Source organism: Symphalangus syndactylus, chromosome 2 (genome assembly GCF_028878055.3).
Source record: "Symphalangus syndactylus isolate Jambi chromosome 2, NHGRI_mSymSyn1-v2.1_pri, whole genome shotgun sequence".
Taxonomy (NCBI): Eukaryota; Metazoa; Chordata; class Mammalia; order Primates; family Hylobatidae; genus Symphalangus; species Symphalangus syndactylus.
This window is the reverse complement of record NC_072424.2, coordinates 124,953,546-125,241,903: the sequence shown is the minus strand read 5'-3', so window position 1 is coordinate 125,241,903 and position 288,358 is coordinate 124,953,546. Positions and strand designations below refer to the sequence as shown.

General features: G+C 36.2%; 1 protein-coding gene and 1 pseudogene across 4 annotated transcripts; both read right to left on the bottom strand.

The window, feature by feature from the left end:
* Positions 1–39,208: 39,208 nt before the first annotated feature.
* Positions 39,209–51,528, bottom strand: LOC129462389 (transcriptional coactivator YAP1-like; annotated as a pseudogene).
* A 15,435-nt stretch (positions 51,529–66,963) lies between these two features.
* STXBP5 (syntaxin binding protein 5) lies at positions 66,964–257,836 on the bottom strand. Of its 4 annotated transcripts, XM_055266704.2 has the most exons (28): positions 257,233–257,725; positions 255,854–255,951; positions 223,854–223,935; positions 219,934–220,034; positions 192,892–193,026; positions 191,279–191,342; positions 186,382–186,465; positions 175,121–175,244; positions 162,549–162,627; positions 143,517–143,671; positions 142,188–142,260; positions 139,687–139,834; positions 139,378–139,445; positions 139,077–139,117; positions 137,991–138,211; positions 137,319–137,497; positions 128,677–128,802; positions 126,448–126,599; positions 119,822–119,887; positions 115,048–115,107; positions 114,902–114,949; positions 100,902–100,952; positions 97,944–98,183; positions 94,525–94,894; positions 94,063–94,228; positions 84,566–84,677; positions 75,014–75,234; positions 66,964–73,293 (listed from the first exon to the last, which is right to left on the bottom strand). In XM_055266704.2, the coding sequence occupies exons 1-28, from the start codon at positions 257,386–257,388 to the stop codon at positions 73,252–73,254; spliced, it is 3,462 nt and encodes a 1,153-aa protein (XP_055122679.1). In that variant the 5' UTR covers positions 257,389–257,725; the 3' UTR covers positions 66,964–73,251. The 4 variants fall into 4 exon arrangements, with proteins under 4 accessions (XP_055122679.1, XP_055122689.1, XP_055122698.1 ...); XM_055266714.2 differs by lacking the exon at positions 114,902–114,949 and having other exon boundaries at positions 257,233–257,630; XM_055266723.2 differs by lacking the exons at positions 114,902–114,949; positions 115,048–115,107 and having other exon boundaries at positions 257,233–257,836.
* Between the last annotated feature and the right edge of the window lie 30,522 nt (positions 257,837–288,358).

Genomic DNA, 288,358 nt, shown 5'->3' with positions numbered 1-288,358 from the left:
GAGTGCCTATGCCTCACAGAAATTTTGTTTGGTACTGTGAATAATATTAGAAAGAAATTTTCCATAATTTCTTATGTTCTCTGGGCTTTAGTTTTCTCATCTACGTATTGGATTTGAACTATAATCCCACTGAGGTCCCTCGAGTCATAATGAGTTTAATGGACTGGGAAGGTGACTGGGATGTTGGACCATCCATTAAACTCATGAAAGTACCATGAATTCCAAGCTCTGGGAGAACTCTGTGGTGGTAGCACTGTGTACGCTGGTGGCCTTGGCTTCCTAGACAGTGTTTCTCAGACTTTGACCTGAGAATCACCTTTCTTTAAAATGCAGATTTTATAGCTCCTCTCCTAGATATTTGGATTTGCCAAATCTTGAATTGAGCCCAAGAATTGCACTTTAAGCAAACACTCCAGGTAATTCTGATGCAGGTATCATCATTGAAATCGCTAAGATATCAAGGTTAACAATACCATAAATTGGTTTCATTAATGTAGGTTAATAATATAAATTGGCTACATTAATGTAGGTTAAGCTTGGCTTACACTAAGACATCAAAGTTAATAGTACTATAAACTGGCTGCATTAATGTAGATGGCTGAAGATCACTATATCACTATACTGTGTCCTTTATTTTGGAGAAAAATAATCAAAACAAACCTCTATGCAAGGAATTTTGAGTCTGTTAGATTTCTTTAGAAAAGGAGTTTTAGAGGAAGGGGTTAGACAGAAGAAAGAGCAAAGAGTTTTCTCTTTAAACAGATTTTCTGAGATTGTCTAATTTTCTATAAGTGCTTCCCAAAACTAGAAAATGTGCATTCTAGGCTGAAGCTTATTCAAATAAGTCCACTGCTCTATTTGATGAGATCCAGAGGCAACTCCCTTTTATAACTGTGAAGATGGGATGGAAAGCAGAAATAGCCATGAGGGTGCAAGAAAAAGTTATATAATTCAAAGGAAAGAAGAGACAGAAGGAATTTGGGAGAAGCTAATGGGTTGTAGTTTGAGTACAGTTCAGAGATTAGAAGATATTTCCATGTGTGAGTCAAAGTAGATCAGCTCATTCAGAATTCAGGTGTTGTAATTTATCATGAGATGAAGTGTGAGGAGTGAACGCTGATGTCTTGAGAAATGGAATGGATCCAAGTCCACTGTGTGCAAGTTCAGCTCGGACATTTCCAGACTGTGTGATCTGGGGAAAGCTGCTCAAACCGTCTGACCTTTGCTTTTTTTTCAGCCTTAAGATGGCATAATAGCAACCCATATCATGGGTTTGTTGTAAAAATTAAGTAAATTGACACATCCAAAAATCCACTGTGAAATGTAAGGTTTATTAAAATGAGGGAATCATTACTTGTATGAAATAATTTTCAATTTATCCTAGATAAAATAATTAAATTATATTTTCTTATAATGATAGCAAAAAGAGCACTGAAACTTGAAATTATAAATCCCACAAACCGATGGTGGTTTTGCTCCACCTAAATCTGAGATTTTAGGCAGCAAATAATAGAGAAGGTAAAATGAGAGCTCTCAAGAGACGGGCTTTTGTTGCTCATTGGGAAAAAGAATTGAAAGCCTTTCTTGGAAGCAATACAAAAAACAGTTTAAAAAGAAATCACACTTATTATATAACTAAGTAAGTGTCAAAAGTTTCTGAAAAGCAATCAAACAAAGCCATGCATTTCAGAGACCACTGAGCCAAAGAAGCTTGCGTATAATTGTATGAGTTTAATAGATGGGCCAACATCCCAGTCACCTTTCTCAAAAAGTCTGAATCTCAGTGCAGAGATTTCCAAGAGTTTATTCTGCAGAACAAAATTTCCATTTGACCTCAGAGTGTCTTCATTCTATGAAGCATTTTATAGCTATCATTGAATGCATTGTCTGATCAGCATTTTTGTTGCTAAGAGAAAGCCTTTTGGTCTGTGATTCATTAGAAAGTCTTGACAACTCACCATAGTGTTACCTATAAGAAGATACGAACATTTTAGCAGTACAGAACCCAATTTCAATATTGATATAAGAGGATGCAAAGCTGTTCAGACCAAGGGAAAAAGTCAGCGGAATCATGAATGGGATGTGTGGCTGTGCAGGAGGGTGTGCTTGGAGTAGGGGGTGATAACGGACAGGAATCCACAAGCTACACTGTGTCCTGGCATAATTTGTAATTAAACTCCTTTCAATCTCTAAAGCATCCACAATTGTGCAACAAATTATAGGTCACTTTAGTGATAGGCCAAATTGGAACTGTGAGTTTACTCTGCCTGATATGATCGATTCAGGTGCTGAATTTTCCTTATCCCAACTGTGGTCTTTTTACTCTCGGTCTCTGTCCCTTTAGGACCCTTTCAAGAAGATCTCTGGTTCCTGAAACATCAGCCTTCAACACTGCCCCTAAGTAAACCGATAATGGTTTAGACCTTCATAAGAACCTACAGCCAACTCTTGGTAGCATTCAGATTCCAAGCACACACCAAGAATCAGCAGGGCCAGTGTAGCAAAGACACAACAGAGTACTCGCTGCCATCCACAAGATACAGCTCCAAACCTTAATAAAGTAATCTGTTGATCTGGGTTAGGATTCTCTGCGTTTTGTTTGTTTGCTTGCTTGTGTTTAAGATTGGAGCCACCTCTCCAGCTCTGTGCAAGATTAGTGGGGTTAGAAGAATGCTAGGATCTTCCACTCCCCACTTTACCAGAGAAATCTCATTCATATTTGTTTCATCTGTGGGGCATTGTATGTAGGGTTTTATATTGGAAATAAAGTGTTTCCCTGCTTTAAAAAAGTTGCCACTGTGCAACTGAAAGTTACCTCTATTAGATAGAGTTGAGACGCTTGGTATTCTTCTGACAACTCCTACTCCCTTACTACCAACAGTGGTAGGATTGCAGCTAGACATGGAGGCAGTTCCCAAGTGAAGGCATCACGGACTAACACTGAGGTCATTTCCCTGGTAGTTCCCTGTCTGGGAGATTGTCATAACAAGGTAATTATATCACTTTTGTAGTGATGCCTTTAGGGTTCTGCTCATGTGATCAGCCCTTTCTAATAATCAAAACTCATAAAATGACTGAATGGGGAAATGGGTTTACTTGGACTTAAATATTTCTTCAAGAAATTAAATAGTAATTCTTTTGGTGATCACTGGAGGACATAAGAATTTCCAGGTGTTCATGTTTTTAATGGAACATGATTACATTTGAACTTTATATCTGAGGAGACAATTGTTTATTATGTGTTAATTCCTGTTCTAAATACTTGACATATAATAACTGATTCAGTCCTCCAACGATCTTATTAGGTAGGCAGTATTGTTAATCTTACTTTTTCCCCCCACAAATCAGAAAAGGAGCTATACAGAGTTTAAGCAGCTTGCCAGAGTTCTCATCACTAATAACGGGAAGAGTTGAGATTTAAATCCAGCCAGTGTAGCTCCAAGGGTTGAGTTCTCACCGCTGCCCTGTGCCACCCCTATGGAGAAATGATCTGGTGTGGTGCAAAGAAATCTGCCAACCCTATCGCATTTCCCTCCTTCCTCCTCCATAGCAGAGCCTCGATTTTCTTGGACTTTCACTGTATCTCATCTTAAGCCTCCTCAGAGAAGGCTCACTTTATCCTCTGGAAAGAACTTAATCTAAGAGTAATCCATTTCCCATTATAGTCAGGCATGTGCCTTACACGTTGAGATGTGATGTGATATTTGTCATGACTAGAAAAGTTTTTTTAAATTGAAACTTATAAAAAGTTGTAAAATAAAAAGAGTACTCTCGTATATTCATTACTAAAATGTGCCTGTTGTTAACATTTACCCGATTTGTTTTTGTTTTTTTTTTTTTTAACTTTTAAGTTATGGGTACATGTGCAGGTTTGTTACATAGGTAAACTTGTGTCATGGGGGTTTGTTGTACAGATTATTTCATCACCCAGGAATTCAGCCTAGAACCCATTAGTTAGTTTTCCTGATCCTCTCCCTCCTGCCACCCTCCACCCTCCAATAGGCCCCAGTGTATGTTGTTCCCTTCTATGTGTCCATGTATTCTCATCATTTAGCTCCCATTTATAAGTGAGAACATGTGGTATTTGGTCTTCTATATCTGCATTAGTTTGCTAAGGATAATGACCTCCAGCCCCATTCATGTTCCTGCAAAGGACATAATCTCATTCTTTTTTATGGCTGCATAGTATTCCAGGGTGTATATGCACCACATTTTCTTTATTCAGTCTACCACTGATGGACATTTAGTTCTTTCTCACTCTTCCACAGAGAGCCTACTGAAGCCCCTGTGTGGCGGTGAATAGATGTGAACCCTGGAAATGCTTCAGTCATCTGGCTTCTCTCTCCAGAAGGAAATCTATACCTGGAGTTGCAAAGTCAGAGAAACTATGGAGAAATAGAGCCACTAAGTTACATCCACTCTGTCGAATATCCTAATCCTAGATGTCTAATTATGTGAATCGACTAATTTCCTTCTTCATCAGGACATCAAGTCAATCCCTGGCTGTTTTATACCCTACTATATAGTGAGATATTTTCTTTCAATGATATAATTCATATTTGAACATTTTCACTGTAGCAAAAAGAATCTGTCCAGAATTGTTTTAAGAGGAAGATGATATTCATGATAAGGAGTGAATTACTGGAACAAGAAATTATAATTTGATAAATAAAAGTTTTCAACTAATAACATGTTCCATATTTATGAACATGTCGAATCATCTATTTTAAGTCATATGTTAAATGCTGATAGAGAGAAACATTTTATAGATGTAATCTATGGACCACTGAGCTCTGATAGTGATGAAAGTTAATGCAGTAAGAGGTGAAATAGTGTCCCTAAAATTTACTTGTTTCTTGATTGGTGTATTCGTTTGCAAGGCCTGCCATAACAAAGTGCCACTGAATGGGTGGCTTAAACAACAGAAATATATTGTCAGCTTAAACAACAGAAATATATTGTCTCAAGTTCTGGAGGCTAGAAGTTTGAGACCAAAGTGTCATCAGGTTTGGTTTTTCTAAGGCCTCTCTCCCTGGCTTGTAGATGGTTGTCTTCTCCTTACATGGTCTTCCCACTACACTTGCCTATGCCATAACGTCCTCTTCTTATAAGGACACCAGTCATGCTGGATTAGGACCCACTCGAGTGATCTTATTTAACTTTAATTTCCTTTTTAAGGAGCGTATCCCCAAGTACAGTCATTCCGAGATAATGGGAGTTAGGACTTCAACATACGCATTTTGGAGGAGGTAAAATTCAGGCTGCAACAATTGGCAGCAAGGAAAGTTTTAATAAATTTTTTAAAACTAAGCACACTACAATCTAAGTTAAGCATAAGCTCTGAGTGAAGTCATTTGTCAGTAATAAATAGTCTTCAGGAATCGAGGCTTTTTGACTTTTTTCTACTTTTTAAAATGTTTGCTATGGGTTGACAAATTCTATGAAATGTTTTTATTTTATTAAAACTAAGTGGCAAATAGAGATCACGCTAGGGAAAAATAAGATACCATCTTAATTAACAATATTTAGGGCATCAGCATCATTCTAATTTAAATCCACAATCCCTCCTCGCTACTAATTTAACAGTCCTGAGACCATGAGGCTGTGCCAATGCTTTCAAGCTGCTTCTGCTCCTCAGAGCCTCATCCACGGTGCACAGGATGCATCTGGGTGGCGTGCTGGGGGTGGGGGGGTCACGTGGAAGACCTGGGAACCCCCAAAGTGCAGGAGTCTCACAGCAGAAAGAAGTTGAATATGGTCAGGTTTTCGAATCTGAATGGCTTTAGAGTCAGTAGTGCTTATCCTTTTTATCATTCACCTTTGATAAATAGTTTTACGGGAGGAAACCACCCCTCATATTGTCTTATGCCCAATTTCTGCCTCCAAAGAAAGAAGAAGTAAAAACTAAAAGGCAGAAATGAAATCCAAAAGCAGACAGCCTGGTGCCACACCCTGGGCCTGGTAGTTAAAGATCGACCCCCGACCTAATCAGTTATGTTATCTATAGATTCCAGACATTGTATAGAAAAACACCATGAAAATCCCTGTCCTGTTCTGTTCCGTCCTAATTACCGGTGAATGCAGGCCCCAGTCACATACCCCCTGCTTGCTCAATCAATCACAACCCTCTCACAATCACCACCCTCTCATGTGGACCCCCTTAGAGTTGTGAGCCCTTAAAAGGGACAGGAATTGCTCACTTGGGGAGCTTGGTTGTTGGACATGTGAGTCTTGCCGAAGCTCCCGACCGAATAAAGCCCTTCCTTCTTTAACTCGGTGTCTGAGGGGTTTTGTCTGCAGCTTGTCCTGCTACAGTTTTGGAGTGCCTGACTCCATGCAAAACAAAAAATTTACTTATACATTTATAAATGGCACAGAAACAGGACATTTAAAAAACAAATGCACACAGTTAATCTGTTATTTTCTTGCTGCCCTTCTTTGTTCTGTTACGCACATTTCCTGGAGAGTCGAAGCCCCATTTTGGAGACTATTGACTTAGCTGCCTTTGTTATTGGCAAGCACCTATGGATACACACCTGGAAGAGACATATAAGTCATTTTGGGGGAAGGTGGAATGAATGTGCAGGTTTTCTCACAGCTCATCTGGCTTTCTCCAGATGCAAAGATTGCACAGGTTGATGGGACCAAATGATTTCTGGTCGCCAATGGTCTTTCCACATTTTCTTACCTTTGAACACACATCCTTAAAACAAAGTGAACTTTTTATGTGTTTAATGCTAACACTGTTAAGAGGCACCTCCTAAAACTGTGTGACTGTATTTCCTGGCGGTTGCCTCCTGCAAAACCTGCTGCACCTGCCATTTCTCTTGAGACACCACTGTGCAGCCTCCTACATAGACGGGCTTGGAAAGAGCTTTCTCCAAAGTCTGCAGGGAAGGAGGCATGATTTTTATGGTCCTTCCAACTTGGGAAAATATCCCATTAGAATCTTATGTTTGCGCAGAGGCCAAGAAAACAGACATCAACAGAGGGGTCCCTGGCTCTGCTGCTCACTCCAGGTTTACAGAACCAGGTAAATTCTCATCAGAAGCTGCATGGTGACAGACCAAGCAGATAGATAGCCTCTCCTTAATAACTTACCTTGTGTGTGTGTGTGTGTGTGTGTGTGTGTGTGTGAGTGTGTGTGTGTGTATGTGTGTTTGTTGTTGTTGTTGTTGTTTTCTTATTAGCAGAGGAAATGGCTGGCCTTCTCTTTGGCCATATGGATTTTGATAATTTGAAGACAAGTCAAAGAACTTGTACACATTCATTGCAATATGTATTTGTGTGGATAGGTACACATATATAGTTGATCCTTGAACAACATGGATTGAACTGGGCGAGTCCACTTATATGTACATTTATTTTCACCTGTGCTACTCCTGAGACAACAAGGCCAACCCCTCCCTTACTCTTCCGCCTCATGCTATTCAGTATGAAGATCATGAGGTTGAAGATCTTTATGATGATCCACTTCAAACTCAATAGTCAATATATTTTCTTTATGATTTTCTAAATAACATTTTCTTTTCTGTATCTTACTTTATTGTAAGAATACAGCATATAATACATATAACATACAAAACATGTTAATTTACTGTTTATGTTGTTGGTAAGCCTTCTAGTCAACAGTAGGCTATTAATAGTTAAGTTTTGGGGGAGACAAAAGTTACATGTGAATCTTCAGCCATGTCTGGGGTTAGCAACCCTACCCCTGCATTGTTCAAGGGCCAACTGCACATATTTGTTATACATAGGGTGTCATATATGTACAATAGGGGGTTATACATTCTCTCTGCATTTATTTGCTTTCTAGTCATTTTACTTTTTTTTTTTTTTTTTGAGATGGAGTTTCCCTCTGTTGCCCAGGCTAGAGTGCAGTGGTGCAATCTTGGCTCACTGCAACCTCCACCTCCCAGGTTCAAGCGATTCTCCTGCCTCGGCCTCCTGAGTAGCTGGGATTACAGGCATGCACCGCCACATCCGGCTAATTTTTGTATTTTTAGTAGAGACGGGGTTTCACCATGTTGGTCAGGCTGGTCTCAAACTCCTGACCTCAGGTGATCCACCCTCCTTGGCCTCTGAAAGTTCTAGGATTACAGGCATGAGCCACCATGCCTGACCTAGTCATTTTACCTCTGTGGCTTTTCTACTGTAAACTGCAGATGTTTTCTTTTGCCAAAGAGGTAAGTAGCTCATAGAGCTGTAGTTTTAGGATAATTAGTATTTCTTATGTCTCACGATGACTAACTTTTCACTATGTTGCCCTCTGGTCAGTTCAGTTTTTCTGGTGCTCCCTTCCCACTGCTGCCAGAGGTAGAGAATTAGGAGCTGGCTCCCAAGGCTGGATGCCCAGGGTGATTGGCCTTGTTGGTTACATTATCTCTTCTTTGTTGTCACCCAAAGCTACTCCAGTTGTCTGATCATTCAGACAACTGGAGATATTGTCACACCTCCACATATTAACCCTTCACTGACATTACAATATAAAGGCAATGGGTTTGGGGGTTTTTGTTCATTATGTTTTTGCTTGATTTGTTTTGTTTTTGCTTTTACAAAGAACTCATAGCTATCATATTTCCAGAACTCTTTCATGTTTGAGAAAGTCTATTGTCTTTTGGTTTAATGAAAGGTTGACTGTCTATAATAATCTTGGATCACCTTTCCTTTCTCTTAGGACTTTGAAGTTTCCACCAAATATTGCTGTGAAGTCTAAGGCCAGCCTGATATTTCACTTATGTTAGTAAATTATTTTTTCTTCCTGTATGTCTAAAGAATGTTTACTTCATCCTTGATTTTTAATAATTTAATCTGGCTATTGTTTTTCTCAAAATACAGTGTACATTGTTTTTTTCAATTTGTATATTCAGTTGTGTATGTGTGTATCTGTTTTGATTTCAGGAAAATTTCCCTGGATTACTTTTTAAAAAATCTTTTCTTTGTTCTATTTGTTTCTCAGCTTCAGATATAACTATTGTCTTTATGTTGACTCTCTAGTCCCAGAACTATCATTTTTTACTAATCACTTTCATAATTTTCCTTGACTTTGATTATAATCATGACCTGCTTTTCTCTCATGGCTTTTGTCTACACTAGGAATTCAATTTTTTGTTGTGTCTATCTGTTCTTCCCTGTTTTTAATACATTTATTATGTAAAACTGTGTTCAATGTTTCCTATGATCTATAAAGTTTTTCTTCTCAATTATATTATCATCTTATTTTTCAGCTCTAGTTTTATAAATGTTGTTTTAAGCTGTATATAAAATATTATAAACATATATAATATTTGTAGTGTTACTATCATGCTGTGTTTCCTTCTCTCCTTATTCATTTCTGTGGCATGTTTTTGTACTGCTGAAGAGGTTCTTCCTGCCCACTGCATAAAGAGCATAGTGTCAGAGGTGTCTGAACCAGAGTGCCTCCATCTTGAATGGGGGCTGGGTAAAATGAGGCTGAGACTTACTGGCTGCATTCCCAAGAGGTTAGGCATTCTAAGTCACAGGACAAGATAGGAGGTCAGCTCGAGATACAGGTCATAAAGACCTTGCTGATAAAACAGCTTGCAGTAAAGAAGCTGGCTAAAACCCACCAAAACCAAGATGGCAACGAGAGTGACCTCTGGTTGTCCTCCCTGCTACACTCCCACCAGCACCATGACAGTTTACAAATGCCATGGCAATGACAGAAAGTTACCCTATACGGTCTAAAAAGGGGAGGCATGAGTAATCCACCTTTTGTTTAACACATAATCAAGAGATAACCATAAAAATGGGCAACCAGCAGCCCTCAGCGTTGCTCTGCCTATGGAATAGGCATTCTTTATTCCTTTACTTTCTTAATAAACTTGCTTTCACTTTACTGTATTGACTCACCTCGAATTCTTTCTTGTGTGAGATCCTAGAACCCTCTATTGGGGTCTGGATCCGGACTCCTTTCCGGCTGTAGTAGAGAAAGAGTTTAATAGACATGAGGCTGGCCACACCACATGGGAGATAGGGTTCCTACTCAAATCATCTTGTTCAAAGCTCATAGGTCAGGGTTTTTTCAAAGGCAGTTTGGGGGAACGGGTGGGGGTGGCCAGGTAACAGGTGCTTGCTGCTGATTGGTTGGGGCAAAGACGAAATCATAGGGGGTTGATGCTCTCCTCATGCCAGCTGAATGGCTTCTGGGTGGAGCCACAGGAGCGGGGTTGTCTCTGCAGGTGCAGTCATTGGTTCCAGGTGGAGCCATGGGTGTCAGACATGCAGAAAACCTGGAGAGGTATCTCCAAAGTCCAATCTACAGCAGTGGTGGTATTTGCAGGAGTAACTGGGGAAGTTGCATATCTTATAACCTCTGGAATAATGTCTGCCCTTTTGCAGGACGCAGGCTCCTCTCCTCCCCTCAGGCTGATGGCCTCCTATTAGCTTTACAAAAGCGATTGAGTTTTGGGCAAGGCCTATCATTGATACGGCTCCGATGAGTGGAGAACACTAGGTTCTTCGTCTCGAGTCAAATTAGAAAAAATGACACGGACACATGTGGAGTAGTTTTAAGGAGGAGGGAGTTTAGTAAGCAGGAAGGAAGGGGGAAGAAAGAAAGAAGAACCTCCTCTGTACAGACGGAGGGGGCTCCAAAGCCGAGAGAGGGAACCATACCTGCCACGGATACCAGCCAGGTGTACACACAGAGGCTGGAGGAGGCGGTGTCTGATTTGTATAGGGCTCAGGGGATTGGTTTGACTAGGTACGTCATTCACGTAGCCCGTGAAAAAGCTGGCGTCCCACCCTAGCCTTTTAATATGCAAATGCAGGGCGCCATGATGTTCTACACACTGGGGAAATGTGGGGGCGGCCATGTGGGGCAAGGGCAAGAAGGCAGCAGTAATCGCCATGTTTGGGTGGACCCAGTTTCCAATGGCCTGCATTTGCATATCAAAGGTTGCCAGCCTGGCTCTAAGAGCCAGGGCTTTACAAGAAACGTTTCTGGAGCAGCTTTAGAAACGAAAACTTCCCAAGGACACCTTTTCCTCTCTATCTGCCTAAAATAATTTCTTAATAACTCCTACAACATTATCATTTAAACTGTACCCTAAATGTCTTCCGAAGTTAGCTTGGCCCAGTAGCCCAGGAATAATTAAGGGAAAGGCAAGATGGGGGTTGGGTTAGCTTAGGTTACTGTTCTAAGTTTCTCACTGATACAGCTTTTGCAAGGGTGGTTTCATTTGCATAGCTGCCATGCTATTTCTTGTCAGTTTGCTCCTGCTTAACCTGAGCAGCTGTATTCAGACATTTGCTTTGCTCTTGCATAATATGGGTGAATTCTCCCTGATGTCCTTCCCCACCTTTTTTTGGAAACTTCATCTCTCCCCACCCCACCTTCATACACCCTGAGCTACTTATGAAGAACTGACTTGTGTGTACTTGTTTGTGGGCTGAGGGTGCAAGAGGTGGGGGGAAAGGCTCTTTGGGGGCTGGATGTGCGTGCTCCTTATTAGATGCCTTGGGCTGTGCTGTTAGATGTCCTGGGCTACTGCCTACCCATCCAGGCAGGAGGTTTAACGGTCCCCAGTTAAGCAAGAACCTCAGGAACTGGGAAGAATGGGTAGTACTTCCTACCTTTATTGAGATTCTAGAAGTTTTTTACTGACTTTTCTCCAGTCTGCTTACTTAGCCCTTTAGATTACTTCTCTACAAATTAGGATACTGCAGGGAGTGTGTGGAGGTGGGAGAATGCTAGGGGAACAGGTAGAATTGGCAGGGTATTTTGGCAATTCTTTAAGGGTTTATAAAGGAATCTTTCCTCATTGCCACTTCAGAGTTCTAAGAATGTCCCGCTGTGCCAGGACATTTCTTTTTCTCTGCTTGTCAGACTTTGGAATTTGAAGGGTAAGTCTCTCCTTTTTTCTTATGAATGCTCTACTGATAATTGGGGGCTGGGGGCAAGATAGAGAGGAGCCCTTCTCTTTTTCACTTCTATGGGTGTTCAGGATGGGAGATGCTGTGATCTCTTTCTTCTGTCACCTTTATCTGAGATCCTGCATGGAGATTATCTTTCCACTTTAGTTATTGTGATGCCCTGGGACAATTAACACATCTGTTCTGGTAACATCCTAGGGAACCTGGGTGAAATACTCCACATCAAAGAGATTTAATATCTTTATTCCTCAGTATTCTAGAGAAGAGAATTTTATTTGTTCTAACATATCAAATCGGAAACAAAATGAAAAAAATAAAGCAATTCCTTTAGTTCTATGACTGCGTCATGTTTATTTACTTCACTAGAAATTGAGTTTTCTTATTTACTTATTTTGCCAAAGCTTGACAGCTCTTGGTCAGCCTTGCTGTTAGGCACTTTCATGTAGTGGAATCTTTCAGCTTTTGTTCAATTTTATAACTTTGAAATTTCAAGTAATTTCAAACTTATAGCAAAGATGCAAGAATAGTACATCATTTCCAATTGTTCACATTTTGCCCCACCTGCGTTCTCATTCTCTTTTTACCCTAAAAATGTCATTATGTATTTCTTAAGAACAAGGACATTCCTTTATGTGACAGTATAATTATCAAAATTACAGAATGAATATTGATGTCACCATCTAAACAAGACACTGTATTCAAATTTTGCCAATAGTCCTAATAATGCTCTTTACAGAAAAAAGAAAAGAAAGAAATTAAAATAATTTTATTTTCCTGATCCAGAATCCAAACTGAAATTATATATTACATTTAGTTGTCATGTCTCTTTTCATCTTTTATAATCAGGAACAGCTACTTATCTTTAAAAAATGTGGTTTTGTCTTTTATGACCTTGTTGTTTTTGAAAAGTAAAGACTAGTTACTTTGTAGAACGTTCCTCATTTGGGGTTTGTCTTATGTTTTCTCTTGATTTTGCATTTTTGGCAGAGATACCCCAGGAATGATGATTTGATCACTTTGCTAAGGTGGTGTCTGCCAGCCAGGTTTCCCTGCTGTTAAGTTACTATTTTCTCTTTCTAACTATTAAGTAATTTATAGAAGATGCTTTGATACTATGTAAATGTTCTCTTCCTCGTCAAACTTTAACCTACTGGTTTTAACATCCATTGATACTTCTTAACCCATCATGTTTACTATGATGGTGTCAAATAGCAAAATTCTAATTCCATCATTCCTTCCATGTTTATTAGTTGACATCTAAGAGTTTCAATAACAAAGGGCTTTCTTTCTCCCCTAGTTATATATTTATTTATATCAGTATGAACTCATGAGTTATTTTATTCAGTGGTATATTATCTGTTACTATCACTATTTTTTTGTGTATCCATGTGTCCATTTGTCCATGGTGTCATGGTGTACAGATGTGGCCTTTGATTTATCACCTGTATCTTTTTGACTGGTCACCAATCATCCTCTAAGCACACACTTACTTTTCAGTGTCACAAGATATTGCAGATTAATCGTATACTTTCCCAATCACAGCCCTGGATTCAGTCATTTTGCTGGGAAGCCTTGTCCCTTTTAGTGGAAAAGGGTATTTAAAACCGAAATGTGAGCATTAGATATGGTAATTGCTGTCAGAGTATTGCTGCTTCTAGGGCCTCTAAAAGGACAGAAATAGGAAATACATGTATGTGTTTATCATGCACACACACTATACATACATATATATAAGGTTGGTGCAAAATAATTGCTGTATTTACCACTAACAGTAATGGGAAAAACTACAATTACTTTTGCACCAACCTAATACATGTATTTCTGTTTCTATCTATCCATGTATGTATCTAGCTATCTACCTATCCATCCATTAAAAGCCATAAGTTTATTTGGATATTGACAATTCCAATCCTTCAACACAGTGTTCATTCTACTCTTCGTTCTTCCTATATTGGCAACTCCCTTCCTTTTTTCACTATTTTACTACTTAGAGTAGACTTTCTTTTTCTGGGAATGATTTCAGCACAACCCTCTCTTCACTCTTCTATCTAGTTTTTCCAGACCCTCCCTTCTCCTTTGCTTTCTGCAGGGGTTTGTGGCATGAGCTTCAGAGAAGGCACTGCTGAGAACTCAGTGCACAATTTTCTACTTGTGTGTAATTCGAAGTTTGAAGAGTTTTGTGTCTTCTAGTTATACTGAGGATTTGCTTCTTCTTTTTTGTTTGTTTATTTGTTTTGTTTTAAGGTAAGAAGCTCCAGGTCTTTGTATTGCTTCTGGAATATAGACTAAATTATGAGGTACGTTGGGTTATTAAAGGTATGGACGATAAGTCTAGAAATTGCCAGAACCAAGGCTTGAGGGTTTAATTCAGTTGTTCTACAACAAACCCCCATGAGTGTAGGAGCACATGGGCAGGCATGAATCATATGTCCAGCAGTGTGAAGGATACACCTGACACTTCACACAGGCCGAAAGTTCAGCATAGAGCCTGGATGCTCTGCACAGTCACCCACAGGGTAGACGATACCCTCAGCACCATTCTACACCACCATCGCCTGCCCAACCAGGACCTCTCCCGAGCAGAAACTCCTCCATAAAACCATCTAGTTTCTCCACTCTCTACTGACCCACTCTTCTGAGGATCCCCTCAATCATCCTTTTAAATGTTAGACACATTCTACAACCTGCTTGGGCTGTGGAGGGTTCCACCCACGTTCTTTTTGAAGATTCAGTAAGAAAAAAGTTGTCCCTGAGTAAATGTACTATTTCATTTCATTCAAATGGTGTACAGACATTATCATGACAGATCAAATCACCTGGTATCTGGTGACACCAATTACTCACACAATAGTCAGTTCAGAGCCAGCTGCCTCTGCTTACTATAGTATTTATAAAAGCACTCACCAACAGCCAGGAGGGCAAGATGAAAAGACTCTGGATGTGGTATATCCATAATTGATCAAAATAACTGCTACAGTTGTTTTCTATAGGTCTGTTAACAAGCTTATTAAGACCAGCATGATTATAACAGCCTATATGAGGTTGCTAGAAGCTGCTTATGAATATTTAAGATGTTCCCTTTTGTGTCACTTCCCTTAACATTATCCTGTCACTGTGCAGAAACCTCCCAGGAAAGGATTAGTCTGTACTGCTGGGAGAAATAGTCTAAAGCCTAACTTCAGAAACAAGTCTCAAGATTTCCCAAGGTATTCTTTAAGGATCCATTGTTATTTCAAATGGATTCAGTAACTGCACCCATTTAATTGGCACCGAAAATGAAAGTTTATTTTATATATTATTTTTCTTTGAGATGGAGTTTCATTCTTGTTGCCCAGGCTGGAGTGCAATGGCATGATCTCAGCTCACTGCCACCTCCGCCTCCTGGGTTCAAGCGATTCTTCTACCTCAGCCTCCTGAGTAGCTGGGACTATAGGCACGCACCACCATGCCGTGCTAATTTTGCATTTTTAGTGGAGCTGAGGTTTCACCATGTTGGTCAAGCTGGTCTCGAACTCCTGTCCTCAGGTGATCCACCCGCCTCAGCCTCCCAAAGCGCTAGGATTACAGGTGTGAGCCACCGCGCCTGGAGGGAAGTTTACTTTAGGGAGAAATATGAAGCAATCTTGAAGATCTAATTACACAAAGAATCTTCAGCAGTCACCTGCTCTAGCTGGTCTATGCTGGTGACAGCAGAAAGTACGTGGATTCCAGTTTTCCTCTGCTATTTATATTGGCAATGCCATGAAAAACCTTGTTCACTGCTCTGAACTTTAATTCCATCATTATAACTGATGAGGAATCCAGTTAGATAAAAACACCAGGCGTCTCCCTTTTGGGCCTGAGATACTCTGTGAGTAAATTCAGGCTGCCATAACAGAATACCATAGACTGGGTGGCTTAAACAGTACACATTTATTTCTCACAATCCTTGGAATTCCAAGGAGCCTACAAATCTGGTGTCTGGTAAGGGCTCCCTTCTTGGTTTACAAACAGCCATCATCTAGTATCCTCACATGGTGGAGAGAGGAAAAGCTCTGATCTCTTTTCTTTTTCTTATAAGGGCATTGATCCCATCATGGGGCACCCCACCCTCATGACCTCATCTAAACCTAATTCCTCCCAAGGACACCATCTTTGTCAATATCATTTTGGGGGTTAAAGTTTCAACATATGAATATTGGAGAGGGGGACACAAGCATGCAGTTCACGACAAATTCCTGGGCTCAAGGGATCATGTGAGGAATCCCCTTCAAGTGTCACCAAACTACTAAGTTAGTAAAAGCCTATAGACTTGGCCAGGTGCAGTGGCTCACGCCTGTAATCCCAGCACTTTGGGAGGCTGAGGTGGGCAGATCACCTGAGGTCAGGAGTTCGAGACTAGCCTGACCAACATGGCGAAACCCCGTCTCTACTAAAAATACAAAAATTAGCCAGGTGTGGAGGCACACACCTGTAATCCCAGCTACTCAGGAGGCTGAGACAGCAGAATTGCTTGAACCCAAGAAGTGGAGGTTGCAGTGAGCTGAGATGGCACCATTGCACTCCAGCCTGGGCAACATAGCAAGACTCTGTCTAAAGAAAAAAAAGCCTATAGACTTAAAATTATAAGTGTATTTTCGATGAATATCTAAATATTGGTCTGAATTTTGGGTGAGCATGTTTCACTGGGAGACGGTAAAGACACATCTGGGTGTTAATCAATAAAGCTTCTAAAATGCCAACCCTAGGCCTCCTTGCTGAGTGCTTTATAGTAGGAAGACAGAGGCATGACCTTCCCAGCTTTGCTTCTGTCCTGTGGCACACAGCTGAGAGCAGGTGTCCCCCACTTAGAAAAGGGAGACTTGAGAACCTCAGGGATTTGAAGGCCTTCAAGAAATGTTCTCCTGCCTTTCTTTCCACTAGCATTTGCCAAGTCCCACCTGGTAGAGGACTGCAGAGTGTGTCCTTCACCTTCAGGGCCTCCTTTTGCCCCTTGTTTGCCCTGTTTTGTTCAAGCTAAGCACATCCTTAATCAGCTAAGCACATCTGTAATCAGGCTGTGACTTGAGTGACTGACTTTGGCCATTTCTAAGTCAAGAATAATAATCTCCTACTTTCTGTGATTATTGAGAGGTTTACATTACATAATATATGAAAAATGCCATTCACGGTGCCAGGTAACTGACAGGCAGTTGCTCTTATTATTGACCTTTATAATAATAATCCTAAAATGTCAAAAACCTTGATTCATGTAAAACTAAGCTCGCTGTTTTGCAGATCCTGTTCAGCTGGAGGACTGGCACTTGCAAACTTGCCTGGCATAGTTCCTGACCTAATCCTCATGAAGAATGAAATGCAGTTAAAGGCTCACAGGGTCATACATGCTGACTTGTGCCATCTGGTATTAGACTTGCTGCGGCAGTTCCCAGCATTCGTTGTGCCTGAGTGAGTTCTGGTGACATGGAGAGCATATTTTATAAATTGAAAAAGCTCTAATATGGCCTTCTTTGGGAAACACTCCTTTAGGCTCAGATAGGCTGTCTTAGAGTAGGAAATCCACAGGTAGAAGCTAGACTCATTTGCAGTATACCCTGTGGAGTTGAGATCACCCAAATCAAATCCAGAAAAAGTCAGTTCACTCAGCCATTGAACAGATAGTTATGGACATCACAAAGAATGATCATGGAAGAGGTCCTAGATTGCATGGCTGTGCTAACATCTTCAAGGGCTGAAAACCTCAATGGAGAGACAATGACAAAAACAAAAGAGAAAAGTATTGGGTGTATAGTCTATAACGTGAGGATGAAAGTGGGGGCTTTTAAGGAAGACAGATGAAGAATAATCTGGAAACAGCAAAGAGAAACAAGAGGAACACCTCAAGGAGCAGTGGAACAAAGGTGGTAAAAGAGGAGGCCACCTCCATTTGAGAGTGTTAGCAGAAGCATGATGTCTTCAAAGGAGAGCCAGGCTCAGGTGCGATGCAAGTGAAGAGAAGCCACTGACACAGGTATGTTCTTGCTGATAATGGGCTTCTTTCATCATGAGGACAATGGTTTTCTAACTGCAAGTTGCCACATATTAGCATTTTGTGGAATCAACTTAGCACACTGTGATTAGTAGTTTTAAAAAATAAAACAGGATTACATAAACAATATGAGTGGATAGCAGAATTGAGTCCAGTTTTATGAATCTGTTGTTTCAAGCATATGTGTGCATGTGGTACGTACTTGTAGACATGTTATGAGTGATGTGTATATGGTATGTAGGATGTGTTTGGGTGTTGTCATATGTGAATGGTGTGGTTTTGGGTATGTGTGGTGTATGTATGTGTGCATAGTGTATGTGTGTATGTGTACATGATATGTTTGTATGCGCTATGGTCTGAATGTTCATGTTCTACTGAAATTCATATGTTGAAATCTTTATCCTCAAGGTAATGGTATTAGGAGGTGGAACCTTTGGGAAATAATTAGGTCATGGAGACAGAGACCTCATGAATGGCATTAGTGGCCTTATAAAAGAGGCTGGAGAGACCACTTGCCCTTCCACTATGTGAGATTAGAGTGAGAAAACGGTCATCCATGATAAAGCATCCCCCACTCACCCAGACACCAAATCTGCTGGTGTCTTAATCTTGAACTTCCCAGCCTCCATAACTGTGAGAAACAGATTTCTGTTGTTTATAAGTCATCCAGTCTATGGTATTTTGTTATAGCAACCAGAACAGACTAAGACAGTGAGAGTAACTGTGTCTATATAGGATGTCCTGGTTGTCATATGATTCATATCCTTTGTGTGGGTCACGATGTGGTTAAGGGGATGTACAGCCTCATGTGGTGATGAATGGTGACTAGTAGTAGTCTTGAGCTTCTCGTGAACTTACAAAAACAGGAATAATGGACAAAGACAAGATGAGGGCCATCGTTTTTTATCTTCAAGACAGCCTGTAGCAAGAATGAGGCAAGCCTAATCTCCAATGCTGACAGTTATACAATCAAGAGAGGTAGGGCCAGACGAGATTTTACTGGGTTTGCCAAGGCCAATGGAAAGGAAGCCAAATGATATGGTTTGGCTGTGTCCCCACCCAAATCTCATCTTGAATTGTAGTTCCCATACTCTTCATGTATCATGGGAGGGACCTGGTGGGAGGTAATTGAATCATGGGAACAGTTACCTCTATGCTGTTCTTGTGATAGTGAGTTCTCACGAGATCTATGGTTTTATAAGGGGCTTTTGCCTCCCCTTCATTCTGCACTTTCTCTCCTGCTGCTGTGTGAAGAAGAATGTGTTTGCTTCCCCTTCTGCCATGATCATAAGTTTTCTAAAGCCTCCCCAGCCTTGCATAACTGGGAGTCAATTAAACCTCTTTCCTTTATAAATTACCCAGTCTCGAGTATGTCCTTACAGTAGTGTGAGAATGGACTAATAAACCAAATATCAACATAACAAGGCTTAGGCCAGAATTTAGGACAAAAGATTGTCAGTTACAGAGTTCTTACTTCAGCAAACATTGTTTGATGTCTTGGGCCTGGCCTGCGTGAGCTCAGTGCAGTTGTATTTGGAATTTGTGGGAAGTTACTGCCAGTCCTAGAACCATCCTAACTATAGGCTTAGACTCATAGATGTCCAGGGAACTTGGCGGAGTCAGGGACCAATTGGTTTCTGGCAATTTAGGAGATTTTATTCACTCATAGTTGGAGGACCTTAAAGTCCAGAGAGAACAGTATTCAGGTCTAAGTTCCCTCCAAATCCTCTAACTCCTTTTCTCTTGATGTTAACCAGAAAGATCTAAAGGGAAAACTCCAGGGATCCATCTAGTCCTCTCCTCCAGGCTCTGGTTCTCCCACACTCCACAGGCCAGGCCACGCTTCCTTTTTTACACTGTGCCTTTAAGGATCTCATTGTCCGTATCAAAGGACTGGGCTCTATCAAGATGACAAAGAGCAGAGTAAAAAAGGTATTCTAAAGCAATTAGTTTAGAACAAACAAAGGAACAAAAAGCAAGTCATTATGCAAATATATGGCCATCCAAGGCACTTAGCCTTTAAGGAGTGTTGTCATTTCAAGAAGATTCAGGGTTTTTAGTTTTGTTTTGTTTTCCTTTTTGGTTAGTTCAAACAATTTCGTATGAAAATGTGACCTCCTTTTGATTGGTCTTATTTAACCTTTATAGCATAAGGCTTTACACCTATATATTTTGCCTAATTAAAGGTTAATTTTCTTTTCCTGGTCTAGGAAGGCCCAGCAAGCCCTCTACTAGCTCCTAGTAGCAGCCACAAGGTAGGCTGGTGCATGTCCTGTTCCCCAGGCTGCCTGGGGAGAGCGGTGAGCCACAGGGCCCTCCCGTTTATGAAACTAGCTACGTGCCTACTTATCTCACTGAGAGCAGCCCCACACCAGAAACTGTGCTATATTCAAGTAGCTAGTAAACCAACAGTCCTTTAAAAAAAGTTTTGCTAGGCCAGGCACAGTGGCTCATGCCTGTAATCCCTGCACTTTGCGAGGTTGAGGCGGGCAGATCACTTGAGGCCAGGAGTTCAAGACCAACCTGGGCAACATGGTGAAACCCCATATCTACTAAAAATACAAAAATTAGCTGGGCATGGTGGCGCATGACTCTAATACCAGCTAGTCAGGTGGCAGAGGCAGGGGAATTGCTTAAACTCGGGAGGCAGAGGCTGAAGTGAACTGAGATCACACCACTGCACTTCAGCCTGGGTGACAGAGCGAGACTTAGTCTGAAAAAAAAAAAAAGTTTTGCTAAATGCCAACCCATGCTTACATTTCAAATGTAATGAGGTGGGTTGGTCAATTCTACAAGGCAATTTTTCTGAAGATGCGTGCACCCTTTGTTGGTTCTGCTGTCTCATTGGTGAGTGATTTTGGCATTAGAATTGTGAAGAAGGGTTTACATTTAATATAGGGCTATGATTTTTAAGATTTTTAAGTAAGGAAGTCTCAATGGATAGGGTCATCTTGACTGAGAAAGATGTTAAATTTGGTTTTCCCAAAAGATGTGTCATTGGGATGTCTTGTCATGGGCTCTGCATACAAGGTGACACTACTATGTTTCTGTCAATGAAGAGTCGCCAAGTTTACAGTGTTGAAATGGTTGATGTAGGTTTGAAGATGAAAGCAGAAATGCTTTTGCTATATCTTACCATTTTTGAGACTGTAATTTGATCACAATGAGTGGTAGTATTTTTGTGAAATAATTTCATTGTGTGCTTGAGTACCTATGAGAACATGTACTGTGACATGCAGCCATCAGGATCATAGCACAAATCTATTTAGGGTCCTGTGTTCTGTTTTTGCTTTAATATAGAAGGAAAGACTCTCAGTTCATAGATGCAAAGGAAGGATATGATGACATCAACTTTCAATGTGCCCATAGCTCACAGCTTTAGGCTGCAGTTTGGAGTTGATTACTCTTCCAGAATAAATTTAAATGGCTCTTTAGTGTCTGCTGCAGGCCTGCTTTCTATTCTTTTCAGAAACATGGAGTCATTTCCAGATGTTATGTCTGAGTGGCCTGGACAAAGGGAGAGGCAGAGTCTACTCTAGCATAGTGGCTTGTTTTAGCTCAAACACAGAATTAGCCAGGCCTAGCTTCTGGTACTATTCAAATACAGATGCCTGACAGGCATGCTAAATAAGAAACCAAAAAGAATAAGAAGTACCCGGGGCTGGGCACAGTGGCTCACGCCTATAATCCCAGCACTTTGGGAGGCCAAGGTGGGCAGATCACCTGAGGTGGGGAGTTCGAGACGAGCCTGGCCAACATGGAGAAACCCCATCTCTACTAAAAATACAAAAATTAGCTGGGCATGGTGGTGGAGACCTGTAATCCCAGCTACTCGGGAAGCTGAGGCAGGAGAATCACTTGAAACCAGGAGGTGGAGGTTGCAATCTCTACTAAAAATACAAAAATTAGCTGGGTGTGGTGGTGGGTGCCTGTAATCCCAGCTACTTGGAGGCTGAGGCAGGAGAATCGCTTGAAATTGGGAGGTGGAGGTTGCAGTGAGCCAAGATTGCACGATTGCGCTCCAGCCTGGGCAACAAGAGTGAAACTCCATCTCAGAAAAAACAACAACAAAAACAACAACAACAACAACAAAAAAACGAATAGGAAGTACCCACTTTCCAGACTAAACAACTGCTCTCCTAAAAACATCCAAGCAACTTGGTAACCTCCATTCCTCTGAGAAATTGTCGGTAACTTTAAGCTATTTATTTATTTATTGAGATACAGGGTTTCACTCCTGTCACCTGGGATGGAGTACAGTGGCATGCTCTCGGCTCACTACAACCTCCATCTCCCTTACTTAAGCAATCCTCCTGCCTCAGCCTCCCAAGTAACTGGGACTACAGGTGTGCACCACCACATCCAGCTAATTTTTGTATTTTTAGCAGAATCGGGGTTTCACCATGTTGGCCAGGCTGATCTTGAACTCCTGACCTCAAGTGATCCACCCACCTTGGCCTCCCAAAGTGCTGGGATTACAGGTGTGAGCCACTGCACTCTGTCACTTTAAGCTATTTAAATCAGCTTAAGGATATTGCTTGACATGATCTCTTATTATTTTAAATCTATTTTATCCTTTTTCTCTTTCACTGTATTTGCTTTACTTTAGTTTTTCATTTTAGCATTTTATCTCATTTTTAAATCTTTTGTTTTAGTGGAAAGTTAGTATAAAGGAAACAATCTCCAAATAAAGTCCATATGTCCCTCTTCCCAGTCCTCCACAGTCCTCCACAGTTAGCTCCACCAAGACCTTCTCCCAGTCTCACAATAAATCTTCCAATTTCATCCTGAATTATTCTGTTGACCTTAAAGAATTCCCCATGGGAAAGATTCCCAGTCTCAAATACAACTCTCTGTTCCCCGGAAAACCCCAATATAGCAGCAAGCGCAGCCCCTACAACACGAAAGCTATTAGAAGTGAGTGGCTAAATGAGTCTCACAGAGGACTAGAAAGGAGGAATGTGCTTAGTATCTTTCGTATTGCTATGACAGAATACCAGAGACTGGGAACTTTATAATAGACGGAAATGCATTGGCTCACGGTTCTGGAGGCTGAGAATTCCAATATCAAGGTGGAAGCATCTGTCTCGGGCATTGCTGAATCATCACATGGTAGAGGACGTCACATTGCAGAAAGACAAAGAGAAGGGGAGACAGCATGAGCAAGAGAGGGTGAACCCAACTCCCTCAGTAAGGAACCTAATCTTGCTGTAATGACATTAGCTCATTCATAAAGGAGGAACCCTCATGACCTAAATAATTCTTAAAGCTCTCAACTCCCAACACTGTCACTATGGCAATTTCAAAATGAGTTTTGGAGGGGACAATCATTCAAACCGTAGTATGAGAATGAGCACAAGCCCATGAACAGCTTGGAGACTGTACTCTACTCAGTTGACCACAGAGCCACCATTCTTAGCAATAATGGTTTTCCTTAGATGTGTTCCTTCATGATTTTCCTTAGATGTGTTGGAACATAAAACATGTTGAAAGTCTTTGCCATGGAGGTTGGGGAGTTTTTGAGAAGATTTTAAGGAAAGGCTAGCCCAGTCAGATGTGTATAGAAGAGACCAGATTACTTTGGCTGTAGCATACAGGATGGCCTAGAAAGAAAAGTGAGAAATTAGAAGGCTGTTGTAAAGAGCCAGGTGGGGTGTCTGAAGCAAAGCAGAAGCTTTGGGAAAGGAGGTGAGGAGGCAAATGTTAGGGATATTTGGGAAGTAAACTGTAAGATAGAAATCAGGGAACCCAACACTACAATTGAGAGTCCTATGATTCTAAGAAAATGTTTTGCTCCTAAGCCAAGACATAGATTGTAGTCCCAGTCTGAACTGACTGAGTTATTAGAGGAACACAGATTTCAAAATAAACTCTTGATTTGGGAAGGGGGATTTCAAGGACTGGGCAACTTGACCCAGGAAGATTTTCCAGTTACAAATATTCTTTAGAACTCATGATTCTGTTGCATTAGAAGACATTAAAATCCTGGTGTCCTTTAAGCCACTAGCTCAAAGTATTATTTTGAAGAGGCAGAAAAAAAGAGTATACAAAAGGGCAGATGGAGGGTGGGAGTGGGCACAGCTGGAAAAACATTTTTAAAATACATCCTTTTGGGGAAGTCTATTTTCATCAGTAATTTTTATTTTTTCTGGCAGAAAGTTATCTAAGAAGTGGTGAATTTGCTGAGCAATGTCATTATAACCTGGTACGCAAAGGCACAGAGATGTCTGAGATCTTTTTCTTTTAAGAGAGTCTTCTTTTTGATGGTGTAATAAGTTTGTGAAATTGCACTGTATCCAAAACTTTTGAGGTCTTGAAATATACAACAGAAAGCTATACAATAGAAAATGCTGACTCTCTCTTCCTCATTTTATAGTTTTGTTTTAAACAAAGCATACTCATGAACTGGTTTAAGTCAAACCCTCATGTCTGGTTCCACGAGAATATGCATGAGCAGCTGACGGCCTAGATCTTGCTGTGAACTGCAAGGGCTCAAAAGTTGGCATGTCTGCGATGATTCACACATGGCCATCTTTCAGTAGTTACTGACAAATTAGGCAGGAGGACAAAAGTTTGAACTAATTTCTTTTAAAGATGGATGGTCAGTCTCCATTGCAGAAGCAGTTTTCAAGCCTGTTCTGCAATTCCAAGCTTCCTCAAACCTGGCTATGCGTGAGGACACCTACTTAAAAGTCAAATGCATCCGGTTTGGTTGGGATTCTGACATCTGCAATTTTGGGGGAAACTGCTGCTCTAATAAATGAATGTGCTAATTATTTTATCCTGCTAAGAAGATAAGCCCATGTTTAGTTTTCAGCATCTAGCGTAGATCACACATGACTTTTATCATAAATCCTACATGACTTGACAAATATGTCATGGACCAGAGAAAGAGCTTAAATAATTTCCCTGGGGTTATAAACATGGGAACATCAAAGCCACAACCAGAATTCACAGTCCCTGAATTTCTAGCCTGCGTTATGAGATCTGCTGTCATCCTTCAGCCCATCCTGATATAGTCAAGTGGAATGAGGGTAAAAGAAAAAGAAAGAGCTTCTGAGATGTTGGTATTTTTAAGTTTTCTTTGGTAAGTTTTCGGATGCAGGGTCAGAGTCCTGAGTATGATGAGAGGGATTTTTAATATGGAGTCATATTTCAGGTAACAAAATTGTGAATTAAAAATGATTGCACTGGAGGCTGAGGTGAGAGGATCACTTGAGCCCAGGAGCCAGATGTTGCCATGAGCCAAGATCATGTCACTGCACTCCAGCCTGTGTGACAGAGTGAGACTTTGTCTCAAATAATAATTGCAGAACAAATAGAGACCTAAAATCTGAAGAGACTTCAAAGCTTGATGATAGAGGAGGAAAGACAACAGAAAAGTACACAGCATAAGTCTAAGGACTGGACACAGTTACTAGCCCAGGAACAAAAGGGCAATAGTTGTATCAAGAATGATGTAAAGGAAGAGGGTTCACAAGTTATGCAAACCTAATTCAACTTAAAAGAAAAACTTACCATATTCTATCTACTGCTGATATGAATAACCCAAACACTAAACTCTTGGCTGTTGGACATACATTGACATAGCCATACACATGTATGTTGTATGTTTATATAAGCAGAAAGAATACGGATTGAACTGTGTTGGTAAGATCCATGCAAAACTAATTTTAAATATCTTCAATTATGAAACTAAATTGAAGTCAGTGGTGAGGGGCACAGGGATGACCTTCAGTTTGGGGATTTGGAGGTTTGGGTTCCTGATCAATGAAGTCTCAGTCATGGGACCTAAGAAGGGTCTGAAAGGCAGTGGAGAGCAAAACATCTGATCCAGAATGAAGGCTCTGCCTCTAGGGGCTAGCAACTGGCAAAGGGAGCCAAAGAGTTCTTTTGAGGCAATGGCCTCAAGTAGGAGAGTGGAGATTCTCCCTGGCTTGGGACAATCCCCTGCCTGCACCCTCAAGTCTCTGAGCTATAGGCTCATTCCCAGGACCCCAGAGAGGAGGAGGATGGAGCCTGGCCTGAGAGTCGAGACCAGTTTCTATAGCCTCCTTTGTGGGGCAGGTGTGGTCTGCAGGGGTTGAGGGTGGGTTGGGAGAGGAAGGGTAGAAAGAGGTTGGGCTCCAGGTGATAGAAGAGGCTCCCAAACTGATGACCAAGGAGCAAAGAAATCTGTTGGAGGTAGGATGGGGAGCCAGTGTCATAAAGGCAAAGGCATTTGAGCTGGCCTTGGAAGAGAAGGATTAGAAAAGTGTAGTGATTTTTGGGAGTGGAGGAGGGAAAGTGGTGGAAGGTGCTGGAGGGCTGGGGTGTAAGTTGGAGACAGATTATGAGATGACTGCACACCTTTTAATGTTATTCTTGGCATTGTAGGCCAAATGTAAGGAGCAAAAAGTTTACACTATAAAGAATAATCCCTAACTTCAAGGAATTTTCTTTTCTTTTGAAAGAGTCATTCTGAAGCGTTATGTGTGTTTGAGTCCCATCAAAAGCCTAAGCTGGCCAGGCACGGTGGCTCACACCTATAATCCCAGCACTTTGGGAGGCCGAGATGGGTGGATCACCTGAGGTTGGGAGTTTGAGACCAGCTTGACCAACATGAAGAATCCCCATCTCCACTAAAAATACAAAATTAGCTGGGCATGGTGGCGCACGCTTGTAGTCCCAGCTACTCGGGAGGCGGAGGCAGGAGAATTGCTTGAACCTGGGAGGCGGAAGTTGCGGTGAGCCGAGATCATGCCATTGCACTCCAGTCTAGCAGCAAGAGTTGCCTCAGTCTCGAAGGAAATAAAGGGTATTCAATTAGGAAAAGAGGAAGTCAAATTGTCCCTGTTTGCAGATGACATGATTGTATATCTAGAAAACCCCATTGTCTCAGCCCAAAATCTCCTTAAGCTGATAAGCAACTTCAGCAAAGTCTCAGGATACAAAATCAATGTACAAAAATCACAAGCATTCTTGTACACCAATAACAGGCAAACAGAGAGCCAAATCATGAGTGAACTCCCATTCACAATTGCTTCAAAGAGAATAAAATACCTAGGAATCCAACTTACAAGGGACGTGAAGGACCTCTTCAAGGAGAACTACTAACCACTGCTCAATGAAATAAAAGAGGATACAAACAAATGGAAGAACATTCCATGCTCATGGGTTGGAAGAATCAATATCGGGAAAATGGCCATACTGCCCAAGGTAATTTATAGATTCAATGCCATCCCCATCAAGCTACCAATGACTTTCTTCACAGAATTGGAAAAAACTACTTTAAAGTTCATACGGAACCAGAAAAGAGCCCGCATCGCCAAGTCAATCCTAAGCCAAAAGAACAAACCCGGAGGCATCACGCTACCTGACTTCAAACTATACTACAAGGCTACAGTAACCAAAACAGCATGGTACTGGTACCAAAACAGAGACATAGATCAATGGAACAGAACAGAGCCCTCAGAAATAATGCCACATATCTACAACTATCTGATCTTTGACAAACCTGACAAAAACAAGCAATGGGATAAGGATTCCCTATTTAATAAATGGTACTGGGAAAACTGGCTAGCCATATGTAGAAAGCTGAAACTGGATCCCTTCCTTACACCTTATACAAAAATTAATTCAAGGTGGATTAAAGACTTACATGTTAGACCTAAAACCATAAAAACCCTAGAAGAAAACCTAGGCAATACCATTCAGGACATAGGCATGGGCAAGGACTTCATGTCTAAAACACCAAAAGCAATGGCAACAAAAGCCAAAATTGACAAATGGGATCTAATTAAACTAAAGAGCTTCTGCACAGCAAAAGAAACTACCATCAGAGTGAACAGGCAACCTACAAAATGGGAGAAAATTTTCACAACCTACTTGTCTGACAAAGGGCTAATATCCAGGATCTACAATGAACTCAAACAAATTTACAAGAAAAAAACAACCCCATCAAAAAGTGGGCAAAGGACATGAACAGACACTCCTCAAAAGAAGACATTTATGCAGCCAAAAAACACATGAAAAAATGCTCATCATCACTGGCCATCAGAGAAATGCAGATCAAAACCACAATGAGATACCATCTCACACCAGTTAGAATGGTGATCATTAAAAAGTCAGGAAACAACGGGTGCTGGAGAGGATGTGGAGAAATAGGAACACTTTTACACTGTTGGTGGGACTGTAAACTAGTTCAACCATTGTGGAAGTCAGTGTGGCGATTCCTCAGGGATCTAGAACTAGAAATACCATTTGACCCAGCCATCCCATTACTGGGTATATACCCAAAGGACTATAAATCATGCTGCTATAAAGACACATGCACACGTATGTTTATTGCGGCACTATTCACAATAGCAAAGACTTGGAACCAACCCAAATGTCCAACAACGATAGACTGGATTAAGAAAATGTGGCACATATACACCATGGAATACTATGCAGCCATAAAAAATGATGAGTTCATGTCCTTTGTAGGGACATGGATGAAACTGGAAACCATCATTCTCAGTAAACTATCGCAAAGACAAAAAACCAAACACCACATGTTCTCACTCATAGGTGGGAATTGAACAATGAGAACACATGGACACAGGAAGGGGAACATCACACTCCAGGGACTGTTGTGGGGTGGAGGGAGAGGGGAGGGACAGCATTAGGAGATATACCTAATGCTAAATGACGAGTTAATGGGTGCAGCACACCAACATGGCACATGGATACATATGTAACAAACCTGCATATTGTGCACATGTACCCTAAAACTTAAAGTATATATAAAAAAAAAAAAGTTGCCTCCGTCTCAAATGAAAAAAAAAAAAAGGCCTAAGCTGCATTATTCATCCTCTGATTCAGACATGCGTAGCTGGGTTTGGAGGATTAGTGGGGTGGTCCTTTCAGGGATTCTATTAGCAAGAGGGACCAACGTGGCTTGTAAGAAAGAATGCACCCTAAGTGAAGTATCAGTCACAGCCTAAAAGTTTCAGGATTGAGGGTCAGGACACACAATATTCTGTCACATGGAGCATACCTGGGGTTCACTCCTCGCTCCCAGGGAGAGAGGCCTGGTTCAGAGTGTGGAAATTAGCCAGTGGGGACGTCGACTGAGGGCTGTCGTACCCAAGCTTCTGCAAAGTGCTGAGTCCCTAGTGCCAGCAGCAGGTGGGCCAGGCCTGGCACAGGCAGCACTGGGGACTCGGCCGTCCTGTGGTTCCTGCGGTCTTCACAATGGCTTTCTGAGCCATGTCCAGACAGCCTTCATAGCATGCTCAGAGAGACTGGGGCAGATAAATGGGAGAAGAGGAAGGAGGGGTTCCGCTGTGGCTGAGAGCACGTGTATACATGGACATACCAGGCAGCTCCTAAACAGATTTATCGGGCTTTTTAACTGCGAAGTTAGACATCCTGCAGTCACAGGAAAGAACAAAAACAGCCAGAATGCATTTTCTCGTGTTGGTGTTCACCTGGCCTGTCAGAACCTGCCAGCTTGGATGACACGGGATAAATAGAAGCCGCAGGAAGCGGAAGAGGAAGGAGGGGAAGTTCCGAAGTGGGCTGGCCTTATGGAGAAGTTGGCTTTAAGGATAAGCAGAAATTTGGATTTGAGGAAGGTACAAAGAACATATTTAAAGCAAGGAGAAGAGCTTTACCCAGTGGTTCTCAAATTGTGGTCCCTGGACTAGCAGTAGTAGGATTACATGGAAATTTATCACAGATGCAGATTATTGGACCCTATCCCAAATCTACTGAATTAGAAACTTTGAGAGGCAGGACCCAGCAGCCTGTTTTAACAGGACCTCCAGGTGATTCTGATACAGGTTAAAGATTGAGAACCACTGGCCTAACCCCTAAGGCCCTTATTCCCAATATTGACTTGCAGTCTGGCCTACTAGAATCACCTGGGAACTTCAAAAGACTGATTCCTGAACCACACCACAGAACAACTGTGGCTCTGAATGTTAGAGCTGAGCACCTTAAATATTAAAAAAAAAAAAAAAAAAAAATCCCCCAGGTCATTCTGTTATGCAACAAAGTTTGAAATAATTACCTTTCTAAGACATGGAGACCAAAATGAACTGAAAGTTTCAGCGTGATTGTAGAAGGGCTCATTTGTTAGGTTGCGGAGATAGCATAGACTCAGACTAATAGTACAGATTTAGGAGTCAGGCAGGCTTGGGCTAAATTCCCAGAATTATTCAGAGGCTAAGTGTTCTTATCTCTTAAGGGAAATAAAAATAGGCCTACCTCAGGGTATTGTTATACAGATTAATTGAGATAATGCATATAAAGCCCTTAGCACAGTACTTGGCATGCTGTAAACTGTTAATATAGTAATATTAATCTTTTGAAATGAGACTGGATATTAGGGTGGGGTTGAATTAAGGAAGAACTTGAAACCTGGGTGGAGGTTGTCTTAGGGTTCTCCATAAAAACAGAAATAATAGGAGATTATATATATATATATATATATATATATATGTGTGTGTGTGTGTATATATAATGTATTATAAGGATTGACCACAGAATTATGGAGGCTGGGAAGACCCAGGATCTGCAGTCTATAAACTGAATTCCCAGGAAAGCTAGTATTATAGTTCCAGCTTGAATACAAAGGCCTGGGAACCAGAAGAGCTGATGGGGTAAGTTCCAGTTCCAGGGCAGGAGAAGACCAATGTCTCAGCTCAAGTGACGAGGCTTGAAGCTCTCTCCTTCTCAGCCTTTTTGTTCTATTCGGGTCTTCAATTGATCAGACGAGACCCAAACTGCTTTACTCAGTCTGCCAATTCAAATATATATCTTATCCAGAAACACCTTCACAGACACACCCAGAATAATGTTTGGCCAAATATCTGGGCACCCTGTCACCCAGTGAAATTGACACACAAAACTAACCATCACAGAGGTATCTGGCCTGAGCCATTGGATGTATTTGACAGATGAGTGATATACACAAGGCTGTGTCAAGAAAGATATTGAATTAGTTACAAACAAAACAAGATGAAAAAACTCAGGAGTTAGCACAAAGGCAATAGTCTATATTCATATAAAAGCATGTTATTTATTATAAAATAAAACCTGCATTTCAGTGGGCAGAGGCAGGTGTGAATTAAAGTATTTGACAAGAGTTCCATTGGACCACAGTCCTAATAGGGGCAAAGTACAATTTGTGCATTTTGCTCTTTTGGCAGCTCCATTAGGAAGAAGCCCATCAATCAGCAACAGGAATGCGGGAAGTCAGCAGAACCGCGTCTCAGCTGAGAGATTTGAGTGCTCGGCAGTTTATAATAGACGTAAGAATCATGAAGAGGCACCGACAGACACTAAAATGCATCTAATAAAGGAAATATTTTTAAAGAAATAGATGTCATCCCTGAAGATAAATGAAGGTTGTGTACTTTCAAGGAAAGAGGATTATGGAAACATTTGTCTTCATTTGTTATCTGGACCTTGTGAAATACTTTTCATTATCATTTAGTAATCAAGAAATAGTTTTGGTGACTTTATGTGTATAAAGTACATTCAACTAGAGTAATATTTAAGTTTTCGGGCATGGTTAAAGAATTTAAGAATTCTTTTCTTCCCAAAAGGAAATACAAATATACAAATCGTAAAAATTTTCTAAACTTACAGATTTGAGAATTGAATTTTTTCTATTAGATTGGTGCAAAAGTAATCACGGTTTTTGCCATTACTTTTAATGGCACCAACCTAATATAAATATTAGAAGTAAGGTACTAGAAAAGATCATCAGAACAACCCCTTATTTTATAGCTGAAGAAATCAAGCCCACAAAAGGTGACCTGAGATGGCCACAGTCACCCAGTGAGACAGTGGCTGAGGAAACACTTTGGTCTCTGATTCTCACTCCTTTTCTCTTCCCACTATCTGCTTAATAAGACTCTTGGGGGCTGGGCATGGTGGCTCACGCCTGTAATCCCAGCACTTTGGGAGGCCAAGATGGGTGGATCACGAGGTCAGGAGTTTGAGACCAGCCTTACCAACATGGTGAAACCCCATCGCTACTAAAAATACAAAAATTAGCTGGGCGTGGTGGCACGCACCTGTAATCTCAGCTACTCAGGAGGCTGAGGCAGGAGAATCACTTGAACCTGGGAGGCAGAGGTTGCAATGAGCCGAGATCGTGCCATTGCACTCCAGCCTGGGTGACAGAGCTAGACTCCATCTCAAAAAGAAAAAAAAAAAAAAAAAAAAAGAGAGACTCTTGGAATCTAGCAAGTATTCTCAGGTGCCAGACTTACTGACTTATTAAAGATGTTTTCACCCATATTTTCACAATTTTCACATTTAGTCTTCATAATGATCCCTTCAATAGGTGTGGCTAGGATTTTCATTGTTCTTTTATGAAGGGGCCCACTGAGCTTTTCGGAGAGCAATGATTTGCCTGTGGCACACATAGCAGGAAAGCTAGACAACCAAGAATCAGCCTCAATTCTTGACTCTAGTTTTAGCGGCCTTTTAGTGACCTCCCAATGCAGGAAACAAAATATTAACTTACACCTGGGGCAAATTTACTTCCATATTAGTCTCTTCTTTATAGTAACATGGAACTATTTTTTTTTCTACAAGATCTGAATAAAGCCTTTAATTTTTGCATGATCATTAGCAGTTTTTAAAAAATGTTTGAATTGAGTAATTAGGGTGGCAAGAATGTTGACAATACATTAAGATATATAAACCATGGGGACTGCCTCATTGAATTTTGTCATTGATCACTGAGGAATTAGCAGATTTCTTCTTCCTTTATTATAGTCCTTAGATGATAATAATGGTGATTGGCAGAGACAGTTGTAATACAAATGAAAAAATCGAATGTACTTTAGCTATATGGCAAGATGTCCAAGATACCTCAATTTTTTTCTATTTTTATTTTACTTAGTTTCATAAAATCACAAAGTAATAATGCTTATCAATAGTGGGACTATATAAAAAATAATTATGCCCAATCTAGAGTGTAATCTTCCACAATCTTCTTCATGCCCATAACAATATGAGCATATGCGGGTGTTTTGTTTGTTTTTATCCAAATAGAATCATACTGTGTTCATCGCCTATAATTTGCTTTATTTTGGAGAATTTCTCGTGGACATTCATACAAGTTAATCTTAGACATATATCTCTTTTTCAGTCTAGTTTCTTATAAACACATGTATTTCACAGAAATGAAATATTATATTGTGTGTGCGTGTGTGTGTGTGTGTGTGTGCTTTTTACGTTCAGCCTTTTTTTTTTTTTCTTTTTTGTTAGTCTCCCTATGGACTTTCTCATCCTTTAAACACGAGGCTTCTCAAGCTATGTTAGTAAACTGCTGTGTCTCTTTCGGCTTTTATTTGGTGGATGTACTATGCATACAGACTGTATTACATCGAATCTGAGATGTCATTTTTTTCACATTTTAACATCTCTGAAACTGCAATTGCTTACCATCTGAGATTTAATGAAATAGGGTAGGCAGATGTATGTTGGGGGGCTTTTTCCTTCTTTCTTTGTTTTACAAAAACAAGGTTCTGTTTCCCATGCTTTTCTGCATTTTGCTTTCTCTTTTACTTTGTGGAAATCTGTCCAAGACAACTAACTTCAGTCTGTTCCTTTTTAAAAACGTGATTGTAATATATTCAATATTCCTTTAATGATGGACTACATCTCTTTCCTATATTGTGCTTTTCTCTGCGACAAAAGTGCTTCAATAAGCATCCTATGTACTGATGCTTTTATTTCTTTGAGACAGATTTCAAGGAGTAGTATTTCTACTATGAAGGAGGTTATGCTTTTAATTTTAATAGTGTTACCAGGTTACTTTACATAATGGTTGTAGCAAGTCAATCTTGTTTTGGTTATTCATTGCTACACAAAAAAACTACCCTAAAGCAGCGGCTAAAAACCACAATCAATTAAGGACTTTCCTAATGAATCTTCTTTTGGGGCAGAATTAATTGGGGGATGGTTTGTTTTGGGCCCTACATACTGTCTGGGCCCAGAGAGGGATGGCATGGATGGCTGGGAGTAAAACAGCAATGGCTGCGGGTAAAACAGCTGAGGGCTGGCCAGACAGCTCGCTCTGTCCATGTATTCTCAGGACCTCCATGTCAACTCCAAAACAGAGGCCTCTCCAATGTGGCATTCCCAGAGCTCAGGTGGAAGCAGCCAGGCTTAATGGAACCTAGCCTTGAAACCCCCATATAGTCACTTCCTCAATTTTCTGTTTGTCAAGCAAGTCACTTATGGCTGGCACAGATTTGAGGGGTGGAGAGCACATATACCCCAAATCCCACTGTCAATGAACACAAAGAGAACTTGTTTCCTGAATCTTTCCCAGCCTGGATCACTCTGTAAAACATTTTGAAAGTATTGTTCATTTGACAGGTAAAAACAGGCCACTCATTGTTACTTTTTATATTTCCATGAGTGCAGGGGAAGATGAACATCTTTCTAGGTTATTTGCCACCAGAGTCACCTTTTCTATGAAGTGCTTATTCATATTTTGCTTATTTTGAGTTGTATATCATTTTCTTGATAATTAGTAAGAGCTTCTTTTTTTTCTTTTAAAATAGATTTATTGAGATATAATTCACATATAATACCATTCAATCACTTAAACTGTACAATTCAATGGCTTTTAGTATACTTACAGAGTTATATATCTATCACCACTATCAATTTTGGAACATTTTAATTACCACCAAAATAAATCCTATTCCACTTAGCCATCATCTCCCAACTCCCATTTCTCTAGCTCTAGTCAATGACTTGGAAGGAATCATAAAAATTTCCTTTAAATTTCATATGGAACCAAAAAAAGCCCCTATAGCCGAGACAATCCTAAGCAAAAAGAACAAAGCTGGAAGCATCATGCTACCTGACTTCAAACTATACTACAAGGCTACAGTAACAAAACAGCATGGTACTGGTACAAAAACAGACATATAGACCAATGCAACAGAACAGAGGTCTCAGAAATACCACCACACATCTACAACCATTTGATCTTTGACAAACCTGACAGAAACAAGCAATGGGGAAAAGATTCCCTATTTAATAAATGGTGCTGGGAAAACCGGCTAGCCATATGCCAGACCCCTTTCTTACACCTTATACAGAAATTAACTCAGGATGGATTAAAGGCTTAAACATAAAACCTAAAACCATAAAAACCCTAGAAGAAAATCTAGTCAATATCATTCAGGACATAGGCATGGGCAAAGACTTCATGACTAAAACACCAAAAGAAGTAGCACCAAAAGCCAAAATTGACAAATGGTATATAATAAACTAAAGAGCTTCTGCACAGCAAAAGAAACTATCATAAGAGTGAACAGCAACCTACAGAATAGGAGAAAATTTTTGCAATCTATCTGTCTGACAAAGGGCTAATATCCAGAATCTACAAGGGACTTAAACAAATTTACAAGAAAAGAAACAACCCCATCAAAAAGTGGGTGAAGGATATGAACAGACACTTCTCAAAAGAAGACATTTATTTAGCCAACACACTATGAAAAAAATCTCATCATCACTGGTCATTAGAGAAATGCAAATCAAAACCACAATGAGATACCATCTCATGCCAGTTAGCATGGTGACCATTAAAAAGTCTGGAAACAACAGATGCTGGCAAGGATGTGGAGAGGTAGGAAGACTTTTGCACTGTTGGTGGGAGTGTAAATTAATTCAACGATTGTGGAAGACAGTGTGGTGATTCCTCAAGGATCCATGTCCAGAAATACTATTTGACCCAGCAATCCCATTACTGGATATATACCCAAAGGATTATAAGTCATTCTACCATAAAGACACATGCACACATATGTTTACTGTGGCACTATTTACAATAGCAATGGCTTGCAGCACTATTTCCAATAGCAAAGACTTGGAACCAATCCAAATGCCCATCAATGAAAAACTAGATAAAGAAAATGTGGCACATAAAACCATGGAATACTATGCAGCCATATAAAAGAATGAGTTCATGTCCTTTGCAGGGACATGGATGAAGCTGGAAACCATCATCCTCAGCAAACTAACACAGGAACAGAAAACCAAACACCACATGTTCTCACTCATAAGTGGGAGTTGAACAATGAGACCACATGGGCACAGGGAGGGAACATTGCACACTGAGGCCTGTCAGGGGTGAGGGGCAAGGGGAGGGAGGGCATTAGGACAAATGCCTAATGCATGTGGGGATTAGGGGCTTAAAGCCTAGAAGATGAGTTGATAGGTACAGTAAATCACCATGGCACACGTATACCTATGTAACAAACCTGCACATTCTGCACATGTATCCCAGAACTTAAAGTAAAATAAAAATAAAAATAAAATTTTCTAAGCCCATCATCTCAATGTAAAATACCTTCTTGTTCTTATTCTGTTTTTCTTTTTTAACATGCATTTCAAACATATATCAAAGTAGAAATAAAGTACAGTGGTGAGCTTATATGTACATAACACCAACAGTAGAAATTTCTTGTACATTAGAAATGTTACTTTTTTTTTTTTTTGAGATGGAGTCTCACTCTGTCACTCAGGCTGGAGTGTGGCATGATCTTGGCTCACTGCAACCTCCACCTCCCGAGTTTAAGCAATTCTCCTGCCTCAGCCTCCCAAGTAGCTGAGATTACAGGTGCCCACCACCATACCCAGCTAATTTTTTTTGTATTTTTTATAGACATGTGGTTTCACCGTGTTGGCCTGGCTGGTCTCAAACTCCTGACCTCAAGTGATCCGCCTGCTTTGGCCTCCCAAAGTGCTAGAATTACAGGCATGAACCACGCCCGGCCAGAAATGTTACTTTTAATCTTATCATACATGCTGTGAATATTTTTCCCAATACAATTTTTAAAATTTAAGTGTGTTTTATTCTGCATAATAAAATTTTCTGTGTATTAGAGATAAATATTCCTGTCTATTCTTTAGTAGCTTTAATTTGCTTTGTCGCTGAGGAGAATTGCAACTATTAAATAATTGTACATATATTTAGCATTTTCTTCTAGTATATTTATTTATGTTTGTCTGTATTACTTTTGATTTAACCCAAATCCATCTGGAAATTACACTTTTGTTTTAGTTTCTATAGCTTTTTTTAAAAACAATAGTGCTTTGAACAATATCTTTGAAGCTATTGAGAAAAAACAAAGCCAGAAAGAGTGTGGACCTAATTTGTTTATTTAACACTTATTTATTTAGCACCTATTATGTGTCTAGGACTTTTTAGTTACTGGAGACACAAAGCTAAACAAGACCAGTAAAGTCCCTGTTTCTATAGCTTACCTTCTAGCAGGAGAAAGAAAGACACACAAGTTAACGAAAGAAGCAGAAATGAACTTGGCATTTTCAAGGAAAAGAAAGATGAGCAGTGTGATTGAGGCATAGTTGGAGGAAGAGCTGGTCTTGAATTCCCTACCTCAGGTGATCCGCCCACCTCGGCCTCCCAAAGTGCTGGGATTACAGGCATGAGCCACTGTGCCTGGCCTGTCATCTAGGTTTTTTTTTTTTTTTTTTTTTTTTTTGAGACAGAGTCTTGCTCTGTCCCCCAGGCTGGAGTGCAGTGGCGCGATCTCGGCTCACTGTAAGCTCCGCCTCCCGGGTTCACGCCATTCTCCTGCCTCAGCCTCCCGAGTAGCTGGGACTACAGGTGCCCGCCAACACGCCCAGCTAATTTTTTGTATTTTTAGTAGAGACGGGGTTTCACCGTGTTAGCCAGGACGGTCTCGATCTCCTGACCTCGTGATCCGCTCGCCGCGGCCTCCCAAAGTGCTGGGATTACAGGCTTGAGCCACTGCGCCTGGCTGTCATCTAGGTTTTAAGCCCTGCATGCATTAGGTATTTCTCCTAATGCTGTCCCTCCCCTTACCCCGGCAACCCCCAACAGGCCCCGAGGTGTGATGTTCCTCTCCCTGTGTCCATGTGTTCTCATTGTTCAGCTCCCACTTATGAGTGAGAACATGTGTTGTTTAGTTTTCTGTTCCTGTGTTAGTTTGCTGAGGATGATGGTTTCCAGCTTCATCCATATGTCTGCAAATGACATGAATTTTTATGGCTGCATAGTATTCCATGGTGTATATGCGCCACATTTTCTTTATCCAGTCTATCGTTGATGAGCATTTGGGTTGGTTCCAAGTCTTTGCTATTGTAAATAGTGCTGCAATAAACATACGTGTGCATGTGTCTTTATAATAGAAAGATTCATGATCCTTTGGGTATACCCAGTAACGGCATTGCTGGGTCAAATGTTATTTCTGGTTTTAGATCCTTGAGGAATCGCCACAATGTCTTTCACAACGGTCAAACTAATTTACACTCCCACCAACAGTGTAAAGACATTCGTATTTCTCCACAGCCTCGCCAGCATCTGTTGTTTCCTGACTTTTTAATGATCGCCATTCTAACTGGCGTGAGATGGTAAAAGCTGTGATACACTTTCTAAGGACACCTGACTTTTTGGAGCTCAGTAGTGCAAGCTATGCAATCTCCCAGGGATCCTAAGTTCCTCAGCTATGACATGGAATGGTCTCTCAGGTCCTTTCCACTCCTAAGACCCTGGATTTTAAGAAATTGTTTGCTAAGGGACCACCTTTGTGCAGTTTGAAATACTGCACGGGACTACAAATAGAACTCAAACATATCATGTCTCTGGCTACTTTTGGTTAAAATTCAATTTTGTTAATATAAATAATATTTTGAAGGCAGTGTTGTGTGATGAAAAGACAACAGGAGTTTGGGAATCATATACATCTGATTATATCTAAATTCCACCCCTTACCAGCTATGCAACCCTGGGCATGTTAAACCTCTTTTCATAAACCTCAAGCCTCCGCATCCACTCAATCACTTCTCTCTTATAAAATAGTTAAGAATATTAAATGAGAACTTTGGAAAGCCCCTGGCACATAATGAAGGTGAGTTTGCTTGCCTCTTCTGTTTTGAACACGAAAGTCTAAAGATACATTTGTTAAAAACAGGATGGAAATAAAGAGCAAGTCGGACAGAAGGAATAACTAGAAAAAAAGGTGATGGGATATTCTCAAATGAGTTTGAAAGGGGTGAAGGTGGAGCCAGTGCAGCAATGAGGGCGGCTGCCAGAACAGAGGTAGGAGGATGAGTAATAGGCCCAGGGAAGCATGAAGGAAGAGGCATTGAAGAGGCAATTGTGCAGAGGAAGCTAAACATACACATATATTTCAAACCATGGCAATTCATTTGGGAAAGTGAAATTGAAGCAGCATCCATACAAAATATTAAGGCTGGAGTGACCCATGCGAGAAAGGGAGGTCTGATCAGGATACACACTTGAGTTCCAAGTCAGAGTGACCTCTGTACGTGGGGAGAATTAGGAGCAAGCTGAGAACAAAACTTCATAACAGGCCTGAAGATACAGGGCTTGGCAGTCAGTTGACTGAAAGGCAAGCGGCCTTCAGGTGGGCTCCTGTGGAGCTGCTGAAATGAATTGGATTTATGATGCTGGATAATCCTAAGTAAATATATTCATAATTGCTCTGAATATGAGGATTACAGCATGGCTTCTAGTTTGTCTTCTAAAAAATGAGAAATTATCTTGATCGTTGCTGCTGTTGCATTTTACCTATCAGAATCCCGTGATAGGCTGTCGTCATAGTTTTGGAGTTCAAAAGGGGAGTGCAAACCTTGTTGAACCTCTACTTCCATCCTACAGTCATAAAGCCTGAAGTAGAGCAGATCTAAAAAGCGCCATGGCTTACAGGGTCTGCATCCTAGAGGATGAACAGTATGTGCAATGGCAGTAGCCACCTGGAGGGAAGAGAGTGTTCCTTTAGGGAATTCCTGGTGGGATGGTGCATGCTCTAATCATGTGCTTTTAATAGAAGACCCTCTGAGAAGATAGCTGACCTACACAAACAGCCTATCACTTGCACACAGTAGAGGCAGCTAGGATCCCCACTCTCCACTCTGGGTTTCAGAGCCCAGTGAAAACATCAGAACTTTTGCACTTATGCAGTGATAGCTTCCAAATGAAGCCCAGGTCTCATGTTAAAGGGTGGCTTATGAAACCCCGGGGGAGGTAGATAACAGGAAAGAAAAACAGTAAGGTTTCAGTGAAGGAAGACAAATATGTGCTAATAGGAGAAGGTGAGAAAGGCTAATGAGATATCTAATTCAAAGAACGACCTCATCCAAGCCCTAAGATGTGTGCCTGAACCTGCACTTTAGGGCTACAAATAGAAAGGAAGGGAGCCACTGGTACCAAATATTCTGTGAGGCTTTGGGGCACAGGCAGTACTTGGCCCCCATCTCAGCATGTCGAGAAACAGAGGCAGCAAGAGAAGCAGCCGCAAACTCTGCCCAGATCCCAGGGTGGCACCAGCATCCAGGAGACCTCAGAGGTCCCTGCCTAGCTCTAGCCTTAGGAAGAGGCCTAGGGGCATATATTGGACACTTGCATTTGCCACCAAGTTGATCTAAGTTGGAAAGAAAAACATGATGAGTGCTTTAAGGAGGTTGGGACTTGTTTTTGAGTTACCACTGAGTGCTTCAAAAATTACTGGGGAGACGAAGAGTGGATTTTACAGAGGTCTCAAAGTCCCCAAATAATAATTAGAGGCAAGTTTCAGTGAACAATTTTTGTGCATTTTTAAAAATTTGCTTTTTCTGCTTTGCTTTTAAGCTATAAGTTCTTTTAAAACGCCAGTGTATGTGGCACCAATGACATCAGAATGCTTGAAATATTTTTCTACTGATCAAAATTCTTATTCAAAAGAAACTTTAATCCTCATGCAAAGTACTTGGGGCTTTGCTTGCTGCCAACGAACAGACATGTGCACACTTCTCATAGAAGAACCTCAAAAACAAAGTTCCATTTTCCTCTTTGGCCTAGACAATAGCTCTAAGCGATTTTAGAAGAGCAGGACTATTGTTTTTGTTAACCAAGATTTGTAAGGACAGTCAGAATTTCACCTCATTAAAAAAATTGTAAAAGATGAAAGATATAATTTAGTTCTTTTGGGTGGTATGAGGTGAGTGGAGAACAGTGTTAGTGGCTATGAGGGTTGAGCCTCTGGAGTCAAAAGATTTTCCTACTTAAATATTCTGAGCCTCAGTTTCCTTATCTGGGAAATGGGAATAGTAACATTACTCAGCCTTGTAAAGTTATTGTGAACAATTAAGTGAAATTGTATATTTAAAGTGCTGACATGGGGCTTGACACAAGTAAGTGGTGCGTTAAGTATTAACTGTCATGGCATAATTCCAAAGCCTTTGGAACTGTCCTTCATTAAAGCTGTGCAGAAATTGACGAACTCTTTGGCCTGTGGTGATCAAATGTATAGTCAGTTCACTCACTGCCCCTCAAGTTAGTGATTTCCATGCTAAACATGCCTACGGTTCTTAAACATAGTCTACTCCATATCCGTCCATCTTCTCTAGTTTTTGGGTTTAGTGTCAATCTTCTGTGGTCCCCTTGGAAATTGCTCTGATTGAGATAAAGGGAAATAATGTATAGGAAAGCATGGAGATCTGGTTCGGTTCTTTTGCTTCTATAAGTGGCAACAGCAGATTGCTTAAAGAAATTCCCTCTTCTTTGGTGGGGTCCTGTCCCTTCAGGGAACTGTGGGGACACCGGCTTGTTTTCTCTTACTCTCCTAACTTTGCATCTATGTTCACGAGAGGTGTTAGTCTATAGTTTTCTTTTCTTTGAATGTCATTGTCTCACTTTAGAATCAGAATAATGCTGACCATGTTAAGTACATGGCGAAGTGTTCCTTTAGATATTACCTTAATGACATCCCACAAATTTTGGTATGTTGTATTTTCATTTATGTTCAGTTAAAAATATTTGCTAATTTTCCTAGAAGTTTCCTCTTTGGATCATGGATAATTTAGAAGTGTGCTGTTTCATTTCCAAAGGTTTGGAATTTTCTGTTGTCTTGCTGATATTGGTATCTAGTCTAGTTATATTAGGATCTGAGAGCACACTCTGTGTGAGTCCAGTTCTTTTAAAGTTGTTAAGGTTCATTTTAAAGTCAAGGATGGGGTCTATCTTGGTGAATGTTCCTTGTGCTCTTGAGAAGAATGTGCATTTTGCTGTTATGGAGTGAAGTGTTCTGTAAGTGTCAATTATGTCCAGGTTTTTGATGATGGTGTTCAGTTTTTCTATATTATTGCTGATTTTTCCCGTAGTTCTATTTGTTACTGAACTAAGAGTGTCTAAATATGCAATGATAATTGTAGATTTGTCTATTGCTCCTTTAAGTTTTGTTAGTTTTTCTTTTTGTATTGTGAAGCTCTGTTGTTAGGTGTATACCCATTTGGGATTATCATGTCTTCTTGCAGCATTGAACTTTTTATGATTCTGAAATGTCTCTCTTGATCCTGTTGATTTTCTTTGCTCTGAAAGTTGTTTTGTCTGATATTAATATCTGCACTCCAGTTTTCTTCTTGTTTGTGTTCTTCTATTCATTCTATTCAATGAGTTTTCTGCTGTCGTATTTTTTATGTCCTTTTAAAATTTAAATTTTATTGTCATTAAATTGCCATTTTGTAATTCTTTATAGCATATTTTTTGTTGAGTTGTTTTTAGCTTTCTATTGATTTTAATTGTGTTCATGATTGTTTGTTGGAGTATCTCTAATAACAATAATAAATAAATAATTGCTTTCAAGTCCTTTTTTTTTTTTTTAAGAGATGGGCCTCGCTCTGTCGTCCAGGCTGTAGTACACTGGTGTAATCACAGGACACTGCAGCCTTGAACTCCTGGGCTCAAGTGATCCTCCCACCTCAGCCTCCTGAGCAGCTGGATCACAGATGTGCACCACCATGCTCAGCTAATTTTTACATTTTTTGTAGAGATAGGGTCTTGTCATGTTGCCCAGGCCTCAAACTCCTGGGCTTAAGTGATCCTCCTGCCTTGGCCTCCCAAAGTGCTGGGATTACAGGTGTAAGCTACCACATCTGGCTGCTTTCAAGCCTTTATTAGATAATTCTAAATCTTTGTTACCTTAATATTGGTATATGTTGATTTTCCTTTTGATATTTTCCCAGATCTTTAGATGTCATGTAATTTTGGTTTGTATTTTAGGCATTTTAAATATTATGAGATCTGGGAGCCTTTTAAAAACATTATGAATATGTGGATATTTTTGTTTTAGGAGGCGATTGACCAGGTCTGAGTTCAGGCTGCAAGTTCTAACCCACCTTCTATGACCTGCAATTCCAATGTCAGCTAGACTTTGAGATTATGTCCATGTATTCTGTGTGTACACCAATCATTGTTCTCTCTGGGACCCCAGGTTAACTCCACTTTTAAAGTTTTCTCTATACTGATTATGATCAGATTCATGTATGTGCAACTTAGGGGTGAGCCCAGGTGTTTATAAGCAAATTTCTCGGATTGCTTTGCTGAGCTTCTCCATGTCTGGTACTTTTTTATTTTCTAGGGCTCCTCTATTTGGTCCTACAGCCAGAAAGCTGGGGCTTTATTTAACCTACACTCTCACAAACTTTTGCAATTGCATCCACATCTGGGGTCAAGTGGTGAAAGGACAGAGACAGAGGCGAAAAATAGCCACTGGAGTTCTCTGATTGGAGGGGAAAATTTCCTCTCTTAGAGATTTGGTTCAAACCATCTTCTGTGGTGGCTTCTGCCACTGTACCCACAGGATTGCTTCGAGGCTGTGGTATAAGAGATCATATGGCAGAATAAAAGCTAATTGGTATCTGCATTCTCTGGGCATACGAGTTTCTTTTTTCTACTCTGTGTGCTAGTATTAGAGGGCCACTCCTAGATTTCTTTTTTTATCTAAGTGCCCAGTTCCAGGTTTCATGCTACATTTTTGTATTCAGATCAGGGAGAAATGGTGCCAGATTGATAGCAGCTTAAATTCTATGCTTCTTCCATGACCTGAGTGATCTTATTAACTTCTCAGAGTTCTTATATAGTTGTTCCAACTTGATAATTTCCATGCTGAACACACCTGCATTGTTGAACATTCCTTGCCTTCTGTCCAGCTCTTATATTTGCATTTAGCTGGAAAGACAAAGTGGAACAGGCATACTCCATTTTACCCAGCACCAGAGCACACAATTATCTCTTAGAGCAATTAAAAAATAAGTAAAAAAGCCAAATTTTATATTTACTCTTTTTTTTTTTTTTTTTTTTTTTTTTTTTGAGATGGAGTCTCGCTCTGATGCCTAGGCTGGAGTGCAATGGCACGATCTCAGCTCACTGCAACTTCCACCTCCTGGGTTTAAGTAATTCTCCAGCCTCAGCCTCCTGAGTAGCTGGGACTACAGGCATAAGCCACCAGACCTGGCTAATTTTTGTGTTTTTAGTAGAGATGGGGTTTCACCATGTTGGCCAGGCTGGTCTTGAACTCCTGACCTCAGGTGATCCACCCACCTTGGCCTCCCAAAGTGCTGGGATTACAGGCATGAGCCACCACGCTTTCAGTGCTCTTTAATTTTTGTGTAGGCACAAGTTTATGTCAGATAATATATTTCTCCTGCATAACTTTAACATTTCATTTAGTGCAATTCTATAGAAAATGACTTTCAGTTTTTGTTAGTCTAAAAAATTCTTTATTTTGTCTGCAGTTTTGAAATAAATTTTTATTCTTTTTCTTTGTTTTTCAGTTTGGGTAATTTCTATTTACCTATATTCAAGTTCATTGATTGTTTTCCTCAGCTGTGCTGAGTCTCCTAATGAGCCCATTGAAGGTAGTCTGTATCTGTGTTACTGTGTTTTATTTCTAGTATATATTTTTTCAGTCATATTGAGGTATAATTGACAAATAAAAATTCTATAAACTTAAGGTATACAATGTGATGTTTTGATATACATGTAGACATTGCAAAATGATTATCATAATTAAGTTAATTAACATATCCATCCTGTCACATAGTTATGAGTGGGTAGTGAGAACACTTAAGGTCTATTCTCTTAGCAGATTTCAAGTACATAATACGGTATTATTAACTATAACCATCATGCTGCATATCAGATCTCCAGAACATGTTCATTTAGTGTAACTAAAGCTTTGTACCCTTTGACCTACATCACCCCATTTTCCCCACCTCAGTTCCTGGCAATCACCCTACACTCTGCTTCTATGAGTTCAGCTTTTTAGATTCTACATAAAAGTGACATCACACAGTATTTTCATTCTGTGCCTGGCTTATTTAGTATAATGTCCTCCAGGTTCATCTATATTGTCACAAATGGTAGGATTTCCTTTTAAGGCTGAATAATATTCCATTATATGTATGTGTATATACATACACATAAATACACACCTATATATGTGGCTTATCTATGTATCTCTCTATATATGTTCCCTTTTCTTTACCCATCCATTTATTGATAGATACTTAGGTTGATACCATATCTTGGCTATTGTGAATTATGCTGCAATGAACATGGTAGTGCAGGTATCTCTCTGAGATGATGATTTCATTTTCTTTGGATGTATACCCAAAAGTGAAAGTAGAATTGCTGGACTATATGGTAGTTCTATTTTTAATTTTTTGAGGAACCTCCATACTGTTTTCTATAACAGCTATACCAATTTACACTCCCATCAACAGTTTATGAGAGTTCTCCTTTCTCTACATCTTCTCCAACACTTGTTGTCTTTGTCTTTCTAGTAATAACCAGTCTAACAGGTATGAGGTGATATTTCATTGTGATTTTCATGTTCATTTCCCTGTTGATTAGTAATGTTGAATATTTTTATATAACTTGGCTATTGGTATGTTTTCTTTTCAGAAATGTCTATTCAGGTCCTTTGCCAATTTTTACATCAAGTTTTTGTTTTTTGCTACTCAGTTGTATGTAATTTGGGGTATTAGCCACTTATACATGGTTTGCAGATATTTTCTCCTTTATGTAGATTGCCTTTCATTTCATTGATTGTTTCCTTTGCTGAAGCTTTTTCGTTTGATACAGTCTTATTTGTCTATTTTTGCTTTTGTTGCCTGTGCTTTTGGTGCCATATCCAAAAGTCATTGCCCAGACAAACGTCAAGAAGCATTTTTCATATGTTTTCTTCTGTCAGTTTTATAGTTTCAGGTTTACGTTTAAGCGTTTAACCCATTTTGTGTTTATTTTTTTATATGATGTAAGATAATGGTTTAATTTCATTATTCTGCAGGTGGATATTTAGTTTTTCCAAAACCATTTATTGAAGAGACAAATTAAAGTTGAGGAGAAATGAAGATCTCCATATTCTTGTTTTGTGGGTGTACTTAAGTGACTGAAATTCTAGGAACAGCTGCCTTTAATGACAGCAAGATGTAAGACAAGTCTTTATTAAAGAGAAAGAAATTTATAAGGTTCTCGATCATGGTCCCCCTAAATCTTCACAACTCCCCAAACCTTCCCACCCTCCCCTTAAGCTAAAGTTACTCTGCTGATATATAAGATGTAATCTTAATTTGTGGCTACTGGCAAATTATAGGCACTCCTTCCAAGAAGCTTTGATCTTCTGCACATTAAAAAAAAATCCCAACCACATGCTGTATAATTCATATACCCAATTTTGCATTCTAGATAGAATTTCATTATTACTCTAAAACTCCATCTGCACAGTGGCCACTTCCTCCCAGACTTAATTCAAGATGTAATCTTTCTGCTGTTTTCTTAATAAAAGCCTTAGAGTCAATTATTATGAGTGATCGGCCTATGAACTATTATATACAACACAGTGATTGCATTTTTTTGAGCACTGAAAGTACTTAAAATAAAACTTCTTACTTCCAACTTTTGCACTCCTCCAAAATGAAGGGCTAAAATACTTAGATTTTGTAACTGGGGGAAAAAAAATCTATCTTCCCAAGCTGAGGCTTTTCATAGCAGCTTTTGCCAGGAGAAGAGATTTTATGTCTGTTACAAACCCTTGAAAATAAGGGCTTATTCTAGAAATATTGGAAGACCGTTAAAACATAGAAGTGCTAGCCAGTGCCATTTTAATTCACAACCAACTTTTACTTCATAGCTTATATTGAAGCATTAATTCATGCTCATTTTGGTCCTCTAAAAAATATTCTTTGGGGCCGGGCATGGTGGCTCACACCTGTAATTCCAGCACTTTGGGAGGCCGAGGGGTGTGGATCACGAGGTTAAGAGATCCAGACCATCCTGGCTAACATGGTGAAGCCCCATCTCTACTAAAAATACAAAAATTAGCTGGGTTTGGTGGCATGTGCCTGTAATCCCAGCTACTCAGGAGGCTGAGACACAAGAAGCGCTTGAACCCAGGAGGCAGAGGTTGCAGTGAGCCGAGATCGCGCCACTGCACTCCAGCCTGACGACAGAGCGAGACTCTATCACAAAACAAAACAAAACAAAACAAAACAAAACAAAACAAAACAAACTCTTTGGAAACTATTATCATTCCTGTAGACACATACTCTAGTTACATAATCTCTTCCTGTAAAAATAAAAATATAATCATGATTATCTGTATTTCTTTGCTAAATTCAACTATCAATATACATTTATTAATCTGATCACTTTTCCAGGTAACTCATGACCTTATAGTATTCTATCCAGGGTCGATTTTCACCATAGAAGTAGGAGCAAGTCTTATAAGTAAGAACAATCTTGAAGGAAATATTTTAATCTAGTCTTTAATATGTTCATTACAAATGAGAACTAAAAACTAGAATTTACTTTCAAAACTAAGGCAAAGGTAAACTTCCAAAGCTAAGTGAAGGTAAACCACTATAAAGCTTATTTCTGTCATGGACATTATGAACCTACTCAGTGATTTCCAATCAAGACATAAAAATTAGTCCAAGGGACTCCAAGGGAGAAAATAAAGCCATTTCTGGTTTGCTCCTTTCCAATTCATCAGATAATACCTATCATATGCCCAGAGGTCGTGGAGCACTCCCCTAGACACTATTCATAGTAATAGCTCTTTCTAGAACACTAAACTCCTTCAAACATCTGCGGACTGCCCCAACCAGATTTAAACTACCAGTGAAATATAAACTACTCGTCATGTATTCTAAATGCATACAAAGCACTACCATTTTAAAAATTAACTGGAAAGCAGGGAAACCTAAAAAAAGATACATTCTGCTACCACACTCTCATAAATGTTATATTTGTGTGTGTGTGTGTGTGTGTGTGTATATATATATATATATATATATATATAAAAGAGAAATCATAGATAATCAAGATTTAAATAAGGTGGTAAAAACCAGGAAATGAAGATTTTACCAAAACAACTACAATAACCGTCCCAAACTACAACTATGAACAGATTCACTAATACGGTCATTTGCTTGGGTTCCGACAAAACCACATCATTAAGGACGTCAGAACTCAAAGCTTCCTGCAGACTTGGCATCATCTCCTCTCCTTCTGCATTCATTCCATCTCCTTCCGCTGTTCCAAGGCCCACATTTGTCCCAGGAATGGCTTCCAGGTAGTCTGGGAAATGGTCCTGCTGTTAAGGCAGGGTGCTTTGGTTGATAGTATCACCTGTATCCATCTCATCCACGCTGTTCAGGAAGTCATCTGCGGTGTGAGGGACACTAGCTGTCCATGCTTAGTCCACTGTCTGTACTCTCATCTCGAGAGTGATAGGTGCCACTGTTAAGGAAAGGATCTGAGCTATTGACTGTCCTTGTTCTCAATTCCTGAGACATCCCGGGAGAAGACACTGGATTTTGAGTCCCATCGTCCTGCTCCAGTGTTGGTAACTGGCTACGCAGTGCTAACTCCTGCCGAAGCAGTTCTTGCTGTTTCAGCCACAGCCTCTCCTTCATTTGCAGTTGCTGCGGTCGCATCTGTCGCTGCTGGTTGGAGTTGCTGCCACCATGACGCCTCCTTGTGGGCTCTGGGGAACCAGGGGTGGTGGCTGTTTTCACTGGAGCACTCTGATTCTCTGGTTCCTGCCAAAACGAGGGTCAAGCCTTGGGTCTAGCCAAGAGGCGGTCTTGTTCTTATGGTTTATACATTAAATTCCTCCATCCTGAGTCATGGCTTGTTCCCATCCATCAGGAAGAGGACCTGAGGCCGAGTTCATCATATTCTGCTGCACTGGTGGATTGGCTATAATGTTCATCTGAGAGAGCATGGTCTTCCTGGGGTCCTGCTGTGTTTGTTTCCTCTTTTTTTTCCTACTATTTTTGTTAGTCTACTGTTTTTTTTTAACTTTATTATTATTATACTTTAAGTTTTAGGGTACATGTGCACAATGTGCAGGTTTGTTACATATGTATACATGTGCCATGTTGGTGTGCTGCACCCATTAACTTGTCATTTAGTATTAGGTATACCTCCTAATGCTATCTCTCCCCACTCCCCCAACCCCACAACAGTCCCCAGAGTGTGATGTTCCCCTTCCTGTGTCCATGTGTTCTCATTGTTCAATTCCCACCTATGAGTGAGAACATGCGGTGTTTGGTTTTTTGTCCTTGTGATAGTTTGCTGAGAATGATGGTTTCCAGTTTCATCCATATCCCTACAAAGGACATGAACTCATCATTTTTTATGGCTGCATAGTATTCCATGGTGTATATGTGCCACATTTTCTTAATCTAGTCTATCATTGTTGGACATTTGGGTTGGTTCCAAGTCTTTGCTGTTGTGAATAGTGCTGCAATAAACATACATGTGCATGTGTCTTTATAGCAGCATGATTTATAATCCTTTGAGTATATACCCAGTAATGGGATGGCTGGGTCAAATGGTATTTCTAGTTCTAGATCCCTGAGGAATCACCACACCGACTTCCACAATGGTTGAACTAGTTTACAGTCCCACCAACAGTGTAAAAGTATTCCTATTTCTCCACATCCTCTCTAGCACCTGTTGTTTCCTGACTTTTTAATGATGGCCATTCTAACTGGTGTGAGATGGTATCTCACTGTGGTTTTGATTTGCATTTCTCTGATGGCCAGTGATGATGAGCATTTTTTCATGTGTTTTTTTAGCTGCATAAATGTCTTCATCACCAAGTCAATCCTAAGCCAAAAGAACAAAGCTGGAGGCATCATGCTACCTGACTTCAAACTATACTACAAGGCTACAGTAACCAAAACAGCATGGTACTGGTACCAAAACAGAGACATAGATCAATGGAACAGAACAGAGCCCTTGGAAATAATGCCACGTATCTACAACCATCTGATCTTTGACAAACCTGACAAAAACAAGCAATGGGGAAAGGATTCCCTATTTAATAAATGGTGCTGGGAAAACTGGCTAGCCATATGTAGAAAGCTGAAACTGGATCTCTTCCTTACACCTTATACAAAAATTAATTCAAGATGGATTAAAGACTTAACATGTTAGACCTAAAACCATAAAAACCCTCGAAGAAAACCTAGGCAATACCATTCACGATATAGGCATGGGCAAGGACTTCATGTCTAAAACACCAAAAGCAATGGCAACAAAAGCCAAAATTGACAAATGGGATCTAATTAAAGAGCTTCTGCACAGCAAAAGCAACTACCATCAGAGTGAACAGGCAACCTACAAAATGGGAGAAAATTTTTGCAACCTACTCATCTGACAAAGGGCTAATATCCAGAATCTACAATGAACTCAAACAAATTTACAAAAAAAAAAAAAACCAAACAACCCCATCAAAAAGTGGGCGAAGGATATGAACAGACACTTCTCAAAAGAAGACATTTATGCTGTGTTGTTTTCTGATCGATGTGATTTAAGAAGTATCTCTGACCAGAACATGTCTTTGCCATCTCCCAAGCTGCTGGTAGAGGTACATCATCAGGTATCTCAGAAGAAGACTGTTGAAAATGCTGAGCTGTGGGTGTAGCTGCTGGGCCAGAGACTACTCCAGTGGGGGTCAGTGTCCCAGGAGAAACAGCTTCCAACTGCAGAGAAGCTGGAGAGGAATGAGCTCGAACATGCTATGGAGTCAGGGCTCCTGCGGTGCCTGCCTCAGTACTGGCCTGTTGGGAGTGGGACTTGGGCTAGGGGTGGCTTGAAGAAGGAGTCGGGCAGCTTCCGGAGCCTCATGGGCACAGTCTGGTGCACGTTGGCCGTCTTGGGGTTCATGATGGCATTGAAGAGCGCCTCCAGGTTCATCTCCCAGTCCCCGCGGACATGCAGGATCTGATGCCCAGTGGGGGGTGCCTGTGGAGCCGCCTGGGTCGCTGTGGGTGCTGGCTGCCCTGGTCCAGACTGCGGGCCCTGCCCCTGGGGGTGCTGTGCCGGTGGCTGCCCTTGGCCCTGGGGGGCCAGTTGAGGCGGTGGCTGCTGCCCGGGATCCATAGCTTCTGCCACCCCCGACTCACACCCCCTGACCAGGCGAGCGAGGGCTCCACCCGGATGCCCAGCCAGCATCATTCACCACCACTAAGGGCCAATGCTTTCTATCAGACTGGACAACAGCATCATCAAATCTGTGTCTAATCAGACGTTTGGCATCAAAAATCGTGTTTGTGGGGTTCACTGCAACTTTATTCTTTGTGGCATCACCAATCAGTCGTTCAGTGTCTGTAAAGGCGACATAGCTTGGAGTGGTTCAGTTTCCTGATCATTGGCAATTACTCCTACTTTTCCAAGCTGGAAAACACCCACACAAAAGTAGGTGGTGCCAAGATCAATACCAGCTGCAGGTCCCTCAGACATGGTTGCTGGTGTCTAGGCCTGGCTCTGACTACGAAGAAAGACACAGAAACCCCAAGAGTTGCAGGTGAGTTCAATGAGACCCAATTTTTATTTATTTATTTATTTTTGAGACAGGGTCTCCCTCTGTTGCCTGTCACCCAGGCTGGAATGGAGTGGTGCAATCTCAGCTCACTGCAACTTCCACCTCTGGGTTCAAGCACTTCTCCTGCCTCAGTCTCCTGAGTAGCTGTGACCACAGGCACGTGACCACAGGCACGTGCCACCATGTCTGGCTAATTTTTTTGTATTTTTTAGTAGAGACACGGTTTCACCATGTTTCCCAGGCTGGTCTTGAACTCCTGGCCTCAAGTGATCTGCCCACCTCGCCCTCCCAAATTGCTGGGATTACAGGCATGAACCACCGCATCCGGCTTGTATTTATTTTTTAAATCCATTTTCCTGATCTCTGCCTTTTGAATGCAGTGTTTAGTTAATTTTTATTCACATAATTACTGATAATTAGTTGAAATTCCCTATTTGTTCATGCATACCTTCTGTTTTTTTTTCCCTAAAGCCTTTACAATATCAATAATAGTATTTTAAATTCCTTGTCTGATAGTTTTAACATGTGGATCCCATTATAATCTGGTTCTATTGATATATTTTTTGGTTGAAAAAGGGCTTTTTTTAAGCAAGCAGATTTAACAACTGTAAACATACATCCACCCAACAATGGAGCACCCACATAAATAAAGAAAATATTATTAGAGCTAAAGAGAGAGATGGACCTTAATACAATAATAGCTGGGAACTTCAACATCCCACTTTTAGCATTGGACAGATCATACAGACAGACTGTCAATAAAGAAACATCGGACTTAATCTGCACTAGAGACCAAATGGATCCAATGGATATTTACAGAACATTTCATACAATGGCTACAGAATATACATTCTTCTGAGCACATGGATCATTCTCAAGGATAGTTCATATATTAGGCCACAAAACAGGCCTCAAAACATTGAAAAAATGGAAATAATATCAGGCATCTTCTCTGACCATAAGGGAATAAAACTAGAAATTAATAACAAGAGGAATTTTGGAAACTATACAAACACATGGAAATTAAACAATATGCTCCTGAATGACTACTGAGTCAATAAAGAGATTAAGAATAAAATTGAAAAATTTCATGAAATAAATTATAATGGAAACACAACATATCAAAACCTATGGGATTCAGCAAAAGCAGTACGAAGAGGGTAGTTTATAGTTTTAAGTGCCTAAATCAAAAAAGAAGAAAAACTTCAAATAAACAACCTAATGATACATCTTAAGGAACTGGAAAAGCAAGAGCAAACAAAACCTAAAGTTAGTAGAAACAAAGAAATAATAGAGATCAGATCAGAAATGAATGAAATTGAAACAAAAAAATACAAAAGATCAACAAAACAAAGTAATTTTTTGAAAAGATAAACAAAAATGGACAAATCTTTAGCCAGACTAACAAAGAAAAAATGAGAGGAGACCTAAATAAATAAAACTAGAGATGAAGAAAAGAGACATCACAATGGATGATGCAGAAATTCAAAGGGTCATTAGAGTCTACTATGAGCAAGTGTATGATAATAAATTGGAAAATCTAGAAGGCATACATAAATTCATAGATACATACAGTCCACAAAGATTGAACCATGAAGAAATTGAAAACCTGAACATACCAATAACAAGCAACAAGATCAAAGCCATAATAAAAAGACTTCCATCAAAGAAAAGCCCTGGACCCAGTGGCTTCACTGCTGAATTTTACCAAGCATTTAAAGAAGTACTAGTACCAATCCTATTTAAGGTATTCTGAAAAATAGAGGAGGAGGCAATACTTCCAAACTCATTCTATGAGGCTAGTATTACCCTTATATCATAACCAGACAAAGCCACATCCAAAATACATAAATAAATAAACAAAACTACAGGCCAATATCTCTGGTGAATATTGATGTAAAAATTCTCAACGAAATACTAGGAAACCCAATTTAAAAATATGTTAGACAAATTATTCATCATGACAAAGTGAGATTTACCTCTGGTATGCAAGGATAGTTCAAAATATGTAAATCAATCAACATGATAAAACATATCATCATAATGAAGGATAAAAACCATATGGTCATTTTAATTGATGCTGAAAAAAATATTTGATAAAATTCAACATCCCTTCATGATTAAAAAAAACTGAAGATAGAAGGAACATAACTCAATATAATAAAAGCCGTATATGATAGGCCCACAGCTAGTATCAAACTGAATGGGTTCTGTAAGATTTGGAAAAAAACAAGGATGCCCACTCTCACCACTGTTATTCAACATAGTACTGGAAGTCCTAGCTAGGGCAATCAGACAAGTGAAAGAAATAAAAAGTATCCAAATTGGAAAGGAAGAAGTCAAATTATCCTTGGTTGCAGATGATATTATCTTATTTGGAAAAACCTAAAAACTCCACCAAAACACTATTATAATTGATAAATTCAGTAAAGTTGCAGAATATAAGATCAATGTACAAAAATTAGTAGCATTTGTACATGTGAAGAGTAGGCAATTTGAAAAAGAAATCAAGAAAGTAATCCCATTAACAATTGTAACAAATAATAGTAAATACCTAGGAATTAACCAAAGAAGTGAAAGAGCTCTACAATGTAAACTATAAAACACTCATGAAAGAAATTGATGAGGATACCAATAATGGAAAGGTATTCCATGTTCATGGATTCAAAGAATCAATATGTTAAAATGTCCGTACTACCCAAAATAATCTCTATTCAATGCAACCCCTATCAAAAAAGCTATTATATTCTTCACAGAAATAGAAAAATATAGTCCTAAAATTTATATGGAAGCACAAAAGACCCAGAATAGACAAGCTATCCTAAGCAAAAAGAACAAAACTGGAGGAATCATATTACCTGACTTCAAATTATACTACAGAGATATAGTCACCAAAATAGCAAGGTACTGGCATGAAAGCAGACACATAGAACAATGGAATAGAATAGAGAACCCAGAAACAAATGATCCATCTACACTAACCTCATTTTCAACAAAGGTGCCAGGAATATATATATATGGAAATATATATATATTTATATACATGTATATTTTTTATATATTTATATAAATATATTTTTTATATATTTATATAAATATATATTTTTTATATATTTATATATATTATATATATATATATATATATATATATATATATATGGAAAGAACAGTCCCTTCAATAAATGGTGCTGGGAAAACTGGCTATCCATATGTGGAAGAGTGAAACTAGACCCCTAATTCTTGCTGTATATAAAAATAAAAATGGATTGAAGACTTAAATATGTGTCCACATACTATGAAACTACTAAAATAAAACATCGAGGAAACTCTTTAGTTTTTGTTTTTGTTTTAGTTTTTGTGCTTTTTTTCCCACAAAAAACACAGGCAGCCAAAGCAAAAATGAACACATAGGATCTCATCAAGTTAAAAAGCTTCTGCACAGCAAAGGAAACAACAAAGTGAAGAGACAGAATGGGAGAAAATATTTACAAACCACCCATCTGACAATAACCAGAATATATAAAGAGCTCAAACAATTCCCTAGGAAAAATATCTAATAATCTGATTAAAGCATGGGCAAAATATCTGAACAGACATTTCTCAAAAGAAGACATACAAATAGCTAATAGGTATATGAAAATATGCTCAACATCACTGATAATCAGATAAATACAAATAAAAACTACAATAAGATATCATCACACCCCAGTTAAAATGGCTTTTATCCTAAAGACAGGCCATAACAAATGCTGCAAGGATATAGAGAAAAGGGAACCCTCATACCCTGTTGCTGGGAATGTAAATTATTGACGCCATTATGGAGAACAGTATGAAAGTTCCAAAAAAAAAAAAAAAAAACTAAAAATGAGCTACCATATGACCCAGCAATTCCACTGCCAGATAAATAACTAAAAGAAAGGAAATCAGTATATCAAAGAGATATTTGCTCTTCCATATTTATTGCAGTACTATTCACAATAACCAAGATTTGGGAGCAACCTAAATGTCCATCAACAGATGAATGGATAAAGTAAATGTGATACATATATACAATGGAGTGCTATTCAGCCATAAAAAAGAATGAGATCGTGTCACATGTAACAAAATGGATGGAACTGGAGAACATTACGTTAGTGAAATAAGCTGAGGACAGAAAGACAAATTTCACATGTTTTTACTAATTTATGGGGGCTACATTTTAAAACAATTGAACTCATGGAGACAGATAGTAGAATGATGCTTACCAGAGGCTGGGAAGTTGTATTAGTCCATTCTCACACTGCTACAAAGATACTACCTGAAACTGGGTAATTTATAAGCAAAAGAGGTAATATGGTTTGGCAGTGTCCCCACCCAAAATCTCATCTTAAATTGTAGTCCCCATAATCCCCATGTGTCACGGTAGAGACCAGGTGAAGGTAATTGGATCATGGGGGCAGTTTCCCCCATGCTGTTCTTATGGTAGTGAGTTATCACGAAATCTGATGGTTTCATAAGTGTTTGGTAGTTTCCTCTGCATTCATTCTCCTTCCTGCCACCTAGTGAAGAAGGTGCCTTGCTTCACCTTCACATCCTGCCACAATTTTAAGCTTCATGAGGCCTCCCCAAGCATGCAAAACTGTGGGTCAATTAAACCTCTTCCCTTTATAAATTATCCAGTCTCAGTGTGAGAACTAATATAGTAAACTGGTACCACGGTAGTGGGGCACTGTATAAGGATACCCAAAATGTGGAAGTGACTTTGGAACTGGGTAAAAGGCAGGTGTTGACACAGTATTGAGGGCTCAGAAGAAGACAGGAAGATGTGGGAGTTTGGAACTTCCTAGAGACTTGTTGAATGATTTTGACCAAAACGCTGATAGTGATATGGACAATGAAGTCCAGGCTGAGGTGATCTCAGATGGAGATGAGGAACTTCTTGGGAACTGGAGAAAAGATGATTCTTGCTGTGCTTTAGCAAAGAGATTGGTGGCATTTTGCCCTGGCGCTAGAGATCTGTGGAACTGTGAACTTGAGAGAGATGATTTAGGGTATCTGGCAGAAGAAATTTCTAAGCAGCAAAGCCTTTGAGAGGTGACCTAGGTGATATTAAAAGTGTACAGTTTTATGGATTCACATAGAGATAACTTGGAATTGGAACTTATGTATAACAGGGAAGCAGAGCATAAAAGTTTGAAAAATTTCAGCCTGATGATGTAAAAGTAAAACCCATTTTCTGAAGAGAAATTCAAGCCAGCTGCAGAAATTTGCATCAGTAATGAGGAGCCAAAATGTTAGTCACCAAGACAATGGGGAAAATGTCTCCAGGGCATGTCAGAGGTCTTCACAGCAGCCTCTTCATCACAGGCCCAGAGGCCTAGGAGGAAATAATGGTTTCCTGGGTTGAGCCCAGGGCCTTGCTGCTTTGTGCAGTCTTGGAACTTGGTGCCCTGCTCAGGCTGTTGCTTCAGTGGATGCAAGCTCCAAGCCTTGACAGCTTACATGTGGTGTTGAGCCTGCAGGTGCACAGGGTCAAGAATTGATGTTTGGGAACCTCTGCCTAGATTTCAGAGGATGTATAGAAGTGTCTGAGTATCCAGGCAAATGTCTGCTGCAGGGGCAGCAGAATGCCCCAACATAGAGTTCCCACTAGGGCACTGCCTAGTGGAGCTAGAGGGCCACCATCCTCCAGACCCCAGAATGGTAGATCAACAAACAACTTGCACTGTGCACCTGGAAAAGCTGCAGGTACTCAGTGCCAGCCTGTGAAAGAAGCTGGAAAGGAGGATGTACCCTGCAAAGCAGCAGGGCCAGAGCTGCCCAAGACCATGGGAACCCACCTCTTGCATCAGTGTGCGCTGGATGTGAGACATGGAGTCAAAGGAGATTATTTTGGAACTTTAAGATTTAATGAATGCCCTGCCTGGGTTTGGACTTGCATGGAGCCTGTGGCCCCTTTGTTTTGGCCAATTTATTTCATTTGGAATGGGAGCATTTACCCAATGCCTGTACCCCATTTTATCTTGGAAGTAACTAACTTATTTTTGATTTTAAAGACTCATAGGTGGAAGGGACTTGCCTTGTCTCAGATAAGACTTTGGACTTGGACCTTTGAGTTAATGCTGGAATGAGTTATGACTTTGAAGGACTGTTGAGAAGATATGATTGGTTTTAAAATGTCAAAAGGACATGAGATTTGGGAAGGGCCAGGGGTGGGATGAAATGGTTTGGCTCTGTGTCCCCACCCAAATCTCATCTTGACCTGTAATCCCCATGTGTTGAGGAAGAAACCTGGTACAATGTGTTGAGGGAGAGACCTGCTGGATCATGCAGCAGTTTCCTGCATGCTGTTCTCATGATAGTGAGTTCTCATGAGATCTGATGACTTGAAATTGGCACTTCCTTCTTCGCTCGCTCTCTCCTCCTGCTGCCATACAAGACATGTCTTGCTTAATCCTTTGCCTTCCATCATGATTCTAAGTTTCCTGAGGCCTCCTCTCCAGCCATGTAGAACTGTGAGTCAATTAAACCTCTTTTGTTTACAAATTACCTAGTCTCAGGTAGTGTATATATATATATATATATATTTTTTTTTTTTTGAGATGGAGTCTCACTCTGTCATCCAGGCTGGAGTGCAGTGGCAAGATATTGGCTCACCGCAACCTTCGCCTCCCGGATTCAAGCAATTCTCCTGCCTCAGCCTCCTGAGTAGCTGGGATTACAGGTGTCCACCACCATGCCTAACTAATTTTTGTATTTTTAGCAGAGACAGCATTTCACCATGTTGGCCAGGCTGGTCTCGAACTCCTGACCTCAGGTGATTCACCTGCCTCAGCCTCCCAAAGTGCTGGGATTACAGGCATGAGCCGCCATGCCCAGCCTCAGGTAGTATCTTTATAACAGTGTGAAAATGGACTGATACAGAGACTTTTAAAGGTTTTTTTAATCAAATGAGAGAATTAAAAATTTATAACTATAAGATCAATTACAGTTATTAATCTAACCATTTAATTTTATAGATAAAGAAATCAAAACACAGAGGCCAGTTTGCAGAGGTCACTTATTTGCATAGGAATTGTCTTCTATTTATAAAGCACTTTTACATATATTATTTACTTTTTTCTCTCAACAGCCCTATATGAGACATTGTGCTTCCTATTCCAAAAATGAGAAAATTAGTATTATATATCATTTGTGACTTGCCTAAAACTCTAAACTTCTAAGTCTTATGCTCTTTTCCCCTAACCCTGTTAAAACAGACCAAGTCTCTGGAGATCTGAGTTCATTCAATAACTAATGATCACCTGTGTGCCTGGCCATCTTCTGAGTTTAGGAACACAGCAGAGCACAACGTAGGCAAAACACCTGCTGTCATGGGACTTATGTTCTATTGAAACAGACAGATTAAAAAAATAACAGGGGTATAAAAAAGATAATTTTGATTATGATAAGTGTTTGAAGAAATTGAATAAGTTTCTCTAATAGAAGATGGCCTGATATGGGTGGGGGTGGGGGGTCAGGTTATTTTATAATTTAAGTTTAGACACAGAAATCAGAAAAGCCTTCTTTGAGGAGGTGATATTTAAACTGAGACCTGAAAGATGCAAAAGAGCCAGCAGCGTGGAAAGTCAGGAAAGTGTTCCTGGTGAAAGAGGACAGCAAATGCAAAATTACTGACAAGGGAATGAGGTCAGCATGGTTGAGGAGTGAGGGAATACTGGGATAAGTAGAGGCCAGGTGTGTAGAGTCTTGCAGGCCATGGGAATTTTGGATTTTACTCTAAGCAATTCTAATCTTACTGCTGCCACTACGTGCCTCTATGAACCTGGGCACATTGCTCTCTGGCTTCTTTAACATCAGTTTTTTTCTTTTTTCAAATTGGAAGCTTGGAATTCTATGCTTACATGATTGTAGAGTGATTTTGCTCCTCTTCCCTCTGTTGTAATGATACCTGACCTACATTTTAAGATTTTAGTTTAGTATCAATTATGATAATAAATAAAGGGCTCAATCTTACATGTGCAGACAAAGCATAACTTTGTTAGGAAGCTAACTAGATTTTTAGACACTGAAGATTATGAACAATTTTTCTACTTAGCCAAAGTTACCTTATATTATGAGCCCCACCCTCATCCCAACCCAACAAACATGAATAAGTTTAGTCCCTTGCAAATTTTTGTCTTGTTAAAGACAAGGTAGAGCTATTTATTATATATCTTTAACCCAGCACATAGTACCCCATTCTTATTAGTTTACTCTATTGCAGTTTCTACTTTTCTTTACATCATAGTTTCAAACCAGGATCCCAGGTCTTTCCTGGTGATACTAGTTCATGGACTAATGAGGAAAAAAAAGACAATGAGAGAAAACAAGACTAAAATGATTCTCTTTTGGATTTTACTATTGTTGTTTCTCACCTTAAAGCTGAATTTAAATATTCCTCTCTGAGAAATTAAATGATCATGAAACAGAATGAGAACCTGATAGCTTATTTCAAACCACTGGATCACTTGATTTGGCAATGCCTAAGTTCTTGCCTTTGACTCATGTTTTTGACTGTCTTCTTAACTATCTGAGGAATCTTATTTAAACAGCATATTAAATATAGATACAGAGTACAGAATATAAAGTGTTACAGATTAATAATAAACTTTCAGATACAGTTAAGCTGTCAAAACTGTCAGAACTATGAAAGCCTTCAAATAGAATATTAGTCTATTTAAAATAAAAGGCAATTTTGTATTTATGGATACGTTCCAAAAGAAACATCAGCAGCTACTGAACATTTAGGACAGAAATACGGATATATTAAATTACAAAACATCTAAAAATATATGTGCGTGTAGGTACATATGATGGTTTATGCATGTGTGTAAATATGTAAAAATATTATCAACCAATATTAATGAACACCTTCTAATTGACAGGTATTATGCCAGATACTAGAGCTACAAAGATGGACAAACAGCCTTCCTCAAAGAACTCATAATCTAGAGAGGAGATGTATGCATGAACAACAAGCTAGACCACATTGTGATAGGGACTTATCTAATAGTATGAAGAAGTGGTGTAGCAGAGAGGAGAGAGCAATTAATCCTGGGGCATGGATGGCCTTCAAGAGAAGAAAGTGATATTGCAGCTTGATCATAAAGGGTTACGGGAATTTTTCCAGGCTAAGAATGAAATGAAGGGTATTCCAGGCATGAACAAAAGCACAGAAAATTGACAGCACATATTGTTTAGGGGAAGAACAAATTGTGAGAAATTAGCTTAGAATGGGGTATGATACCCAAACAATGAAATATGGAAGGTAGAATGTTAAGGAGACATCTCACCAAATTAAAGCACTGGACTTCACTAGGGTCACTGGAGGAGCCTTTGAAAAGTTTCAATAGGAAACAGCCTAATTGGAGCTGGGATAGAACACATTGGAGAAGGAGGAGACTGAACAGGGAGACCCATCAGTAGTATCAGTAATTCAGGCTGAAGATGCAGAAACAGCAGCAGGCCCTGAGCAGCAGGGGAAAAAAGGGAAAGTTGAGAGCCACATGGGAAGTAAAAAGGACCCACTGGCTACTGATTAGATGTGAGTGTGGAGGAAGGGAGAATATATGTTTAATAAATATTTATGGTGGGATAATATTTTATGTTTTAAATGATTTATTTCCTCATCCCATATACAAAATACCTTGTTTTCCCTTGCTCAGTTAGCTAGGGCACTTCTTCCTCTTTGTCCTGAAATTAGAGCTATTGATGAAGAACCAAACAGAAAGAAAAATGTCACTGTCACTGATAAAAGTTCCAGAACAGGGTCTCGGTCACTTTTCTATTTCCAATATTTAAAATAGAGTCTGACACATCCTGGGGTCCAACAAATATTTGTTGAATAAAAAAAAAGCTGGGAATTGAATTTCAAAAGAGAGTTTTGGAGATTATGGTATAGACAATAGCTTTCAGGCAAAAAGTTTTTGAGTAAATGGCAGCCTGGTTTAAACATCAAGAGCTGCGGTTCTGGCCTAAACCAGAGGCATACAGATAATTGTATCATGCCTCACAGGCTGGGGTCGAGTGTGGACAGGGTTCTGAGCCGGACCCCCAGGGGTTAGCTCTAAGGAGGGGAGAGGAACGATGGAACTCTCGGAAGAATTTGAGGATAAGCGGGAGGACTGAGGCTCCACTTCCCCTTGGAATACAGAGGCGGTCCCCACATGAGAGTAGATACCTGGATGGCATGGTTCAGCTGAGGACTGGAGAGAGCTCCCCCAATGTCTAGTGACCCAGAGGGACACAGAAGAGCATCTTACCTGAGATGCAAGCGAAAGCTTAGATCATTCTTAATACATATCTGGGAGCCAGAGTCTAAGGGGAGAGAGGGATGGAACATTTGACATTTGAAAGTCTTCAGGGAGTACTGGGCAATTAAAAATTCAAAAGGAAAAGGGCTATGAGAAGTGTTTTGGGGGCTTTCAGTTGGGTTCCTTTTAGAATCTTTTGAGAGAGCCAATAAAGAATGGAATTCCTTTATAAGTACTTTTCATCTTTTGTATTCTGCTCCCTGAAACAACAGGACCTAACAATAGGACCTACAAACAGTCCTGACCTAAGATGGAACCATGTGACTCCTAGGTTCAGTAGCATAGCATTCAAAAGACCTGTGCCTAGGGAAGCATTTGAGAGGAATTTTTAGTTCTTTCCTCCTCTTCATGATGGTTACTCTTGGAATGCATGTGATTACAAGTAGACAGAGGGAGGGAGTCTTATTTTCTAGTACTCCTAATAACAGTAAACATTCATTGAGTGCTTACTACCAGATCACCATTCCTAGATAGCAATCTTCATAGTTTAAAATCTTTAAAAAATCAGGATATGTCTTTTAAACACAAATTACCAGTGTTTTTGTTTGTTAGTAGTACCCATAATGGCACAAATTACTCTCAGTGGCATCTTAGTTTAATGCGATGCCGTATGCATCAGATACTATCCTGAGCATTTGACATGTACTATATTAACTTCATAATCATTACCATTTTGCAGATAGGAAGCTGAGGCATGGAGAAGTTTCATAGCCTACTCAAGGCCATGCATATCATGGAGTAGGCAGTTAAGGTCTTGTCAGAGCCCATGCTCAAGTTCCTATACTCTGCTGTCTCAGGCTGGAGAGCCCAGGGTGCCCTCACAGGGAGGCCGCTCTGCTGAGTTATGTGACTCACATTCTTACATGGAGTCCGTCAAACAATCTCAAAGTTGGCACTGTTTCTATTATTTAATATTTGAGGGAAATTTTTTTTTTTTTTTTTTAAAAAGCTTAAGTAACTTAAAGTCATACTATTGGTAAGCAGCATTGGCCTGACTCCAAAGTCTCTTTTTTACCTGCTTAATTAAAAGTCTTTGAGAGGCAATCTGCTCTATAAAAGAACAGAAAGATAACATTCTAAATTAAGATAATTTTTATATTTAGAGATATTTTATAAAGAATCTGTGAAAAATATGTTAACTATGCTATGACTAAACCTCCAAAAGTATTTACTGTCTATACCAGATAGGAAAAAATATGCATTTATGAATTTAAATACTGACATGGTTAGGCTTTGTGTCCCCACCCAAATCTCATCTTGAATTGTAATCCTCCTAATCCTCATAGTCCCCAGGTGCCAAGGGAGAGATCAGGTGGAGGTAATTGAATCATGCGGACAGTTTCCCCCATGCTTTTCTCATGATAGTGAGTTGTCACAAGATCTGATGGTTTTATAAAGGGCTCTTCCCCCACATTTCACTCTGCATTTCTCCTTCCTACCACCTTGTGAAGAAAGTGCCTTGCTTCCTCTTCACTTTCCACCATGATTATAAGTTTCCTGAGGCTTCCTTAGCCATGCTGAACTTGAGTCAATTAAACTTGTTTCCTTTCTAAATTACCCAGTCTCTGGTAGTTCTTAATAGTATGACAACAGACAAATATAAATATCTTTGTTTTAAAAAACAAATTTCCAGGTACTGGGATTTAGTTACCGTTCTGTTTTGAAAGGTAACCAGAGTAATTTCAGTAAGATCTTGTATCCTGATGATAGTTGGCAACAAACGCATCCTGAGTTGGCTCCCTGGAGTAAACACACAACAAAGAAAAAATTCAGTTGAAACCAAAGATGCCTATGAAATTCAAAGACATTTTGATCTTCATTATTTTATTAAAGATAATGTATCAATTTTTATCCTGACTATAGCAGTAATAATACTGATTTGCTGATCCTAAGACTTGCTATTTGTTCTTCCTTATTCAAATATATCTGATTCACAGAGCTTCTAAAGGACTAAGATTTTTAAGATCATAAATCTTTGTGTATGCTAATTCTGTTTTTCTAATAATTTTCAGACGTTATTACATTCCCTACAGTGGCTGAGGTAGGGAAGGCTAATATTTAGATCACGGTTTTATAAATAACAAAACTCAGGCAAATAGAGGTTAACTTGGAAAAGGTCATTGGTGTTGCTGGTAAACCTAGGGACAGAATTCTGGTCTTCATACTCAGACAGATGTGCTTGGCATTTGAAATGAGCTCCATATAAATGCCCACTTTTAATGCACTTAAATACTAGGCAAATGGACTTGTTTAATAATTAACCAATAATCACAGATTGAGTTTTGGTTATCAGAAAAAGTGAAAGTTTTCAATACTAATGTTATGTAACAGATGTTTATAATCTGTAAGAATCTATATAATCTTCATGGAATGAATTCATTGCTCTATTTGTCAAGATGAGTTTTTGTTAGGAGAAGCATACCATGTATTGATTAGTGTGTTTTAGGCACAAATTTATAAAGATAAGTCTTGGCTCTCTAATTCACTCTAGTTCAAAAACAGCTTAAATAAGAAAGTGAATATAAATTTGTAAGAGGAATTAATGCAAACTGCTCTAAAATTCCAAACTAGCATTTAAGTAGTCTATACTTCCATACTTTCATGTATATATTATGGCATAACATTTATAAACATATTCGTGACAGTCCCACTGCATGGGAACAAATTTGAAAAAGGATGGGTCCTATTGCAGGTCCTACTCTCTGGCCCAAGAGTTCAAACGTCAGAGGGTGTGAGGGGCAAAATGAGGCTACAACGGGAGTGAGGTTAGGAGGGGATACCCCCTTGGGAATGTTTTAGAAATATGTGGGACTTGTCTTTGTTCTTCTTGTGTGTAACCTCAGCATTTGCATATTGAAATACGTTTTTAAAAATTATAAAATTGCTTTCATTTTATATCTCTGGCGCATTAGTTCAGACACTGTTGATTTTTAAAAATTGAATGTATAGGCAAGCATATTATCTATAATTTCATTACCAGATAGTAACGGAGACATCTAAACCATATGTGATACATAGAGACACTGCTTCTAGGGCATTGCTCTACATCAGGGTTCTCAGGAAGTGTGGTTTGCAGACTGGCACCTTCGGCATCAGCTGGGAACTTGTTAAGATACCAATTCTCGGGTCCCACTGCAGGCTTACTGAATCAGAAACTCTGGGGGTGTGATCCAGTAATGTTTTCACAAAAGTTGTGTATCCAGGAGATTCTGATGTTCAAGTTGGAGAACCACTGCTTAGACTAATGGTATCTGCAGTCACATTGTTATTAAAGGAACATGGAGGTTTTCACTTTCTGAAATGTGTGGTCTTCTAACTTTTGTACTCATGCAATGCTGTAATTTCTCGGCATCTTTGATCTTGAAAGCTAAAACACCTGGCTGGGTGTGGTGGCCCATGCCTGTGATTCCAGCCCTCTGGGAAGTCAAGGGAGGAGGATCGCTTGAGCCCAGGGGTTCAAGACCAGACTGGACAACATAGTGAGACCCTGTCATTACAAAAAAATTAAGATAAAAAACTTAACTGGACATGGTGAGGCACACTTGTAGTCCAAACTACTTGGCAGGTTGAGGCAGGAGGATTGCTTGAACCCAGGAGTTTAAGGCGGCAGTGAGCCATGATTGTGCCACTGCACTCCTGCCTGTGTGAGAGTCAGACCGTGTCTCAAAAAATAAAAAAAACAAGCTGGATAAACACCCTAGTGAAGCAGCAGTGTGTTCTATCCCAACATACTCCTCCAGTGCTCTTGGGAGTTACAATTCTCAGCCTCAGCACAGTATTTCTTCCATGTACTAACGTGTTTTGCTTTATCTGCTGGTATTTTGAGTGTCTGGAGGTAACAAAGAGTAGGGATGGCGTTATTGTATTTATAAACATTATTTACAAATCTACTCAGTATTTAGGAGGGGCCCTGGGAAACACAGGGATTGCACTGCTAAATGGGTAAAGAAAAGTAGTTAGCTAAAATAAAACATACTAAAAAGAGAATTGGGGTGAGAGGCATGGGGGGCAGGAACAGAATTGAAATGGAAGCAGGAGAGAGAAGTGGAAAGAAAGGTTCAGAGTCAAACTCAGCCAGGGAGAGATGAACAAAGAGGTCTCTTGTTTGGTGGGACACACACACACACACACACCACACACTCTCAATAACTTTAAATGAAGTCCTCAGACTTCCTTCCTTTGCTACTAACAGAATATTCTATTTTGTTGGAACCGTGTTAAATATGTATCTTACTTTTATGCTGTTTTTGAAAACAGTTATTAAAAAAAAGCTATGGGGTTTTGTTTTTTAAAACAGTATAAAATCATATAAAATGACTAAAACTGTTAGAATATTTCCATAAATTTAAAGTTAACAGAATATACATTGATATTAAAAAGACAAATTGAATTTGCAAAAAATAAAATGACAGGTAAGTATTTCTTTAAAAGATGTTTTAGTCTAAAAAAAGCATTTTGAAAGCTTTCCTTAAGGTACCTAGGACAAAACACTTCTGTACAAAAACTGAAAAAAGCATAAAAACGGGGCAAACATACAATTTTTAAACTAATGGAAGAAAATCAGAATCTTCCTGTAAACTCCTACGAAGGGTTACAATGACAACATAAATTTTTATTTAAAGCAGTGGATAGCACTGTACCATTTACACAGGACATACCCAATATAATGTTCTTTAAAAAGGCATGACCGGAGACATGAAGACAATCTTCAGTTTTTAAAATTTTATCATTTATGCCTCTATTTCCTAGAAAAACACTGAAAAATTTTTTGATAATAAACCAGATCACTCTACCAAATGATTTACATAACTTTATAATAACTTAGGAACATATTATTTGTTCCATATCTAAGAATGTTTAGTAACTTTCTGGATAAAAAAGTATCATGAAAATTATCCTGTGGAAAGTCTATTTTTTTTCCCATGTAAAATTGTACTGCAAGCACTTCTTGCTAAAGGCTCACACAGTGAGACGAGACTGCCACCATGTGGGATAAGCATGCATCGCAATAAAAAATGTATATATTTCAAAATCAAATAATCCTTCAATGTAATAAGAGAACTACCACATCTTTTATTCTAAAACACAACAGAAACAGCGGTAAGTACTGTTTGGTCTTCTTTACATTTTTCAAGATTCATTAATGTGATACTCATTTTTGGTACAAGTAGTTGGACACTGACACTCTGTGGAAACTATCCATATCCTTGCTACTCAAAGTATGTTCCAAGATCAGCAGCATCTATATTAGCTTGAAGCTTGTTAGAGATGCAAAATCAGGCCACACCTCAAATGCACTGAATCCGAATCTGTATTTTAATATGATCCCCAGGTGATTCGTGTACACACTAAAGGGCAAGAAGCATGCACTTGGATTTCATTCCTATTCCTTAACTCTCACCCTGTCTCCTTTACTCTCAATCCACCCAACACAAGGGTAGGTGTTTTTCACCAAAAACTCCAGATAGTCAAGAAAAATATAGTTGGTGTTACCTGAGTTATATGATTAGCTTCACTTTCAGCAAATGTGGGAATCTATTTTTTATCAAATATTTTCTTAGGTTATTAATAGATTAATTCCATAATTCAGAAAAAAATTAGAACAAATTTTCCAGGAAAAAGGGCTTGTTTAGTTTCAGGAGAGATTAGAGTATTTTATTTTGCCCAATCAGAGCCCTTCAGCATAAAGAGACATTCATATACATATATATGAACATTTTCCAGAAACATTAATTTATAATACATTTTTTAAAATACCAGCTTAACGGTATTTATTTACAAAAATATTTCATTACCTAATCTTAAATTTTGCTGTGATGACAGTTTGTAAAGTACAGGAATGCAAAATAACTACAAAGTTTAACACGTTTTTAGTGTTTGCAATAGTGCTTTTCTTTTTAGATGAAACAATACACAGATTTTTTTTAAACCGTATTTCAAAATGCATATTCCAGCAATTACCTTTGAGATAGTTACTGGGACTGAGCAAGATTAAATAAAAAGTGCAGCAACTGAAAAACACCTGCAAGTTACAGTTTAAGGTATACACAAGCTAGAGCTCTATACCAAGCATGCTTGCCTCTGAAGTGGACAATGTTAGAAAAACTTAATCTTGCTCTTTTTCATATTGTCTTTTGGTAATGCATTTACAATGAACCAATAGTATAACTAGAAAGCAAAAGTGTTTTTCTGGTTCTAACTATCATGTGGAATAGAGGTCACACCTAAAGTATCACAGTACTATTTATTTACAAAAAAAAAAGTTAAAAAAATTAAAACAAGATTTACCCTCTTTGCATTGCTTTCCATTGCTATGTTGATTCTATTTTCAACTCCTTACACTGTCTTCAGTTGAAGCAGTTTAGACAACAAATAGCAAAAGTAAATAAACAAAAACAAACAAAAACAACTACCAAATAAATAGGATTCCATTGCCATTAACCTATATCCATTTGAAATGCCTGAGTCAAACAACCTACAATAAATACTGGTTTATTTACATGTCATACACTATAAAATTTTAAACGAGCCTCATTGTAAAATACTGGCAAAACTGACATTCATGATTTTTCCGATGTAAAGAATAAAATAAAAAGACCACTTACATGTAGCCCTGGATTACTGTACTGAATTTGTAAATGAATTGTGCCTATATTGTTAAAATTAATTTGACTGTATTAATAACTGAAGAAAGCAATGTTATAACCCTGGTAATTGGGAAGTTATTAAAATCATTTAATTCATCTGAGAAAGGTAAGCCAGTTTTCCCTTTTTTTCTTTTTTTGGTTGTTTTTGGTTGCAACAACTGTTTTCTGTCTACAGAACCTTTTTTAAAACTTCGGAGGCAGTAGTAAAACCATTAATATTCACAGGAAAAATAATTCCCATAGCACTTTACAAGAAATTGATCAGAGTGATGAAAAGTGCAATTAACAAAAGCTGTAAACAGTATCTTCACATTCATTTTCAAATGAAAAGAAAAATCTGTGGGCATAAATTTCAATCCAAGAGAACAAATACCCTAAAAGGGAAAAGAAAAAAAAAAGGACATTTAAGATATAGGAGTGCTTTTTTTTCCCCCAAAGTAAATACAGATTAAAAAGTCTAAGAATGCTGATCAAGTATCAAACTGATAAGGAACAAATTCTATAAACTACAAAATAAAAACCTTCATTGACAAAAATACATAAACTCTGTTTTCATTTTTGGAAATTTATTTTTAAAAAAGGTAGAAGAAAATACCTGGAAAACTATTTTAAATATATATATATATATATATCTATCTATATTTTAAAACAATAGTTAAGGTAGGCATCCAACAGCAAGCTGAAGCTATTGAGAAAGATCTTGCAATTATTGTTGTGGGCACTTTCCCCCAAAATAAAATTAATATTTGAAAATGCTCAATAGAGGGTTTTTTAAAGCATAGAAATGGTATCTTTCCTGTTCATGTGTGAAGATTTTTAAATGATGTATTATTTTTTAAAATTAATTGTATCTCGATATGAGATACCAGTATTTCTTATTATAAGCGTAAAACATAACTTTTTGTATGGATAATATACATACTTTTTAAGTACTTTGACTTAAACTTAACAAGTTCACCATTTTTAAAATTAAAGTACATTTATAAAAATTCCATTTTAAAATTAAAAGTATATTTTCTAGCAGTATGTATAAATATAACATGTTACTGTATGATCTTAAAACAAATCTGAAAGTGTTGCAATAATTTAAGACCAAGAACACTGAAACATACAGCAGATTATTTTACTATTTTTTAAATCTATATAAAACCCTATTAAAGGTTTTAAAACTGATCAGTTTATTTAAGGTACAGCTAGCAGCATATTCATGATTTTGGTATGTTTTATACACATGTATCACTTGGTTTAAACTGAGCAATGTGGATTAAATGATAATAAAAAGTTTTCATTACCTAAAAAAGTGCAGAAAAAATTCAAGTTTAAAGTTCAGTGCTCTTTATTTTGCTGAAACAAATAAAATCCCAAAAGTTAAAGTGTAAAATAAATCTTTGCCACAAAAAATTTACCTTTGGATATAGCTTTTCTAATGTCACATGAGAAATGCCTTAAGCAAAACATATATGGAAGATAGAACTCAGGGTAAAACTTTGAACTCCGTAGTGTCTTCCACATATTCTTCCTTTCCTCAGCTGTCTCCCCAGCACCCCGTAACCTAAAAGTATGTAACACTTTCAGACTTGTTTAAAACACTCACATATCTACAAGAAATAGCTTCAGAGGAACCTACAATTAAGAAGTTCTAAGCCAAAAAAAAAAAAAAATTGCTTCGCTCTTTAAACTACTGTACTTAATTAAATTGTAATATACTTACACATAATAACATAGACAAGTAGCAGCATTTTTCACATCCATAAAAAATCAAATGGAGAAGTTAGTAACAGCTCAGTCGAATCTATAACCATTTTTTTGGAAACACTTTGTACAATTGAAATGCAAAGCAAAAGTGTTAAGATGATGCACAACTTCAAATGGATGTAATGTACAGAATTTGTCAGAATATAAGATTTCAAATAACTTTCTCAGCAAATATATATGGATTTTAGTTTGAAAACTGAAATGAACTGGATATATGGTACATACAGAAAAACCACTTCCTACTTACAAACTACTAATCATGAATACTTCAATGATTTTAGAGTCAAGGACAAATGCAACAAAACAATGAGGATATGGAGAGGGCACACAAAAATCTTTCATTTTTCTGATATTTTCTATTTTGACTTTTTTTTTTTTGGTCAGTTTTCCTGAAATCATGGCTTGCTGGTGACTATTACTTTCTGTATTTAAAAAGAAAAAAAATTAGAGATGTTACCTCTCAAATTACAGTAAATTCCCTGGGTTAGTTATTACTGTAGACTGTCTCTTATCTACAGACAGAATCAAGTATAACTCTGAGAAGCTTATTTCCTACACTCAAACATACTTTAAGCTTTCTAATCGTAACTGAGTCTCTAGTTTGTTGTGCATAATTTGTAGATTAATTTAAAAATTAAATAACTCAAAACACTGATTCAAGATTTTCTTACAAAATCTTGGAAATCCATCTAAGGTACATGTATATATACTTCTATATTTGAAAATAATTACAAGATTAGTTCATTTTGTATACAACAGGAAAAATGACAGTAAAAATGAAGTTAATATACAAATATATTTGTGTTATATAACACAACATAACACAGCAAATTAAATAATTGCAGCTAATATGACCTTCCACATAGATAGGGAACCAACCAGTATATTAATCTACATAATGCTTTCTCAACTTCTTCAAATCCATAACTGTTGATTTTATTGATGACATTCACAAAACTGTACCTTTAAAATAGGACCGTTTAACACTTCCTGTGACATATCATGGAACTATGGGTTTACTGGGTAATAGATAACACAAATTAAGCAATTTATAAACTGCTGAATGTTCAGACAGCTGACATTAAACAGAAATATGTCATTCATTGGTGCTTTCTATAAATTCAAAAACTTTTGAAAAGGGCTTATTTAAAAAATATTTCTTTTGGCTTGATCAATTATCTCTATCACACACATTTAGTCCCTACCAAATGATATTTAAAGTAAACTTTGATGTAAACTTTTGTATCTAGTAGTGCATGTTATAAAATGTAAACATAAAAGCTTTATTAATGAAGAGTAGCGGAAAATATGCATAACAGACTGTATGAAAAAGTTAAGATGTCCTACATATTCCTTTAATGATCATATGGAATAGAAAAACAACCATCCTGTTTACTATGTGTTCTGATTATCTCTTAATGAAAAAACAAAATAATTTAAAGGAATTTTTTATAGAAGACAATATTTAAATTTCATTAACATTAATTTTAATGCTTCCATTTTGCTTCTACTGGGTTGCTTTAACAACAATCAATAATAATCTCAGATTAGTCTGTATTCTGAGATTGCTTACTTCTAGATCTACTAGGTGGTTTCTTTCCTGCTCGTAATGCTATTCTATGAAACAATCATTCATTGTCCATTGCTGGTCTTGAATTGTATTATATTCCAATACAGAAATAATTTAGTTATCACAGTGTACATACCTTCCTTTCTTTTTGGCTTTTTAAAACCTTGAAAGGATATGTACAGATTTATAGTATATTTCTACAGAAAATATTTTGCAGGTCATCAGACTAAACTCTTATATAGATAATTATTGACAACAGATGCTTGTAATTTTCCATGCGATAGCATGTGCGCTAAGATTTAATTGGCTCATCACCTGAGTGTATTGGAACAGTTAGCAAATAAAGGGCATTTTAAAAAGGGAGCTGAGCATTTTACTGAAATAATGAAAGTTTTTTTTAAGCAATTTTAATTAAAGAATGCAAAGGTACATTTGGTTAAACATTTTATAAAAATTCAAGCAAAATTAAAAACATAGCCAATTTCAACATTTCTACAAATTTAACCAGTATTATTTTGGTCAAATCCACCTTTAGCTGAATTAATGAGAACAAGGACAAGGGACATTGAAGTATTCTCCTCACCACAATGGAGGTTTTTCTCACTTTCCACACTGCATAGCCACTACATGGAAACTCCCAGAATGATGAGCAGTTCAGTCATGCTCTACACTTTTCTTTTCAATGAAAAGTGATGTATCTTCTTGTTTTGCTTTTGACAAAATATGAACAAAATACAAGTCTATAATAACAAGAATCCAAGAGTAGCTCATACACAAGTCAAGTATGTGTATGTTTTTATTATTTAAAGCCCACCATTCAGCTTATCTGTCTAAAGAGATGATAACAAACAGTTTGTTTCTTTTTCACTAATGATACTGATGATCAGTCAAAGAGAGGGAAAGTCCAAGACAGCTGTTTATAATCCAGTCCAATGACACATATATAACTATTTCAGCTTCAAGACTTCTGACTTATTGCCTCTACCCCAAACAGGTCAAACACTGATGGCAGATAAAACGGCACAAACCCTTTTGGCATACGAAAGTTTAATACAGGAATGATCCAGGATTAGTCCCTGCACCAAGTCTCCTCAGCAGTCCCCTTGGTTTCTTCATCTGTCACGTGTGACCTGTTTAATTCCCAAATTGTCAACTCATAACTGGCACACACCATATACTCCATTTTGAGTGCGTGTGAACACTCCTCAGTTAAAGCCACATGACTGAGGTAAAACAATGCATGATTGTGCTAGTAAAGAACAGTATTCAGTGACGAACATCCCTTTAATGTTAACTTTTCTAAAGAATGTAATAAAAATGGAAAACTTTTTTCCTTCTGGCTGAAGTTGGACTTATTGGATTCTGGTTGTCAGAACTGGTACCACTTCTTATCTTTATATTTCAACATAATCTAAAGGGGGAAAAAAAGAAAAACATGTTTTTTAAATGCCGGAACAATAACATTTATAAGTGAGTTCTATATTTTTCCAAAACATTATGTCATTCTGCAATATTCTGTAGTGCTACTATATTGCTTACTTCAAATCAACTTATTGAGAGCAGTAAGAACTATTCTATTTGGAGGAAAAAATACGATATACATTAAGAACTAGCCTAGAAGTTCCACAGATTTCTTAGAAATGTGACAAAATTTGGTGACTTAAGCTAGTAATATAAAAGTACGATGATTTTTATTTTGTACTATGAATTAAAAATAATGCTTGAAGAACTGGGGAATTAAAGGTTGAAAATGCTACTCCTCCTGCCGTCTCAAATTTACTGAGCATCTACCCTGAGCCAGACACTGCATAACACACTTTTCCTACTTGATTTCAGTCACAACCATTCTTGGTCTAGGCACTGTTTTTCTCCCCATTTAATAAATGAAACTGAAGCTTCTAGGGGTTGCCCAAGGTAATGCAGTAGTGAAACTGGAATTTGTGCCCATGCAGTCTAATTCAAGAACCTGCGATTGTAACTACCTCAATGTACTGTTTTCCTTAGACTCTGAAATATGGCTCAAGAACAACTGGTAGAAGGGAAAGTTAACAGTGTGAGATTAAGCTCTTTCCTAAATATTCAGAGTGTGAATATATTCCAAAATTGACTGAAGTGCTACATGCTGTAGAGATCATACAATCGGGTGTAGGGTTATGACAACAAAAATCCCGACCTAAATTGACCACCACAAGCCTGTATCTGAGGTGCCTGGGTATAGTACCAGTAATCATAAAGGATCTCTGAACCTCTCTGAAGCCCTAGACAAGTATCTTCCAGGTCAAGTTACCTCTTCATGCGTTCTAGGTTTCTGCATTTTTGAGCAAGGAGGAAATGACTTTTGGTTGAAAAATTTAAAAAAGAGCTACCACTATAAATTGGGTGCTCAAATATAAAAACAACCTTAAAATTGTTTCTTCAGACAAATTCAAAATGTCCTCCAGGGTCAGCCTAGGAACTAGGTGTGTGAAGTAACCTAGTGTAAAGCATCAAGGAAAGGCAGGCCTGTGTGTCAAAATGAAAAATGTGTATTTCCTGTAAAGGCTTTTAAATTCAGCTTTTCAAGAGCACGATGTGGTGTAAGGGGACCAGTCAGGGATCCCTACTTTACAGCATGTGTTTTTGAGCTCTATCATGACTTCCTAGGTCCACCATTGCAAAATGCATCTCTCTACTCCTCCATATGAATTGGTCCACAATGCGGACTTAGTATTGTTTATTTAAATAAAAAGGTTTGTCAATTTTAGTTATTTATATCTACCTGGAAGACTCAAGGAGGCAAATTATTTCTTTCTTTAGGACAAAGTGGTAGTAGACTCTGAGGCATTAAGAAAAATTAACATTGGTATTGCATTCCTTAAGAAATAGTTGCAAAGCTGCTAGCTACGCTTACCAAAAGCCTGAAGGTGGGCAGATTCCTTCAAAATTTATAATCTTATAGTAAGAAACCAAAGGCTATTGGAGATACATTCCTGTAATGGTTCCCTCTGGTGGCAAAAATCAGGAACTTGCAATTGTACAATGAATATATGCAAATTCATGGGTGTAGAAATACAATAGCTATAAAAATAAAATAACATTGATACTTGCTTTACCCAGAGCTTTTTGTTCAAATATCTGTTTGAGAGTCGTACCTCATGAGCATGTTTAGAAAATGACTCTGCACTTGATAACATGGCCGCAGTTCTTTCTTCCAGATCGCCAAGTTTCTGCCCTCTTTCATCTAGTGCCAGCCTGGCTCGTGCTAATTCACCAACAACTCCAGATGCTGCCCCTTTCACACCTTCAATGCCACCAGGGCCAGGAATATGCTGTGCAAGGCTCCTTGAAGCCTTTCCCGAGGACGATTCTCCAACTGAACACATTTGATAAATGAAAGAGTAACTCAAAACATGAACATTTTACTAATAATAAAATAAAATTTTTGGATTGAGTGGTAATATAATTGAAATAAAATTATAAAGTGAAATATGCTTAATACATGCTTTCTTTTGTTATGATTGGTTTAATAATTTTTAGATACTTTTTCAAACATGCAAAAACACAATGTACATTAAATATTCTATACTAGCTCATACAACAAGACTTATACAAAAAAGGAGCTGGTAAATATTTAATGAAACAAATAAAGGTATATTGTTATCAATTATATAATGGCAAAAACTGCTCTTTTGTGCAAAAAAAGGAAGATACTTAGCTTCAAATATACAGATTTAAATATACAGATTTGATTATGTTTATTTACTCCACACTTCCTCTTACTTAAAAATATACTGTGCTTAGGCTCAGAAGTAAAGATAAATGAAGAATATTATTCAGTAGTCTATTTCAGTCTCCAAAAATTGTAGGCATGCTATATTCTTTTCTTTTTCTCCACTTATCTTGTCACTTACCAAATGGATCACATTTTTCCATCAAAAGACCTTGCGATTCACTGTTTTCTTTCTCTTTGCTATCCAGATGCTTTTTACCTAACACTTAGATCACTGCAAAAGTCTTAAATTCTTTAAAGGCTGATCTCAAGTTTCCTGGTTCCTCAGCTTATATTTCTTTCTTTCCTTTTTCTTTAAATATAACTCGTATACCACAACATTTGCTCCTTTAAAGTGAATACACTGGCGATTTTTACTTTATTCATAAGGATGTGAATCACCACCACTACTAATGAATACCAGAGCATCTCATCACTGCAAAAGAAACTCCATGCCTGTTAGCAGTCACTTTCCATTCCCACTCTTTGCATTTCTTGGCAATCACTAACCTACCCTCTGTTTCCATAAATTTGCCTATTCTGAGTATTTCATTTAAATGGATTCATACAACAGGTGGCCTTTTGTAACTGGCTTCTTTCACTGAGAGTAATGTCAAAGGTTATTGATGTTGTAGCATGCATCAGTACTTCATCACTTATTATGGATGAATAATGTATTATTTTATGGATAAGGTGTATTTTGCTTATTCATTCATCAGCTGATGGACATCTGGGTTGTTTCCACTTTTTGGCTATTATGAATAAAGCTACTATGAACATTTATACAAATGTTTGGGTAAATGCATGTTTTCAATTTTCTTGGGTATATGCCTAGGCATAGAATAGCTGGGTGATGTGATAATTGTATGTTTAATTTTTTGAGGAACCATCAGTTTTCCAAAGAGGGTGCACCATTTTACATTTCAACCAATAATATATATGAGGGTTCCAATATCTCCACATCCTTGCCAACATTTGTTATTGTGAATCTTTTTGATGACATCCATCCTAGTAAGTGTGAAGTGGTATCACATTGTGGATTTGACTTGCATTTCCCTAATGACAAATGATGCTGAAGATCTTTTCATGCACTCATTTGTCATTTGCATATTTTCTTTGGATAAATATTTATTGAGGTTGATACTGTTTGGCTGTGTCCCCACCCAAATCTCATCTTGAATTGTAGCTCCCATAATCCTCAAGTGTCATGGAAAAGACCCAGTGGGAGGTAACTGAATCATGGGGGCAGGTTTTCCCGTGCTGTTCTCATGAGAGCAAGTCTCACAAGATCAGATCTGATGCTTTTATAAAGGGCAGTTCCCCTGCACATGCTCTCTTGCCTGCTGCCATGTAAAATGTACTTTTGCTCCTCGGCCTTCCGCCATGATTGTGAGGCCTTGCCAGCCATATGCAACTGTGAGTTCATTTAATGTCTTTTTCTTTATAAATTACCCAGTCTTGGGTATGTCTTTATTAGCAGCATGAGAATAGACTAATATACAGATCCACCTAAAAATCGGTCTATTTGTCTTCTATTATTGAGTTTTAAGAGTTCTCAATATATTCTGGACACTAGACGTAATCTGATATCAGATATGTGTTTGCAAATATTTCATCCCATTCTTTGGATCATCTTTTCACTTTCTCGTTAGTATTCTTTGAAGCACAACGTTTTAAGTTTTGATAAATTCCAATCAACCTTTTTTTTTCTTTGGTTGCTTGTGATTTAGGTGTCATATCTTAGAAACCACTGCCTAATCCAAGGTTACACAAATTTATACCTGTTTTCTTCTAAGAGTGTTACAGTTTTAGGTCTTATATTGAGGTCTTTGAGCCATTTTGAGTTAATTTTTGTGTGTGGTGTGAAGCAGGGGCCCAACATCTTTTTTTTTTTTTTTTTTCAGATGAATATCTAGTTATTCCAACATCACTTATTGAAAAGACCATTCTTTGGCCACGTAATTTTCTTGGCATCCTTGTAAAAAAAAAACCATTGGCCATAAATGTATAAGCTTATTTCTGGAGTCCCAACTCTATTTATGTATCTTTATGCCAGTACCACACTGTCTTGATGACTACAGCTTTGTAGTAAGTTTTGAAACTGAAATGTTTGAGTCCCTCCAGCTTTTTTCTTTTTCAATATTTGTGTGTGTGTGTGTGTGTGTGTGTGTGTGTCTGTATGTGGCTATTTTGAATTCTTTGTATTTTCATTTGAATTTTAAGAACAGCTTACTGCTTTCTGAAAAAAAAGTTGTGATTTTGATACGAATTGTGTTAAATGTGTAGATCAATTTGTGGATACTGCCATCTTAACAATGTTAAGTCTTCTAATCCATGAACATGAGATGTAGGTCCACTGACTTACATCTTAGTTTCTTAAAATGATATTTTGAAGTTTTTATTGTACATGTCTTATACTTCTTTGGTTAAATTATGTCTAAGTGGCTTATTTTTTGATACTGCTATAAATGAAACTGTTTTCTTAATTTCATTTTTGAATTATTCATTGCTTGTGTATAGAAATGCAATTCATTTTCTGTATTGATCTTGTATCCTGAAACCTTGCTAAAACTGTTTATTAGCTATAATTAGTTTTGTGTGGATTCCTTAGGATTTTCTAAAGATAAGATTTGCAGATCTAAAGATCTGCAAATAGAGATAGTTTTACTTCTTCCATTCCAATTTGCATGCCTTTTACTTGTTTTTCTTGCCTAATTTCCCTGGCTAGAGCCTCCACTCCTATGTAAAATAGAAGTGGTATGAGCTCTTTGAATATGCATATAAAATTTAGAATTAGCTATACATTTTTGGAAGGATTTTGATTAGAACTACATTAAGTGTATATGTGTATATATACATACAGACATCAGTTTTGAGAGAACTGGTATCTTCTATTGAATCTTCTATTCCATGAACATGGTATACTCATTAATTTGTTTGAATCTTCTTTAACTTCTCTCAACAAATTTTTCTTTTTATTTTATTTTATTTTAATTTTTATTATACTTTAAGTTTTAGGGTACATATGCACAATCTGCAGGTTTGTTACATATGTATATACGTGCCATGTTGGTGTGCTACACCCATTAACTTGTCATTTAGCATAAACAAATTTTTCTAATTTTCTACTTTCCTCATGGAGATTCTGAACATGTTCTCTTAAGATTTATTTCTAGATACTGAATTAAAAGAAATACTATGGGTGATAGGCAGAGTAATGTCCCGCTTCCCCCATAGAGGGCTACATTCTAATCCCTGGAACCTGTGAATATGTCACCTTATATAGGAAAAGGATCTTTGCAGATGTGACTAAGGACCCAGACATAGAGTTCATCCTGCATTATTTAGGTGAGCCTAACCTAATCACATGGGTCTTTAAAAGCAAAGAGTTTTTTTTTTTTTTTTCAGCTGTGGGCAGACAGAGATGTGGCTTCAGAAGAAGAGAGATATGCAAGGTTGTTGGCCTTGAATACTGACAATGGGACCAGAAGCCAAGGAATGTGGATGGCCTCTAGAAGCTAAAAAAGGCAAGGAAATGGATTCTCTCCTGAAACTTCCAACAAGAAACACAGCCATGGGAACACCCATAAGAACTGTGTTGATTTCTAACCTATGGAATTGTAAGGTAATAAATTTGGGTTCTTTTAAGCTAGTAATTTTGTGGTAATTTGTTATAGCAGCAACAGAAAACTATACAAATAGTAATTTAAATTTTTTCATTTTTTATTATTGTTAATATAAATTAAATTTTATTTTTGTATATGATTACATCTAGTAAGTTTGGTAACCTCTGTTATTTCTTTTTTTTTTTTTTTTTTTTTTTTTTTTGAGACGGAGTCTCGCTCTCTCACCCAGGCTGGAGTGCAGTGGCGCGATCTCGGCTCACTGCAAGCTCCGCCTCCCGGGTTCATGCCATTCTCCTGCCTCAGCCTCTCCGAGTAGCTGGGACTACGGGCGCCCACCACCACGCCCGGCTAATTTTTTGTATTTTTAGTAGAGACAGGGTTTCACCGTGGTCTCAATCTCCTGACCTCATGATCCGCCCGCCTCGGCCTCCCAAAGTGCTGGGATTACAAGCGTGAGCCACCGCGCCCGGCCTACCTCTGTTATTTCTAACAATTTAGCTATAGATTCTTTTGGTTCTTCTAAATATGTCATCATATCAATCATTTGCAAATGACTGTTTTGTTTTCTGTTTCGTATTATAGTACTTCATTTTTTCTTCCCTTTCCACACCCTCTAGGGACTTGAAAAGAATGCCGAATGTATGTGTTAATAGTGGGCACTATGTGTCATTTCTAATTTCAAAGGAAAAAATTTTAATATCATTTAATGTTCCTGCATTAAGAGTGACATTTGCAATTTAGTTTCTAGGAGTCTCTATCAGGAATGGATAAGATTTTTTTTTTTTTTTAATGATAAATCAACTTTGAATTCCTGGTACAAACCAAACTTGGTCTTGGTATATTATCTTTATTACATATTATTTGCTATCTTAATATTTCATTTCAGATTTTCTATCTATAAATGATATTTGTCTTTGTTTTTTTCCTTTCTAATACTATTTTGGTTTTTGGTGTCAAGGTTGTGTTAGCCACACAAAATGAGTTGATGAGTGTACCTATTGTTTCCTATCTTTTGGAAGAGTTTGTGTGAGAGTTGAATTATTTTTTTCCCTAAATATTTGGAAGAAATATTAATGAAGCCCAATTTGTACCAGAAGTTTACTTGCAGAAAAGTTTAAAATGATGGCTTCAATGTCTGATAGTTACAGTACTATTAGGATTTTTATCTTTTTGTCCACTTTCGTTATAATTGGTAAAACAACTAAATTCCTTCAAAAATAAAGTTATACATTACATTCTCTTATTTTTAACTTCAGTGTTATTCCTTTTTTTCCCATTCCTAATAGCATCTACTTGTGCATTTATTTTTTCGTGCTTCGTTTCACAAGAGGTTTATCATTTTTATTAGACTCTTAGAGAATCAACTTTGGCTTTTGTTATACACTCAACAGTTGTGTCCCCCGCCGCCTCCCCCTCACTCATATGTTGAAATCTAATCCTTCCCTAATGTAATGTCAGAAGTGGGGGCCTTTGGGAGGTAAAAAGGGTATTGTCCTCATCAATGGGATTACAGCCCTTAAAAAGAGGCCAGAGAGGTAGCTTGCTCTCTTTCCTCCAGGTGAGAATGCAGCCATAAGGCTGTCGGTAAGCCAGGAATAGGACCCCCAAACAACTCAATCCTGTTGGCACCTTGATCTCAAACTTCCAACCTCCAGAGCTGTAAGAAATAAGCTTCTGTTGTTTAAAAGCCACCCAGTCTATGGTATTTTGATATAGCAGCCTGAACTAAGACAGCTCTGTTAATTTTTCGATTGTATTCTACTATTTCATTAATATCTTAATCTTTTTTATTTGGTTTATTTTGCTGTTTTTCTAACTTTTTGAGATGAATGCTGAGTTCACTCATTTTCATGTTTTCTTTTTCAAATACTAATACATATTTAAGATTAAAATTTTCACTCTTAAGGATTACTTTAGTTGCATACCAATGGTCATAAATTCTGACACAAGGGTTATCCAAAGGTGTATATTTCTGTTTTCAAACATGTGGATTTAAACTTATCTTTGTTATTGATTACAAGCATAACTGCACTGTGATCAAATTATATACACTAAAGTTATTTTAACTCATTGAAATTTGATTGATATAACTGCTTATTATTAAATCTATATTTAGAACTTATGATGATTGAGAAAATGTCTCTTCTATTAGCTATGTCAATATTTGTTTTTAAATATTTTGAAGTCAAAATAGTAGGTACATTCAAATAATGCCTTAATGTCTAATTTTTCTTATATTAACATAGTTATACCAGCTGATTCATTTGTGATCATGCTTTTCCATCTTTTTAAATTTCACCTTTTTGTGTCCTTATGTTTTATATATGTCCCCTATAAACAATGTACATTTCTGTTTAATTAATTAATTAATGTATTTTTAGAGACAGGGTCTTGCTCTGTCACTCAGGCTGGGATGACAGTAGTATAATCATGGCTCATTATAGCCTCAAACTCCTGGGCTCAAGTGATGCTCCTGCCTCAGCTTCATAAGTGGGTCTACGGGTGCATACCACCACTAAATTTTTAAATTTTTTGTAGAGACAGGGTCTTGTTATATTGCCCAGGCTGGTCTCGAACTCCTGGTCTCCAGGAACCCTCCCGGCTAAGCTTTCCAAAGTGCTGGGATTACAGGTATGAGACTCGACGCTGGCCTTTTCTTTTCAAATTCAGTCTAACCATTTTTGTCTTTTAGCTGAAACATTTATTCTGCCTACATTTATTACCATTATTTATATTAAAGTTAAATCTACCATGCTTTATGTACTATCTGCTTATCCCATCTGTTTTGTATTCTCTCTCTTTTTGCTTTGCTTTGGAATGACTGTGTTTTATCTGCTATTCATCTGGAAGTTATGTTCTATTTTTCTAAGTTTTACAGGTTATCCTGTAAATTACATGTGTCCTTAACTTGTCAATGCCAATGAATACTTTTTACAAGTTTCCCCAAAAATTCAAGAATCTCAGATCACCTTAAATCCACTTACTGTTTTTAAATTCCTTAATGTTATGACATATTTTGGGCTATGTTATTGTCTGTGTATGTGTGTATACACATGCCATACACCTTTATTTTGCAGTTCATAAAGATTATATTAACTATATTTATGCACATTATTTTCCTTCTACCTGATGTGTACCCTTTAGAATTCCCTTTAGTGTGACGGCAAGGTTTACTTATTTGTCTAAAAATGTCTCATTCTTAAATAATTTTTGCGTATAGAATTATGGATTAAATATAATCAATATAATTTTCTGTCAATATACAGAAAATCATCTTACCATCTTTGGCTGTTGAGAAGTCATGTATCGGTCTCTATTTGTTAAAAAATATCTATAATTTTTCTCTAGCCACATTAAAGATTTTCTCTTTGTCTCTGGTGTACTATATTTTAATGAGATTAGTTAATTGAGAATTTTTAAAAACATCATTGGAATTAATTAGGCTTCTCAAATTTGTCGATCACTGTATCAATTCTAAAAAGTTTTCTGACTTATTTCTTTATATATATATTTACATTTATATATAAGTATTCTTTGCAGTCCTTCCTATTTCCTTTTTGAGAAGGTCTGAACTTATGTTAGATCTTCTCACAGCAACTTTTTTTAATCCTCTCCTACTACTTATTTTGTTTGTTTCTTTGTGCTGCATTTTGGATGACTTCTCCTAACGTATCTTTAAGTTACATAATTCTTTCTTCACTTTTGTCTAATTTGTGGTTAAGCCTATCTATTGGGTTTTTTATTCTAGTTTTTGAGCATCTCAGGTCTAGAATTTCTGGGTTTTTTCACATCTACTGCTACTGACTTCTACAGTTTTCAGTTACCTGATACAATGTTCAGGCATGATATTTAGCCTCTTGAACACAACAATTACGAATAATTATTTTATAGTCTGTGTCTGATAATTCCAATATGTGAAGTACCTATCCTGCCTTTTCTGTTTTATTAATCATGCTGTTGATTCCTAATGTTCCTGGTTATCTATGACTGGTTTCTGGTCATCTATGTTCCTGGTTATCTATGACTACATACTTGAAAAATTATTTGTAGAGATAATTTGAGGACTTGGAATATACTATATTCTTTCTGAGATCATTTTTTCATTTGCTTCTGCCAGGAGCTAGGGACTCTAGCAGTCTGGAAAAATCTTAATTAACAATTAACACTGAAGATTTTACAGGCCACCCAGATATTTGGAGCTGAGCTGAAAGTCGTGTGTGTGTGTGGTGGGGGGAGGTGGGTAGTTTATTCCCAGTTCACCCTTACTCTTAAATTATAGCCCTTTGGTGTCTTTGCAAATAGCAGGATTTATTTTAGGGTCCCCACTCTTGCCAGGTTGGGGAGCCCATCTTGCTAATCCTAGCACAGCTTAGTACCTCAGCCTCATTAGCAAAGTACTGCAGAGTCAAAGTGCCCCAACTTGTCAGGCTCTCCGCTCTGGGCTTCTTTCCCCACGGATACTGTTCTTGAAAACTCCTTACTATATGATTACTTCTTTGATGTCTTTAACAAATTTTAGAAATACATTTTCTGAGTTTTATATAACGTTATAAATTTTCCTCAGTGAGAATTTTATCCCAAATTATCAGTCCCCACTGACTTGAACAGTCTTCATTTTTTAAACTGAAATAAAACTAGAGACCAATCATTTGGGTAAGTTCAAAAAAATTTCATTGCACTGCTACTTACTGCTATTTAATGATGCAGTTTTTCCATTAGTCAAACAAACATGAAACAACAATTCTAAATATTTTAGAAAAAAAGAAAAAAATCAAAGGATAGATAACAGCTGCCATTTATAAGAAAGGTCAAGCATTCACTGATTCATTAGTTCATTCAAGGACAAATTATTTACTTGTATCAACTACGTGGAAGGTACTAAATGAACCAGAAGGTTTATCTTATGATGAAGGTTAAATGAACTAGAGTAGTTTTAGAGGTTTTGAAAGACAGATTAAATGTTAAAGTAAAAACTAAGTTAAGGTTATCAGTTAAAGAAAATCATAGCATTAAAATAACATCACATTTAATGAAAATAAAGTAAGTACTTCCTACATTATTTACTTAAAGTTGTGAATACTACTTTTTAGTAATCGAAAGTTATTCTGATTTTGGTATTTCCTTGAGTAAAGTATTTCCCTGATTTGGGATAGAATAACAGAAAATAATTTTATGTATTTTGTTAAAACATGGAAATAGTAACTGTGACAAAGAGAAAAAAGTGAACATAATTTACAGATAAAAAAAATTTTTGTATGGCTTGTTTCTGTTTTATAGATAGATTATCCAAATTAAATAAATCAACTTACATAGTTCTTCTCTGTCAAGAGATTGTGCACCACCTCCAAATAAGCCTTTAAAGAATCCCCTGTTTGGTGCTTCAGGTGTTTCTACAGGAGTGAAGAGTTCACCCAACATTTCCTTTAAAATCAAAACAAATTGTCACTGTTGAAATTTCAGGGAAACTAAACTATAATGAACAAAAGTATCACTGTAAACTCTTTAACCTAAGCTCAGAACATTACCTGTTGAGATTCACAATTAATGAGCACATGTCCTATGATCAGATACAGAACATGCTGATTTATTCAAACAGTACGTTTCTAAAACTAAAATATGACTTATTTGCTGCTTGCCCCTTTGTTCGCCTTTTAGGTAAACAGTATTTTTGCTTAAGAGTGTCAGGAGATTCTAATCTTTAAGACAAAATTTTCATATAACTCGTATGAATTGATAATAGGATTAATAATTACATTAGAAAGAATTTTTTTTTTTTTTTTTTTTTTTTTTTTGAGACAGTCTCACTCTGTCACCCAGGTTGGAGTGCAGTGGTGTGATCTTGGCTCACTTGCAGCTTCTGCCTCTGGGGTTCAGGTGATTCTTGTGTCTCAGCCACTGAGTAGCTGGGATTACAGGCACACGCCACCATGCCTGGGTAATTACTGTATTTTGTAGAGACAGGTTTTGCGCCATGTTGGCCAGGCTGGTCTTGAACTCCTGGCCTCAAGTGATCCACCCGCCTTGGCCTCCCAAAGTGCTGTACAGGCATGAGCCACCATGCCCGGCCAGAAAGAAGAAAACTTCTTAACAGCAAGTATAAAAGTCCAGCGTAATAATGATGATATGTAGTTTTGAAATTATAACTTTTAGCTGAATCAGAAAATTTATAATTTAGACACCAACTTCTTTTTTCACAAACACATGCTAGGAAGAGAATGATGCCAACATACACCTGGAATTTCAGAAATCTAGCGGAGAGATGGGAACTCTTCCTTGTACATCATCAGATTTTTCTGAAATTACTGTATTTTTTAGAGTGCAGAAATGGTAAAAGGAGAAAAGATTGCTGACATGTTACTGGTTTTGTTGACAATACAAACAGAGGAAAGAAGACTTTTTCTAAGACAAGGATGGTAGTGACCGGGCACGGTGGCTCACGCCTGTAATCCCAGCACTTTGGGAGGCCGAGGTGGGCGGATCATGAGGTCAAGACTTCGAGACCACCCTGACTAACATGGTGAAACCCTGTCTCTACTAAAAATACAAAAACTAGCAGGGTGTGGTGGCCTGCGCCTGCAATCGCAGCTACTTAGGAGGCTGAGGCAGGAGAATCGCTTGAACCCGGGAGGTGGAGGTTGCAGTGGGCCGAGATTACACCACTGCACTCCAGCCTGGGCGAAATAATCTGTCTCAAAAAAAAAAAAAAAAAAAAAAAAAAAAAAAAAAAAAAAAAAAGAGAAGAAAAGAAAAGGATGGTAGTAATATTCATATAAGAGTTCTGCTATATTCTGGTGTTATTACATCATTATAGTTGGAATAAAAGTATGTATTTTTCAGCGTTTCTTCCTTGGGGCTGGGCTAAGGCTGGTAAAGGATGTTCAGGTTTTCTTTTAGACATATCCATATTAACATTATCCCTCCACCCAGATTGCAAATGGGAGGAGATAACTATTAACATTACACAACAGTTTTATTTATAAGACTGAAGTGGACTGAAGCCTTTATGTTTTTATTTTCTTTCCTCTGGATTTCTATAAAGTGTAGTAAACCTAGAATAAAACACTTTCTGAATTCAATAAATCAAACTTGTTAAAACCCACTATAGAATATACTGATATTTATTATTATATTGAATTTACATTAAACTCTATAACAAAGGCAATTTTAGGCATATTTTAAATCTTTTAAAAACTGTATTTCACAGATCCTAATTTAAATTATATGTATTAAATTGTTATAACGTAAAAAAAATCAATAACAGCAACACAGCTATCATTTGGGTGTCTCATGCTAAATCAAAAGAAGAATATGACATATCAACAGCGATAGTTTAAAGGTATGCCTTTTAAAAAATTTGACCTCATTTTAGAATTAGAGTTTGCATTTCTTATTTGGTGTTTAATGAGCTTACAATTTTACAAGGGTAAAGTAAGAAATATAAAAACACCAGATTAAGCTCATTATATTTTCTGTAGTAGAATGAGTTATTAAACTTTGGAGCCAGATGGACCTGGATTTGATTCTCAATTTCTGCCTTTTACTAGCAGAAGACTCTTAGTCAAATTAGTCTTTCAAAGAAATGGCTTCTTCAACTTTAAAAGGGAGAGATAATGATAACTGCCTCTCAGGAACATTACTAGGATTAAAGATAATGAGCCTATGAAGTGCCAGGAATAGACATCAATAGTATATGTACAGAAGTAGAAAAATCTATCACATAGAGATGAAACCAATTAGAAAATACACAAGTCATTTATCTACAGGTTAATATTATGAACAGACATCTTTAAAGGGAGTTGAAAACTCAATGTTTCTTAGAGTCTAGATTATCTGCAGTCTTAATATAAAGGTTTTGGGAAAATACATAAAATAATATATATAGGTATTTTTTCACTTCTATTTAAATAAGAATTTTGATTATAAGTAAATCTACTATTTAGAATGATTCATGTTAATGCTAGTAAATGTTGGAGAACTCTAAAACAGATCTGTAATTTCTGTGATCTTGCTACATCTACTCATAGTAGACAGTATTTCTGAAACAAGACATTGGACTTAATTACTCTTCTAAAATATAAATATTCAGAAATAAATATACTTGTGTGATTTTAGACTCTTGCATATCATTTGTCTTGCATGTGAGCTAACAAGGTTAGAATGGTAAAATTTAGGACTAATTTCATGAATGGGTCAATGTATGGGCTTTGGTTATCCATACATTAGATGCCACTAAAAGTCCTTTACAGTGCATCAAATAATCACTGATTTTAATCATTTTAATAAAACTTTATACTGTAAGAGTATTGAGTCTGAAAAAATAAATATCTCCAGGATAAACACACAGCAATAAACTTCATACTGAACACACAATATATATGAGAAGCTAAACAGTTCAACTGTCATCAGTTGTTTACAGTGATTACTTGCGGTTTTGTTTATAAATTATAATCCTGAGGTGCTTACCAAAGTTACTTACTTAGTTGTTTTAAACTGAATTAATTGGTATGTTCCACCTCTACGATTATAGTAAATTTTGGTTAGGGTTCACAAATGAATATAAATAGTCCATTTGAAAAAAATATTTATTATAAATTATCTTTGTGTTTTTCACTATGGTATAGTTAATAATAATACTGTAAAAAGAAACTTAAGTATTTCAATCTATAAACATACCATTGACTAATTGCCCGTCAATGACAATTAAAAGTCCTGAATCCATTAATCTTTTAAACAGCTTTACTGAAGTATAATCAACATACAAAAACTGGCATATATTTGAGGTGTACAATTTGGTGAGTTTCAACATATGCATATATGCATGAAACCACCACCACAATCAACACTGTGAATATATCCATCATTCTCAAGTTTCCTTCTGCTCCTTTGTACGACCTTGTCTCATTCCTTCTTTACCCCCCATATCCAAGTTACTGCCGATCTGCCTTCTTTCACTATAATTTGTATTTTCTTGAGTTTTTATATAAATACAACATGTACTCTTTTTCTTGGCTCCTTTCATTAAACATAATTATTCTGAGATTCACTGATGTTGCTGATGGTATCGTTTACTCCTTTGTATTGCTGACTAGAATTCTACTGTATGATAAACTGCAATTTGTTTTTCCACTCATCTGTTGAGCACATCTGGGTGGTTTACAGTTTTTGACTATTACAAATAAAGCGGCTATGAATATAAATTTCCTTTTCTTTTAATTAAAAAAAAAATGAGTAAAGTGGTTGGGTCTTTGGTTCATGAAGGTTAACTTTTTAAAAAACTCCTGAACTGTTTTCCAAAGTGGTTATAGTTTTTTACATTCCCATCAGCATTGTATGAAGTTGTAGTTCGTCTATATCCTTGCCAAAACTTGGCATGGTATTCTTTTTAATTTTAACCACTCTCAAAGGTGTTTAATGGTATCTCACTGTGGTTTTACTTTGCAGTTCTCTAATGATAAATAATGTTGAAAATCTTTTCATGGTGAGCTTTCTTTTTGAATATTTTGTCTATGTTTTTACTGGGTTGTTTCTCTTCCTTCTGTTGAGTTTTAAGGGTCATTCATATATTCTACAGACAAGTCCTTTATTAGATTTATGTTTTGCACAGATTTTCTTCCCATCTATAAGTTGTCTTTTCATTTTCAAAAGTGTCTTTTGAAGAGTAGAAATTTTAAGTTTTGTTGAAGTTATCAATTTGTTCTTTTATGGATGTTGCTTTTGGTGTCACGGCTAATAAATCTTTTCCCAAAATAAGGTAACAGATGTTTTCTTAAGTTTCTTAAATCAGTTGTCCATGTACGTGTTTATTTCTGGATATTCTATTCTGATCCATTCATCTTGATGCCAAAAATACCATTCTCTACTGATTACTGCAGCTTTATAATAATCTTGAAATAAGGTAGTGTTAGCCCTTCCATTTTTTTCAGAGCTGTTTTGTGTATTTTAGTTCTCTTGTATTTATGTATGAATTTTAGGATAAATTTGTCAACTCCTACAAAAATTTCTAAAAAATTTTAAAAAGTTTTAAGACTTGAAAAAAATGTTTATTAATATTTTATAGTTTTTCAGTGTAGAGATCTTTCATTTTCCGTTAGATTTATCCCAAAGTATTTCATACTTTTGTTGCTATTATAGATGGTATGGCTTTTAAAATATCAATTTCCAAATGTTCATTGCTAATATATAGAAATAAGATTTTTGTATATTGTTCTCATATCCTACATCCTTGCCAAACACACTGATTAATTCTAGTAACCTTTACGGTAGATTTTATTAGATTTCCTATACTGACGATCATGTCATTGTGAATAAAGACAGCCCCTTTCCTTTTCTTTTCCTTGCCTGAGTGCACTGGTTAGAACCTTAATTACAATACTGAATGTAAGTGGTGAGAGTGAACATTCTTCTGTAATTGCTGATTTCAGGGAGAAAGAATTAAGTATTTCATCACTAAATATTATTTGAGATGTGGGTTTTTCTTACATGCTCTTTTTCTTCTGTTCCTTGTTTGTAGAATTTTTAAAAATCAGGAATATTTGTTAGATTTTGTCAACTGCTCTTTTTTAAGCTTTTTAATAAGATGGATCACACTGACTGATTTTCAAATGTTAGGTCAATCCTACTTTCCTGGGATTAGGTCTCACTTGGTCATAACGTATTACCCCTTTGATATATTGCTGAATTCAATTTGCAAAAAAATTTTTTTTTTTACAAATTTTGCTTTTATATTTGTGAGAGATATTGGTTTATATGTAGTTTTCTTTTCTTATAATGACTTGGTCTAATTTTGGTATCAGGTTAATGCTTCCTTCATAGAATAAGCTGGGAAGCAATCCTAACTCAGTTTTTGGAAGTTTGTGAACTGGTGTTATTTCTTCCTGAAATGTTGATAGAGCTCATTATTGAAGCCATCTAGGCCTGGAAGTTTCTTGGTCCAAGGTTTCTAACCTCTATTTCAATTTCTTTAATAGATACAGGACTATTTAGGTTATCTATTTTTTCTTCAGTGAGACTTGGTAATTTGTCTTTAAAGAAATTTGTACATTTCATCTAAGGTTTTGAATATTTTCGGCATAAACTTGTTCATAATATTCCCTTTTTATCCATTTCATATCTATAGAATATATAGTAATGAGACTTCTCTTATTACTGATATTAATAATTTGTAACTTCTTTCTTTGCATGGCTTGAGATTAATTTTATTAGTTTTGGTGTCACTGATGTTTTTGGTTTCACTGATGTTTTTCTATTGTTTCTTTGTTTTCCACTTGGATGTTTATTATTTTTTTTCTTGTGTTTACTTTGGGTTTAACTTGTTTTTCTCAGTTTTTGTTTTTTTGAGATGGACTCTCGCTTTGTCACCCAGGCTGGAGTGCAGCGGCGCCATCTCGGCTCACTGCAAGCTCCGCCTCCTCGGTTCACGCCATTCTCCTGCCTCAGCCTCCCAAGTAGCTGGGACTACAGGCGCCTGCTACCACGGCCGGCTAATTTTTTGTATTTTTAGTAGAGACGGGGTTTCACTGTGTTAGCCAGGATGGTCTCGATCTCCTGACCTTGTGATCCACCCGCCTTGGCCTCCCGAAGTGCTGGGATTACAGGCGTGAGCCACTGCGCCAGCCTTTTCTCAGTTTTTTAAAGTGAAAGTTGACATCATTGCATTGAGACCTCCTTCTTTCCTAATATAGGTGTTTCAGGGCTATAAGTTTGCCAAGTTCAAACATTGTTATTTTTTTCTATTGCTACGCTTTCAAGTTCACTATCTTTTCTTCTGTAATGTCAAATCTGCTGTTAATGCCATTTAGCATATTTTTCACCTCAAACACTATGGTTTCTCATCTTTAGAAGTTTGATTTTATTTTTGTATCTTTCATGTTTCTAACTTTTTGAACATATGGAACGCAGTTATAATTGTTTTAATGTCCTTCTGTGTGCCAATTCTGGTATGTATGTCAGTTCTGGTTTGGTTTCTACTGATTGTTCTCCTCATGATGGCTCATGTTTTTCTGTCTCTTTGCACGCCTGGTAACTGACTGGATACCAGACATGGCGATTTTCAGCTCATTGTGTGCTAAATAGTTTTTATTTCCTTTAAGTTTTCTTGAATTTCATTCTGACAGAAAACATTTTCATCCTTTTGATTCTTGCTTTTGCGATTTGTTAGGCATGTCTGTGGTAGTGGCTGATAATGGACCATCCAAGGATATCAGGTCCTAATCTCCGGACTGACAAATATTACCTGGCAAGGAAAAGGAGTCTATGCAGATGTGATTAAGTATCTTGCTCTGGGGAAATTATTCTGGACTATTGAATGGGTTATAATCCAATTACAAGTGTCTTTTTAAGAGAGAGAGGTAGAGAAAGATTTCACACACAGAAGAGGAGGTAATGCAGCCATAAAGGCAGAGATTCCAGTGATGTGGCCCAATGTCAAGGCATACCAGCAGCTCCTAGAAACTAAGAAGGGGCAATAAATAATTATCTTTTAGAGCCTCTGGAGGGAGCAAGACCTGCTAGCACATTGATTTTGCCTCAGTAAAACTGATTTTGGACTTCTGGCTTCTACAAGTATGAGCAAGTAATTTTATACTGGTTTTAGCCACCAAGTTTGTGGCCTCAGGAAACTAATATCCACACAAATTATGGGTTTCTCCACTCTGGTTGTTGGGAACAAGCACTGTTCCTGGAATGGTTTCAACAAATCCTCTGTTCCTTTCAGATGGTTCTTTTTCTGCTCTGAAAGCTTAGTCATGTGTACGTGCTGAATAGCACGTATGGTATACTCAGGGGGACTCTGCACATCTCCAGGGTTCTTTCTCTTTGTAGCTCTTTTCTCTCGAATTTGCCTGGTGTCTCCAAACTCTTGTTCCTGCCTCTTCAACTTGGGAAGTCTGCCAGGCTTTAACTTAGTACCTTCGCCCTGTGCCATGTCCTGAACACTCTATTAAGGCATTAAAGCTGGAACACCTTCTTTGATTCCTATCTGTCAGAAATTACTTTCCTTCATTGCCAGATGTCCAGTAATTTGAAAACCATTGTTTCATGAGTTCTGTCTGCTTTTTTTTAGGTTGTTACAGGAAGGAGGGTTAATCTGGTTCCTATTATTCCATCTTGGCTGGAAACTCCATAAATATTTGTAGGCGTTTTCTTTATTTTGGGCTAAAGTTAAAGGAATGCACAATGTAAAAGGGTACTCAGGGAACCAAGGTATAGTGTTTATCAAGTTTATCATAGTCTTCAACGGATTTTTACCAAGGCATTATTTCTGGGTACTAAGAATACAAAGGTAAATAACATGTCAATATTGCCCAAAGAAAACATTTTACCACAAATTCCTTTAAGATAGTCCATTTTTTGTTTATCTCTGTATGATGAAGGCACATAGCAGTTTAAAATATAGTTTACTACTAAAAGACTATTTCATTTAAACATAAATAAGTAAACTATGGCTGCTATTAACTTAAGAATAATTAAAGAAAACACAAACTAAAGGATAGAATAAATTGAGCCCAGAAAAGTGATGAAGTTTAGATTTTCAAGTAGCTGAATTAAGACATTTCAGATGGAAATGAATTAATATTCAATTGTCTATATTATTTCTTAACATAACATTTTGCTAGTGAAAGGAAATGCTAAAAGGAAAATTTTAAGGTTTATCCTTCCAACAGAAAACAAAATTTTACTTCAGAAACTTAGGAATCTTTGAAAAATAACTTTCACCCAAACATAAATGGGAATTTAAATCTAATGTCAGATATGTAATTTTGTTTTACTCTTAAAGTTTACAATACTACTCAGGACTAGGTTTCCAGTATAGTATAGCTTACTGAAATAATAACACAATGAGGACAACATCATCTGATGTTTATTAAGCACCCTCTGTACCAGGGGCACTATGCTAAACACATTACATGCACAGTCTCCTTTAATCCATATCATATCCTCTGAAATACCACTTCTATGCTAATTTTAAAGATGATGCTTAGAGTCATTGAGTAACTTGTCTGATTACATAATTGTATAGTTAGCAAGATGGATTTGAATTCAGCCTTCTTGACTCTAAAGCTCATGTTCTAAAAATAATAAGCCACAAATTCAAATTTGCAAATGTGTAAAACAGGGCTAAATAATTGCAAAAACTTTCATTATAAAGTTCCTCTAGATAATACTTTCCTCTAAATATCAAATATCAATCAATATTTTAGCTCAATATTTCCAGAGCACTTTTACTTTGGAAGGTAAAGCTAAACTGATCATTTCGCATACACACAGAAGCACATACAGCAGTCAAATACTTAAAAAAGGACACATTTCTGTATATAAAGAATTTGTATATAGTCTCTCAAAAACAGATCAACCAAAATACTAGAGGAAAACTACCAAATAACATTTTTTTCTTCTGTGTAAATATCCTTGTGAATAAGAGTTGAGATTACAAAATTTGCCCCAAAATAGACTCATTTATTTTCACATTAACACACTTCTTTAAAAAGGACTGTGTGTGTGTATAATAGATATTTATTCTATGTAGAGAGTAGGTATAAAATGTATGCACCAGTTCATATTTCTCTGCCATCACTGGAAAGACAGATATAGATTAGTAAGATGAAGTTGCTTATAGCAGATGTCTGAAGAAGATACTTTTAATCATGGGAGTCTCAAAGCATGTGCTCTGAAAGTCTAATTCAACAGTCTGGATTTTCCCAAGCAGGCTCACTTGTATACTTCCATGAGAATAAGGCGCAGACAGTATATGGGCCCCCAGAGAATACTTTACCTCTGAAGAAATTACAGTAATATTTTTATTAATTACCTGAAGATTTTCACAGGTCTCTTGACTATAAGTAAGTCTCTGGATTTCTGTAGGTGAAACCAGGTATAATGCTTGTCCATTGTTGGTAAAGCAGAACGTTCTGGCTATCCGCATATTGGTAAGGGGCAAGTAATACACATCCAACAGAGGTCTTAAACTTGGCAAACTTGAGAAAAAAATTAAAAACTTGTTAATAATAAGGTAGGTTTTAGTCTTGAACACACTATCATTGTTAAAAACGGCAGAGACCTTATAAATCTTATGATTTAGTTTGTATACTTGAGTGGGAGATAAAATATGGTTTATACTCCTCATATACTTGTTCACTATTAACAGAATAAAAATAAATTCTCAGAGTATAAGACTATACACACAAAAAAAGCATTTCTTTTAAACAATTCTGTAGTATACCTTGAGGGAGGAAATGCTATATCTGTGTTTTAAAACATATCTAACTCTTACCTAAAAGTCATTATATGTCCATTGGCACAGAAACAAGCAAGGCAGATACTGTTGCTCAATGCCACAATATCTCCACGAAGCACAAACGAGGTCTCTGTAATATTTTGCTTATAAGCACAGTTCTGGGTTGGCAGTGAGATTACTTTTGCTTGCTTTTCAGAACATATCACTGCATACTGGTTTTCACTAATTTCCTGAGAAGAAGAGGGGGATACTGAGACAGGCCGCCGTTTTTTCAATTTCTCCTTTTCATCTTTTTCTTCAGGAACATTGTACTCTCTCCACGGTTCATACGCAGGTGGTATTAAGCAGCCTGTGGTATCCAGAAATGCCATTCTCAAGATTGCACCTTTTAACCTCAATATAGTACCTAAAATATAGAAGTCTAGTAAATAACTGAAATATTTTAATCAACAGAGTAAACACGTTTATTCTAAGTTTGACATACAGTAGATACTCAAATATATGCTGAACGCATATTGAACTGAACACTGGCTCATTGACAGGATTCAGACTTCAAGCATGATATTTATCAGTCTGGAAAAAGATGTCAATTTACGTGCTCCAAATAGATAAATGCCACTAATGATCACTCACAATTTAATTACATATGATAAATTTTGCAAACACGTATCTGATCTTTAAATGAATAAACAAACGACATGCTGGAGTATCTGGAACTGTTTTCTCTTATACCCAGTAAGTGCACTACCAGTCAGCAGGAGGGCAAGTGGACAGCACCTGGAGCAGTCAGTGTGGGGCCAGATGTGGCTGCAGAGCACTGGGAATGCGCCGTGTCCAAAGTGTATGAACAACTGCAGTGCATGGTGAGACTCAAGCACATGCCCCATCTGAAGACTTTAGCACTCCAAAAAGTTCAATGTAAAATGCCTCAATCACTTTTAATAATTACATGCCAAAATGATAATATTTGGGACACAGTGGGCTAAATAAAATGTTATTAAAATTAATTTCACCTGCTTTTTACTTTTTTAATGTGACTACTAGAACATTTAAAATTATTTATGTGGCTTTGCATTGCATCTCTAATAGACAGTACTGATCTAGATGAACAATGAAAAAAAATCCACACATTTCTAACCATTACCTCTAAAATCATAATTCCTCTTAAATGATTTACAACTGTCAGATATACTTAAGGCATTATTTTGGTCAGTTTATCATCTTAATGTAGGGGTTACATTTTTTGACTTGCTTCAATTAATGGTACCCTTCCCCCTATATCCTTGATAATGTACAAATATGCTTTATGCTCACTTCTGAGTAAACTAAGTGATAACATTAATAGAATGGAAGGGAGGGTAGATAACTGAGTTAGCATTCAGTTCTCAAAGATTTTTCATATTTTGTTTTAAATTTATATAAGGTTTTATAGCTTGCAGTATTTTTTCCACATATTATTTTCTTTTATTTCTAAGAAAAAGAGTTCCTGATGTTTTCTCAAAACATTTTAGAAGAAAAAATATTCTTTCCTTTCCTCTTTGCATTTATGTTTTATCAATAGTAAGGATGCAGAATACAATAGAGCACATATTTCAATTTGAATTTCAGATAAACAATGAATACTTTTTAGTGTAAGTATGTCCCAAATGCTACATATCTGTCCAATGTGACACACTTATATTAAAGTATTTGTTATATCAAGTAAAATTTGACTGGGCATCCTATATTTTTATTTGCTAAATCTAGTAACCCTACTCTACATCCAAGTTTGGTGAGCAGGTAATTTCACTATTTTAAGCAGCTTGGTAGAAAACTTTTGAAACACAAGACAGTTATAATCGTATAGTTTTAATTATTATCTCAAAACATATTATAAAGCTAGCTTTTCTTTCAAGATCTCTTATTTTTTATTCTGGTCCACCTAAAGAGTCCTTCCACCTTTAAAGTTTTGATGAGGTCAGCTGAATTATCCATGCTAATTTGGGAACTGTTTATAGCACATATATTGTTCCAGTATGTGGATTTTTAAAAAAACTGGCCTAAAATAACCATTAAATGTATGCTTGTCCTATAGTTGATGGGACTTTAGCATGTTTCCCGGTAGAGTAGTGGTTAACTGTTGAATCTTCCTCTTGAAGAAAAGAAAAAATAACAGCAGACAAAGTAGACCACTTTAGGCTCTGAAGCACAGAAACTCATCAGCTTGATAACATCTCTTTCTTCTCAGGGATCCAATACAGATGACATGAGTGTCACTGATATATTTTTAAATAGGCACCTTATTAAAAACAAACCTCAAAGATTCCATCATTAAGAAACTAAGTTTCTTTCTTACATATGAAAGTTATTTTTGTATTCACTTTACAGCTAATTTGATTTATTGCAAGTTGGAAAGTATATTAAATACTTTTTGTGTAGTTAACAGTAAATTATCTATATTTAATCCCGCTCAGTCATTTTCATTTATTGGAAACTTTTTTTCTTATTACAAATTGGTGTATGTTTACTGTAGAAAATTTAGAAACTACAAATCAGTAAAAAAATGAAAATAAAAATGACCCCAAATCCTACTTACAAGTGATAACTCCTGTTAACATTTTGATTTTCAACTTTCCAGCTTATTTTATTCCTATACACATATTTATTAATAAGAACTGAGATTAGTAAGAATATTGTTATGTAACCTGTTTTCTTTAACAACTTGATGTGCAGTATATACTCACGCACTTATAGAGCAAAATGAATAAATCAAATTGAATATTTAATGTAAAGATGGCTCAGAAATATAATCATAAATGTAGTTTAACTTCTAAATTCCAAAAACTGTAAAAGTCAGCACAAACAAGAGATAGATTTACAAGCAAAATCATGGTTGTTTCTATTTGGATGAGCATAAATGAGTAGTAAAAGAAATCAGAATTCTCAGTTACCTCCTGACCTAACAGACTCCACAAACATTTGACAAAATCCAACCTCATTTTCAAAATATGAAGTCTAGTGCTATCTTTTAAAATTTGCTCTCAAGTCACCTTTTCCTAACACTTCAAAGTAGAAAAATAATCTCAGGTTTCACACTTGGAGATGAAAAATAACCATGTGCAGAATGTTTAAAAATGCACTTTTCTGTTTTTCTACTAAATTTATAGCATTCTTTTGCTTGAGGTATTAGGAATGTATTATTGTAACCTTTTTTTAAAAAAATTTTCTTACATAGTAATTATTTTACACAGGATCCCAAAGTTTAAAAAAAAATGGCAAAACTTGAATGGCTGTATAAACAAACAACATCCTGAAATCTTGCTCTATGTATTCTTTCATTAAAACATAAGGCTGTCACTGTCCCCATTTACTTTACATTTTAGAATTCTTAGATCAATTCAAGAATGAAAAACAAAGGCTTCTATCATAGTAAATCACACCTGTAATGTAACTCTAAGTGCGGCAGCAATACGTACCACTTGGAGACACAATTACTGGCTGAAGAAGTCTTTGTTCTCCGCCTGGGGGAAGGTTCAGTGCAATGATAAGCACTGTTCCTAGCGTTGTTCCAACCCATAGACAAGGGGAAGGGGACGAGTCCGTCTTTCGAGTAAATGTTTCACAGAAATGAAGAGCGGAGATCGCTTCTCGGGATTCTTTGTCAATGCTCGTTACACTTGAACTCCGTGATCGGCTAAAGGAGTTATCCTTTACATCTGAAATGGTTAAAAATGTTGTGAGATTGCTGAAGTTATAAAATAAGTTATTTGTGTTTTTTTAATATAAATTTGGTTAAATAGTTAATCTGCAAGAAGACAAAACCTACAGCATATTTAATTTTAACTTCATTTTAGTTGATCCTTGAATAACATGGGTTTGAACTACAGAAGTCCACTTATACACGGATTTTCCTCTACCTCTGCTACCCCTGAGATAGCAAGACCAACCCCTCCCTCTTTCTCTTTCTCTTCAGTCTGCTCTATGGAAAAACAACCTTTGGGATGATCCACTTCCACTTAAGGAATAGTAAATACATTTTCTCTTCCTTACGATTTTCTTAATAACATTCTTTTCTCTAACCTACTTTATTACATGAATATGGTATATAACACATTTAACATACAAAATACGTGTTAATCTACTGTTTATGTTACTGGTAAGGCTTTCAGTCAACAGTAGGCTTTAGAAGTTAAGTTTTTGGCTAGTATATGGTAGAGTCAGAATTTGTGTCTATCTCCAAGTCCAAAACTTTCTGTTAGGCAACTTCAGACAGCCATATCACCATTATCATACAGCTGGAATGCTATGGTTATTATTGAGAATTAAAGTTCTAGTTTAGATGTCAGAAATGCGCTTGACTATGTGATCTTCTCAGCTGATCTAAACTCAGACAAAATTTGTCATTAATGCCTCCATCCAGCTGTACCTGATACAATCATGCCATAAAATCACTGTTGTCATGCTACTGTCTGCATACTTACAACATTCTACTTGTATATATCACTTTCTCCTCCCCACAGAGAGCCTTATTCAACAAACTTTTATATTCCCAAATCAAAACATAATGCCAAGAGATGAATCTGTTCAGGCAAAAATCAGGGTAAGAAACTAATTCATATCAAAGTATATAATGGTTCTGATGTTTGCCTCCTATGGCTGACATTTGAAATGTGACAATCAGAAGTGTAACAAAATCACCCATGGTTTCTGACTTCTGGGTTACAGAATCCAGGATGGTGAAGCTATAGTCAAAGTATAGTGCTGCACAATTTCCCCATAAGCAAAAATGAATTCTATGCACAGAAGCTTCTGGAGCTGCACAACAGCTCATTGGCCTCAGTGCTTTACCAACATCTGGCAGTTTGAACCTATCAATATAGTTGGAGTTATTCCCCATTGCCTCCTTGACCAATGTAAAATAATCAGCAGCCAAGAATCTCCACCAAGTAACAGTTCAACAACAAAATGACTTGAGGGACATTACTTAGGCAACACAGGAATGTTACAGGTATACAATAGTCAAAGTTATAATTGTCTTAGGGCATACATGGGCATGCTAGCTAAACCATAACCTGAATAATCTATAAAAGCATGGAGTACATACTTTAATTAAATTACTTACATGATTTGTAAATGTGAGTATGCTTTAAAGATAATTTGCTATGGTATTTTTATAATTTTAAAAGTACATTTACATGTACCCAGATTTTTAAGAAACTAAAATATACAAAGCCACTTTAACTAGTAATATTTAATGCTATTGAAATCCTGGGCCTCTGAGAGTCTGATTAAAACTCTGGATTCTGCTATAGGGGAAAAATGCACACTGTATGCCTCAGATATATTTGGTTTCAAATCATATCTGTTTTTTTTTGGTGGAGAAAACTATGACCTCAAAATGTCTACTATCCTATATTCTATGATTAACTCTTGTTCCCTTATAGTAGTGATATTACAGGGTTCTACTAAGTTGTTTTTCCTACGAATGAAACTTTCTACAAATGACAGTGGAATATATAGCAAATGACACTCAAAATCACATGCTATCAGCATAACTGAAGATAATGATTTGGAAATGCTAAAATTAGTATGTTTAAATGGACCAACACCTAAGTTTGTATGATGCATAAGAAACATAGTCAAGAAATCTAGAGAATAAACAGTGGTGAGGGGTGTGGGCTAATGCAAGGGAGAAAACCTAGTTATCTCTAAGATAAGAGGTGGGTGAAATCAGCCTTACACAATCATACCTATTTAGTTAAAGGCAAAAGAAATTTCTTAAATAAAAAATGAGTTTAGAAAGATACTATGTTTTATATGTATTACATGAAATTCTACTTGTATCTTTGTTGAAATGTCATTTGTCCCTATATGATATCAAGGTGCTGTTTGTGGGTTAGATATAAAGCAAAATGAATGTGTGAATATATTCATCCTGCTTTCATAATAAATGAATTGCACAGAAAATGCTGTGGAAGAAATATTTCCCAACTTATTATAATCAAAAAGTTAATAACGATGATTCTTGCTATAAAAAGTTAATCTATTTTAAATTTTAAATATTTCATTAGTATAAAAATAATTTTATAGAGTTCAAAATACGTTTTCACATGGTTAAATGGGATATAACCACTTTTAATAAAAATTAATCTAAAATTGCACAAATTCAATCTTATGCTAAGTTCTGTTTAGACAAAGTATGAGAGGGCTAAGAAAATATATTCTTTTGGTTTGCTTGAATTTGTATTATAATTGTCATTTTAAATTTACAGATGGCATTCTAAAGACTATTCCAAAGAATATTTAAACCTTAAGCATCTTAGTCATTTTAAACTTGCTTTCCGATGACTGTCTTACAGTAATTATAAATCTTCTGATTTCCCTGTCTTCCCATTATAGGGAGTTAAATTATTTTGAATATTTATTTTACTTACCTAAATCAGGCTTTAGGTCAGTAGGTAAGCTTAACTTCCTTGACATCTTTGCTGAAAAATAAAATACATTTTTAAAATTCTGAAGAATATTTGATTCACACTAATATCAACTGATTTTCAAGATAGAAGTGAATACTTTTATTACTAAATCTAGATGCTGAGATAAATAAAAGATGAGTAATATTAGGAGTGGAAAGTAAATCTTTTCAACTTTTTATTTTCTAATTTTTTGAGACAGAGTCTCACTCTGTTGCCCAGGCTGAGTGCAGTGGTGTGATCAAGGCTTACCGCAGCCTCAATCATCTGGGCTCAAGGGATCCTCCCACCTCAGCCTCCCAAGTAGCTGGAACTACAGGCATGTAACCACTGTGCCTGGCTATGTTGGATGTTTGTAGAGATGGGGTCTCACTATGTTACCCAGGCTGGTCTCAAACTCCTGCCTTGGCCTCCCAAAGTGCTGGGATTACAGGCGTGAGCCACCAAGGCTGGCCAACTTTTTAAAAGTTTTTACTTACTTGATGTAATATCTTTTTGTACTTAAAATTTTTACTTTAAGGAAGCCTTTTAAATTCTAACTTGTAATTATTTCTTAGGCTCACAGGAAAGGGTTAAGCTTTTCTGAGTGAGAAAAAGTAACTTCTCAGAAGAAACGTGTTGCAGATAAGGAGAACAGAGGCCTAAGACTAAGTTTGGGTATGTGATATAAAATCTTTCCAGCTCATAATCTTCATAGCTATTGGGTTCATTTTTTTTTTTTTTTTAATTGAGGCAAATTCTCACTCTGTTGCCAGGCTGAAATGCAGTGGTGTGATCTCAGCTCACTGCAGCCTCTGCCTCTCAGGGTCAAGGGATTCTCCAGCCTCAGCCTCCTGAGTAGTTGGGATTACAGGTGCAAGCCACCACTGCCAGCTAATTTTTGTATTCTTAGTGGAGATGGGGTTTCACTCCTGACCTCAAGTGATCCACCCGCTTCGGCCTCCTGAAGTGTTGGGATTACAGGAGTGAGCCAACGTGCCTGGCTGGGTTCATTACTTTTTAAATTAATTTCTAGCTTATAGGCCAAACTTATATCTAATCAAATTTAAGTATTTGATTACATTATACAATATCTGACTCAACCACTCCTTGATATAAGTTAACTCTTCTATTTACATTTTAGTGAAAAACAAAGTAAGATCATGCATAATCTAAAACTATGGTATTTACATAAGATGCAAACCACAGGCATTTTTCTGTAATCTTGGAAAAAGAATGAATGTATAAACTTACTGGAATCCACTTTCCATCCTCAAAATCAGTTACTGTCTTAATCTAGAAAGTGATTTAAAGTTAGGGGTTGTTCAACTATATCTATCATGTTAGTGGTAGTGCATGCGTAAAAGAAAAGTGCTTCCTATGTGAAATTTTCAAAAAGCATTTGTTTGTTAATACAGGAATGAATATATTAGGTTAAATTTTGGACTGTTAGGAGATATTTAAAGCACAGACCCTGCTAGTCCATAAGGGCGCCATGTAAACAAAGAGAAATCCAGTCATAGTACATGACTTCCACATCTAAAAAAATGACAAATCCAGTGTTAGGAAAGAGGCATTAGGCAGACTGGGAAGGAATGGGGGTTGGAAGGGACATCAAATTTTCACTTCTCAGCTTCATTAACTTAATTAGTATCCTTTAGCAAACAAGAATAGGTTAAATTTATAAAACAGTCACCTCATTTTCACCGATGTAAAAAATTTCAGTTAAAAAAGAAAATGCAATACAAAACTAAAATGGCCAAATAACATCTGTAGTTAGTTGATGTCACATACATGGTTGTTCTTGTGCTTGAAATCCAATACACTTAAAATTAGAAAATACTGTATCTCTAAAACAGTCCTCCAAAAGGCAACATTAAACATTGAAAAATCCAGAGATTTTCATCAAATATCATAGGTGCAATATACCTAGACTGATAAGTAATATCTATACAATGTGCATCATATCAGATGTAGCAAATAAATTTGGCACAGTCTAAAGGTAACTCTTTTAGAATCATATAATATGGACGCCGCCTCTCTAGACATCACTACTCTGATCTGATCAAGTTATTTTAAATCCTTTGCTTCTCAAACTTGAATATGCACACCAGTCACATGGAGATCTTGTTAAAATCCACACCTTGATTCTGTCCTCTGGGACTAGGGCTTAAGAGACATTTCCAGCGAGCTCCCAGGAGCTGCTGATACTGCTGGTCTGTGGACCACACTTTTGAGTAGCAAGGTCCTTAGACACTAAGCAACTTCATGGCAGTAACCAAGACAAAACTATTAATCCCAGTACGTCTATATAATTAGGCCCACCAAAAACATTTTGTGAACAAGCCTCAATAAGCGTGGAAGAATAAGTATAGTGGTTAGGACTGGGTTTGGAATCAGCTCAAACCTAGGTTCAAATCCACTTTAACTAACTACTACATGTGTAACCTTAGTAATCACTTTGCCTCTCTAAACTTCAAGTTTCATCATTTGTAATATGAGGATAGATAGTTGTGAGGATTATGTAAGATAACATAAGCAAAGAACTGAGCATAATACCTGGCACATAGTATGATTTAATAAATGTTATTATTTATTGTTAATAAGGTGAGATATAAACTTTTTATAAAATGTAAAACACTATACAGATGAGCTATTACTATACTTGCAAATAACCTAATGTTCCTTCATTCTAATTCTATGGCAAAATTCTAAGTAACTAAAACAAAATCATAAAAAAAATTTAGGACAAAAGTATAGAATGCAATGCGCCACTATAATAAGCTCAACCTTTTACGTTCATTTCAAAAACTAAACTCAATATATATGGCTAAACAAAGAAGAGTAATAACTTCAGTGATTTATAAAAGTAACAAATTCATCTCTGAATACATTAAATATTAAATACATATTTTAATCAATTAGAAATGTTTATTTAACATATTTACGCTTTCATTCACCATCTATACATACATTGCTGCCAAAAAATATACCAGCAGAAAATTTCCTTCTGAATTTTCTGGGTGCATGCTTTTGATTTTCCTTAGGATTTCTACTAAAAAAATTTTATATAACCTCAAGTATTCTTAAAAATTTAAGTTAACTTCTCCCACAGAATAAAAGTTTTTTTCTAGTACTATTTTTAATTTCTTTATTATGTAAAAAATACTAAATATAACTAACCAGCTTTCCAAATAATTCTCAGTCTAGTTTCAACATTTTTATTGTGAGGTTAAAATCACACACAAAATGACTGGGAAGATTTTTGACTACAGTCATTTTACTATAAATGTCATATAAATTTTAATATAGTCAATTTATTATTTTCTCCCGAAACACTTTGCAAGTGGATATCCACAACCTGGACACCAACTTTGACAGATATTTAAGCCATATTGCTATTATATTTGGATAAAATTTTAAGCAATCTCCTTGAATGCAGAACTTGAAATGACAACATTAGAAGATTAACTTTTGTTATTTGTGTTAATTCTAGCTATCAAGTAATATTTAAAAATACAGAGTTAAGGCCTTCCATGAGTACAGAAAAACCTGTTACATGTGGAGGTGTGAATATTCATTTATTAAATATCTACTGGGCATATGCCTGTAATGTGCCAGAGGGCAGGGATATACTTCTGGCCTCCCAGGAGCTCACGTTAGATGAAACAACTCCAAAATGTAGTATGTACTACTCACAGAGGTAGGCACAAGGTGTTAACTGGAGTACATGGGATTTATACCCTATCTCAGTCTGGAACACTTATCTAAGACCATGGGATGTGGAGATAAAACCAGCAAGAGACTTTGTACATTTTCACAAAACAAGATGTTCCCCAAACATTTCTTTTTTGGTTAACAGTATATTTTCTTTTGATGTAAAACTTACATACAAATGCAGAAATTTTAAAGGTATATTCACTGAGTTTTGACAACATATACATCTCTGTAACTCAAACTGTTAGAACAAGCAAGATAAAGAACATTACCATTCACCCCAAAAAGGACATGCATGCTTCTTCCTAATCAATCCCTGTCCCATTTCCAGGAATAACCATGGCTCTAATGCTTTTTAAGCACAGATGATCAGTTTTGCCTGTTCTACAACAACATACTGATGAAATCACAGTATCAATTCTTGTGTAAGGTGTCTGAAACTCAGGATAATGTTTTTTAGCTTCTTCCTGAAAATATTTTAAAGCTATTTTTTTCTCAATGCACAGAATGAATGTAAACACATATCCTCTTAATTAACAGATTCAGAGGGCCTTATCAGATTATATTATCTTACTGTATCTTATGTTATACATGCTTTTTTATCTTTGAGTTATTTTGAATTATGTGTTTTCATAGCAAATTTGGACAATAAAGAATAAAGAAACAGAAAAAAAGGTCACTATTAATGGCCATAGTCAGAAGCAACATTTTTGCATATTTCCTATCACTTTTAAAAATCCACTTTTCTTTACGTAGTTGAGGTCAACTACATAAAGAAATCTGTATCCTGCCACTTTTCACTATTAAAACAAGCATTTCTTAATGTCATTAACTGTCAGTATATTTTAATGGTTGCATATTTATATGAACACTTATGAATCAGTTAGGCATTTTCCGATTTTTCAGTGTACACAGGAATAAAAATGTTGTACATAAATCTTTGCATACATTTTGGATTTCCTTAGGATAGAGTTTTATAGGAGGAAATTAATGCCAGTACTACTCCCCCAACTCCCAAGGAGCTCTGAAGTGTGCCTTTAATATTTTTTCAAAGGTATATTAAGTATAATACTACAAAAACTGTTTAGATGAAAACAAAGAAAAACATACATAACTTTGGTAAAATGTCAAAGTTTTGCTCACAACTATATCCCCTCAAAACTTGGGAAGTTGGTCCATTTTGTTACTGTATTGAGTGCAGCTGAGATATCTGAATGTTAACTAGTTATCGCCTATCTACCTCTGAACCTTGTCTATTTTGCACGCATGCCTTTCACAGGGTGGGGGCAGGGAGTAGGAGGAGGGAGGTGAGGGAGAGGGAGGAAGGGAGGGAAAGGATTTAAATCCTAGGATGTCTGTAACGGGTTTCTTTCCCTTGCATGAAGAGGCATCTATCTAAATGCTTGTAAGTGGCAGGCAGGAGAACTGTGCAGCATCTACCAAGGCTTTGTCTTGAGTGGCAATGTTGACTTGGGTTGTGATCACGTATCCTTACCTAATTCCTGCTGAAACTGAATGTCCATGTTTTTCTTTGATTTCATAGGTACTTTAGTGTAAAGCTGGGAAAACCTCAGAGAGCAACTGTTAACCAGATATAATGTCATTACTAACATTTAAACTAAAATTTTAAACTGTTTTTGTAAAAATAATTCATTCTTATTATAAAGAATTAAAATAATACAGAAAAGTACACATTAAAAAAAATCACCCAACATCCTGCTAACCAGAAATAATCATTAAATTAATTGAACATCCATCTGATACCTTTCTTTGTATACAGATAGCCACTAATAAATATTTGCAGAAACTTGTGATACTATATGCTTAAATACAATAAACATTTGCTTTTCCTTACATCTAACTAAAGTGAAACTAAAGGAACTACTATATTTCACACTTTTTTTTTTATTACAAGATATATCTTTTCTTAAAAGCTCTAAGGATAGGAAGATACATTGTAAAAAACATTCAGAGGTTGAAATATTTCTATAACTATTAGACAGTAAATATTGCCTCTCAGCTATGAAAGATCAGGAAAGTAGCCCTCTTTTCCTTTTATGATCAAACATTCCTTCTTCTTGATTTTTATTAGTTGTATTATTTTCACACTTATAAGTTTTAAAACTTATATTGTATATTATAATCACAATTTGCACAAAGGTTTAGTGTAGCTTTTAAGTTTAAATGGATTTAAAGATCAATATCAATCTTCCTACCACGGCTTTCCATCTCTTGGGTTATTTTGCTGTAGTACTTAATTGTGGAACTTTCATAATGAGGTAGTTTTTAAAAACGACTGCTGTATTCCTTGGCTTCTTTCATGGTAGAAATGTCTGCCTATTGTCTTTTCATACTTGAAAACTGTTCACCTTCATCCTTGAAAACTCTTTACCTCTATTATTTATGTATTATTTCACTGATACCTACTTTTTGCTATTTTATTCCTTCTATTAACTTGGCGTTTAATTTGCCCTTCTTTTTCTAACTTAAGTCAAAGACTTGAGATCATTGGTTTAAAACAGTTCCAATACAAGCATTTAAAATATACAGTTCTCAGGACCTAGCTTGAATCTCCAGAGACTTCTAGGACTTCTTGGAGCAGCTCCTCCTCTCTAGCAAATATTCCAGTCTTGCCAGCAACCCAGAATTCCACTCTGCCTCCTTAGCTTCTGATATCGCAGCTCCACTTGTGCTGCAACGGGAACGTGCTCTGTCGCAGAAAGCTGAGCAGAAAGGTGGGAGAAACGTGGGGCTCACCTCACGTATCTCCATTTTCTCAAGGATGACAGTCCTGGAAAGCCTGTTGTTCAATGCCTGGAAATACTAAGCTTGTATCTTTTGACCAATTTTTATAGTTGTTTTTAGTGGGCAGCTAAGTCCCAAACCTAAGGCCTAAAGTTGAACTTCCGGCTAAAAGTTTTTTTTTTTTTTTTTTTTTTTTTTGAGGAGACTCACCCTGTCACCCACACTGGAGTGAAGTGGTGCAATCTCGGCTCACTGCAACCTTCGCCTCCTGGGTTCAAGCAATTCTCCTGCCTCAGCCTCCTCAGTAGCTGGGATTACAGGTGCCCGCCACCATGCCCGGCTAATTTTTTTGTACTTTTACTAGGGATGGGGTTCACCATGTTGGCCAGGCTGGTCTCAAACTCTTGACCTCAAGTGATCCACCCACCTCGGCCTCCTAAAGTGCTAGGATTACAGGCATGAGCCACTGCGCCTGGCCATGTATCTTTCAATTTTTGTGACTTCTGGGGAATATACTCGCTTCAGGTCTGTTTAGTCAACCTCCTTGATGGCAAGACCACAAGAAGTAGACCCATCTCTGGAGAGCCTCTAGTCAGTCGGTCCTCCTGGCTTGTACCCTGTACACTGGTATAACTTTGTGATGATGGGGTTGTAGACTCTGTCCAACAATTTTATGATGTTCATATTTCTAATTCCCAGGAGTTCCAGAATCACTTAGGAAACTCATTTACCCAGCTAGCTCGTTTCACTGTACTTATCAAGAAACTTCTGTTCATGTCTTGAAGTTACTCATCTTCTACTGTGACCTTCAAACTGAAAGCATGCAATCTGGATGAGTTATTGAAAGACACAGTTTCTGTTTTCCTCTTCCACTGTGTATTCTTCAACCCTTGCCCCTGACAGAAGGTTTCTTCAGTCTGAGGAAAACTAGTCTCAGAGAGTGTAGGCAGGTTGTTAAGGTGGGTCATTGCTCTCTTCTTATAAACCTGAATAAGGACATCAAATTGTCTGGTTGTATAAACATAAAGAGCTGCATTTGTTAAGGAAGAATAATGAAGTTCTATACCTGATCACAATAATTATGTCTGCAATGCCAATTTCAATACCAAGAAAAGATGTATGATGTCCAAGAGAAGCAAATTAAACAGATGTTTTGTAATTTCCCTTTAGTTTTTCTACCCACTGTGTCCACATCTTTTTTCTAAACAAGCGTTCTTGAAAGAAAAACAGAACTATAACTTCACTTTTTAGAATCTGAAATTTATAGTAAAAAATAACATAAAGGTAAAAGGTAAAAAGAATTATGACTGATGAAGCTGTCATAAAAGCAAGTTGATTTTTGTTTATACTGAGAGTTTCAACAATTAAAATAAAATGACAATATTACTTTTGTCACCACAGGCAGAGATCCAACACTACTGTCTTGAAAGGGATAATGTTGGAATGTATTTGTGTTAAATAAAACAACTGAGATAGTAAAGGGATTAAAACTCAGTTTGCAGGATATGGCAAGGAATCCAAGAGGAAAAGTGGAACCACGAAGTAGAAACTCTCTTGTCACGTATCATAAGTATTTTAGTAGCCATTAGAACTAATACTACCAATGTCTATCTCCCATGCTAAAACATTCCAGGAGTTCAGAAACAGAATTTATCTTGTAAACACTCTATATATGTCTGTTTCCAGCATTTAATTTGTGTTTAATAAACACAATGAATAAATAATTGCAATGAATAAATGAACCAAAACTGTCATTGGAATTGTACTTCTATAGAATGATGAATTTCTTCACAAATGAAAAGAAATAAAGTGAAAAAGAGGGCAAATTAAATACAGACCTATTAATCAAAAAGATGACTTCTGGAAATACCCATAAAATCTATATCTACTACCTGAAATAGAGGTAAATCTTTAAAGAGATATCAGTACTTATCTAGTAAAGACTTGACTATACCAAGTTCTTTTCATTCTTGAACTCCCAGAGCTTTTGTCTTCAATTTTTTTCCTGACCCATCTGCTTTCCAAGCATTCATAAAACTTAATGTCTAAATAACATCATAATTAAACTCTTTGCAACATCTCAAAGAGAATTCTGTACAGAATACAAGGTATTACATAAACCTAACACAGTAAGTGTTATGGAATGAATTGTATCCTCACAAAATTCATATATAGAAGCCCTAAGCCCCAGTTCCTCTACTGTATCTGGAGACAGGGCCTTTAAAGAAGTGATTAAGTTAAAATGATGCCCTTAGGCTAGGCTCTAATCCAATTTGATTGGTTCTTATAAGAAGAAATGTGGATACACAGATACCAGGGTTGTGCTCTGCACAGAAACCCATGTGGGGATACAATGAGAATGCAGCTGTCTGCAAGCCAAGGAGAGAGGCATCAGAAGAAATCAAACCCACTGACACCTTGATCTTGGACTTCTAACCTTCCGAATTGTTTAAGCCTCCCAGTCTGTGGTATTTTGGGGTGGCTGTTCTAACAAACTAATAAAATGAGTAATGACAGAACATAAATTGCCACATTTATAGTTTTGTTCAAATAATAGTTGACAAAGGTTTATTTCAGTAATGTAACTAACTCAGACTACTTTTCTTTATGCTAGGAAGCAAACTACAGGTTATTTCTAGAAAGGTCATTGCATATCCTTTTAATGTAAAAAAAGACAGTTCAACAGAGGGATAAGTACACATACAGTAAGTACAGGAATATGAAACACAGACTTTCTAGCACATTTTATTAAGAAATTTGACAGAAAATACATTCAAAAGTAAAATTTAAATTTAAATATACAATATGCCAATACTTTCCAATTTTTATTCATTCTAAAAAAGAAAAAAATTTGTTAGTACTCAGACTCACATAGTAATTTTGAAGTATCTGCCTATAAAATTTAGTTCTTGACCAATTAAGGGCAAGAAATAATTTTCTTTCAAAATAGAAAATATTAAAATCACCTGTAAAAATGGTACCACTGTACACTACTAATCATCCCTTTCAAACTGAGCGTCTCTTCTTTCAATAGCCATCTTGTGGATTGAATATAAAAGCTAAATTCTACAAATTCAATAGCCACGTTTCAGGGTGAATACTGGGGAATGTAAAGTAGAAATACCAGCACTATTTTGAGTTTTACAATGAATAAAATAATTTGATAACTTAAAATACAACTTAATACACACTTTTTCATTCATATGGCAACAAATCTAAATGAACCTTTGTGAATTTATTTTTTAACTTGTAGATACAAAAGAATTGAGAAGACACACAAGAAAAAGCAATCACATAAGAAAGAAAAAGTGGATAGTTGAGTATGAAGTGTGAAACATGCTATACATAGTAAAACAAGACTCAAGAAGCCTGGATTCCAGTCCTAAGTCATTACCATGGGGCATTACTTTGGATGTGTCACTTAACATCTCTGACATTCAATTTCTTTTCTTGAAAAATAAAGGTGTTAGAACTGCTTTAAAATTGTGTGAGTTAATGAGTTAGTGATGTAGAATAAAACAACAAAGAGAAGATTTTAGTTATGTTGGAACACTTTAAAAAAGGAATCACTGAGATTCATGTGTAAGAGAACTAATAAAAACAGCACTTGAACGAACATTACTGTCATTTAAACTGAATTCAAAAATTATTCCAGTTTTTGCTAAGTTAACCCTTATCTAAATAACTATGCTAACTCAGAATTAGAGAGATAAAAGTAACCTTGGAAATATAATTTTCCCTCTATTAATAAATACTACGTAAAAAATACCTGGTATAGTGTCTAGAATTTAGGAGGTGCCCAATAAATGAAGCTATTATTTCTACTTGTTTTTGGCAAAGCACTCGTTTAAATAACCATAATTTTGAGTCATTATTTTTTATCCTTAGTATTATTTTCCCCTCACAACTTCATGTAACCAGAAGGAATTTAGTAATCATTCCTTCTATAAGAAAATTAGTAATAAAACTGGGTATAGGCCAGGTCACAGACTATGGGTTCCAGCTAGAAATCTACTTTTAGCGTGAAACAAAACCATAATAAAACATAATAATCTTTAGAAAAGTTTAGTCATGTAGTTTCAAATTTATCAAAGAATGCTAGCATGTAGGCTGTATTTTATTCATAAGGATATCATGAAAAATTTGATTAATACATTGTTAACAAAGATATGCATTGTAGGACTATTTTATATGAACTAAAAATAACAAAAAGCTTTGCAAAACTCTATACTTTCAAATTTGTGTAAAACAAATAACGAGTAAATAAAAAATTGATAACCTATCTTATTTTCTAAGTGATTTATAGCAGTACAGGAAAAACTATGGATTTTGAAAATGTTGGTAATCAAGATTTTACTAACAAAAATTTATAACGTATCCACAGGCAAAACAAATTACCATATGCATACATACTACATGCATGAAGCTTTCTTTGTGGATGCTGCAATTACTTTATATTCTGCTATGTTTTTGCTGTCAAACTCACAAGACTAAAGCTATTTTTTTATAGGCTGCTCTTCTTATGCAAGATCAAGGTCATTGTCAGGATTATTCATCTGATTTAGTTTTCAATCAGGAAATAAACTAAGAAGTTACGCTTTGGGTAGATGGGCTGGGGTACTCCAGAGTTTGCTGTAGTTATCCTTCCTTTGAGTCTAGTCTTTGAGGAAGGTAGACTTCTAGACACTATATTATACTTGAGTGATGGGTACCAAGATGGCATCCATGATCTGGCTCTAACACATAACTTAATCTTTTTTTTCCAGATTATTGTGTAGATAGAACAGGGCCATAACCAAATTATCTGGTTATTAATCACACCATGAATTTGCTTTTGAATCCTTTAGTTTTCTGTGAATTGTATTAAGAGATAACACAGCACAGTGTTTAAGAGGACAGACTGTGGAGTGTAAATCCTGCTCTCATTTATTAGCTGTGTACCAACAAATACATTACTTATATTCAGTTTCCTTATCTGTAAAACAGGGAAACGGTAGTAACTAACCCACTGGGATTATTGTGTGGATTGAGAAAAATTATTTATAAAAAGCTGGCACATGCCAGAAAAATTATAAGATAAAGGCTAAATACATTCAAAAAGCTTATCACTATAGTCTCAGCTATCTCAGCTGTACTGTCAGGCAGTTAAAAAAAAAAGGTAGGGTGGTTGATTTCCCATGCTTGGGTTAACCATTAAATTGACTGCCATCCTGTACCACCCACCCACAACACACCCACACACACCCACACACACAAACTGACACCAGCAGCAGTTACTCTCAAAGAACAGGTAAAACTCAGGGGCAAACTTTCAGGGCAAAGCTATTTACTCACCTTCCACACAAAGGTGGCTCTTTTACTAGTGTAACCCCGGAGGTACTAATTCTTATGTTTTCCCAGCCACTGTATAACTACTTATAAGTTGAAGCTATAAACGCTTGTATATTGAGGAAGAAGAGGTGGTAAGTTCATGAGGTTCAGGATACTTCATAGCAGGTGCCAGATTGGATGATAAGGTGAGTTCAGAATGCTCAAGAAGTCCTAATACTTTTGACACCACAGCTTCATGCACAAAATACCAGTCTTGACAGAGAGGTCCTCAGAAGATCTATGAGTTTTTTTCCAATGTTTCATTGACATTTTATGTTTTTCAATAGCATATTTTATGCTAATTCTTGTAACAAAACTAAATACTAATGTAGGGAGTTAAACTAATGTGTTAGTTTTTCAAATGCAAAAACTTTACAGTCTAAAATGGGGCAGTCTCCCTTTGAAAGAAGAAAAAAATTGTGACACTAACTTTCCTTCTATATACCCAAATCTTGTGATTAAAAAAAAAACACACTGAAAGGTTCCAAACAAAGCCAAAGGATATAACAATGCTTCCTGAGGTTTAAAAATAACAATGCATAACTGTACTACAAAAATTTTCAAAAGCTGAATGAAGTTAACATAACATGCTTTCCCCAAAATATATAACTACAGAAACTGGCATGACAAAAAGTAAAACTCACCAATAAGAAAAAAATAAAGCAAGAATGTCATCAAAGAACTATCCTTCCAATAACATCAACACTGATAAATTTTCTAATGTAGTCTTTCAAATAGTCAAGCTCAAGTATTCCATGTTACATATTCTATTTAAAACACAGAAAAAATGGGAAGGTAGTCAGTACATTTAATAAATAGAACCCCAGCACAAAATATGACAGAAAAATTGTTTTTAAAAATTTAATTATGTACAAAGTCCCTTTCATGCAAGGTAAAATCCCTAGGTAATTTAATTCTAAAAGTTGTTTAGTAAAACGTAAGTAGGAAAATCTTTTCTTTTTGCATAATATGACAACAAAAGAACCTATAATGTACTATTAAGATAGAATACACAATAAATGAAATTGGTTAAAGACTATTGTGCCATAGTGCTTGTACATAATTACAGTGATTTAACTATTACCAAAAGAGTCACTAAAACCCCACAAATACAAAGATAAATAATTGATTCTCCACAAATGAAGAGCCCTTTGCCCAAGAATAAACCACCTTATTTAAAAAATGACAAGGGGCTAACAGTCAGCCACCGTTAATATGACTAAACAGGGTTCAATTTACAAAATACAGACAACATGGATGTTACTTCTAAGAATTTTTGAAAATTTAAGCATATCTAAAACATTATCAGTTGAGAAAAAGTAAAACTATTCCATCTGCCTAGAAATTCCTCTAATTTGACTGAATTCAAAGAATATGTGCTAGAGGTTTTAGGAGGAAATAATAAAATGACTATGATAAAAATTTGGAATTTAAATCAAAGATCAAATTTATCCTCTTTTTCTAAAGTGTTTTTCAAGACTTTAAAAATCTTTGGAGAACATCTGAACTTTCGTGACCTTAAAACCCTAATTTGATTATGTCCTCAAAGTTTGATTATATATTTTGTTCCCTAATTTTAAACTTTGAGAACTTTGGACTGAGTAATTCATCTCAACATATATTCACAAAAACAATCACAAGAAGCAATGCATTTTTTACTTGCGGTGAGGGAGCAGGGGCAGTCCTAGAAAATTCCTATTTAACCTTGCCAAAGGTGGTACAGATTATAGACTGAAAGAGTCAATCTTTTAGAAAACCATTTCCTTGAAATACAGGGTCTTGAAAATATGAGAGAGATGAAATAAAGGTAGAAAAAACACAAATAAAACTATAAAGAAACAATTGCTTCAAAACTTGGGAGTATAAAATTGTGTTACTTATGGCATAAATTGAACCCTGCTTTATGTAAAGCAAAAATAAAATTAACAGAGAAATTCACACTGTAAGTCAGAGAAAGAACTGCAACCCAATTGAACTGATTTTTAATAATTATTGCCCCAATGAGTTTAGAAGAGACACAGCCCAAGAGATTATTTTTAGCATAGGAACAACAAATTTACACAAAAATGCAATGCACTGGATAATTTTCTGGTGTTGGGTTAGCACTGCATATAGCAAGGATTAGAAACAAAATAGAAATTTCTATTTCCTACCTATATCACTGGCTACCATCTTGGAAAACTTTCTGCTTTTGGTCTTCACTGAAAATAATATTTTGATATAAAATGTCAAAATCTATTCAAAGTAAACTAAATAAATTAAACATAAAAGAAAATACTTTAAAATCAAGATACTATACCCTTTTCTATAAAATTATTCATTTTTTGTTCATCATCTGAATTGTGTGGTGATGAAGAACCTACACAAATGAAGACAATGGAAGGAACAGGTACATGGTCAGTCATAAATACTGAGTTGTAACAAGAAAAATGTACAAATAAAAATCTCGTAACTTTCAAAACAAGTTATCATGTTAGTGACCACAAGAAGCGGCCATGTATATAGTAAATAACAGTTCTTACACTATTACAGTATAGTAATAAGTAGTGCAGTATCTTTCATGGTAGACCCATATATAAATATTAACTCTACAACAATTTGGCAAAATCTTGGTATATTAGATGTTAGAAAATATAGTAAAAAACTATAAATAGTGTTTAACTGTTTCTTTGAAAAAATCTGGAATTCTTAATAGTATGAACTGAATAAGGTTTCTCTAGCAGAACCAAGATCTTGTACTATAAATTTGCTGGTAAAACTTGTTATTTTAGAGTTAGACTGACAGTTTAAAACTATATATTCATTCTACTACATATCATAGAAATCTTTAAAATGTACAATAAGGGATCTTTAAAATAGTGAAGATAATACTTGTATTTGTAGATATGTTCAAATGTCTACTTAAACTTATGGAGGTAAGAATATTTAATTTTATTTTGGCTGTGACTCCTAATATTATCACATAATCTTACCTAATATTTCTTTAAGACTTTTTGGGTAATTTTTTCCTTAAAAGTATTTCTAATTTCTCATAGTATTTATTTAATTTATAATATATCTTTTATTATAAATGTGATCCCAAGTAGTATTTTGGTTGATCACTTTTGGACATCTGTTCTTTAAAGGCACATCTCAATACCTCATCCATTCAATTTTTCACAGTCTCCTCAGCTATAAATCACTTCTTCTCCTTTGAGTTCCCTTAATGTTTTATCTATATATTTCTTATATGATGCTAACCACTTAATACCTTATTATTTTAGATTTATGCACATATGACCTTCCTCACTGGAATGAACTTCCAAAAGGCAGGGCCCACATTTGATTCATTTTTGTATCTCTTTTGTGATCAGTGGAGTGTGTTACATGTAGAATTCTCTAAGTAAGTACTTGCTGAATTCATAAAGCTTTTCTGCCAGAGGCAAATACCTAGAATGTAACTGGAAGTAGATAAAAAGGTTTTCTTTCTCTGCTTTAAAAATATCCCAGTAAAAGCACTGAATCTTAATGAATCAGGTCAAAATTTGACACCACATATAACACTTCCCAATAAAATTGTACTTCCTTCCCTTGGTCAAGTGGTGAATGTCCTTGACAGTTTTTCTCTGACCGAGTAAAACCTGCCAGCATTGGCAGAACCATTACTTTTATAGTGGTCTTAGAAGGTCACTTTTTTAAAGTCCATGTTATTTTTGCTAAACATCATTTACAGATCCTCATAAATCTCACTTCAAAAAATATCGCACAGGTAACACCGAGCTCAGTAACATTTCCAGGAACATAAATAGGTATAGTTGTTTTTAATATAAATATAATTCTGAATGTAATTCTAAATAATGGTTGTATGTTATATATATTTTAAAGTATCACTATCATCTCTACAAAATAGCCACATGAATGTACAAAAATGTATTATTGATACTAGATTTGATATATTTCATATCAAAGCAATAGCAGGATAACATATCTATACATAATAAAATTATAAAAATATTTGATATTTTCAAATACAAGAAGGCAACAGAGGCTGTAATGTAAATAAAACAAGGAGGTTTATTTTTCTTCTAACTAAAAATACTTACTACTGATTGTTATAACTTCTCTGACAGCTCATGCAAAAGCTCCAAAATAGTTTTCTGCTTATCCTATTTGAATATATTTACTAAATTTCTACAATGAAACACAGATAATATCTACAGCTTATTGTTTTTTCATGATTTCATTTGAATCATGACTGCACTTGAAGGCACTGTTTACACCATGGTATGTGTGGCCCTGGGTTTTTTTCAGCTTGAAATAACCTAACAATTTAAAAATTTATTTTAACATGACTTGTTTGTGTGTGTGTGTATGTATGTGTGTATATATATATATATATATATATATATATATATATATATTTGCATGCAGTACTAAAAAAATTCCAATATTACTAAATTGTTCAGTGAAGCAACATGAGTTCTTTGACATAAAGATCAAATGAAAGTCTTCCCCTTCATTTGTTCAGGATGCCTATGTTCAGTAGGCAGAATTAACTTTCTCTATTGGGGGACCACTGGTTTACGTAAAAATAAATGAAAAGGGCAAACTATACGCATTACATGGATTTTTCTCATGATGATTTCTGAAGATAGCTTTGATTTTAATTAACTAAACAGTTGAGATCACAAATCTTGATTATGAGATTTAAAAGGTTTTCAAAAGTTTCCCTTCATATATGAATTATTTTAAATGAACTTACTGGTTTTGATAAACGCATATGTCTACTTTATATTTCTATATTGGTCTTCCTCTTAATATTTATGAGAGACTCATTTTAACTCCCAACCCACTTTATACATTTCTTCTTTTCCCATAAATACCAATTTATTTTATATTAGCTATATCGGTTTTAATAATCTACAATGCATCACTTAACTATTTTACCTTTTTATATCACTCTCATTGTGGAAACTATTTGAGGCTTGTAATTTAATTACTAATTTTTATGTTTTTTAAAACATGATCCCCTTGTGGCTTTTTTGATTCACTTCAAATTCATCCCATCTGTTATTCTTTTTTGACCATCGCAAAGTAGTAGAATTTGCATGTGTTGGCCAGAGGGGTAATAATAAATTATTTCTTTATTTTCCTATTAGAATGTTAATAGGAATGAAGGTTAAAAAAAGTTACAAATATACAGAGTAAGACAACCCATAATAGATGGCAAAAATTACTATTAACAATTTTTACATGGACAAGTTGAGAAAGACACACACAAACTATAAAAATGCAGTGTCAAAATTACTTATATTAACATAGTTTTCCAGAATCTCACTCTAGTTTCTACTGTAATGCTCTTACTAGTTGTGCATAACTGCTATCTCCTGCTATCTGAAACAACTATTCCCTATTAAAGTTTGACTTTTTGTAAAAAAACAGCATTTCCTGATATGTAGAAACTGACATAATGTCTCAGAGAATTCTTATGTTTTTCAGAGCATAATCAAAGACTAAACAAAGGTTTCTATATCTAATGATAAGAATACATGATTTATCAATGATTTTTTGAAGTCGCAATTTTTACTTTGCATTTCAAACATACTGAGATAGCAATGAAATATCTAGGGACATCATAATTTCTCTATTACTTTCCTTTTCACATGGACCAAAGAGCAAAATATATTTGAAAATGCTGAACCATGTCTGAGTTTCTCTGTTTTGAGAATTTACAGGGTTTTTAACCTTTATTTACTTTTTATATTCATATGCTTAGATTTAAATATACACCTATCTACAAATATCACTCGTTTATTTCAAAGGGCTAGATGTATCCACTTTTTGAAAGTCTGGCCCAGGATAAAAAGGAATACTAATTTATTTGGGCTGAATCTTATTAAAACACATCTTCCATGGTATTTAATATATTTAAGTGTAATATATTACATGTTCCATGTCCAAATTGTTCACCCTGGCTTATATCCTTAATATATTGACAAATGCATTTACGTGGATTTTGGGGAAGACGAGAAGGTCAGAACATTATTTTATGTAGTTAGAAGAAGAGTAAGAACTAAAAGATATTACAATTCTAAATTCCAAATTCAGAAATAAACAGTCCTAGGAGATAGAAAACAGTTCATGCTTCATATTATTCATTCAAACTTAATTCTACCAATGTTGTACCTAGCATAGGTACATTTTAACTTACAGAAATAATCGACTAGTTTAATATCAGGAAAATGCAATTGTAAAAGGCAAACATCATAAAAGTTTTTGCAGTCTTAGATATAATAAAATATTACACTAAAATGTGAGGGAGTAAAACAAAATACCCTTCTCAATATTTCCCATTCTTACAATTGTTTCTGATGTAGTATACCAGCTATGGAAGGATCAAAACCTGTCTTAACAACAGTGTTACTTATGCTAAGAATGATCTTTTCACTAGAAAACTGGTGAATCATATTAACTTTCTGAAGGATTAGAAAAGGATCAATCCACCAAAATACAATAAATTCAAGATCTTCTTAATTTTAAGAGGTCTCCAAAGATAATAAAAATAATATTCTTTTGAAATGTTAATATACACATAGGTCACATAAAGACCCATTTATAGATAAGAAATAAGAACTGTTTTAATACACCTATAAATATATCAGAAACTATTTTCATCATAAATAAAAATACATACAACTAGTCTATAATTATTCAAATTGTCTACACTCATAATTAGATTATAAGTGTTAAACATTTTTCATAACATTTAAAAGATTGTAGATAACTAAGACATTTGATCCAATGGCAAGGAGTAAAATATATTTTCTCTAAAAAAGGTGTAAATATAAGAAAGTCAAATAAACAATTACATGATTCTCAGCAGGTAAAGTTTTGGATTTTTATTTAGCACAAGCTACATTTCTTTCCACTTAATCAGAATTCAAAGAATGCAGTTAAGATTTTAAGACTAAATACATGACACAAAAGTTTTTGTAGATTTATTTTAAATGCATATCTATCAAAATGTACACTGGTATGCTATCTTGGATTTTGCAGAATCACAATTATTAATGAAATAAAAAAAAAAAAATTACCAGAAGTTGGAGATTTGCAGCGATCCTCTGGAACAACTGTCCCTTCACTAATATCACACAGACCGGCTACAAAACAAAAACAAAAAACAAATCAACCCATACATTTATAAAGTGCAGTTTTGTCTTTTATTTATAGTACACATTTAACTACTGTCCATTTAAAAGAACCCAATAAATTAACAGACTGTGGTACTGATACCATGCTCATTGGGTTTGAGATAGAAACGTTTTATATTAAAATACCTCAAACTAATACAGCATTCATCAGTTAAAACAAATACAAATATAATCTATGATAAAATACAAAGTAAACAATTAATATGTTATAAATTTGGCTGGTGATTGAAGTTATAAAAACCCCTGCAAATTGTCTAAACATTATAAACAAACAAAAACACATCAAGAGTTTGAACTAGCTGAGCAAGAAGTCACATGTCCGAGCCTCAGAAGTCAGGTGTCACATCGATGAACAGGATGTGTATGTATCACTAGTATCTGCTTTTCTATTACTTTGGTAAAAGACATGATGTCAAATTTCCAACAGTCACTGAGAAAGCTTTCAAAGTAACATTTCCTGAGAACATGAGTACTGAATTTAGCTTCTAAGAAAAGTTTCCTATTTTGAGGCACATATTAGTTTTTTTCATTAGACAGTAAGTTCTTGAATGAGAATTATTTTTTTTGTTTGTTTTTTAAGATGGAGTTTCCCTCTGTCACCTAGGCTGGAGTGCAGTGGTGCACGATCTCGGCTGACTGCAACCTGCACGTCCTAGGTTCAAGTGATTCTCCTGTCTCGGCCTCCCAAGTAGCTGGGACTACAGGTGCGCCCCACCATGCCTGGCTAATTTTTTTGTATTTTTAGCAGGGATGGGGTTTCACCATGTTGGCCAGGTTGGTCTCGAATTCCTGACTTCCAGTGATCCACCCACCTAGGCCTCCCAAAGTGCTGGGATTACAGGTGTGAGCCACCATGCCCAGCCTGAGAATTAGTAGTTTTAAAAAAGATCTTCATCAAACTAATGGTCCTGGAAGAAAACCTGGTTTTTACAGTTCTAAGATGATAGATGTAATTATAGGTATGCATTTAATCTTTGATAAAATATTTGTTTATATACATGTACTCTTTATTGATAGAACACTAAGATAGAGGATCTCCAAACAGTAGTGATAACATACTCCAGTTTTATGATGTGACTAGTACTGAATAAAAATGGTCAAATTTGAAATTTTATCCCCTTGGTATTTCTGTCAACTGCTACTAAAGATTGTACTTAGGGGAAACCACTTTGAGGTTTGAGTTGAGGGTCCTTATGATATAATTACTGAACTTATTGACTAAAAAAGTTATTAAACTTATATGATATGGTTATTCTTAAAAAGGCTGAGGAAGAAACATTTAGGAATTGAATTACAGAATGTGGATAGAGAGGATTTAGTTTAGATATTAAATTAAACAACTGTTAAATAAGCTAAAAATCCATTCAGTGCCTTCATCTCACTCAGGGTAAAAGTCAAAGTCCAACCCTACTTGGTTGGGTGATGTAGATGATCCTACAGTATACTGTATCCTGTTACCTCTCAGACTATCTGCTGCTTTCACTGACGTGCCCAGCACTGGTACTCTCTCATCTCCAGCCACAGTGACTCCTCATTGTTCCTTGAACTCACCGGGTGTACTGCTTCAGAGCAAATTGTGCTTGTTCTCTTGCATGAAATGTTTTTTGTTCGATTGATTGTTTTCCCAGACATCCTCATGGGTAATAGCTCTCTCACTTTCTTTAAACCTGAAATCATCTAGACACTCTATTTTTTAAAATTTAACACTCCATCATTGATATTTCAAATCTTCCTCCAATTACTTTTCCCCTCGGCACTATTAATGTAATCTACTGTATATTACTTATCTTCTTAAGTGTGTGTCTCTTCCAGTAGAACATGAGTTCTGTGACGGTAGAGAATTTTGTCTGTTTTGCTGCCTATAATGATGCATAGCACATGGTAGCCTCAATATCTGTTGAATGGTTGAGTGAATACATGTGAAATAATTTCATAGCATGTAACCTAATCTATCCCCTCTGTTACTGACAGAATCCCTTCAACAAATATTCCTAGCAATACAGCTACCTAGGCTCTGTTCAAACCTATCTCACTCAACCCAATTAGCTAAGTGGTCTTAAGTGACATTTACTGAGTATTTACTATGTGCCAGACATGGTTTTAAGTGCTTAATTCATTTAACCCTAACAGCAGCAAATGAAGTAGATAGTATTATTCTCATTTTACAGAAGAAGAAACTGAGGCACTGAGTGTTGTAGACATTTTATACAGGAACGAAAACCTAATTACTTATAGAAATGGTCCACTTAATTGCCACTCTCAGAGTTTTTTTTTTTTTCTTTTACTGGTAGAAAAGCTCTGCATGCTTTAGGACAAAATCTGCTTTTTACAATACCCTGATTTAAAAATGAGAAGAAAATACAACATAAACATAGAACTGTAATTTTAACTGTTCTAAACTTCTCACATTAATATATTCAGCAGTTCTGCCACATTACTGGCACATACGAAGTTGTGATAAACAGTAACAAAACAACCACCTGAAAGCCAGCAATGTTCACTCACATGATTAGGTATGCCACATGTGTCCTCTCACTTAATAATCACACCAACTTTATGAGGGGGTCACCATCTTCATTTTATAAATGAGGACATTGAGCTTCAAAGAAATATCCTTTCTAGTATCACAAACTTATAAAACAGAGATTTAAACTTAGACGTGCTTAAACAAAATCTCCAATTATGTTTCACTCTGTTTTCTGTTCTATATGTAAACAATCAATCTTTATAACCTAAGCTCAGGACTCAACATGTATTGCTGATAAATCTCATTTCTTTGGTTTAAATTTACTGTTTCTACCTATAAATTATCTTTTTAAGTTGTTACTCTGCCATCAAATGCAATACCTACCTCCCCCTTTTACATAGTGACCATTCTTATAAGCGTATCTTCTCTTTCAAAAGTCCAGACAGGAAGCTACATTTACTATTTAAAATATTCAACAAAACATAATCCTATGTTATTCAACACAATATATCCATTAACTGGGGCACACTACATCAAGGTAATTAGACTACGCATTAATCCAGTACCATGGTTTAATTGAGAGGGCTGGTAAATGTTTTCTGTAAAGATCCAAGTAATAAATAGTTCAGGCTTTTTCAGCCAAAACCAAATATTCAGCTGTTCTGTTGCAGCACAAAAGCAGCTATAGACAACACATAACAAATAAACATGGCATTTTTCCAATACAACTGTATTTACAAAATCAGGCACTAGGCTGGTTTTGGCCTACAGACAATAGTTTGTTGACTCTTGGTTTAATTAGTCTTTCCATCACTAAACTGAACTAGGTATTTAGGTCACTTCTACCTGTCTGGTTCACAAAAATATCGTAAAAGTAATTATCAATATCTCATTAACTTCAGGCAACATTATGTCAACAGACTGCCATAAGTCATCAATGTAGCTACCAGATTAAAAAAGTAAAACTGATTTTGCTACAACTTACTTTTAGTGAACTTCTGCTGACTTCTATTGATCATTTCTATTTTCTATATGCACATAGCAACTCATTCTAGAATTCTGACTAATTAGTGCTTCAAATCAACTGAAATGTAAAATGTTTGACCTTCACCAACTGGGGATCCCTTTTAAATTCACCAATTATCTTGATATTCTTTTCATTATTGCTTGGTCTGCCTCATTTACATAAAGGACCTTAGGATTTAGTTTCTCTTTATTATTATAATAGCTTTCATAGTTTCCAGAGAGAAAAATGATTATTCTTAATGTAGCACTCAAAGTTACTTAGTTCTGCTTTCTACTAATATACACAGAATCATTAGTATGTTTAATATACACACAATCATTAGTAGTTTTATCATTCTACTGAATGATAAAATGAGCAGCAAAACAATATATATTATCCTACAGTTCATTTTTAGTAGAATCAGATTTTTAGCAGATATATGGGTAGCTGAAATACTTCATTACTGTTTGTCCTTGTGACAGTTTTAGAATTTTTACTACGAAAACACAGCCTATATTTTACTCAATAATGCAACTGTATTGTAATACAGCTATGACACATTTAAACTTAGCCTAAACAGTTTTGTCTTAAAATTCATGTGAACTACATTCTTTATAAAAATATATCAGAATCTATTTGTAGCAAAACAAAAAAATTTCTCCAAACTGTTCTTTTAAAAAAGCCTGAAGAACAATTTGATGATATTTGGTCTACACCTAAGAACATGTTATAAAATATATGTGTTAGGAAGAATATTATTTTTTACATCATGACAAAGAATTTTTATACCAATCATTCTATATTTAATTTTATTTCAAATATTTATAAATTTGGGGGGATTAGAGTCAGAAATATTCTTAAGATGTTATTTTAAAACATACTTTAATATAATTTTAATTTTTATTTAAAACACAACCCTAAATATTGACAAAGTGAGACATAACAATGGGTAAATATCTTAAACTAATAAAGAAAAACTTAAATAGTTCTCCTGTGCCTAAATAGCTAATTCTTCAATAACAAAATAAAGCAAATAATAATATAAATAATATGTATTATGAGGTTTACTGGAGAATAATGTAGGATGCAATGAAATTTTAAAAAGTATTTTTAAAATTAGATGGTAAAAATCAGTCTCTATTTTTAGATAAATCTAGGCATTTAATTTCTAGCAATTTTACATAAGCTAGTATAAGGTATAATGGAGAAAAGAGGTTAATTTTATGGATAGTGAAATTTTTACCACATTTGTAAAATAAACTAAAGGTTTTATCTTCAAAAAATATTTCTTCTCTATCATGATAATTTTCTAGCATTCTAGCATTAAATATTAGTATCTTGGCTTTATAAAGAAATAGAACTGGGGCACAAGTATTTAAATAGCTGTTTTCATATACATGTCATGAGATGAATCTAAGTAATGAGTACAGTGTTTTAGACACAGAATGTTTTAATAAGCTCTTTTAAAAATGAACACAAAAACTCCCAATGATTTTACAAAGAACAAACATGCCAAGGCATAAATGACTTACTTAAAAGAGAAGAACGTAGTTTTTTCATAGACTCAGAATATAAGCTAGAAAGGCCGCACATGCAAGAAGTCACAATCAGCACACCTTAGTGAAGCAATGAAAAGCGGAAGAAGTAAAAGGAGACAAAAATACTAGAATGGTATGGTTGGGACAACAATCTCTGCTGAAGATATTACATGACAAAATGATCACATTCAAACAAAAATGGAAAAACAAAACTTTGAAAAGAAAAATTCAATCATCAAGCCAAAGTAATAGAAAGGTCTATATCCCCTCATTTTTTTCCCCCATGAATTGTAAAATTTGCAGTATTAGTTAATAATGTACCAAACACAACAGAAAATTGATTTGCAGAATGAATTTTAATTCAGAGGGGACTGAGTTAGGAAGTACAGACCAGAGCTTCCCAAACGGTGTTTCAATACACACTGGTATTCTGCAAATGAGTTAAGCATGCCCCAAATAGGTTGCCCTCAATCTCTGGTCCAGCTGGGCAGGACAGGCCCTGGGGAAACTGGATCCTGCAGGCCAGTTACAAGTGAAGTCTCATTAGTGTACCCTGTGTGCCATATATCAAATGCCATCTTTTTGTGTGTGTCATGAAATAAAAAAAAGGGCAAGAAGTACTGGTATATATAGCTAAGTATACATGTGTACCTTGAAGTATTATGGTAGAACATTTAAAATTAAGACTAATTACCTAGCAAACATAAAAGAACTCTATAAACAGAATTCTCAATGAGTGTGGGCTTACATTTAATCAAAGCTATCTGAGAATGGTATATTTTCAAAGAAATAAAATTTACTTTTGCATTTTCCTTTTTTTCCCACATGGGAATGATTCCTTTGAATTAAATGGTTTAAACAATAAATCACTGGTCTTACAAAAACCAAACAATGAAAAGGAGCAAAAACTTAGAAAGTAACTTTTTTTATATAATAATTATACAAATATTCCTGTCATTATATTTTAGCTGAAAAGTTTGATCCTGTGGTTCTTTCTCAATGTGCAATAAAATCCTAGAATATTAAAAAGAAAAGCAGGCTGGGTGTGGTGCCTCACGCCTGTAATCCCAGTACTTTGGGAGGCTGAGGCAGGTGATTGCTTGAGTCCAGGTGTTTGACACCAGCCTGGGCAACATGACAAAACTCCATCTGTACAAAAAATACAAAAAATCAGCTGAGTGTGGTGGCATGTGCCTATGGTCCCAGATACTCAGAGGGCTCAGGTGGGAGGATCACCTGAGCCCAAGAGGTCAAGGCTGCAGTGAAGGCACTACTGCACACCAGTCTGGGTGACAGAGTGAGACCCTGTCTCAAAAAAAAAAGCAAAACCACAACTATAGAAAACAAAAATAAGACTCACACCTTTTGCTAGTTTTTGGCAGTTTATCTATACAGACTAAATCAGGCAAGCTATTTACCTAAATATAATACTTATATTCACAAAAGTAAGCCAGCATTTATAGAAACCCTAAAGCTCAGGATTTTCTTTTCTTTTTACCTCCTGAAGGCTGTCGAGATTTACGAGGAGATCGGGGTTCTCTCCGATAAGGATCATTAGAGCCATATAATTCAATAGTGCCCAGGTTGAGCAGCACTGCTTTCTGGAGGTAGTCAACCATAGCAATGCCATTGCAATTGCCAAAAACCACCCTGGGAATAGGAAAATAACAAACATTTTAGCGCACAAACAAATAATTCCAAGAAAATGTACTACAGTCTATAAGGCTGAAGAAAGCAGCATGGTGGGTCTTTCAGAAAATTCTTTGAAACAAAAGACAACTATAGGAACTGAAATACAGGTTACATATGCCTACTCATGGAACTGTTTAGATCTTCTGCAGACATTATTTAATATCACTAAATCAATCAACTGTATTACTTATAAAAATATTTGGCATAGGAGTTGAAACTTGATCAGAGATATAAATCTCTCACATCTCGCAATGCAACATCTATTTTTCTACGTTGGGGGCATTTTGAGCTCTTCATGGGTGGGAGACATTCTCTTCTATTAGGCAAGTAGGAGATTATACTTTGGGTTTAAGTTTTGGTAATCATTCAAGTCAAGAATAAAAAGTAGAAAGCATACATCTTGGAGGCCCTTTGGGGTGTTCTAAATACCTTCTCAATTATGAGTCAGGAACTATAAACCAATCGATTATGAATCAAGGAAATTTATTCTTTTAAGATATTTTAAGCCAGGAATGGAAAACTGACACATATAGAGAGCTATACAACTAAGTAAAAGAGGACATGTAAGCACCATGGTTACTTAAGATTGTATGGCACATCTAATGAGGAAAAGCTTCAACTCAGTTCCAGCTGAAGCTGCCATGCAGAAACATGGACACAGCCACATAATCAGATTTTTAAGTTGGAGCTCTAAGTATGGATTTATATAGTCTTGGTAACTAATTAAAATTCTAAAAATACACAGAAGGGGCCAAACAAAATACAACTGTAAGCCTAGTGAGGTCTGTAATAGACTGATTTGCAACTTCCTTTGAAACTTCCTACTGGTTCTTTTTCTCATTTCCTATGTTTTCTTTATGGTTGTGGAAAATAAATATTTAAAAGAAGAAAGTTTGTGCTCTTACATTGTGTGGCAGCAAATAAAAGGTATGAAAGAAGACTATCTCAGACTGTAGCCAGTGTTAGTTTGATGTACAGTTGTCTCTTGGTTTCTTCAGAAGCTTGGTTCCAGGACCCCCCCAGATACTAAAATCTGCAGATGTTCAAGTCCTCAATACAAAATGGCATAAAATTTGCATGTAACCAATGTACAGTCTCCCATATACTTTAAATCATCTTGAGATTATTTAATTATACCTAATACAATGGAAATGCTATATAAATAGTTTTTATATTATATTTAAAAATTTTTTTTAATTGTTGTATTTTTTTGATTATATTTTCTGAATATTTTTCATCTGCAGTTGGTTGAATCCATGGATAGAATAGGTGGATACAGAGGGCTAACTGTACAGCTGCAAGAGACAGAGTAGGTGGTGGGAGCTACCAGCAAGAAAAAAAATGAATGAGTCCCTAGGGCTAGCATCAAGCAAGGAGACAATGAACTACACATGATAAATAGCTCTGGGACTGAACAGTTAGGAAGCAGTTTCTTACACTGCAGTGTTGATTTCTGAAACAAGAAAATAACAAATGCTTTATAAGTCTATCATATTGTAATAAAAATATGTATAATTAACACTATATGGCTGAAGGCACGAATTGATAAATAAAACAAGTATACTATAGTATAGATGAATATTAATTATTGTCATGCTTTTACAATTTATACAAGTTATTTGGAAGTAGAAAGAAAAATTACACAACTACACTTCAACATTTACAAAAATCAGTTTCATAACACAGTTTTCTGGATTCATATTGTTAGATTTCCATTATAGTAATTATTAATAAGAAAATTATTTCTGGGAGTATATTTAGGAGAGGATATACTGACTTTAAAACTTCATCACAAATAATTTATTGGTCCATGAGGCATTTAACTTTACATCAGGAAATAGTGCATGCATACCCAAAGTAAGTTATTCAGAATAAAATTATGTTCCAAATAAACAGTGAATTTGGTCTGAAATTAAAGTTATAGAATGCCTTTTTAGGTGACAATATAACAAAGACCATCCTTTCTATTTTTAGAAACAAAATGACATATGGAATACTATGAAGAGACTTAGAAAAAAACATAACTTATACTTACAGTCCATAGGAAGAATTGACTGCCAGGCTGGTTATTTGTTGTGGTGGTTCTCCACCCACCCAAACCAACTGAATAACTAGTTCTGTCTGATAACCTGGAGACTGTTTAAGTGGTGAGTTTTTAACTCTAAAATAAAAGAAAACATGGTATCTTTAAACGATTTTCAACTATTGGCCTATATGATTATAAATAACTTTTTATTTGAAACGATACTAGATACTTAAATATATAAAAATCAGAATCCTGTTATCTAGAAGCATTTAACCTAGTTGGAGGGACTAAGTACGTAATTAACAAAAATAACTCATATGCAAACTCTACATACAAAGTGGGGGAGGACAACAGGAGTGAAGAAAAAGAAGAGAAAATAAGAAGTGAGGAGGAAGAAGAGGGAGAAAGGAAAGAAGGCAGGGAGGGCTGGGGAGAAAGATGAAGAGAAGCGGCAGTCCAGGGATTAAGAGGAGAAAAAAAAATCAAGTTAGAAAAAAATGTAAGTCAGAAAAGCAGGTTAGAAACGGCTGGGCGCAGTGGCTCACGCCTGTAATCCCAGCACTTTGGGAAGCCGAGAGGGGCGCATCACCTGAGGTCAGGAGTTCAAGACCATCCTGGTCAACATGGTGAAACTCTGTCTCTACCAAAAATACAAAAATTAGCCTGGTGTGGTGGCATGTGCCTGTAGTCCCAGCTACTCTGGAGGCTGAGGCAGGAGAATCGCTTGAACCCGGGAGGCAGAAGTTGCAGTGAGCCGAGATCGCGCCATTGCACTCCAGCCTGGGCAACAACAGTGAAACTCTGTCTCAAAAAACAAACAAACAAACGGAAACTTAAAAACATGAAGTAACAAAACGAAAACTGTCCAAAAACAAGTTAAAAAAATGAGTTAAAACAAATATGAGCAATTGATCTGTGTGTGTGTGTGTGTGTGCCTACTTTGACTATAAAACAAATCTATCTTGACTTTGAGGTGACAGTATTTTTGATCACAGAGACTCTTTTTTAATAATTGCTGGATAATGCTACAAAAAATGCTCTTGCAGAACACACTCAGACAGAAAACCCATGTTCAAAGATTGGTAAGTGTTAAGTTTGGCCACAGTGGTAGGAGTGTGTAGTAAAAGTGAGAAGACAGCAAGACAGGCCAGGGCCAGACTTTAGAGGGTCTTCAGGTCCTGTCCACAAAGGTTTGATGTTGGTAGAAAGAACTCTCAGCAAGCTGGACTTTAAGTACTGATTCTGTTACTCGCCAGCTGTCTTTTCACCTAGAAAGTGGGACTATTACTACCTAGTCACAATGTGAGGAAATTGTGACTGCCTAAGAAAACTACTTTGTAGATGGCCAAATTAGACAAAGGTAATATATTTTCATTATTAAAGAATTAAGACAGGCCAGGTGCAGTGGCTCACACCTACAATCAGAGCACTTTGGGAGGCCGAGGTGGGCAGATCATTTAAGGTCAAGAGTTCGAGACTAGCCTGGCCAACATGGCGAAACCCTGTCTCTACTAAAAATACAAAAATTACCCGGGTGTGGTGGCAAGCGCCTGTAATCCCAGCTACTCGAGAGGCTGAGGCAGGAGAATCGCCTGAACCTGGGAAGCGGAGGTTGCAGTGGGCTGAGATGGCACCACTGCACTCCAGCCTGGGCGACAGAGTGAGATCTCCGTCTCAAAAAAAAAAAAAAAAAAGAAGAAGAATTAAAAGCCAGTGAAGGTTGATAAGAAATATTTGGGGAAGATTAATTTGGTGAACATAGGTAAGACGAAGTAGAACAGGGACACCAGTTGGGAAGTTCATGTGATTCTGATATGAAACAAGAAAAAGGGAGATTGAAACACATTAACGGAGTAAGAATAGACAAGGCTTTACATTTCAGGAAGGCAGAAACCTTGCAGCTATTAATACTTTTAACACTGGCACAAAAGAGGTACTCAATATTTACTGTATGAATTGGAGGTTGAGTAGAGGCAGGGTAGAGGAAGAAAAGAAGACACAGTGAACGTACAATCATAGAAGGAAGGGAGGGAGGGAGGGATAAAGAGGTAGTTTTAGGAGACTATGGGGTTAAGTTTGAGATGATGGTAGAGAACACAAGTGAAACTAATCAGCAGGTAGTCAAATCTATTCCCAAACCTCATGAATAGTTAAGTCCATGCTGAACTAAACTTGTCATTAGGATTTTAGAAAGGAAGAGTTAAAGAGGGGTTTAAAAGAGTGTGAGACCTTCTGAAACAATACCTGCTATACTTGTACCAGAAAACTTCAAGTGTACTTGAAAGACATTTTTTTTTTAAATGTGAACAATTTTAGTGTGTGACTGCTTTTATTGTAAAAAACTCTACTATGACTTTAAGTTAAAAACAGTTTTGATTGTACAACTCTGCCTAGTAATTGCTGTAGCAAAACATATGCAAAGCCTCGTTACTTCAGCAATTCTTAAGGCTTCTGCCTTGAAATGACAGTGTGTGAAAGAACAGCAGGAAGACTACTCAATGTTGAATTTCCTGCCACCAAACTCAGAGGTAAGAACCCTTCTGAATCATTTAGTTAGTACTTCTAATGAGGAAGACCATGGCACCTCATGTTTTGATGACATACATGCTAGGAAACAGCAAAAGTTGTTCAGACTTCAGGGTAAATGTGAATCACTGAGGGCACTGCTTATACGAATTGATCTATAGTTCACTTCTGGCTGGTCAAGGTTTGCAAGGCAATGCATTCAGAACTCCACACTGGCTGATGCAAAATTTCTGAATTATTCTTAGGGAAATACCCACTAAGCAGCTACAGCTCTCCATCTCAAGCGATAGAGTAACAACCAAGGCATTTCATTTCTTCCCAGAGTCAGCCTTGACACAGGAGTAGACTGAAGGGTCTGAGTAGTCTGTCTTCTCTATGAATTAGGTATAGAAGGTAAAGGTCAAGGAAGTTTCCTCTCTCCCTCTGGCATATTAAATGTTCACAACAAATTCTCAAGAGCAGAACCAGGCATTCCAGGGATAATTTTAGAAGTGCATATATGGGCACATTTAAGATTTAAGTGACCAGGACACACAGAACTCATGGATTTCTTATTTTAGTTAGTATAAGGAAACAAAAAAAGTTCTTAAGTAAAAATAAAAAGGCAGCCAAACATGATGCAAAATGGTAAAGCATGAGAAACCTAAGCCAAGAAATGAAAGCAGGTAAGTTACATTTTAAAAATATGAAATGGGAAGAGGGTGTTATGCTTTATTCTAAATGGTTATGGTATCATTTTAATTTTTTTAATATATTCAAGTTAATTTGTTTACTTTTTAAGGAAAAAGTTTTATAAAGAGCTCCATAATTTGTACAAATGTATTTTAAATGTTAAAGTGACGTGTAGAGCCTCACGGTTTCAAAATGATTGTTTGAGCAAGTACCTTGCAAAAGGACAATAAAAATAATTCAAAAACATAAAATTTCATTGCTAAAAGAAACAAGTCAAACAGCTGCCTTTTCTTTTTTACCTCTTTTTTTAAGAGACAGAATCTCACTCTGTCACCCTGGCTGGAGTGCAGCTATGATCATAGCTCACTGTGACCTTGAACTCCTGGGCTCAGGCAATCCTCCCACTTCAGCCTACAGGTGATGTCGCCATGCCTGGCTAATTTTTTAAAAAGCTTTATTATAGAGATGGTGTCTTACTATGTTATCCAGACTGGTCTTGAACTCCTGGTCTCAATCAATCCCCTTCCTTGGTCTTAAACAGCTGCTTTTAAAATGTTTCTTCAAATAAACCAATTGTGTACAAAGGCATTTTATATGAAAAAAGCCTCAATATTAATTATATTTTAACATCAATTTTTGTTATACTTCTTACTTTAAGAAACTGGCCTCTAGGACTGTGGACTAAAACAATGTGAAGTTAATAAATATCTGCATTTATTTGAAGACTATTAAAAGAAAAAAATGAGGTATAAGTTGTTTGTGATTTTTAAAAAATTACTTATAGATTTTAGACAAAAATGTCCAAAACTTGTACTTTATGTCTTTCACTAGCTTATACAATATTCTACTAAAAGATTAGTTATCTTTCTCATGACTGTCTCGAAAAATTGGTCCTTTAGTAAGGTAATACTAGAGAATTATTATTACTAGCAAATTAATTTTAAGATAATGGCTGAAGAAAAGGAAATAGTTATCATGCAGTCCCTATGTTTACAATCTTCCCATGCGTTCTTGTTCTTGGGTTTTCTCTAAGATCCAGAAAAAGGATCAAAATAACCATAACTGCACCAATAGAGCCATTACTTTATGATATTTTTTACTATGATTTGTTTATATTTCTAATTTTAAAAATCAATACTTAAAATTTTAAGTAATGTTGTAATTTAAATGTATAACTTGATGTAACAATATATAACATTATCTATTAAAGTTAGAATTTCTATTTATGTGACCAGCCAAACCACCCCCCACCACTGCCAAAAACAAAAATCAGGCATGTGTGCAGACGCAAACACACACACACACACACACACACACACACACTCAAATTAGCAGGACTGCTTCTCCACATCTGTTGTATTTTCTTGAGTGTCAGTGGAACTCCTGGGCTTCTCTCTACCCTCTAACTCTATCCTAGGAATGGTACAGTCCCTATGTAGCTGGTAAATACGGAAATAATTAATGTAGCCCTCTCATTTTCCTCTCAACCTGAGTTCATTTGGGAGCAAGTCTGCCCAGGGGATGCATTTTCTTTTCTGCTGCTGCAAAGACAGTGTTCTTAATACTGCCATGACCGAGAGGATAAGGCTATCTCTGTATACAGGTCAGTCAGTACCAGGAAACCTACCTGGCTCTTGTGCTAGTTGGCATCTTTACCTTTAACAATAATTAAGGTGATATTTTTAGTCACCATCTGAAATTATTTTATTTCTTAATGTGTTAAGAATACAGATGGGGGCCAGACACAGTGGCTAACATCTGTAATCCCAGCACTTTCGGAGGCCGAGGCAGGCAGATTGCCTCCAAGTTTGAGATCAGCCTGGGTAACATGCCGAAAACCCATCTCTGTAAAAAAAATACAAAATTAGCTGCGCATGGTGGTGTGCGCCTGTAGTCCCAGCTACATGGGAAGCTGAGTTGGGAGGACTGATTGAGCCCAGGAGGTCGTGGCTGCAGTGAGCTGTGATCACGCCACTGTACTCCAGCATGGGCAACAGAGCGAGACCCTGTCTCTTTAAAAAAAAAAAGAATCCAGATAGGTAAAGAGAAGTACAACTACTGGGCTCCTTCATAGATTCTAGTAAGCAATTACAGGTGATAGGACTCTGGCTGAATCTCCTATGTGTGTCTTTAAAGTCTGAACTGCTTCAAAGTTCCATCCATTTTATAAAACATACTGACAGGGCAGTTTACCTCTATCCGACACCAAATGCTACTTCCAAAAAGAACTGTCCCTTAAAACATCAACAGGCTCAAGATAAAATGAATTTATAAAGTTTTATTATAGTTTTATTATACATGAGGTTAGTTGTTATAAAGTTTTATTATACATGAGGTTAGTGTACAAAAAACCAAAATAGAAGAAAAATTATTAAAGTAACTCAAAACAATGTAATTGCCTTATGCATCACTTGTCATATGCTCAAAGGTCTAAAGGACAGCTGTCATATTTTACTATTCATCTAGTGTTTTACTATCAGTGGTAATTTTAATACTGCAATTTTGGACTTACTTTTGTTAACAGATAAATAATATTAAATGGAATAATTCCAGGCTAATCAAATTATAGGAGAAGAGTGGTTTGGGTAAGAGACTTAAAATTATTTATTTACATTATACAGCAATGTAAAAACTCAACGAAAAATAAAAGAGTTTTAATGACTGTTTTTAAAAAACAACTCCCCCATTTTTTTTTAGCTCTTGTTAATGGGTGGTCTACTATAACAATATACTGCTTATTAAAAATAATGTTACAAACATTTCTAAAGATCATATTTTGGTCTGTTATCCTGTGAGGGCAAGTAGTACTCAAAGCAAGTCTAGAACATCTTGACAGAAATTAAGGATGGTCACAAAAGTTCTGAGGTGGTGTTAAAAAGACACAAATACTAACTTAAAAGAAGCTCCCTCTAGAAAACTGTGACAAAATCACGTTAAGTTGATTAAATACAGTAAGTTAAAACAAATTGCCTATAAAAAATACCTAGGGTTCCACAGTGATATTCAAAAGGAAAAAAAATCAAATCACAGTCACTAGTCATTTTAGGATCCAGAAAAAACTGTTAAGATGTTATTGTGTGTATATCCCAGGATTGGCAAAGTGTATCCATACATAAAAGACAACAATTAATGCCAACAACAAAAAGGACTCTCCTCACATATATCATTAATGGATTGGCTAACGAGACTCTCTGTCTACTGGGACTAACCATCAGCTTAAAAGGAATTCCTATATTAAGTGACATTCTATTAAATAATTACAGAAGATTAATAGTGTGCCGTGACATTCCATCACAAGTATGAAAAGTCCTCCCAAACAAGAAAGATGGCCATACCATAATCTCAGGTCCATGAACAATAAAGAAAACTCATAATTGCAGAACTAAGTCAGTATTACCTTTAAAATGGATTTGGGTACTGTTGCACTCTGCATTTTGGTTTGCTGGTTTTAACAGCTGCTGCTGGTTGCTGCCTTAATTATTATCTTTGCTTTTTCAGTCAGTAAAAAAACTGGAAAAAAAAGGCCTTTCTAAGAACAGAGGACAAAGACTCACCTATCAGGACGGCCTTTAACTTTAACCTAGAAAGCCAAGGTAAGAGGTCTTGTCACTCTGGTCCAAACAGTACTGCTTCTCCTATCAGTACTGTTTCCTCTGACCTATCTTGTCATGAGAAAGCAGTGCACTGATGGTGTTTTTTCTTCAGGTAGGAAAAGAATTTAATGTTTTATACTGCTGGATCTCTGGCCACAAGCCTAAGAACACTTGGAGGCATAAGAAATTATGAAGTACAAATTAAATAAATTATTCTAATTCTGTTGAAGATAATGTATATTTATATGGAATTGTTATTTTGTTAAAATGTCACTTCAGTAGTTGAAAACACTGTTTCAGAAATATAGAAAGATGTTACAAAAAATGCCCCAAAGACAAATTGTACTACGTATGTCAAAAAATAAAATTTAACAAAGGGCTTGGGAAAAAAACATTAAAATCAGAAACAAGGGCATTAACGGAACATTTACAATTTTAAGTATAAAGTAGTATTGAAGAAGTAATAAAGGGGAAAAGTGTAGAATTCTGTATTCCCAAGTCTCCTTCTAGTTAAACATGTGCTAGAACTACAGTTATAAGTGTGTATATTTTAGTACAGGTATGAGAGAGAGAGAGAGAGGAGAGAAAGAAAAACTTGATACCTTTCTGAGAAATGTAGCTGCTTAACCTCAATGGGTATATACTGTTTGGATCAGAGGTTCTCATCCTTGGCACTATTGATGTTTTGAGCTGGGTAATTCTTTGTTGTGTGCACTGCCTTGTCCATTGTAGAATACTTAACATCATCCCTGGCCTCTACCCACTAAGTGTCAATAGCATCTCCCTTCCTCATGTTGTGTCTACTAAAAACATCTCCAAATGTCCCCTAGGGAACAAAATCACATGCAAATGAGAGCCACTGGCTTAGAATACATAACCTTCAATTTCTGTAAACATACAATTTTCTAAAACTCTGTATGTTTAAAATGATTGTAATATAAAAAAATCTATCCGTTTTATCTTTGGTGTGAGTGCATTATTCATTGCACAGACATTCTTCCCAGCAATTATTTATCTACCAGTAGAAGAGACTCAAGCAGATTAAAGTAAAATAGTGCAAAGCCTGGTCCTTTTAATAAATGCAAATTATTTCTCTTACTTACCACCCTCTCTACCTTGAACCTAGTACACTCTGGCTTTTGCCCTCTACCAATCTACTGAATCTCTGAGTGCTACCAGAACCACCTTTCCGTCATTATCCTAGTTGAATTCTTTGTAAATATACTACTAATCACATAGTCTTCATGTAATTTTTCAATGATTTTAACTCCTTACTCATTGTTTTATTTCTCTGCCTCTATCATTTAAACCACTCAATAATAAAAATTGGACAGAAAAAATAAAACTTTATCCAATTTATCCCTGTATAAAAGCAAGATATATTTAAATTTAGGATGCAACAATAAAAGGTTTTAAATAAAGATATGGTGGTGCTAGTGAAGATTCAGAAAAAGAAAATGATTAGAAAACAACTGAGTCTTAAAGACTTAAAAAAACAGAATTTTCAGAGTCATAGAAAGCAGTCGGAACATAAATCCAAGCTACATATAAATCAAGACTAAAAACACTGACGGATTTAGAAGACTGAGTGATATATACAGGTTAGATCCTTGCTGCTTTACGAGAATGTTTGGAGATTAAACTTTAATATTTTAAGGATAATATCATGAAATGCAATCATATTCCTCCTGATGTCATAGAAAAATGAGTTGGACTAACCATAGCAAAACACAGGAAGAACCATTCTTATGCCATTTTGCTGTATCAAAAGAAAACGTTACCATAGCTCTACTAATGCTTACAATTTATATAAATTAAAGGATAATATCCAAAACTCCTCTGTAGTTTTCTATAACTTACTTTAAACAAGGTACATTATCACGAAGCCCATCAGATGAACTGCTACTGGTAGATGGATGAGACTGAGAAGGGATGGGCTGAGGGTTGGGCCCTCCCACAGGTGTTGGCAAAGGTGGTAGCTGCTCACCCTCCGGAGTTTCCACATCATTTATCTCATATAATAATCGAACTTCAAGCATCTGTTGTAAAAGTAAGGTAGTTTACTTACTCCTAATAATTATTGCTCATTTTATCACAATGTATACACACATACACACACTCTCTACATAAACTTCAGTGGCAAGAAGATTTTTAAAGGTAAAAATTTAGCAAGATTTCAAAAAGTAAGGATTTAGCAAGAAAGAAAATGTTCTTGACTCAGGGAGTACACACACAAACGTGCATTATGATTTTAGAATGTATAGTACTCGTGTTAATATCAAATTAGAGTATACTCATATTCATATTAGCTTTCCTTAAAGGAAACATATCCTATACTTAAGGATTTAAATAATCAGTGAAAATATATGCAAAAAATGCTGTTTTTTACAAAAGAGAGATAATAATGTAAATACTAAGGTGTTTCCAAAAGTTCTGCACAAAACTGACTGCAAAAAGTCTTCCAAATCATCCACAAATTTAAAAATGTGGATGAAAATAACTTGACCATGAAAATAACTAAGACGTTATTACCGGAATGACTTCTGTGATTACTTCCTGCTTGCTGAATCTATAAATAATGACATGAGCTGAAACTCCAGCTATGCACAGCATTCTACTTTCTGGACACCAGGAGATGATCTGAATGGCATATGGATCTTCATCTACAATGTCTGTGTTTGGCCTGTCATCTTTATTTCTTGACTTTTCAAATACTTTAGATGTCTTTAGCTTATATAATACTTGCAGAGTTACTGGAAAAAAGATAATATATGTCAGATACTTTAATACAAAACGATCAAACATAAGGTAACATTTAATCACTCATACTATGTATAGAAAATGGTCCATATTTAACTACATCATATTTTCATTTCTCAATTTACATTAGTCTATTAAACATTTAGATAATATATTCTTTGTTCTCATTGACCAAACAAGAGTGTGCTCATTGTATTCATGAAGAAAAATCTATTATCACAATGGATTTTAGGTAAGCTTAAAAAAATGAGTAATAAAAACATTTTGGAAAAATAATGTGTAAATACATGAAAATAATAAACAACACAGTTTGCTTCCTAAAATGATTTTCTATGTATCTTCTCTAGAAAAGATACAGTACCACTTTAATTAAACATTCCTACATGAGGAAACACAACATATCCTGAGTTAACTGGATTCCAATTGAATGCTTGCCATGTTGTGTTTTGCAAACATTAATCATAAAAGGCATTATTTCCTTTTGTGCTACTATGTAAGCATCAGATTTATTTCACAAAGACAACATGAACGTTAGTGATACAAATTTAGAGTCAGACATTAAAATTATTCCAGAAATTTCTGTTGATTTGGAACACATTCCCACTTCCCCTAACTCTGACTTAGGAAGAGAAGAAATTTTGACAAAAAATTGAATACTTGTGTTGCCAATTATTCTTGATTTACTAATATTAAAACTATATTAAAAATTCTAAACTCATGTATTTAATAAATCAAGCATTAAATTTATAACCTCTGCATTTCAAATTAAATATTGGTTATGCAATTATTATAAAACAGGATGTATAAAAGCAGTGATTGTGTAACATATAACAAATAATGAATATTAAAAATACTTACTTGCAGAAGCATCCCAGAACTTAACTGACCCATCAGCATGCCTAAGAAAAGCAATGTTAAGAATATGATGAATAAAATTACAGTTCTTCCTTCTTTAAATGGGTACTGCTATTAAAAAGTCACCAAAATGAGTAAAAAGGTAAAACAAATCAGGGTAAACTGGTTCTTAAGAATAACATTTCTTATTATATTACGACATCAAGGAAAGCTCTACCTGCCCAATAAGTTAAAATTCATGTAGTCTCAATCAATTATATTTAGCTATTATAGATTTACTTGGTGAAGATGTACTTTTACTTACCCTGTAATAATTATTTCTGGGTAACTTTGAGCACCCAAGCCCCAATTACCTCCGTTGATGGGCCATTCCTATAAAAAAAGATCACTGTATAAAGCAACTTGCAAGCATACTACATACCTCTGTGTGTGTGTGTGTGTGTGTGTGTGTGTGTGTGTGTAAATAATCCAGTGAAAAACATATTTTGCTTGCAAAAATAATTTTTAATCTATTTTCTACAGAAAAGGTATCAATGTTATCAAATACTCCAAGGTGATACATATAGAATAAATAAGAAATAAAACATTAAATACTGAAGCTCATGTTCAATACCTTTTTGCTGTAACCTTGACGTTTCTGTCTAGCTCCAACAGAATAAAGTGCAGGAATAAGGTCCACAGGACAATCAGCAAAATATTCGCAACATGTAACAGGGGACTCATGTATACTTAAAGGGTAGGGATTTTCAAATATAGGATATCTTTAACAACAGAAAAAGAAAAGTATTTATTAATTTAATGAATTATACCATATGATTAATACAAAAATAAAAACTTTAAAAAATGTACATTCTATCATAGAGATTAAATTGATTTAATTTTTGTAAATATATTTAAAAATGGAAGTCTTTTATAATGAAAATTGCTCAATTAGAATAGTAAACAGGCTCTAGTTGCAACTACATACCATATGCCATACACTACACTAAGTGCTTTAAATATAAACATCTCATTTACTTCTTGCACCAAACTTACGATGTAGGCATTTTACTGAAGAACAAAGGCTTACAGAGAATAATGTGTCAAAAGCATGCCTGCTAGCAAATGGTGGAAAAACACATACCTCATCCTTATGTCAGCAGAGCTAACAAATGTTCAATTCTTTTTCTCTCCATAAACACGATACCTAGTCCAATATTTAATTCAGAATATTTTCTTGTTTTGGTAATAATCCATAATGAAATTCTACATTAAATGTTTTCTAGATATGAAGTTATCTTATTAAATAAAGCAAAAAATGCTTTTAAAAATCATGAAATTAAAGTAGAATCCTATCTAAATACAAAATATTTCTTTTCTCATTTTAAAGTCCTTAGAATGAGAATAGTCTGGAACACCAGAAACTAGCTAAAAAATTTAAAAAGTGCAAAGTGGCTAATTTGCAAAAATTAGATCAGTCTACTACTGACAATTTTTTAAAACAGAAGAGAGAAATTTCCAAATAGTCCCTTATAGACTGCAAAATGAACCCAACTATCACCACTCCCACCTCCAGGACCAAACACAAACAACATATATTCATAAAATGACAAAACAGCAAGCAACTGTCTTCTCTTTGTAACACACATTATTTCCTTAGCTCAGTGATTCTATTATTACCAAACATTTAACTGATACTATTGCTAAGTAAAATGCCTAGTCACAGGTTACTTGCATAGTATTTTCTTTGACTTAAATGTATCTCAGTACAGACCACATGTGAAAAGTCTCAATTATTTGAAAAACTTGCCTAAGAGAAAAAAATAAAAGAAAATCATATTAAGTTATTCTAGGACTATTATACAGAAATAATATTTTCAAATTATCTTGTTATTTTGAAAAGACTCCTCACAACTGATTAGTAAAAGTAGCAGGTACTAAAGTAAATTTAGAATTGCCTAAACATCAGGTAAATGACACTGTTCATTTACTTCAGGGTCACCCAACCTTAGTACTATTCACATTTTGGACCAGATAACGTTTTACTGTGGGGAACTGTCCTGTGCACTGTGGATGTTTTGCAGCATCTCTGTCTTCTACCCACTAGATGCCAGTGGCAACACCCTCAAACACACTGAAAAGGTTTCCACAGAGATCGCCATATATTCTCTGGGCGGGAGAAGGGTGGGGCTGGGGGCGGGGAATGCAAAAATCACCCTTGATTGAGAAACACTGAAAACACTGAATGAGTAAACTCAATTAAAAACCATACTTAATGATTCTTCTCCAAAGATAAATAATACAACGTGCTTCCATTCAAATAATTTGTAAGTAAACATTATCATCTATGATCCAAAAAGAAGAATATGGCAAATACCATGAAAAGTTACAAAGAAGCTATGGTGTGAAGTTACAGATCAGATATAATACATCTGGTAAACAGAGGATAGGAAAAGCCTGAAAAAGATAAGAAGGTTGACTTTGAAAGTTATATAGATTTTTAATGGCAGTGAAACAACTAGAATGTTTCAGGTATTGGGAATTACATAGGAGAAGACATGGAAATGTGATGTCTGTTGAACACACAGTTCTGTTTTCCTAAGGAATAGACACTAGTGAGAAGACAGAGATCAGGTTGGAAAGAAACCCTGAATTCCTACTGTTTGGAGTAGCAGGTGTTTTTAAATCAAAAAACAATACTGAACCATGGTTTAAAGAGGATAGTACAAGATTGGAGCTGTGTGTAAAATGAATCTGGCAAAAGCACATATAAACGTTGCAACTGAGAATGAGTAGAGGTAGAAAGACTAAAATAGCTTATTTTGGAGGTAAATACTGATGGGATTAATTTTTGACGTGCTGATTTTGTGTGGCCCCAGGATATCTAAGTGTCAGGTTGAATCACGTGAAATTTCAGAACTACAACAAATTTTTACCTAAAAATGAAAATTTCATGAGATTCAACATAATAGAGAAATTTGAGTAAGTAGATATGTGAGTCTGGAGCCTTCAAAAGAGGTCAAGGTTATGGATATAAATGTAGTTTTCAAAGAAATGAAATGCTAATGCTATGGTAAAAGGCGTCTTTTTTCAACCACATACTGATAGAATCACTCACCAAATTTTATTTCTTACCCATTTTGTGCAAGGTCTATAAGTACTAAATCCTTTTCTAGAAGAACAACCACAGCATATGGTTCTTGAAAATCTGGAAATGGACAATGCATGAATTATAGTTTCAAAAATGCAAGTGGACAGCAAATTAGATAAATGTTTCTTGCTTGATTTTATTTAGTTTCATTCTCTTGAGTATTTAACATTCTGATCCTATGATACTTCATGCATGTTATTTAAGACTAGTAAGTTTTATGAGACAATCTGTTTACTGACCATTTCAAAATAATTTTACTTTTGTAAAAATGAGTAAGACAGAAATTTCTATGGCAATGCAAATTTCAAAGCTGCACATGGACAACAAAACTAAAATTTAAACCTGAATACACATAAGAACAATTATCATTATTTAATCTCACAGGAACCCAAAAGAGTTCTACTATAATACTATAATATCTTTCTTGGATGTTTCATATGTGCCTGCCAACAACTGTAAAATACATTCCATCTTTACACCTCAATGAATTTCAACTGAAGTAAAAAAAGGTCCAGATTTAAATTCTTCTTGAATTATATACGCTAGCTCTGATGGTTAATTGTATGTGTCATTTGTCTATAATATAGTGCCCCCAGCTGTTTGGTCAAATACCAGTCCAGACATTGCTGTGGAAAAAAAAAAAAAAAATATATATATATATATATATATATATATATATATATATATATTTAGATGTGATTAGCATTTAAATCAGTAGATTCTGAGTCTACTGAGTCAAGACGATTACCCTCTGAACGAATGGGCCTCATCCAGTCAGTTTAAGGTCTTAAAAGCACAAACTGAGGTTTCCTGAAAAAAAAGGCAATTGTGCCTCAAGATTGCAACATAGAAACCATGTCTGAAATTTCAATCTATAGACTTCAGACTCAAGACTGCAACATGAATGCTTTCCTGAATTTCCAGCCTGCTAGCCTGCTCTACAGGTTTCAGACTGGCCAACCCCACAATAGTGTGAGTGAATTTCTCAAAATCAATCAATCAATCAATCAATCAATCAATCTCCTTCTCTCCTTTGAGTGTCTGCTTCTATGGAGAATCCTTACTAATACATTACTATCTTAACAGAATTTTAAAATGTTTCTTAATATGAATAGTGTTTTTTTATTCTTCAAAACAGATTAAGTTTATTAAACCACTTCTGAAATAAAATTTGTAGATTATGAATGCAGCAGCTCTTCTCCAGAAGAATTAGCACAATAGGATAAGTAGTTTTATCTAAACAACCTAGGTCTTTTTTTTTTTTTCACTATCAGCTCTCTATAGAGAATGAGCTTTAAAGTTGCAAAGCTTACCATTTGGGTATGGTGTTTCACATAGCGTTAGAAAATCAACAATTGAATAGTCCATTTCTAGCACAGCAGTGCTTTTCCCATGCATCACAGTTAAGCAAGGTCTTCTTCCTACAGTATCATATGACAAACCTCCTGATAAAATAATAAAAGGCTCCCTGGAAATAAAATACGTATTATTAATGGCATAGTAAAGATAATTTTCTTGCTACATCGTAATTTGTTAATTTAGTGAAATAACAAAACCTTAAATTCTAACATTTTTACACATCATATAATTGAATTGTCTCATGTGGAATTTTTAATTGGATTAGGTAAGACCCAAGTGAATTACTGAAAATTAACCTACAATACAAATAAACATTGACTACATTTAACTTTTATACCTCCCTAAAACTTTATCTCCTAAATAAAATTTTCATAAAATTCTCTCTGGGTTTCTGCTGATTAAAGTCTCTAAAATGTATTGCTTTGACTTCCAATCTTAACCAGGCCTTCTCAATAGAAGTTCCCACACAGAATCTTAATGCCTTGAGGCATCCATTGTAGGTAATGGATTAAATTCTCAAGAACGAATCAAGAATTGTACTCAATACAAATCACTTTTGAGAGAACTGTGAAGTGACTCAAATCATTTCCTGTATGCCTTAATTTCTTCTAGAACCTTGGCTGATGCATTCTCAAACCATAGCTCCCATACACACATTTATCAGTTGCCAGCCTGATAATTCTAATCAGCCCTATACCTCTGTTATAACTAATTTTCCCATTCTCCCTATTCGTCATTATTAAACCTAAATTATCTAGACTCATTTTCAAAAACTATTAATATATGCTTATTTTTTCATATATTATGGTCTGAGTATATTTCCATGCATTTGACTTGTCTTTCCATTTATTGGTGGTGAAGTTATTTATGGTACATTACACAGATGAATTAAATTTTCTGTATATTATTTTCTTAAGTATCTCCATTTATGATTTCTTAGTTTTTAAATGCTTAATCTAAGGCCAGTGTATCTATCTTCCTCCTCGCCCATTATTCATGATGTTACTTTCTTCTTTTCCATCTCTAGAATTTTTAGTCTTCACATCTATAAGCCATATGTAATAATATCTAATGGTTAAAAGTGCTAGTTCTGGAACTAAACCAACTGCATTTAAATCTTAGCTCTGGCTTAATTTCTGTATGATCTTCGGCACGTTGCTTACCCTCTCTGTTCCTAAGCTTCTAAATGTATAAAATGGATATGTAGTGATAAGTATCTAATCTCAGATAATTCTTAAATTGGACAGTGCCTGGCTCAGCACATCCTCAGTAAAAGTTACCTATTTTTAATTATTATATCATCAAATTGTCATTATCATCCATTGTGAAAATTTCCCTTCATGGTTTGTGGGCAAAACACCCATTGAAACCACTAAATTATATTTATTTTTATCTAAAACAAGAGTAAATCAACTTCACTAAAATTTAATTAGACAGACGGGTAATCATATGGGTATGTAGTTTGTAAGTAAATATAAATATCAATGCAATATATGTATGTGCTTGTGTACATAACACTTTTATAAAACTACATCCTTATGTATCCTTCCTTGCTTTATTTTTTCCATAGCAATTATCACTACGCAAATTTATTTATTTTGCTTTTTGCTTACTGTTTTTCTCATTAAAATGTATGCTTCATGAGGGCAGTGGTTTTGTGTGTTTTGTTCATTGCTGCATCCACAACAATGCCTGGAACAGTACTTGCCATATAGTGGGTAGTAATTAAATATTATTTCAAAGGAATGAATGAGTAGAAATGTGTGTTGCACTACTCATTTGCTACCTTACTATTGTTTATTTTTTAGCACTAATTGATTTGGGTAATGTTTCTCTAGCTAAATTGCAGTTAGGGAGCTTAAAATGTTATCCTAAATAGAACCATATCCACACATTCAGTGTTTCAACCTCTCAGCATACTGTGATTATTATGACCGTGCTCAGGAAAGTATATTTAATTTTCTTCCATTTTTTATCACATATAACGAATAAACAAAATACATCTCCACTCTTCTATACCTTGAGATGCAACATACAACTGAATTAAAATAATCCAAGGAAAGGGATGAAGGGACCAGTGGGGAACTAATACTTGTTAAATTTTTAGAATGGAAGACTTGAGCCAGGTATTCTATATGTAATATTTCAAGAACGGCTGTTAAGTGTGCTTTTAAATATAACCTATTTTTCTAAACTGTGTTATTAATGCCAGAACAATGAAGAGAGATTATAGCTGTACATTACAGAATAAAATGTCCACAAAGCACCCAGGGAGATCAAACCGGGTAGGTGACCAGTTTATACCATCTTGACACTATGGTAGCTAGGTAGGTTTATCCTCGGAAGCCAAGTAAGTTTTTCTTCATGGTTTGTAAGCTGCCTGTACTTATTTTTTAAACTTACATTTACAAAAGAGAAACAGTTTGAATGAAATGCCAACTGACCTGTCACCAAGGTAATTTTCTTTTTCATAATAATAAACATTTGCCAAATCTATTTTACTTGTGCTATTTTATGTGGTGTCTCTTTAAAATTGTCTGTCTGATTGCCAGGCAAGAACCATCCAACCCGTGAACCTTCACAGGTTATATGTTTTTTCATTATAATGCCTCAAACTTGAAGAGTATATATTAATAATTATCTTAAAAAAAGAAATTAGTCATAAATGCAATGATAAAATAAAGTTCAATATTTTAGCACTTCACAGCAAAAATTATGAAAATTCAAAGTTTTTGTAAGCATTTGGAATTGTATTAAAAGTTCTAGAGATCTAAACTATTTCTAGGTAACATGAATTACAAAGGTGAAGAATACTAATTTTCTTTTAAAATAAAAAGGTAAGTCTTTTGATGTTATAAGAAGGTCTAGAGATAATAGTTTTTACTTGATTACTTTAAGCAGAATTTTAGTAGAATCCCTTTTAATGATATTGGGTGTTAACCAAGACCCTTCTCATTTTGGAAGACAGCCAGGTTAGAAAGACGTCAGTTTGGAAGCCTTCTAGTTTGATTAGATTTTTTTAAGAAACTAGACACTTGATGGAGTAAACATGCTTTCTGCCAATGATTACCTTCCCAGGCCTGCCTTAACAATAAGTTCAGCTGAAGCTGTTTCCATATGATGCCTTCTTCACTTAAAAGTGCCACTTCTATCCAAAAAGCCATTGGTATAACTAATTTGTTAAACTCAGCTCCATAATACTACATATTCATTCACTGAAGTATTTTTAGGACCTGTGTTCCAGGGAATAAAGCAGTGCTCCTACGTCTAGTCTAGGCAGACAACACACTGTGATAGGTATTAATATTATGAAGATGAATACAAGGCTTAGTGGGAGGCTGACTGTGAGGGCAGGGCCACAGGAGCGATGGTGAGACAGCATGACGAGGACAGACCCCAGAAGGGATGGCAGTTGGGCTGGGACCTAAATGAAAAGGAGCCAGCCATTCAAAGAACTGGGTTTGTGGAAGAAGGAGGTCTACTCTAGTCAGCAGGAAGAGCCACCGCAAAGACCAGAGGTCAGAAACGAGATGGCTGTACCTGAGGAACTAACAGGCCAGTGGGGCTGCAGGACAGTGAGTAAGCCAGGACATGATAATGGGTGAAAGGACTCCAAATCATGCAGACATATCCTGTTTACTCCATTAGGATCTCTAGAATGTGTCTCCTCCTTTTCATCTCCACAATTACTTTTGTATGATAGCATTCACTTGAGTTGTTCATTGACAGATGTACTTTTCCTCGTTTTCTGTTTAGTCAGTTCCTGTTCCTCCTTCAAAACTCATTCCAATCATCATCTCCTTAGAGAAACCTTTCCCAGCCCAGCCACCCTGACAGAGTTGGGGGCCCCCTCCATGTTCCTAGCTACCTTCTGCATACCTCTACTCAGCATTACCACACTTCACTGTCATTGTTTATCTGCTTTGCATGTTTTAGCTTTGCATCCCCAAAACCACAGCTAGGTACCCCAAGGTGCTTGTCAAAGAAATAGTTAAAATACCACTAACCCTACAGCTGAGCTGATCACTGCCTCACGAGACTTAATGGACTGGAAATGCTGGAACATGGGGCCCAGCATTTCAGGTGCTTCCCACACATGGCCAGATTTGGGGAACATACCTACAGCAGGGTGAAATTTAATTGCTGTGCCATTTTAATAATTGTTCTGCATAATTAGTACCTATATTATTCAGTATCTCCATGTATTTAAAAAATTGGGATTTAAGCTCTAGTCAATCTCATACGACATTGTCTACATTACTAATTGTCTGCATTACTGATTTTACCAAACCCTCAACAATTTTTTTTCAAATGGAAATGTACAATTCCATTTTAGAGGGAACACTTAATAACTATATATTTGGTAAGCAGAATTATACCTTAGCTCTTGAGAGCTACCTGGTAACTAATACCTAAACTTTACCACTCTATTCCTAGTGCTTAGCAGGAAGTCCAGAGACATATGTATTCACTAAATGAATAAATAATTATTGATTTTACAAGACCCTATATCAAATTCCTAAAATTCTTAACTCAAATTTCAAATATAAACTATTAATACCTAATTTGAAAAGTCTAATAGAAATTCACACTCTCCTATTCAGTATTAAATTATTTTTCACACAAAATAAAAAGGTTTAGATTTATTTTGCAGATTATATGTCAATTAAAATAGGTTCATATGCATAAATTGTTAGAGTAAAAACCAAACTTGTGGACACTCAAAAAATATTAATAATTTTTTTCTACTAAGTTTTTTAATCTATCAAATCAAAATGAAATGATCCAAAAAAACATTTTCAAAAATCTCTCTAATAGAAGGGCTGAGAGGAAAAAAGAAATAAAATTGAAAATATCAGAAGACGAATTTGAAGTACTTGTCTAAATACATGTTGTCTTGAACATTGCTTTCCAAACTGTGGTCAAGAAGTATTTAAATTTTTTTTAAAATTTGTTGAAAAGCTATGCTTTTGTAAAACAAACAAACACAAACTGTGAATGTGCATGTAAATGCTGCAAAAAGGTCAAGTGGCATTCAAGTGTCTACATTCAGTCTTGATTTCTGTACTTATCTTGTCTCAGATCATTTAGCACACGGGAACTCTTTACAGCCATAATTTGAGCAACACTAGCCTAGCACAAAAGTTGAGACTTCTAATACTATTACTTGACTTATTCTATCACTGTGGGTTTGTGGGAGGAATGTGAGGATGCTATTGAGGATCTCAATCCAAGCCTCATACCCCCTCACACTCTGGATGTAATCTGAAACCACATAACTCTAGCTAGATACGATGGGGATACAGGCATTGGGTAAATTCCAATTTCTCCCATTCCAAATGGGAGAAATTGGCCAAAATTAAGGGGCTACAGGCCCCATGCAAATCCAAAATCCAAAAGGGCCATCATTAAACCTTAAATTTCCAAAATGATCTCCTTTGACTTCATCTCTCACATCCAGGTCACTCTGATGGAAGAAGTGGGTTCCCATGGTCTTGACAGCTCTGCCCCTGTGGCTTTGCAAGGTACAGACCCCAGTACAGATACCTCCTGGTTGCTTTCATGGGTTGGCGTTGAGTGTCTGCAGCTTGTCCAAATGCACGGTGCAAGCTGTCAGTGGATCTACCATTCTGGGGTCTGGAGGATGGTGGCCCTCTTCTCACAGCTCTACTAGGCAGTGTTCCACTGGGGGCTCTGTGTGGAGGCACTGACTCCACATTTCCCATCCACACTGCCCTAGTGGAGGTTCTCCACAAGGCTTTCACCCCTGCAGCAAACTTCTGCCTGGACATCCAGGGATTTCCAAACATGCTCTGAAATCTAGGTGGAGGTTCCCAAATCTCAATTCTTGACCTTTGAGTATTTGCAGACCCAACACCACATATAAGCTGCCAAGGCTTGGGGCTTGCACCCTCTGAAGCAATGGCCTGAGCTCTATGTTGACCCCTTTTAGCCATGGCTGGGACATAGGGCACCAGGTCCAGAGACTGCACAAAGCAGCAAGATCCTGGATCTGGCCCTTGAAAACATTTTTTCTCCTAGGCCTCTGGGCCTGTGATGGAAGGGACTGCTGTGAAGGTTTCTGACATGGCCCGGAGGCATTTACCCTATTGTCTTGTCGATTAACATTCAGCTCCTCATTACTTGTGCAAATTTCTACAGCAGGCTTGAATTTCTTCTCAGAAAATGGGTTTTTCTCCCATAGTGCATCATCAGGCTGCAAAGTTTCCAAACTTTTATGCTCTGATTCCTCTTGAACATTTTGCCACTTAGAAATTTCTTCCACCAGATATCCCAAATAATCTCTCTCAAGTTCAAAGTTCCACAGATCTCTAGGACAGAGGCAAAAAGCCACCAGTCTCTTTGCTAAAGCACAGTAAGACTCACCATAGATCCAGTTTCCAACAAGTCCCTCAGCTCCATCTGAGACCACCTCAGCCTGGACTTCATTGTCCGTATCACTATCAGCATTTTGGTCAAACCCATTCAACAAGTCTCTAGGAAGTTCGAAACTTTCCCATATCTTTCGGTCTTCTGAGTCCTTCAAGTCTCTAGGAAGTTGCAAACTTGCCTACATCTTTCTGTCTTTTTCCGAACCCTCCAAACTGTTCCAACTTCTGCGTGTTACCCAGTTCCATAGTCACTTCCACATTTTTGGATATCTTTTCAGCAGCACCCCACTCCTGGTGCCAATTTACTGTATTAGTTAGTTCTCGTGCTGCTAATAAAGACATATCTGAGACTGAGTAATTCACAAAGAAAAGAGGTTTAATTGACTCACAGTTCAGCATGGCTGGGGAGGCCTCAGGGAACTTACCATCATGGTGGAAGGTGCAGCAAATATGTCCTTCTTTGCATGACAGAGAGCCGAGCAAAGGGGGGAAGCCTCTTATAAAACTATCAGATCTCATGAGAACTTACTCTCAAGAGAATAGCATGAGGGATCCACCCTCATGATTCAATTACCTCCCACCAAATCCCTCCCACTTCACATGGGGATTAAGGGAACTACAACTCAAGATGAGATGTGGGTGAGGACACAGTCAAACCATATCAGTATTGACAAAATAAAACAAAAATCATCCTATATTGATCAGATTATTTATGACATTGGTATATTTTATGCTCACTTCTTTAAAGTATACACAGATACTACTGAAAAGCAACATGGCAATTTGTCAAGAGCCATAGAAAACCTCTTTCCTTCAAAATTTCACCATGGGAAATTCATTATAATGAAATAATTCAACAAAAGATTTTCACTACTGTATTATCTATGACATCAAAAAGGAAAGCATACTCACTCCTATATTTGTATTTACTATGTAAAAAACCTGATTATAAAAATCAATAAAGACATAATTGATACCTGTATCTCATCAAATACACGTTACACGCCAGTATGCATTTTCCCTTGTGAATCCACCAATTTGGAGTGCAATGGCACCATCTTGTCTCACTGTAACCTCCGCCTCCTGGGTTCAAGTGATTCTCCTGCCTCAGCCTCCTGAGTAGCTGGGATTACAGGTACATGCCACCATGCCTGGCTAATTTCTCCATTTTTAGGAGAGTCAGGGTTTCACCATACTGGCCAGGCTGGTCTCGAACTCCTGACCTCATGATCCGCCCACCTAGGCCTCCCAAAGTGCTGGGATTACAGGCATGAGGCACCATGCCCGGCCTTGTTTTTCTTTCTTTTAATGTCCCTACATCCTGGCTTGTGTTGGAAATGATGCTAATAAGGTACTCTCACAAATTAATCCTTCCTACAATATATCTCCTGGCCTTCCTTCTGTTATCATTCTCATCAATTGTTCTGTAGCCCCAAACTATCAAACCAAACTATCTTAGCCTCAGAGCGTATTATGCTGGCTTTATTTTTGTATGTGTGTGCCTGTTCAGAATCTCCTAGTCCTCTTTTCTACTTGTTTATTTTGGTGTCTTTCAAGATAAAATACCAGTGTTGGGAGTTTTGACTCTAAAGGGTTTGGAACTGGCAGGAAATCATTCTGTAGGTGCTAACAGTAGGCATATAACAGTAGGCTTCATTATATATGTAATATCAGTTTAAATTCAACAGTGATGAATTAAAAAACAAATATAGGGAATAGTCTAAGAATAGAGGGGCAAGGATTTTAGCACTTCAAATTGAGTCATGGATAAGCCCAATCTTGGGCATATACTTACACAGCTACTAGAAGAGGTGTTCTAGTGTCAAAAGACAGAGTTATCAATCTAATAGACATAATTTTCTGGCAATACGGGATTGTAACACAAAGCTGTAATAGTCACCTTTCCCCAGACAAGTGATTAAAAATACAGCAGTAGCAGGTCTGAAGTCACAAGAACACAAAGTAGTGTGGTAATCTCACCATGTGAGCTGGCTTGATTGCTCCCTGTATTTGACCACTTACTACAGGTAGAATTAGCCACTACTTTATTATACAGTGTAGGGAGAAGACTTCAGAATTGTGCTAAGCAAATGAAAGTCAAAATGTTACCTTAAAAACAAGAAAGTGAATGGCAGTTTATCATAGTTAGGTGTGAGATTTGGGGATTAAGACTGGGAGAAAATATTCTAGTTTTGAGAGAATAAAGATAATATAGATAAATTTGGGCTGGGTTGTAGAATGACTATTTCTGAAGACAGTGATAAAGTAAAAATCAATCATTTAAGGTTAAAATTTTTTGACTGACATACCAAAAGTAACATGAAAAAGGGTTAGGTTAACTGATGAGGCACTTCAAATTGTAAAAGTCCATAGACTCAAAGAGATCTTCACTCATTAGATGAAATTACATACAAATATGCCTGTGGACTTTTTCTTAACAGATGTAAGACCAAGTGCCATAATCACAAAGGGAACATGGGAGTGCAGATATTGCTTCAACATACTGATTTCATTTCCCTCAGATATGTATCAAGTAATGAGATTGTTGGATCATATAGTAGTTCTATTTTTAACTTTTTGGGGAACCTCCATATGATTTTCCATAATGGCTTCACTAATTTACATTCCATCAACTGTATGTATAGGTTCCCTTTTCTCCATATACTAACACTTTTATCTTTTGTCTTGTTTGATAACTGCCATTCTAATCAGAGTGAGGTGATATCTTATTGTGGTATTATTTGTATTTCCCTGATGATTAGTGATGTTGAACATTTCTTCATATGCCTGGTTGGTCATTTGTATTTCTTCTTTTGAAGAATGTCTGTTAAAGGTTTTCTGCCCATTTTTATCAGATTTTTTTTTTTTGGCTATTGAACTGAGTTCCTTATATATTCTGTATATTAATCTTTAGTTAGATGTATAGTTTACAAATATTTTCTCCCATTCTGCAGACTGTCTCTTCACTCGGTTGACTGTTTCCTTTGCTCTGAAGAATCTTTTTAATTGGATGTAATTCCATTTTTCTATTTTGGCTTTTGTTGCCTACACTTTTGAGGTTCTATCCAAAAAAATCTTGGCCCAGTCCCATACAGTGAAGCATTTCCCATGTATTCTTCCAGTAGTTTCATACTTTCAGGTCTTACATTTAAGTCTTTAACACATTTTTTAGCAGATTTTTGTATTTGGTGAAAGGGGTGTGGTTTTAGTCTTATGCATGTGGATATCCTATTTTCCCAGCAGCATTTATTGAAAAGCATGTCCTTCCAATTTTTGTTCTTCATATCTTTCTTGGAAATCAACTGGCTACAGATACATAGATTTATTTCTGGGCTCTCTATCCCGCACCATTGGTCTATGCATCTCTTTTTATGCCAATACCATGCTGTTTTGATTACCACAGTTTTATAGTATATTTTGAAGTCTGGTAGTGTGATGTCTTCAGCTCCGTGTTTTGTGTTTACTTGTCTGGATAAATATTACTTTCACTATTTACATTTTTTGTGGTTTCATATAAATTTTAGAAAGTTTCCTATTTTTGTCAACAATGTCATTGGTTTTTGATAGGAAATACATGGAATCTGTAGCTCACTTTGGTTAGTATGGACATTTTAAAAATATAATTCTTCCAATCCATGAAAAAGATACACTTCCATTTGTGCTCTTCAATTTCTTTCCTCAATGTTTTATAGTTATCAGTGTAGAGATCTTTTATCTCCTTTGTTAAATTTAATCCTAGCTATCTTTTTTCAGTAGCTATTGTAAATGAGATTGTTTTCTTGACTTCTTTTTCAGTTAGTTCACTATTAGCATATAGAAATGTTACTGACTACCATACGTTTTCTATCCTGCAACTTTACTAAATTCACTTATTAGTTTTGACAGTTTTTCAGTTGAGTCTTTAGGATTTTCTATATAAATAAAACGTCATTCTGTTTGCAAAGAGGGATAATTTGACTCTCTCCTTTCCAATCTGGATGTCTTTGTCTTGCTTAATTGCTCTGGCTAAGACTTCCAGTACTATGTTGGATAGAACTGGTGAAAGTGCACAAGAAATTCCCTAGGATGAATCCCACTTGATTGCGGTACATGATCTTTTTAATGTACTTTGTTAAAAATTTCTGCATCTATGTTCGTCAGAGAGGTACTGTTGATGGTTTTCTTTTTTTGTTGTGTGTTACTGGGTTTTGTTATCAGGGTGATGCTGGCCTCATAGAATGAGCTAGGGAGAATTCTCTTCAATTTTTTAGAATAGTTTCAGGAATTAGTATTGGTATGAGAATAATGTTGGTTTCATATAATGAGTTTGGAAGAATTCCCTTCTCTTCAATTTTTTGAAACAGTTTGAGGTGGGCTGATATTCTTCTTTGTATGTTTACTAAAACTCAGCACTGAATATGTCCGGGTCTGGGCTTTTCTTTACTGGAAGACTACTTTTATTACTGATTCAATTCCCTCACTTGTTATTGGTCTGTTGAAATTTTCCATTTCTTCCTAAGTCAATCTTGGTAGGCTGTATATGCCCAGAACTTTATACACTTTTTTTTTAGATTACTCAATTTGTTGGCATATAATTATTCATCATAGTTTCTTGTGATTGTTTCTATTGTACGGGTTGTAATGTTTCCTTTTTCATCTCTGAATTTATTATTTTGAGTCATCTCTTTTTCTTAATCTTACTAAAGGTTTGATTTTGTTTAACTTTTCAAAAAACAAACTGTGTTTCATTGATATTTGGTATTTTTATTTAGTCTCTATTTTGTACAAACTGTGTTTCATTGCTACTTCATATTTTTATTTAGTCTCTATTTTGTATATTTTGGCTCTGATAATTATTATTTCTTTCTTCCTACCAATTTTGGGTTTGTTCACTTTTTTCTAATTCCTTGAGGTGCAGTGTTAGGTTGTCTATTTGAGATTATTCTGCTTTTCTGATGTAAGTATTTATTGCTATAAATTTTCCTCTTAGGACTGCTTTTGCTGTATTCCATAGGCCTCAGTATATTGTGTTTTCCCATGTTGTCTCAAGAATCATTTATTTTCCATTTTCAACATCTTTATTGACTCATTGGCTATTCAGAGCATGATGTGTAATGTCCATGTATTTTTAGTTTCCAAAGTTTCTCTTGTTATTCATTTCTAGTTTTATACCACTGTGGCCAAAAAAGCTACTTGATATGATCTCTATCTTCTCATATGTGTTAATACTTGCTCTTGACCTAACATATGATCTCTCCTCAAGAATGTTCCATGCACAGTGGAGAAGAATATGCATCTGCAGCTATTGGATGGAATATTCTGTAAATGTATGTTAGATCCACTTGGTCTACATTGCAATTTAAATCCATTGTTTCTTTGTTGATTTTCTGCCTGGATAATATGTCTATTGCTGAAAGTAGGGTGTTGAATTCCTCTACTACTTACGTATTGCAGTTTATCTCTCCCTTTAGATGTAGTAATAATTTGTGTGCTCTAGTGTTCAATGCATATATATTTATAATTCTTATATCCTCATGCTAAATTGATCCCTTCGTTGTTACATAATGACTTTTTTGGTCATTTTTTACAGTTTTTGATTTAACGTCTATTTTATCTGATATTTTATAAACCTGCTCATTTTTGGTTTCAGTTTGCATGAAATATCTTTTTCCATACTTTCACTTTCAGTCTATGTGTATCTGTACAAGTGACGTGAGTCTATAGTAGGTAGCATAAAGTTTTTCTTTTTTCATTCACGCTATATCTTTTATAATTGGGAAATTTAATCCATTTACATTCAAGGTAATTACTGACAGGTAAAACTTACTCTTGCCATTTCATTAACCGCTTTCTTGTTTTTCTGTATCCTTTGTTATATTCTTCCTTTCTTGTTGTTTGGCTTTGTGGTTTGATGGTTTTTGTATGGTACTAAGCTTTGATTCCTTTCTCCTTCTTGTTTGTGCATCTGCTGTGATTTCTTTCTTGATGGTTATCATGAGTGTAACATAAATAATCAAGTGGTTATAACAGAGTATTTTAAGCTGGTAACAACTTAACTTCAGCTGCATAATAATATTCTAGACTTTTACCCTTCTCTCAACATTTCTCAACCCTTCTCTCAACAAAGTAACATTTTTGTTATATATCTCCTTATTTATTGGGTGCTCCTTAACAACTACTTGTGGCTGTAGTTATTACTGACTATTTTGACTTTTAACCTTCACAGTTGAGGTTTGAAAGATTTACATAGCATCATCATAGTATTGGAATATTATGAGTTGGATTACAAATTTATCTCTGCCTGTGAGTTTTATAATTTCTGATGTTTTCACGACAGTAATTACCTGCTTTTCACTTCTTGCTGTAAGACTCAGCGTAATCATTTCTTGTTAGGCCAATCTAGTGGTGATGAATTATCTTAGCTTTTGCTTGTCTGGGAAAGAGTTTATTTCACGTTCATTTCTGAAGGATAGCTTTGCTGGGTATAGTATTCTTAGCTGACAGGTTTTGTTCTTTCAGCATTTTGAATATATCATCCATTCTCTACTGACCTGCAAGGTTTCTGCTGAGAAATCGTTGATAATCTAATGAAGATATCCTTACATGTGACAAGACACTTTTCTCTTTCTGCTTTCAGAATTCTCTTTGACTTCTGACAGTTTGATTATAATGTGTCTTGGAGAGGACCTTTTGAATTTAATCTATTTGAAACTCTTGAGCTTCCTGGATCTGAATATACATCTCTATCCCAACTTGAGCAATTTTCAGCTACTATTTCATTAAATATGTTTTCTGTGCCTTTCCTCCATCTCTTCTCACCCTCTATAATTATGTGAATATTTGTATATTTAAATGCAACTCTCAAGTTCCATAGGTTTGCTTCATTCTTTTTTATTCTTTTTTTTTTTCCACCCTCTGGCTGGATTATTTCAAAAGACCTACCTTCAAATTCAGAAATTCTTTCTTTTGCTTGATGTAGTTAGTCTGTTGCTGAAACTCTCAATTGTATTTTTCATTTAAGTTCTTCAGTTCCAAGATTTCTGTTTGCACTTTTCAAAAATGCTAACTTTGTTGAATTGCCTTTTTTCTGATTTTGTTGAATTGTTTATCTGTATTCTCTTGTATCTTGCTGAGTTTTGTTTTTAATAAACCATTATTTTGAATTTCTTTATGGGCATATTGTAAATCTCCTCTTCTTTGGATTCTGTCACTGGAGAATTATTGTGTTCCTCTGGGGATGTCATGTTTCCTTGCTTTTTCATATTTGTGTTCCTACACTGAATCTGCACATTTGGTTGAACAGTCACCTGTTCCAATTTTATGGAGTAGCTTTTTAGGGAAAGATTTATTCCTGCATATGGGTCTTATGCTAGTTGGGTAGGGTGTGTTGGTTTTGGTGCTGGGTGGAGACATCATGTAGTCTCCACTCAATTTCTTCAGCTGTAATCCATGTCAGCAATGTCTGTGAATGCCTTAGTGGCTTAGGCTGCAGATGTCTGTAGCAAGAGTGGTACAGCTTAGCCAGGTTTAGGCTTGATGGGCTGATTTTCAGGTTGACTTGGGGGGTGAACCTACTAAAGGCAGGTTTGCTGAGCTTTTTTTTTTCCTACTGAAGGCACAGGTTCATGCCAGTTCAACTGGTTCAGGCACTGATCTGCCAGGTGAGGGTCTGCTGGGCTGTTTTTCCAGTGAGGAGCAAGGACATGTAGTACTGCAGCCAGCCCAGGGCTGTCTCCCTCATTGTACAGGACCATCTGTTTTTTGGGGGGGTAGCATGCTGCATAGGTGTTGGCACCAGAGCCACAACTGTTCCTGGCCACAGGCACTGAACAGCTGGGATCATGGCATTGTAGTCACCCATGTGAGCATGGTGGAATGACAGTGGAGCCTGAAGAGTGGACAAATGAAGTGGCTACTGGTCTCCTGAGGAGAGCATTCAAGCACTGGCTCCAATTTCAAGAAGGCACCATACTATAGCAGCTTGGGTCATGGGGTGGTGAGGGTACACACATTGTTCATTCTCTGGAGCAATGCAGCTTCATGGAAATTCCTTGAGGCTCTACAAACTGGGCTCAGGGCCTATGAGTACTGTAGAATTCTATCAGAGAAGGACTGCATGTGCCTGCAGTGGTAACGGGGACTGTTGGGGGCCTATGGCTTACGTTTTCCCCACAAGCGGAAGTCCCTCCTGGCTCAAAGTGGGAGACAGGGCAGCAGAGTCAGGGTGTTTTGCTCCCCCTCTATGCTGTCATCCTGGGTTGCCATACTCCACGGGGAATTGGCCACTTGCTTTCTGCGCTCCATCGCTTTTCTTCAGAGGCTCTAGTCAAATTTTAGTTGTCTGATCTTTTTGGTCCTTTTGTGTGTGTGTGTATTGGGGGGATGGTGATTAACACCAGGCACCTCTAGTCAGACGTCTTGCTCAAGGATCCAATATTCGCTTTTAGGTTCCATAATAAAGAGGTGCTTTTCCCAAAGCTGGTAATTATTTGAATGGTGATCATTTTTGAATGATCTTCTAATGCTCTGTAGCTCAAAACTCTAGAGTTCATCTGAGTACCTATTTGAACCCATCCAAAGTTGTTTCTTGTTGAAAATCTGGCCCCACTGACAACTTCTTATATAGTCGACTAGTGAAAAGAAAAGTGTAGAAGTAGAAATGAAAAGAAACTAGAGTTTAACAAACACCTATAATGTGCCAGACACATATTATTTCATTTAGTCCTTCATGAAGAATTTCATAAACTGGGAATTACTGTCTCTGTTTTATTAAGGTAAGGTAAAAAGGTCAGCAAGGTTAGGTAACCTACCAAAGATTATACAGTTAGTAAGTGGCAGAACTGGGATTTGGACCCCAGTCTAATAATGCAAATCGTCAATTATTTCTACTAAATCAGGGACTTTCAAATATTTTAATAATGCCCCATAGGAAGAAGTGCATTTTACTTCATAATGCAGTATACAGACAAATATATACCACTGAATAAAAGTTTCAGGAATCGATACTTACCCTTAAAGTATGCAGTGCTCTCTATTTCCTATTCTAGTTTATAAGTTAGAAATTGATGGTCACAACTGGCAAAACTATTTTCACAACCCACTAATGAACCATCATATGTGATATCTAAAAATTTTTTTTGACATCAAAAAGGACTAAAATATTTTTTTACATCACAGCCTTTCTCTTTCAGATAAATACGATTCTCAATTTAGGAAGGAATACTAGATTCTTCAGTTATAAAATTTGGTTAACCTTGCCACTTGTACACTTGCTTTGTGGAAGCACGATAAGTGAACAACTGCATTTTAGGTGTTTGTCAGAGGTAATCAAACATCTGAGACAACCAGTATGTGTGAGACATATACCAGTGGTGTATGTGAGACAACTGGTATAAAGAGCACGTTACAAGTGCTTTATATATTTATCTAATTTTTTAACAACTCAATGAGGTAGACAATATTATTATTCCCATCTTACAGATAAAGCAACAAGCAGAGAAGGCTTATTTGGTTTGCCTAAGATTACACAATGAGTAAACACCTGAGGTGGGATTCAGACCCAGGTAGTCTGACTCCAGAGTTCACACAACACTGTGCTGACTGCCATTCATCATGGGACTTCATACCCGATTCACATTAGTTTCTCAAAGAAACAACTTCAATGGAATTGACTTAACATTTAACTTCTGACTTCTTAAAAAGAAAGAACTGGTTCCATAATAAAACTGCTACTAAAATACTTTATTTCCCTATGCTAGAGAACATCTGGTTTCTCTAGATCTAAGTTTTATTTGCTTTATTTCATCAGAAAATAAAAGCTATGTAACATCTCAATTCCATTTTTTGTCAGAATTTGCCTTTACCTCAGAGTTAAGCTAAGCATTTTTAATAGTTAGCGCTTTATCACTATCTTTTCAATACACCTGCCTATCTTCTTCTTCACATTCAGCACCACCATGCTTTCATTGAGGTGAATGTTTAATGTGGGTGACATATATTCAATAAATAATTTCATTACTAACGATATGTATGGGTTGTAGAAAGAAAAAGTACTGGATGTTTTCAGAGTATATTATTGGAGGACCTAACCTGGCCAATGAGGCTAGAGTATCTTTAAGGTTGCATATTTTTGCTGAGCCACAAAGGATGATGGGGAATCCACCTCAAATTATTTCTAAGCAAAGAGAAGAAAATGTAGAAGACCCTGAGAATAAAAGGATGGCTTTTTATAAAATTTGGTAACTTGCCAACAGGAACTGTACAATACATTCTGTTGGCATCTTCTTATGATACCTGATAGGAACAGGAAAAAGATGAGTGCTGCCCAGCTTAATGAATAGAGGCTGATTCTGCTCTAGGTGAAGTGGGTAGCACAGTTCTCGATTTCGGTTGCATAGTATAATGTGGAAAGCTATTTCAAGGAAAGAGGCCAGGGACTGACAGAAAAGAAGAATATGTTGAATTTACTGAATTTCCCATCTTAGGTGACAAAAGAAATTGAGAAAGTAGAGAACACTGTTACGAAATGGTGATCTTACTGATCCAGTTAACAGTATAACTATGTCATTTAACGACAAAGGATACCTTCTGAGGAATGCATCATTGGACAATTTTGTCATTGTATGAATATCATAGAGTGTAACTTACACAAATCTCGATGATATACTACATATCTAGGCTATATTGTATAGCCTATTACTCCTAGGTTACAAACCTATATAGCGTATTACTGTACTAAGTATTGTAGGCAACTGTAACACAATGGTAAGTATTTGTGTATATAAACATAGAAAAGGTACAGTAAAATACAATATTATAATTTATTGGGACCATCATTGTATATACAGTCCACCACTGATCATGACGCTGTTAGGCAGTGGATGACTGTATTTACAAATGCCTACAAAAGAGCAACATTTTAAATTTCCATTTCTAATTCTACGAAAGGAAAAGTATTACTGCCATCTTGAAGAAACCTGAACTCATAAATATTAACATTATTTAGGAGTAAAAACTGGAACAGGTGAAGCACAGAGGAAAAAATCTTCCCTGAACTGTTGCCTTTGTTGCCAGTCAATATTTGTTAAAATAACTAGATAAGAATAGAACTTAATTAGTCACTATTAATTTAAATATTTAGCCAATTCATTTTGTATTATAATCATAGATTTTTTTTCAGGTTTTCTTCCTGTTTTTCTTCCTTTGCTACCATGCTTTTCCTATTTTAATTCCTTTGCCATAGGACAAAAGTAACAAAAATCAATTGGTGGCAGGGGATTTCCTTAAAAATAGAGTTTATTATCTACCAGGAACTGCTTGAAATGTTTTACATACATTATCATCTCAATTAGTCACAACTAATGTCTGATATTTTATCCATCTATGTCATAAGTGAGGAAAATGAAGCACAAAGAAGTCAGATAACTATGCTACAGGTCACACAATGAAGGATGCAAGAGTCAAACAGATGCTACACCTCTTAGAATTCACTTAATCTATTGTTGGAATACAGCTATTGTTGGAATATATCTGTTGGATCTCAACAAAGGCTAAAAAGAAGGAAGGAAAAGATAACGACATTTTTATATATATTTTAGCCTGGTACCTTTACTCAAATGAGTTGAATTGAAATGGGAGGGGAGATTAAAAAGTGAGTGGGCCGGTTGTAACAACCAGTGGTTATAAACTGGTATACAAAAAATACGACAGTGTTTCTAAATGTTAGAGTGCATCAGCATTTCTTGTAGGTCTAGTTAAAACACAGATTGCTGAGTCCCAACCCCAGAGTTTCTGATTCAGTAGGTCTAGGGTGGAATCTGAGAATTTGCAATTCAAACAAGTTCTCAGCTAATGCTGTTGGCCAAGGGACCACAATTTCAGAACCTCTGCACTATACTATATATATTCACTGTCCAACATAGCTATAGCAAATAAAAGCCATAGTAAATAAAACCATATACTTTTCCTGGGGAACTAGAACATAAATAAAAGGGTTTCTTTTAGAAGTTAAAGAGATGTGGAATTTTCAGATTTTTTTTCTTTATATTTTTTAATCTAACATTTGACACAAAAATATATGTAAAATATATGAATGTTGAAGCAATCCAATTTTCATACATAATTCATATAGTGACAATCAATGTCTTCAACTACAACCAACAAACTCCCTTTAATATTAAACTGTATTTATTTTCATAATTGGCAGATACTCATATGAGATTTAATTTCTGAAGAATACATATAACTTTCATAACACATATAGTAAAAATAAGTTCAATTTTAAATCTTTTTTTCTTCATTGCTTACTCCACAATGATCACTAGTGAATAAACATTATTGCTATTGAAGACTGATCTAGAGAAGGTACGAAGTTTAACAGGAAAAATAATTCAAACTTTCCAAGATAATGTGTAAAAGTACTAAAGACAAGAACACAAAAAAGTATTTTATCCTAAATTTACCAATTTTACTCCTTTTGTTAAATAAAAAAAGCATAAAATTTAAGAATGGTGTAGACCATTCTAAAATAGGCTTTCAAAATTAATGATAAAATAGCCTTCCATGCTATTTGAGGAATTATATACAATGAACATTGGCAATGAAGTAAAATCTTACCCAGATCTAGTCGTTTTGAATTCCACCTTGAGGATAGGTTTGCATGGTTCTGGCTTCTTCCCATCCTTTAACTGTTTTCCTAAAATATATTTTCCTGCATTAAATTCTAAAATTCTAAGTTACTCTACATTCTTACATTGATAGTTTATAAAATGAAAGTGAAGTATAATGAAATCCACCACAAAACATTTTAAAGTGATTCTGAAAGAGGCATTTAATACACAGTAAGATATTTTTTAAACGATCAAGCAAAGTTACCATTTGAAATTCAGTGCTAAAAAACAAATATAATTAATAACTTTGTAAGAACATTTATGTGACAAAATTCTAGCAGGAGAAACTGATAGTTTTTCCAATGTTCTTAATTGCAGATAAGCAAAATAGAATTTCAACTTGCTAAATGAATTCATTTTAAAACAGCAAGATTTGAGAAAAATAAATCTACATCACATTTTCACCTCAGTGTGACAGGCTGTAATATTAAGCCTTATGCCAATAAAATCATTTATATTTATTCTCCTTAAGTAAATACATCCACTGTAATACCCAAAAGACTGCTAAAACACACCAACCTCTATAAAATGTGTCAGAGACTCATTTTGTCAAAGAATTCTAATTATTTCTTAAAATGTTGATTTCAGTTATCTATTTCTACATGTTCACTGCAGAAACTATGGAAAAGTAAAAATTGAAGAAAAAAAACATTTATTTCCCCTATTTCAGAGATTAACCACTGTCCACATTATAATATTTCTTCTGGCAAATCAACTAACTTGGGAATGGTCTGAGGAATTCCTGACACTCACCCCTAACCTAACACTTCTTACCCTCTTTCACAGCTTTACTTTTTCTCCATAGCACTTGTCACATTCTAGTATCCTTTATATTTAATTTCTTTGTTTACTGTTTGCCTAACTGGCATGTATGTAAATTCTAGGCAAGCAAAATTTTTTTTTCTTTTTTTTTGAGACAAGGTCTCACTCCTGTAGCCCAGGATGGAGTACAGTGGCATGATCATGGCTCACTTCAGCCTCAACCTCCTGGGCTTAAGTGAGCCTCCCATCTCAGCCTCTCAAGTAATTAGACCACGGGTGCATACTACCACGTCTGGATACATTTTTAAAAATTTTTTGTAGAGATGACAGATGGGGTTTTACCATGTTACCCAGGCTGGTCTCGAACTCTGGGCTCAAGGGAGCTGCCTGCCTCAGTCTCCTGAAGTGCTGGGATTACAGGCATGAGCCACCGCAACCAGCCAAGAAAGTGAACTTTTTTAGTGTATTTGTTTTCTGTTGTGGTATCCCTGGTGACAAACATTGTTTGGCATATAGTATATCTGGGTAAAGTTTTATTCTAAAGAGGTTGTGCCAATTTATATTTCTATCAGCAGCGTAAGACTGTATTTTGCCATATCCTCCCCTAGCAATGTTTTTTTTTTTTTCATTTTGCTGATTGTTAAATAAAAAGGGTAACTTACTTTAATCTGATGTGTTTGGATCCCTAACTGGTCTTGTATACTTCTTTTAAAAAATAGCTTGCTGTTCTTTATCAATGCTTCCATGTCATCTTCCTTGTATTAGAAAATAAATTTTATATTCCAGGTTTATTAACATTCTGTCAATCCTGTATGTTGCAAATATTTTCCCTAGTGAATTCTTACAAATTAAAAAAAATTGTACAGAAATACACATCTAAATAATCGTCTATCAGCCTTAATATGTTGCAATTTAAGAAAATATGAAATCCTAAAATATCGATTCTTCCAAAATTAATTTATAAATTTAATGTAATTAGAATCTCAACAGCTTTTCTTGAATTTGGACAAAATGATCTTAAAGTTCACCTGGTAGACTAAATGCCTATGAATGGCTAAGGAAACTACCAAAAAGATCAACTTCCAAGATGATACAGTGAATATTATAGGTAGGCAGACAGGCATGATTGGGGCAGGAGAGAGCTCTAGAAATGTCGGGTGTGGTTCGACAATTATCACACTGCCTCACTAAAAGTGATAAATTGGCAGTTGGCGCGAGGGAGAACCCATTTCTTGATGGTCCACACCTGCTGCACTAAAGCGTTAACTGAATGCAAGCGCCAGGGAGATGCAACTTCCCAGGCATGGGCAGTAAGTAACAAAATGGTGGAGTATGACCTTCGTGGGGGCACTCCACTGGAAAACAGAGGAAAGCCTCAGACGGACATGTGTACGAATTCTTAAACACACTGCACGTGTTCACCTACCATGGGTAAGAAGGGCACCACACATACAGCCCACCCTAAGGGAAGAATCAGGGGAAAGGGGCAAGCCTATGAAGTCCTAGGGTCAGAGTTAAACACTGCGCTTGTTCTCCAAGTTGCCCACCTGGATCTCTTTCAAGTGTTTCTTCCCTGTTCTAAGGACTTTTTAATAAACTTCCACTCCTGCTCTGAAACTTGCCTTGGTCTCTTTTTCTGCCTTATGCCCCTCAGTTGAATTCTTTCTTCTGAGGAAGCAAGAATTGAGGTTACTGCAGACCCATACAGATACACTACTGGTAACTCAGATATATGCCACCAGTAACAGGAGGACCTCGATGAACTTGCTCTCCCACAAAAATGAAAGTACTATTAAAACAACTAAAGTTAAACATTTTAAAACTCTGGAGAATGACCAAGCCACTAACAAGATGAAAAATCATCTACCCAATAGAAACTACTGAACTTCAGTAACATGAGGGGTTCGGGGACAGGGAACTGTGATATTTTTAAGGAAGGTCTATTTCTATCCCCTGGCTACCCAGCTCAGTGGTAGGCTAGCCATGAAAATGCAGTAGTATCAGCCAACAGAGAGGACTGAAGTTTTCTTGAAACTCTGTTAAAACCACTTTTGCTACAGCACAATCAACTTTTTGTGTGAACTTGCAGCTCCCTGGAAAACTCTATTCCCAAAGTGCTGTGGCTATCTCACTTGACACAGACCTCAAATATGGGAGACAAAAATCCCTACCCCCAGGGCTTTCCAGAATAATAGCAATCTGTTGGAAGTATTACAGCTGCCTAAGGCTATAGTTTCAGTTGAGGCAAATGGAACTCAGGCAGAAATTTAAAATAAAAGCTCTGAGAAATAGACACATTCATGGGGGTCTAAAAGGCTGCCTGCCCAGGAAAGAGTGAGGAAAGGAGAAGGCCCCAGTCACTCATTTCTGGCCAACTTTGAGATCCTGAGCAAATAGGAACTTAAAAAAAAAAAAAAAAAAGTAAAATGACTTATAACACCTATTACTGGCAAGGACATTGGAAAAGGGATACTCATACATGGCTGGTAGAAATCTGAAGGATATAGCTTCTTTGAAAAATGGTTTGAGAACATTTATTAGAAATAATAAAACTTCAATATTTAGGGGTGGAAACTGTACTCTGAACCATTTATTCCATAGAAACAAAAGGACCAATTCCTATGGCATATGTACAAAGATGGTAGCTGCAGCATAATTTGCAATGTTTAAGAAATGAAAACAAAGGGAATGCCCATTAATTTGAAATAGATGAATAAGTTGTGATATAAACAACTGGCTCTTACACAGCCATTAACATAAAAGAAATGCCAGAACATTTGGAGGAATCTTCCTAAAGTACAGTGATTAAGATGCAAAAAAGGACTTACAAACAATCCAGTTCCGCTCTTTAAAAGTTATTTTAAAATGTACAATTATTACTGAACTATAGTCACCCTATTGTAACTCAAAGGATAAATGTTTGAGGGGATTAATACCCCATTCTCTATGATGTGCTTATTTCACACTGTATGCCTGTATCAAAATATCTCATGTACCTCATAAATATATATACCTATTATGTACTCACAAAAATTTTAAAAAAATTTAAAGATGCAAAAAGACTAACATAATCCTAATTTTTGTAAAACAATGATCAGAAAAACAATCTCATGTTTATTTGTGTGTATGTGTTAATATACATGATTTTAGAAATATCTATATTTTAGAAGAATATCTGTAAGATTTTTGACATAGCTTACCTGGCGGGATAAGAAAGGAGACTGGGCTGCTAACATGGGAAAAGGCTGAGGGAGAAGGAACTGGTATGATAGGATCTCATTTATGTATAACGATACATGTGTATAAAAAAACTATCAGTCTTTCTGGTCACTCCCCTCTTTGGTTTTATGCTTGGAAAGTTCTTCCCCACACCAAAATCACATAAATCTGCTTTTTCTTATAATTGTGAATAGATTCATTTATTACATTATTTTCTGATGTGTATTTTGATACAGGGAAGACATTTTCCTCTTAATAAGCTATCAATCATCTGAGTGCCAGTTTAATAGCTCTACTGAGCTATAACTGCTAAACACATATTTAAAGTGTACAATCAGATGAGTTTTGACATAAATATTTACTTGCCAGCTCAATTTATTGAACCATCATTCTCTCCTCACTAGTATGAAATATCACCCATATTAAATTTTTATAAATATATACCCGTACACTAACTGGTAATGGAACATTTAATCCTGTCTTAATTTAAGATCCTAGAGAATAATCCCTTTCCCCTCCTTATGAAGAAATGATTGTACATGGAATCTTGAGTCTCTAGCAGCCCAATTTACAAAAACCAAGAAGTGACAGAAGTGACCAAGGAACTGGAAAGAACTGCCAGGAGAAAGGAAAGGATTGTTGAGGTGGGAGAGAGAATTGCAAGGAAAATAAAAGGTATCAAAAAAAGGAGGCTTACATCTGAAAAGTAGTCCCTTGTGTCATACAAGGAATAAATTAAGAACTTCAACCTCTATTCCAATCTATATAGAGACGTATATGACCTTTCGGTAAAAAATTTAAATGTTTGCTCTGAAGAAGGTCAGCTGGCTTTTATCCTCTTTCTACCATGCAGAGTTCTAGCGGGAAAGTCAGGCTGACAGAATTTAGGATTATAGACACAAATTTTACATTTAGGTTCAAACATGATTTTGTTTTATGAAGTGAAACAATTATTCAGAAATAACTCCTTGAACTTATTTCAATATTCAACATCAATCTTTCAGAGGTTGGAACAAATTCTAAAGGACATTTGATGGTATTTGCTAAACCCTTCCAAGTCTGAGCTTCTATATCTTGCAAAAAACCTGGCTAGGTACAAAATTCTTAACTTTCTTCTTGCTCAATAGTCCTTTGATACTGCTCTATTGTGTTCTAACATTCAGACTTCTAAGTCTAAGTCAGTCTGATTTCTATTCCTTTATAAGTTAACTTTTATTTCTGTCCCTCTGAGAGGATGCTAATAGAGTAGTTTCATTTTCTCTGTAAATGAATAATGTTGCAGTGTTTAGAGTGATCATCCTGTATTAATTCTGCTTGCAAAAAACAACAAATCCTTGATCTGCATATTCTGATATCTTTCCAACTAAGATGTTTTAAATAATGTCCCTGATTACTGCTTATGGTCTAGATAGGTTTATTCATCTATAATTCTAGGCTAAGCATTTTCTAAATCAACTCAAATAATAAGGTACTACCCATGATTTTAAGCACATATAAATGGAAAGACATTTAGAGGATTTCACCACTAGGTGTCATTTCACTTCTTAAATGCTATGCCACCAGAGGGACAAAAATATGTGCTTGTTCTTTTAACTATCCGTGAACTACCCTGACCAGTCAGTTAAAAGATCTGATTAATTATAAAACCTAACTTAGTAACTCACATAAACTTCCATGCCACATCTGATTTCTCCTTCTTACTATGACCTATTTCCCCACCTCTCAAACTACCAAGCCACAAATAATTGGTTTAAGTCTTATTGATTCTAATTCCAGAATTTCATTCATACATGTCCATTTCTTCCCATTTCCTCTAATGAAATTTCCATTATTTATTAATGCAATAGCTTCCTAATTAGCCACCCTCTTCTGCCTCCAGCCCACCTGATGTACTATCATTAAAGTGATATTTTTAAGATGTAAACTTAATGCTTCTCACTATAAACTCAATTACTAGGTCTCCAAACTTTTTATCATACTTTGATATATAATCTTGCCTCTGTACATGGTTCTGTTTTCATTTCCTGCTCCTTGCCCAAAGGTGTTTTAAACTCTGGTCATATTAAACTATTAGCAGTTTTCCAAGAACACTCCACTTTTGTTTATGTCTTTGTACCTTTGTGCCTTCTAAGATAACTTTGCCCTGCTCTTTGCTATCTTATACCACCACTACCATCCTTTAAGACCAACTTCATATACACTGAATTTGTGAAATAGTCCAACACCTTTTACCCAAAACCAGTCACCACTTATTTGTTTCCATATCATGTTAATACATGCCTTTATCAGTACTTATCACAATGCATTATATTTATCAGTTTATAGATCATTTTTATTCACTTGACGATGAGCTCTTCAGGACATATCAGTATTTAATCTCTGGTAGGTGGGAGGTGCTCAATAAATGTTTATTCAATGTATAAAGATTTATTAAAAATGAATAAAGATTACTGATAAAAACAGTTGCTTTCTAAAGTTTTAATTTTGCCAGTTAGGATGAGGAACATATTTTAAGTGTTACACTTGTTACACTGCAGTTATGTTCTCTGTCTAGCGTGGCTATCCAATAGGGTAGCCGTAAGTCTACCATGCACTTAAAATGCATGGACAGCGGGGCACTTAAAATGTAGCTAGTCCAAGTTAAGACGTGCTAAATACACACTAGATTTCAAAGATTTAGTACAAAAAAAGAATAAAATATCTCAATTTTATATGTTGATTACATGATGAACTAATATTTTGCATATTTGGGATTAAAGAACATGTTATTAAAATTAGTTTTACCTGTTTCTTATTACTATTTTTTAATATGGTTACTAGTAAATTTAGAATTACACACGCAGCTCATGTTACCTTTCTACTGGACAGTGATGTTCTAGAAAATAAAAAGACAAACCGAAGAATCGCATTGCTAATAATACTAGTCTGAAATGGGGAGGCGGCTTGTTCCCTCCTAAATGAGCGTACAAAGTTGATTTACGGCTGGACTTGGACCCCTGAATATCTGTTTTTTTACTTTTGGCCAAGAAAAGGACAGTGGGATTTATGATGTGTTGTTCAAGGCCCAAAACTTCCCTGGTAACCACCAGTGTATAGTTTTGCTGAAGGTTGGCAACCGGCCTAGTTGATTTATTAGCAAGACTGGCTTGATCATTACAAGGGCCTTCCTGAGAGTTTCTCTGGAGCTCTTCAGAAGCCAGATCTTGGTGACTTGAGGTGGACTCAGCACAATCCTCATGTGTAAGTGCTCACTGGGAGCTCCTATAGGGGAGGGATGTTTCAGTGTACCTGCCTGCATTCTCTTTCTCTTCCTGTATCATATCCTTCGCCTTTAAATCATGGTCTTGTTTGAGTATGCTCTGTGGAGTCTGGTAAGTCTTTTCAAATACATAAACTGGGGAAAGGTTTGTGATGAATCATAAGGAACTGAGGTATAATTTTATTATTTACTGAATGTTTTAGGTTTCAGGTGAATCTTAAAAGCAGATTAATGAAATTCTTTGCACGTCTCATCCTTAACATATTAAGCTGACGTACTTAGGTGAATTTGAATTTTATTTTTCCCTCAGTGACCTTCAACAGAATAAAAGTTCCCCAATCTTGGTTTACTTTTTGATAAGTAGATTGATTGCATTGATGAATAAGCTTCAGAAACTAAATTTAAAATATCATTTCCTATAATAAAAATCTATGGGTTTTGACTATCTAGCACAACTTGTCCAAACCACGGCCTGCAGGCTACATGTAGCCCAGGACAGCTTTGAATGTGGCCCAACACAAATTAGTAAATTTTCTTAAAACATTATGAGATTTTTTTTTTTTTTTTTTAGCTCATCAGCTATCATTAGTGTTAGTGTATTTTATGCGTGGTTCTAGACAATTCCCCTCCTTCTAATGTGGCCCAGGGAAGGCACCCCTGGTCTAGCATCTCCATTTCCTTAGGAAACCATCTGATTCTGGTAAAGCTGACAATCACAGAAAATCTTACTCTGCAACACATCACCCCCAACCCTGCGCTACAGGGGAGGTCCTGTGAGGCCCTGGCCCAGCAAATTACAAAACCAAGATGAGTGCTTCAGGGTAAGAATGTGAGCCACGCCAATACTGCCGAAGTTATTCCCTCCTAAGTAATGAAACCCTATCTGCCATGGGAGAGAAACAAGCCAAAAGAGAAACAGCTTACTCCTAGACGTACCATACAGAGATGCAGAATCTATGGCCCACTGAAAGGAAATAACTGCAGAGTTGTTATATGGAACCAAATCCTGCTTAATTTTCACATATTCACTAAACTTTGTAGCTTAAAAATCCTATTCAATCTTGCCATTTTACAAATAATAAAGCTTAAGTCTCAGAGAAAAGGAATCTCCACAAGGTATTTCACACATAGCACTTACAATTAGATTACAGGTTGTCTGACTGCCAGGGAAATGTTTGAGACTCACAAAAGTGAGATTAAAGGGACCTATCACTTTCTGTTTGTTTTTGGTAGTCAAAAATAACCTGTTGAGTCTTAAAGTGAAGAAAAGTGCTCATCTTTAATTCAGTATTTCTAAAACTTCTTTCACTATGACATACCTTTTCAACCAAACAAATCACCAATATAAGAAAAACTGGTCTTTGTGGAATATACTTTGGGGGTTCACTAATCTATTCTACCAAGTAAATAACAAGTTCCATACACACATTTCCTAGAGCCATATATGAATAGCACATCATAATTTCTGGGTAATTTCACTTACATTTTGATTATCTGAGCCACAGCTAAGAAAAGTGCCTATCACACAGTAGAACCAATAAATATTTGTAGAATGAGTAAATACAATCCTCACAACAACTGTATGAGACTAGGTCAAGTTTCATTATTATTTGTATTCATGGCTGAGAATATTAAGGCTCAAAAATGTTAAATGACTTCCTAAAGGTCACAGAGCCAGAAACTATGGAATTAGGGCTTAACTATGACTCTTCTGGCTTCAAAATCCCATGTTATATAAATGCAACATAATATCTTCTGAACAGATTCTTCAAGGATATCTTAACCTATTTTTAACACTAAACACCCTAACACTAAAACTCATCGTAAAGTACTGGTAGGAGTCTTAAATTATAATCAGCTCTTGACAATCAAACTGTAACTGTTTGGTTAGAAATTAAGAGCAAGAAACCGTAACAGACAATAGTAATGGGAAAGTAGAACAAAATTTCAATCCATCAAAACAGTTAATATAATGAAAATGATATACCACAAATGTGATCTCTATGGAATAGATGATACCCTTGTTATGGTATGCAGAATGTAGCTTTGTACTTTAATGTATAAAAATGTACTCAGCTGGCCAGGCATGGTGGCTCATGCCTGTAATCCCAGCACTTTGGGAGGCTGAGGTGGGTGGATCACCTGAGGTCAGGAGTTCGAGACCAGCCTGGACAACATGGTGAAACCCCGTCTCTACTAAAAATACAAACAATTAGCCAGGCATGGTGGCGGGCGCCTGTAATCCCAGCCCCTCAGGAGGCTGGGGCAGGAGAATCGCTTGAACCTGGGAAGCAGAGGTAGCAGTGTGCCAACGTCGCACCACTGCACTCCAGCCTGGGTGACAAGAGCAAGACTCTGTCTCAAAAAAAAAAAAGTACTCAGCTTTGTCATGAATTCAGTTGTAGAGTCAACATGAATGTAGCTTTGGTTAGTTACCTGTCACTTGGTAGTTTTTACTGCCAAAAAGAAAGCTGGAAACCCTATTACACTTGAAAGGAATTCAGATTTTCTACATGTAGTTTATATAAAATAAATATGCCTTGCTTTATATAAAATTCTGGCCATCTACTATTAGACTGCTACACTATACACATATACCATCCTAATTTTTAAAACCAGCCACAGAAAAAAATCCATTTTATTTATATTTCATTTGGATTTTAATTTTGAGAAAACATTAAGTCATATAGTATCTTTTTTTATTTAAAAATAATTTTAGCTAGTGACCCTTTTCTGCTAAGACAATATAAACACTGTAGAAACTAACTTATACCACCTCCTAGAGTCTGCTCTCAATGACCAAAGCTTGTAAAATAAAAAAAGATTAAGACCAGCTAGACAATCATTATTTGGCAACCACCACAGTAATAGTGAATTCAGCTAAGAAACCTCAACAGATGCTAAAACTAGAGGGGAAAAGTTTGATGAAGTATAATATGTTCATAGAGTCTTGGGGAACTTCCTTCAAATCAAAATACTTAACAATTATAAATACACATAAAATTTATTTCTCAATTTCAAAAGTAAAAAGAAAACCTTTTTAATAATGGAGAAAACTAGCAGAAGACAGAACTTTAACCAAAGGATCAGGATATGAGATACCACCAATATGGGACAAATCAAAAACGAGTTCCACTTGAGAGGATGCAAAAAGAACACCTCAATCCTTTTGGGATACTCCTGCTAAAAACGTGCAACCTAAATCTCATCATGAATAAACATGAGACAAAACCATACTGAGGCACTTTCTATAAAATAACTGACCTATAATCTTTGTAATTTACCATATATGAAAGTCAAAACGTTCAGGAACTGTTCCAGTTTCGAAAAGAAACATGACAACCAAATCTAATCCACATAAAACTCTTTTGAATAAAGGCAAAACTTGGTTACATAGAAAAATGTTCTAATTAAAAAAAAAAAAGACCATGCAATATTTACGAGTGAATCAGCACCATATTGACAACTTAATCTCAAACAGATCAAAAGAAAAAAAGACCCTTTGTACTATTCTTACAAAACAAGATAAAAACAGATAATCTTCCAGCTGCAAAACTAGCATTATATATTTCTATCATCTTTGACATGAGTTTCATTTTCTTCTGGATTTGAAACGAAAGATTTTTGAACTAACCACACCTTATTGGTACTTTTTTGTTTATCTGGATTCGTAGGTTCCAGCAGGGTTGGGAGATTCTAAGATTATGGGAATTTTTAGGAGTGTCGAGATGAGGAATCTAGATACTAATAGAAGGAAGGAACAAAATATAGTAAGAAAAACTTGAACCTACAATCATAAGAAATATCCTCTAGATACACTCATAAATAGATGTGTAGGGAATTTAAAGTAAGTGCTTTCCAAGAAGATGACTGCTGTCACAAAGCAGTGGTAAAGTATTTCACAATATGTGGTTTCAAGAACTGTTACTTTTCCCAGAAAACAAACAAGCCTAAAATCCCATATGCCACAGATAGATAAAACTTGTTTTTAATTTTACTGTTTCTTTCATTTCTATATTGTAGTAAGTCAAAATATATCAACTTTTTTAAAAAGTAGGTATTCAAATTTTAAAGCAAACAATGAAATATTAGCAATAGCTACAAAGACACTCTTGAATATACTATCAATTTATAGAACAGTTCCTTTAATATGAGTTCTCTAAACTTGCCAGGAAGGATTCTCTTGGGGTGACGGTGGAGAATGCAGATTAATAAAGAAATACAAATTCTAAAACAAAAAAGGTGGCCTTCATAATCTGTTTTTAATAAATATTCTAATAAAAGTTTCTTATAAGTTTTGTAAGTACTACTTATACAGAAAATAGTTAACACAGCAGGTCTGCAACTGCTATCCCTACAAAGATCTGCTTACAAGGTTGGCCTTTGGCTGATGTCTAGGAACTTGGTTTTCAAGAAAACGCTCATTATTCCCTGAGGAGGGTGATTTACTCTGCCTAATTGGTTTGTACAAAGAATATAGTTTATGCTAAACCCCTGTCTTGCTTCTGGGAGTCTAGAATTGTGGTATTTGCTAAAGCAGAGGATGCCTGCATGACTGACCCCAATAAAAACCCTGGACTCCAAGGCTCAGGTGAGCTTCTCTGGTAGACAGTATTTCACACATGTGATAACAATCCCTTGCTAGTGGAATTAAGCATATCCTGTGTGACTCCCTAAGGAAATAACTCTGAAAAGCTTGAGCCTGGTTTCCTCTAGACTTCATGTGTCTTTTTCCTTTGCAGATTCTGCTTTATGCCTTTTTGTTGTAATAAATCACAGCAATGAATATGACTATATGCTGAGTCCTGTGAGTCTTCCTAGTGAATCATTAAACCTGGGGTGATTCTGAGGACTCCTGACACCGTATTTTAATATATAAAATTACCTTCTACAGGGTTCCAAGTATTTCAAGTTCACTGTTATTTATATATTAACAACAGGCAACTGATAGCTTTGAGATGGAAAAGAATGTAAATCTTGCATCATTTTCATTCACAAAACTATTATTTTTTGGACTACTGGAGATATGACATTCAGAAAGTAACATAACATTTTCTAAAATTTCAAATTTGCAATTTCAACTGTAAATATGCATAATCGGAAATTTTATTAACTGGTTGTTAGATACTATTTCTATAAGTGTAAATATTTTTAATTCCCTAAAAATGAAAGGAAACCCACCCTTATCCTAAAACTCAAACAAATCAGAATGCAAAGTCAAACAAAACAGTTTACTGTACATTACAATTAGGTGGTGTTTAAAATTGTTGCATTCTTACCATGTGGAGTGATTGTCTGTACAGGTTTAGCAGGGGACCTTACATTCCATATAGTCAAGGTGCCATCTGAATGACTGCAGATAAATTGTTTTCCTTCATGATGCCAAGCAACAGAGTGGATAGCCTATAGAAGGATGAAAAATACCATTTAAGAAATCTATTTAAATAGCAAACTATTTGTAAATGATCTCATAATCTATTAATTTTCATTTTTAACTTTTCTTTATTTCCTAAGGTTAATATGTGAACTTAATATTTCCATAATAATTTGGCCCTCTTGTAATACAAATGAGATTGTTCTTCATACTAACACTGTTTTAATTCTCTGTACTTACTTTACTCCTTAAATCAGCATAAAGAAGGCATGATAGTGACATCTATGGACAAGTTCAGTAAAACAAAATGTTTTCTTGCATTATTTTTAGCATAAACAATACCTAAACATAAATTACCAAATTATTACAACCAATGTCCCAATGGAAAAACTAGTTGCAATGACAAGATTAGAATAAAATGTGTTAATTGACCACACTCCTAAGAGCCAAAATGTGGATCTGGAATTAAGATCAATACAAATGCTTCAGGTTGAGCTACAAGACATGCTCTTCATCTCTCACAGTAATTACTGAGGCAATTTTGATCTCAGGGGACCCTCTTCTGATAAGAAATTTATTTTGTACTTCTGGGTCGCTTAAAAACTATCTGGAAAATATTTTTATATCACCAAAGTACGATACCCCTCATTTTTTTGCTCTAATATTATTTAAATTTTGGTATGTAAAAAAAAAATTTTAAATCACTCTCCCATGCGTCCTTTGAATTATTTCTTTTCAACTCAAGTTGATACAATTTTAGTTCTTAATGGTCAACTGACTTAAAGCTACCCTACTGGAATGCAAGAATTGCAGAGTATAGCGCAAAAATCATATAACTGAAACTCAAAACTTCTGTCACATATAAAGTCAACATTTTCTATGATGTCATCTATTTATTTGGGTTCCTTCTATACTTATAAATTTAAGCTAAATATTATAAAATATCTTAGTATAAAATCAGACAGATACAGATAATCAGCTATACTTCTAAATGCCAATATTTAATACAATGTTTTCTATTCAAAGTACAGATGTTCCTCAATTTACGATGAAGTTATACCCTGATAAACTCATCATAAGTCAAAAATATCATAAGTCAAAAATGCATTTAATGCTACCAACACAGCAGATGATCCTTACTTAACAATGGTTCAATATGCAATTTTTCAGCTTTAAGATGGTACAAAAGCAATATACATTCAGCAGAAACCATAATTGCATTCTAATTCCTAAGGAGCTCCTTTACTTTTTATGTCTTGATAAACCAACTGTAAAGTCAAAAACATCATAAGTCGAAATACTGTAAGTCAGGGACCATCTGCATCTCTTACAAAATTCTAAATAAAATCTTAAAACGATAATAAACTGACATATACATATGACATTTTGAAAACTCAATTTTAAAATAACCAATCCCTTAGTAGCCTTTACAAGTAAAATTATTTCTGCAAAAACATGAGCAGTGCTAAAAAGCTTTTAAACGTTTTTTAAAAAATTGATAAGGGAAAATACAAAAGAGGTCTACAGTGCTATCTGGAACCTATAGATAAAAACATCTTAATAGTATCATGTATAAATGTATATCATGTATATAAATATGTATCATATGTAGAGAAATATTTCTACTTTGCTAAAGAAAACAATGTGTATCTTTGTTTTTTTTTTTTTTTTTTTTTTTGAGACGGAGTCTTGCTCTGTCGCCCAGGCTGGAGTGCAGTGGCGCAATCTCGGCTCACTGCAAGCTCTGCCTCCCGGGTTCACGCCATTCTCCTGCCTCAGCATCTCCGAGTAGCTGGGACTACAGGCGCCCGCCACCACGCCCGGCTAATTTTTTTTTGTATTTTTAGTAGAGACGGGGTTTCACCGTGGTCTCGATCTCCTGACCTCGTGATCCGCCCGCCTCGGCCTCCCAAAGTGCTGGGATTACAAGCGTGAGCCACCGCGAAAGTGCCTTCTATTTATAAAATATTATTAAATTATTAGGCATTCCAAAAACAAATACTATCTAATTACTGGAACCAATGATTCACAATTATTTTGGACAATAGAAACAAATAACAGAAAACACCCCACAAAAAAGCAAAGAAATAACCAAATATGGACATGCAACAAACATGCACTATTTATTTATACAATTTTCTATATGCAAATCCAACTTGATACAAGATGTGTTTTCTTTCTAATACTAAGTATATATGTAGAACATATGTAGTATCACGAGTATTGAAAAATATGTATACAGTATCTACCATGTATAAAACATACAATTTATACTTTTTCTTTAGTCTTCTTGAGAAAATGACATAGAAATTTACATAAAGTGAGAAAGTCAAATCTCACCAGCAAATCTGACACATGCTCAAAATCAGAAGCAAGGTGGGTTAGGAGCAAATCTGAATAATTCATGGGAGAAGATATGAGATATAATATAGGAAACATAAATTGGGGTTGATAAATTTTGTGTGTAAATTGGCTTATCTGTTTTTCCAAGGAGAAGATATAAAATTTCCAGGTGATTAAGAATATTTACTTGTTTATGGCCGGGCACAGTGGCTCAGGCCTGTAATCCCAGCACTTTGGGAGGCCAAGGTGGGCGGATCATGAGGTCAGGAGATCAAGACCATCCTGGCTAACATGGTGAAACCCCGTTTCTACCAAAAAATACAAAAAATTAGCCAGGTGTGCTGGTGGGCGCCTGTAGTCCCAGCTACTCGGGAGGCTGAGGCAGAAGAATGGTGTGAACTTGAAAGGTGGAGCTTGCAGTGAGCTGAGATTGCGCCACTGCACTCCAGCCTGGGCAACAGAGCGAGACTCCATCTCAAAAAAAAAAAAAAAAAAAAAAAATTTACTTGTTTAAAAAAACCTGAAAATTATACATGTATATGAATAACGGGATCATGTTAGAAAGAGGAATAAAGGACAGATGAATGGAAAATAGAACACAATAAATAGAAGACATACAAAAGTCATGGAGGACAAGATGAATCCAGGGTAGAGAAAAAAAAGTGAAGACAGAACGAACGCAGATGATATAGCTGTTCACATAATCCACAAAGCAACAGTGCATGCAATTCTAAAAGCTCTTTAAAAGATGTAGTATCTGACAAAAATCATAACTATAAAAAGGTTCATGAAGATAATTAAGAGTCTGACATCAGTATTTTCATTTTTGATAAAATTAAAGAAAAAACAAAAGCACTGCCTACTGTGACACATTTTTCAAAAGCAGTAATATTTAATTATTAGGCTTTGGCAAAAGTAGTACTATGATGCTTCTGCTATTCTTATTAGACAAGACAGCATCTTGTACAATAATTTTCTAGGAAGACAAAACAGGCTAACTGCTTACCTATCAAATTTTACATTCACTAACTCAAAACTGTATGGAAACTGAATAAATTCTCTACTTACTGGTTTTGCAAATTAATCAGTATTGTCAGAATCATTTCACAGTAAATGTATATATTAATAAATCCTAATCCAGCTGCTCTTACATTACACATATACTAATTAATATTTTTAATTTTATTTTAAAATAATTTTTCTCATAGATGTTATTTTAACATTCTATTTAAAAGCTGCATTGATCCCCAATGTAACTATCTATTATTGTCAAAGCCCTCAGAAAAATGCCAAAAAATGACAAAAGAAAATGTATAATATAGACTTTCATTTAAAATTACATTTGCAAATACATGAAAATATTGAAAATACTCTGTAGTTTTATTATTCTTATATAATCAAATAAAGTACATGCTTATAGCCCGAATGATTTCTTACATGTATGAATAATACATTAAATTGTACAGCTTTTGTCCTAGTATTTTAAACTTGTGAACTTTTCAACATTAGTTACACCATAGAAGGGAGACAACCATAATACTATATAATTAAATGAGACAATTATTGAATCATACGTTTTGTAAGGTAGTTGATAAAAGTTATTATACATTGGACATTAAATGATTTATAGCTTTGTTTCCTTTCTCTCTAAAGATTATAAACAGTTATAAACTGAAACCACTGCCCTTTCCATTAAAAATAACCTCCCCCAACCCCATTGCACTCCAGCCTGGGCAAAAGAGTAAGACTGCCTCTAAAGATGAATGAATGAATGAATACATAATCCAAGTGGAACTTTCTTCTATTATTTTGAAAATGTGACCAAATTATTCATTGTTTTAAGTACTGTTTTACCTTTAGGAAAGTGTATTTGTGTGTGTGCATGTGTATGTCTGTAAAAATAAGCAGAAAATAAGCTGACTTAAAAGCACCAGTCTAAATATGGGAGAAAAACATCCTTAAGGGAATAAATGGTTCCATGAATATACATAGTGCAAAAAAATAATTCATTTAAAGCTGTTATGATTCCTGTGCTGTGAGTTGCAAACATATTATTTCAACTTTTTTTTTTTTTTTTGACAGAGTCTTGCTCTGTCGCCTAGGCTGGAGTGCAGTGGTGCGATCTCGTCTCACTGCAAGCTCTGTCTCCCGGGTTCATGCCGTTCTTCTGCCTCAGCCTCCCGAGTAGCTGGGACTACAGGTGCCCACCACCACGCCCGGCTAGTTTTTTCGTATTTTTAGTAGAGACAGGGTTTCACGCTGTTAGCCAGGATGGTCTCGATCTCCTGAAATCACGATCTGCCCGCCTTGGCCTCCCAAAGTGCTGGGATTACAGGAGTGAGCCACCACGCCCGGCCTCAACGTTTTTTTTTTAAAAGGTTTCTGATGGTCTTGAGACTTCAGTGTGCCTAGAGAGCTAGCAAAGCACAAATTATTGTTTCTTCGTATTATACTACCAATATTTCTGATGCTTCTCAATCTACCAGGAAAAACCAACATGAAACCCAAATACAAAAGTCACTGATAGATGATGCTAGACATATGACAAAGAATAATCATAAAATAAAGAAGTTCATAAGTATTATTGTCTTAAAATATCAGTAATACTGCATTTCTTTCCTGCCACACTGATTACTACAAAAGGAATATTGATACTTTATTTTCAGAAACAGGGTCTTGCTCCATCACCAGGGCTGGAATGCAGTGTCGTGATCAGAGATCACTGCAGCCTTGAACTCTGGGGCTTAACCCATCCTCCCACTTCAGCTTCTTAAGTAGCTAGGACTACAGGTACATGCTACCAGGCCTAGCTAATTTTTTATTTTTTTTTACTTTTTGTAGAGGCAGGGTCTTGCTATGTTGCCCATGCCGATCTCAATCTCCTGGCCTCAAGTTATCCTCCTACCCCTGCCTCTCAAAGAGCTGGGATTACAGACATGTGCCTTTGCACCTGGCCAATACTTCATATTTTAATACATTATAGCTTAAAAAAATGGAATGTCCACTAAAGAGATAAAATTTTATATAGATGAAGCATCATCTGTGAAATATTAAGAATGCTATTCAAGCACACTCAAAATCTATCACTGAGACACAACCAGGGGAGAGTAGAGTTTGTCAATTAAAAAAATAATAACTATGGTTACAAAGCAACAAAAGCTCAAGGGTGCAAAGGTACATTTCTGTTCCCATTACTCCCACCCATGTGAATCACCCTCAAGAGATTAAATGAACAATTAAAGCTGTACTGAGTAGAACTTTAATTATATTAGAAATGTTCTAAATTGTTATGTCATTTAATACATTTGTGCCTGTGTAATAAAAATGAATTTGAATACAGTAATATACCATTGAATAGAACATAAATATTAGGGGAGGGGAAAGGTAGTACTTTGTCAAAATCTTAAATTTTTAACCCTCACTAGTAAGGAAGAATTACGCCTATAATAATTTGAGTATCTGAAATTGTACACCTGGCAAAAACGGCACTGAGAATCAAATTCTATGACAGAATAGCATAAACTCATGGAAACAAAGCCAGAAATTTTTACTCAGTTTACATTACAACAAGTTAATTTAGAAGTTAGAATTTACACCTAACTAAGCACCACTGTCATTTAAAACACGATTTTCATTTTGTATATTAATATGTGTTAAGAATAAGTTTTATGACAGGCATCTGTGTTCACCAAGGATACTGGTCTGTAGTCTCCTTATAATTTTTTTTTCCAGTTTTGTTAAAGGGTAATGCTTGCCTCATGAAGTGAGTTGCAAAGTGTGCCCTTCTCTTCTATTTTTAAGAAGAGTCTGAGTACAACAGGTATTATTTGGTAAAATTCACCAGCAAGCTTTCTGAGCCTGGTGTTTTCTTTGTGGGAAACATTTTCATTACAACTTTGATTCTTAAATTACAGAGCTACTTAGGTTAAGTATTTGTTTCAGAGTGAGCTTCGGAACTTCCAAGAAATTTGGGATCTTTCAAGGAAATTCTCCATTTCAACTAAATTGCTGGATTTATTGGCATTAAGTACATATTTCGTTATCAGTCCCTCTGTATTTCTGTAGAAACTGGAATGATATCCTTTTTCACCTCTACAATGGGTAATCTGTGCCTTTTTTTCCCTCACCACTCTGACTACATGTTTATTAATTTTATTGATCTTCACAAAAATCCAGCTTTTAATTTTATCACTTTTCTCTATTTTTCTGTTAGCTATTTCGTTGATTTCGGCTCTTTATTATTTCAGTTCTTCAGCTTACTATAGATTTAATCTGCTCTTTTTCTTCTAGTTTCTTGTGGTGAAAGCTGAGGCCACTCACTTGAAACCATTCTTGTTTTCTAATACAAAGCATTTAATGCTATAATGGATAATTTAGCTGTATCCTACAGGACTTGGTAAATCTTTTTTTCTTTTTTTTCAGTTCAAAATACTTTAATTTTCCTTATGTTTTCTTCTTTGACTCATGGGTTATTTAGAAGTATGTTGTTTCCCTTTTCAATATTTACAGATTTTTCCATCTATATAACTGATTTCTAATTTATAGTATAGTAAAATAACATTTTATATGAGTTTAATCTTTTAAAATTTATTGAGATTGATTTTATGACATTAAATATAGTATGTCTTGGTGATGTTCCGTGTACAGCTGAAAAGAATGTGTACTCTGTTGGTGGGTGAAACACTCTGATACCTACTTGTTTGATATTAATATAGTCATTTTGGCTTCCTTTTGATTACTGCTAATATTACTTTTTCCATCTATCTTTTTTTCCAACATATCTGTATCTTTAAAAGGGGGTTTCTTACAGACAGTATGTGGTTACATCTTGCTTTTTTATCCAATATGATAATCGCTGCCTTTTAATAGGGTGTTTAAACTATTAATCTGATTATTGACATAGCTGGATTTAAATCTACCATCTTGCTGTTTGTTCACTGTTGCTTCCATCTATTCTTTGTTCCCTTCTACCTTCCTCTGGATTGAATATTTTTAAAATCTCAATTTATTTCCTACTTAGCTTAACTTTCTGAGTTGCTGCTGTTGCTTTGGTATTTCCTTTAGGATTTACAATACATATCTTTACCATAGTCTACCATCATATAATATTACACTACTTTATGTATAAAATAATAATCTATTAATGGTCCTCTGTCTTCTGACCATGTCTTCTGACCATTGTGCTACTGTTGTCTGTTTGTTAACTCTATGTATGTCAAAAATCCTACATTTTTATTATATTTGGCTTGGATAATTAATGATCTCTTAGATTTAGAAAATAAGAAAGTTTTTATATCTGTCACATATTTGCCATGTCCAGAGTCTTTCATTCTTTGAGTAGATCCAAATTTCCATCTCATAACATTTGTCTTCTGCATGCAGGACTTCTTCTAACATATCTTATAGTTGAGGTCTGCAAGTGATTCTTTCTTTCAATTTTTATGTCTATAAAAGTCTTTATTTTGCCTTTATTTTTGAAAAAAAAAAAATTTCACCAGGTATAAAATTCTAGGTTGACAAATTTTTCTTTCAGTACTGTGAAGGTGGTGTTCCACTGTGTTCTGGCTTACATTGTATCTAAGAAAACAAAATTTGCTGTAATTTTTTTTTTTTTTTTTTGACAGAGTCTCGCTCTGTCACCCAGGCTGGAGTGCAGTGGTGTGATCTCAGTTCACTGCAAGCTCTGTCTCCCAGGTTCACGCCATTCTCCTGCCTCAACCTCCAGAGTAGCTGGGACTACAGGGGCCCACCACCATGCCCAGCTAATTTTTTGTATTTTTTAGTAGAGATGAGGTTTCACCATGTTAGCCAGGATGGTCTCGATTTCCTGACCTCGTGATCCGCCCGCCTTGGCCTCCCAAAGTGCTGGGATTACAGGCATGAGCCACCACACCCAGCCTCTGCTGTCATTTTTATCTTTGCTCCCCTGTATTTAATGTGGCTTTTAAAATTCCTCTAATTGTTCTCACAATCTTCTCTATTACTAGTTTCTAGGAATTGAAAATTGTGCTTTTATGTAGTTTGTTTCGTGTTTCTTCTGCCTAGAGTTCATTCAACTCTTAAAATCTCTGAGTATATAGTTTTCATCAAATTTGAAACTTTTGATCATTGTTTCTTCAAACATACTTTCTCTCCACTCTCCTCCTAGGATTCAAAATACACATATTAATCTGCTTGAAGCTGTACCACAGTTCACTAATGATCTGTCCTTTCTTCCTCCATTCTTTCCCAACAAGTAGTTTCTACTGCTATTTCCTGAAGCTTATTAATCCTTTGGCAGTACTGTTCAGAGTATTTTTCACCTTATTTTATTTTTCATCTGTAAAAAATCCACTTGTGTGATTTTTGCCTTCCATGTCTTTCTTCAACATGTTCATGCTTTCATCTACCTTCTTAAGCATATGGAGTCTATTTAATAATACTTGTTTTAATATCCTTGATGCCAATGGTATCATCTTTGTCATTTCTGAGTCTGTCCTATTTTCATTTTCTTCTCATTACGGGTCATATATCCTGGCTTTCTGCATACTTCATATATTTCTATTTGGATGCTAGACATTGTAAAATTTATATCGGGCTACTATTCATACTCTTCTGAACGTTTTTGGGTGTTTTTCCTAGGATGTAGTTACGTACTTAAAAACAGTTTAGTCCTTTCAAAGTTTGCATTCAAGATTTGTTAGGATAAACTAAGCCAGCCTTTAGTATAGGCTAGTTTAGTTCCACCACTGAAACAATAGCCTTCTGAATACTCTTTCTTATACCCTGTGTATTACAAAGTTTCTCTACTCTGTTGGGAATGTGAACTATTCCCAGTCCTGTCTGTGCTACAGAAATGGTTCTACTGTTTCCTTTTTGGTGGATCTTATCCAAGCCTTATACCCATGCAATAATCATATTCAACTGACGACTCAGGGCAGGGGTCCTTTTGTAGACTTCTACAACTCTCTTTCTAAGCTCTTTGCTCTCTAACACCTTGCCTTCTAAGCTGAAGATGTCTTAGTTTCCCCAATTTCCCAACTCTGACTTTTCAACTCAGGGAGACTTCTCAGTTTCCACCTAGGTTCCCTCTTCCTGTTCCAAGAACTGGAAAATCTCTTCAGGCCATTAGCTAAAGCAATTGAGGGGTTTACCTTTGTTTCTCCTCTCTAAAAACTACTGTTCTACATGACCTGCTGTCTAACTGCTGAAAACTGTTGTTTCATATATCCTGTCCAGTTTCTTTGTTTAAAGCAAGAAGGTAAATTAGTCCCTGTGACTCCATAGTGGCTCAAGCCTAGATCACTATTTAAAATAATAAGCAAAACCTAAATGTTCAATTTTTAAAATCTGCTTTCATCTGCAGACCACAACTATGGATCTCAACTACACAGAAATGACAGGAACTCTATTTATTCAAAACATGCTTGTTTAATTTGAAGATCCTGACTAGTGAGCAGCAAAAAGTATACAGTCATAAAAACAAAGGGAATTCCCTTTCAGTCATGCCTAAAAACATAATGTACAAACATGTGCAAAGTATTCAAGTGTTGCTATAATTACTCAATAGACTCTGATGTTTCAGTAACTGAACATACCAATATGATTATCATTAAGATTATGATGTATTTTATCTTAAACAACCACTTACACATTTCCTAGATATAGCTCTACTCACTGAATTGGAAACCATGAACATTCCTGATGTCTAAATTATGGCCACTAGACATGGCACTGAAAGAAGTCATAGTTCCATAGAAAAATACCTTATTCTAAATTTGATTCAGAAATATACGGATTAGTAGGGAGGAGGTACACTGACCAAAGTTAGGATAATGTGAAAAGCAACAATAACTTCAGTGGACTGAAGTATATCAAGTATGTTTAAGTTGTTGAGCACATAGTGAAACTAAAAGTAAGAATAAATTGGTCATCATGGAAACTATTAGAGAACAACCCCTTAAGATGAATACTAAAACAAAGGGAAAGAATCACATATTTATCCTGCCTTTGCTATATGAACTATCCTATTATATAAACAAATAGCAGATAAGAGGAAGGTTCTCTTTACTGAAGTGACCTACATAATAAGTAGAGAAGGAAAGACAGAATTAGAATGTCTCCTATTTTGCAACTACTATACAGTAACAGATCTCGGCCTCAACCACCACTGGCTTCCAACATCTGAAACAGACATTAAGGTTCCACCAGCTAAATGAGTGTCAGTATCATCTATGAAGTAGTCTTGCCAAAAATGAAAAATAAACCTGCATTTGATCAAGCTTCAGTAAAGTATCCAATTTATAGGAAATCTGAGGGCAAAAACAAAAAAACACGTTAAAGACAATGGGGATGCAGCCAGAAAAAGCCAGCATCTGGAAGACTCTATCTTCAACAAATAAATGCCAAAAAAGGAGAGGTAAGGTAAGGAAGGGAAGTGAGGAGCGAAAGGAGAGAAAAGACTTATCTGTCAATCACAATTAATCCTTACTGGTTCTTAAAGTAAGTGGATTATAAATGTCTATAGTATACTATCATTCGTACAAAAGAAAAAATAGAATATATTTATGAATTTGCTTGTAAATGCACAGAGTCTCTTTGGAAGAACATGAGAGAAACTGGTAACATGCTACCTGTAAGGAAACTAGATAACCAAATGGCAGGTGGGAAGAAGATTTTGGTTATCTTTTGAATTGTGTGAACATATTAGCTATTGTAAAAAATAAATTGTGTGTTACTGCAATTACAAAGCTTGCCTAAACTAAAATTACCAATTAAGTTTTTAGAGAAACTGCTTTATATTAGAGAAATGACCATAGCTTTTACTAGCAAAAATAATATTACCTCATCATATGTGTATCTGTAGTCGGCTTTCTTTGATTTGAGGTCCCATAAAACTACTGTTCCAGATTCAAAGCCAATCAAAAGCTGTGATAAAACAAAAAGGCACATTACCTAGGAATGATATCAATTATAAAACATTTGCTGGCAATGAAAATAACTACTATCATTCAAATGCGTTGAGTACAAATGCATAATATAAACAAACATCTGCATTGCTAATTAGTAATCATGTAAATGACAAATGAGAATACTGCATGGCATATTTATATGTCTTTGATGATTAGGGATTCAACATACAACTGACTTTTAAAAACAAAAACAGTACATTTTGAAGTCTTCAAAACTTTTGAATGTATTTTCAAGTTTACAAACTTTTCAAATTCTACACATTATGAGGTAATCTCATCTATTCCATCTATATATTCATTAGTTCCAAATCATATCCAGCCTACATCCCTCTGGTGAGATTCAGACACATAATTCCAGTGGCCACATCTCCACTTACCTACACAAAAGCCTCAAAGTAAATGTGCCCCAAATTGAATTAATTACATTCTTCTCTAATCTGCTTCTCTGGAATTCCCTGTTGCAGTGTCTCTCACCATTCCTTATCACGTCTATTCAGTGGCACCAGCTAGAAACCTGGAGGTCATTCTTAACTAGTCTCTCCTCCAGCAGGTAAAATCACCATGTAAATTTAAATTACATTCTATTATCTAATTTACTTCTCTCCATCTCTGGTGCCTCTTCTCTGGTTCAAGACACAAAGATTCCCTTTCGGGTCTCCTTGACTCCAGTCTTGCTCCTATTTTAACCCATTTCTTATTGTAGCTAGAGTAAGAGTTCTAGAATACAAACCGAATGGGGTAATGTATGCTTCTGTTTAAAACTTTTAAATGCCACACCATTATTTTTAGGATAAATTGCAAATTCAGTAATATGACCTACAAGATCCATCATGGTATGACCTCTGTTTACCTCTCCAGTTCCATCCCTTACCACACCATGGCCACTCAATACATGACAGTATATTCTTAAGTTCATACTCTCTCTTACCTTTGAGCCTTTGTACATGCTGCCTCGCTACCTGGGCCACTCCATTTGAATGTCATCCTTTTTGCCTGACTAGTCCTACTTATCTTTCAGATGTCATTTTAGTGATCATTTCCTCTGGGAAGCCTTCTGTGACCTACCAAATGTAAGTCAATACCCTTCCTATGTGCTCCAATAACACTTTACTTTTTTTTTTTAATTTGAAGGATCACCACACAATATAATAATGGACTTTTCCTTATTTGAATTATTGTGCAGTCTGTAAAATCGGTATATCTGGGCAAGGATTAGTTTTTATCTTGTTTACCACAATACCTCTAACATAACACACAGGGCCAGGTATGTTGTAAATACTTCTTATGAAATGCATCTATTTCAGAATGGAATACATGTTCCTGCCTCACAAACTACGTACACTGCCCACAGTGTACCACAGTGTACCCCCAGGCCCCACCTCAGTATTTGCCAAATCTCAGTACGAGATTTCCTCTGCTTAAAACCTCCACTCCTTTCATTCAATAAGCAATCCTCTACTAATATTTTAAGCCTACATTCAGTGTTGCTTCCTGGTTAAGTCTACCCAGTTCCTTTAGACAAATTAAGATGCTCCTTTTCTTAAGCTAGTACCAGGCATTTTCATCTATATGTCTCTAATATCTAATACACTTCCTAATACATAGTAGACACACAATAAATATTTGTTTAATAATCAGAAAAATGATTAGTCTGTATCTGTTTGGGTTATCTGGGGATATAAACAAAATTTGGGCAGAATCAGTAATTTTAATAGGACAAATTTAGAAGATTCCAGAGTACAGGGGCAGCTGGAGGGGCTAGCTATCAAAACTAACAAAATAAGTTTTCCTACTTTAGTACAGAATACAGTCAATTTTTCTAACCTTTCTCTTCTTTCCTAGGCAATCTGAGATACATACACCTTTTGGAAAAAAATGGTATTTGTTTCCTCTCTCTTTTCCCAGTCTTTTCAAATATCTTGGACATGTGATACAGAATTTGAGAATAAGGAAAGAGAAGAAAAAGAATAAAATGTAAGGGTTGATGTACACTGTAAACAGCACTGCACTGCTTAGAACCTAAGTAACCTGAGTTCTAGTATTAAATCTGCCACTTAATAGCCATATAACTTTAAGGAAATAATTTTATCTATCCAGACCTTAATAACTTAAGAGGGTTAAACTTTAACCTCTCTAGCCAGCTCTAATTCTAAGGATATTAGAAATATGTGACAACAGGTTAGAGTTTTATGCCCATAATCTTCTAGCTTTTCAATTCCTTTCTCTACAAAAGCAACAGAATAATAAATATTTAAAAATAGAAAACTAAAGATAGAGTACTTAATTAAAATTGGAAATTCTTCAATGCTTATTCCTACTAGAATCTTTTATAACCCATAGAGATGTTAATTAGCTTACATACTAATGACTAATTCCCGTCTAATTTTTCTCTTTGAAAAAGCATTAGTGTGTATGTGGAATATGAATACATTTCTCTATAACATATATAACCAATCTATATCTAGAAAGAAAGCTTAGCATAACAGAGAGTACTCCTGGGTTGAAATTAAAGAAATTGGTCTTCGAATCTCAGATCCGCCAAAGTCTAGCTCTGTATCTATGGAACACACAATGTCACCCAGTCTCTGCTTTATAATTTGTAAACTAAGGGAAATTGCTAATTTACAATTTGTTGAAAAGATCAAATGAAGTCGTGTATATAAAGTGGCCAGCACAGTGCTTGACACATAGAATTAAATAAATGGTAGCTATTCCTATCATAAGTCTAACCTATCTAATGTCTAACTTTCCTTGGCCAAGACCTTCACTTAATGTGGCAGTATCCACCTGTAAGGCTAGCATTGAAGGAACTTGCCCTGTCACCTTACATCCCTTTTCAATGACAAAATGTCTAGGAGTTCTTTGCAAACAGCAAAGAGTCTAAAAGAAACCAAAGTTTAGATAATATAGTTTATTCTAGCACCCTAATATTTTTAAATTTTATATATATATATACATATATATATAACTTATTTACTCCATCCTCATATTTATGGAATGAATTATATATATAATTCATATAATTGTATATCGAGTAGTTGGTATTTTTATTATAAGTTAGATGCTATGGAAAATAGAAACCCGTATAAACATTACCTTTGTGCTCAAGGAGTCTTTCAAATTCAGGGGAGGTGAGATATGCACACATTTCTAATACAAAGCATTATGTGATAAATACCATAAAATTTCATAACTAAAGTACTAATAAATGTGAAAGAAAGAAAAAGCATTTTCTGTCAGGATTATCAGGGAAGAAATCACAAACGAAAAATATTTAATCTGGGTCTTAAAGTGTGGGTAGGAATTCAGCAGAGAGATGGAAAGAGAATTCCAAACAGAAGGACTCACATAAACAAAGGTATGGAAACATCAAAGAGCACTTCATAACTGAAAATATAACTATTTGCTTCAGCACAACATTCAGGTAAAGATATCCTGAAAAATAAGGAAATCTAGGGCTATATTTCAAGAAAAATTGATTTTATTTGTTAGATACTACAGACCCACTGAAAGCTTTGAAACAGTAGAACAGTAAGATTAAAATGGCACTCTAAGCCTGGCACAGTGGCTTGTGCTTATCATCCCAGCAGTTTGGGATTACAAGGCAGGAGGATCACTTGAGCCCAGGTGTTCAAGACCGGCTTGGGCAACATAGTGAGACTTTTAGGAAAATTAAAAAATTAAAAAAAAAAAAAAAAGAAAGAAAAAGAAAAGCAAAAAGCACAGGAAGAATTAAAATGACTTGATGACCAATTAGAGGTGGAAAGGAAGTTCTGAATTCTCCTACCATGCCTCCCATTCAAAGACTTGGCTTTTAAATAAGTATCTTGTATAAAAAGAAGATAAAGTAAGGATCTAAGTTACTTAAGTTACTTTATATTTGCTTTATGTAAAGTTTCTTTCAAAGCATACAATGCTATAATTATGACCTAACTCCAAATGGTCTAATTATCCTTTTGTTTACCCAATGGCAAACTGAGAGAACAGTGTTAAACAATATGTCAGCTCAACCTCTCCCACAATTGAGGAAATGAAAAACCTGGTTAAACTCCTGCACAAAATCCAGAGGTTTCACTTTACTGATTTCTGATAGCAATAAACTTCCTGGTATTTACTTAGCTTAAGATCATAAAATTATATAGGTAGAAAAATATCATTAAATAGAACTACCTGAAAGACTGGTTTGAAATAGAAAATAAATATTCATCCAAAAACATTTATTGTTTTAAAAGATTTAAATAATCTAAATTAACAATAGCTAGATACTGATTATATGAAACTGGTTTCAGAGTATTAAAAATTAAATAACATTTAAAAAACTCTACATTATTAATTAGAACTATTTATGACAAAAAAATTTAGGGGAGATGAGATATCAAGACAACTATAACATAAGGCAATCTGTGATTAGTGCTACAAAAATTGTACAAAGCATTCAAAAGAAGCCAAAAACCAAAGAAAACGTTTTACCAGGATTAACAGAAAATCAAGGAAAACAGTCTGAATAAGCCAAATAGAAATTAATAACCTGTAATTATATGCATTAAGTTTGACTTATGTTTTTAAGGTTTTTTTTGTCCTTTAAAATTGTAAATGATTCTAATGCTTTCATTTGTTCTTCATAATTAATAATAAGCATTAAGTGTATATGACACACAACCTTCAATGGTAATCTCAATTTGTAATAAGTGTGATCCTGAAATAGTATGTTTATTGAAAAACACTAAAATTTGTGCATTTAATATATAATTTTTTACAAAAAATTCTACCTTTCCCTCGTCCATTGGATTATCACTTATATGGACCACAGGTCCTGGGTGAGATTTAGATGATCTGAAAAAGAAAAAGTTAGTAAGATTTTCTCTTCAATTAAAAATTTTAATATGGCTACATATTTTATTCCAATAAAAATAAATAGAAAACAAGTTATATTTATAAGGAAAGAAAGGATTTCAGCAAGTGATAAATAATAGGCACATAGTTCTTAATATGGATCAAAATAGGGATCAGGGAAGAAGTGGTGACTTACATAAATAAGCAAAATTCACAATTAAGTACACTTTCTGCATAGGAAAGAATCTTCAATTTAGTCAAAGATTTGAGCACAGGAAATCTATTGTCAAGGCAGAATTCTCAAAATTACTGTTTTTGAATAATGCAGCACCTATCTTATTTTACTCAATTCTAGCCTCCAATTTAGGCATCCCATTTAGTTTCAATAGAAATAGAAAAACATTCTATTAAAAAAAAAAAGTAATGCCACTGTATCTGCTCAGAGAAAAAGAAGTTCTACAAATAAGAATATGGTTGAACTGATGCCTATAGAGTAAAAATAAGCATACCCCTAACTCAGAAACTCCCAAGTTTGACAGATCACTCCATTTCATGAGAGCCATCTGTGAAACTATACAGATACCTGCACTAGGCCTACCTACTAGATGTCATGATCAATTCAAAGAACAGACCATGAAAACCCATACTACCAAAGGACTGATATATGATAATAACATTCTTGCTACAGGAAGAAAAAACAGGATTAATACACTATTACAGCTATACTAACACATGACTTAAGAGATATGTCACAGAATTATCCTTATCTCAAAAAGAGGTAAATACCGTGGAATGCAACAATACAAGACTATTTGCTTAAAAACAAAAAGAAACATTCAAAAGAGTCTTGCCGATATCCTTAAACTTTGATTTTAGTGTCCCAGAAATGTAAGAAGAAACTTGTAGAAAGAGATAAGATACAAAAAATTTAAGACAGAGTGAAGAGTTAGCACTAAAGATCCTTAGGGCCCTATAGTTTAACCTAGTTTTTGTTACTAATATTAGTAAATGAAAACAATCATTATTTATCAAATTTATCAAAAATTAAGTAAAAATTTATCAAAATTCAGTAAAATCAAACAAAATTAATTTGATAATATATTAACTTTAGCAAACATTATATTTGATGATTATTAAAACATATCGAGTAGTAGTGTAAATCAGTGTTTTCCAAACACTGGTGGCAACTCATTTGTGGGTCATGACCATCATTTGAAAGAAAAATAATTAGAAGATAAAAGAACAGAAAAAATTAGAGTGATTTTCATTAGTAGGAATGACTGTTTACTTAAACTAGTGTTACAGTGTACACAAATGTAAATATATACATACGTAATGTGCATATATCTCTATATACATATGCATAATTTAAATTTACAAATTGCCACGTCAAAAGAATACTCATAAAAAACTAATAAATCTGTACTTAACATTAAGAACATCTGTCACATATTTAATTCCATACAGATTTACTGATTGGCTGTGATGTAATGGTATTATTATACATAGAACTGATGCTTTCAGATACAAAATATTTGTTCAAACTTACAGTTCAATGGCTTTATTCCACATAATGACGTAGCCTGAGAGTGTGAAGGACTCCACATTGACAATATGTATATTACCTCGTTCAGTGCCCACATAGAGCCACTTACTCTGGAAAGGCAGATGGCAAAATGTAACCCTGCAAGAGAAAAATACACTCAAAAAAGAAATTTGAAAAATGGCAAATTTTACTGATTGCATTAGAGGGTTGATTATGATATATAATTCAGAAACAGCAAAACTGGTATATAATCATCAGATTTATCTACTCATTGTGACTAATATTTAATTATGCTAATTCAGCTTATACATCAAACATAAGGCCTTACAGCAAATAGATAGCATGGCATGACAGAAGATGAGTTTTGAAGTTAGAATGTGTTTCAAATCTGGCTGTCCTCCACTAACTGTGTAACCTTGAGCATACCACAAATTTACCCTTTAGGCCATAAGCTAAGATTTCAACATCTACATCACCCCTGAGTACTACTGTGTTTCTCAGGCATTACTAAGCACACTAATCCATCTCAGTACCTGTGCGTACTACTCCTTCCAGGCAAAATGCACCTCCTTGATATTTTTCTTCTCTTCAAAGATCCAATTCAAATACCACTTGCATTTAAACTGATGTGATACTTTTGCATCTCTGTCGGGCTTGCCTTATATGATTGTCAAGGTCCATCTTTCTCATTAACCTGTGGGCCTTTTGAAGGACTGAGATCCCCTGTACTCAGCCTTAGACAATGTTTCTGAAATATATTTGAACTATTTCTTCCTATGTTCTGATGATATGGCAGGCCTTCATTAACAAATTACAATAACTTACATGCATTTGCTAAAATTTATCATTCTGACAACTGCAGACAGCTTTCATATTGGCTCATTTAATTTCAAGGTAAAGAATGAATACCATCTTGTCCTGTTTTTTTCTCTTGTCCTTTTCATAGCACTTATTTTTAGTTTAAAAAGAAGATATCTTGTGAAAATCTATAATGCTTATTTTTTTTCCTACAGACCCTCCATTTCGTCTCTCAGAATAGACTTTACAATTTAAATAAATAGCACTTAAAATAACACAAATGATAATAATGACTGCCAGACTGTCAATACTAACATTAGACACTCGGCAAAGCATACAGAGTATTTTATATTTCCATTAACACACAATTTTATTACAGAGATTTTCAAGACGAAAACACTTACCAAATAAATACACACGCAACTCACTCTCATTCTTTCTTAGAGGTAATGTTCAGTTAGATAATTACTTAAGCTTCATCTACTTGTAATTTCTGTTGAGTGTTTTATATGATAACGTTCTCTTTCTAAAGAATTTATGTAAGTTTAACCAAGTATAGACATGTCTACTGAATAAACAAAATCATTTGATAGTACTTTGTTACTCACAAGGCTCACTTTCTCAATATTAGCTACCATCCTAAGATTTTTTTCCTCAGTCAACTATAAAACTTACATGACTGCGATATTTTAAGCATCACTATGTTTTCCAGAAGTGAGAACAAAATATTTAGTATTTAATACATTAACAAGAAACTTAAACATTCACTTAACTAGTTTGGCACCAACACTTTAATAAGGTCTCTAGAATGACTCATATATTTTTTAAAAATATATATAAATAATGGGAGTGTATTTGTACAAAGCACCACCAAACTTAAAAATTACTCTGCTCTATAACTACTGTCATCATTTAAGTAAACTGAGGAGAGAGAAAAGTTTAATGTTTGTTAAATCACAATGAACTCAACAATTTCTTAACCGGCAAATTGTCATGGCTCTGAACATGTAGGAACAGGAAGAGCGGAAAAACTAAACTTCCAGTTGCAACCAAACAAAATAATACCATGCCAGTGATATTAGAATCGTTACCTTATGGAGGGTTTAAATGATAAAATAATTAAAGAATATGAAAGATTTTATATAATAATAAATTTAAAAACATATTGACTACTTAAAAGGAGTAATGTGTTAGAGCACTTAAAATTATGAGTTATGGGCCGGGTGCGGTGGCTCACGCCTGTAATCCCAGCACTTTGGGAGGCCGAGGCAGGCGGATCATGAGGTCAGGAGATAGAGACCATCCTGGCTAACACGGTGAAACCCCGTCTGTACTAAAAAATACAAAGATTAGCCAGGTGAGATGGTGGGTGCCTGTAGTTCCAGCTACTCGGGAGGCTGAGGCAGGAGAATGGCGTGAACCTGGGAGGCAGAGCTTGCAGTGAGCCAAGATCCAGCCACTGCACTCCGGCCTGGGCGACACAGCAAGACTCTGTCTCAAAAAAAAAAACAAAAAACAAAAAACAAAAAACTATGTGTTATGCGTGTGCATGTTTGTACACAGAGAGACAGACAAGACAGAAAGGTATTGTTATTCAATAATTTTAAGAAAGTAATCCACAAGAAATCTTTTCTTAAGGAAATGTTTGAGTCACATGCAATAGAAATCTAACATTTTTTAGTGAAAGTAGTCATGAAACAAATGGCACTGAACAGCTTTGGGACAAACAGATTTCAAACGTAGAAGATTTCAGATTACATTCCCCTCCCACACTGACTCTAGGATTGATCGTGTGGCTTGCATTGGCCAATGAATTATTAGCAGTTGTGCCACAGGCATAGTTTGAAAAGTCCTTGCAAGGAAGAGGGGCTTGGTCTCTTTTTTAATACTTTCAGAACCCAAGTGCCATGTGATGAAGCCCAGACTAGCCTGTTGGAGACCCTGGCCTGGCCCATAGCTAGAACCAACCACCAGACATACGAGTAAGGCAAGCTAGATCATCCGACCTAGTCATGCAGCCAGATAACTACAGTTGTGTAAGTGACTTCAGGGCAGGGGAAGGCCACTCCTGCTGAGCCAACCCAGGTTGCCGACCCAACAGAACTATGAGCCAACAAAATGGCTGTTATTTTAGCCTCTAAATTTGGGGATGTTCTCCTATGCAGAAATAGAAAATTGCCCTATTACTAATAAAATAAACTCAACTAAAATAAAGCTAAAAAACATATAGGAAAACAAATTCTTATAGTTCTAGAGTTAAGAAGACCCCAGCAAAACTTTTCAGGAATGCAAACAGTGTATATTTCATGAAGCTAAAATACTGCCTTGGATCAAAATCAACTCTTCACTTGTTTTTCTTAAAGATTAATTTTTAATTTTATGGTGATATAGATCATTGATGATAATAAATAACAATGACTTATATTTTTATGTATATCTTTTACTAATATCAAGAGACCAAGATAAGTTTTGTAGTGCTGGTGTCTATTAGTAAAACATAAAATTATACTGAAAATAGTAACATTTAATAATATATATAGTTGAAACCCACATGAGAAACTTTAAAACTTAGGAAACACTAATAAGCTTATTTATTTTAATATCATAAGAACAGCACATTAAATTGAGACTGAAAAGTTACCTTAAAATGGATAAGCTGAACCAAGAGAAAAGAAAACGATTGAAACAATGTAACAGAAATACACAGATAATGAAGTTGAATCCCCTCAGTATGCCACTAAATACAACTTGTATTCTTGTGGCATACTGAGGGGATTCTTGTAGAATACAACTTATATTCTAAATCTCTATACTGCACTTGACTTAAACGTATCTTACAAATAGTGTTACTGGGAATATGACAGTTCTGTATTTGCTTAAGGAATTTAAAATATGTATAAATGTTAAGTACTAGGGAGTAACACATACATCCTATTTGCTACAATATTTAGCTGTGACAGCAGCCTGTCAAATATTATGTAGTCAAGCACCAAATTTGGAAGATTTTATTATTACCAATGTCTTTGACAGAATATGTACAGCTTCCTAAGTAATGTTGAAATTAACCATTAGATTAACCCAACATAATAGAAAATGTCATCTCATTTATATTCTCAGCAAATATCATATCTTACACCTAATGAGTATTCAGTGAGTCTTTATTAAATGAACAAGTGAACTATACAAAATATGGGAACCTATTATAGTAATTAATAAAACAATCAGATATTCCCAGTGTACTCCTTCTCCATCCTTACGTCCTGAGCCTAATTTAAACCACTACTATCATTGATTGTCAAATCCATTCTAAACTGCCACAAGAGTTATCTTTTCGAAGCCAAGAAAGTTCATATTATCTACTTGAAAGACTCTAATAGCTTCCTCCCTTCTACCATAATGCTTCTTAAACCATATTTAGTGAAACCATATTTAGTGACATTTTGTGGTACCTATATCTGGAAAAAACGGGGAGAGATACACAGTGTGCAGGATTTGGTCACTTGGTACTCAGTACCAAAGTGCTGGGATTACAGGATTTGCACTTCCTCCCATATGTCCTTGTATACTGGAAAACTAAAACATACTCCTCCTTTCAGCTATGGTTCTAGATGATATTACATTTCTACTAATTGGATGTGTTTGAAATGTGTAGGCAGAAGTGAGGCAGAGACCATCTTTCTGTTGCTCTCTCTGCTGACAAGGATGTTTACAGAGATCTGAACGGTAGAAGACACTTATGGAGCAGCAGCAGGGGGGACTAAACACAGTGTTCCAAGTCTGCTCATGAGCTTCATGTGGTGAGAGGTGGTAATCATAAAAGCAGCCCTGTTTCCTATTCCCTGCATTGAAGCTATGGCAATACATTCTAAAACTCAGTAAGTCTGTACCCTTCCAAACATTTTTTTAAACAGCTAGGTTCTTGTGTTAAATCCTCTTATGTGTAAAATATCTGCAGTGGTTTCTGTTCCTGCATTGAAATACAGCAAGGAAATAATCTGCAATTTATATGATAGTCTATAGTCCAAAAAATACCTGCTTATAATGTATCTTAAGATGATGTTATTAGATTATTTAAAGTTGAAAAAAGGTTGAGAATCTAACTTTCTTATAATTGTACAGAAGGCCTTTTCATGGCTGGGCACAGTGGCTCACATCTGTAATTCCAGCACTGTGGGAGGCCAAGGCTGGAGGATCACTTGAGCTTAGGAGTTCAAGATGAGCCCGGGCAATATAGTGAGAAACTTGTCTGTACAAGAAATGTATGGCTTGGTTTGGAGATTCATGCTTGTAGTCCCAGCTACTCAGGAGGCTGAGGCAGGAGGATTGCTTGAGCCTGGGAAATTGCTTGAGCAGTGAGCCATGACTGCACCACCCCTCCCTCCTTAAAAAAAAAAAAAAAAAAAAAAAAGGAAGAAAGAAAGTCTTTCATGAAGTAGACCTTTGTTGCTTTATTTGCTCTTGACTACCCACCCAGCAATGTCTAACTACAGTTCCTTAAATAAGGGAGACTGCTTCATGACTTTGTGACTCTGAACATAATGGAAAGTTCCTTTGCTCTTTGTCACCTAGGAATTTCCTAGTAATCCTGAAAATCTGTTCATATTGGCTCTTTTGTAACCTTTTACCTAAAATTCACAAAACAGGATGATGCATCTTTCTTCCAGTTACCCTTTAAAATTTCACATAGAAAATTTTATTACATTCATATTATGCTTTCCACTGCATTATAATCTTCCATTTTATCTCCCTTAGTCAATAACAACTTCCATGTCTCTCCACAATTTATCACAGTATTTGCAATGACCAGAAACAAACAGGAAATAGGAAAGAAGCAGATATTATTTGGTAATTTTCTTAATTGTACCTGGTACTCTCCTGCTATGAAATGAAAATTTTAAACATGCATTAATGAACACAGATTTTAAAAAACGTATTAAAAAAATGTTTATAAAATATGTTTTTTGGGCCGGGCGTGGTGGCTCACGCCTGTAATCCCAGCACTTTGGGAGGCTGAGGCAGGCGGATCACGAGGTCAGGAGATCAAGACCATCATGGCTAACACGGTGAAACCCTGTCTCTACTAAAAATACAAAAAAATTAGCTGGGCGTAGTGGCAGGCGCCTGTAGTCCCAGCTACTCGGGAGGCTGAGGCAGGAGAATGGTGTGAACCTGGGAGGCGGAGCTTGCAGTGAGCCGAGATAGCACCACTGCACTCCAGCCTGGGCGACAAAGCGAGACTTCGTCTCAAAAAAATATATATATATATGTTTTTTGGAATATATTTTAAAAAACAGCGGTCAAGAGAAAGCAATTTATAAATCTCTTGCAAGGATTTATTTGTAGTCCCATATACCTTTTCTGAGAAACTGTCATAGCTGCTTTATAAAAATATTGATATCTATGTCACCCAGAAGTATAATATTGTTTCACAATATAAACTTTAGAGATCTTTGAATGTTGTTTTATATTTGTACTGATTTACTATATTCCTTATTAATTATATCTTAATTTTTATAAAATAATTTAAACTTTTAGAAAGATATCCAAATAAATCACAATATTAACATTTCTTGTGAAATGAGACCTTAGCGTAACAATATTAATAACTATCAAAATAACTATCAACTTAATATCAGGTGAAACAGTGAATATCAAACAGGAAAATCGTATGTCTCAACTAAAGAAATAATTAATAACATATGAAAAAACTGTTCCCTGCTGTATAAGGGATTTCTTAAAGATGTGTTTGTAATTATCTTGGGGAATGTAAGATGCCAGGACATTTTTACATAACAAATGCTATGATAAACTGAAGTAACCTGGTATTCATCAGTGCACTGTTAAACTGTACTTTTCAATGAAAAAATCTCACTTTCTTTTTTCACTTTCATATGAAATTACCCCTCTATTGTACTTTACTGGATAGGAGTATTCAAAATGTCTTACAGTCTATGGCTTATGTTTTATTATTTAAAGTTTCTCTCTCCACACACATACACATATAAACACATCACCCTATTTGTACATATATGTAAACTTACTATCTTAAATAATTTTTGTCTTATTTTACTGTTTGCCTCTCCCTCCCCCAAAATTTACTCTCTCCATAAGTTTTATTAACAACCTGGAACATACGTTTCCACATTTTCATTTTCATAAAAAACACAAATATGATGAGAAATTCTGAGTGGGAAGAAAGTTATTTTTAAAAAGGAAGATGCATAAATTTTTCTGAATCTTGTGATCCTCCAGCCTTGGACTCCCACAGTGCTGGGATTACAGGTGTGACCCACCGTTACGTTTTCTCTTGTTGTTGTTCTTATCCATCAGTACCTGGTAGGTGGGGTTCATCTTTTAACTGTCTTAAGTATACTGCACAAAACTTTCAAATTTTAATACAAAAACTGAATCTCCCTTACATAGCTTGTGCTTTGCATATATTGCTAAGCACTCCTTGCCAAGGTCTTACAGATACTCCTTACATCATTTTCTTCTATGTTTTAATTTCAGTTTTTCTGTAGATGATTCAGTTAAGTATTTAATTGGCTTGCAATTTATTTTAACTGTGAGGTAGAGGCCACTCTTCCCCATTTAGCTAAGAATTGTCATAGTGTCTTTTATTTACTGCATCATTTTCTTGCCTGCAAAGCCACCTCTATCACATATTAAATGTGTCTCTCTCTTGATATACACGTTCCTGAACACTGTACACTGTGTTTTGGCCTATTTGCCTGCCACTTGTAATTAGTAAATTATTTTAATTTCTAGAGCTTTATAAAAATTTGCAATATCAAATAAAGTAAGTCCCACCATCTCTTACTTCTTTTGCAAAATTGTCTTGACTATTTTTCCATATGAATTTTAAAATCGTTTATTAAGTCCCACGAACAATTTAAAAGTTTTGATTGGAACACTACTAAATATTAAAAATGCTAAATTTATAAATTAATTTGGATGGAAGTGATGATTTAAAATTTGATTATTCCTTCCTGTGAAGTCATTCATCTACATTAGGTATTTTTCCTAATGCTATTTGATTTTATTTTTCAAAATAATTTTAATATTTTCACCATATAGACAGTATATACTTTTTGTATAATCTGTACATTTTTTCCTATTTCCTTCCATTTGCTTTCAGACTTTGCATAATTATGCTTTAAGTATATCTATTATAAGCAATTTACAGCTATGTTTTGTGGAGTATCTTTTAAGTCCAATCTGCAAATCTCAAAATTTTAAACAAATTTCATACATTTACAATGATTTTCATTACTGATTAAGTTAACCTTTCTTTCATCTTGTTTAACTGTCCTTTTTATTTCCATCGTCTTATGTCTTTTTCTGACCATTACTGATTTATTTTCATTCTTTTTTTTTGTCCTCTAATGGTCCTAATGTTTTATATTTTCAATCCTTTTAATGGTTACCCTTACACTTTTAAGACACATGCTTAACTTTATAGCTTTTACTAATGTCTAAAAGGATGGGGGGGAATGCAAGTGTCAGGTAAGTGCTTTATTTTTTGAGTTCTATCAGAGATGATAATGTCATCACAATATAATTTGCAAAGTGTTTTTAAACCTAACAATTATGCCAGGAGTTACATCTTTCAATGTAAAGATATTTTAGTTTTACGAAATTTCCTTCAGTTATGCCTTTGATCATTACTTCTCCTACCACTGTTCTCTTGCCTTCTCCATACACACACACACACACACACACACACACACACACACACACACACACCCTGAAAACCCTATAATTCTCAGGCTGAAATCTCTATCCTTTGTCCTTTGTGTCTATCACTGTCTCTCTCATTATATTTATTACATCACTGTGAAGCGTTTACTCTTTTTTAATTATACTTTAAGTTCTGGGATACATGTGCAGAATGTGCAGGTCTGTTACACAGGTATACACATGCCACGGTAGTTTGCTGCACCCATTAAATCATCATCTACATTAGGTATTTTTCCTAATGCTATCCCTCCCCTAGCCTCCCACCCTCTGACAGGCCTCAGCATATGATGTTTACTTCTATGTTCTCATTGTTCAGCTCCCACTTATGAGTGAGAAAATGTGGTGTTTGGTTTTCTGTTCCTGTGTTAGTTTGCTGAGAATGATGGTTTCCAGCTTCATTCATGTCCCTGCAAAGGACATAATCTCATCCTTTTTTATGGCTGCATGGTATTCCATGGTGTATATGTGCTACATTTTCTTTATCCAGTCTTATCATTGATGGGCATTTGGGTCTGTTCCACGTCTTTACTATTGTGAATAGTGCTGCAATAAACATGTGTGCATGTGTCTTTACAGTCAAATGATTTATAATCCTTTAGGTACATACCCAGTAATGGGATTGCTGGGTCAAATGGTATTTCTGGTTGTAGATCCTTCAGGAATCACCACACTGTCTTCCACAATGGTTGAACTAATTTACACTCCCACCAACAAAGTAAGCGCATTCCTATTTCTCCACATCCGCTCCAGCATCCGTTGTTTTCTGACTTTTTAATGATCACCATTCTAACTGGTGTGAGATGATATCTCATTGTGGTTTTGATTTGCATTTCTCTAATGGCCAGTGATGATGATCTTTTTTTCATACGTTTGTTGGCTGCATAAATGTCTTCATTTGAGAAGTGTCTTTGCCCATTTTTTGATGGGGTTGCTTTTTTCTTGTAAATTTGTTTAAGTTCTTTGTAGATTCTGGATATTAGCCCTTTGCCAGACGGATAGACTGCAAAAATCTTCTCCCATTCTGTAGGCTGCCTGTTCACTCTGATGACAGTTTCTTTTGTTCTGCAGAAGCTCTTCAGTGTGATTAGATCCCATTTGTCAATTTTGGCTTTTGTTGCCATTGCTTTTGGTGTTCTAGTCACGAAGTCTTTGCCCATGCCTATGTCCTGAATGGTTTTGAATAGGTTTTCTTTTACGGTTTTTATGGTTTTAGGTCTTACATTAAAGTCTTTAATCCATCTCGAGTTAATTTCTGTATAAGGTATAAGGAAGGGGTCCAGTTTCAGTTTTCTGCCTATGGCTATCCAGTTTTCCCAACACCATTTATTAAATAGAGAATCCTTTCCCCATTGCTTGTTTTTGTCAGGTTTGTCAAAGATCAGATGGTTGTAGATGTGTGGGTTGTTTCTGAGGCCTGTGTTCTGTTACATTGGAAGATCTGTCTATGTATCTGTTTTGGTACCAGTACCATGCTATTTTGGTTACTGTAGCCTTGTAGAATAGTTTGAAGTCAGGTAGCGTGATGCCTCCAACTTTGTTCTTTTTGCTTAGGATTGTCTTGGCTATACGGGCTTTTTGGTTCCATATAAAATTTAAAGTTTTTTTCTAATTCTGTGAAGAAAGTCAATGGTAGCTCGACGGGGATAGCACTGAATCTATAAATTACTTTGGGCAGTATGGCCATTTTCACGATATTGATTCTTCCTATCCATCAGCATGGATGTTTTCCATTTGTTTGTGTCCTCTCTTATTTCCTTGAGGAGTGGTTTGCAGTTCTCCTTGAAGAGGTCTTTCACATCCCTTGTAAGTTATATTCCTAGGTATTTTATTCTCTTTGTAGCTATGGTGAATGGGAGTTCACTTATGATTTGGCTCTCTGTTTGTCTCTATTTGTCTAGGAATGCTTATGATTTTTGCACAATGATTTTGTATCCTGAAACTTTGCTGAAGTTGCTTATCAGCTTAAGGAGATTTTGGGCTGAGACAATGGGGTTTTTTAAATATACAATCATGTCATCTACAAACAGAGACAATTTGACTTCCTCTCTTCCTATTTGAATATCCTTTATTTCTTTCTCTTGCCTGACTGCCTCGGCCAGAATTTCCAATACTATGTTGGACAGGAGTGGGGAGAGAGGGCATCTTTGTCTTGTGCTGGTTTTCAAAGGGAATGCTTCCAGCTTTTGCCCATTCAGTATGATGTTGGCTATAGGTTTCTCATAAATAGCCATTATTTTGAGATACGTTCCATCAATACCTAGTTTACTGAGAGTTTTTAGCATGAAGCGGTGTTGAACTTTGTCGAAGGCCTTCTCTGCATCTATTGAGATAATCATGGTTTTTTTCATAGGTTCTGTTTGTGTGATGGATTAGTTTTATTGATTTGCGTAGGTTGAACCAGCCTTGCATCCCAGGGATGAAGCCGATTTATCATGGTGGATAAGCTTTTTGATGTGCTGCTGGATTTGGTTTGCCAGTATTTTATTGAGGATTTTTGCATCAATTTTCATCAGGGATATTGTCTTGAAATTTTTTTTTTGTTGTGTCTCTGAAAGGTTGTGGTATCAGGGTGATGGCTGGCCTCATAAAATGAGTTAGAGAGGGGCCCCTCTTTTTCTATTGTTTGGAATAGTTGCAGAAGGAAAGGTACTAGCTTCTCTTTGTATCTCTGGTAGAATTCAGCTGTGAATCCATTTGGTCCTGGGCTTTGTTTGGTAGGCTATTAATTACTGCCTCAATTTCAGAACTTGTTATTGGTGAATCTGACAATTATGTGTCTTGGGGTTGCACTTCTCGAGGAGTATCTTTGTGGTGTTCTCTGAATTTCCTGAATTTGAATGTTGGCCTGTCTTGCTAGGTTGGGGAAGTTCTTCTGGATAATATCCTGAAGAGTGTTTTTCCACTTGGTTCCATTCTCCCCATCACTTTTAGGTACACCAATCAAACATAGGTTTGGTCTTTTCACATAGTCCCACATTTCTTAGAGGCTTTGTTCATTCCTTTTCATTCTTTTTTCTCTAATCTTGTCGTCATGCTTTATTTCTTTAAGTTGATCTTCAATCCCTGATATCCTTTCTTCTACTTGATCGATTTGGCTATTGATACTTGTGTACGCTTCATGAAGTTCTCATGCTGTGCTTTTCAGCTCTATCAGGTCATTTATGTTCTTCTCTTAACTGGTTATTCTAGTTAGCAATTCCTCTAACCTTTTTTCAAGGTTCTTAGCTTCCTTGCATTGGGTTAGAACATGCTCCTTTAGCTCTGAGAAGTTTGTTATTACCCACCTTCTGAAATCTACTTCTGTCAATTCGTCAAACTCATTCTCTGTCCAGTTTTGTTCCCTTGCTGGCAAGGAGTTGCGATCTTTTGAAGGAGAAGGGGCATTTTGGTTTTTGGAATTTTCAGCCTTTTTGCGCTGGTTTTTCCTCATCTTTGTTGATTTATCTACCTTTGGTCTTTGATGTTGGTAATTTTAAGATGGTGTTTCTGTATGGACGCCCTTTTTGTTGATGTTGATGCTATTCCTTTCTGTTTGTTAGTTTTCCTTCTAACAGTCAGGCTGCAGGTCTGCTGGAGTTTGCTGGAGGTCCACTCCAGACCCTGTTTGCCTGGGTATCACCAGCAGAGGCTGAAGAACAGCAAAGATTACTGCCTGTTCCTTCCTCTGGATGCTTCATCCCAGAAGGGGCACCTGCCAGATGCCAGCCAGAGCTCTCCTGTATGAGGAGTCTGTCGACCCCTGCTGGGAGGTGTCTCCCAGTAAGGATACATGGGGGTCAGGGATCCACTTGAGGAGGCAGTCTGTCCCTTAGCAGAACTTGAGCACTGTGCTGGGAGATCTGCTGCTCTCTTCAGAGCTGGCAGGCAGGAATGTTTAAGTCTGCTGAAGCTGCACCCACAGCCATTCCTTTCCCCAGGTGCTCTGTCACAGGGAGATGGGAGTTTCATCTATAAGCCCCTGACTGGGGCTGCAGCCTTTCTTTCAGAGATACCCTGCCCAGAGAGGAGAAATCTAGAGAGGCAGTCTGGCTGGGCTCTGTGGGGATGGGATCTGCTGAGCTAGACCACTTGGCTCCCTGGCTTCAGCCCCCTTTCCAGGGGAGTGAACAGTTCTGTCTCACTGGCATTTCAGGTGCCACTGGGGTACGAAAAAAAACTCCTGTAGCTAGCTTGGTATCTGCCCAAACAGCTGGCCAGTTTTGTGCTGGAAACCCAAGGCCCTGGTGGTACAGGCATCCACGGGAATCTCCTGGTCTGTGGGTTGTGAACACTGTGGGAAAAGCATAGTATCTGGGCTGAAATGCACCATCCCTCATGGCACCATACCTCATGGCTTCCCGTGGCTAGGGGAGGGAGTTTCCAGACCCTTTCCGCTTCTGGGTGAGGCAACGCCACACCCTGCTTCAGCTCACTCTCTGTGGGCTGCACCCACTGTCTAACCAATCCCAATGAGATGAGCTGGTACCTCTGTTGGAAATGCAGAAATCACCTCCCTTCTGTGTTGATCTTGCTGGGAGCTGCAGATTGGAGCTGTTTCTATTCGGCCTTTTTTTTTTTTTGAGACAGGGTTTCACTCTTGTTGCCCAGGCTGGAGTGCAGTGATGTGATCTCGGCTTGCTGCAACCTCTGCCTCCCAGGTTCAAGCAATTCTCCTAAAGCATTTATTCTTAAGCAAATAAATGAATTTTGATTTTAAATACAAGAAGTAGGGAGAAGAATAGATATAAAAATTGATATTAATAAATTAGATACCAATAAAAGAGTAGAACTGTCATGATACATCCAACAATGGAATATGATTTTTCTATTAATTTCTCTGTCCTAGAGTAACCGAAGAAAAAAATTATCTGCTCCCAAACACACCCAGCATGCAGAGGTGGGATGGATATAGGTTACTGGTTACAGTTCTCCCTTGGTATCCATGGGGGATTGGTTCCAGGAGCCCCATGAATACCAAAATGCAAAGATATTCAAGTCCCTCATATAAAATGGTATAATATTTGCATATAACCTACACAAATCTTCCTATATACTTTAAATCATTTTTAGATTACTTATAATGCCAATACAATGTAAGTGCAATGCAAATATACTAAGTTTTTTAAATTTGTATTTTTCCCCAAATATTTTCAAGCCAACTATAGTTGGTTGAGTCCAGGGATACACAACCTACAGATATGAAAGGCTGACTGTATACAAATTCCCATTGAAACTGAGAGAAAGTGGAAGGTAAAAAGGAGTTTATTAGTCCATAACAGTCTTGAAATTTGTTTTGGCAAATGGTGGATTTTTCTTAGGATTCAAGGCCAGGGAATAATTCTCTGTGGGTCTAAGCTCTACTCTCTTAATCATTGTTCCTTTTTCATGTAAGTTACTACTTATTTGCAGCTGAGTTCTTTTATCAGCCTGCTTCTGGCTACAGCTTCCTTTTATTTTGTACTCTCTCTGTCCTTTTCAGTACAAGCTGGCAATGTTTCTACTGCTGCAATCTTCTCAAGAAACTTGCAGGTCTTAAATATATTTTATTGGGTTTTACTCCATTAGACAAAAGTCACACTCACAAATCTTTTTCCGGATAACCCTTTCTCTATTTTGGCTCCTGCTGAAATGCCTGTGGGATGATACTTTTAAAAACTTTCTAGATGCTCTGGTTTCTTGAAAAGATCTGTGGAGTACACTGTTAATCTCTTAAAAAGGGCCCTCTGTGTGACTGAATGCTCTGACCTTTTGGTCTTTAAGGGGTTTTTAGTGAAAAATTATACAGGTGCACTCTCACATTTTTCTCTGTGCCACACTTTTAGAAACAATCTCTCTTTCGCCAGCTGCATCACAGTAGGAATTCCCCAAACTGTCAAGTCCTGGTTCCTTTAAAACTTCTTCACTCAATTTCTCTCTCCTCTTGCATTTTATTATAAAGCAGCAAGAAGAATCGGCTCGCACCCTCAATACTTTCCTTGGAAATCTCTTCAGCTAAATATTCAAGTTAATCACTTACATACTGTATAGGGGACAATTCTGTTAAGCATTCTGTTCTCCCACTATACAACAAGGAACCACTTTCTCCAGCCTCTCCCTAGCAAAAGACTTAAGTACTGAGTCCTACAGCTTGTTTTGGGCAATATGTGCTTTTCTATCATACTCCTTCATATTAGGTTTACTGAGGATCCTACTGAGGATCCTTCATATTCTACTGAGGATCATCTTCAGTTCCCAACTAATTTGGGAACTGAAATACATCTGGCAAAATGCCTTCACCAAGGTAAGTGTCTGATTAATTAACAAGGAATAGGTATGTGCACATCAAAGGGTAGATACCTTGGGGCACATCTTAGACTTCTGCCTACCACAGGTGTATGTTTAGGAGTAAAATTGCTGGGTCATGGAGGATGTGAATACTGCCCAAGAAACTTCTGAAATGACTGCAACACTTAAAACTCACATAGTAAGTTATGAGAAGCTCCGGCTGCATCACAATCTAACTAACATTTTAGCCATTCTGATGAGTAGTTGTCGTTTTAGTCTGCATTTTCCTGATGACTGACTTGTGTCTTCTTTAAAAAAAAAAAAAAAAAACTCAATTATTTCATATGTTTTCATATAAACCTCTAAAATAACATTCACTCATATTGTAATATAAATTTGCATCTCTACTTTAATGTAAGCTATTCATGCATTAATAAAAAGCTCATCCTGTTTATTGGTTCATTGGCAGAGCTAAGTAGGTTTTTTTTTTTTTTTTTTTTAGATGGAGTCTCACTTTGCCACCCAGGCTGGAGTGCAGTGGTGTGATCTCACCTCATTGCAACCTCTGCTTCCCAGGTTCAAGCAATTCTCCCTGCCTTAGCCTCCCGAGTAGCTGGGATTACAGGCGCCCACTTCCACGCCTGGCTAATTTTTGTATTTTTAGTAGAGACGGGGTTTCGCCATGTTGGCCAGTCTGGTCTTGAACTCCTGACCTCAGGTGATCTGCCCACCTTGGCCTCCCAAAGTGCTGGGATTACAGGCTTCAGCCACCGCACCCGGCCAAGCTAAGTACTCTTATATTCGCCTTTGGTTATATACCTCCTCCTTCCATATAATCTTTTAATGTCTTTTTATATAATCTTTTTATACCTTTAATACATTGTAAGGCCCTTTTGGAAATAGAACAGTCTCTTTAAATATATCTCCCCTTTTCCTTGACAGAAGAAATTCCTGTCAGGAAGTTGTAAAAGAGTGTTTTGCTGAGTACCAGCCCCTAAAAATCTATATAACAAAGATTTTAAATTAACTGCACGTTAAACAAGGACAAAATTAATCATAATATTGAAACAAATTAAAAGATGCAGAATTGTAGGAGAAATTCTGACAAGGAAAAGGGTAGACGTATTCAAAGAGACTCCTTACTATGGATAATTTTATTCTAGGAGGTGATCCAATACTGCCTGAACATCTGTCCTTTAACGGTTTCAAATTTATCAAATCATAACTGTCTTTCCTCTGACTATTAACAGAATTTTTCTTTTATTTTAAAATTGTGCTTGAATACGTGATACTCTATACCTAGAATTTCCAAGATGACTCATCATTTCCATATCACCAACCAATTCTCTTTGTAGATCAGAATTAGGTCCAGGGTAGTAGATCCCCCCCGTCTTCCCAACAGGATTGGGCACCATTACATGCCTATGTTCTAGTCCTTAATTTCATCCCATCAAGTCACTCTCATTTCTAATGCCTGTACACTTTTCATTAAGCTGTTTTCAAAGAAAAGTATTTTGATAATATTATGCGACTACCAGAGAAACTGTAATTCTGGGTCTTTGTTTCAACACTGTGATTAATTTTTTCCTTGTTCAACATGTGCAATTAGTTAATTCAAAATCTTATTAAGACCTGTATAGATATTTTGGGGGCTGGTACTCAGCCAAACACTCTTTTACAACTGTCTAAGGTTATGCCCTATTTATGTGGATACTGAGCAAATTACAAGCTTTATAAATATGCAAAGCACAGTACTGTAATAAAATAATAAGGGTATAATGTAATAAATGAGTTTTTGTTTCTATATACATTTATTTACGATACTGGGAAAATCTGATGCTAGGGTGTCAACTCATTGCTACAGTACATTATAAGCACCAAATCTCCCCTCGCTATGCTGGAATCTGAACAGATTAACTTCATTTGTCATACAGTTGTTTTTTTTCCATGAGAGGACTTTGAACATGAATTCTCCATTGATATTTAAGTTATAAAATCTTGATTATTAATGTATTTCATATAATAATTTTCCTTCCCTTTCATTACTTTAGAATGAAAGCACACTTATGTTATTCTCTAAACAATGATGCATCTATCATCAAATAATAAAAATCATATAGAAACTGTAAATCAGAGTATTAGAATAAAGAAAAAACATGTCTTTAGAAATATATTAACTTTAATATCAAGATTCAGCTTTTCAGGTGTTTAACATACTTACAGGGGAAAATATTCTATAAAATTTCATTAAGGGAAATTTTCTTAACCCCTGAGAATAAATAATTATTTATGTGAAAAGGTTTTACAAACAATAAAGCATTATATAAATCAAGAGGTATAAATATTAGACAATAATATTAGGTCCTAAAAAAGTCCACATATAATTTAGTTTTCAGTCTTAAAATGCTTCACATATCGTTAGTTACAAACTTATGCAAAAACTTAACGTGATTGAGAATACTGGTCATGCTAACTCATGGTGATGAAAAAAGACTAGAAGACAGTTGTAGCTACTTATCAACCCATGACTTGCTCCTATTTAAACTTCTTTAAAGGAAAAAACAACGTATAAGCTAAATGGAACATATTCTGATACTGCTACTTATCTATTTTACTTATCAAATTCTCAGTTTCTATGGGAGCAAACAGCCTCTCTTTTGCATGTATAAACCTAATGGCACATATTAACAAGGCTCACCAATATCAAGGAAGAGAAACAAAGGTGATATGTGTTTCCTAGAGCTGCTAAAACAAATCACCACAGCATGGGTGGCTTAAAACAACAGGAATTGATTCTCTCACAGTTCTGGAGGCTAGAAGTCTGAGATCAAGGTGTCAGCAGGGCGCTGCCCTCTCTGAGGGCTCTAGGGGAGAATCTGTTACATGCCTCTCCCCTAGTTGCTGGTATTGGCAGCTATCCTTTGCATTCCTTGGCTTATAGCTGCATCACTCAGTTTCTACCTCCTTCATCACGTGGTATTCTCTGAGTTTCTGTGTCTGTGTCTCTTCACCTCTTCTTATGTGGACACCAGATTAGTCTCCACCTTAATAATCTCATATTAACTTGGCGATGCGGGCTCTTTTTTGGTTCCATATGAACTTTAAAGTAGTTTTTTCCAATTCTCTGAAGAAAGTCATTGGTAGCTTGATGGGGATGGCATTGAATCTATAAATTACCTTGGGCAGTATGGCCATTTTCACGATATTGATTCTTCCAACCCATGAGCATGGAATGTTCTTCCATTTGTTTGTATCCTCTTTTATTTCATTGAGCAGTGGTTTGTAGTTCTCCTTGAAGAGGTCCTTCACATCCCTTGTAAGTTGGATTCCTAGGTATTTGATTCTCTTTGAAGCAATTGTGAATGGGAGTTCACTCATGATTTGGCTCTCTGTTTGTCTGTTATTGGTGTACAAGAATGCTTGTGATTTTTGTACATTAATTTTGTATCCTGAGACTTTGCTGAAGTTGCTAATCAGCTTAAGGAGATTTTGGGCTGAGACAATGGGGTTTTCTAGATATACAATCATGTCATCTGCAAACAGGGACAATTTGACTTCCTCTTTTCCTAATTGAATACCCTTTATTTCCTTCTCCTGCCTGATTGCTCTGGCCAGAACTTCCAGCACTATGTTGAATAGGAGTGGTGAGAGAGGGCATCCCTGTCTTGTGCCAGTTTTCAGAGGGAATGCTTCCAGTTTTTGCCCATTCAGTATGATATTGGCTGTGGGTTTGTTGTAGATAGCTCTTATTATTTTGAGATACGTCCCATCAATACCTAATTTATTGAGAGTTTTTAGCATGAAGGGTTGTTGAATTTTGTCAAAGGCCTTTTCTGCATCTATTGAGATAATCATGTGGTTTTTGTCTTTGGTTCTGTTTATATGCTGGATTACATTTATTGATTTGCGTATGTTGAACCAGCCTTGCATCCCAGGGATGAAACCCACTTGATCATGGTGGATAAGCTTTTTGATGTGCTGCTGGATTCGGTTTGCCAGTATTTTATTGAGGATTTTTGCATCAATGTTCATCAAGGATATTGGTCTGAAATTCTCTTTTTTGGTTATGTCTCTGCCAGGTTTTGGTATCAGGACGATGCTGGCTTCGTAAAATGTGTTAGGGAGGATTCCCTCTTTTTCTATCGATTGGAATAGTTTCAGAAGGAATGGTACCAGTTCCTCCTTGTACCTCTGGTAGAATTCAGCTGTGAATCCATCAGGTCCTGGACTCTTTTTGGTTGGTAAGCTATTGATTATTGCCACAATTTCAGAACCTGTTATTGGTCTATTCAGAGATTCAACTTCTTCCTGGTTTAGTCTTGGGAGGGTGTATTTGTCCAGGAATTTATCCATTTCTTCTAGATTTTCTAGTTTATTTGCATAGAGGTGTTTGTAGTATTCTCTGATGGTAGATTGTATTTCTGTGGGATTGGTGGTGATATCCCCTTTTTCGTTTTTTACCGCATCGCCAAGTCAATCCTAAGCCAAAAGAACAAAGCTGGAGGCATCACGCTACCTGACTTTAAACTATACTACAAGGCTACAGTAACCAAAACAGCATGGTACTGGTACCACAACAGAGACATAGATCAATGGAACAGAACAGAGCCCTCAGAAATGATGCCGCATAGCTACAACTATCTGATCTTTGACAAACCTGACAAAAACAAGAAATGGGGAAAGGATTCCCTATTTAATAAATGGTGCTGGGAAAACTGGCTAGCCATATGTAGAAAGCTGCAACTGGATCCCTTCCTTACACCTTATACAAAAATTAATTCAAGATGGATTAAAGACTTGTATGTTAGACCTAAAACCATTAAAATCCTACAAGAAAACCTAGGCAATACCATTCAGGACATAGGCGTGGGCAAGGACTTCATGTCTAAAACACCAAAAGCAATGGCAACAAAAGCCAAAATCGACAAATGGGATCTCAGTAAACTAAAGAGCTTCTGCACAGCAAAAGAAACTATCATCAGAGTGAACAGGCAACCTACACAATGGGAGAAAATTTTTGCAACCTACTCATCTGACAAAGGGCTAATATCCAGAATCTACAATGAACTCAAACAAATTTACAAGAAAAAAACAAACAACCCCATCAAAAAGTGGGCAGAGGACATGAACAGACACTTCTCAAAAGAAGACATTTATGCAGCCAAAAAACACATGAAGAAATGCTCCTCATCACTGGCCATCAGAGAAATGCAAATCAAAACCACAATGAGATACCATCTCACACCAGTTAGAATGGCCATCATTAAAAAATCAGGAAACGACAGGTGCTGGAGAGGATGTGGAGAAATAGGAACACTTTTACACTGTTGGTGGGACTGTAAACTAGTTCCACCATTGTGGAAGTCAGTGTGGCGATTCCTCAGGGATCTAGAACTAGAAATACCATTTGACCCAGCCATCCCATTACTGGGTATATACCCAAAGGACTATAAATCATGCTGCTATAAAGACACATGCACACGTATGTTTATTGCGGCACTATTCACAATAGCAAAGAGTTGGAACCAACCCAAATGTCCAACAACGATAGACTGGATTAAGAAAATGTGGCACATATACACCATGGAATACTATGCAGCCATAAAAAATGATGAGTTCGTGTCCTTTGTAGGGACATGGATGAAACTGGAAAACATCATTCTCAGTAAACTATCGCAAGGACAAAAAACCAAACACCGCATGTTCTCACTCATAGGTGGGAATTGAACAATGAGAACTCGTGGACACAGGAAGGGGAACATCACGCTCCGGGGACTGTTGTGGGGTGGGGGGAGGGGGGAGGGACAGCATTAGGAGATACACCTAATGCTAAATGACGAGTTAATGGGTGCAGGAAATCAACATGGCACATGGATACATATGTAACAAACCTGCACATTGTGCACATGTACCCTAAAACCCTAAAGTATAATAAAAAAAAAATAATAATAATAATAATAATCTCATATTAACTTGACTACATCTGCCAAGACCCCGTTTCTAACTAAGGTCACATTCATAGGTACCAGGGGTTACGACTTCAAGATTATTTTTGGGAAAACAATTCAATCTGTAACAGAGGATGGGTAAGTAAAGTACACACCTCTAGTATTCTACTATGACATACTGCTGCTACCAATTCCTTTCAGGCTACAGAAGATTGAGATGCTGTAGCTACTACTATCAGCAAATTTGACCCTGTGATAAAAATTATACAGCAGACAAATTCCTGAGCTGAATCTGGCAATTGGTATAATAAGCTACATGCTAATTAAGGAGGATATTTAAAATTGTATGTTTTTCCTCAACTTTCAAAGTATATTTACTTTTTCTTTTGTTTGCTGATTTAAAAAAATTCCATCTTGCATCCTGGTTGGTTTTAGCCTACTTGTCTTTTACAGCTGAACTGTGTGCTGCCCTCCTCAATTATATGGTGAAGTCCTAACCCCCAGTACCCAATGTGACAGTATTTGGAGATAGTGCCTTCAATTCAAACAAAAATTAGCCGGGCGTGGTGGTGGGCACCTGTAATCCCAGCTACTCGTGAGGCTCAGGAGAATCACTTGAACCCAGGAGGCAGAGGTTGCAGTGAGCCGAGATCATGCCACTGAACTCCAGCCTGGGCAACAGACCAAGATTCCCTCTCAAAAAAAAAAAAACAAAAAAACGCAGCTCAGCAAACCTCAAGCAGTATAAATATGAAGAAAATAATAGCTACGCATATCATTGTCAAAGTGCTAAAAACCAAAGATAAAGTGATAATTTTGAAAGCAGCCAGAGAAACAGGACTCATTTCACACACGGGAGTAAAAATTCAAATAACCACTAATTTCTCATACAAACAAAAAGGAGGGCAGAAAATCGTGGAATAGCAACTTCAAAGTGTTGAAGGAAAACCACTGGTAGGTCATAAAACTCATAATCAGAAAGTCCACTACAAATGCTTCAAATTAATTACAAACTGTCATTTCATGTAATTTCAAAATCACCAAATACTATATTTCACTGATTCTAAATGCTATTGACTCTAGGGTATGCATTATTTTTATTTAGTATTAATAAAATTCACAAAACATTTTCAATTAATCATAAGACACCATTCATTAATAAAAACATTGCAATTTCAGAGATGTAAAAATGTTAAAAGTACAAAATAAGTAAATGCTAAATAAAGTCAATAGTCCTCTTTAAAAAAGCCAAATCAAAATCCCAGCAAGCTATTGTGTGGATATTGACAAACTGATTCTAAAGTTTATATGAAAAGGCATAAAACCCGCAATAGTCAACATAATACTGAACAAGAAGACTAAAGTTGGAGGGCTGACACTACCCATCTTCAAGACTTGCTATAAAAATACAGTAATCAAGTCAATCAGTCATCCCTTCATATCTGTGGGGGATTGGTTACAGAAGCCCCTCAGATACCAAAATCCAATAATGCTCAAGTCCCTTATATAAAACTGTATCGTATCTGCATATAGCCTATGCACATCCTATGCACATTAAATAATCTCTTGATTACTCCTAATATTTAATACAATTTAAATGCTAAGTAAATGATTGTTATCTTGTATTTTTATTTTTATTATCTTTTTATTTTTCCCCCAAATATTTTCAGTCTGCTGATGGTTGAATCCAGATGTGGATCCCATAGATACAAAAAGCTGATTGTATTAGAAAAATAACAGACAAATAGATCAATTGATCTATCTTAAACAGAATAGAGAACCAGAAATAGATCTACTTAAATACAGTAAATTGCTCTCTGATAAAGGAGCAAATACAATTCAATGGGAAACAGATAATCTTTTCAACAAATGGTGCTGGAACAACTGGACAATCATAAGCAAAAAAAAAAAAAAAAAAGAAAAAAACTCTAGACATAGAACTTACATATTTAAAAAAATTTAAATCAACATGGATCACAGACCTAAATGTAAAATGCAAAACTCTAAAACTTCTACAACATAACACAGGAGGAAATCTAGGTAGTGATCTTGAGTTTGGTGATGGATGTTTTAGATACAAACAGCAAAAGTGTAATCTCTGAAAGAAAAATTAATCAGCTAAACTTTATTAAATAGGAAATATCTGCTCTACAAAGACACTGTGCAGAGAATAAAAACAAAAGTCACAGACTAGGACAAAATATTTGTAAAATACCTATCTGGTAAAGGTACCCAAAACATACAAAGAACTATTAAAACTTATCAATAAGAAATAAACAGCCCAACTTAAAAATGGGCAAAAAATCTGGACAACTCATCAAAGCAGCACGTGAAACAAAGAAGAATATGAAAAGATAACCCATACTATGTGTCACTAGGGAACTGCAAATTAAAGTAACAATGAGGTAACACTACACACGTATTAAAATGGCTAACGTCCATAAACTGGCAATACCAAATGTTAGTAAGGATATGGAGCAAAAGGACCTCTTACTCAATGCTAGTGGGAATGCAAAATAGTATAGCCATTAAGGAAGACAGCCTGGCAGTTTTCACAAAGCCAAAGATAGTCTAGCATATGATCCAGCAATAGCACTCCCAGGTATCCAACTGTGTTGAAAATGTACATCCACAAAAAAACTGCATGTGAATATTTATAACAGCTTTATTCATAATGGCCAAAAAAAAGCAAAAACTAAGATATCCTTCAACAGGTGAATGGAAATACAAACTGTTACTGATAAAAAGAAATGATTTAGCAAGCCAGAAGACTAGTAACATTAAATGCATATTGCTCAGTGAAAGAAGATAGTCTAAAAAAGCTACATGCTATATGTATGATTCCAATTACAGTCATGTGTCACTTACAGATGGCTATGTTCTAAGAAACCCATCAGCAGGTGAGTTCAACATTGCGTGAACATCATAGAGCGTATGAACCTAGGTGGTATAGCCTACTACACACCTAGGCTGTATAGTACAGCCTATTGCTCCTAAGCTACAAACCTGGAAAGCATGTTACTGTGTATTACATATTGAATACTGTAGGCAACTGTAACACAAAGGTTAAGTATCTGTGTATCTAAACATAAAAAGATACAGTAAAAATGTAGTATAAAAGATTAAAAAATAGTACACCTATAGAGGGCAGTTATCATGAATGGTGCTTGCAGGAATGGAAGTTGCTCTGGGTGAGTCTGTGAGTGGCAAGTGACTGTGAAGGCCTAGGACATTACTGTACCCTAGTGTAGACTTCATAAATACTGGACACTTAGTCCAGACTAAATTTATTTTTAAAAATTTCTTTCTTCAATAATAAATTAACCTCAGCTTACTGTAAACTTTTTTACTTCATAAACGTTTTAAATGTTTTAACTTTTTGACTCTTTTATAATAACCCTTCACTTACAAACACAATGTAAAACTATACAAAAATATTTTTTCTTTATATCTTTATTCCATGAGCTTTTTTATATTTTTAATTTATTTTTACTTTTACTTTTTAAACTTTTTTTTTTTAAAAAAAACTAAGACACAATCACACACATTAGCCTAGGCCTACACAGGATCAGGATCATCAATCTCACCGTGTCTTCCACCTCTAGATCTTGTCCCACTGGAAGGTCTTCAGGGACAGTAACACACATGGAGCAATCATCTCCTATGATAACAATGCTTTCTGGAATATTTCCTGAAGGACCTGCCTGAGGCTGTTTTTCTTAAATAAGTAGAAGGAATAAACTCTAAAATAATAAAATGTATATTCTAATAAATATATAAGACAGTAACATAGCCATTCGTTATCATTATCAAATATTATGTACTGTACACAATTATATGTGCTATACTCTTAGACAACTGGTAGCACAATAGGTTAGTTTATACTAGCATTACTACAAACACGTGAATAATGTATTGCACTAAGATGCTATGATGTTATGACAGCTATAACATCCCTAAGCTATAGGAGTATTTCAGCTCCATTATAATCTTTTGGGACCACCATCATATATACAATTGTCACTGAGTGTAACATCGTTATGCAACACATGGCTATATATACGACATTTCGGAAAAAGCAAAAACTACACAGACAAAAAACAGATCAGTGGCTGACGGGTTGAGGATTAGAGAAAGAGTATGGATAAACAGGTGACACATACTGGTTTTTAGGTCAGTAAAACTATTCCACATGATACTGTAATGGTAGATACATGACATTACGCATTTGTCAAAATACATAGAATTGTTCAACACAAATAGTGAACCTTATTATGTTATGAACATTAGTTAACAACAATGTATCAATTTTGGTTCATTAATTGTGACAAACTTACCACACTAATTAATGTTACTATCAGAGAACACCATGAATGGGGGGATTGAGTTGGGGGAATGAGGGTGGTATATGAGGTATATGGAAATTCTCTGTAGTATCTGCTCAATTATTCTATAAATCTAAAATTGTTCTAAAAATAAAGTCTGTTAATTTAAAAACTGTGCAAGTTAAAATCAAAGAAATGTGATATGGTTCCCTGTTTCGGACATCATAATACAGTAAGAGTTAGAAATAGAGAGACAGACCTAAGACTACAACTACAAACTTCAAGATATCCCATTTTCTGTTTAACAATCAAATACTTACTAAGTACCTACTATGTCAAAAAAGTCACCAGTCACCTCGTCATGACTTAGCTGTGATTATACCGATTTTTCCTTAGATCTCCCAACTCTCTAGTCTCTATGCTTGCTTTTTACCCTTTGCCTTATTCCAAGTTTCGTTTCTCCCAAACTACGTTTCTCACTAATTCCATGAAACGTCATGAGAATCAAATAAGACAGTCTAAGATAAAGCCCTAGAGCTCACAGGTTTCCTTCCTCTACTTTAAGTTCACACTTCTTACCTCTACTGTACAGCTTTTATAACTATATTGTTCTCACATTCTCTTCTCCCGCCTTTATTGTCAACAGGTTTTAATCAAAATTTTAGACATTAAAAACTAAAACTTGACTGGAAAAAAGTAGCCACTTAAGAAAACAAATCAACTTTTCCTTAGAAATTAAAATAAAAGAATCAAGTACTTCCCTTTTGGTATTCCTATAAGATTCAAAATTTTAAAAATTTCCTCAAAATATATATTAAAAAAGATTGTGCTTTTAATGCTAACTACATAAATATTATATACATACATATATACAACTACACATGTATATAAAATAAACAATATATGTCTCTAAAAACTATTGAGGGAAGGGACTATATCCTTACTCATATTTCATGCCAAAATAAGTTCCATATAAATCAAAGATTAAGTATAAAAAATAAAACTTTAAGAGTACTACAAAGGCTAGGCTTGGTGGCTCATGCCTGTAATCCCAGCTCTTCAGGAGGCTGAGGCGGGCAGATCACTTGAGGTCAGGAGTTCAAGACCAGCCTGGCCAACATGGCGAAACTCCGTTTCTACTAAAAATACAAAAATTAGCCAGGTGTTGTGGTGCATGCTGTAGTCCCAGCTACTCAGGTGGCTGAGGCATGAGAATTGCTTGAACCTGGGGGGCAGAGGTTGCAGTGAGCCCAGATCGTGCCACTGCACTCCAGCCTGGGCGACAGAGCAAGACTATGTCTCAGAAAAAAAAAAAAAAGAGTACTACAAAAACACATAGGGGACGATGGTTAAAAAATTGGGGTGAAAAAGTTTTTCCAATCAAAGCCCCAAATTCACAAGTCATATTAGAAGAGATTTCTATGACGAAGCTAACCTACTACTACAAATTTATCTTACGGATATACTTGTATATGTAGACAAAGACATATGTAACATAACATCACAACAGAGTAAAATGAACAGCAGGCTGAAAATCATTATGTGTCCACTGATGAGGACTGGCTGAATAAATTATGGCACTTATACAGAACAGAATATTATGCGGTTATGAAAATGATTCAGGAGATTTAAATGTGCTGATATGAGACCATCTATGGGATATGTTAAGTAAATACAAGTTATAGAAAGAATATGTAATAGCTTCCCTTTTATGCAAAAAAAAGCAAGGGAGCTATATAGAGATTTTTTCTTTTATACATACACTGTAAATCCTTCCAGAAGGACACAAAAGAAATTTATGTGGTTGCCTGAAGAAAGTAAGATGGGTCTAAAAAAGAAGCAATCTTGCTTTTACTGTATATCCTTTGAAGTTTCTGAATCAGTTTTTAGATTCTGCATAAGGCCCATCACACACAAAAAATCAAAGACTGAAATTCAAGAAAATATAATAGTAAACATCCTATACATAAGATAACTGGGAGAATTCTTACCTTTCTCTGCAAAATTTAAGTGAATGTAGTATGGCAGGCCTCTTCTGACGTAAATTCCATAAGTGTAAGGTGTCATCAGCCAAGGCACTCACAAGAGCTCCCTTAAAAATCAAGTATAACACATTTCATATATATTTTATAGACATGAATTCTATGCAATAGTTGCCAGAAATATCTCCTTCCCAAATTTCAAAACTTTCTACCAACAGATTTAGATCTAAGAAACATTTGCCTCACTCAAATTCAAAATAGCAGATGTAAAAATTGTACATGTATTACATGTATGTAAATATGTTAACTTCTTCAATAATTTAAAGTATAATTTAGCATCTCATAAGCCAAAAGTATACTAGAATCCAGTGGAATAGTATGGTTAAGATCTAGTTATTTAAAATTAGAGGTCAGACTGTAAGTTACTTTGTAACTATTATACATACTTCCTTGATTAGCAGAGCAAAATATGGTATGAAGTAACCTCCTCATTTCATTTGGCTTAAGACAAATTCTTATGGAAGTACTATACCCAGATCATAATTCTACTACTAGAATGGTACAGAAAATAAACATAGCATTTGGCACACTGTAACCTCCACGTCTGAAGGTTTGAAATCTGACTAATTTAGAATGTTAAAACATCTGATACAACTAAATATTATTATTTATAGGGAAGAAAAGGCCTGGCAGTATTTGAGAATCATTTAAGTGGCTCATTCTCACCCAAACCCAACAAATCAGAATTTCCAGAGTGCTATGGTTTAGACGTGGTTTGCAATGCCAAAACGCATCATGTTGAAATTTAATTGCCAGTGAAGTGGTGCTGAGAGGTGGTGAACCATCCCTCATTTGGGTCATAAAAGATCTGCCTCTGTGAAGGGTTTAATGCAGTCTCCAGGGAGGGAGTGAGTTCTTTCCCTCACAGGATGGATTAGTTCTTATGCTAGTGAGTTGTTATAAAGTGAGGCTGACCTCTTTGCTCTCCTGGCAGGCACCAGCTTCCCTTTCTGCTTCTCTACCATGTTATGAGGCAGCATGAGGCCCTCACCAGAAGTCAGCCAGATGCAGCTGCGCAATCTTGGACTTTCCAGCCTCCAGAATCAAAAGTTAAATAAACTTTTCTTTATAAATTATCCAGACTCAGGTATTCAGTTGTAGCAACAGAAAACGGCCAAAGACATAGAGCAAAGACCTATGGAAGTATATTTTGAAAAACCTCTGAGATGATTCTGATATAAAATTGTGAATGCAATGTGATAATTGTGAATAAAATTAAGACTCTCTAAACTAGAGCTGATTTATCAAGACATCTGAATGTTTTTCCTCAAAGGACTTAGAAATCTATCATCAATACTGAAAGAATAAGACAGGAGATGTAACATGCAGAATTTACATTAATTTCAAAAAAGATTTGCAAGACCAATCTTTTAGGGTATTGTAAGAAATTGTAAAGTCTCCCCCTTTCAAAATAAGAGTTTCACATCTACTCAGAAGAATTAAAACAGCTGTCAGGACAAGATTTATATTAAATTATCTCTCCAACTCCTTTCCACCTTCAAAATTTTATGAGGGCTACCCTAGTGTGTAACTTCTGTTGCCAGGACATGACAACTGGAAAGCAGAAATACATAAAGTCCACACTCTCTCCATTTCACTAAAAGCATCATCTTATCTACATCACTTTGAAGTAGAGAAACTCAAAGGATTTAGGGTGTCAAAGATTTGTACTGCTATTTCTTATTTCCATCAAATATCAGGCCATGTCATCTTCTTTCTTAATGTTTACCACATCTTAAAATCTCAAGGAAGAAGAGAAGACATACAGCCAAAATAGCAGTAACAGCTAACCTCTTCTTATGGTGGCTCCTTCATCTATACAGTATATAGTTTTCCAAAGCTGAAAGCAAACAGGTGTGCCTAATTGTCAGATTTCCACTTTTTAAAACAAAAAAAAGTAACTTTATGTATTTATAATGTATTTATAATTTAACAGGTCAAAAAAAATGGCCCTTCCAAAGAAGTCTATGATCAATCTTACTGAAGAGAAAAAAAATAATACGAATACAAACAGCATAAATTTAAAATTTCTAAAATTTAGGTGTACAGTAAATGATTTGCCGTATTTTATTAACATTGGCTCAAATGTTGCTTTAAAAAATAACTTAACACAAGTATAGAAATGAAGAACAGGCCAGGCATGGTAGCTCACATCTATAATCCCAACACTTTGGGAGACTGAGGCGGGCGGATCACGAGGTCAGGAGTTAGAGACCAGCCTGGCCAACAGAGTGAAACCCTGTCTCTACCAAAAATACAAAAATTGGCCGGTGTGGTGGCAAGCACCTGTAGTCCCAGCTACTCAGGAGGCTGAGGCGGGAGAATCATTTGAACCCAGGAGGCGGACGTTGCAGTGAGTCAAGACCACACCATTGCATGCCAGCCTGGGTGACAGACTGAGACTCCGTCTCAAAAAAAAAAGAGAGAACGGGTTAATAGTTGCCAGGGACTGAGGGTGAGCAGGAGTTCAATTATAAAGGGATTCCCTTAGTGCTGAAGGTACTTCTTTATTTTCCCTTAGTGCTGAGGGAACTGACCTGTATCTTGATGTGGTAGTCCTTACATGCATCTGTACATGTGATAAAACTGAACTACACGCACAAACACACAGATGAGCCCATATATGAACTAGAGAATCTAAATAAAGGTCTATAGTCTAGTTAATAGTATTGTTTTGATGTCATTTTCCTGGTTTGCTATCATACTACTGTTATATAAAATGTTACTACTGGGAGAAGCTAAAAGAAGGGTACACAGGCTCTCTGTGAAACTACTTTTAAACTTAACCATGAATATAATGATTCCATAATAAAACATTCTTTCAAGGAGGAAAGATAATCTGAGTCTTCATATATGGCTTCGACAACTTTCTACATTTTAATTAAAAAAAATTTAACATCTTAAAATGCCTAATATACAGTTCTATACAGGATACTGAAGTTTTTAAAAACACATCCTCTGACCTTGAAAAATCTAGACAATTGCAAATTATTTGGATTACAGTTTTATGGAGGTTTTTACGTTGTCATAATTATCTTTCTACACCCGTGATGCCTTTCTTAAATCCCCTGGTATGAATAAAACATTTATCAAAAGCCAGAGGTATTCAGGAATTTATTTTCTCTCACATACATTTGAGAAATTATTCCACGGAGCCTAAGGGTTTAGGGACTAAAATAATGTCCACAATCTATCCTCATATCTAAGGAGATCAGAGCCTTTTCTGAAGCAATTTCTCTTTCTTCCTTCTACGACTAGCTTTCCCTCTCTATCAATACTTGCAGTAAACATCTATTGTCAGAGCTGCTCCTATGTTCTTAAAATATGCAAAAACAGTGTTTCCTATGCCGATAAAATGCTGTTTTCTCTAGCTCCTTCTATACTTTCAAAAAGAAAGGCAACATCAATTACTTAAAGCAATTAAGTGACACATTTGGGTGTTATTTAAGAACTCTGGGCAGTAACCCCTTTCTAATGAGTGAATGTTGGTTTCTTGGTTATATTTCAAAGCAATTCATTAAAGAACACTCTTTGATTTGTAATAACCTCAATCTTTGAAAAAATATTTTACTATAGATTTCTATGTTACACGGTATTCAATATCCCTAAAATTTAAATGCAGGACCTTTTACCAAAATCATTTACCTTAGGCTATTCAATTTACAACCCTGTTTTGAGAAAACATTTTACATTATTTATGTAACTGTCCATGATGGTACCTTAAAACGAATTACTACTATTTCTGATTCATTATAAATTAATTTTTGTTCAAATATTTAAATGAAATGTGAATGCATATAAGAAATCTGAAAGACTAGAAGTGGCCCTATTTTAGATATAAGTAGAAATGATTAAAACAATTCACTAACCTCATTAATCAGGAACTGGAGCTGGATTACTGCAGCTCCACTGTCATGCTGGCAATAACATTCTACTCCTGGACGACCAAAGCTGTAATTAATTCCATTAAGGAACTTATGGTATTTGTTTGGTTTTGTGAAACTGGTAAGTTATATAATAGGCTGATAAATATTCCAATGACCTCATATTCAATACAGGCTATTTACTGAAGTTGAGATTTAGAGTTAGGTTTGTTACACATCAATCTAATAGTTTCTGTTGAGAAGTCTCAGAGATTACAAGTTTAAACAAAATAAGCAAATTAGAAGAAAATGAATTATTAACATCAGCAACATATTAAAACAAGATAATATATAGGTAATACATTTTATGCTGGCCTAAATTATTTTCTTCATCTTAAAATAACAAAAAGACACAAAGTGGTTGGATCTATAGAACATCCAATTTTGCTGAAGTCAGCAAACAAATCTGAAAAGTAGGCAAATGTCATTTTGGAATGTTGCTTTTAGGAACAGTAATGATTTTACTGTCATTTTTCATTTCTGCAGTGTAATTTTTAAGTAACGCTAAAAATATAATGAAGAGCCACATAACTATGTTTCTAATTGAAACATGATTTTGTTTCACCAAATGAATGTGTCTATCTTTTACAACAGGCGTGGATACTGATTAAAATGAATTGGCATACAATAATAACAGCAAATATTTATATAACATTTTCCACGTGTTAGGCATTATTACGAAAATGTTATTTCTATCAACTCATTTAATCCTCATAACTCACGAATATGTTATTTTCCCCCACTTAAACAGATAAAGAAACTGAAGTACAAAGAAATTAAGTAACCTGCCCCAAGTCATACAACTAGAAATAGCGAAAATAGAATATAAATAAGCATTCTGGCTCCGGAGTCTACACTCTAAATTAATAAAGTATGCTGAGTAAAAACATCAAAACAGAACAGAAAAACAAAAACTGTACATTTGTAGAACTCACTATGTGCCAGGCACTGTTATATGCATTTTACCTTCATAAACTTGAAATAAGAAGGTAGTCATTTTAACCGGCTGCTAAACTAATCTCATTTTGCCAGTTATTAACTAATGCCCTAAAGTAAAAAGCAAAATGTAAAAATAAAATTTGGTGGGATTTAATAAAATTATAGTTGCCGGTATATAAATTCACACTTGGGTATGGTCTGTTTCTATATTCTATTAATACATGCTACAAAGTTCTTAATTAAAAAATTGTGCCATAGGTTTAATTCCTATTGGCTATGATTTTTTCCTTTGGATTTCTAGAAATTTTCTAGATGGTATTCATTTTCAGAAGTTTTTTCTATTCATTACTAGCAATTAATTATATATTTTATAAATTAACAGGTTGAGTATGTTTAGCTCACAGTATCCTACTCTTCAAACACCTAGAATTGTTAGTAGTAATAGTAGTAGTAGTAGTAATAGTAATAGTAGTAGTAGTAGTAGTAGTATTTTTGCTATACCAGTTGCTCAAATACAACTGCAGGAAACTAGAATTCAAATTAATAGTACTGGCAATGTGCAAATCACACTGTGACAGGCCATAAAAAAGAAAAGTCTGTATCTCTGTTCACCCATTTTTTTTTTTCAGAAAAAGAAACTGCCCTTCTACCCAGTATAGTGAGTCTAATTCTAATCTCTTCAGCTAAATTATTCTTTCTGACACCAATCAGCATATTTTATAATTCCCATTTTACATGAATGTTAAACCTCTCTTCTGAGACCAGATCGGAATCAATGAATAAGCTGATTTTTTTTAAGGTGAGTTACTGTAGAAAATCATAAAAATTATACTTACCATTCATATTATTTTATCACAAAACATACATAATATTGCTAATCTTTTGATATTAGGCAAAGACATTTTCTTTAAGTATGAATCTATTAACTAAAAATCAGAGTTGTTTTTCTTGAGTAAAACATAGCTATGACTATCCAGGTATAAGATTTCCAGTTTAACTTCTTAAAAGGAACTTTAAAGATAATGTCAACCAATACGAGTGCAGCATTCATATACAGTCTTACTATTTCTTTTCCAGTCATTTATAGGTATGCACACCAAATCAGGAGGGAAATTTTAAGTGACTGACCTTCATGAAGTCTTTCAAACGCATTCATCTTAGATGCTTGTTTAAAAATGTCTCTTTTGGCATTTGTACTTCATCATTTTATAGAATATTAAGGTGATCTACTTGATTAGAATATCTAATATAATAGACATAAACAGATTGGGAATACAGAAAAACTGATTCTTGGTAAGTAAAGAATAAGCAACAGGTCTACTAATTTGAGCCTTCTAAGAAATAGTTTACTGGTGTTGAAATTTCAAATTGCCATGAGTGTCAATCAATGTTTTCTCCAAAGAGAATGAAAAATGTCTATAAATTCAGGAAGTCAGTTATACAGAGATCAAGAGACGTTTTACTCTTAGGCTACGTATGACACTACTCTAAACAAAAAATGTACTTTTAAATCGATATAACATAGTTCCTTAACTTCTAGCTAATATGATAAAAATAACTTCTTAATAAACAATAAGAACCACTTACTGAGTAACTACTAAGTGGTTAGGCACTGTGCCTTAAATACATAATTGCACCTAATCATCACAGTAATTCTGAAAGGTAGTTATTATTCATGTTTTACAGGCAATATTTCTAAGGCTCAGAAAAATGATTTTTTCTCAAAGTTACTTATTTCATTCCCTTTTCCTGTAAATAAGGCAGTATTATACAGCTGCAGCTAGCCCCAAGGGGTTCTACCACCAAAACTGCCCTATGGAGTGGAAGAAAAATTCATAAGTTATTACTTCATAACAAAAAATTTAAAATTAAGTTTTAAAGAATAGATAATGCCTACATATAATCTTGAGATACTAACATAGAAAGGACACAAATTTCAGAGCAAGTAGTTCCCTATCCTGGTAGTTTATCAGAATTCTGGCCCCAATGCAAACTTGCTAAACCCAAATTTCCAGAGGAGATGCCTGGGTAGGTTGTTTGTTTGTTCAATTATTTATTATTTATTTACTTATTGTACCACAGGAACCATCTGAGGCATAATGAGACTGGAAGACCTCTACTTTCAAGTTAGTTCATATGCCAGCTCAGTTCATATGCAATTAGATGCTGTGATCTGGAGAGAATTATTACAGGTCTTAACTCTTTAATCTATAAAATGCATATAAGACCGCTCTAGACTAGCTTGCAGAATTGCAGTGAGGATTAAACTACATAGAGTGTACTTACCAAATGGTATCCATTATTATTTAAGACAATGTATTATTCACTACGTTGGCTAGAACTAAATGTTCCCTGACAGTGGACATACCATTATAGTACAAGAAAATGTCAACATTGAATTTATTAGATCACAAAACATTCATATCTTTTCACATCTATAATTATTATTCCTTGCACACATGATTCTTCCTAATACTGACATTACTGAGTTAACATTTTTATTAAAGTGTTTTATAGTCAAACACTATAATGAAGATCTGCTTAGTAAATGATTTCCACTTACTGTGGCTATGTTCACAATTAAATGAAAAAAATTAAACGTCTGAAACTAAAATGAAGAAAAACCAAAAGAAGATTATACACTGAACATTCCTGCAAATTTATTAAGTGAGGAAATATTCACTTACAATTCTAATATTTGTTCTTTTATATATGTATGCATCAATTATAAGGGAAAGGTAAATATCTTTTTCTGTCACTATATCTTAGCTTGTAACTCTAAACGTCAATGTATTCTTTTGAAGATAATACAATATTTCTATCTCAGATACATTTCTGCTCTCAATTTTTCTATTGCTTGACTAACAGCTATGATATCTACCTAATCCCACTAGTAATTCTTGTTTTTAAAGAAAATCAGTTAATTTATCTGACCCATGATACACGTCAGATAATTCCTGCACAGCTAGACTCATGGTCCATGTCCAGACAAGCACCATTATCACTGGCATATTTATGAAGAGAAGATGTATGAGACAAAGTTAAAACAGATCAGGAGCACAGTCTTTGAACACAAGGCTGTATTAATTTAGACATGACCCTCTATGTAAGCAACAGGAAAAAAAGAAATAATTACAGAAAAAAAATGATAAAACTAGCAATTAATGAATAAGCAGGAAGAGGTATACAGGACACATGAGCCAGAGAAACAAATGCCAGAGCCAGTAAAATCTTTTTTTTTTTTTTTTTTTTACAGTAGTATATATCAAATTCAAAACAAGCATTAATCTAACTGCCTAAATGGCTTTTTCTGGTTGATTGGTTGGGAAGGGAGGAATAAATGAGGAATTGGGAGGCCTTTAAGTATGTCAACATCATCATCACCAGCATCATCACTGAAGCTGAGATTTACTGAACACTTAAGATGTGTCAAGTACAATACTACATATGTATTATCTCACAATAGTTCTCTATGATAAGCTTTGTTTTTACAAATAAGGAAACTCAGGCGCAAAGTTTAAGTAACTTGCTCAAGGCCACTCACTTAGTAAAGAAGCTGAGATCTGAACAAAGGCAGTCTAATTCCAGAACCCACAGTATAAATTACCAACCCTTATAGCATACATGCAAACACACACATGCACACACACACACAGCAAAATATATTAAGAGCCAATTTTCACATGTAAATGTTATTTCCTGCTTTATTGTAAATCATCTTAAAACTGGAAAAGGAACATATATTTATAATCAACGTTTCACAACTGAGTACTTAATAAACCCAGATTGGTCTAATTCTATAAAACTAGACCAAATGTAACTTGTAGTAAGTGAACATCATACACCAATTAGATAGTAAACAATATGCTGATTTAAAGAATAATATACTAGAGTCATTTTTCATGTTAGCTTAGGGCATCACGTTTAAAAATTAATTTTAATAATGAAGCAATATGGCCCAGCAAGATAAGCAAAAAGCTAGAATTCTGTATTCTAATTCTAGTTGTAATTTTGAGACAACCTCCTTACAAATATCTCCACGTAAAAAATGATCAGCCAAAAAACATCTTAGAGCCTATAGCTACTGAGAGGAACAATACTTGGCAAAATTAAATAAGAAACAGAAATAAACAAACAATCTTATCTTTAAAAAGTATAAGGGATCAACGGAATACACGACGTTAGAATACAGAGCACAACCACATATCTCAACGGGTGTAGAAAAAAAATCTGACAAAAATCAACACCCTTTTATGATAAAACTCTCAACTCAATAAAACCAGAAATAGAAGGGAATTTCCTCAACATGACAAAGGGCATCTATGAAAAACTCACAGATAACATCCTTCCCAGTGGTGAAAGACTGAATGCTTTCCCACCAAGATAGGGAAAAAGACAGCATGTCCATTCTCACCACTCGTCTATTCAACATGGAATCTAATGTTCTAGCCATGGAAATATGCAAGAAAAAAAAGAAAGTGTTCAGAATAGAAAGAAAAAAGTAGAACTATCTTTATTCATAGGTGACATAATCTTATATATAGAAAATTCTAAGAAATCCACTAAAAAAGCTGGAATGAATAAAAAAGTTCAGCAAGGTTGCATAATACAAGACCAATATACATAAAAATCATACTCTGGCAATGAACAATCTGTAAATGCAATTAAGAAAATAATTCCACTTACGGCCGGGAGCGGTGGCTCACGCTTGTAATTCCAGCACTTTGGGAGGCCGAGGCGGGCGGATCACGAGGTCAGGAGATGGAGACCAAGGTGAAAGCCCGTCTCTACTAAAAATACAAAAAATTAGCCGGGCGTGGTGGCGGGCGCCTGTAGTCCCAGCTACTCGGAGAGGCTGAGGCAGGAGAATGGCGTGAACCCGGGAGGCGGAGCTTGCAGTGAGCCGAGATTGCGCCACTGCACTCCAGCCTGGGTGACAGAGCGAGACTCCGTCTCAAAAAAAAAAAAAAAAGAAAAGAAAAGAAAATAATTCCACTTACAACAACATCATAAGGAATAGAATATTTAAAAATAAATTTATCCAAAGAAATGCAAGACCTGTAATATTAAAAACTAGAAAGTACTGCTGAAAGAAACCCTAAATAAATGAAAAGATATCCCATATCCATGGAACAAAGACAATATTATTAAGATGGCAATGATCACCAAACTGACCTAAAAAACCTAAACAATCTCTATCAGAATCCTAGCTGTTTGTAGAAATTGACAAGCTAGTACTTCCATATCATTACATGTAAGTATATCTCACTAAAGCTGTTAAAAAAAGAATTAGCTTGTATGAATGATAAATACTAACACCCTATATGAATAGGTAATAATAAAAGGCAATGAATTTAAGGCAAGCAAACACTGGAATTATTCATAAAAACAAATTAAAACATATGATAGTCTTAAATATATTTTTGTCTGAAACGTTTAAATATTTTTCATAAGCAGTGAATGAATTTAAGTATTTAGCAACCTAAATGAAATGCAGCACAGTAGGAGGAAAAAACAAGACTACGGTTTAGCATTTTTGCAAGTAAGCTACTGATTACCTTCTGTCCTGCATTTGACTTAAATTTATTTCACCCACGATTTAAAAACAAGACGTATTTAACAGATGAGAAACAACAAAGAAAATTCAATATTCTTGTGAACAAATAAGAACATTGATTATGTAAAGAATTAGTATGGTTTTAGAAATATATGTAAGTAAAAGTCCCAAGAAAAATATCTTTCCCTTGTAAATTACAATCATTCGTGTTTCTCACTAATAATTTAAAAACTACATTAATTCCTAAAACATGCTGATGAAAATTTCTCAGGAAAAATTTTGGATATTATAATGACTGAAAAGTAGTGAAAAGAGGTTTTTGGTCCAAGATACCAAGCTGAACAAATTTGTATGCTGTCATTTCGTTCCAAGATCCCTTTAAAAAAGTAAAGCCAAAAAATGAAGGACCGGAAAATATAAAAGAAAAAGTAAGCAATATAAAGGATCATTTTAGAACATGTAACATCCAATAAGAGAAAGCAAAGGAAAAGAAGAAGAGAAAGGTATTAAAGAAATAATAGAAGAAAATAGATTTTACTCAGCTTCTAATGAACATGGGTCCTTAGATGGAAGTACACAAAATGATAAACAAAATTAGTCCCAACCTAAATATACCACTCTAAAATGTTCCTTAAGGCTTCCTACAGACTTCCAGGTAAAAAGAAACAAAAAAACAAACAAGTGACCACCTGCAAAGAAATGATCAAATTGCTAGTTTGCTAGCAATGTTTGCTAGTTGCTAGAAAACAGTGAAATAATGTCCCTGGAGTTATAAAGACATTCAAGCAAACCCCTGACAAGATCTAATTATAGAACAAAGACTTTTAGATATTCTTATCATTCTTTTTGGAAGTCACTTAAGACTATGCTCCAATAAACTGAAAGAGTAAATCTCTCTCACACACACACACACACACACACACACACACACACACACAGGCAATGACGGAAAATCTAATAAACACTGAATTCAACTCAGAAAAAAGATGAAAAAGCCCAGGAGGAAAACAGTACAGGTGACATAAACAACACTGGTCCAGCTTAGAGAAGAACAAGGAGGTATTCACTGGAGGCAGGTTCATGAGAACAAGAGGGCTCCAGAGATGTGACTCCATCCTTGAGAAGCCTCAGGCATTTAAGCACGAGAAGACAGCAGCCAATGCATAAGGGAAGTGGGGGAGAAGGAAGAAAAGCAGCCGTACAAGAAAAGAAATGTACTCACAAGATATCACTTGACTGTGGAATAAAAAAGTCATCACAGGAAAAAAAAGGCATAATACGTACTGTTCACCCATTTTCAACTTTTAGAATCGAACTAAACGTTCATATTAATTACACGTGACTACAGTTGGCAAAGGAAAGGAGGAAGAAAAAGGAAACAAACATGGAAAAGTGATGGGTTAACTTTCTCATTTTACAGTGGGGAGCCAAGAGCTAGTATGCGTAATTGACAGAGCAAGAAATACAGAATTAACTATAAGATACTTATTGAAATTTACAAAGGTAACAAGGAAACAAAGTAAAAATAGGGACAAGACTACAGGAGAGGGGAGATATGAGGCAAATGCACATTTATTAAGGCAGGAAATCAACTGATAATTTCTAAAGTTGAGGAATCAAAAAATATTGGCAAGAGATTTTATTTAGAGTTAGCAACACGACCAGAAACAGTTAAATGGATCCTTCTGGGGAGCAGGGGTAGGCATGGGCAAGGTAGGGCATATACTTTTCATCACAGCCTCCACTACACTATGCTACTTAATCTTTAAACCATGTATATACCTTTGGAAAGGTGGTTATCTTTAGTGTGTTTCTAAAGTGGAGAAAAGTAGCAGTACAGAATCAGACATACAATTATTGGGTTTATTTCATTATGTTATTGTATCCCTCTAACTGACTTATACCATTAATACTAGAAAACTTGAATCAAGACCTCTCTCTAGACCCACACGACAAGAGAACCTTGTTTTCATTCCTCACATTCTGGAATTTTAAACCACTTACTTAGTCTCTCTCTCTTCCCCATAACCACTAGTTTCTTTCTAACCCTACCTGCTTTCATTCACTACTATACAGACTTGTGTGGCAAGAAAAATGGGCACATTAAGGGGAAACAAATCACAGCTTCTTGTACTAATGATCCTAATTAGCCTCCATGTTCACTCATTTAGTAGCTCCTAGGAGGTAAAGATAGCAAGCTATAGAATGATATTCCTTAATCATGTTTGCTTAACTCATTCAATTTTTCTTATTTGAGAACTTTAATAGGCACTGAGGGTACAAATCTCAAAAGTTTAGCAACAGAATTATAAAAGCAATATAACAGTTAAGTCTTCAGTTACTCCAAGTAGATAAGAATTTCGTAGGTAACAATATTACTTGAAGATACAATATTACTTGAAAAAAACTTTTCAATTATTTTCAAACATCAGTTCATTTGAAATTTTAGCATGCCTTATGCTATTCTTATATGTTCACGCCATTCTTTGATTTCCCTCCTTGCTCATTATAGTCATACTGAATTCTGTACCTACTTCCTTTTCCTTCAGTTGGGACCATCTTTGGCTGAATTATACAACTATGTTTGACAGCCTATGCTATACTTCCATCCTAGAGTGTGGAAGACTTTCAAACAGTCTCAGGTAATAAGAACATGGTAATCTGCTCTCTTTACTCTCAAAGGTTGGAAAACCATATGGCACATAGCAGACACTCAATGAATGAATGAGTTTTCTTAAAACCTAAGAAACATGTTTTACGTCCAGTAATATCTTTTTTTTTTTTTTTGTAAGGTTATCACTCTGTCACCCAGGGTAGAGTACAGAGGCACAATCATGGCTCACTGCAGCCTCAAACTTTTGGGCTCAAGGGATCCTCCTGCCTCAGCCTCCAGAGCAGCTGGGACTACAGGCACTTGCCACTATGCCTGGCTTTTTTGTTTTGTTTGTTTGTTTCGGTAGAGCCAAGGTCTCGCTATGTTTCCTTGGCTGGTCTTGAACTTCCAGAGTTAAGCCTCCCAAAATGCTGAGATTACATGCATGAGCCATCATGTCCGCTCCAGTCATACCTTCTTAGGTAAGATTAGTTCACTTTTCAGAAAACCAATAAAAAGTACACAACAGTGGAAAAATGTTCTAATCCTGTCACTATCAGGAAATTGGACTCGATTTTCTCTAGGATCCATTATAGCCCTTAAAATCCCATAAATTACATTTCCAGCCCATTCATTTTATCTCAATGATTTTTTTAGGTTGTTATTACAATCACAACAATATTTCCTCTTATTGCTTATTCTTCCTTGTGGGATTTGTACTGTCAGCAAAGTAGAAACAAAAAATAGTAAAATAAACAGGCCATGGGCCCCTAGTCAGTGATAAAGTCTGAGAGTATCGCTCCTGGGCAAGTTTTCACTACTGTCACTACCACTGTATATTATGAAAATGTCTGACACACATATTCTGACAACCTCTACTTTTATGAAGAATGAGACAGTATCAAAACTGGTATATTCGTTATAAATTATTAAATTTTTTAAGATTAGGTATCTTTTCAGAGAATCTGTTCATCAATTATTTTCAATGAGGAAAAAGGCAAAGAAAAGTAATGATATTATTCTAATCTCTACAGAAGGGACATATTCAATTTTCCAACGTAGGAATGGAAGACTAGAGTACACATAAAATAGAAAGCAACTGGAGAACTGTGATATCCTGTGAGGTTTCTGGAAATACATTTATATCTTGCAAAGTTTAAAGATAAGAATAAGGATCATGATATTTTCTATGAACTACATTTAGAAATGACAATAAATTATCCTATAATAGTGTATGTTTAATTACATATTCTGTGAAAGTAAATTTCTTTGAGCAGATATTCTCCTACTAAACCAAGAAAAAAATTTAAGGGAAAACTGTTCCTTCTTACCGCAGTAAAAAAGGTAAACCCAACAGCACAATTTTAATTCATCAGAAACACTGAAGGTTAACCTCTCTTACCACTTCTTTCAGTACATTCTTTTATACTTTCGGCAAACAGGGTAATTTAAATCTTAAGTATTTTGATATGCCTTCAAAATGTTACTACTATGAATTGCCTTACTACTCTGAATAAAAAGTCAGTAGACGATTTTTACTTTTAATGGCCCAAGTCTTGAAGAGATTTAACCATAATGTGATTATTTTTCAATAACAAAGTTAAAATCTAAATACCACTGTAATGGGATCAAAGAATATTGATGGAAGCATTTGTGAAAAGAGGGTGAGCTTTAGATTAGGACCAATACTGTCCTTTATTTTGTGTGAACATAAAAACAATTAAAAAAAATTGAGCATCATCAGAAACCTTTGATTTCTTCATCCACACTGTTATGGGGGATAAATGAAAGTCAATAAATAAAAGCAGCAGTACATGATATATTTATCCTACTGATGATAAAAATAATAAACTTTCTGTAAGTAGCAGGTTACCAGGAAAAAATGAAAATACATTAAACGATCTGTAATAACTAAAACAATCTACTGGTGCTGTAGTTTTCTCATCTGTGAAACGTCATTTGCATTCTTAACCTGATCCGTGTGAGGATCACCTGCAACTTAATTTTTTTATTTTATTTTAATTTAGTTTAGTTTAGTTTGGTTTATTGTACTTTATTTATCTGGTGACACAGTCTCACTCTGTCTCCCAGGCTGGAGTTCAGTGGTGCAATCACACAGTTCACTACAACCTCTGCCTCCCGGGTGTGAAAGTGATTCTAGTGCCTGGGCCTCCCAGTTGCTGGGATTACAGGCATGCACCACCACGCCCGGCAAATTTCTGTATTTTTAGTAGAGATAGGGTTTCACCATATTGGCCAGGCTGGTCTTGAACTCCTGGCCTCAAATGATCCGCCTGCCCTGGCCTCCCACAGTGCTGAGATTACAGGCATGTGCCACCGCACCTGGCCAAGCCCTGCATGTTTAAGAATAGACTTTTCAACCGTAATTAGACTTCAAGGTCTTTTATATTGCTCCTTCTCTTGACCAGTGATAAACTGCTAGGAAGGAAAAACACCATAACTCCAGACCTGGAACTCCAGCTCCTTTCCAAATATTTCATGTAACAGTTTCACAGCCCTGTCTCCAAAGGCAGTGGCAGAACAAAAAGGCAGTGTATTTCCTCATGGTTACACCACAGATCTCAAGATGTTATGACTGCTTTAAAACGACATCCTCTCTATATACAGTAATTAACATGTTTCTTTTCTACCATCTGCCTAAGAATACTGCTACCCAGCCTGTCAAACACTTAAACCAGTATTTCTCAATTTTGGCTCTATATCACAAGCATCCACAAAGATTTAAAACACAAAAAATTACAGATGTCATGCCCCTTGCCAGACTCACTGAATCAGAATCTCTAGAGAAGAAATCCAAGCATGTTTGGGCATTGTTTGTACATTTTGGTTTTTTCAGCTCCACAAATTATTCTAATGTATAGCCATAGTTGAGAAACACTGGGAAACCTTGTGGACATAAGTATAATTAAGCATTACTTTCCCTAAACAATCTATTTATATACATATAATCTATTAAATAACTTCTCAGATTTCCTTTTCTTCTAACTGAATAATCATGAATTCCCTATCTCCTCCCAGGTCTCATTTTCCAAATGTTTAATAATTTCCTACTCTCATCTAAATTAGCTTCTGACTGACTTAATAGAAATATGCTCAAAACAACAGTTTAGTAAGTCTTTACCAAAGATGAACATAATGAAGAACACTTCATTTTGTATATTATGGGCTATGAATGTGCTTGCAATCCAAAGCCTTTGCCAACTGATTAATTACAGATTTAGAGTACCCCATTCTATAGCTGCACCTACTTGATAAACGTTAGTTTTAAAACCTCTTTTTGAAGACCACGTATGTTTTCACCAATAAAAATTAACATCAACTTCTCTTTTCCAGTGTAGTGTGTAAGGAGCATGGAAATCATCATTTTATCTTAACAAGAAGTAAAAAGCTGAAGAAACTGGAAAATCAACAACTCTTCTTAAAGATCTGTAAGAGAAGTGAGACACAAGACAAACCACTGCCCCCTCAACTGGAAAGACAGACAGGTGGATACACAGAATCACAACTTGCTGAAAGCAGAAATCCATAAGCACGAACCTCTGTGAAAACCAGTGTCTGGGTAGGGAAGCAAGCACTGTAACTGAGGAATAGTTGAAGGCTCAAAATGGACAAGTCAGAAAGTCAAAAACTCCAGGGGAACCCAGTAATAGAGATGTCCCCACATCTTTGTAAATTTTACCTCTAAAGCTTGAGCAGGTTCTCGCAATGAATATTGGAGAAAATTCCCTCATGCTACCAGCGGAGGGAAGAGAAAAGGCAACCATTTTTAAACATGCAAGAGCATATTCTGTTCTTAACAAAAAGGACTGCCTTCAGAAATAACACTTTTCTTGTAAATTTGTTTGAGTTCATTGTAGATTCTGGATATTAGCCCTTTGTCAGATGAGTAGGTTGCAAAAATTTTCTCCCATTGTGTAGGTTGCCTGTTCACTCTGATGATAGTTTCTTTTGCTGTGCAGAAGCTCTTTAGTTTAATGAGATCCCATTTGTCGATTTTGGCTTTTGTTGCCATTGCTTTTGGTGTTTTAGACATGAAGTCCTTGCCCACGCCTATGTCCTGAATGGTATTGCCTAGGTTTTCTTCTAGGGTTTTTATGGTTTTAGGTCTAACATATAAGTCTTTAATCCATCTTGAATTAATTTTTGTATAAGGTGTAAGGAAGGGATCCAGTTGCAGCTTTCTACATATGGCTAGCCAGTTTTCCCAGCACCATTTATTAAATAGGGAATCCTTTCCCCATTTCTTGTTTTTGTCAGGTTTGTCAAAGATCAGATAGTTGTAGCTATGCGGCATTATTTCTGAGGGCTCTGTTCTGTTCCATTGATCTATGTCTCTGTTGTGGTACCAGTACCATGCTGTTTTGGTTACTGTAGCCTTGTAGTATAGTTTAAAGTCAGGTAGCATGATGCCTCCAGCTTTGTTCTTTTGGCTTAGGATTGACTTGGCGATGCGGGCTCTTTTTTGGTTCCATATGAACTTTAAAGTAGTTTTTTCCAATTCTGTGAAGAAAGTCATTGGTAGCTTGATGGGGATGGCATTGAATCTATAAATTACCTTGGGCAGTATGGCCATTTTCACGATATTGATTCTTCCAACCCATGAGCATGGAATGTTCTTCCATTTGTTTGTATCCTCTTTTATTTCATTGAGCAGTGGTTTGTAGTTCTCCTTGAAGAGGTCCTTCACATCCCTTGTAAGTTGGATTCCTAGGTATTTGATTCTCTTTGAAGCAATTGTGAATGGGAGTTCACTCATGATTTGGCTCTCTGTTTGTCTGTTATTGGTGTACAAGAATGCTTGTGATTTTTGTACATTAATTTTGTATCCTGAGACTTTGCTGAAGTTGCTAATCAGCTTAAGGAGATTTTGGGCTGAGACAATGGGGTTTTCTAGATATACAATCATGTCATCTGCAAACAGGGACAATTTGACTTCCTCTTTTCCTAATTGAATACCCTTTATTTCCTTCTCCTGCCTGATTGCTCTGGCCAGAACTTCCAGCACGATGTTGAATAGGAGTGGTGAGAGAGGGCATCCCTGTCTTGTGCCAGTTTTCAGAGGGAATGCTTCCAGTTTTTGCCCATTCAGTATGATATTGGCTGTGGGTTTGTTGTAGATAGCTCTTATTATTAAAAACAAACAACCCCATCAAAAAGTGGGCAGAGGACATGAACAGACACTTCTCAAAAGAAGACATTTATGCAGCCAAAAAACACATGAAGAAATGCTCCTCATCACTGGCCATCAGAGAAATGCAAATCAAAACCACAGTGAGATACCATCTCACACCAGTTAGAATGGCCATCATTAAAAAATCAGGAAACAACAGGTGCTGGAGAGGATGTGGAGAAATAGGAACACTTTTACACTGTTGGTGGGACTGTAAACTAGTTCAACCATTGTGGAAGTCAGTGTGGCGATTCCTCAGGGATCTAGAACTAGAAATACCATTTGACCCAGCCATCCCATTACTGGGTATATACCCAAAGGACTATAAATCATGCTGCTATAAAGACACATGCACACGTATGTTTATTGCGGCACTATTCACAATAGCAAAGAGTTGGAACCAACCCAAATGTCCAACAACGATAGACTGGATTAAGAAAATGTGGCACATATACACCATGGAATACTATGCAGCCATAAAAAATGATGAGTTCGTGTCCTTTGTAGGGACATGGATGAAACTGGAAAACATCATTCTCAGTAAACTATCGCAAGGACAAAAAACCAAATACCGCATGTTCTCACTCATAGGTGGGAATTGAACAATGAGAACTCATGGACATAGGAAGGGGAACATCACGCTCCGGGGACTGTTGTGGGGTGGGGGGAGGGGGGAGGGACAGCATTAGGAGATACACCTAATGCTAAATGACGAGTTAATGGGTGCAGGAAATCAACATGGCACATGGATACATATGTAACAAACTTGCACATTGTGCACATGTACCCTAAAACCCTAAAGTATAATAAACCAGTATGTATTAATGTAATAAAAAAAAAAAAAAAAAAAAAAAAAAAGAAATAACACTTTTACCAGAGCCTAACCTGCTGAGGTTTTATCAGAGACCAACTAACCTGAGAGAAGAAAAATCACTCACTCCAGTGGGCCCAAGCTTTCCAAGAAGAGGAAGAGAAGTACGCAATGGCAGCCCACTTTAGCCATCCTATTCCACCTAAAAGGGAGTGGGAGGAAATGTGGGAAGAAGAGATTAAGAAGCACTCCTAAAGTTCACAGTCCAAGAGCACAGACTCACTAAAAAACTGACACCTAATGACAGGACTATAGCACACTTCCCTTCCCCCCACACCATTACCAAAGGCCTATTTGCAGCAGTTCGTTTTACTTAGTACATCATGTCCAGATAACATGAAAAAATTAAAAGGCAAAAAATACAGTTGGAGGAGATGGAGCAAGCCTCAGAATCAGACTTCAAAATGGCAGTAATGTTGGAATTATCAGACTGGGAATTTAAAACAACCATGATTTATATGCTAAGGGCTCTAATGGATAAAGTACACAATACCAAGTAACAGATGGGCAATATAAGCAGAAAGATGGAAATTCTAAGAACCAGTCAAAAACAAATGCCAGAGTCCAAAAACACTTTAACAGAAGTAAAGAATGCCTTTGATAGACTCAATAGTAGTCTGGACACAGCTAAGGAAATAGTCTCTTAACCTGAGGATACCTCAACAGAAATGTCCAAAATTGAAAAGCAATGAGAAAAAAGACTGGAAAAAACAGAACAGAATATCTGAGAACAGTGAGATAGCAAGAAAACGCGTACATGTAACAGGAAAACCAGGAGAAGAGGGAACAGAAAGAAATATTTAAGCAATAATGACTGCGAATTTCCTCTAAATCAATGTCGGATACCAATCACAAATTCAAGAAGCTAAGAAAATACCAAGCAGAATAAATGCTAACAACAACAACAACAAAAAAAAGCTACACCTAGACATGTTATATTCAAATTATAGAAATCCAAAGATTAAAAAAAAATCTTGAAAGAAGCCACTAGAAAAAACACCTTACCAACAGAGGTGCAAAGATAAAAATTATTTCTGACTTCTCACAAGACACCATGCAGGCAAGAAGAGAGAGAAATAAAACATGTAAAGTGCAGAAAGTTAAAAAAAAAAACTGCAATTCTGTACATTGCAAAATTAGCCTTCAAAACTGAAGGAGTAATGAAAACTTGCTCAAACAAAAACTGACGAAATGACCTGCATTGCAGAAAACGTCAAAGTTGTTTTTTTCTTAAAGAAAATGACATAGATCAGAAACTCAGCTCTACATAAAGGAAGACAGCATCAGAGAAATAAATACAGGCTAAAATAAAAACTTTTCTATTTCTTAATTGATCTAGTAGTAATAGTTTGTTCAAAATAATAACAACAACAATGTATCCAGTTTATGTGTGTTTATATATATAAACACATATGCTTATATATAGGTGAAATGAATGACAGCAATGACGTCAGTGATGACAGTGAAGAATTACAATTTCTTTTTGTTATTATAAGGTACTCATAAGACCTGTGAAGCAGTATAGTGTTCTTTCAAAGTAGACCCAGATTAACTGTAAATATATACTGCATATTCTAGAGCAACTATTTAAAAAAATAAAAAAAGAAGTACAACTGATATGCTAAGAAACTGATACGCTACGAAAGGAAAGAAAATGTGGAACCATATAAAACGCTCAATTAAAACCACAAGAGGCATAAAAAGAATGGGAAACAAAAACAAGGGCAACAAATAGAGAACAGTAACAAATATGGTAGGTATTATTCGAAGTATATCAACATTCACTTTAAACTTCAATGGTCTAAATGCACCAATTAAAAGACAGATTGTCAAAGAGGATCTAAAACTAAGACCCAGCTATACGCTGTCTGCAAGAAATTCACTCTAAATATAAAGACACGTATAGAATAAAAGTAAACAGATGAAGAAAGATATGCCATGCTATCACTAATCAAAAGAAAGCAAAGTAGCTATATTAATTTCAGACACAGACTTCAGACCAAGGAAAGTTATCAGAGATAAAGAGGGGCATTACAAAATGAAAAAAGAGTCAATTCTCCAAGAAGGCACAACAGTCCTTAAGGTGCATGCACCTAAGAACAGAGTGTCAAAATATATGAGACAAAAACTCATAAAACTGCAAGGAGAAATATATGAATCCACTATTACAGTTGTAAACTTTAACATCCCTCTATCAGAAATGGACAGATCCAGCAGGCAGAAAAAAAGAGCCAACAGAGCTGAACTCAATACCACCCTTTACCAACTAGATATAAGGGACATCTATAGTCTACGTTATCCAATAACAGCAAAATACACATTCTTCTCAAACTCACATGGAACATTAACCAAGATAGAATTTATTCGGGGCCATAAAATATACCACAAAAAATTTAAAAGAATAGAAACTATACAATGTCAGCTCTTGGAACACAATGGAAGTAAACTAGAAATTGGTAACAAAAAGAGAGCTGGAAAATCCCAAAATATGTGGAGATTAAACAAAACAATTCTATTAATACTTGGGTCAAAAAAGATATTAAGAGATAATTTTTTAAATGTTTTGAACTAAAAAATGAAAACAACTTATCAAAATTTATGGGAAACACAGAAAATAGTACTACTTAAAGGGAATTTATAGCATTGAATTCATATACATTAAAGAAGAAACAGCTAAAATCAATCACTTCCACTTTAAGAAACTACAAAAAGAAGAGGAAACTGAATCCAAAGTAAACAGAAGAAAATAAATAATAACAGTTAAGGAAGAATTCAGTGAAACTGAATATAAGAGATCAAAAGAGAAAAATCAACAAAACTAAAAGCTGCTTCCTTCAAAAAAAAAAATCAATAAGCTTCTAGCCACACTAAGGAAAAAGAAGAGGGGACACAAATTACTAACATCAGAAATGAAAGACAGACATCACTTTAATTTCATGGACGTTAAAAGGATAATAAAGGAATACTAAAAACAAATCTATGCCCACAATTTTGATGATACAGATGAAATGGACCAACTCCTTAAAAGATATAATCTACCAAAACTCACACAAGAAGAAACAGACAATTTGAATAGGCCTGTATACATTAAAGAAACTGAATCAATTAATAGATTCCCAAAACAGAAAGTACCAGGACCACATGGTTTGACTAGTGAATTATACCAAGTGTCTAGTCTCTTTCAGAAGATAAAAGCAGAGGAAATATATCCTAACTCATTTTATGAGCCCAGCATTACACTAATATGAACACCAAAGGCATTACAAGAAAACTAACATCAATCCCTCTCATGAAGATGGATGCAAAATTCTCAATAAAATTTTTACCAAACTGAATTCAATAATGTATAAAAAGAATCACACAGCATGACCAAATGGGATTTATACCAGGTATGTAAGTCTAGTTCAACATTTGAAAACCAATTAATGTAATCCATTACATTAACAGGCTAAAAAAAGAAAAATCACATGATGATATCAACTGATGAAGAAAATCCAACACTCATTCCCGATAAACACTGTCAGTAAACTAGGAATACAGGTGAAGTTCCTCAACTTGATAAAGAACATCTACATAAAAACTACAGCTAACACGCTTAATAGCAAAACACTCAAAGCTTCTCCACTACAATCAGAAACAAGGCAAGGATATCCCTCTTATCACACCTTTCAACACTGTAATGGGAGAACCAGCTAATGCAATGAGCAAAGGAAATAAAAGGTATACAAGTTAGATTAGGAAGAAAGAAAGAAAACTTTCTTTGTTCATTGATAACATGATCAACTATGCAGCTACCAGAAAGAATTAACAGAAAAATGCCTGCAACCAATATGTGATCATAGCAAGGTGGCCAGGATATGCAAGGTTAACATACAAAACTCATTCACACCAGGCGCAGTGGCTCATGCCTGTAAACCCCAGCACTTTGGGAGGTGAGATCACTGGAGCCCAGGAGTTCAAGACAAGCCTGGCCGACATGCCAGGACCTTGTCTCTACAACAAATTTAAAAATTAGTTGGGTGTGGTGGTGTGTGCCTGTGGTCCCAGTTACTCAGGAGGCTGAGGTGGAAGGACTGCTCGAGTCCAGGAGGTCAAGGCTGCAGTGAGCTGTTTGTGCCACTGCACTCCAGCCTGGGAAACAGAGCAAGACTGTATCTAAAAAAGAAAAAAGCAACATAGCCATTCGCTTTCTTATATACCAGAAAAGAACCAGTGGAATTTGAAATAATTAATTTGAAATTATTTGAAATTTATATTAGCACCCCAAAAAATGAAATAAATATAAATCTAACAAATATGTACAAGATCTACATGAAGAACAGCACGAAACTCTGGAGAGTGAGAATATTCTGTATGATACTATAATGATGAAAGACATGTAATTATGTTTGTCTAAACATATAAAATGTACAAAGAATGAACCCTATCATAAACTATGGACTTTGGATGAAAATGATGTGTCAATGTAGATTCAATGCACCACTCTGCTGATAATGGAGGAGGCTACGAATGTTTTGGGACAGGGAGTATACATAATATCTCTGTACCTTCCACTTATTTTTGCTGTGAACCTAAAACTGCACTAAAAAATGAAGTCTGTTTAGAAAATATATTAAAAATGAAGATAGCCACATCATCACGATAATAAGGGTAGGCAAAATTAATTTTTACTGCTTACTCAATGCCAATATTCTGCTAATCTCATTTAAGTAAAACTACAAAATGAACTATTTCTGCAGTAAAAATTTAACAAAATGCTAAGAACAGCCCTGAAAAATGTGTACATCAACATTTAAAACTTTAAGTCAAGACAATTTTAACATGTTACAAATGTCCAACAGTATTTGAAAATTTAGGTCAGTCAACTGCTTTTGTTTTAATGTGAATAAAACAAGCACCAAAACAGAAAAGCAATTGCAACATTCAGACTAATACATAATTATAGTATTCACTGGGTTGGAATAAGCCTCTAGTTACCTCCTTCCACTATTATTTTTAGTAAGAAATTTTTTATTATTTGTAAACAAATTAGAGTGGTTGAAAACAATCATTCTTAATATTCACTGTTTTGGAGTTAGGACTGTTTTTGAAGAGGCAAAAATGAATTTTATTTATTATCACAGGCAATTCTTTAGAATGGCTTTTGATAGATAAATATACTTTTAAAGGAACCACTTGCTCAAACTACTATTTACTATGTAGTCATAAATAATAGCGGTCTGGGTTAAATGAACAAGAAAGAATGTAAATTCTCACATATAAGTAAAAACAGCTTTTTATCCCAGCATCCATTCCCGGATGCCTAATGGCTAAGTTCTTTTCTCAAGTATGTTAAGTGAATTTTAAAAGAAAAATACAACACATTATGAAAAATACAGTACAAAGACTGAACAGATGGAAAAATCTGTTTCAACACTTTTTTTTTCCTTTTCAAAAGACAAAAAGAGACAAATGCACAAAAGGAAAACCGTCTAGCAGAAAGTACTGCAACAGCTGATGAGGCCAGATTTATAGTCACCTTTCACAGAGTGCTGCTGTGAAAAAGCAGAGGTACCGCCATCACAAGAAAAGATTATGTACTTTCAAGAAAGAGCAGGATTAAGCACTCAACAAACAACTTCACAAGGAAAGGCTTCAAAGTTCCAGACTACACTTATTTGAAAATAAAAAACAAGACCAAGCACTATTATTGAAACCCCTCCAATTGTTTAAAACTTGCTGTTTAACAATAACGATCATGTAAGTTCTAGGACTCGTCATATATTTTACAAATAACAAGCTGTATAAAGCAAACCTTATTTTTCAAATGAAGATTAATATAAAACAAAAATTATCAGCTATTTTTTATTTAAAAACCTTTCTGGGTGAATGCTCACGTTAAAATCATAGCTCCAATAAATATAAAGAAATATGCTCAGCATGTTATCATTTCATTTATTTGTCTCATATATATTTTTACATATACTTCCAAAAGAATACTAGTTGGAAAAATGGAATCAAGTAACAATTGGCCTCATTTACTAAATAAAATTATATCTATATTTACTGCTACTGGAAAATAATGCAAAGAGTGGTCAGTGGGCAACTATATTTTCAAAAAGTAGATAAAATTTCAGTTTCCAATTAAATTACCATGTATGTTCTTTCCAACAAGAGGCATGTAATACATCTGATTCTAAAGAAAGTGGCCAAGAATCTGTATTTTATTCTAGGAGCCTTATGAATTTTTCTTTGTTTGCTTGTTTTTGAGACAGAGTCTCACTCTATCGCCCAGGCTGGAGTGCAGTGGCACAGTCTCAGGTCATGGCAACCTCTGCCTCCCAGGTTCAAGTGATTCTCCTGCCACAGCCTCCCGAGTAGCTAGGATTACTGGCACCTGCCACCACGCTCAGCTAATTTTTATATTTTTAGTAGAGACGGGGTTTCACCATGTTGGTCAGGCTGGTCTCGAACTCCTGACCTCAAGTGATCCTCCTGCCTCAGCCTCCCAAAGTGCTGGGATTACAGACATGAGCAACTGTGCCCAGCCATGAATTTTTAAAAAATACATTATTCATTTTTCAGGTAGTTTTTTCCCAGTTATTTCTGACAAACATCTGTAACATCAAAAAAAGTCACAATATTTTAATAAAATGCTTACATTCACTTTTATCTTTAAAGGCATCTATCTAAATGTACCTACACATATGTATATGATATTAAGAAAGATATTAAGAAAAAGCTACAAAGGCAAGTATATTTTTAATTAAAATTAGGAAGTCAAGCTAAACACTTCAATAATTGAGCTAATCATTAAACTACCCTCAAAGGATGCCTAATTAAGCTACCTTATTATACTAATCATAATTCAACAGAGATAACACACCTCTCACAAGATTTAAAAAAAAAACCTATAAAAATAATTTACTTTGATATATAGAATTGCTACGTATTATTAAAAATTACTGATTCTTGACTGGGCGCAGTGGCTCACGCCTATAATGCAATTACTCTAGGAGGCTGAGGTGGGCGGATGGCTTGAGCTCACGAGTTCAAGACCAGCCTAGGCAACAAGAGAAAACCCCATCTCTACAAAAAAAATACAAAAATTAACCAGGCGTGGTGGCGTGCGCCTAGAGTCCCAGTTACTTGGGGGACTGAGGTGGGAGGATCTCTTGAGCCTGGGAGGCAGAGGTTGTAGTGAGCCAAGATAGCACCACTATACTCCACCTGGGCGACAGAGCCAGGCCTTGCCTCAAAAAAAAAAAAAAAAAAACCAAATTAGTGATTCTTTTCAGACTCTTTTATTTGTGACAAAAGGTTAAATTTCAACTAGTAACAAGCGCTATTAATGAAATTTAAATATAAAAATGTATTTCTTACTGAATGTTCTCTGTATATCCTTAAAAAACAAGTCAGGCTGATAAACTAAGGCAGAGATTGGAAAACTTTGACCTGTGGGCCAAATCCAGCCAACTGCTTGATTTTATAAATAAAGTTTTACTGACACATACTTATTCGTCAGATATTGTTTATGGTTGCATTTGTGCTATATATAAGCAGAATTGAGTAGCTGTCACAGAGACCATAAAGCCTACCATAATTTGCTATCTAGCCTTTTATAGGAAATGTTAGCTCTTTAAATGTCTGCACACACACACATACTCATCCACCCTATGATCCTTACTGAAGGACATAAAGTTGATCATTTAGGAATCTGTATGTTCCTTCATCTTGATTTTATAATTTATACACTCCTACTGTCTAATTTCTGGACTCTTGATAAAGGAGAGGATACTGGCTGATTTTGCTGATTTGCATTACTTTGGACTGCACGGTATCTTTTCATACCCTATAACATTCTTCATAGTTCATTTTAAAAGAAAATGCCACTCCATATTACAGCTATAATTTCCAAAAGGTCTATTTTTAGACATTTAATGTCACATATTACTTATAAAGAAATGGCAATATAGAAATCAAAATTTTAAAGGCTCAACTAAGAAAAAGATTGCTGAATAGGATGGAAGTGGGGATGGAATCAAACCAAAACATGTATCACAAAGACAAAGACACTGGGTTTTAAACATAAGAATTATTTAAACAGAGAAAAGTTTATTCTAGACTTAAGGAATCATTAAACACATGGCCATTGTGGAACACTGACTAGTAAGCAGTAAACTGTCTCAACAATTCTTACCCCTACCTCCTTCACCTCAGCTTACCTTCCACTCATGGCCAAAAGAAAAAAGATAAGTTACATGGTCAACAGAGCTAGTGTCCAAAATCTATTTAAAAGTTAATATGAGGAAAATAAGAGATTAAACCCACCAACTAGAATTGCTAAATCTGAAAGCAGATGATGGCAATATACTTAAATTATTCAGAAATATTAAAAATGATAATACAGATATACAGAAGATCATGAAAAAGTCCTTATTTTTATTGCTGCTAATAAAAATCAGAAATGTGTTCAAATTAAAGTGCAAAATAACTGTATTGTATAGAAACCTGAATGTCTCTACAGGAAGTCTGAGTAATTAAATTAGAAAGCACCGTAACTTCTCCTTAGAATAATGTGTGCTGCATATGACTAATTGAAGAGAAATGTATCAAGTACCTTTTGGCAGTTTTTTATTATTATAGTTTTATGAACTCTTAGTTTATTTCATAAAAATCAAGTCAGTAATCACTTTGTTTTGCTTCCTAAGAACTTTTGTAGAACTATATTATGTTTAAAATCTATCTTAATTCAAATCCAAAACTAAAAGGTATTAATAGTGAAATGCCCTTTTCTTTATATCAATCTGTTATACTCTTAAACAGATAAATATCTGTTTAGGTCAAACCAAAAAACTATTTCCTTATCTGCCATCCCAAAATACCAAGTATACCTTCTGATAATGCTAATATAGCAAATCAGGTCAGGAAACTTTCATTTAAACATCGAAAACAAATACACATTCTGATTATTACTAATTATTACTGCTACACTACTGATATCCTAACTATTAATTTTCTTATTGTAGTTCGGCATAGTAGCTCATAATCTTTAATCCCAGCTTGAGCCCAGGAGACCAGCCTCAGCAACATAGTACGACCCTATCTTTGCAAAAAAGAAAAAAAAGAAAAAGAAAAAAGAAATACATATGTATATGCGCACACACACACACACACACACACACATAAAATTATGTAAGCCAGGTGAGGTGGCTCACATCTGTGTCCCAACTACTTGGCAAGCTGAGGCGGGAAGATTGTTTGAGCCTGGGAGGTCTAGGCTGCAGTGAGCTGTGATTGTGCCACTGTATTTCAGAACGAAAACCTATCTCAAAAAAAAAAAAAAAAATTCTTCTTGTAAGTAATTGCCTCTTCCAGTGCATAAAGGTAAAGCCAAATTGATCCAACAATTAAGCTTATCTTTTCTTTAGTGATAATCAAGCCTATAGTCCAGTTACTTACATGTACATGCCCAACAATTATTACTCCAAGTTATTATACAATTACCAAATTTAGTACTCAAATTACATACTAGCAATTCAAGGAAGATAGTCTCTATAATAAATCTCTAAAGATTTTTAAGATCATGTGATTAGGAACTCAATATTCTTGTTTAAGTTAATTTATTTTAATTTTACATCCTGACATTTAACAACCAAGAAAGAAGGTAAATTTTGTTAATGGTATTAAAAAAATGGCCTGGTTTCCTATTTCATAATGAGACCTTATCTGTTATACACAGAAAATGCTACAATCCACCATCTTAGTATTCAATGTGAGCTACTGTTTCAAGAAAAGACATTTGTGTTAGTTCATTCACATGCTCTTTCCTGGTCCTTTCTGTAAACAAAGTGTAAACAAAGGTTTACACTTGTGCTTCTACTGACTTGGATTATGAATGTAGTCAATGGACACAAAGCTGAGGGAGCCACAATGGTATGGAGTCTAATACTTCATTCTCTTTAACAGGAACTCAGAGCAATCAACCAGAAGATCCCTTTACAGGAACACAGTCCAAAGAATTCCTAAATCCCCCACAGAAAAAGAAATACTAAGGTCCAAAAGTTGGACGGATTCTTGGGAATAACACATCCCAATTTCCCCATTTTACAAGAAAGGAAACTGAAGCACAGAGATTTTAGTTCACTTATACAAAGTAAGTGTGAACATTATTGGAAGAATCTCCTAATAAGGTAATTCTTCCAAAATGCCTTTACTTTTTCCTTTAGGATGGCAAAGTTAGGTTGTAATTTCAAATGAATCATACTGAAAACCAAACAAAACAAAGAGAATATCCAACAGAGATAAAAACTCATCTTACTTAAAGCAGAAAGGCTTACAAAGCACGGACTTGATTCTCCAACAGTTAACATATTCTTTTCAATTCCATGGTTTCTATCACATTTGTTTCCCTCCACAAGAAATCCATTGCAAAATAAACTGTTTCCAAGCAGATTCCATTTCTGGTTGTACTGAAATAAATGTGCCTATTCCTCCTGCTGCGGTAGTCCATGCTAAGAATCACAACTTATAGCTGATACAGCACTCATTCTTCCTTTTATGCAATGTCCTCTTGAATGAGGAGCTAAGAGTTGAGATATGAGCTGAGTATTTCAAGCTCCTTGTTTCTCCTGCACAACTACAATTCCAAATGACCAGAACTCTTCCATGAACAAAAAGGATGGAGGAGGAGGAAAGTGGCTATGAACAAAAATGATGGGGAGGGAGAAGAGTGGATAAAAATCTGGCGTGGTGGCTAATGCCTGTAATTTCAGCGGTTTGGGAGGTTGAACTCAGGAGTTCAAGACCAGCCTGGACAATATGGTGAAACTCTGTCTCCACTAAAAATAAAACAAAATAGTGGTGGCACACACCTGTGGTCGCAAATACTTGTTAGGTCAAGGTAGGAGGATTGCTTGAGCCTAGAAGGTGGAGGTTGAAGTGAGCTATAATCCTGCCACTGCATGCCAGGGTAACAGAGTAAGACCCCGAATTAAAACAAACAAACAAAAAACACTGGCTAAATTCTAAACTAATTATTTTACTTTTAACTATTTCAAATGAAAATCATTTCCATTTTTTTCCATGGTATAATTATGTTTTATTTATTTATTTATTTTTTTTTGAGACGGAGTCTCGCTCTGTCGCCCAGGCTGGAGTGCAGTGGTGCAATGTCGGCTCACTGCAAGCTCCGCCTCCCAGGTTCACGCCATTCTCCTGCCTCAGCCTCTCCGAGTAGCTGGGACTACAGGCGCCCGCCACCACGCCCGGCTAATTTTTTGTATTTTTAGTAGAGATGGGGTTTCACCGTGGTCTCCATCTCCTGACCTCGTGGTCCGCCCGCCTCGGCCTCCCAAAGTGCTGGGATTACAAGCGTGAGCCACCGCGCCCGGCCGGTATAATTATGTTTTATAGAATAAAAGTAAGTAGCAAGTCAAAATATTCTAATGCTATCTTATAAGTACAGTACAGAAAGTCATTAAACAATTTAGCATTTACCATAAGTGAGAAACTTTCACATACATTATTATTACATCTAAGTAGCAATTTTGAAAACTTGTGGTTGAGAAGAACACAACCATTTTTTTTTTTTTTTTTTTGACACGGAGTCTTGCTCTGTTGCCCAGGCTGGAGTACGGTGACGCAATCTTGGCTCACTGCAACCTCTGCCTCCCAGGTTCAAGCGATTCTCCTGCCTCAGCCTCCTGAGTAGCTGGGATTATAGGCGCACACCACCACACCAGGCTAATTTTTGTGTTTTTAGTAGAGATGGGTTTCACCATGTCGGTCAGGCTTCTCAAACTCCTGACCTCGTGACCCGCCTGCCTTGGCCTCCCAAAGTGCTGGGATTACAGGCGTGAGCCTCCGTGCCCAGCTGAACACAACCATTTTAAAAACAAACTCAAAGAAAAGAACAAGGCTTTTCAGTATCTTTTCCTCAAAGTTTGTATTAGCTACAAAAATAAATGAATTGAAGGCCTTCCTACACAGTTGCCACTCAGTATTCGCTGATAGAAATGAAGGACCTGAAAATTAAAGCCACAGAAAAACTCTCATATTAATAATAATCACGTATTATAATAATGTAATAATCATGTATCCACAATATTCCTTCATGATCGTAAAAGCTACACACACACACATTTTATTAGATTTAATCGTGACAATAACTTCACAAGCTAGGTAGGGTTATTATTCTTATTTAACTGGTGAAGAACTTGGGCTAAATGCAGTGTAGGAGGGTCTGGGTTGCCACATTGACAGGGGAGGCAACATGGGCATTTAGTAGGTGGGAGACGGGGATATTAAATATCCTGCAATGTGCTGGACAAACTCACAGAATTATCCTGCCCAAAAAGCTACCACTTTGAGAAACACTGACAGAAAATAAATGGACAATGCCAAACAGCTACTAATGACCTTAAATATAAATTCAATAACAAAATTCTGGAAATCACCAAGGACTAGCCAAAAAAAACCAAAACGAAACAGTGAAAGTATATCAAATTCTCACATTAAAATAAGAAGTCTAGGCTACTCTGTCAGAATGATAATACAATAAAAGTTAAAGATAACATAATTTCAAACTCAACATTTCTCTGCCACTTCTTTGCCAAGTTTTTCGCTTCGCTTGTAATTGCCTCATTACTTTACTTGCAAAACTTTATCATCTTTAGTTACTCCCTAAGATTTTACACAAACAAGTCAAGCCCTTCTCCAGTTCCCATTCTGCCAACCCTGTTTTGGATTCACTTTACTACTTGTATGGATTAATAATTTTCTGTGAAGTTCACTTGGTCCATTCTTTTCATCTATGATACCACTACCCCACTAATCATGCTAAAAAATCACGCTTTCTTCCTGTCAGTATCTCCTATTACATAACTATGATTCCTAACTGAACATCATGCAGATACCTCAGGTTAAAATTCAAGACCCTCAACAGCCTCCTTATTTCTCCTGCTAACTCAATTATTCCAACCAGCCTCATTAGTATTCCTCCAAACTCGCATAACTCCCTTTTCCATGCTTTTGCCCATACTGTTTTCCTTGCCTAGAATAATTTTCCCACTCCTTCCTCCCTGTCATTCTGAATCCTTATCTACCAATGTATAAAAATGTTCATCAAATGCAACAAATTTACATGTAACCTGACTTTGTGTAATGTAAGTAGAGCCCCAAATAATTCTCAAATTTCAATTGCTTATTTAGTTCCAGTCCTTCAGTTAGAACTGGAAACTTTTTGAAAGGAAGGACCACATTTTCATTTCTTTTGTATTACTCCTCTAGAATACATAACTACTTGAAATCATAAAATTTTTCCTTGAAGAAACCATTTAATACTGCACCTTCATTTTTATAGTAAGGAAAAAAAAACCTAATTCAAGGACATGTAATTATTTAGTGGAAAGAGAAGAACCAGAATTCAGGCCACAATTTATAATCTAATGTTGTCTGACACTCAAGTGCTTGTTAAATCAACTCTAAGGTAAAAAAATCATTTTGTAAGCCTGTCTCCAGCAACATTACTCTGCATTATAAAAGACAATCCATGCCTCACCAAACAGAGATTGTCTATTTCACTGTATTTTCCACCAGTCAAGAAGACAATAAATGAGGTTCTTTGATAATAATTTGACAATTCATTTTTAAACCTCAAATTTTTACACAAGTTCAGTAAACCTGAAATTCCATTTTTCTGCTCAGTCCTTGAAATATTCATATATAAAATGACCTCATTGTGTTTGGAAAGAAAATTTACGTTAAAAATAAGATCAGGGTAACCCATGATTACATTAAAGTATGAAGCAATTTGAAATTTTAGTAGTAAATCAGAAGTCTAGATAAAGACAATAACATTATTAAAAATACCTTCATTCTTCAATCTCATATTCTCTCCAGAAGCCAAGAAGGTTTAGCATTCAGCATATTTATATCATATGTCATTTGCTATACATTAATGTAGTAAATACATTTATTTTGCCTCATTATTTGTTATGTATTATTAAAGGATTAAGATTTTTCACTAATCCTTGTCTACAAACATTAGCTATCAGATATATCTTTCTTGTTTGGTTTTTTGGTTTTAACCCAGAGTAGATAAATCAATTTAGTACAGTCTTCTAACATTTAGGAAGATATTCATCAGTCAAATTACATACACATTTGGAATTGTAATAGCCTAATTTTACTTCTGAAAACATCGCCTACTTTTCAATCTGCAAGAAAAATACTTTATCTAGAAGTCTATTTTCTGTTGTAATGATACCTTTTAGGATAACTGTGTTACAGACTACAAGAGTCTAATATAAGAAGAGAATAAAGGATCAAAAGAAACCAATTACAATAGGAAAATATACAAAAGATCCAAGTCAAAATATACACATTTGTAGTAAATCTGCATGTTAACCAAATGTGGAGATTTGGAATTTAGGCGTCCAGTTTCAAAAATAACAAAGAAAGAGACACTAACATATACCTGAAAGCACATATATGGAAAATGAGATAAAATAAAAAGGGCTTAGTCATTTTCTATAAATCAGAACCATAATAAATAAAGCTCATAAGCTCATCTGCTACTTAAACCCAACAGAAGGAATGACTAGGTGGTATTACTGGCAAGCAAGCCAATTTATCACTCTGGAATGTTCATAGAAATCTCATAAAAAGGCAAAGTAGAAAGTAATTTAGTAAATAGTTTTCCATACTTCATTCTTAGTAAGGAGGTTCTAAAAAAACTTTAGAGTATAACTGCAAACTATAATTACAGGTTCACTTTTATTCACATAATATTTAACTATAAAAAGTATACCAAAAGTTATATACAAGTGACAATTTTGGCCACCTGATCCTTGATTTTGATTGGCAATTAGCACTAGGCCTAACACTTTACACCTTTTGTGCCAACTTGCTAATTACTCAAATGCATTAGGGTAAAAGTGTCTAAGAATCTGGTTTCATAAAATCAGCCTTGCTGGTGGTACTCACTTATAATTATACTAAATTATAAAAGGGCTAGATTGGCTGTTACAAGGAAAAAAGGTTATTTACCAAAAGAATGTCGAGACCACACTGGGAAAACAATAAAATCTAAACTCATTTTACAGAAAAGCAAAATAATGGAAAAATAGCTGATTTAATTCAACTTTACTTTCCTTCTTCTAGTCCAGTTATGAAATTCTTTGTTGGGGAAAAAAAAGAAACTGCTTTCAGTTCCAAAGAATGCATCTAGATCCAACGCTGTACTAGTCTCATCACTACAGAGTTTTGCTGAACACTCAGGGCCCACAGTGACGAAATAACTTCATTCCCATCTTCACACAACAACCCTAAACTAGATGGTCTTGATCATTGAGTTCAGGAATAAAAATATCTAACAATTGAAGCCAAAAAATATTCTGGTCATAATTAGCTAGATATTTGGGCAAGAGCACTTCAGACATACTGTATCAGAAATTAACAGATTCAGATCTAGCCTGGTCAGATTTTGTCATTTATAAAGGTATGACTGCTTAGTATTTACTATGTATAGTAGATTTCACTTAGTAACACAGTTCAATAGTCCATCCTAAAACTTCTATTAGCATTTTGAAGATAGCACATTAAGTCACAAATAAAACTTGAGGCATTATCTTTACATATATATATATATCTTTATATGTATCACACAGAACTTCTTTGAAATAATGACTTTAAAATGTAAGTAAAATGCCTGGCACATGTTTAACTCAAATGCAGGTTCCCTTGCTCCTTCTCAGGAACCAGAAAAATCTAAAATGTAAAGGGGTAAAGCTCCTCCCCTAGCCTATATTTCTTTTTTTTTTTTTTTTTGACAATAGTAATGTCTATTGAGATCATCTAGTGATTTATTTTTTCTACTTATCACCAACATGTTACTCATTAATATGTAGGAGGTAAATATCCTACAGATGGATGAATTCAAATCTTAAGTTTAAAAATAAGAATATATTTAGGTTAAGTATGTTTCAAAGTCACAGTAAAAGAAAACACATTTCAATATAAAAATAGAAAGTGAGTCGTCTATACTGTTCTCACTAAAAAATTATCTTGAAAAAAATCTTTTTAAGTATTTGAAAAAAATGCTTGATAAAACTACTATAGTTCATACATAACCAGGAAATGTAATTATTTCTATACTAGTAGTTTAATGTATAGTAACCTAACAGTTTTTACAAATACATAACAAATGTAGACTGTGAGAGAAAAAATATATCAAGAGAAAAAATTTATCCCCATGCATTTTTCAAGAAAATGCTCTAAAAACTGGTAGAAATATTAACCATTTATAACTATTCATAGAAAATTAATTTGCTACACTTATCTTCTGCTAATTGTTTTTCTACACGGACATGCCAAAAACAACCAAATTCAGATTGAAATCCAATCTCTAATTTATTAGAATAGGTCATAAGTTCAATATCTACCATGCATACTATTTTTAAAAGTAATTGTCTTTAAACCTCATCCTTAACATACCCCACTCATCAGACCCACAGTATATAAGCAGATATATTTTTCTTTAGAAACTTCTATCTCCTTACAAATAAAATAGTTATTATAACAAAACTTTAGACCTCTATTTAGATATATGTTTAGCTACTATAAACTAAGAGCTGAGAAACATCACAGCAGTATATAAGCTGAATTATAATCAAGGGAAAAGCCAACACATGATTTCTCATAGTATATATCTGATCACACCAACGGGAAAATAAAATTTTCTTTGGAACTAATCAGCAACACAGAAGGACTGGGGAAAACAAAGCAGAAGTTAAAAAACTTAAAGAAAGGATACAGCCTTAAAGCACCAGTCTGAGTTCCCACTGCCAGGATCTTCTGTACAGGATCAAAGGCCAGGGCTGAGGGTTGATAGGGAAATCCATGGCGAACAGTCTAGGGATGGGCAAGTGACATCACAGCAACCAAGGCAGCAAGCGAAATTTTAAAATAGAAAAGTCAATAGAGGCGTTAGAATTTAGAACCACTACCACTGATGCAAAACACATACACATGCACTTACTGCTTTTGAAAAAATAAGTGAAACCAACATTAACAAAGTTATTCACATAGAATCTGAAACAAACAAAAATCTAGTCCAGTGATATACTTTAATTTCGCTTTTCCATAATACTGGTATTCCATAGAAGAAAATATTTTATTAATATTCTATACTATTACATCTGACAACAGATGACTAAAGTTTGCAATGGTCCAAAATTCTGTAAACCCATTAAATGCAATTCATACTTTATTTTGGCAGTATTCATTTCATCATTACTTTACTTGGATGCTAACGCAAGTACTTCTAAGGAAAAGCTGTCATATAATTACTTTAGTCAAGCATTCAGTAGAGCAATAATCAAACCTCTATCCCAACATTTTACACTTGTAACAGAACGAAGATGAGTACAACATGTATTTTTGCAATTTACTATTAAGGCCATAATCATTTTAGGGCATTAGACCTATATATATATATATATATATATGCACACTTTTAAGAAACTCTGACATACAAATACATGGCTATTTATGAGAAAGGCAGGTATTAAACCGAGGCAAGTTTGTGTTTCTCATTAAGCAGCTGGTGAGTTAATTCGCTGCATCATTCTTTCTGAATTACAGAACGCTATGGCAATTATCGTGCCATTAACAGGCAAAATCTCGGTACTTTTTAACAAACATAATGATAAAAAGAACCCTGTGATTTCACATCTCAAGCCACTCACACCACATTTTAAGGGAAAAGTGATGAGCAAAGGCGTGGTAGAACAGGTTTGGCTTTTTGATAAACAACATTCATTAGACACCGTTTCCAAAGGAAACTTCGAAGTTGGTGAATCATATTAAAACGCTTGAATATAAAAGCTTCCAGGTTATTACTGGCAGTGTCAGAATACGAATTAAAGGTCGGATAATAGTTTGAAGCAACCTTGAACTGATTGCTGCATGTGCAAAGGGGAAAGAGAAAAATCAACGAAAAGGAGTAAGGTATCAATCTCCAAAATAACCCACAGAAGAAACGTTTGCCAGGGGAGGAGCGAGCCTTTTATTAGAGTTATTATTATTATTGGCGTTCTCTTCCCTTGCATTCCCATGTAAAGCCCGAGTAGCCCCCTTAAAACAACCCCAATTTTTCAATGACGGCGTCGCGGGGCTGCGCGCTCAGCTCACCTTGCAGAGCTGAAAGTGCTCGGACTGGAGCGTTTCCTGGATCTCCGGCTCCCGGTTCCCAGGCGGATGCTGCTGCTGTTGCTGCTGCTGCTGCGACGCCGACGACGAGCCGGCGGTCAGGCCGTCCAGCACCTTCCTGATGTTGAATTTCCTCATGGTATCGGAGGGGCTCCCCCGCAGCCCGGGAGGGGAGGCACAGGGGGTCCCCGGGCGGGGGAGACTACCCGGGGCCGAGGGCAGCTTCGACCGCGGAAACGGAGGAGTGGGAGTGTGAGGGCAAGGAGGCAGCTGTGGGTAAGCAAAAGATAATCCGAACAGGAAATACTGCGACGACAAGAGCGGCGGCCCCAAGAACCCTGGGCGGCGACCCCTTTTCCTCTGAGGCCGCCGCTGCTTGGCGCGGCTGCTGTGGCGCGGCTGCTGTGGCGCCGCTTCAGCCGCCGCCGCCTCCTCGCTCCGCGGCCCGGCAGCAGCAACAGTGGCGGCGGCGCCCGAGCCCGCTCAGCTCAGCCTCACCTGGCCGCGGGCGAACTCTGCGCCGCGCCGCCGCCCTGGCTCGCCCCCGCCGCCGCCACCGTCGCTGCTGCGTCCATGGCCCGCGGCCGCGCCGCTGCTCGCCCGCCCCGGCCCCGCAGTCCCTTGGCGCGTCCTCCGGCTCCTTCTCCTCCTGCCAGGGGTCGCCGGCTCTCTGTCCGCGGCCGCCGCTCGGCCTCCCCGCCGCTGCCCGCCCGGCCTCGCACACAAGGCGCCTGGGGTGGGTCCCCACGCCGCCTGCCTCGCTCCGCCTCGCTCCTCCGCCGCTGGACCGGCCCGCCCTCGCCGCTCTCGAGCCCGGCTGCGTTCCTCAGGCGCCGCCGCGGCCGTCGGCTCTCCCCGCCCAGCCGCTCCCCCTCGCCTGACAGGGCGCCTCGGCACACGGCACCAACGCCCACCCCGAGCAGCAGCGGCAGCCGCGGTTACAGCGCGGGCCGCGGCGGTGGCGGCAGAAGGGCCTCCCCGGAGCCGGGCTGTGGGACCTGCGCATGCGCGCCGCAGCCCCGTTCCCCCACCCTGGCCCTGCAGGCCCCCAACCCCCCAGCCGGAGCGAAGCTGGGGCTTAAATTATCTTCTGCGAAAATCCCAGACTCTGGCTAAATTTCTCCCACCCCAGTCGAGTTGCCAGAGTATGCAGCTGCTTCTCTTGCAGCTGGCATAGTAAAAATGTTGACGACTAACAAGCAGCAGGAAACCTTTCTTTCCAATTCAGTCATTATAGCAGGGCTTCATGCTTTCTCCCCGTTAATGGGGTGCACGCTCCTGGCCGCTGGCTGCAGTATTATTGTTCTTGCTTTATTGACGGGCTTTGTTTTCGTTTGATTGGATTTGAGTTTTGAAAAAGAGCGTCTAGACAACGATAGGTCAGTGGCAGGAGGATGATGGACTTAGGTACTAGGAAAAGGAGAGAAACCTAGACGGGAAAAAACGAGTTCTTTTTCCTGCAGCTGTTACTGTTGGTGGAACGTGTCTGGCCTTAGCAGGTAGCTGCTGGGATGGAAGAGGCTGCCAGCGGGGAACGGCTCCAGGGCCGGTGTCAGCCCCGGCCGATGACACTACCCCGCACCCAGCCGCTCGCCGGGGAGGAGCGCGGGTGGCAGGAAACGCCGCGCTGCCACTCTTTTTCAGAACTTTCAATCCGTCCTGACGCTGATGAGCCACTCAGTAATCCCCTGGGAGCTTCACTCTTGAACGGGGAAAGGGGGATAGGATGAAGTTTTTGCTCAGATCTTTCCGCTGCCGCACTGTCCATCTCGCGTGGATGCTTGGAGAAAAATGCCTGGCTCAAGTTGGAAAAGACAGAGCTTGTGCCGGGGAAACCCCCCGGAGAGTGCGTTCAACAGGACAGGTGGACGGAAGCACAGGTACTTGATTAGGAAGGATGTGGAAATAGGAAAGACGTAAGGAAAGAGGGAAGTACACGAAGACTAATCCTAATTCGGGGAGAGGGGGACAAGTTCCTGGCGAATGACTCCTCGCGCGCTCTGGTCTGCGGAAAAGCCACGGAACCGCCACAAAGGGTTTTTTTAAGTTCCGAACCTGTCAGAAGCACCCGCCCTCTTATTTGTGATTGGTCGGCTCCCTCTCCTGTAGGGAAATTTTCGTCACCCTACTGGTTAATTTAACCAGGATTCAAAAGCAGTCAACGAACCAACTACGACTGGGCCCAGGGATTTCGGGAAATGTAGTTCACTCTGCAGCTTCCGCATCCCAGGACGATGTCTTGCATTTGGAACCTACAGAATTTTGATTTGTCGTTTAATATTTATTGAATTAGTTGATTCACTGGGTGCAACGACCAAGAAAACAAATTTGAGGACATTCTTAAACTATTTCCAAGTGGCTCTGAATTTTTTATTAATTTAGTTCTCTAACATTTTGTTGTCAGGCGGTGTGCTAGGTACTAAAGACACAAAAATGCAATTCTTGCTTTCAGCAAGCTCACTACGGTCTAACGGAGACGACTTTTAACATAAATAGTAATTGTAAAACGATGTGATGAGTTCAATGATGGAATAATGAAGGAAGACGGCAGAGGGCCACTTAACTGGCCAGGAAGGCTTGGACATGGTGACGCCCACCATAGATCACGCCAGATAAGGAGGAGCAGACCTAGCTAACAGGAGGCAAAGACCACTGGAAGACAATGGGGAAGAGAGCCTCAGAATTACCTTGAGAGCTTTTTAAAAATACATGTGATCCAACAGGGGGAAATTGCAAAACAGACAGATCACAACCCCATAGAATTGTATGATCTGCCTTTTTACTTACCTAGGTCTAAAATAAATCTATTGGATAATTTTTCATCATTGGGTTATAAAACTTTCTAGAAAAAAAAGACAACTTCTTCTTGAGAGGCCTTGTGGTGTAGTGGGAAAATATAGGCTTTGTTGTCAGCCAGCCATGAACTTCAGTCTAGGCCATGGTAATATGTGTAATCTTGGGCAAATTTTGAATTTTTCTAGGGATCAGATTCCTCAGGTTTAAAATGAGATTAATACCACCTTCTTCTTAGAAATTTATGAGAATGGACTGGCAGGGGAAAAGAAAGAATATGAAAAGTTTGTACTACATTGCCTAGTACTCTGTAGACACTCAAAAATGTCAGTTTCCTGTTCTATCAGGGTTCTTGAGGTAAAGGGGACTTCAAAAAGTCACTAATTTAAGCCAGTTGCCTACTTCTGACTCTAGAATGTTTGTTTTTATTTCTATACTTATGTTTTCCGTCAGGTTATGAACTCATTCTGACATCCTCAGAATTTCAGTTTTTAGTGGATACCTGGAATTTAAGATGGATATAGCTTACCTTTGTGAATTTGCAGTCCATCCTCTGTGCTCAGAGACATGGGGACTTATCCACAAATCCAAATGGCCAAAACCAACAATGGCCCAAAATAACGACCTTTATTTTTATTTATTTTTTTTTTTTTTTGAGACAGAGTCTCGCTCTGTCGCCCGGGCTGGAGTGCAGTGGCGCAATCTCGGCTCACTGCAAGCTCCGCCTCCCGGGTTCACGCCATTCTCCTGCCTCAGCCTCTCCGAGTAGCTGGGACTACAGGCGCCCGCCACCACGCCCGGCTAATTTTTTGTATTTTTAGTAGAGACGGGGTTTCACCGTGGTCTCGATCTCCTGACCTCGTGATCCGCCCGTCTCGGCCTCCCAAAGTGCTGGGATTACAAGCGTGAGCCACCGCGCCCGGCCATAACGACCTTTATTATAGCAAAGGTAAAATAATCGATCCTGAAACTCACGGTAATTCTTATAAGTCAGTTAGAATTAATCAATTTGTTTTTTCAAATTAGAACTGAAATTTTAAGAATTTTATTTGGAATTAATTAAACATTTTAAGTTTAGAATTAAATAAATTAAAATAAATAATCTATATTATTCATTTTTAAATTGAGCACAAAACAGAGAATTTTACCCATCATAATTTCTCAGAAAAGTTGTGTTTATTTGTTTTATTTGAATGAATAAGCATATTGATTTCAAGCAATTCAATAGCTTCTGCCTTTAGGTGACATTCTCCTGAATGAAATTATTTCTTACCTGTTTGAAGAATGGACCATAAGGTGATGATGTAATAGTATACCACTGACAAATTATAAATATATATCTTACATTTAACTGAGTCAAGGTGGCACTAAAAAATATTCTGCCAACACAATGAAAATAAAAAGCCAACTTTTTAAGAAAACGAAACTACACATACACTAAAAGAATGTTAGCATATGAAATTGACAGGCGCAGAAGACTAAAGACCAAGAATTCATAACATTTCTGAATCTATCAGTCCTCATTATCCAGTTTAAAGGTTACCAGACTAATGCAGGCCCTGGTACAGATCACAAAGGTAAGCTGGATGCTGATAGAGATGGAGAAGGCAGAAACTGAAAATAAACATTTTAATGAGAAATTATTTAATGGCAAAAGCTTTCTGGAAAGTAGAACAAATCTACCTCACTTGCTAGCATTCATTTTTATTGACTTAATTTCAGTTTGTTGAGTCTCGAAGGATGTGTGCATGACAATAATTAATTCACTACGTAGTTTAATAGAATATTGAATTGAAATTATTTGGAAATTGCAGCACAGATGTTAATTAGTTGGTTTGTCTAGTTCAAGCCACCTTTTCTGAATGGGTTCCCTAGCCCCTGCTAAATGACGGGTCTGGGCAACTCTGTTTTAATCAGGTCCCCCTGTTTCCTGGTCCAAACCACTACGATCTGAGGCAGAAACCAGAAATAAGGCAAGCCAAGAGATCATCTTCTGAGAATTTAGAATTGGATTACAAAATTACAAATTAACCTGAACGAGGAGGAAGCCATGTTGTCCTAGGGCTGGGTAGTGTGTTTTATTTCCTGCACACCACAGCTGAGTGTACCCATTCTTAGACAGAGCTTGGGAGGATGGAGCAGACACAGAGATGACAGAGAGTGACCACCAGTGACCCAAGGAGGTGGAGAGTGGAATCTTGATTTCTGAGTTTCCGGTTCCCGAATCTTATTCTTTATGGAATCTTGAGACATTCTTTCCTTCTTTGTGTTAAGTAGTTTGATTATATTTCTGGTTTTTGTAATCAAATATTCTGATAGCAGTTTAGATACAACTTGCATCTAATTGTAAAAGAAAGTAGAGATCATTGTAGCCATCTGTCACTCGCCATTTTTACCTTCTACTGTCAGTTCTTCCTACAGTGAAGAGATGGCTGCAGTAATCCAGCAAGGGGTTGGTGGCTTGAACCAGAATGGTTAAAAGTGGTTGTAGTGCACAGGGGATTGGATTCGGGATTATATTTTAATGGTAGAGCCAAAAGGATTTGCTGATGGTATGGAGGTATCAGAGACAGGAGAGGTAAATATGATGCCTCGAGTTTTGGCCTGAGCACTTCAAAGTGTGGTACTACAATTTCATTTCCACAGTTGTGACTCCTGAGTAATTTCTGGTTACCATTTGTTCCTCAGTGGACTCAACAAATATCATTAGCTAAATGCACAAGACTCATCTGGGAACAAGCAGAGTCTACTATATTATGATTTTTATTTTTTTAAGATGGAGTTTCACTCTTGTTGCCCAGGCTGGAGTGCAATGGCACGATCTCAGCTCACCCCAACCTCCGCCTCCTGGGTTCAAGCAATTCTTCTGCCTCAGCCTCCTAAGTAGCTGGGATTACAGGCATGCACCACCACGCCTGGCTGATTTTTTTGTATTTATAGTAGAGAGGGGGTTTCTCCATGTTGGTCAGGTTGGTCTTGAACTTTTTTATTTTTTTGTTGCCAAGTCTTGCTCTGTCACCCAGGATGGAGTGCAGTGGCGCGATCTTGGCTCACTGCAACCTCCGTCTCCCAATTGCAAGTGATTCTCATGCCTCAGCCTCCTGAGTAGCTGGGACTACAGGCATGCGCCACCACACCTGGCTAATCTTTGTATTTTTAGTAGAGATGGGGTTTCACCGTGTTAGCCAGGCTGGTCTTGAACTCCTGACCTGAAGTGATCTGCCCACCTTGGCCTCCCAAAGTGCTGGGATTACAGGTGTGAGCCACCACGCCCGGCCCATTGTGACATTTTATAAGCTCTGGCCTTTCTACAAAAACATATCAGGCAGATGTTAGTGAGCCTTCACTATTGCAGAGATTACCTCTGTAATTTAATATTTAATATTATTTGTAAGGGTATAATTAAACTATAGACGAAAATGTCTAGACAAAGGTCAGAAAGTCCCAGTGAAGAGAAAATTCCAGAAGTGCAAAACAAAACTAATAGAACCAAATGTACAGTTAAATGTAAATTAGTAGGCATTAATATATAATATTAGTGAAAAATAACATCAAATTCTAAAAACCTAGATCCTGATTGGGCAATCAGAAATTGCTTGATACATCCTCATATATTTCGAGTGCTATTTCTACAATGGGAACAATATTTCTAAAATGGGAACAGTATCTGAGGTAAGAAATAATGCTCCCACTATTCTTAATTTTAATATTTTAAGATTTGAATGTTATTGTAAATACATTGAACATTTTGCTAAATTTTTCCCAAAGGGTTCGCTTTTCTTTTCAAATAACTCATTAAAATTTGATTTGTGGACTGAAGAGCAAGCAATAAAGCTTGTTCCTTATGGAATTACTCACAGCTAATATACTGTGGTAATGGAAGAAGCTTGAAACAGCAGTATAAGTTAATATTTTGTTCCTTCTTCACCTTCACTGCCTCCTTCCACTGCATCCTGCATTCCACCCCTGGATTCAAACCCATATATATATATATTTAGACAGCAACTAATCGTATATCATATTACTTCTGAAAAGTATTCTCAAAGGGAAGGCCAAGCACACCAAGTGTGATTCTGAGGGCTCTCGCCCAGGCTGGAGTGCAGTGGCCCGATCTCAGCTCATTGCAACCTCCGCCTCCCTGGTTCAAGCAATTCTCCTGTCTAAGCCTCCTGAGAACCTGGGATTACAGGCGCCCGCCACCATGCCCGGCTAATTTTTGGATTTTTAGTAGAGATGGGGTTTCACCACATTGGCCAGGCTGCTCTTGAACTCCTGACCTCAAGCGATCCTCCCAGCTTGGCCTCCCAAGGTGCTAGGATTACAGGCATGAGCCACAGCGCCTGGCTATCTTTTTTTTTTTTTTTAATTAAAAACTATGCAGCATGCAAAGTAGTACTTTTCATCTGAAAAATAGGTGAGTAACTAAATACTGGCACACTAATAGAAAACTGTCCGCTTTTTCCCCTCAGAGAGAGTTGCCTGACAGGGCAGCCCAGTGAGACAGTGTTAATTGAGACCAATGTAACAGTGCTTGCCATTGTAGGCTCTGGGGCTGTGTCACCCCTCTTAGTCACTGAACTGTGGAACATTTGGATGCAAACTCTTTTCTTTCTGGTCAACCCTAAAGATTACCACATAAGAAATCAAAAAGGACCAAAACAAAAACCTTAACATAAGGAGAGTGGGAACACTTCCTCTAAAGACCCATCAGAGCCAAGAGAATCATATTAATACTAACAATGAAAACATGCAAAGGATGCTAATTAACTCTTAGAAGTTTTTTGCAGAAGGTAGGAAAGCATAGTCTGTATCCACGGGATGGAGTTCCTCCAAATAGGACTAGGTATGTAGTTTTAAACTCAGAATGGATTTTTAAAAATATGTTTGTAGGAAACACTACACACTTTGTCCAAAGATAATGTGCCTACAGACCTAAAACTGGAGTACCTGCTTCCCCCAGCCCGGGTCAAACAGCTTCCATTTTGGGGTAAATTTCTGGCCTCCTAACTACCTTTAGGCTTCAGGATCAGCTGCTCTTTTTTATGGCATTCTATTATTCTATTTTCACACTTCTCTAGTCCCAATTCCACCTTTAGTAGCCATTACACTGTTCCTGATCCTATGACCAATGGCACAAACTAAGTTCCTTTAGGAATGCAATTTTTTAATAAAAATCCCCATTAAATTACCTGGTAACGTGTTAGTAAACCAAAATGTTAGTAAAATGAATATAAAAAATATGGACTATACCCCAAATAAAACTGGGCCTTTTAATTCTCAGCATACTCTTTTTCTGTCTTTCATACACACACACACACACACACACACACACACACACACACACACACACACACACACACCCCTAGCTCCAAAGCCTTGGAGAACAATTTAGATATTGTTTTAATTTGTTAAGGCCACTTTTGAAGGAAGATGAAACACTTAGCATAGAAAAACATCTCTGAATTCTCTTCACCATTTTATCAGCTTCCCCACCACCTTCTACCCCAGCTCAAGGCAGTTTTTCAAATACTCCCCCGCCATCCCTGTGTCCGTCTCTCCTCAGAAAGCCCAGCCTTTGCTGTATGGCTTACTTGCTATCTCCAAATACCCCCTCATCTCACCTCCTAGACTGTTCCGTTCCATACATTTTCTTATGTAGCACTATCTACTCCCTTCTCCCTGACACTCAGCTAATAGCCTTAGCTAATCAGGAAGGGAAAAAAAGGTGAATAGGTCAGAAGCACAAAGAATGAATATTCTTTACAAAGGAAGGACAAGCAATGTAACTACTTACACTTTGGTATTTTAGTTCCAATCTATTCCTGGCCCATAAATAAATCGAGAGAAAAAAATAATCATGATGTTGGGGACACAAAATGATTAAAGTCTATAGAGCGAGGGAGGGACGGAAGGTAATAGTGTTAGTGCAGTTTCCAAGACAGAGGATCAAAAGTCTGAATCTTAGTGTTTGTTTACCTGCCAGCAGGGTGAGCATTAGTATTTCATCCCACAAACATTAACTGCGGGCCTTCTATGTGACAGGTATCTTGCTGGATGTTGTAGGGAATACAAACCTGATTCAACTTGGTTTTGGTAACCAATAGGATGGCAATTTAGTGGTAGGGAAGCAGAATCCCCGAAAGGTAAGACAAACCCAATGTCAAAGGCATGTTTTTGTTCTCCTGAGGATAATTACTCTGTCTCATTTCACACTCTGTAGAAACACTCTCCCACTGGGCACATACTCATCACCACGGTACTTGGTCCCAGAGCACGGGCCTCCAAGGATAAAACTCTTAGGGTTGGAAAATGTGGAGGGTGGAGGAGGCAGGTCCCTGAAATCATTCAGTCCCTTGTTATTCAGAACCTCTGACTACTCCCACTAAATTTCATCCAGGTCAGCATGACCCAAATATTTCTACCAAGACTTAATCTCCTTGTTCAACAGCCCCCCAGTACAACTTCCCTTCCTTGGTTTCCTCATAACCTTAGTGATGGTGTAACTTCAAGGTGTGGCTTCATAATTAAAGTAAATGGGGGTTTTCACGTTTACATACAAGATAGTCACTATTCACCCTTCAGCATGGAGTGCCATGCCTCTTTCGATTTTTGTTGTGATAAAATAAGCAATGATCCTTTCATTCCAAGACTATAGGAAGAAAAAGAAAAGGGATACTAGGCTGTTTCTTTGCTTTACATCATTTTTTAGCAGCTAGATAGGACTGCACTTTTGAGAAGAAGTGAAAACAAAGTAGTTTGAGACTATCAGTCAACCAAAAACATTTTTGATTAGGGCCAATAGATTTGTGAGGGTAAAGGCAACACCGTGAAGATTTTAGTGACGCTGTGGGTTACGTCTATCGATGAGTCACATTCTCTGCCCTGTATTATTTCAAATGATTCATATTTACTTTTCCGTTATGAAGTTTGTTTTTTCTAACTTAATATAGGATGTGTCCAGTGACCTACAAGAGCATCCAAATTTAGTAATCTGTAGTTTGCCTAAAATGTGCGTATCATTGATACATAAATTCCTAGGCAGTGGCTGCCTCTTAAGCTAGAAATGTTCTGCTTATTCATGATGAGAGGGTTTGTTAAATTCAGGAAATTGAGGAGGAAGTTCCATGAGAACATTATCATAGTTTACCAGTCTAGTGGTTTCCTTAAAGAGGTGTCTCACTGCAATTGAGACATAGAGGAGAGGTACCCACCCGGTGACAATATTGGTGGCAATGTGTTACCTACTTCAGTATTTGTTTTTTTGTTCAACTATTCAAATATTTGCTACTGATGCTCACTCTTTTGTATTTCTGTTTCTTATGTCATGACATAACAGTGAGGTCTCAGACCGCTAAGGCAGACATACCTAGATCCTGTTGTTAGCAGTGGTGAGTCTGTATGGGTCTGCAGCAGCTCGGTTCTTGCTTCTTCAGAGGAAAGAATTCAACTGAGGGGCATAAAACAGATAGACCGAGGCAAGTTTTTGAGCAGGAGTTCATTAAGAAGTTTTGGGCCAGGTACGGTGGCTATCTCAGCACTTTGGGAGGCCGAGGTGGGTGGATCACCTGAGGTCAGGAGTTCGAGACCAGCCTAGCCAACATGGTGAAACCTCATCTCTACTAAAAATACAAAAATTAGCTGGGCATGGTGGGGCATGCCTGTAATTCCAGCTACTCAGGAGGCTGAGACAGTAGAATCGCTTGAACCTGGGAGGTGGAGGTTGCAGTGAGCCAAGATCACGCCACTGCACTCCAGCCTTGGCAACAGAGTGAGACACTGTCTCAAAAAAAAAAAAAAAAAAAAAAAAAAAAAAGAAGTTTTAGAGCAGGAATAAAAGGAAGTAAAGAACACTTGAAAGAGGGTCAAACAGGCAACTTGAGAGATCCAGGTGCCCAGTTTGACCTTTGACTTGAGCTTATACACGTTAACAGGGTTCTGGGCTTTTGCATCTCCCTGCTCTTGATTTTTCCTTGAGGCAGGCTGTCCGCGTGTACAGTGGCCTGCCAGCACTTGGGAGGTGAGCATGCTCAGTGTGTTTACTGAAGTTGTGCACATGCTCATCTGAGACGTTTTTCCCTTACCAGTAGAGGGTTCCTAAAGGAACGTCATATACCATAGACCACTTAAACATTGCTATTTTGCCTCTTACTGTGAATGTTTGAGCCCACTCAACCAACTCCTGAGATCTTTTGGGAAGCTGCTGATCACTGTCTTCAGGTGTTTTCTATCTGTTGGGATGTGGCCTTTCCTTAGCACTGGCTGCAATCAATTATTATTATAGAGAAACAGTTTAACAATTTGCCTGACCATCACCTGACATTCCTGGAAGGAAGGTTAGGTTGGGTTGGGGGCGAGGGGGGAAGCCTCTCCCGCTCTGCTTATGTCTGCCTACTGCCTACTCTAACATTTCACTAGCTAAGTAGAGTAAGACAAGTCACTTCATACTTTTCATTTCCTCATGTGTAAAATGAGCATACAAATACCTAAGTAAAGTGTTGTAAGATTACATAGTATAAAGTTCCTAGCTCAAAACTTGTCACATGTATTAAGTGGTAACTAATAAAATCATTCTCTTTAATGTCTATAACCATTCTCTAGGTGACTTAAGATATTAAGATGACTTAAATATTATCCAAACATTGATGACTCCCAGATTTGTATGTTTACTTCAAACTTCTTCCCTGGACTCCAGATTTGATTTGTGTATGCTTTTGATTCATATAAGAAGCTTATATCCAAAAGACATGTAAAATTTAATGTCCAAATTAAATTCTTCACTTCCAACTTCAATCTATACCTTACACCTCCCAAAATCTTCCTATGTCTGTTAATGGTGATTCTACCCTCTCAGATGTTCAGGCTCACATCAGTAACCTCTGATCACCTGCTCCCCTCACCTCTCACCCCTGGCCATCACACACATACCTCTATTTTAAGTCCGTTGGCAAATCCTTTCAGCTCTATCTTTACAATATATTCAGAATTCAACAAGTTCTCACAGTCTCCACCCTCATACTTTGGTTCAGGCCAGAATCATTTTTCATCTAGGTGATTGCAGTATGTGTTAAACAAACCCCCTTTCACCTAGTGAAGTTTTTGTTGTTGTGGTTTTTAAAATTTGAGACAGGGTCTCACTCTATAGTGCAGTGGTGTGATTATATCTCATTGCAACTTTGAACTCCTGGGTTTAAGCAATCCTCCTGCCTCAGTCTCCTGAGTAGCTGGGACTACAGGCATGCACCACCACAGCTAACTTTTATATTTTCTCTAGAGATGAGGTCTGTCTATGTTGTGCAGGCTCATGGCCTCAAGCCTCCCAAAGGACTGAGATTACAGGCTTGAGGCACCATCCCTAGACCCATGTCATCTACTCTAAAGTGTGTGATGAAGTTAAAATATGTCATGTCAGTCCTATACTCAGCATCCTTATCTCCCTCTAAGTAAAAGTCAAAGTTCTTCACAATGGCCTGTAAAGGTGCTATAGGATCCAGTCCCCACTCTCTACTCTGTCTGTCCTTATCCTCTGCCTCTCCCCTTGCCCATCCCAACATAGCCACGCTTGCTTTCTTGCTGTTCCTTGATGATATCAAGCAGCCTCAGGGCTTTGCATTTGTTGTTGCCTCTGTGTAAACCAGCAGTCAGCAAACCTTTTCTTTAATGAGCTAGATAGTAAATATTTTCGGTTTTGTGGGCCACATACAGCCCAAGTTGCAACCACATTGCAACAGTGCCAGTGTTGCACAAACTGTGCAAATACAGCCGTAGATAATATGTAAACAACTGTGCTTGGCTGTGTTCCGGTGAAACTTTATTTACAAAAACAGGTAGTGGGCTGGATAATCCCTGGCCTATACTTCTCTTCCCCCAGATATTTGCAGGATCCATTTCCACATTTTATTCTCATCCTTGACCATTTGTGACAAATTGATGATGTGAGAAACTGACATTGATGTCACCTCATCAATATAGCACTCCTTGACTTTTTCTCATAAACTATGAGTAATTTCTGATATGGTTTGGCTGTGCCCCCACCCAAATCTCACTTTGAATTGTAATAATCCCCAGGTGTCAAGGGTAGAGCCAGGTGGAGATAATTAAATCACGGGGGTGGGTTTTCTCCATACTGTTCTTGTTGTAGTGAATAAATCCCACGAGATCTGATGGTTTTATAAATGGGAGTTACCGTACACAAGCTCGCTTGCCTTCCACCATGTAAGATGTGGCTTTGCTTCTTCTTTGCCTTCCGCCATAATTGTGAGGCCTCCCCAGCCATGTGGAACGGTGAGTCCATTAAGCCTCTTTTCTTTATAAATTACCCAGTCTTGGGTTTGTCTTTATTAGCAGCATAAGAACAGACTAATACAATTTCCCTTCCCCCGACATACACACATGGGCACTTCCCATGTTCACCCCAGTCCTCCTGCCTGTACTTATTTTTCCCCTTAGCTCTAACCACTACCTAAGGCACCATACGTTTATGTGTAAAGGACTTGGTTTTCTTCTCTGTGGCATCCCTGAGGCAGAGGACAGTTGATCGAGGAAAAAATGAATCAATAGACTCTGGACCAGAAGGCAGGAGTTCCTTTTAGCTCCAGTGTAGACAACATAGCACTTACCACGTAATTTAACCCCTCCATTTACAAACATCTCTTTGTAAAATGGAAGAAAGTAAGACATGCTGTAGAAATCAAACAGTAAATGCCAAAAAAGTCCTATTGAAAAGTAATAAAAATGTAAACTTTGTTAGTTGTTATACCCTAACTAGGAAAACTATAAATACCCTTCAAATCAAAGAGCTTTGAATAAATCTTTGATTTGAAGAACTGACTTATTTAAAGTTCTAAATAACCAGAGTAATTTTCTCTTTATGGTAATGTTCTCTACTTCAAACTTTAGAGAAAAAATGTAAATTTTCAGGAGTAATTTGAAGATCCAATGTAATTGTGTTCTCATTTTCCCAAACATCCTTTAATAATCTAAGCATCCACTGCACAGGTCAGGCACCTGTGATCATCTGGACCTCCATTTTATAATTTCATAACTAAAAGTTGTTTAATTTTAGTTAATTAAACCTAAAGTCTTATCGTTGAGCCACCTGTTTCTCTCACTAATTTGACTTGCAAGCTATGATTTATATTATCTATAAAGTGGAAATATATGCCAGAATATTATTGTCTAATGTTTATGACTTCTAGTTTCTTGTGAATTGATTATCATATTAACTCTTATTCTAAAGTGAACAAGTTTCAGAAAAATACAAAGCTCTGTCCAACTGCAAACCCTCATCTTCCACAGAAAGCCTTGGCATCTCCAGATATAGTGCAATGAGCATTCCCTATGCCTGGGTGGAGAATCGGGATGCTATTGGCTAGGAAGATACTTCAGGGATCAGAGAACTGGGAGTGTGACTAACCCAAAAATGCAAGCCAAAACAATTCTGGCAGAGTGAAGCCCATTTTACTGGTTGCCCCTGAGCATGAATTGCTGTGTCCAATTAGCAAACACAGGATCTGAGATTTTCTTGGCTGCCACACAACTCAGATCGCTGCTTTAGTGGCAGCCAAATGATTATCCAGGAGCAAATTACGGAGAAGGACAGAGATCCCCCAGACAGCCTGTTTGAAACATTATTATAGCAGCAGGCACAAAGTTCACAGCATGCAGGTGAAACTTCCTTTACTTTCAAATGCTAAAATTAATTTCTAACTTGAAGGCTACTCATTTTTTTACCTGTTGTAGAAAAATTAGTCTCATCCTATCAGGTAAGCTAAGGGATTTTTTAGCCATTCCCAGTTTTAAACTCAGTCATTTCAAGATGTTTGCTTCTTGCCTTTCTCACAATGCTGCCATGGAGGTGAATGGAAATGTGTTGACTTCTTAGCCTTGGTTCATCCTGCCAGATTCTGAGCACAGGTTATGAACCTCCACATTTCAAGGGCAGGGATGGTCTTGGGAAGTTTACTCAACTCTGCAGCTGAGATTTGGCTGAGATGAAGCCATGGACTCAGATTTCTAGTGGGGAACGCCCATCCCATAGCCATCTAATATGATACTTTATCTAATTGTAAGACCCACACTAGGGCCAAGAAGCCTTTCTCCAATCCTCTCCTCTACTGTAGTGCTATGTTCTGACTTTATTGGCCACGCCAACTGAGTGGGGTGGGTAATTTCTTCTCTGGGAAGCTGGTAACTTCCTAGAACAGAAGACACAGGTTTGTTACTCTTAGATCACCAAAATGAAAGGGGGTACAGACAAAGAAGATACTTGAAGAGATAGATATTGTTATGGACTGAATGTTTATGTTCATAAATTCATATGTTGAAATCCTAACCCCTAATGTGATGGTGGAACCTTCGAAGGAAATGAGGTCCTGAGGGTGAAGCTTTCATGAATAGGGTTAGTGTCCTTATAAAAAGGACCCCAGAGATGTCTGTCTCTTTCTACCAGTCTGCAGTCTGGAAGAGGGCCTTTGCCAGAACTCGACCATGCTGGCATCCTGATCTTGACTTCCAGCTTCCAGAACTGTGAGCAATAAATGTCTGTTGTCTATAGGCTACTCTGTCTATGGTACTTTGTTATAGTAGCCAGAGCTAAGACAGATATGTTTGTGAGGTGCCCTTCCTCAACTCTCCATCCACCTGTGGAGGGAGCTTGAGGTATAGAGCTCCCCACGCTTGCAGCTAACATTTCAACTTTTCTCTTCCTTTCTTCCTTGCTCATGTTTGTCTAGAGAGGGAAGAAAGAGCAGACTATTTTTTTTCCCCTCAATTGCATTTGTCTGCTTCCTAAATCTTTCCATTTTAAATTAAGGATTGAAAATTAAGACATTGCCCCTTTTGTTTGCCAGCAAAGTTTTCATGATCTCCAAGTGGGCCAAAAAGGGACCTGCTTCTCTGAGCCCAAAAGCAAGGAGGGTCATTGGCGGGATGGACAATGAGAGAGAAAAATCATGCTCCTTACTACCTATTTCCTTATCCTACCATATTACATTATATTCAACATTCTTGTAACATTCTCATTCTTATTTTACTGTGACATAAATTTATAAAACTCTTAAAAAGAAGGAACTCATTGATTTTAGTTTAAAATATTATAAAGATCCTAAGAGTTAGTTATCCACATTCAGCTTGGTTTTTTCCTTCATACTTCCATAAGTATCATACTTTTTCTCCTTTTAAAGGGGAAAAACATGTCATGCAGGTAGTCTGAAGTCATGAATTCACATAAGGCAAGCGATGCTGTCAGCAGGATAACATCTCACTTTTTTTTTTTTTTTTTTTTGAGACGGAGTCTTGCTCTGTTTCCTAGCCTGGAGTACAGTGGCACAATCTCGGCTCACCACAACCTCTGCCCTCCCAGGTTCAAGTGAGTCTCTTGCATCAGCCTCCCGAGTAGCTGGGACTACAGGTGCCTACCACCACGCCTGGCTAACTTTTGTAGTTTTAGTAGAGACGGGGTTTCACTATGTTGGTCAGGCTGGTCTTGAACTCCTGACCTCAGGTGATCTGCCCGCCTCGGCCTCCCGAAGTGCTGGGATTACAGGCATGAGCCACCGTGCCCAGCCTAACATCTCACTTCTTAACATTATCAGACCGAGCCCCTCTGACATAAATGACCAAACACATACCCCTTGAATTGACAGTGCAGTCATTTTTGTGTGAGCACCCAGCTCCTCCACACAGCAATGACCTTCCAAAGAACTGAAGTCACTCACCTCTCCAGGGCCTTATTGTTCCCCTCTCATTTTGCCTAGGAAAAGGGGTAAGTAGGGATAAATCTCAGAATGTATGGCAGGTAAGCATTATTTATTTTTCTCCACATTTCAATTTCAATCTTCCATTCCATTTTTTAAAAATTATTTAAAGTATTCTAAAGCATTTTGTAAAATTTTTGTTTGTAGCTTTGTGGAAATGGTTAGAATTTAGGGATATACCTTATTAATGAAAATTTCAAGATTCTGAATCAAGGTTATAGATAGTATCAATAGCAAATATTCTATTAATTCAGTTTGACTTTGTCTTTCCTCCTAGGTTTAATTAAGCACTCGCCAGAGATTAGTTTTCTTTCCTTCCAGTTTTCATTGTATTTCATTTTGTTTCACTTGTCCAAGACTTTAGTTGATTTTCTACCTAAGTACTGGAATACATATAATTCCTCCTAACATTATCTCTGCCTTTGTGATTTTTTTTGCTGTTGGCACTGAATTTTTGCCTGCTTTTTGATCAGTGACTTTTCTAAATCAATAACTTTGAAAATGTTGTGTAGATTCCCATTGCTTATAATCCAGACAGTCAGAAAACTTAACTGACTCTAACAATCCTAAGACTCAGCATCATCTGGTGGTAATAGTAATGTTGCTGTCACAGTGGCCGAGGCTGACATCCCCAAAGAACCCTCTTAATAAATCTACGCTGAGCGTCAGCACAGCAAACCAAAACTTTATATTAGGCTGATGTCCTACCAGCTGTCAGACCTTAACCTCATTGGCTCTGTTCCTTTGTCCTGTTTCACTCCATTTTATGAAACCTGTTCTACCCTTAGAATTACTAGTGGTGAAAGTTGTCTGGTTGCAGTTACAAACATGCTCATTGTACTAACATTTTGTAGCAGAAATATTGTAATGAAGGAAATGAATGTAATTTCCTTCTTCAGGAGTTCATCATGCAGCTTATTTCTTTCACCTGAAATAGAAATGTATTTTTCCTAAAATACGCAAGCTTAAGTACATTGTCATTATACTTGAAAATTGGAAACTTACAATAGAAGTCACAACACTCCAATGAAGCCTGAGAAGGCTGCGTAATAAAGCTGATGTAATTCAAAATTTACTTCTGTTTAATAAGGCATAATATGGGGTGGTTTCACATGTGCTCCTAACTTACATAGTTGGATTGCAATTTCTAATATTGAGTGCAGACAATAAATCCATAGTAGCAGTTATCAAAATGCCTTCCCATTGAGAGTTGCAACTATGATCCCCACTCTCTACCTCGAAGATCCAACATGTTCCCTCTCCCTAAGCAAATTAACACAATTCTCCTTCTATCAGGTTATCTTACACCTTCCTACAAGCCATTACCAGGCTACTTTTTTTAATGTGGAAAGTTCTATTCCCAGAAACCCAGACTCATCATTCTACAAATAGCAAAAGTATTGTCCTCAATGATACTTTTCTTAGTAGATTGACAGGGAAATGACTATTTCTTCATATATATGTATTTGTTTGCCTCCGTGTTTTACTCTGAGCTGGCCATTTCTCACACTACGTACTTTGATATTTGTGTTTGTTGATGTTGAGTCACTTTAGCCTGAGGGTGGTTGTTCATGTTGGTTTATCATTTTACAATTGAAGTACTGTTCTCTAAATTCTGTTGGATGATGGACAGAGTTTAATGATTTTTATGGAATGCCTACCAGGGAGTTTCATCTAAATATATTCTTAATAAATGTGCTTTTGATACTGGTATAGCAAGGTAGGTGGTACTTATTTCTTTTTTCTAATTAGATGTTTTCAAATGCTAACTGTACACCTACCTGGCTTCATCCATATTCTTTGCAAATATGAGGACACAAGCTAAACATCCTCCCGATCCGAGAGAAGATACGTGCTCTATCCTGCCAGCATTTTCCAGAAAATCAGCCTGACAGCAAAGGATGGATGCGTTAGAAGAGAGTAAGTAAGCTCAATGCTCACCTTGGTCAGAGCTAGCATCAGTCTTCCCCACTCCATGCCACTGTATTCTAGCCTGGGCAACAGAGAAAGACTCTGTCTCAGAAAAACAAAACAATCTAATCAGGTCATGTCTGTATTCAAAACTCTTCACATCTCTTCACTCCCTGCCCCTGGGACACAACTTTTACTCTCTATATCCTCACCACCTGGTCCCTGCATGCTCCTCTAGTTTATCTTGGGTCACTACTCACCTTGCATATTACTTTCTAGAAATATGCAAATCTGTCTTCCCCAGCCCTGATTTTGCTAGTGCTGGAACATGTCTTCTTTCTTAACATTCTATTAATCTCAAGTCCTATCTCATCTGATACGCGATGCCTCTGTCATTTCCTTAAAGACTGGGTGCCTACTTATCGATGTCCCCATAGCCCACTCTTCTTTTTATTTTGTAACTTTTATAGGACTTCTGAGCAACTCCAAGTAATAGCATTCATTCCCTAGTATATAAAGTAGATGCCTCCCCACCCCCAACCCCCAGAGTTAATACAGCACACAGCATCTATGTGAGTAGAGGGTACTCCTGTTTGCATGCCTGTGTCTCTGATAGGCTGCAATCTCTTAAAGTACAAGAATATACCTTTAGTTGTTTTTATTGTTAGTAGCTAGCACCAGTGTCCAACCAGGTTTTCTGTTAAATGCATAGTGAATATATATACACACACACACATATGTATCTATGTATCTCTTATCCATCTGTCAATCATCTGTCCATGCACATGCACATGCATATAAACATTCTCCTAAAAATAATTTTCCCTCCTAAGGAATGTAAGCATACAATATATGCGCACATATTAAAATTCCAATTCACTTCAATCCAATTGGATCAAATCTAATCCAAATTAAGTTAATCCAATTAAATCTCATCAATGATTTCATAGCTTAAAATTGGAATGATTAGAGAATTGTGTTAGAGTTTATAGGAAAATTCCATTTTCACTTAAAAAAATTTTTTTTAATTAATGAACTATATTTTTGAGAGTAGTTTTAGGTTCACAGACAAATTGAGCAGACAGTACAGAGCTCTGATATATCCTCTTCTCCCCACCACCATGCAAAGACCTTTCCTGCTATCAGTGTCTGGCGCTAGAGTGGTCCATTTGTTACTATCACTGAGACTACATTGACACATTATCCCCTAGAGTCCATGGTTTACATGAGGGTTCACTCTTAATGTTTGGTTTATAGATTTTGACACATGTATAATGACATGTATCTACCATTGTAGTAGTATATTGAACCACTTCACTGCCCTGTTTTATTTATTTTAAATTTCTTTATTCAAATACATTACTTTTGATTTTCTTTTTCTTGGATCTTTTTATAAATGGTGGATATATTCTACTTTCCCTAAAGTGGTTTTTTTTTTCTATTTCTTAGAAGATGGCACCAGTGGTGTCCTTGAAAACCTGTGTGAATGTAGCTGTGAAATGAACAATTCCTCCCAAACCCCCAAATCCCTTTTTTATAGAACTCACAAGGTGGAAACTCTCTTGTGGAGAGAGAGTGGAACTCTCTCCACTGCCTGCCTTATTTGGTGACTGCAGGCAACAAGACACTAGTCTCCCAAGTACCTTTCTTCTGTTGGCTTATCTATTTTTCTTCTTACCTTTTCAAAAGCTACATGTAATTTTCTTTTTAATGGTTTTTATTGGCTTTTTAAAAATTACAAAAGTAACTGCAACTAACATGGGAAAGTTTGGAAAATAAAGACAAGATACACAAATGTAAGCCAAAGTCACCTGGGATACCCAACAATAAACATATTAACATTTTGATTCATTTCCTTCTGTTTTTCCTATATATACTTGCACAGATGTACATGTCTATAGATATGTATATTTGAGTCACGCTAGCTAATCTTGCATTCTCCTGTTTTTAACGCAACATTGTATAAGAAGCATTTTCTTAACATTCTCTGAAAATATTCTATTGTATGTACCATGGTTTATTCAATCTCTATTATTTGAAATTTAGGTTGTTTGAAGTATATTTTTGCCAGTATGAATAATATTTTTGTGGACAAACTTTGATATGCAATGATAACTATTTTTTAGGAATAGATTTCTAGAAGAGCACTCTTGGGTAAGAGGCTAGCCACATTAACTAGTATTACCTCTACTCCTTTATGGAGTGTTTGCAGTCTTAAAGGTCTTTATGTCATTCACATGTAAGTAAGAAGGACAAAGACAAGTAGGCACTATTTTTGTGAATAGGAGCCACTGGGTTCAAGTCCCAGTTCAAATCCTTATAGGGTGTGTGGACAAGTTATTCAATATCTTTCTGCTTTAGTTTCCTTATATGTAAAATTGGGGTAAAAATGATTTCTTTGTAGAGTTCTTGCTAGGAATATAAATATACTAAATATATGTGATATGTTTTAAAATTCATTTAGTGACTGGTGTAGTTGAATTATAACGCTAAGCCCAGAGTACTCCATTAAGAATTCTTTTGCATTCCATGTTAGCTATGGCAGTTGTGTCCTGAGGATGAAACTGCCCCAAGATATTGTCATGCCTATAGCATATTTTTAGCTTATTTAGGATCACATTTAGTATCCTAAAACATAACTTTTAGATCTGGACTTCTACTTTTCTTTCTCTTTGAAATTCCATTATTGAAAGCTGACTATGTAGGTGATTACTGGATGATGGTCCGATCACCTTGGTTGGTACAAGTTAAAACATAAATTATATCAAACAACAACCAGGTTAAAGTAAACAAGAGTTTAAAATCTTTTCCATTCTTTAAATTTGTACATAGCAGATGGAAGTTGCTAGATTAATAGATTATGGATTTATTATTTTTCATTGAAAGTATTTACCAGACTCGGGAAACAAGCTATTGCTAACTACTGGGGTCAGATTCAAAACTTTCTATTTTTAGTTTCTAATTTTAACATCTTTTACTTACAGAAAGATTGCAAAAAATATTATAAAGACCTCTATATCCTCTTCTCAGACTCAGCAGTTCTTAATATTTTGCCCCATTTAGCATGTGTTTCTTTCTCTTGGTGTCTTCTCTTTTGCACAAATACTTCTGTATGTATACATAACCAAAGTACCTCCTTCGAAACCAGGACAGCTAGCATTGATAACAATATTGTTATGTGATTCATAGATTCATAGTTTTTTTTTTTTTTTTTTCTCTTGAGATGGAGTCTCGCTCTGTCACCAGGCTGGAGTGCAGTGGCGCAAACTTGGCTCACTGCAACCTCCACCTCCCGAGTTCAGTTCTCCTGCCTCAGCCTCCTGAGTAGCTGGGACTACAGGCATGCGCCACTACACCCAGATAATTTTTGTATTTTTAGTAGAGATAGGGTTTCACCATGTTATCTAGAATGATATCGATCTCTTGACCTCGTGATCCACCTGCCTCAGCCTCCCAAAGTGCTGGGATTACAGGCGTGAGCCACCGTGCCCAGCCATGGTTCATAGTTTTTACCCAAATTTCACAAATTCTTATAATATCCTTTTTTTGATTCTGGATACAAGTAGAATAAGACTGTGTTAGTCGTCATGTCTTTTTAGTTTCCTTGAACTTGAAATGGTTCCTCAGCCTTTCTTTTTCTTTCATGATTGTGCTTTTGAAGAGTAAAGCCAGTAACTTTGTAGGATGTCCTTCAGTTTGGATTTCTTTGTTTCCTTACACTATCTTCAGGTTTGTATTGATTGACTAAGGAAAAACAACAAGCTTTTAAAGAATTAAAGTTAGTTTCATTCAAATATCTTACTGATGCCTATACCCTGGGAACAGCACTTTAGAGAGGTTTTATCAGACTTCTCCAGCACAAGGTTTCAGCCCACTACTTAGACACAGGTGCTGGGGGTTCAGTACATGCAAAATCACATCAAACTTCCTCAGAAGTTACGTTAATGCAGAATCACATGAAGGTCTGGGTGTAAAGGTTATAGAATACAGAGGTACAATCACTAACCCTATCAGACATTATCTCATGTGTAGGAAGAGGCAAGGACTAGCGTCATTTGTATTTTAAGGAATACAGTGATTCAGGCAAGAGACACGGGGGGTCTTGTGATCTATTCTTTTTTGTCTTCAAAGCGTCTTTTCAGAGAGCTGCACATCCCAGAGTCAGGGGCTTTGTGAAGTTATCTTGGCAAGCAAAAATGGACAAATGTGACTTTTTACATTTGCTACTTTGTCTCATGTATTTTTCATATTTTATTTTTTTTTTTTAGACAGAGTCTTGCTCTGTCGCCCAGGCTGGAGTTAGTGGCATGTTGCAACCTCCATCTCCCAGGTTCAAGCTATTCTGCTGCCTCAGCCTCCCGAGTAGCTGGGACTACAGGCGTGCACCACCACGCCCAGCTAATTTTTGTATTTCTAGTAGAGATGGGTTTCACCACGTTGGCCAGGATGGTCTCGATATCTTGACCTCGTTATCTTCCCTCCTCAGCCTCCCAAAGTGCTGTAATTACAGGCATGAACCACTGTGCTCAGCCTAAAATGTCAATTTGTTTAATTATTAGTGACATTAACTTTGATTATTTAAATTTGTTTGCTAAGTCTACTGTAAAGTTACTATTTTTCTCTGTAATTAATAATTTATAAGAGATTACTCTGAAACTATATAAATATCTTCTTGCTCATCAAACATGATTTCATCTACCAGTTTTAATATCCATTAAACTGGATTCTGTATATATTTTTTTAACATGTCCCCATTATTGTTTTAATACTTTCTGCACAATAAAATGTTCCAGGCACTTTTTACAGTTTCCAAGCCCCAGCCCTAAATGTGGCCATTTCTTTACGGATCCCAGATCCCTTCTAGTGAAAAATGGTATTTAGAAATAGATCTGAGTGTTTGATGTGCTCATTGCTATTGTGTTGTTTTTGCTAAGAAATGTACACACACACACACACGTTTATAACTCTATCAAATACATATTTGTAGTATGTAATATGTAATTATGCATAATGAATTCATACTGATACCTCAAATTCCAGTTCAATACCATAAGGATCACAGCATTTTAAAAAGTTAGAATGAATGGGACTTGACATTAATTGCATGTGGTGGGAAGGCGGAAGAAGTCAAATGTGATTGTAAGTTGTAAATATGAGAATGGCATGCCTAAGAGCTGAGTATACAATGTTTTGTGTACCATTGGTTTTTGTCGTACGTGCTAACAATTTAATAAAGCCTAAGACTGCTTTACTTTCTTAGCAATTGTATCATAGTGTTCTTGAATATTGATCTTGTGGTTAAATAAAACTCAAGGTCTTTTCGTATTAACTGTTGAGCAAGATCTTCTATCTCTTATGAATTCAGATTTTTAAAACTATACAGCACGTATGCCTAGGAAATTTTATCTTGTTAATATTAAACCATCATTCTTTTCAGACCCCTATAATCCTGGTTTAGCCAATCTACTAGTTGTCTCTACAAATCATCTGTTATGCAAAGGTTTTATAATATGCTTTCTATGTGCTTCAGCTGATCTCCTCAGTAGATAAAGCAGAAGGTCAGGAAGGCAAAGCTGCAGCATGCTGTTAGTGGTGGGGGTGATAATCCTGGAAATATAACTGGAATTGGGGTCATTTCTCACCACAGTATTATATGTTATGAAATAGACAATTGGAAGTCATGTCACCAAAAGCTCAAGAAAACAAGGTAAGAAATATGTCTCCTGAAGTTTTAAAGAGATGAGGGAATCTAGAATCCAACTGATGTCTCTCATGTAGCCTGAAAAGGACTAATAAGATACATGAGTTATGTCCTTGTCCTTTTCTTCTCAGTTTACTCATTCTTCCTAGGTTATCTAATCCACACTTCCCTGGCTTTAACCTCCCCAGCTACTGTCCTATAGCAAGGATTGCTAGAAATTCCTTTTTCCATGATAGAATTTTAGCTGATTTGTATCAAGCAAGCTAGGGAATACATTTCCTGACCCCACTGCAGTAGACATAGACACCTGGTGGTTCTCACATATAGGATATGATTAGGACTATGTGCAACTTCTCCCTCACTTAAGAGGAAACCTTTGGCCTCAAACTTCTATGCTATTCTCCAAGCAGAGACACGAGAGAGCTATGGATAGGTGTATTGAAATACCTGTAGTTTTTTCAAGATGCCAAACTATTTCATACATCTTTATGCATGTTAATTCCTTTGTGTGAAACTCCTTGTTTCGTTGTCTTTTCCTTTTTACCCATTCATCTTGCAAATCTCAGCTCCTATGTTACCTCCTTTAGAAACTTTACATGGTGGTCTCTGATGTGGCTTAAATGTATGTTCTGTGTATTTCCGGAAATCCTATGTTTTTCTTTATCGTGGTAACTAGGATAATGTTTGATAAATGTTAACAGTAGACATGTTTTTGGTGTTTGCCTGGCTCATATTCTTTTCTTTGGGTATTATCCTGACTTAATGGGCTTTAGTGGCATTATTTATATAAATCTTTCACCATGATTATCACATCTGATTAGAACATGCCCAAAGACTAGGTTGAGACTAGTTGGTATGTCTTGAAAATTTCAATGAAGAGACAAAATTATGGCTGGTAAATATGGGTGCTAGACTTGTAAAGCATGGAAATTTGGGTCCAGAGTCCATGCCTTAGGAGGGAAAAAAGACAAAAAAAAAAAAAAGCTTACACATACAAAATCAGACAGAATATAGAAAAAACAGGAACAATAAAAGTGAATCTTCAAAGAGAAGTGTAGAACTGATGCTTGGAGAGAAACGGAACAAACCATTCAACCTAACTGCGCAAGAAGCAGCTGTCTTATGAATTTGAGCTTGGATTGATTCACTTCAGTACAGAAGTCTTTGTAGATGTCAGAGAAAAGAAAGTTTATATCATACTTTCTTTTTAACTATAATTTTTATAATAACCCAAATGATACTGATTAATAAAGTAACCATTGGAATTGTGGTGCTGGTCTTTTGCACATTTTTATCTTCAAAAATTAAAAATAACAAATTGATTTTCCTTTTTGACTCAGATGAAGATTTTCATATACAGTCCAGAATACAATGACTGATAACTAATGATCATACGCAAATCAATTCTTTCTGCAGTCAGCATAGAATGGCAAAAATAAGCTGAAAAAGTGTTCTTTGTCTCAAATAATGTTATTAAATAAATTATAGATCAAGGAACTAGGGGCCAGGCATGGTGGCTCATGCTTGTAATTTCAGCACTTTGGGAGGCTGAGGTGGGTGGGTCACCTGAGGTCAGAAGTTCAAGACCAGCCTGGCCAACATGGTGAAACACTCTTTCCTAAAAATACAAAAACTAGCCAGGCATAGTGGCATGCCTGTAATCCCAGCTACTTGGGATGCTGAGGCACAAGAATTTCTTGAGTCTGGGAGATGGAGGTTGCAGTGAGCTGACATTACACCACTGCACTCCAGCTTGGGTGACAGAGCGAGACTCCCTCTTAAAAAAAAAAAAAAAAATATCCAGGAACTTAGCAACTAGCCTTCTGAAGGTCAGCCTTACAATTTTTTGAGGACTCAAGCCTAGTATTTCAGAAAATGTTTTCTTTTATGTTTATGATGTGGTTCAAAGCTCATATTTTTGCTTTCTTTCTCTACCTTTTCCTTTCAGCTCAGTTTTGTATTCCATATAGATATATATTTCTAGAAAAATTCATAAAAGTTCTAAGACATAGGAACTGAAGGACTAGAAATTAAAGTGTTATTTGAAGGGGATTCTGCTAGAAAACGTTAAATGAGTCATCAGAAGGCCAAGGTTCTAGACTCAGTTCTGCTATTTAGTTATATAATCTTGTGTAAGTCAATTGACTGGCATTCTCCCTTCAGTTATCTCATTCCTAAAGTAAGGATCATAATCTCTTTCATGCCTATCTTGGAGTTGTAACAATCAAATGTACAGTTTGAAAATGCTGGGGATTTATATGTAAGAAACCTTTATCAATATCTGACAGTAGAATTATTGGCAAGGGTTGACTGCAGTGAGTTCTCATTCCAAAGATATTATACCGCTGGTGGTTGGTTTTGTCTACACAAGAAAGGATTCTTCCAGTTATATGCCACGGTCCTTAAAAGCATAGGATCTTAGTTTTCTCAACTGTAAAATTGGATTTAATAATTATACAAGCAAATGGTACTGTAAAGAGCTTAGCACAACTCCTGGCACAAAATAAGGGCTCAAAGAAAATTAGATATAGAAGTAAATGTTAGCTCTGTTCTTTGACCCAGAATGGGCTTTGGAGAAGGGAACTGCTGATAAGAAGTGTGAAGCTGACCAGGTGTAAAATGTGGTCCCAGGTGTAGAGTTTCACGCAAGTCATTTCTTTGCATGACTTACGCCCCAGGTATGAAAGAACCTGGTTCCTTGCATTTGTCTCCTGGGAGATTGGTTGTTACTGGTCATTAATTCCTGCTAAATGTCAGTGAATCAGATAGCATTTTCCTGGCCTTCATTTCCCAACAAAATTTTAGATACAGGACTTTTTAACCAATGTTTTGATGAAACCTGTAGAACCAATCAAGCACAGATTTAGGATACATTTAACCAGCCCTACCTAGTTTAAGTTCTTTCCACAAACATTTACAGAAAGCTATTATTGAAATACCACTTCTGTCCTAATATAATGGCAAAGAAAATGTAAGATGACTTTAGATATAGATATTATATGACAATGTACAAGAAATACATGGGAAAGTAATAAAAACATGTATGATGAACACTACAGATACACAGTATCTTAAATGGACTACTGACATTAGTTCAGAAGAATAAATTTAACTTCTTCAGCTATTTAGACTATTAAGTTAATTTTGGCTGTTCCAAATACATTCACAATCGACTGTAAGACATCATGAGTATAGTAGAAGGCAGGGCATCTAGTTGACTAAAAGGCTGTCATTGAGAAAACAACTCCAATGTGGCAATATTAAGAATCATGAACTATGAGCTACGAATACTAGAAATATAATATGCAGAGATAGTACCCCATAGCAGTAATACAAGAGCAATGTAATATTATATGCATTTTCAGAAAACAAGGAGGAATAGCACCCTTGCAATGAAACACTGGGCATGCATCCTTGAGAATTTACCAATCATTGTTTTAAATTAAAACATATAGGATTTTTTTTTGTCTTAAAATCAAACCTGAAAAAAAAACCCCAATTCACCTCTAGAGTGCATAGAGTACCAGGTTTGTACCAAAAGACACTGATGGGAAACAGTGGCCCCAGGACAAAGAAGAGTGCCAAACTTAAGCTAGAATTCTTGATTATCTGTGGACCTTCTATATTTGAAACACCATGTCCTGGTTCAATGCATTTTAAAAGCTGTCATGTTTCTAAATATGATATACAATTTAAGATCTAACCTGTATTAGTGCTTAATTTTAATTATGGTTTTTCTTTTAGAGTAATAAAAATGGTGGGATACAAAAACATTACCTTTAGACGACAATTTCTGCTATTCTTTTGGTTTGAAATGCTCTAGCATCTAAAGTCTCTTTTAAGAAACACTGCAAGATTAAAAGCTTGCTGTACTTCTGTTTTCAGCACACTAAAAGACAACTCCTTACACCCAAAATAAGCTAAATGCTTTCACTAGTTTTGTTTCTTTTTTTTTTTTTTTTTTTGGTGAGACAGTCTCAAATAAAAAAAAAATTCTCTGTCACCCACGCTGGAGTGCAATGGTACAATCTCAGTTCACTGCAACCTCTGCCTCCTGGGTTCAAGCAATTGTCCTGCCTCAGCCTCCCAAGTAGCTGGGATTACAGGCATCCACCACCACCCCTGGCTAACTTTCATATTTTTAGTAGAGATGGGGTTTCCCCATGTTGGCCAGGCTGGTCTCAGACTCCTGACTTCAGGTAATCCGCCCGCCTCGGCCTCCCAAAGTGCTGGGATTACAGGTGTGAGCCACTGCGCCCGGCCACCTTCACTGGTTTCTAAGACTAATTATTGGGTAGTTCTCCAGGATTCAAAGCTACATGAGAAATCACTGAGGGCAAATATGTGAAAGCCCATTTGGAATGTACAGAGAAACCATTCTTTAAAGCAGCTTAAGAAGTCAGGTTTGAGATTTTTAAAGTATATAATTTTTTGAGTATATTAAGTAGAAGTGTTTGTCTCTATTACCATAATTCCACTTGTGTTAATGTACATAACAGATCCTGATCATCAGTTGTTCTCAAACTTTAATATTTATAACCATTCCCTGAGTTCTGAATTAAAACAACATGCTCCCGAATTCTAAATCTCCTCTCCATCTTGTAGGGCTGGGCTCAGGGATCTCCAGTTTTAACAAGGCCCGGGTGATTTTTCTGCAGGTGGTTTACCCATCATGTTTGAGAAACTCTGAGAATTCTGAAATAGATATGAGAGGAAAACAGTTTATGTTCTAAATTATCCAATTTTGATATATGCCTAGCAGCTCCTAAACACATAGTACAGGATAGAAAAATTGTTTTAATCAGTTAACATTAGGTTTGAGCCATTGTGCACCCAGTTATAGATTTTGTGTAGCATTTCTTTGAGCTTTGATTCTGTTGTTAAATATGTGTGTGTGTGTGTGCATGCATGTGTGCAAGCATGCACATAGACTGTTATTTTTAATGTGCCTTCCCATCTTGGGAGATTCTGTGCTTCTGCATGTCTGCTTCTTGGCTTCTGGGTTGGATTTTGCATGAGCATAAGACCACTTCCTAACAGCACTTTGTGAGAGCAGAATGGAAATAAGTGTTCTTCTCAATCTTCATAAAATCAACCAGAATTATTTTTGAGAGCCCGTGATGGTCTTCTGCTTTGGAAAGAGAGAATTTGGTAGAATGAAAACGTAGGTCCTATAATTTTATATATTTGTAGGAGTACAGGAAATAAAGTTACATAATCATTGAAGGGCAGAGCACATCTCGAGTTTCATCAGTGGGCAAATATATTTATGCTACATAAAATGAATTTTGTGTCAGTTACTATTTACAAACTTATATGATTAAGTAAAATAGATTTAGATGTGATATGACCTTCTGTTTTCTCCATTTCTGGGCATTTAAAAAGGTTTTTGGTACCTTAAATAATTAAAACTGCCAGAATAACTTAATGTGAAAATGAACTTGGGGAAAACAGCATGGCAGCTTATATCTAGCACTAGCATCTGTCAATAAGTTTCATGCTTCAGTAACCCATAAAAGAGGAAAATAAAAGTCCTTTGATTTTTCTGCCTTGCAACTCTGAAACAGAATGTCCCTGACTTTAAAATGGATGATCTCCAAAAAGAGAAAAGCAAAAAGATAGCTTGACGTGCTATTAACTCCTAGTATTTTTAGTATTTTAAAAATTCACTCTATATCTCTTCTCAGAGAAATATGCAATGATGACATTTCCAAGAAGTGATGGCATCTGGTGCTAAGGACAAAGAATGGGATTTTGCCACAGGGATCTTATTCTCCCACATGTTCTGTCTGAAGGAGAAAGTTATCTGAGGCCTTATATGGTGAGACATAAACATGTAAAGTTTTGTTATTTTTCAACAACACTATGACTTGTGAATAATAGCAAATAAATATTGCTAATTTAGATATTAAGTGCTATAGATCTATGTGTGTATATATATTTATATAATTGCCATGATAACTGTCATTATCTTCATCTTACAGATGCGAAACTTTGGCCTCAAAGAAATTAAATCCCTCGTCCAAGGTTACATAGCTGGTAAGTAACAGAGCTTGGATTCAAACTCATGCAATGTGACTCCATAGGCTATGTTATTAACTAGTATATAACACTACCTTTCAATATAAAATTAGTTGTCCTGATAAACGGACATCCGGGAGGCTGTACAGTTAATCCATCTATGTTGGCATTACTGAGAACATTCTTAGATTTACTTTAATGTGATTTATTGCCGATACATTAGAAGCCAGTTCAAATACAGAGTGAAATGCCCCCCAGCAGCTGAATCTGGCACTATAAAAAGGAAGTGAGCTGTGGTAGAGACAGCCCACAGACAAGCCTGGTTTGGTCTTTGGTTTTGGCCTTTATAGTATCTTACATTTTAATTAGTTACCAAAATAAACACAATAAAATTTAAAAGCCTTGTATACGAACCTGAATTTCTGTTCTCTCCAAAAATTAGAGCCTTTACATTGGGCTTGTGTTGCCAGCTTCCCACAGTCCCCACCATCTGGTCTCCCAGAAATGGGTTGAGGGTCACTCCGATCCTGTCTACATGGGTTCCTCTTCATTTGTGTATTTTACCTGCCTGGTCACTTCAACATTTGATTTCCTGGTACTTGGACAAAAACATTGTTCAAGGAGTAAATGGAAACAAAGCAATTGTTGCAACTTGTAAAAGAGAATCTCAGAAGGGGGGGCTTTTAGATTAGAAAGGCATTTATTCCTGCTGCATATCCAAGAGGAATTAAGGGATGAATGCTGAGCATTATCATGAGCAAAAAAGAACTAAGAGACAGATTAAAACATAAAACGTAAAACATTAAGACTTTTATGGGGAACATAAAAGTTAATTCTGGCCCTTTTCTAATTTTCTGTGTGCCCTCAAGCAAGTTTCTCAGCTTTCATGGAGAACAGTGTAATTTCTAAGTTCTGGGTTCTATTATTC

What these genes read in the sequence shown, in the direction of transcription:
- STXBP5 (XM_055266704.2), bottom strand. Translation starts at nt 257,388, where the DNA reads ATGAGGAAATTCAACATCAGGAAGGTGCTGGACGGCCTGACCGCCGGC. An exon ending in TGGAATAAAGCCATTGAACT is followed by an intron (nt 191,343 to 192,891) that starts GTAAGTTTGAAC and finishes TTTCTTTTTCAG; the next exon opens with ATCATCTAAATCTCACCCAG. An exon ending in AGTAATTGTGTCTCCAAGTG is followed by an intron (nt 94,895 to 97,943) that starts GTACGTATTGCT and finishes TCTATATTTTAG; the next exon opens with GTACTATATTGAGGTTAAAA.